At 35.1% G+C, this 288358-nt stretch overlaps 1 long non-coding RNA gene and 1 pseudogene across 1 annotated transcript; both read left to right on the top strand.

The window, feature by feature from the left end:
* Nucleotides 1–31168: 31168 nt before the first annotated feature.
* Nucleotides 31169–192646, top strand: LOC139084680 (uncharacterized). The gene is made up of 3 exons (XR_011542246.1): nucleotides 31169–31303; nucleotides 113841–113927; nucleotides 188616–192646. It is a non-coding gene; the product is annotated as an uncharacterized lncRNA (long non-coding RNA).
* LOC103546949 (peptidyl-prolyl cis-trans isomerase A pseudogene) lies at nucleotides 120474–121014 on the top strand (annotated as a pseudogene).
* Nucleotides 192647–288358: the final 95712 nt, after the last annotated feature.

A 288358-nucleotide genomic window follows, 5' to 3' on the forward strand; every position in this document is an offset into this window, starting at 1 on the left:
CAACCCAAAGTAATTTGTCTAAAATGAAAATCTAACCTTGTTAAATCTGATTTTCTTTTTAAACTTTTCAATGGCCTCCAGTTATCTTAGGATAAACGTCAAAGGCCTTGGCTTGGGGTTCTTATATTCTTTATATGGTGATCTCTATGCAACTCTAGTTTCATTTCTTGGCATTCCCCACCCCAACTGCAGATATACCAAACTCTATGCTTCTGTCATATTAAACCTCCTTCAAGCCTTTACCTGTAGAACTTTGAGTTCTCTATGCTCAGTTCTTCAAACAGTCATTCTCCATCTTTTACTCTATTATGAAACCTTCCTTTGCCCATCACTCATTATTAATAGGTTAAGTATGCTAGCTTAATTATTCCATAAGATACTTGACTGTAATTGTTCATGTACTTTTTTGCCTCTTCCTCTAGACTGGAAAATCTCTATAGAGATTGTGTCTCTTCTGGTCCCCTTTGCATTCACAACCTAAAAATAACAAAACACGTATTTGTTGAATGACTGTATCAATGAATGAGCTCACTCTAGTGTTATTTTCTGAATATCTTTTTGGATGATGGCTTTAGTAACATTTTTAATTAATGAAGCCCGAAATTCTTTCTATAAAATATTAAATTTTTCTTAGAGAAATTTCACTTGAATGTGTATACCACATTTATGGTGTTGCAAAACTGATGTTTTAATAGATCACATTCCTATGGCTAAATTTCTACCCACTCTTATCATCTGTGTCTTCACAGGTATCATTATCCTTTATTAAAAATGCTTAATAATATGAATAATTAGCTTCTACTTAATAAAATTAATGATAATAGTATAAATAAATTTACACAGCATCATATTGCTTGAAGGATAAACAAGAATTTGAATTTTCTTTTAAAAATGACTATATTCTTCTCTCTTAACATCAAAAACTTGTTTTGGTCAAATAAGCCAGATTCCATTAGTATGTTTCTGCTCAAAGTCAGCTATGCAGAGAACAAGATTCCCCAGCCTTTTACAGATTTCCAAGTCAGCTCTGCCAAGTTTATTATAATAAAAGCATTTGTGTTGACTTATATTTTCAGATGAGATATATTACTAAAAAGACAGCCACAAAAATGATAGGATGCTCATTTAAAAACACCAACAACAAGCTTTCCATCTAAATAATGGGATTTATTTGATAATACTTGATTAGTAATTAGTGATTTGTTAGATGATGCTTAGTTGGTGATTAGTTAATGTAACATGTTCAACTTAACAGGTGTATTAGTCAGTCCTCCAGAGAAACAGAAGCAATAGAATGTAGAACCAACAGAGAGACAGAGATTGACTGATTGACTGATTTGATTTATTATAAGGAATTGGCTCATGCAGTTGTGGAAGCTGGTAAGTCCTAAGATCTTCAGCTGGCAAGCTGGAGACCCAGGAGAGCTGATGGTATAGTTCTAGCCTGAACACAGGCAGCCTTGAGATTCAGAAGAGCCAATGTTTCAGTCCACGTCTGAAGGCAAGAAAAGAACCTGACTCAGCTCAAAAGCAGTAAGGCAGGAGGAATTCCCCTTTATTTAGGAGAGGGTCAGCCTACTGTTTTATTCAGGTCTTAACCTAATTGGATGAAGCCTACTCACATTAGGGTAGGAAATCTGCTTTAATTGATTTAAATGTTAAATTCATCCAAAAAACAGTCTCAGAGAGACACTTGTAATGGTGATTGACCAAATATCTGAGCACTCCATGGCTCAGTCAAACTAATAGATAAAATCCATCATAACAGGCATTTACTACATCTATTAGGTACTTTCCCTTTTGTTTGTTATTATTTTTTAATCTCTATTTTTTGAGGATGGCTTTGGTAATAGGTGGAGTTGTGCTCCAGTTTTCAGATTAGTATCCATGGTGGGTAGACTTCTAAGATAACCCCCAATGAATCCTACCTTCGTATAGTCACATCCCTTTGAGTGTGAATTGATCTTGTGACTTGCTTCTGGCCAATAGAATATGGTAATGGAAAAGTCATTCGCTTGATAACATTATACTATATAATTTTCTGTCTTGGCAGACTGGAGTAAGCTTCTCCTGCTGGCTTTGAAGAAGTAAGCCATAGTGTTATAAGAAAGCTAAGTAGAAAGAACTGCAATGGCCTCTTGCTGCTGAGAGTGGCATCTAGCTAACAGCCAACAGAAAAGCAGTGACCTCAATCCTACAACCACAAGAAATTAAAATCTTCCACCAACCATGTGAGCAGCCTGGCAAATAACTAGATTGCAACCTGTGAGATTCTGAGCAGAGGACTCATGTGAGATTCAAGCAGGGAAACCATGCTTAGACTCTCATCCCATCAAAACTGAGATAATAAATGCACATTGTTCTAAGGCTCTGACTTTGTAATAATTTGTTAAGCAGCAATGGGTAACTAATGCAGTATCCCTGCCACAAAACTCTCCTCTAACCTCAGCATTAAAAACTATTCTAGTTGTCATATTTTGCAAAGTGGATGGGCAAATTGCATGTAATTACAACTTAACAGGGCAGTCACAGAAGGTCCAAAAATTGGAATAAGAGTTGAATCCTGTGCAGGAGCAGGACTAAAAGAAATTCCAGTCTGCTAAGCAGTAAAGACTGGACTCAGAAATTTAACAGGAAGCAATAGCATGTTGGCTACAAGGGCAAAATGTACTCAAGCATAGTCTAGGGGATAAGAGAGTGGGCATATCTTGATACCAAGGCAGACTATTGATGTCGCTAAGTTTGTAACCTCGTAGCGGAGGATTGGCTTCCAGGCACAACACCCAAATATTTAAGAAGTGAAACTACACAAAGTCAGGGCTGTATTCGCGTGAAAGCCAGTAGCCTAACCAAGCAGAAACTGGATTTAGGTCCATTCATAAGACAATTTCTCACTTATGAGAACCAGGATAGAATATAACAAATTCTGAGACTCCCGTACCTGTGCTATAGTGACTTTTAGTTAGTTTTGGGGTCAGAGAGTTCTAGATTTCTTCCTAATCTGTGACAAAAGAAGTATCATTGGCATCTGAACAATTAAGGCAAAGATCTTTGCATTAAAGTGCAGAGTACAGTACAAATGCAAACATGAATAAAATTACCCTTTTATTCCTCAGAACAACCCACAGGTCTGACAGAATGGGGACTTCCCTAAGAGGTTCTAGCTGCCTGACTATCACTGAGTACCCATATTGCTTGTCGGGTGAGCAAGCAGGATTGCACTAAAAGACAGATTTGGGCCCAAGCCCATGTTTCTGATAATGTTCAGAAAACATCCACAGCAACAATCTAAACTACTCTCACAAGACGATTTAATGAGAAGTATCATCACTTAGTCACTGTTTACCTCGTTCCAAACTGAGTCAGTTCAGGAAACATTTGGCTCTCTCTCTTTTTAACTTTAATTTTTTTTTTTCTCATTCATCTAACAAATCCACTTATTTCTCTTTAGCTTCAGCAACCTTAGGGTTTCTTTGCCACCCTTAGATGCACATTTACCTGATACAGGGAATTGTAAGAAACAGTTATGTAAGTTACTGAATGTTTACTGGGAAATTCTCAATATAAGCTCATTTTCAAATTGTCTCTTAATACCAAGAGAGTACATAAACAGTACAAGCATGCAGGCACATCTGGAGGGAAAAAAACAACCTAAGATTATTTTGTCACATTAGAAGTCCATGTCTCAGGTCAGGCTGGTCCTAGGGAAAGAACTGAACATGTCAAATGGCCACAGCTTAGAATAAAAGGACTAGAAAGTGTAATAATGAGGCTCAAACAAGATTACTAAAGCCCAGCTATCAGTCATGCCAGGGTCCAACTAAAATTCTTACTTAGATTCAGAACAAATTCTAAAATCTTGAGCATGATATTCCAAACTCCCCATGATCTGGACCCACTATATATTTCTAACCTTAAGTATTACTTTTGTTTTTATACTGCAGCCAAAAATAGATAGTTTTCCTTTTACTCTAGGATGTCCCATCCTTTTTGGCCTCTTTTTATGTGCTTTCTCTGTTCTTTTTGTCTGGAATGCCCTTTAGCTGATACTACTTGCTGGAATACTTAAGTTTTCCTAAAGTTTCACACCATACATTCTGCCTAAAAACGTGGTCCAAATGTTTTTGTCCTAAAATAAATACATTCTAAATGCTGATCTTGCATTAGACTATTTCTCTTTCTTTCATTTATACCAAAAATATATTATAGTATCATTGCCAGCAATATAGTCGACTAGATATCCAGAAAAAAATATTCCTCCCATTACAGACATCCTGAAAATGCTAGGTAAAATACACACACAAGTTTTGTGCTCATAAGAAAGTAAGTGAAGTCTACAGGTGGTGAGAATGGTAGGCAGAAAGCAAGTTTGTTGTAAGGATGCTGAAACCATGGGTGCCTTGAGGCTGTTTGCAGATCTTATTTACCTAGAACCTGGGAAAATAAAATCTTTCCTGAGATTTCACTTGTTCAGGTCTTTCTTCTTTCACTAGGGATTGAAATTTGCTATTTATATCACCTATATGGTCCAGGAAAGCCTAAGTCGAAACATTAATTTAAAAGTTGTTATCACCTAGTGGTGCCTAGCAGAAAGCAATACAAATATTCTCTGAAGAGGTTCGGCCTGACTCCAGGAGACACAGATTCCCAAATGTAGAACTCTGCCAAAATTGAGCTCACAATACAAAATTTCCAAGAGGAGAAATAAACAAGACACCACAATTAAAAATCAGCAGAAAACACAGACAGCAAAATGAGAAGCTCCAAAAACTATAGATATTGAAAATTTGAAAACACAATATAAGCTAAGTGGGCTTAAAAGATCTAAATAACTAAAAGAGTTGAATAAAGAAATAAGACACTTTGAAACATACCTAACATTATTCAATAAGAAAAAAAAAGTTGCCACACTTCATTTGTAACAGAAAAATATTCCACTGGAACAAAGATTTCAATGTAAAATATGAAACAATGAAAGTTTACTAGGAGGAATCATGAAAGAATATTTTATAACCTCTGAGTGCATACATTCTTTCTGAAAATAAAAATTCCAGAAACCATTGAAGAAAGGACTGAAAAGTTCCTCTATAGAAAAGTAGAAATTTTTGCATGGTAACGTCCAACAAAAACAAAGTGAAAAGAAGAATGACACAATTAAAAAAAAATGAAACTCATATTTCGGAAAAAAAAGGTTAGCCTGCCCTCCCCCATATTAAGAAAGAATGTCTACAAATTGAAAAGAAAAAGACTGAAATCAATATGACGTAAGTGTAGGATATGAAGATGCAGTTCTCAGGAAAAGAAATACAAATGCCTTTTAAAGATGAAAACATGTTCCATTCAGTCACTATAAAGGCAATGCAAGTCAAAACAAAGAGGAAATACCATCTGTCACACATCAGATTAATAAAATTGCAAACATCTGGCGATACATTGTACTATTTAGACTATGGGATAATAGACCCCATCATATATTGAAAATAGGGACTACAAATATCTGCAATTGTTAGAGAATGCAATTTGACAAAATTATTTAAACAACAGATTCATATAACTTTGACCCAGCAAATCTACATGAGAATTAATTTATACATTATTATTTATTGAAGAATTGCTAGCAATTCTATAACTAGCTAGCATGCTATAAATAATCTAAATATCTATTATTAGAGGGTTGAATAAATAAATTATGGTATATCCATAAAATGGATTACTAAGTATCTATTAAAAATCACAATGAGGAAGCTCCCTATGTACTGATAGGATTATCACTTTAGTATATTATTAACTAAAAATAAACAAGTTGAAGAACAGTGACAATTGTAGGCTACCATTTGTGGTAAAAAAAAAAAAAGTATGAGAATACATATTTTAATTGCTTCAACAGGTATAAAAAATCTCTGATAGCATGAACAAAAAGATAGTATTAACAGTAGGCAATGGGAATCAGGAGAATGGGGTTCAAGAGAGAGAGTTTTTGTGACATATCTTTGCATCATTCAAGGTCATGCCAGGAAAGCGAATTCAATAGAAGGTTAAACTGAGGCTATTTTTAACCAAGAGGTTTTAACTAAGCATTAGGCAAGATGGAAGATATTAACAAGGGAGGTTGAGGTATCTAGAGATTAGCAACAGTGGGACGCTAGTATCACACCTGCCACTCATGGAAAAGGGGAGGAAATAGTTTCTTAGGAGCTCAGTGAGAGCCCTTGGAAGAAAGGACCACCTGATCAGACCTGTTAACTGTAGCTGGACACAGCAACTGACAGAATCCCTGTGCCGAGGCAGAGGAAAGGGGGAAGAAATGTTCATATCTCTCTTCCATTCACCCCTCTAATTTTCTTCCTGCGCCTTTCATTGGACACACTCAATCAGAAGCCAGATAGCAAGGAACTCCAGCCGTGCTGTACTTAAGGCTGAGACTCTTAGAGCACAGAGCAGGAGAAAGAATAAGAATACATTCTTATTATATGCAAATTAAGATCAGAATTAGATACCATGTGGCCTACAGATTGAAAAATATTACAAGTCTGACAACTTTGTGTTAGCAAGACTTTGACTAGAAAGCAATTCTTATATGTGGCCAGTGGATACGTAAATTGATAGAACCTTTGGACATCAATTCAGCAATATCTAGTTAAAGTTGAAGACGTACATTGCTAGGAGCCAGTAATTTCACCCCGAAATAAATCACCTTAGGCAAACTAACTCATTTGCATCTGGAGACATGCACAAGAATGTTCACCATAGTTTTTCTGTAATAGCATAAATAATGGCAAATCACTTGAATATTTATTAACAGGACAGTGGAAATTTGTGCCATATTCATATGACAAAAGAGTGGACAGCAGTGAAAATGAATGAATTAGAGCTACATCTATCAAACACAAATATCACACAAATAAGACAAATTGCTGCTGATGTTATTTATATAAAGTTTTGCAGCATGTGAAATAATAATAAGGGATAATAATGATAATACCATATTCAGGGTAGAGGTCTTAGGCATGGCAGATGGGTATGCAGAAGATCTGACTGTTTGAAAAATGTTTCTTTTTTCTTGAACAATGAAGTTAATTTGATAAGTGCTCATTATATTTTAAGTTCTTAGGCATATCTGAAATACAATAAAATGTAAGAATATATTAAATAGGATCAAAGTAAAAAATGCACACAAATATATATAAAACGAGAGGATATATGTGTTATGGACTAAATTGCATCCCCTCAAGTTCATATGTTGAAGTCCTAATGCCCAATGTGATTGTCCTTGGAGGTAGGGTCTTTAAAGAGGTAATTAAGGTTTAATAAGATCGTAAGAGTGAGACCCTAATTCAAGAAGACTGGGTCCTTGTAAGAACAGAAAGAGACACTAGGGGTGAGAATGCATGAAGAAAAGACCATCGGAGGACACAGAGAGAGAGGGGGCTGTCTGAAAGCCAAGGAGAGACAGATCGGGAGAAACCAAACCTGCCAACATTCTGATCTTGGACTTGTAGCCTCCGGGACTATGAGAAAATAAATTTCTGTTGTTTTAACCTCCCAGTCTGCTGTGTTTTGCTATAGCATTCCTAGAAAACGAATACAACATGTAATTTGTTTTTCGGTATCCATAGTCATTACCTCTGAAATTTTGATATTTCTTTGCCTTTCCATTGAATTTCCTTTCATAATGATCATAGGTATAACTTCCTTATAGTAAAAGTCAATTGTCCTTCAAATTTCTTCAAACACCTCGTTGTATCTTTGAAGAAATTACTATTATTACCCCTTCTTTTACATTGTTCTCTTTTCTGTTTTTGTCTTCATCATGTTGAATTTTACTGGTTCTCCTCTAAAGTGTATGATCTGTTCTTTACCTCCACTTTTGTTCTCCATCCTCTGCAGGATAACTTCTCCCAACTCTGTGTCTTGCCTCTCTTGTGTCTCTCCACTTTCCTCCATGGAATTTAACTAATTATTTTTCATTATCAAACCGATGCGAATACTTCCCTAAACCATATCTGAAAGCCTTTTTCTCTCTTAATTCCCAAGGACAGAAACTAACTACAGTTGCCTACTACTACTAGGTCATTTTATTATGCACCGTCATATACTGTCACTTAGTATCTGCAACTACTCTATGAATACCATGATATTAGTCACCACTATTACAGTAGCAATGACTGATACAATATCATAAATAACCTAGATTAACAAAAAGGACAAATAATCTCATCTAACAATGAGAAGACAAACACAGAGAGGATCGTGGAGCTAACCACCTGTAGAAATGTGTTTAAACCCATCTTTCTGAATGCAGAATTTGCTATTGATTCTCAACCCTTGTTTATGATTTCCAGCTCCACATTCCATTAACCTCTGAAAACATATTTCTAAAGCTGAACTCATCATTTTATCCTATCTGCTTTTCCATTTTCTCTACCACTTCTCATATTTCCATTGTGATCTTCTGAGTCACTCAAGCATAAAAACTTTGTATTTCTCTTAATTTCTTTTCTTCTTTCTTGCTCTGCATGTGCAATGTTAGTTCCATAAGCCCCTTATATTCACTGCCATCTTTCTCTTCCTATTGGTATCATTTCTCATAAGGCTGTTCAAATCATATTTTAACTGGATCTTTTCTTTCCAGTCCCCCTCTTCCAGTAGCTTAATTAGCAGAATAATCTTCTTGAAGCCTAAGTACAATCTTACCAAAGCTCTGATGTAAAATTTCTATTTCAGGCCTAATACATTTCCAGTGTCCCAAGGAAAATTTCATTTAAGGCCTTGCCACAATTTCTTGACTGTCTTACCAATCCATGGTGATCCTATACATTCATTTTCATACTACTTCCTGCTTTGTTTCTCGATGGCCTTTAATTTCCATTTGTGAGTGTCTTTTGTGTCCTGGTTAAAGAAAGTCCTCAATTCATGATTCATTACAAAAATAGCTTAATTTCTGCCTTCAAGTGCTGTGTATTAAAATACTTTTGGCTTCGTATCAACCATATATGTGTAACATCTCTGCAGTCACTGAGGGCTTTTTCCAGCGTGTTTATCCACTTGATTATTGAGACTCAAGTGTTGATTTTGGATTTCATTACGGTCAGCAATACCAAGTCCTTCACAAAACAGTAATAATAACTTTTAATATCTTCTCCCACTTTTCCCTCATATACACAATTCTCCAACTTTTTGTAACATAGCGCATGCAGAAAATTGTTTATAAGGACCATATCATAAATGAAGGTGGATGCTGCAGAGATGACAAGCTGAGGACTGCTGCTGATGCATGCAAATTAGACGTACATTTTGGCACACAAGTAATTCATTCAAGATATGCACATCAGTTTCTAAAGATCACCAGTTAGGAAGATTTTCCTTATAGAATATATTTGATTATTGAATACTATAGATGATAATTTAATTTTTAAAAAAGGAAAACTCACAAAATCCTTTACATTTGACATTTTTAATATTTGTGATACCTGTGCCAGAATTATCAATGTTCACCAACATTAATTTCTCCTCAGCTCTTGTGTACAGGAATGATGCCATCCACCCATTTAATTCATTGTCAAGGGGATTGTTCCAAAATACCATTTTTCCTTCATTTAAAGATGTCAATGATTGTAAGACACTCATCTTTTTAATGATAGCACATTGATGAAACATAAAGAAACATTATATTAAGTGCGTTAATTAATTGTCTGATGTTTCTCAATATCAGAAATGTTTAAATGAAAAGTTAGTAAATTTTATAATCAAGGAAATACAATGCTTAGGAATTATCCTTATTTAATGGGGCATGTATCTTGTACTTCTTTGTTTCCAGGTGACTTTTTCTGGCAGACAGAAGCTTTTAATTCTCTCCTTAGGTGACAAAACCAGAAGGGTTGGTAACTATGTCTATTTAACTAGCTCTGTGTACTGGTTTTTTAGAGCCTTTTGTGTGATTCATAAATTCTCTTTGGAGCTATGTGAAAATTAAAGTAGGTCTCCAAGTGGCCGTTAAAAGCCATGTATGAAATACCCAAGGATACAGACAGCATAGGATTCCTTCCCAGTCATAGTACGTATGATTGTCCCTCCTCCATATTTGTGATTTCCATTTGAAGAATGGTAGGTGCATGTGTGTGTGCAAGTACCATCACTAGTGCACTAGTTGTGAAAGGCAGGTTCACATCTGCACATCACGTGCAGATTATCATATACAGTTTCAACATTCTCAATACTATTAGGGCAAAACATTGGATTTTAGGCTTTCTTTTTTGTTTCTTCATTTTTCCTAAAGGCTCACTTAGCATTACATCACTAAGAATTCCAGATGGAGAAGGACTGCTTTCTGACTCAGGCATGGAAGCCTGCCAAAGAGGGAGAGGCTGAAGTTTAAATTAATCTTCGGGTGGGGGTGGGGAAGACCTCGACAGTCCCCTGGAGGATTTGAAAAACATATTTACACCTCCTGCTTTGCCAACAGCGACAGCAAAACAAATCATTGCTCTGTATAGACAGCATGATGGAAACATATTTAACTGAGAGGAAGTTAAAAACAACAATTGCTCAGATTATCTCAGAACATGGCATTTCAAGAAGGCACTCCATTTTTTTTGTCCCTTAATTTTTTCAGAGATAACAGAATATTCTCCACCTTTTTTCCACCTCTCCCCAATCCCAATCTAAATGATATACGGATCTCAGAATGGGGGCTTTTCTAAAACCCTTTCACTAGTTTTCCCAAAGAAGTGAAAATATAGAGTTTACAATTCACTAGCAAATATATCATTGACATATTGTAATTGTCAAAGGAGTGAAGACTTGAAACTGGCTTCAGTAATGTGTTTGGCTCTTAATCCAAGGTTAACAGAGGCAGTACTGAGTTCATGGAGATGTTATTGGGGAGAGTCATAATAACCCATCCCTCTTCCCTGTCCTTGTTTTGTTCATTCAATTCCTTGGTGTGGGGCAATAAGGAATGTGTCGAGATTTCAGGAAAATGTTTCATGTGTTTAATCTCGTCTTTCCCCTACTTATATCCATTCAAGTATACATTTAACTCTTATGTTGCATTTCATGTTACAAATTTGCCAGTGAGGACTCAGAATTCCTCAGAAAGCCAATCCACACGACAATTCTGTGAATTTCAATAGTCCTGTAGACATCTGTGGGATGGCTACACTTGTGAACACAATATTACACCCAATTCTTTGGAAGTGAAAATCTACATTCCAATTATGCAAAGTCTCCTTCTGTTTAAATTGTGTAATAAAACTATGCCAATACATATTTCTGATAGAACCATTTAGTTTTCAGAACGGAAGAGCTCTTAGTGATATCATAGTTTTTTTCAAGATAAGAGACTTAGGCCTCTTAAATTGCCCAAGATGACTTGGCTAGTTAGTGGCAGATCAATATAGTTCAGCTTTCCTGACTTCTAATCAACTGCTTTGCCTACATTAGTGTTGATTTGGGACATTTAATGTTTCTCAGGTACTCCAGTTATAATTTATCAATTTTGGAAAACATTCATCCCCAAATGGTAAAAGCATAATAAAAGTGCTCACAGGGTAAGCACTGCATAGCCAGAATCAATTTCAGATGATGGCAAATTAGTAAACAGTTCAAAACTGGACTTTGGCAAATTCTTCAGAGCAATTAGTGATAGAGCGTCAACTCATGATGTGACAAAGAGAAGAGGCTGCCAAATGCTGTTAAGAAAAAAATCAAGGTCTCCTGCAACATGCACTCACACCAAACATTTCTCAATACCCATTCCTCTTTGATCACAGACATTGTATAGCACACTCTTTCACTCTCCTGTACACTGTCAGGCTGTATGATGACTCTGCAGCATATTTTCTCATTAAAGGGCATCCTTGATCTTCATATAATCTTCAGGTTCACAAAATTGTTATAATCCACAAAATACAACTCAAATTAGAGGAAACGCTCAGAGTTTGACTAGATAATCAGACATTTCCAATAGTGCTAATCATTTATCCATTAAAAAAGTAAATTAAATATAATGGGAAAAATATTTATTCAAAAATGAATATGGGCCTTAAATAACTCTTTTTTCAGTAATTATTTAAAAAGTGAAATCTTTTTTGAAATATATTTGTCTTTAAGGGTGTCCTTAGGCTTTTATTTAAGGTAGAGGACTACTTTTTCAAATAGCCCTGAAAAAGTTAAAAATATAATCTAAACAACCTATTTCACCACAGGAGTTACTAGATCACAGGAGAAAGTAAAGCATCCACTAGCCTCAGACAACAACTGAGTGTTGAACACAGAGTTCCAAGTGGTACGGGGGAGGCTTGGTATAAATGTATAAGGATAGATAATTTCCTCTAGGATCTAACAGTGAAAAGAAGGTAATCATTATATGCAGAGCTAAATAAATATTGAAATTACAGGTGAAGAAACACACACACACACACAGAAAGTGAGATAAAGAAAGAAATTAGGTTATAGGCATATCAAACAGAATTCAATAAAAGAAAGTAAAGTTGAATCTTGCAAGGACCAAATCCAGGAAAGTGCTAAAAAGATATTAGGAATTAGAGCTTCCAGCTTCTCTTTCTCGCTTGCATCACAGAGTCTCCTATGACAGCTTACCTCCGCAGATCTTTGGCAACGTTTTTCTCTTTTTCTCTGCAAATCAGTTTTCTCTCTTCAACTTACATGAGGCCCAAATACAATTCCTAATATATATACACCTTCATATCCAGTAACAACAGCTGATTGATAGAATCTCTGTGTCTCAATTCCAAACTCTTGAGACACTTCCATCATCTTAGTTTGGTTCAGGTGACTGCTCTTGATCTGATTAGACTTGGAAGCTTTTCTTGAGGGAAAATTATCTATGAAATTGGTCCATAGATAGGTAAGAAGAACTCACTTGGGGAGTCAATAATTGGCATTTCTAACATATTCTGATATATTCTCATTTATTTAAGTATTAATTGAGCACTCCCATGGGAAAAACAGTATGTTAACTTGACAAATAAAGAGATTAACAATACATAGTTCTTGCACATAAAGAACACAGACTGGAGTGGAGGAGACAGAAGAAAACAAATCACCCATTTCAACAGATATATACAATACCAATGACCCCCATACTTTAGATATATACACTCCGGTCTTCTCTCTTTGACTTCTCCCAACAGAGTGAGGAGCGTACAGGGCCCAGATGTCAGAGAGCTCTCTTTGGATATTCTGGCATAGAATTAGCCTCCCAAATGGCCTGATGTCCTGTGTGGACTTCATCTATATGATTGTTTTATAGAGAATCGTCCCACAAGTGCGCATTCCCCTTACGCCTGAAGGGTAGAGAAGGGATGGGTGTTTGGGGAGAGGGTATGCCGCTGAACTTTGGAAAAAACATGTGCATAAGGCCCCTGGGAGGGAAGAGTGAAGGATAGAGACAGGACGGAAAGCTAAAGAACATGGGACTTGAGCTGGAGTCCCTTTGTACTCTTGTCCTGGATTATAAATGTTAGGGGCAAGTCTGGATGTCTACTAAGCGACTAAGACATAGATATTTACTGGGTGTTATGGGAGTACAGAGAAGGTTCACTACAGTAAAAGCAGCCAAGATAAATTTGGAAGGAAAGATGACATTATATCTAAGTTTTAAAATATTATTAATCGTCAAGGAAGCAAAGCAATGAAATTCTTAGAAGGTGCAGCATGCCAAAATGCAGGCAAATCCAAATTTATCTGCTGTGGTATGACATTCATAAAGACCTACAGTGGGACTTTATGCATGACACAGAATTTGTTACATATTAATGGATACTAAGGATTTTCATTTTCCTCTGATATCAGCAGTGACCTAAGATATTCCACTTCTTCTCATCTGTGGCCTCACAAGTTTTCTGACACTACTTGGTTGATTATTTTCCAGGAGTAAAAAATATTCAACTATTCAGAATATTTAACAGCCCTTGTAGGACAGACACTCTATTCATCTGAGCCTTTCCTCTGGAGATCAGTTACTTATGGGATGGTTATTTCGTTTAATATAAGTATAAATATAAGAGTACCTCCAAGGAGTGGATAGTCTGCATGTTCTCCATTCAACAAAATAGTTTCAATTAATGAAGATTAAAATAAATACTAGGGGAATCCAGTTAAAGATGGTGGATTGGTCACATACATGATCTTGTATTCCTCCTTGAAATACCAATAAACTTACAACAAAGGAATTTATACAAAGACAAGCCAAAAAAGGCAAAGATGATAGACTATAATACTACAATGTTAAGAAAAGTGGGAACGAGATGTATACAGTGGTGCAATGGTTAACTTTATGACTGGGTAACAGGATGCCCAGATATCTGATCAAAAATCATTTCTGAGTGTGTCTGTGTGTTTCTAGAATAAATTAGCATTTGAATTAGTGAACTAAGCAAAGCAGACTGCCCTTCCCAATGTAGTTGGGCATCATCCAGTCATTTGAGGAGCTGAATAGAACAAAAAGGTGGAGGAAGGGAGAATTCTTTCTCTCTGTCTGACTTTTTGAGCTGGAACATTGGTCTTCTTCTGCCGTTGGACTGGGACTTACACCATCTGCGCTCCTGACTCTCAGCCCTTTGAATTAAGACTAGAACTATACCACTGGCTTTCCTGGGTTTCCAGCTTGTAGATGGCAGATCATGAGACTGCTAAGCCTCCGTAGTTACATGAGCCAATTTCTCATTGTCAGTCAATCTCTCTCTCTCTCCTTCTATCTATATATATGAATTTGTTACTTAGGAAAATTCTGACTAACGTACATCATAAATAGCTTTAGAAACCTAAGAAAGATGATCTCTATTTGGCAATGAGCAAAGCAGTTAAAAAAAAGATTCTGAGGGCCAGCCCCAGGGGCCTAGTGGTTAAGTTCTGTGTGCTCTGCATCAGAAGACTGGGTTCAGTTCCAGGGTGTAGACCTACACCACTCGCCTGTTAGTGGCCATGCTGTGGCAGTGGCTCACATACAAAAAGAGTAAGACTGGCAACAGATGTTAGCTCAGGGTGAATGTTCCTCAGGGGAGAAAAAAAAATCTGATATTACATTATGGAACACTCAAACGGGACACCAAGTGCCTTTTGAAGTGGAAGAAAATGTAAAACCAAAATGAAAAGATAGTTGAAACTATGCTATTTAAACCCAGACCCCCTGTATCTGCTGCAAGTCAGTCCGCAGCTGTCAATACCATTTACATATCCATGAATTGTATATAGGGAACACTGATGTAACCTAAATGTCAATCACAATATAACTATATTGGGACAATAAATGTTGAGGAAGTGTGTGTGAGTGTGGGGGAGAGGGAAGATGAGGAGGTGGCAGTGTGCAAAGGACACCTAGATCCTCATCTTCCATAGAAGGATGTCAGCAGAGAATGCATAGAAGTCAACAATTTAAAAATAGTTATATACATATTTCTTTAGATATGGGGAGATAGGTCAAAGGAATAAATTAAAAGAGGTTAAAATCGGGAGTGGTAAATTGATATTCATATAGTATTATTTGAGCCTTTAAACTATACACAACTATTACTTAGAAACAAAAACTAAATCAAAAGAAATAGCATCACGTTCCCATAAATTTGACATTCTCCTAGAAGAGTACTTGAAATGCTGATTTCCATCTTGCATTTTAATTGTAGACTGGTATCCTTAATAATCAATTGAGCTGAAGGTACATTTTTGCCCTTATTTGAACCTTCTAGGTTTCTCCAGCTATAAAATTAATTGAATTGTGTGCAGTCTTATATTCCTTGCATAAATGTTCTAAGGATACCTGACATACCACAGGATAGAAATATAATCCATTTACATCAACTGTAAGTAATTTAAATTTTATATATCATTTGATCAATGCTGAGAGGAGAAATAAATGAGACCCTTGGAGGTTAATGACTTGCCTGAGGAATTTCTATTGGCAAATAATCATAATGATAGGAGAGTCCTTTAGTACTATCAAATGCTAAACAGAGGCATATAATTATAACATTTTTTATTCTTTTATTCACACTAAAAGATAAGGGCTATACTTAAATTTTAATTCAGATTGCTTTCACAGAAAGTTGAGTAATATCTCTATAAAGATATCTTGGAGTATTTTATAAACATATCACACTGCATGATAGTTCCATTAATTTAATTTGGCAGTGTCAGCATGAAAAATCTTTGATTCATAAAGTATTTTAAAAATATAACTCTGATGTATTTTTTTGGTTTGTTTTGACATGTCATTGTTATATGAGTCTGTCAGCACTTCCTCTGGACGACTGCAGTCAGCAGAGTCAACAAACCAAGGATCACCCTTGATCTTCTACAAACACGCTACAGAACACTTTCTTTATCATCAGCTCCAGAAAACGATATCTATCAAGGGCCCTCAGGCAATGCCTCCCTAGGGTAGACTGAGGCCCAGAGTCAATTTTAAGAGTACAGGGGAAATTTAGTAGAAATAAATAATGAGAGATTCAAAAGAAGAAATAAATCACAAAAGGGCTGATGTATAAAAATGGGGGAACACAGGCACCTAAGAGTTCTTTTGTATACCTCAGGTCCTTTCATTTTTTTCACTCATTGCAGAGGGAAATTCAAGCACCTCTAAGCCCTCCAATCTCTCCTATGTAAATATCAGTTACTGGTAAGAATGCTTATTTTACTTTACTGCACAATTTCTTCCTGACAAAGTTAGATTACTGTAAATCTTCAGTATTTTTATCAGATGATTCAATCAAAGATTTTTTTAAAAAAACACTAAATATTAAGTAAATAGAACTTACTATAGAAGGAAAGGTTAGCTCAGATCAAAGTCTTAAACCTTTTTCTGGAAAGGATCAGATATTAAACATTTTCAGCTTTGTAGACCATACAACTACTTTGACAACTACTCAACCCTCCTATTGTAGGATGAAAGCAGCCAGAAATGATAGACAAGTAAATGGGCAAGGCTATGTTCTAATAAACCTTTATCTACAAAACAGGCAGCCAACAGAATTTATCTCATGAGCCATAATTTGCCAACCTCCTGGATTAGATAATACTATTGCCAAGTAATCAGGAGTGACTAAATCTTACCATAAATATCATACCCACTACTTCCCAAGAAGTCTCTAGGAAGAATATACACAGTAGTAGTAGTCATATGGGAAATTAATTACCAGTTTAGGGGGTAGAAGTCAGGCCACTTCCAAGGCAGAGCCATGGATCTATCTGGTTGAATCACATGAATAAGCCTATAGACCATAATGGGGATTTCTTCTCTTCTATCTACACTGAAAGAGAATCTGACTCTTTGGATACTACTGATTTCCTTCTGGTCGCATGCCACAAGAAATGGAAACACTGGGACTCATGCAGAGGCAAAGAATGTTCGTGTGGCTCCTAAGGACAGCTGTGCACCCACTAAGCCACCATGTTGCATGGAGTAGACACGGGTGGAACAAAGTGGCTCCAATTACAGAGCTGGCCACAGCTTGATTTACTGAAACACCTAAAGTATAAGAGAGATCAACCACGAATTAGTATGAATTTTCTTTTTAGAGAATGTTGATCATAATTAGTAGTGAATATAGAACAATAGATCATTTGTTGCTGATCATTTAGGTTACTAGTTCTCCTTCCCTATGGGGGGAGCCAAGAAGTAGAATAAAGAGAACTGAAACTCCCCCCAGAGAGAGTTTAAATGAGATAAAAACAAATAATCTTTCAAAGCAGTTCCTAACATTTGACAGTGCCTCAACAAATGTTACTTTTGCTTCCCCCTGGGATCTAGGATTTGTCCTTTCACAAATTAGCTGCATATATGGCAAATTATAAACATTCCTAGGCCCTAGTTTTGTTATCTGAAAGATGTGATAACATTAAATCAACCTTGCCCAAAGCCTGTTTCTGATCTCAGCTCTACCTTAAATTCTGCAGAAAAGCCTGCTGTGATCTCTTGACTTAGGGAAATCAGCCTAACATACATTCTCATTGCTCTGTCTAGCACAGGATCATGTACCTCTCTTTTATTATCATGCAGTTATCACAGTGTTGTTTTATACTCATTTATGTAGTTATTTAATTAAACTCTACCTCCTTACTAAACCATAGGTCTTTAGGGGAGACACCTTGCTCACTGCCTAGCACAGATTTCAGAACACTTTTGCAGCAGTAGTAATTCCAAGGAATATGCACCCAGATAAAAAACTACAATTCTAAGATTCCTAAGGGTCTTACAATATTATTCATTCATTTCATTCATCCTAATATTTGTTCATCATGGAGCCACTTCCGTTTTATGACCATGCATGGCACTAGGTCCTGCTGAGCCAGGCATGGATTGGCAGAAAGGGTCACTACCTCATGGAGCATAGAGTACTCCAGGAATGGGAAACAGTTCATGTCAATACACAAACACTTATTCAAGCATAGTTTTAAAAAAGGTTTTAAAAGACAAGTATAGGGTGTTGTGAGCATATAAAATTAACATATTTGACCTAATTTGGGAGTGATCTGAGTAGGTTTTAAAGAGGAAGTGACATTTAAGCTTAGACTTGAAGGATGAATGCATAGATGAAAAGACTTTAAATACACAGATAGGTTATACCCCACACAGTCCACAAGGCAGTGTACGATAAATGCACATTCAATAGTATAATAACTGCAGTTTAAAAAAGAAAAGATCAGAATGTCCACAAGTTATCTAAGCTTAGACATGAGCCATGATTTGTTTCAGATCAAAACAAAGAATTAGGGTCTGAATATTATCTCAGGGATGAATTTAAAGGTAATCCAGATCGGGTCTCTCTTTCTCTCTTTGTACACACACACACACACACACACACACACATGCACGCACACATTTACTACAACTCAGCATAAAAAGCATATTGTACTATAACTAACAAAAATAAAATTTCTTTGAGAACTTGGAATTTAACTGATTAAAATACTTTAGTCATACTCAGACATAGTTTTATTTTTTTTCCAATTCCCTATTTTACAATCTTTATTGTATGAGAACTGATCGTCCACATTGTCTTCTTTCTGTATTTTAATAAGGGATAATTTAAGACACAAGTATTCTCCTTTCTCTCTTTAGTTTTTTGCAAGGATAATTAAAGTAAATGGGGCATAATAAAGAAAGAATATTAGCTTCCAACCAAGAGTTTCTAAAATGAAAAAGAAAAAAAACTAAGTACTTTGGACTAATAGAAGACAAGGCTAGGCTAAATAGCAAACTAGTTTAAATACATATTTTTTACTTATTTTAACTACATTCAGTAACCAAAATTGAATGTCAGGTCTATATGTTGGAAATTGCTTTAAGGAATAGATAAGAATGATTTATAAGTAGACAGATCAATAAGATAAAAATTACTTAGAAATACTGGCGAGTGCTTAACAACAGTTATCCAATCAACAGACTATTTGGATCTAATAGTCCATCTACAATTTTTTTACTGTTAGTGTTCTAATTGGGAAATTTTTCTTCATAATTAGTAAAAAGATCAGTGTCAACTTAGACATTTATTGAATCATCTGAAATTGCAAAGTAATGAGGTTTCCTTCTTTGTATTTTTATGTTGATTATAAATCCTTGGTATTCCTCAAGGATCTTACAATATCATTGTATCACCATCTCTCATGTTCAAAACTAAAAATGAGCAATTTTAATGCATGTGCAACTTTCACCAAATCTAATAACAAAAACTCAACAATGTTTAGCAGGCTCTTGTTTTGTTTAACTCTGCTCCAAACATGGAGATTATTTGATTGCAAAAACAGTCAGATGATTTTTTTTTCCTTTGAATCAAGTGGGTGAGTCATTGAATGGAAATGCAATTTTACACTTATTTTAAGGGAGCCCTTTGTGGGTTTTAGAAACAAACCTTGGGGAGAGGAAGAGGCCCTGGGGTGCTGAGCTGTCAATCCAGAGATAATAACAACACATGTACTGCTGGCTCAGAGATGTTATAATGTGTCAGAAGTAAACAGCCTCACTCATTCTGGTACTTTTATTGCTTCTGGCATGTTATGATTAGAGATGTGTGTGGCTTTAAAAATAAAAAGATTGAATTGCTTAACACACTATGTATTAGACAGCCTGGGCCAAATGGAAGCTTAATCAGCATTTTTCTTTCTTCTAAATGTAAATGGTATGATTCAGTGTCCTGTAAATGATGCTGTTTATCATATACTGTCAGAAGATGCTGCTGAAAGATGCATTTCCATTTGTTTCCTTACTTGAGTTGGATTTGTAAAATCAGATTTAAACAGTGGACGAAATTGAATCTAGATTTCAAGGACAGATAACCTAATGATATTTATCATGACTGGAAGCAAGTCTAGAAAAGGTTATGTTAACTCCAGTTTCTAGGATTTGAAAGAATGTGTCTTTATTTTTACCTTTAAAATAATTAGTCCAAATGTAATGAATTTTATGGTAATTATAGGCATTAGTCTTAAAATGCCAATTTTAGCCAAAATGCTTATGTGCATACTGCAATCTGTATACTGGGCTTCTAGAGGCCTCTTTTTTTCTTACATATTTACAGTATTACAAACAATTTTAAAATGTGATAGAGATATTGCTTTGATTTATAAGGATTTTCAGAATTATAACAGTTATTCTTATGTGAATTCTTCACTGGCTAGAAAAGAACATGGCAATGTAAGTATACAGATCTTTTTGGTAGATAATCATGGGCTCAAAAAGGTTAGGAAACCTTAATTTACGTTGTCCATGTTCTCAGCTGATTATACCTACTCTGAAATTAGTGTGAACCACACATGCATGCCAGAAGCCTTGGATCTTTAAGACTTCATTATGACTATTGTTATAATAGAAATATTTCAAGATTGACAATTTCAGAAATTAAGGCCGTACCATTCTTAGTTACAGGCATCAACAGCAACACACCTTAGAGATCCTCCGTGAATCACAAACACTGAAATACAAAGACTTTTTTCCCTGTTATTCCCATAAAGAAACTTTTTGAATATTTGCTAACAAACTGCAATTATGTCAGAGTCCCTCAAACCAAACTGGTGTCCACAGGAAAGAGGATGAGGGGTTGTGAATTCGTAAGTGTTCACTTGAAAGTGAAGGGAAAGGAGAAAATTTGAGCTTCTGTCCTGGGAAACCATGAGAGGGCGGTTGCTTTTGTTAAAAGTTGGCTGACCAAAGACAGCCAAAGTGTTTCCCAGGTTTGTGCTACTTCCTCGTGGTTGAGGTAGTTTAGAGAAGCACTTAAAACTGCTCTGGAAATTCTGAGTTGGAGAAGTGAAGCTAGTAAAGGAGACCTAGTTCACCCTGGCTCATTGGGAAGCTTGACCAAGTCAGTCAACATCTGGAGTGGGGCTGGGTGCAGCCATTATCTGGGACTCTTGAGGCCAGCATCACTTTATACACTGCTCTACCCCACCACGCTCAATGAAATCCACAGCCTTGGGGAAAAACAGGCCCTCTGGATTAGAGGGGGATCTATGTTGAATGATCTGGGGGCCCTTGATAGAAATGTTGACTGGGTCACATGTGTAGCTGGATTTATACATTAAATATTTGGAATATGCATCTTGATTTGTACTTTGACCCCAGACCTCAGAATTATTAGAGGTGGGCCTGAAACAGGGAACTTTCTTGGCACCATATTAATATAGCATTGGATGGCTTTAAAAAAAATCACCGACTCCACATGTTGGCACTTACTTGAGGAAATTCCTCTTTGATTCAGTTTCTTCATACATACATATATATATAAAGCCTCCAAGCTCTAACATACTATGATAAATTTTGCTTTATTCTTAATACTAACGTATGAAAAATGATAATATACATTTGCCATTTACAGAACTCTACATTGCTGAACTCTACTTTATAGACATTTTTAGGACTTTGGGGAATAACCATACTTTAAGTTCAATAACACTTGCTTAGAAAAAATAGCATTGCAAACAATATTCAAAAACAGTTTTTAACAAAAACTTCAACATAATAGGATATGTACTTAAAATTGGGAAAAATATAGAAAGGACATTTTTTCCCAGTACTTTTGCTTTCATGAAATCTATTTTCTCTATAGTTTTGAAAATTTTAGAAATCAAGGACTATGTTAACAGATATTTTCCTGATTTCTATATGTGAACCAATATCAACATGGTTTATATCATGCACCTTAAAATATGATATAGAAGTCTTGACAATGGGTGAAAAATAGTGAAGAAAACTTTTAAAGTCCAGTTTATTCCACAAGCATGCATAAAGTGCCCACAATAATGCAAGACATTGCAACAGGGACTAAAAGAAAATTTGAGGAGATTTATTTTTACGAGCTAGTATTTTTGTAAGAGAGACACATAATTAGATAATTCTGCCACACAGTGATAAATGATACAACGTTGAAAAGAGAGAAAGGCTTTGGGAATTTAGAGGAAAGGAATGACAAACTCTGATTGAAGGAATCCAGAAAGACATTCTGTTTGTTGTCAATGGAGCCGGATGTCAGGGACAAATAGCTGTTTGCAGGGCTAGGAAAAGAGGAAGCACATTGCAGGAGTTCTGCAGAACTATAGCTCTAGAACTATCGCTACAAAGACAGCTTATTCAGGAAACTGAGTAGTTTTGCTTGTCTGGGTATAGAGCTAGAAGAGTACGATAGAAGTATGGTAGGCAGTGGCCAAACATGAAGGGGATGAAGGCGGCAAGGTAGGTCGAGACCTGAAGATGAAGAGTCTATGAAGATGAAGAGCACATGAAGTTGCATGTCGAGTTTTTCCCATAAACCCTTTGGATTTGGAAAACTCTTCATGTAATGGGAGCTTATGCATAAATATTAATGTAATGTCATAGATATACATGAAAAGTAATCTTAACAGAGTGCAGAGCATTAACTATGGTGGGGACAGACCAGTTGCAAAGAGAACAGTGAGAATGTTTATTGTGATGTACAAGGAAGAGGCTCTGAAGGTCTGAATTTAAGCAGCGGCAATGGGTTTGGGGGAAAAATGTAATATTTCACTCATTTATTTACAATAATTTATTGAGAATGAGTCCAATAAGGGCTATTCACTGTACTAGGTAACAAGGGTAAACTTTGAATATAATATATAAGTTATTTACTCTGAGATTTTTTGTTTTTTGAGGAAGATTAGCCCTGAGCTAACAACATCTGCTGCCAATTGTCCTCTTTTTGCTGAAGAAGATTGGCCCTCAGCTAACATCCATGCTCATCTTCCTCTACTTTCTATGTGGGACGCCTACCACAGCATGGCTTCCCAAGTGGTGCCATGTCTGCACCCAGGATCCGAACTGGCAATCCCCAGGCCACCAAAGCAGAACGTGTGCACTTAATTGCTGTGCCACTGGGCCAGCCCCGACTCTGAGCTATTTTGAAAGTAGAAATTTCAAGTCCTAGTATTGGAGAGTGTGTATGAGTGTGTGTTGGGGTGGGGGGGGGCGGTTAGAAAAGAAGACAGTAAATAATTTATGAAAAAAATCAGGATTGTTTAGAACTCAGAATTTTTGACAATGCACATATGACAGAACAATGGATTTTTGGAGGAAGATGAAACAGCTGACTTACACATGTGTTTAATGTCTGTGTGACTCATGTAGATGTGTCTTTCTAGAATGCAGTGATGAATGCCAGTCTTTAGCCCAAGACAATGAGCGGAGATAATTTAGATTTTGGAATTAATAGCTTAGAGATTATGTGCTGAATTATAGGAATGGAAGGAAATCACTTTTGAGGGAAGTGTAGGAGAAAGTCTGAGGGCCATAAGCAATCTCTCGTGAAAACATCATCATTGAGGAGGGATGTGCTAGAGAGGGAGCAAGGAGGAAAAACGGTCAAAATGGTAAGAAATAGCCAAGAGTGTTGCAACAGCAGTTTAGGAAAGAGTTTGAAAAATATGAAGTATTCAACTAGGGACCAATGTTAGAATAAGGCATATTACAATAAGGAAAAAAATGAGATCACTGTTCTGGGCAATTAAGAAACTTTTGGTTACTTTAGCAAAAACAGGTTAAGAATAAAGCAGAGTAGAAGAACTCAGAATTTAGTTTGTTGAGGAGACAGAGAATATTTAGGCAGTTGGAAGACAAAGGAATAAAGAAGCAGCTTAAGGATCAAGGGGGTGTTTTGCTTGTCTTGCTTGTTTTTGTTTTTTATTTTTAACAGGAGACTTGAGCTTGTTTTTTAGATAAAGAAGCCAGACAAGATTGCATCTTTCAAAAAGAGAGGGTATAATTAACTGGGCAAGATCTCAGAGGAAAGGCTGGAGAGAAGATCGCCCAGTGAAAAGGTTATCAGGAGTAGAAAGAAGGAAAACCACCTTTTCTTGGACAAAAGGAAGCATTAGGCATAGATTATTCTGGTGCCATTTTAATCTAAAATTCAATAGAAACACTTCTGAGAGAAAAACAAATTGCCTTCTTTTAAAATGCTCATAGGCTGCTGACATCCTATTTCAGGATTAAGTTACATTTATAACAATGGACACAGGCTATGGCTTACTTATATATGCTCTCCCAAATACAGAGATAATTTTTTTTGTATTAATACATACAGAATAGAGCTCCACATAAGCAGAGATTTCATTAGCTGCTAACGAGAATTTATGACCACACCTCCCACATACTACTTTAAAGTATATGATAATATTAGTACTAATGGGAGTGTGGGAGAAATATATAATATGTTGATGCCATTCTGTATCATCCAGTGCAGCAATAACAGAGGTAGGAAGCTGAGTCTGACACTTACGTATTTCATGAAAGTCTTTTGGTTTCAAGAAAATTTCCGAAAATCTCTCCAAAATATTAATAGTATTTTTTCAAATGAGTACACTGAATAATGGTTAAACATGGCTCTAAGAACATAAATTTTGTAATGTTATGAAAACAAAACTAAATTCACACAAATTTCAGAATTTTTATATTAATATAGCATGTATAAACATTAGCCACTTTATTAATGGCTTCTGTATAGATTTATTGCCCCTATTTTTTCTTAATTTCTTATTTGTTTTTATTTCTTTGCATGAATTTTGTTGCCTGGGCTCATTTTTGAAACTAGTCAGACATATAAACGAATAAAATAACGTCATTCTCAGAGTTTTGCATTCAATTTATGATTACACAATGATTCCTTTAGTCATTCTGATGAAAATAAATATTTGGATTTTTGTAACATTACAAATAATGTTGCTGAGAATGTTTGGTTGATACATCATGTGTACATAAACACACTTTTGGTATATGTAATTTTAACACCACTAGAAATTTCTACACTGCTTTCAAAAGTATACCACCCTGAGGGTGTGACTGTCCCTAATACTCCACATCCTTACCTATACTTGATATTGTATTACTTCTTAATTTGTGCCAAGTCGGTTGTGTAGCAGCATCTCATTGATGTTTTAATATTCATTTCAGCAAGGAAACGTTTCTGGCCCTCTCAGCACCATCAGTGGTTATACAGGGCAAACAGTTATGATCAGGAAGGTCGTTTTGATACTGCAAATTGAGCATTATTCCCCTTGAGAATACAAGGTTTTTATCTCTCCAATCCCGGAGAACATAGTGGGAATTGATATCATACAAGGTCAAACTCAGCAAACCTCAGGGTTAGAGTAATCAAATCACTGCTGAGGGGAAATGCTAACTGGGAACCAGGTAAGTCTATCACCCCCAGAAGAGTAGTGACTGTCAAACAATATAAAGGGCCTGCAGGCCATAAGGAAATACAAGAAACTAACCAAGAACTGCAACTAGTAGGTATTGTATGCCCTGCCCATAATGCTTTCAACAGCTCAGTATGGCCCGCAGGTAAAAAAACCCAGAAGGTTCACGGCAGAGGACTGTTGACTACTGAGACTTGAACAAGGGAGTGTCCTTCATCAATGTGGCTGTGCTCAACATTGCTACCATCTTAGATACCTTGGCCACGGTCCTAGGAGCGCACCATGCTGTACTGAACTTAACAACCGCTTTTTTCAGTATATCCCTGGCCACAGAGTCACAAGATCAATTTACCTTCACATACGAGGAGCAGCAATGGACTTTTCTTTTTTTTTTTTTTTGAGGAAGATTAGCCCTGAGCTAACTACTGCCAATCTTCCTCTTTTCGCTGAGGAAGACTGACCCTGAGCTAACATCCATGCTCATTTTCCTCTATTTTATATGTGGGACGCCTACCACAGCATGGCTTTTTGCCAAGTGGTGCCATGTCTGCACTTGGGATCCAAACCCACGAACTCCGGGCCACTGCGAAGCAAAACACGCAAACTTAACCGCTGTGCCACCAGGCTGGCCCCAGCAATGGACTTTTCAAGTGCTTCCCCAAGGCCACCTGCACAGCTCCACAATATGTCATGGAATGGTAGCCTGAGATCTGTCCCTGTTCGCCTTCCCCAGATTAGTGAAATGGGCCCATTACATTGATGATATAATGTTGACATGTGAAGACTTGCCTCTGCTACAGGACACTCTGCAGACTTTGCTGGAACATCTGTGAGCAAGACGATAGGTAGTGAACCTACAGAAAATTCAAGACCCAGGCACTGCCATAAAGTTTTTGGGAGTCATATAGTTGGGTAAGCCCTGCATTATCCGACAGACTGTTATCGACAAGATGCAGGCCTATCTAACCCCTGAGAACGTGAAAGAGGTACAAGCTTTTGGACGGATTTTGGAGTTTTGGAGGACTTTTATTCCCCACCTGGCAAAGTGCCTCTGTCTCTTCTACTGCTTGGTAAACAAAGGGCACACAGGAGATCAGAGCAACAAACTGCATTTGAGAAGGTAAAATTACTAGTGAAGCAGATTAAAGCTCTGGGTATCTCCCGAGCTGGGCTGCCATTTGAGTTAGATGTGCCTGTGATTCTGGAAGGTATAGGCTGGGCACTGTGGCAGAGATAACAGAAAAGAGAGTACCTCTAGGATTTTGGTGCCAACTCTGGAAAAGGGCAGAAACCTGACATACCCTCATAGAACAAAGCTCCTTACAGTGTACACTGCACCTCTCCAGGTAGGGCCTCTCAGGAAGGAACAGCATATCGTGGTAAGAACTTCCCTTCCTATCAAGGGGTGCATTAATATGTTCCATCAACCTACCTCTACCATGGCTCAAACTCCCACTCTGACTAAGCAGCATTGCTATCTGCAGCAGAGGAGCACCCTGTCCTCTAGCCCACTGTCTCTAGAAATGCGGGGGCTGCTAGGCCCTGTAGAATATGTAAATCCTCCAAATGCTCCTGCCCCTATTCCTGTGGTGGCCTCTGCAGCCTGTAGAAAGGGAGTGGGGGAAAATCCCCCTGATGCCTGGAATACAGATGGTCTAGTCAGGGCAAACCTGCCTGCATGGACTGCAGTGGCTATTTAGCCCAACACTGACACCACCTGGATGGAAAGAGGAATGAACCGCAACAGCCAGTGTGCTGAACTCAGCAGTTTGGCTGGTGATCCCTCATGAGTCCTGGCTATTAACTCTTTGCACTGACAGTAGGGCTGTTCTAAAGGGATTAACCCTACGGCTCGGACAATGGGAAGTCAAGGGATGGATGATCATGAATAAACCCTTGTGGGTCAGGACATATGGAAAGGCCTTTGGATTCACCTGCAAGAGCCTGAGGCAGTCCTCACTGTCTTCCATATCTGAATTCATAAGGCGCTGACACCTCCTGGCAATCAGGAAGCGCCTCCCCTAGCCCAGGTACAAGCCTAGCAACTGACCCTTCAGTAGATACAGCAGATTGGGTGCATAGGAACAGCACCTAGGTGGGCTAGTGTATTGCTAAGGATGCGAGATTGCCCTTGAAATACAGTGACTCGGTTAATGCAGTAATAGCAAGTCCTGCGGGTTCTAAACAACACTCGAGGCAACTGCCAAAGGAGTCTGGAGCCATCCACCAGATTTCCCAACCAGTGAGAGATTGGCAAATTAATTATACTGGCCCACTCCCTCTGACTGAGAGTTCTAAATATGCCTTGGTTTGTGCAGACAGTGCCTGTGGTCTAACCCAAGGTTTTCCCTGTTGCCACTTAAACTAGCCTGCCACTAATAGAAGAATAGAGAAGCTGAGTACCACATACCGATAGCCTCATCGAATAGACAGTGATCATGGATCACATTTCAAAGATCATGACATGCAAGACTGGGCAAAAGAACGTGACATTGAATGGAGGTTCTATCTCCCCTATAACCCACAAGCAGCAGGGTTAATAAAAAGGAAGAATGGAATATTAAAGCAGCAGATTAAATTACTAACAAGTAAAACCACCTTGGCCAAGTGGATTAAAGTACTATCCCAGGCTTTAATACATTTGAATGATCAGTCAGTACGGGCTGTTGCCCCATATGCCAGACTGGGAACCCCGTCACCCAATACCGTAAAGGTATGAAAGTCTCAGGAGACAGACATTGTCTCAACTCTCACTGTGAATCAGTATGCTGTGCTGCTGAGAACACCAAGCTCCATCACACCTGGGAAAGGGGTCACCTACTGGAATTTGCAATAGGGTGTCCCATCGAGATGGGCGAGTTACTTCACACCTCTGGGTAAAGGGGAACTACTCAATCTCCACTGGGATCCCATTGTCCTGTTGCAAGATGGACCTGCTGAAACACACTATACCTGGAATGGAACATGCATCATTGAAATAGGGGAGAAGGTGGGAGTCCTGGTCTGGCATATCCCACCCTTGGTCCATCTCCTTATGCCTGACATTGCTGCCTCCCCCAGCCAAAATGCATGGTATGTACAACCAGTTCAGATTCCTAAAGCTGCAGCTACCTTAACAGCTAAGAATCAGGCACAAGTATAATTCTTACAGAAGGCGAATAACTTCTCATACAAGTTCCTACTAAATATACCTTTTTGATCTTAGACTTCTGCTGTTCCTGTGGTGTCCAGTCATGGGATGGGCACCTGATGATAATACCTTTCTACAGTGGGCCCACTTATATATTGGGCAAAGGAATCAATCCAACTGTTGGGTATACGAGCAGCTGCCTCTCTTAGCCTGTTAGGATTGCCATGGCGGGATACAGGGAGGGGAGTGGAAGGCCCTAAAGCAGTGCATTAAGGAAGAACAAACTAGAACTAATACTCCTACTTCAACTGATAGTACTACTGATCCAGAAATCTGGCCTGTGTTATACACTATCAATAATGCTGGGCATGGGTACTCTTTTTCTGTCAGTCGAACTACACAGGCAGCCCACCAAACTGCTGTCAGGAAAGGTCCCAAAAATACCATCATCAGAGCCACGGGGAGCCACACTGAGATTTGGGATGGGTTAATGTGCTTACCCCAGGTTATGGACATTTGAGCTCTCATGAACCCCTATGCTGGGAACAAAAATATCACTCTAAACAGAACCACCCCAATTGTCCCTGGGATATGGAGTGGATACCACCGGAACTCTGTAGTCATTCTGTCACATTACATGATTGCTACTGGTTTGGCACTGACTGGTTACTCTTCCCCAGTATTTACTGAGTAGCCCCGAATGGGGTTTTCTGTGGCAAAGATTTGTGTGATACAAATCTTTGGCCATGGCTTCCACCTGGGTGGTTGGGCCACTGCACCCTGGGATTTCCCCAGGCACAGGGGAGAATATGCCTGCTGTAACAAAAATTGCCAACCTCCCTCTCCTCAGGGCCAAATGGGCACGTTCTTTTTTCCACTGCTACAACCATTTGGCGCCATCTTTGTTCCCACCATTAAGCCTGGAGGATGTCATAGCTCCCTTAGTAAATTCACTGAGCAAGCTTTACATGACAGCCGACAAAGCCTGTTCTTACTGAACACTGAGATGTCTCTAATGAGAAAAGCTGTCCTCCAAGTAGGATGGCCTTGGACATTATTACTGCCTGGCAAGGAGGCACCTGTCCCATTACCCAAGCAAAATGTTGTGTGTTCATACCTAATGAGTTTGCAAATGTATCATCTTTACTAAATCACACGAGGACACAAGTAAACGCCCTGAGTGATCTGACCTATCAGCCTAGGAGACTCAATAAATCAGTGGTTTGGATCATGGGCACTTTGTGGGAAAAAAATTATTTATTTTGGGAATCATTATCTTAAACTGTTTTCTCTTACATGTGCCTAAATTACGGTTGTGATATCTGCCTGCAGTGCAGACAGAAAGCTACCAAATGAGCCACCTCCATGCTAATAAAACCTGAGGACGGCTCAGGAGACACTGCAGAAGAGGGGTGCGTGTGTGTGTGTAAAATTCTAAGAGCCAGGCAGGAGGGCTGGAGTGTTGGAGGAGGTCATCATGAGGACGTGGCCGCGGGGTGACTCTCTAACTAGACTCCGGCCATCAGAGGCCCCTTACCCTCTCCCCTGTTCTTGGAATGTATGTTCCACACACCGGTCCCTTACTAGGAGCTACTTCTAGGACACAGCCCAGAGAGAGTAATGTGTTATTGAGACCACCTGGAGTGTATACGTGACTGAAGCCCATTAAGGCCTCTATACAAATTCTTAAGATTCTGGTGGTCAGGTGAGGAGATCTCCTCGTCTTCCGATCACCCACAACAAGCCTTGCATGTGAGTTCCCTCGCTTATTAAAACTGCCACTTACCAATTTGGAGTGGTCTGCCTCCGTCTTCAGTCTCTCCTTGCTCTCCATGGACACAGGCCAGTTTTGAATTTCACCTGGGAAATCCCAGGACCGTGAACCAACAGACACCCTACCCTGACACCGTCCAAGCTGTACATGACTCCCTTTACTTCTTCACCCTGAAGATGTTGCAAACAGTATGGAAAGAAGCACCTCGGAGAGAGGATTGTAGACGGCATCACAGCAACAGCTCCCTTAGTCACGCCTTAATACTGGAATGCGTATACATCTTTAGTCTTGCTTCAATAACGCTTGTCAGCCTCAGGCTCCATGAAAACCGCCGCATCCAATGTTTGTTTTGTCTGTTAATTTATAACATTTGGGGCCAGATGTGAATTGAAAATCCTTCACCAAACTGTCAAAAGCAACAATTAAAAAATCTTCTCCAGGAATTGCCACAGCAGTCACTCCATTCCAGATGTAGGACGGAAAGCGCACGAAAACGACAGGGCTGTGAGTTCCCGCGGCCAGGTTTCCAGCAGGACGAGCGCAGAGCGGCGGCCGACGACATCTCGCGGCAGGCCTTGCTGTCCCGCGAGAGGTTTCCCGATGGGTAGTTATCTGACTTCCGGCTTCTCGCGGATCATAACCTTTCCTAGAGAGTCTGAGTTGCCTCGGATAATGAAGTTTCCAAAATTTCCGTTTGGTGTTCCCCGATGAAAATGCTTGTTCACCAAGAGTCAGAGGTAAGCCATGCACGTGTATCCAGAGTTTCAGTCAGTGTTTTCGTTGCACAGTTTTATTTAAGAAAAGCTATGGTCTGAGGGTTGATCCCAGCGTGCCTGGAATTGGTCTGAGCTGTTTTGCTGAAGTGAGAGATGTGCCAAGACAGTATTGACTCCTAGTCAAGGTGTGAGTTGTACTGATTAATAGTGTTGCTTTTCAACCGAGGGGCCAAAGGGCAGTGTCTGGTAGTTTGTACCAGCTTGTGAGCATCGTTTATTGATAACAGTGAGATGATGGTTTACACCTGGTCTAAGTGAGACTTCCAGAGGGCTCTGCCACTGGGGCCGGTTACTTCACAAGAATGTGCCTACACTAGGTTCCCTGGTTCCAGGGTGTTCTGTGCCTATCTTGGTGGTTCTGATTTGAGAGAAAAAGTGTGTCCGCTGTGGTCCTGCAGATGGAGGACAGTAAGAGCTAGTTCTTGGCTTCTCCTGATCTATGCTGTGAGGCAGATCTTTGGTTGAGATGCATTTCTTTTATTTCAATGCTGCTGCTATTTTGCATTCTTTTCTTGCAATAACCTGTAGATTCCTAAGCATTATAGTTACCAGTACTCTGAGAATTCTTTAGCAGTTGAAACTTGTCTGACTGCCACCAGTAGTGAAGCCTCCAAAAGGAAAAACAAAGAATAAAACAAATAAATAAGAAACAAAAAAAAATCAGAAGATACTGAGAGAATGCAAGGAAGAAACAAAAGACAAAAAAGTCTGTAACTCATGTCCTCAAGAAGAAAACAGAAAGTGTCTATTGCATGCTAAACAATAGACATGGATGGAGGTTAGAAAAACTCATAAAAATTATTTTGAGTTGCAAATAATGATCACATATTACTTCAATAGGAGAGATGACAGATGTTTCTAAATCACTATCCAATGCTGGACCTAAGGATGCAAGAAAATAAAATGTTGATTTATTGATAATTATTGTGTTAGTTGTTTTAGCAAGTACTGAACATTTTAATTTAAAAGAGGGAAGTTATGGGGCCTGGCTTGGTGGCACAGTGGTTGAGTTCACACACTCCGCTTTGGTGGCCTGGGGTTCGCAGTTTTGGATCCTGGGTGTGCACCTAGCACTGCTCATCCAGCCATGCTGTGGCAGCATCCCACATAAAATAGAGGAAGACTGGCATAGATGTTAGCTCAGCAACAGTATTCCGCAAGCAAAAAAGAGGAAGATTGGCAACAGACGTTAACTCAAGGCCAATCTTCCTCACACGCACACACACACACAAAAGGTAAATTGTGGAAATTTATCATTTTGATCACTGAAACAAATGATAGTGACTTGATATTGTCCCTGATAATCATGGGTTTCTATATAACAGTGAAATATAACCACGAAAGAACAAACATCATGAGAAGCAGAACTTGAAAAAAAGATATTTATGATTGTGTTATGTGATTCGTTCCTATCTTATGCAATCTAAGTACCAGTGTCAGAAAATTTAGCCTCTACATTTCCAAAAAATGTTTTCTAAAAATGTTACCAATTTTCTGTTTTTTATTCCTTCTCAGAGAAAGTCATGTCTTTTCCTTTCATCCTCTTTTGGATTGAATGATATGTGCTTTGCTAGCAGGGAAGACAGAAGAGAAATATGTTTCCTTGCCATTAAAATAGACTTTCATAAGTAATGTGTTTCTACGGCTACAGTGCTTGTGTGTGCCCTTGTATGTGTGTTAACTTCATCAGGATTTAATCCTTAACTGTACTGTAGGTGATTACTTAGCACAGGCTTTCTACTTATAACTTCATAGATGTGATTTTTGAGGGAGAAAGAATCTTTGTTGTGTCATTTACTGTGTGCAGTGAGGCTCAGTACATAAATTGTACACAGATACAGTTTATTCTATAAAGGAGAATCTCTGTACAGAGCAGTGATGACTGCACTTGCATGCTCAGCACTAATCCCTCATGCTTTTTGTATCTGTGCCAAAGTACTTTTGGTAATATTAATTGAGAGGAGCCACACAGTATTTGAAATAGAGTCATGGGAATTCGTCCTGTTATATGGCTGAGTAACTATACAAAACATCCATCAGTACTGACCACACCATCGAATATTGCATTGTGGCATCAACCCAAGACATTACATTTATCTAATCATTGGCTTTACATTTACCTCAGTCTATTTCAAGACAAGAAATGAAATGTTTGCTGCAAAATTACATTTCCAGCAATTTCTGATAAGGGAAGGAGATGAACTTTGAATGGAGCAACTGTTTTCTAAATGGATTTTTAAGACGTGGTATACTGGGTCTTGAGTTCATTGATTTGTGTTGGGCCAAGAGGCATGGGTTAAAAGGGGACATCTTTCCAGTAGAAGAAAAGGTTGGAAGGAGATTGCTTGTTCCCTGAATCAGAGGTCTGAAGCCAAATTTAAAAACCTGCTCACAGAGCAAATTTCTTTTGATTCCTTAAAATAAAATTTCAAAATCCTATAAGCACAGGGACATCTTATATCTTTTGGGACATTTTAAAAAGAAAAATACATTAGTTCAGTAGATGATACAAAGGATTGGAAATGGAATATAGGACCTTTCACCCCTAGGTTACCATTTGATGAATGCCACCCAGTTTAAAGTGATCATAATTCTTTTCATTGTGTTTCACTATGGTAGTTTAAGGAATAGTCATAAGATTTTCATCAAGATAGGAACCATTGGATTCCCAGGTAGGAGGATGTTCGTAGATCATTTAATTTGATTTCTGAACCTGAAAAAAGCTGTGCTAGTTGTTTGTGAGAATACATTTACTTATAATAAATCACCATAATAAAAGGGCAAGTTTTCCCCAGCTAAGCATATAGTTTTTATAACTGAAACATGCAAACATAAAGACTTTACTTGTTTTATCCCCAGCTAAAGTAACTTTCCATTCACTAAGTCAATCCATGTTTTGTTTTATTTTGTTTTTTGCTGAGGAAGAGTTGCCCCAACCTAACATTTGTTGCCAATCCTCCTCTTTTTTAGCTTGAGAAAGATTAGCCCTGAGCTAACATCTGTGCCAGTCTTCCTCTATTTTATATGTGGGTTTGTGCAACAGGATGGCTGACAAGTGATGTAGGTGTGCACCTGGGATCTGAACTTGTGAACCTGGGCCACCCAAGTGAAGTGCTCTGAACTTAACCACTAGGCCACAGGGCCGGCCCCATAAATCAATCCATTTTTTAATTCCACTAAACTACTTGCTTCAGTATTATCCTCTGGAAATAAATTGCATTAATGTAAAAAAAGTTTAATTCTTTTCTCTTAATGCCGTTAATATTTTTTCATCCTTTTAGCAGATAAACGGTATGTAAGAATACACTGATAGCATTTTTTTTTCTTTTCATAATTTTGGAAGTTAAATTTCTCCACCATTAAGGCCAGTGAGTTTGCTTTTTCTTCCCTTTGGAATTTAATTCAAAAACATACAAAGCATCTGTCAATGTAAAACATCCTAAATGGGTGACATAGAAATGCCAAGCTATTTCAAAGAGAACTTGATAGATTCTTGTGTAGTCAATGACCAGTCTTATCCCTTTCTTGCTTTCAAGCTATTGATAAATTCAGGGCATGCTTATATCCCAAGAATCTCTCATCAAGGGATCTTGCCTTTAAGAACATTTGATAAGCCTGTTCAGTGATCCTGTGGATGCATTCTATTTAAAGAATCAGGTCATGCACTATTCTGGCACAGTGAGTTGCTTATTTTTCTAGAGGAAGAATGTTAGAAAAGAAGTGTTAAAAAAAATCCACCTTGCGATGTTCTCCATGTGAATAAATCCAGGATTACTCATTTGATTTTGAATTCAAAATGCCATAGTTCAAAAAGTGTCTTTTTCACCCATTTCTCTCTCCAAAATACAGAAAAAATAGCTGACTTTAAAATGGAAAGTGAATTGTTATTGACCATTTCATACTTATAAATAATCCACTTAGAGTCTTACAAATGGATGGCATGGAAATTTCAAGCTATTTCAAAGAGAACTTGAGAGGTGTTATTTTAATAATTTATAATGGAAACTGGTATGATGATATATTCAAAATGTGTCTAACTCTCACTTCTTCAGTCTCCAATATTCAGACCTTCTCTGTCTCCTTATCTTTCTTATTCTCTTTCTTCTTCTCTCCTCTCTCCCTCTATTTTTCATGCTCTAAAGGGAAATCAGCATGTTGCTTCTGACTTTTCCATTATTGCTTCAGTTTTTGGAGGCGACTAGATGATATGTATCCCACTGGCTGTAAAAATATAATTTAAACACAGAGAGTTACAAACAGCTTGATGTCAATAAATTATATTCCTGAAGAGCCCAACTATGTAGCAAATTAGAATATTGAACAAATTTTAGTTGATGGTGTTGCATTTCGTGTTTTATGGTGGAGTCATAAGTTCAAAGCTGGTAAAATTTATAAAGATAATAGAATGTGGTGATTTCGAGGTATAATTCATCATTTTACATTATTCCATCAAATCTGCATCACAAAAGATGTATTTTATAAAAAAAAAATTATTGATGGGTAAACATGAAATTGGATTATCAGAGACTACATTTTACAATTTGAAGCTATCATAAGTGATATTTAATAATATACCATATCTATGCACTATACTTTCTTCAACTTCCCCAGTTTGGGTTGAGATTGTATAGAATGTGGAAAAATATTTGTCTGTTACCTGTAGGTGAATATATGGAAATACTTCTTTTTAGCATGTTGTGTATGTGAAGTCAGTTTTGTGGTTGCTTCTTTTTGGAATTTGGTTTTCATTTTAAATTAGTTTATTGTCATGCTACCCTTAAATTAGCCACAATATTGACTCAAATCCACAGAGTGCAAAAATCCAGTGACAATATACACCCACCCACCTCTGCCTCAAGATTAGGATAAATACCTTTGTGACTTAGATCATCTTAATCATCTCTGGCTGAAAGCTTCTCCTTCAACAAATTAATTAATTTCATAGATCAACTCCTACCCATGCTTCCCATTCCACACACACTTGGATGTGAATCTATTCACTCATGAAACCACACACACAATCTCATGAGGTATTTGTGTGTGCTGCATAATTTACCGAAAAATTTAGGAAATGGTAACAATCAACATCCCCCAAATAGTCTATTTAAGACTAAACAATAGCATTCATTATTCTAAAAGTAGCTTTTTATCCCAAGTCTTCACTGTTAATATTCACTTGTCATGCCTGCTCAAATAACGTCTGTCCTCCTGACACCTTTTTGATTGTTTTTCCTTTCTTTCATCTTCTCCCTTTTTCTTGTGGCGAAATTAGTAGAGAAGCAACCAAAAAGGTTCTATACATTTCTCATGCAAAGGAATTTAGTCCTCCCTTCATCTTCCCCTCTCCATCTAGACTCTGTCAATGACCCTTTTTCTCCATCAATGATGTTTCTAAACAAGGACAGTTAACCCTTAAGACAAATTCTTGTTCTATTTTCAATACTCTAAGTATTTATATAGATAAAATGTGAGACAGTTATTGTTTACTTGTCTCTGTGATAACATGCTTATCATGCTTATTTTGTAAAAGCCTACTTACAACGACTAATATATTAAAAAGAGTACAGTTCATTTAACAACAATATGTAGAATCTGTTACCGATATACAATACAGTTTTCAAGATTATATCTTTCCCGAAGAATATGAGAGCCTGATAAACACTGAGCAATTTGTTACTGGTTAGTCCCTAACCAAATAGCATACAGTTAATTATCATCCTGAAATCAGTTTTCTTCTAACCCCAAATATATGGAAACACCACCTATGGAATCTTAGTTAAATCCACACGTTAGGATGCTGATGACTTCAGTGGTACAATTTTTTAGTCAACAATGTATTCAGTTCCTACTATAAATACAGAGTATTGAACACTTCTGGTTTCTGATTCCATAAGTAAGGAGCTTGAAAGTCCCCACTTTGTCCTGACAACAAGTAAAAAGCTGAACAGACTGAAAAATGAATAACTCTTGCATCTGTAAAGAGGGGATGACACAGAGTAAACCGCTGACCCAAGATTGGAGAGACAAATGGGCAAATACAGGAAGTCTCGGCTTGCTGGAGCAGAGACTCATGAGTAGAAATTGCTGCCGTAACTAGTGCCAGGAACCAGTGCCTGGGTAAGAAAACCAAACTGTAAATGATGAATTGCTAGAATCTGGGTGTGGACAAATCTGAGAGTTAAAAAATCCCTGGGGACCCAGTGATACGGGACTGCAACAACACTGTGAGGTTTACCTCTAGGAGCTCAACAAGATTCCCACAATAGATATCAGAGAAAAATCTTCTCACACTTCGTACTGGGGGAAGAGGAAGAGGACTCACTCTGAAATATGCCAGAGCACTCTGCTCTTCTCAACAAGGCCTGCCCTCGGGGAAACTAGTTAACCAGCCGCTAAGGGATTGGGTATTATCAGAGACTAATTGATCTGGGGAAAGGAAATAGCCAACTCCAGCCTACTCTAGCCATCCTGTCCCACCTATGAGGTGAGAAAGAAATTAAGAAACAGTTGTGAAATTTATAGTCCAGAGGCATAGGCTCACTAAAAGACTGAGACCTAATTATAGGACTATAGAATTCTTCCCCTCCCCCTACACCTCACCATATTACTAAAGGTCTATTTATAGCAGTTTCTTTTACCCAGTACATCATATCTGGCTATCAAGAAAAGATTACAAAGCTTACCAAAAGGCAAAAAACACAATGACAAAAAAAAAAAAACAAACACAAGACAGAGCAAGCATCAGAAACAGACATAGCTGGGATGTTGGAATTAGCAGACTGGGAATTTAAAACAGCTATGACTAATATGATAAGGGCTCTAATGGATAAGGTAGACAGCATGCAAGAACAGATGTGTAATGTAAGCAGAGAGATGGGAAATCCTAAGGAAGAACAAAAAAGAAATGGTAGAGATAGTAGTACAGGCCATGTGAGGCTCCAAAGAGAAAATAATTTGGGATATTATTACATATATGTATATGTGTGTGTATATATATATATGTATATGTATGGCAGGGGGATAAAATACAACACTTATCAAATGTTAAAATAAGTAGCAAAATCTATTTAATTAATTCAGTCTGTTATTCATATTAAAGTTGAGTCAAATATAGCTTTATTTCCCCTTTACATTCTGGTTGAACTAAAATTTATGTAAATGGATATGCTGAAAGGAAGTAGTCATAAAAGTGGGTCTGAGACAGGACATATGCTATTTCAGATAGGATGCATGATGTGATAACACAAGGGTGTTTAACACAGATGCTCATTATAGAGCCAGTCTACGCTGGAGAACAAGAACTATCCACTAGAAGAAAATCTGCCTCAGAGAGGTATTATTGTTTGAAATTATTTATAGCAGCATTGAGTGTACTCGGGAAATCAAGGCAAGTTTTAGTGTTTTTCTCAATATTTTTAGAAATTTTCTAAGGTTATTTTATATCAAAATGAGTTTCAGCTCTCAGTGTTCTTTTATAATTTAAGCAAACACTATGATGTGTGTCTTGGAAAACTTTGAAAGTCCTTGTCCAAGCCTGCTGCTATCTAGGCAGGTTTTGAGCTTTTAACGTTGCAAGGTACATAATTTTTTTTGTTTTAGAAAAAAGAAAATTTTAATAATATTAAAATTCATGGGTCCTGGCTTAATTCCATTGAATTTTTTCAAAACTTCTTCAGAATATTAACTTGTCACACACTCATCCCTCCCAAAAAAATTCAGTTCCAAATAAGCATCCAAATGTAAATGACACATTAGACACAATTGCGTAACAAATCCCACCAAATATTAATGGCTTAAAACAATTTGCTTACTATCTCATAGTTTCCGTGGCTCAGGCATCCAGGCATGCCTTAGGCTGGTCCTTTGCTTCAGTCTCTCACAAGGCTGCAACCAAGGTATTAGCCAAGGTCTATGAATTCATCTGATGGCTTGGCTAGAATAGGATACAATTTCAAGCTCACTCAATAGTTATTGGCAGCCTGGGCCTCTCCCACATGGCAGTTAGCTTCATCACCATGTAAGCCAAGAAGGTAATAAAATCTGCTAGCAATATGGAGTCATGGTTTTTTGTAACACAGTCACAGAAGTGAGATCCTTGTCCTTTCCCGTATTCTATTGGTGAAAAGCAAGTCATATGTCCTGCCATCACTCAAGGCATGAGTGTTGATTAGACAGGTCATGAGTACGAGAAGGTAGAGATCAATGGGGACCAATGCAGATGTTTGCCTGTCACATGTGTCTCCTTAGATTTATTTATTTTTTGTTTTCTATTAAAAAAAAATTTTCCCAGTTTTATTGAGATAGAATTGATGTGTAACATTGTGTAATTTTAAAGTATACAAAATTATGTGTATATTGTGAAATAATTACCATGATAAAGTTAGTTAACACTTCCATCACCTCATATAGTTACAATTTTTTTTCTTGTGATGAGAACTTTTAAGATTTACTCTTAGCAAGTTTCAGATGTAATTGTAGTCATCATGCTGTACATTGTATCCCCAGAATGTACTCCTCTTATAACTGGAAGTTTGTACCCTTTGACCACCTTTAGCTGTTTATTCCCACCCCCACATGCTTGCCTCTGGCAAACAACAGTCTGCTCTCTGTTTCTATAAGTTCGTTTTTTTTAGATTCCACATTTAAGTGAGATCATATAGCATTTGTCTTTCGCTGACTTATTTCACTTAGTATAATGCCCTCAAGGCCATCCATGTTGTTTCAAATGGCAATATTTCCCTTTTTCTCCTGGTTGAATAATATTCCACTGTATATGTACCACATTTTCTTTACCCATTTATCTGTTGATGGACAATTAGGTTGTTTCCGTGTCTTGGCTATTCTGAATAATGCTGCAAGGAACACGCGAGTGCAGATCTCTCTTCAAGATAAACGTTTTGTTTCCTTTGGATATGCACCCAAAAGTGAGATTGCTGGGTTATACGGTAGTTCTATTTTCAGTTTTTGGAGGAAACTCCGTAGTAGCTGTTTACATTCACACCAACAGTGAACAAAGGTTCCCTTTCTCCACATCCTCACCAGCACTTGTCATCTCTTGCCTTTGGAAATAGCCATTCTGACAGGTACAAAATGATATCTCGTGGTGGCTTTGATTTACATTTCCCTGATGATTAGTGATGTTGAGCAGCTTTTCATGTACCTGTTCACCATTTGTATGTCTTCTTTGGAAAAATGTATATTCAGGTCCTTGTCCTTTTATGATCAGATTGTTTATTTTTTTGATATTGAGTTGTATGAGTTCCTTACATATATTGAATGTTAACCACTTATCAGATGAATGATTTGCAGATATGTTCTACCATTCTGTAGGTTTCCTTTTTGATTTGCTAATCATTTCTTTTCCTGTGTAGAAGCTTTTTAGTTTGGTGTAGCCCCGCTTGTTTATTTTTGCTTTTGTTACTTGTGCTTTTGGTGTCATATCCATAAAATCATTTCCAACACCAATGTCAAGGAGCTTTTCCCCTGTGTTTTCTTCTAAGAGTTATATGATTTCAGGTCTTACATTGAAGGCTTTAATCTATTTTATGTTAATTTTTGTGAGTGGCATGGGATAGGGATCCAGTTTCATTCTTTTGCATGTGAATATCCAGTTTTCCCACACCAAGTATTAAAGAGACTGTTTTTTCCTCATTCTGTTTTCTTGGCTCCCTTTCTGAAGATGAGTTGACTATACATGTGTGGGTTTACTTCTGGGCTCTTTGTTTCTTTCATTGATTGAGATGTGTGTTTTTATGCCAGTACCAAACTACTTTGATTACTGTAGCTTTGTGGTATATTTTGAAATCAGAAAGTGTGATGCCTGTAGGTTTAGTGTGATGCATATAGGTTTATCACCATGACTTTTGTTCACATACGATATTATTTACATTGGCTATTAACAGATCCAATTTATTACTACATTAAATCAGTCTGTCTTTGGGTTATGCCTCCTGTGTTCCAGAAAAGAAAATGCTTCAATACTGATCACTTAGTGATGAGTTGCTTCTTTCTTTTTTTTTTTTTTTTTTTGAGGAAGATTAGCCCTGAGCTAACTGCTGCCAATCTTCCTCTTTTTGCTGAGGAAGGCTGGCCCTAAGCTAACGTCCACGCCCATCTTCCTCTACTTTATATGTGGGACGCCTACCACAGCATGGCTTTTACCAAGCAGTGCCATGTCTGCACCCGGGATCCGAACCGGCAAACCCTGGGCCGCCAAGAAGCGGAATGTGCGAACTTAACCGCTGCGCCACAGGGCCGGCCACAATGAGTTGCTTCTTGAACAACTTTGTATCTACTAGGCCATCATTGTGAACTGTTTATGAAAGTTCAATTTTAAATCGTGATATGATTGGACAATAGGTCACTCAAAAGCACGCAGATAAACAAGCAAACAAGCAAGCAACTAACATCTAAGGGTATGATCTCCATTCATTTATTCTGGATAGTCGATTAAATGCCGACATTCCGACTTTAATTGGCTTCCCTGAGCTGCCCCCTTTTTCCAGATACTCCTGCCAACTGCGCTGATATAACTTCTAAAACAATTTCTACTATAACTATTTTGACTGAAAACAGTAACAGTAACAAAAACAAGCATTTACTAGAGTCTTACCAAGAACCGATCACTTTTTAAAATATGTTATCTCACTTAATTCATTACATTAATCTACTTAGACACTTCTGTGTCCAAGATTTGTATAGAGGCAAGGCTTAAGGAGATTTGGTCTGAGTCGTTTCAGTTCAAGACATTTAGCAAGCCTCTATCGTGGTCAAGGTGCTCACTATAGAAGTAAGTGAGAATGCTCTGTAAAAATATTCAATTTCATGGGAAGGATGAAGCAACTACCTAAATATCTGTAGTATGTGGCAGAATATAAAGGTCATTAGAGAGGTGAGACAAACAAGCAAATTGTGTAAGATGAGGATTTTAATTAACTTAAGAAACAATAGCTAACAGTCAAGATTGGAACAGACGACTTTGAAACAACTTTAGTTACTTTCTTTTCTAGTCCAAAATCCTTTAGATATGGCATTAAAGGTAAATGCAGAGAATAATTACAATAAAGTACCTCTGTAAAGCATCATTCATGTGAATAGCTTAGAGCACTTTTTATTGCATTACCTCATTAATCTTTGTGGTATCCTACTGGGTGAGAGTGGCAGGAATTTTATTTCTCTTTTATGAACTTTTTTTAAAAAAGCAAAATAGGACCTTTAACTTCCAGGTGCTTTCTCCGTAGCATATCAATGACTGCTTGAACTGAAAGGCGGTAGGCTTAGATCTCCTCTTCCAAAATACTTCATTAACTTATTAAATCATACTTTTAGCTAATAGTTATTGAGTGCGAATGTACGTTATATAATTATTAAAGTGAAGGCTATGAAAGAAGCCTACAGTCAAACTGAGAAAGGCCTTAAATGTTAGGCTGAGTGTTTTTAATGGATGCAATAGGCAGTAGGGGTCCCAAAAGGGTTTGACTTGGAGGTGACATAATAAAAGCTGCAACATAGCATTATAAATGTTCATTTTTATCAAGTAAATAGGGAAAGAATCTCTGATGAGCTGTGTGCAAAAGTCCTCCCAGCTTAACAACTCTGTGTCTACGATTCGTAGAGGCAAGGCTTAAGGAGATTTGGTCTGAGTCATTTCAATTCAAGACATTTAGCAAGCCTCTGTCGTGGTCAGGGTGCTGACTATAGAAGTAAGTGAGAATGTGTCTGCTCTGTAAAAATGTTCAATCTCATAGGAAGGATGAAACAAGCACCAAAATATCTGTAGTATGTGGCAGAATATAAATGTCATTAGAGAGGTGAAACACAGTGCTGTTGAGCTATAAAGGAGGAAGAAAACACAATCTATAGGCTGCAGATCAGAAGAGGTTTCAGAGAGATTGTAACTCTCACAGTACCACAGAGACACCTGTGGATGAAGCCATTTGTCTTTGTATTTTACCGACACTAATTTGAGTAAACGGAATTTCATCAGGCTCTTGTGACGTGGATGTGAGAGAGCATTCTCCAGAAGGAAAATGACATTTTTGAAAAAGGCAAGCTAAACAAACATTTACTATGCAACAATTACTAGTAATGTAATTTGCCCTGAGAGTAAATACATAGGATCTGTCATCATCAGAAAAAGACAATTTGAAAGGCTTTTAATACCAGGTTTATTTTTCCTATGTTATAGTAATATACACATGGCTTACAACAAAGTGGAGTAATTTATAATTAATATAATGTTAAATAATTTTATCTTTTGTAATGATCCCTTCATAGAGTCTAATTGCTTTATTTTATATTGCATTTTTAGTCTTTATGTTATCTTAGTGATCTTCTAACACCTCACATTTACTGTGAAGAAATTATTGCTCCTACTTTCAGCTGCACTGTTTACTCTGGACGCTTGGTGCGTAACTGTCGTCGCTCATTCCCTTCCTGGCCCCGCTAGCGAGTGCTTACTCTTCCTTGGACACTTGTCTGTCTTCTTTTAGATTTAGGCCCTCCGTTGGCTGGTGACCATCTCCAAGTAACTTCCCCGGTAAAGATGGGTAGCAGACAACATTTCTCATGTTTACATGTATATTCATACTTTTAAATTTTAATTTAGTGGACATATAACTCAAAGAGAAGATTACTTCCATTGAAAACTTGAGTCATTTTCGTCGTCCTTGGTGTTTAGCATGCAGTTTTTCTGATGCAAACTCTGCTGCCCTTTTAGCTCTTGTTTGTGTTTTTTGTTTTCTATTTTGGAATTTGTTTTTGCCTTTCCTTTCTGTAAGCTATTTGCTATTTTTTTCATCCCTCGTATATGGAAAAAATCACTGTCAGATGTTTAGATGAAGTCATTGTGTTCGTGTGTGTGTGTGCATGTGCACTTAATCCTTCCTGTGCTTAGTGGGCCCTAGCAATTTTAAGGTTCCTGTCACTTTTTATTACTGTGAAATTTTCTGCTATTATTTTCTTAGAATACATCCTATATTTTCTCCTTTCAGAAATTTCTATTAATTTTCTATTTGACAACATGGAGTGTACCTTTATGTCTCCCAAATTTTTAGTTTCTTAATTGTTTTGCTCTAAATTCTAGGAGTTTTCCTCAATTCTTCTATCATTTTTCACCATTCATAATTTTCAAGGGTAATTTTTTTTGATTTTTCATAGAACCCTATTCTGGTTTGTATGAATACAAAATCTAGAATTTTTTAAATGATGCTAATTAGATGTAGTTTTTTCTTCTCCAATGTTACAAATATACTCTTCCATCTGTGATCAGGGGTTAGCTTTCTCATTTGTATTGCAAACTTTCTTCACAAGTTTGATGGTCCTTGAATGTCCTCTCATGTCTAATAGTGGGTGGGACTTTCAGGCTGGTAGACTTCAGCTAAGAACGAGTTGGCGGGAATTTAGCTATTATGCAGGGTATCCCCAAACTCCATAACATACAAATGTGTGGAGACTCTATTATTATGTGATATAGATACCCTGTTATCCTATTTCTTCTGAGACTATTGGTTCAAACTGTTTAGAGATGGCTTTTTTGGGGGAATCTGTATGATTTTCCTGTAATCAGACTAGGAGAGCTGAGGCTAGGGGAGGTGGACCATTGCACCTGCATGCACTCAGTACCTCCAGTTCCCACTCCCACTTCTCGTACCTACCTCTGCTGTCACTATACTCCTGGAGTCCAGCATCTCTGGATATTCTTCAGGGCCGTTCAACTGTATCCTCTACCACTGTTAACATTTTTTCAACTTTTGTTCTTATTTTATCGATCTAGTCATCTTAATCAATTTTTCATCTTCCAGAGAAGTTTTGGAATTTCTTACCTACTCATATCTTACATTACATACTTTTTATTGATTGAGGAATATACTTTTCTATTTTCCTCTTATTTTAGTTTATTCTTAAGTGGGAGAGATTATAAATATGTGCTTGATTTGCCTTCTTAAATCATTAGTTGATACCCTTGTTTTTCTTTTTTAATCAGGGAAGTAATATGATCTGAGCTCTGTTTTAAAAAAATAACATAACAGTGTGTAATATAGATCAGAATGGGTATAAGAAATACAGTTTTTGAGGATGTGTCTAGTCAGTATGTAAAAAGAGATATACTAAGGTTGCAAGCAGTGGAAATGGGAAGGTGGAACTTTTTAGAGTTGAATCTGTGGAATCTGTCAACTTTACTGATGTGCTTTGAACCAAGTTTTGCTGCTCCATAAGTGGGAGAAGTTAAAAAGCAGCATATTAAATACCATGTAAGTTAAAATAGAAAAAAGGCACATGGTTAAAAACCTGATTTTTTTTTTAAAGATTTTATTTTTTCCTTTTTCGCCCCAAAGCCCCCCGGTACATGGTTGTATATTCTTCATTGTGGGTCCTTCTAGTTGTGGCATGTGGGACGCTGCCTCAGCGTGGTTTGATGAGCAGTGCCATGTCCGTGCCCAGGATTCGAACCAACGAAACACTGGGCCACCTGCAGTGGAGCGCACGAACTTAACCACTCAGCCACAGGGCCAGCCCCTAAAAACCTGATTTTAAAAAAATATTTTATTGTGAAAAATATATCATACATGGTAAAATTGATGAACCTGTTAGTATAACTTAACAAATTGTTGTAAAGTGACCACCTTTTCCAATTACTACAAAAACATACCAAGCAAATCCAAAACTTGTTTTATTATGCTTGTGAATTCTGTGAGCGAGGAATGTGAACAGGGGCACCAGGAGACGGCTTCTCTCTGCTCGCTGTGTCGGGCCTCAACCTCAAGAAGGCTTGAATGCTTATTCACTTATGAGTTTGGTGGTTGGCTGGAGGCCAATATAATATTGGTAGTTGCTTGGAGGCCTCAATTTTTCTCCATTGAGGCCTCTCCAGGTAGTTTCTCCATGAAATCTCTTTTCGTAGGATAATTTGGACGTGCTCACACCATGGTAATTGGATTCCAAGGGTAAGTGTCCTGACAGAGGAAGCAAGGCAGAACCTTATTCCTATTCATGACCTGGCTCACTCCATTTACTACTTGTCTCAGCAGTCACTAGCACCGATTTTCTATGTTGAAGTGTTAGTCACAATAGAAAATCATTAAAAATAGCATTGCCATCTGTGGAAAATATCACCCAGATCAAGAATTGCCAACAGATGTAGTCTACTTGTGTATCTTTCTTGATCCCAAATCTCTGCATTGCCTTAGAGGTAATGGCTATTCTGATTTTTATAGTAGTCTCTTATTTGCATTTCTTTATAATTCTCCACCTTTGTATGTGTCAATAAATGATATATTTTAGTTTTGGCTAGCTTTTGAACACCATGTGTATAAAATCATACTGCAATAAATTTTTTGTGTCTTCTCTTTCTCAATCAATATTATGGATGTGAGATTGATCCATGTTGTTGCTTGTAGCTTGTTTTAGGGTCACTATGTATTAGAATCAATTTGGCTCTAGTTTCAGTGACAGCCATCACCCTTTATTATTTCTGGAAGACCAGTGAATACTGAGTCCAGCATGAGGCCTCTGATAGCCCCCAATGGCCTTCACCTGGAGGCGATCTTGGCCTGCATCCTATACCTTGGGAATGGGAGCACCCACTCCGAATAGGAGTGTTTCCCTGAGGCCTCTGCTGAAGCAGGTGGGGCACTAGAGGTGGTAGAGGTGATGGGGCAGTAGGGGCAGGTCTGAACTGCTGTTCAGGTTATAAGGCTTTCCACAGGCTGATCAACACAGCATTGGGTTACCACTCTTATCTTTTCAGGTGTTGTCCCAGGAGCAATGAGGTCAAACCCCATTTGTTTCTGGGTTACTTTTGATGGACCCTTTACAGCTGATTGGGATAGACTTTTGGATTCTAGAGCTCCCACTCTGTGTCGGGTCTTTCCCACAGCCTGTACCCATTCTTGAAATTTGTCAGTTTCCCCCAGCTCAGCAGTGGACTGCCCAAGATCATGGATGTCATGTCCAACTGCACTCAGTATGGATATCAGCATCCCATACCAGTTATTAGGGCGAACTGGAGTATTTTGGCTTTCATTCCTGCAGTGGCTATGACCCTATCAGGGCCTTCAAAGACAGGGGCATAGATGGTCTATCTCATTCCCAACTCCGTAAGAATTTGTTGTACATCCTCTATAGATTTCTTGTGTCCCCCATGCCCAGGGAGATCCCACACATTGGGTCAAGCCTCCCTGAAGGCTAGAATAATTCATTCTATAAGGGAATGAGTCCCTTGAATCCCCCAAGCCCCATGCAGGTGCTGAAGGGCAGGGTGTGTGGTGATGTTGCTCATTTTCTCTGTCTCTTGCCCAGTCAGAGAAATGCCATCATCCCCTGTATCCTATAACTACCCTAGCCATATCTGGTACTTTTCCTGGCCTTTCATTAGAACTTGGCAGCTGTATCATTAAGCCCAGTGGGCATTTATTCTCTTATCATGAACGTTTTCTGAATTGGGGGCTGCCTCACCGGCTGGGGTTGTTTTTGCTAAATTTTTGCTTTCCTTTGTATTAGTGGTCAGATGGCATAGGGTACTTTATTCGTTTCACTGTCAGTTACCACAGCATCCTTCTCTTTTCTCTCCTCACTTTACCAAAGATTCCACCTATTAGTGTCCCAATCAGCCTTTGTCACAAGCACTTGGACCTTAATCTGCAGCAGTTTGTGCCCTCCTAGCTTGCAAAACAGCCTGCTAAGGTTTCCAACTTATTATCCTGCTTTGCCACGTTGTCTGCTAGCCCCGAAGCTAGCAGAGTAGTGGACAACTTTATGCCCTTCTCTAACTTCAGTTTCAGTCTCTGGTTGGGCATTGGTGGCCAGCTGAACTGCTCACAGTCAAGGTGAGCCCCCTGTAGCAGCCATTCGTTTCTGTTCTTTGCCACAGTGTGCTATATGCAGTTTCTCAAACAAGCGCATTAGACCAGCCGGTATTTCCAGGGTGTCCACATACTCATGTGGCAGTTCACAAGCATTTTGAATACAGGCCACACCTCCCCACATAGAGGTTGATGGTCAACCTGGGATTTCCCCCTTGGATGCCTCTTTCCCAAGACCCATTCGCTTGGACTCCTGGCTGACTCACCAATTATTGGTTCGCAATCTTGGAAGTTCCCCGGGGGGAAAATTTGAAACTGGCCCCGATACATGGAGGGCAAGGAGAGACTGAAGAAAGAGTCACACCAATCCAGATTTGTAGGTGGCAGTTTTAATAAGCAAGGGAACTTACATATAGGGCTTGTCTTGGGTGGTCCTAAGATGAGTAGATTTCCACACCCACCTGTCAGACTCTTGAGTCTATATAGAGGTCTTCACAGGGATCAGTGACATAATACAGTCCAGATGGTCTCAATATCACATTACTGTCTCATGGCTGTGTCCTTGAAGTAACTCTTAGTGCAGGAACAGTGGGTGGATGATACATTTCAAGGACAGGAGAGGGATTAAGCAACCTCTGATTGCCTGAGTCCCACTTGTGGGTCAACCAGCCATCATGTCCTCTTGATAACCAACAGGGTCCTACCAGAAAGATTCTTTCAAGGCTGGAGGCTCAGCAAGTGCCATGCTACAGCCCTTGCTTTATAACCAGGTTAGTTTTAAGAACATGCAGAACTTGGAACGTGTCTCACTGTCCTTAGACAGAGCCATGCGGCTGGGGAGAGACATCTTCATTTCTGCAACCAATAGGGTTGTGTACACCAGGGACACACTCAGGATCTGCACTGTGACCAAAGAGGGCATCGGAGAGAAGACTGTTTCCCTGAGGAAGGATTGACTTGTGTGCTATTATCACTAATCAGTTCAAAATTGGTTAATGTTTTACCTTGGAACTGTCATGCTAATTTGTTTTATTAAAAAAATAAAACCTGAAGTACTCATTTTGTCAAAAACAAGCGAATATATATATGTATCCCTACCTAGATGTGTTAGCCTGGGTTGGTGTTTTCAGCAGAGGACAGAGGAAGGGGTTTGGAAATTCTCACTGTATAATGTCTAGAATTATATTTTATCCCTCTATTTTCCATCTGTCCCTTTGTTGTTTTCATTGCTTTTTTTAGGTGAACCTCAGTTTTGGTCCCTCTAGTTTATTTCTTTAGACCAAAGGTTGGCAAGCTTTTTTCTGTAAAGGTCCAGATAGTACATATTTTTGGCCTTGCGGAACACAGTCTGTGTTACAACTACTCAACTCCACACAAAAGCAGCCATAGACAGTATGCAAAGGAATAGGCATGGCTGTGTTCCATTAGTTACTTACAAAATTAGTGGCTGGACGAGTCTGACCAGCAGGCTCTAGTTTTGTGGCTGTAATCTCTAATACAAAACTCAAATTTTCTGCTTAGTAAGAGAGAGAGTATATGGAATGTGGGTGGAAGGTCAACATCTTTCCACAAACTACTCAAATGTGAATTTCAACCTCACAACTCACTACCACTTTCTGTGGCTCCTGGTTCCTACACTTCCTGAGCATCTCTGGGGTCCTGCAAGAAAATTTGTTTGCTTCCTATCAGTTTATGCCCATTCAGGGACTTAAATATTCTTAAAAGTTCTGAGAAGTTATTTGTTCTGAAAAGTCAGTAATTTCTCATACTGCTGTTTGCAGTTTTTCCAAAAGGCAAAGGATAAAAACAGACAACTTTTATTGCCTCTTTTTATTTTATCTCTTGCCTTGACCCTTTTGAGTTTGTACTTTACACCTGTGCTGTATTTTATTGAAGTATCAGAAAGAAGTAGAGGTAAAGGCATGTCTTTAGCTGTTCGTCTTCTGCCAGAAGCTGATCACTTCCTCTTTTGAATCTCAGATTTCTACTGGTTAACTTCCTTGACTTATGCAACTTTTAATTTTAGCACAGTGTTAACTATTTAATGATAGCAATCTAATCTCCTTATGAAGCTTTTTTTTTTTTTTACTGAAATCGTATTGAATGCATGGTAAGCGTGACATTCTTGCAACTATTTATTTGTCACAACTGAATCATGAATATTGGTATTGCCTCTTAGCCAGAAGTTTGTTTTGATCTTTTCTTCTTGTAGAATAGGATAAATATAGTAATATGAATAATAACCAGAGACTGAGGCCTGTGTGGCTTTTTTTCTACCTAAAGAAGATAAATTATTATAGCTACATTAAATTTTGCAGAGGCAAGTGTTAAAAATCAACCCAATTTGACTCAATTTTATAACTACTACTATAATAAACAACTGGAATGTTCCAATTTACTTAATGTTTATTTTTATGTTTTGGTATCATTTACACCATAATATTTTTTGACTTAATTTTTAAAATCAAATATTTGATATAGCTTACCTTGGTTATCATCTGGGTATAAGTCTTGGCCTTGTAGAGCATATGGTCTCTGTTACAACTAACTACTGGGTATAAGTTTGTATAGTGAAGATTGTGTATTAGTAATTTATTAATTCTGCTATAATAATCAATGAGCTGTTTTTACTGTCTTTTTGCCAGTAGGCATCTTACTTTCAAAGAGACACTAAGACTGGATCTTCTAATTATTTTATTACCCTCTAATAAAAAGGATCTAATGATATTTCAGCATATGAACCAGTACCAAAGTTTAACTGTCCAGAGGAGTTTATGTACATCTTGAGGTTTTTTTATGTTTTAGAGCAATAAAATAAATTAGTATAAATTAAGTTTAATCCAATCAATTTCCCATCTTAGTGGTGTGAACTAGGGTTATCATAATGTGTCTGGTTTGATTCTGTCCGTTTTAGTCAGCTATATGGGAAAAGAAGCAGCATACTTACATTAAGGCATATCTATGATCTAAAAGGAACTTTTTCATCTCAGCAAGCTGTGAGGACTGATAAGTCCTTCAGCTAGTCACCCATAAACCACTGTGCAGTGGCAAGTTTTCTCTCAGTGAGATATTCTCTAGCATTCTGCACAGAAGCCTGTACATGATGGGTGGACCTGAGAAATGGTGAGTTCAGTCATAAGACTAATTGTTCTCATGATAAGAATCTGAATAGATACCCTAAGACTAAAATCGTTGAATCTTTATCTTGGCATCACACACGTACATTGACAGTTGATTCGGTAGCCTGCAGTATAAACTAGACATTATACCATATTCTTACTCTTCTTATGAAGAGCCTAGGGCCCAGTAAATCCCCTGTATTATTATATATGTTTCTAAGAAGTATGTTCATTGTTTTCTGTAAGACTAAGCCTGGGGTACAGGCAGAAGATAGTAGTATCCTGTACAATATCCCTCCTAACCAAGGAAGTAATCATAGAGGAAAATTAGTCAGGCAGTTGGTTCACTCTCTAAGTTTCAGAGGTTTTACCACCATATACCCTATCAAGCAGAAATTGTTGGCCTATTAAAGACTGTTAATATACTTATTGACGATGGAGGGATGTCCTACAAAGTGCAGTATATGCTTTGAGCCAGCAGCCAATAAATGGTTCTCTTTCTCCTGTAACTGGAAAATATGAGTCCAGGAACCAAGGACAAACGTGAGAGTGGCTCTCTATCTATTGATTCTAATAAGCTAGTCACCTGTGTTGCTTCTCCTCTCCACAGGATTAAATACTGTTGGTCTAAAAATTTTAGTTTTCAAATTCCACTATGGTAAACAATGTTTTTACCAAACTGCGTGCTGAGACTACCACTTGATTCCTTCTGACATTGAACCAATGCAGAGGTAGAATGTACTCCAGTACTTGTATATTGGCATCCACTCCTAAGTGATTAACCTTAGTTTAAAGCATATCTTCATTTGCCCCTCCTGATCTACTCTTCACCATCTCCAATCTTTACTCTGTTCTAGGATGCTGAATGGTATAAACCATGTCAACAATCTCTGATTCCTGGTTGGTTTCGGCCAATAGAGGACTCCTGGTAAAAGATCTGAAGGAGGAAGAGAGTGTTTGTGTTCCAGAACTCTCCCTTTAGTATTGCTTCATGCTAACTGCTCCCCTGTCCTGAAGGTCACTGCTGCTTTGTGGATAGTTGACCTTACAGATCCTCCTGTTTTATATTCACTCCATTCCTTTGTCCTTTTAGACATGACCATGGTAATAGTTCAGTTGCTTCAGAACCTCAGGTTAATGGACTATTCAGTTCGGAGTTGGAAAGGGTAAGCACGTCTTTGTTTGTTTAAGGATATTTTGTTTAAGGGTGGTTACATCATTATAGTGAAGAATGCTGATGTTGTAATTGTTGTTATTTGGAATGTAATATTATTTGGAATGTAGATATGGATAGAAGGAGCTGTAGGGATGCTTATAGCCAAAGTGATGGAACGTGCCTGATTGTCTCTTGGCAGCTCAGTAGCATTGTGTCTCTGCATTATCACAAGAAATGAAAGATTGGGAACTATGTTCTCAGAGTCCTTGCTAGCAAGAATCTAGGTTAGATTCTGGCAGATACTCGTTTGATATTTGAAAGGCAGAAAAGAAGCAAAAGCCATACTAGTAACCTCCAACAGTGGCAAGGATGCTCAAGAGCACTGATAGACATGCATCCCTCAGGAGTTTCCTGGAAATTACCTACGTTAGTTGTGCAGGTAGTTGTGACCTAATTGGTGGTTTTCCTGTGATTTCTAAAACTATCCAATTTCATCAAAACTGTCTGGATCAACCTTCTTGATCTTCATTATCCTGTCCTTCCAGCATTTTGGGAAGCATACTACTCTCTCAATTAAATTTTTTTCTATGTGGAAAGTGTGGTTTCTGTTTTCCCGAGAATTCTTGATTTACACAGTTGGTGTATATTTCCTTTTAATAGTTATGTATATTATATATGTATTATATAGAACCACTATATATATAGAACCATTATATATACATAGCCAGATTAAAGGCACTAAGAAAGATGAATTATTTATGCTTTCTATTAATTCATGATGTGCTGTTAATAGAGAAATAAATTATAATTCCATATTGGAAGTATGCCTAGGTTCTGTGGCTGGGAAGAAGATAAGACTGGTTAGAATACTCCAGTTTAGAAATATCAGGGAAGGTTACTCCAGGTGAGTTTTTGCTGAGCCTTACTGTATATGACTCAGTTAATCAAGTGAACAAGAAACTAAAGAGAGCCTCAACAGAGGAATACTTGAGAGGTGTGGCATTGAAGTAAGAAGAGCCTAGCGTGGGAGGGCTCCATGCCTTTTGATATTGCAGGAACATTTTAGAGTGGTGAGGGATGACGCTGGGCCTAGGTCATGTAGGTGTGTTGCCCTGTTAAAGCTCTTGGACTTTGTCCTATATGCAATGTGGAGCTAAAACTGAAAGTTTACCAGGTGGAAATCAAATAGATGGATTCAAGGCTCAGGAGTTAAGAATCATCACAGATTGTGTTATAAGCATGTCAGCAGATTGTATCTTGCTATTGTTATATTTATTTAAAAAAGTCACTGACTACAGGGCATGTTGATTGTCCCTTAAAATATTGCAGATTAGTTTATATATGAGTAAAGGTCTCCTTCCCATAGCTATACTATAAATTAGGAACTGACTATAGTCATGAAATATGATGGCAGCACTTAGACTTTTCATTGGCTAATTAAATTTAAGTTCTATTTTAGAACTTTTGCTCTGGTTGGCCATTCATCACAATTATAGCAAAACATTCAGAAGGGAAGAAGTTCTAACTTGAAAGCTCTCACAGGATACTAAGTTACATTTTTAGATATTCAGTCTAATTTGATAGTACGTGAAATCACTGTGAAGACTTTCTTATCTTTTAAATATTTATATATCACAAACATTTTTATTTGATTTTTCTTCCTTCCGCTCATGCAGACAAAAACATCTATTTTCCACAAAATACCTAGGAAGTAAAATAAAATCTCCTTAAGTCTTTAATACATCTTTTTGGAAAATTTGAACATGAGTGGGTAGAAACACATCACTGATTTTTCTATTAATTTTTTAAGTTGAATAAGCACATAGATTTAAAGAAAGAATATTTAAAATACTGATGTCAAACCTGAAAAATAAATTTCTACACTAAAACTTACTTAAAAATCACAAATTATTGTTATTTACTTATTTTTAAATGATCTATAAATATTTAATAGATAATATGTAGTTTAGTTTTACTACTTAGGCTTATTCGTAAAATTTTGTTTCCAAAAGGAATATATAATTTAGTATTTACACAAATTCACACTGATCAATTTTATTCTTAGTTGGAAAGATTTCTCATTATATTTTACTTAGTTTTCTATAGTAACCACATGTAGCTCATTAAATCTGTTTATTTGGATAGCTGGTTCAGGGTGTCAGCAGAAAGCATATGGGAAGCCTTTGACACCTAGTATCATGTATGAGAGGTTCTTAATTAAGTCATGTCAAAAATACAAACATGATTATAATTTTCCAATAATCTGGTGTTATGTTCTCCTTGGGATCAATGCACGCATTAACTAACTAGAAAAATAGTTACAATTTGTAGATTAAGAGATTGAAGTAAAAATAATCCACATGAGACCATTACCAGAATAAACATTGTAATGCTTCTATTTGACAACATAAAGATAAGGTCAAAAATTTGGCCATCATCCTGCTAGTATTTCTCACTATAATTTATAGCTCTGTCTGGGTCAGTGAGTTGAATAGGTAGATGTCAGTCTGTCTAGTAAAACAGTCCATGTTAAGAGTGCTGTTATGTTTGGGACACTATTTTCAAAATTAAATTTCCTAAACTCTTTCTTGGCAAGCCCTTACTTTTCTTGGAAGCAGGCAAAAGTGGTTACCTATTAGCATGAAAGTGAAAGTGGAATGCAGTAGCGAAGGGCTTTGCAGAGAACAATCAATAGAAATGAGGTAACTGAATGAAAATCAAGAATTTACTGTCAGTTCATCAGATTTCCCTTGGTAATCATGAAATTTAAAGTTGTGACCTTCAGTGGAAATAGATGTTCTTACAAATTGTTCCAAATTGAGAGTTAAAATCTATCTGAGATCGTATGGAAAAAAGACTTCATTATAGCTTCTCTGTGTATAAACACACACATACACAAACTAACAATTTGTTAAATAACCTAGTTACATGAACAACTGACTTGAATATAATATTATATATATTTTATCAATAAAATAAAGGCCAAAAATAAATATAAGGAAAAACAGAGATCAGATTTAGATTTGTTTTTGATATGGAATAATAATATAACTTCCTGTGCCTTCTAATCCCAGTACAATATCATCTTTAACTTTACGAGGAAAATATTTGCTTTTCAATCATTAAGCCAAATTACCTCTTCAATTTACTGTATATGTTTTATCCTAGTTTATCCCGTGTCACTCTGATAGCATCCTTCGAAGTGTTTCTCTAATTAATCTTATTGAAATAACTTTATTTGGGGGCATAGGCTTTTTGTTGTTCGTGAAAACACTGTTTTTACTCAAATATTTCAAATATCTAATGTGCCTCTAATTTGTGGGGCGAAATATAAGATTATATTTCTTCCACACGTTTCTCTCATCTGACTTATATTAGAGATAGCAGTTATGAAATCTAAAGATTCAGCAAGAGCAATTTAAGAGGTGCAGACTGACTAGACGTCCACATTACTATGTTTTGCACATCTTTAACTCTTTTGTCAAGATCTTAGAGAGACTACTAGGGAAGAATATTGCTGATGGAATTTCTGGTAGATGGCCAATCCAACCTACATGCTAGTGCTCATCGCTCCCTAGCCCAGTTTCAGGAAATATATGTACATAAGATAAAACTATGCCAAAAATTGAACATATTTAGTAAATTTTTTTAAGCATCCAATTATGCAAACATCTTTTAATTAATAGTTACTTTCAGAAATTTTGAGAGCTAAATGTGATCTGATGACTGAAAGCACAACTCTAATATTTTTGAAGGTAGAGATGAAAACACTAAGATATTAGTGAAAATAAAGAAAGAAAGTAACGTTTCTGGAGATGATAATATGATATTTATTTTGGTAGAGGCTTTCATGTGACACACCTGACATGTAGTTATCAGGAAAATTCTGTAAAATATAAAGAAATGTGGTTGTAAGTCAAATTTTTGAAAGTTTGATGTCTCAAAATACAATACAGAATAATAATAAATATATATATTTTCTGTATATATAACATAACCATAAGTATGTTTCAAAAGTACAAATGATTTATCATCAGATTCTGATATGAATTTTTAGTTTTCTATAATTTTACATAGATTATTTAAAGTATTAGCATAGGGGTAGGATGGAAATGGAATTTCTTCAGGTTAGGTCTTCTGTGTTCTGCTCATCAACTTCTGTGAGTCCTGAGCTATCGTGTACACTCTTCATGAAGGCAGCGTCGTACCTTTCTGGTTCACCATTGAGTCCCTGGGACTTGATAGGAAACCTATAATATAGAACTGACTTAGTAAATATGGTTGAGTAGAAAAATTCAAATTTGAAAATGGTTGCCACCTTTTACGTCAAAACTAACATATTCTCAGTCATTAGATCCATAATTATTCAAAATTTATTAAATAACATAGTTTTTATATCGGATATTTCCATGGAATTTTATTTCCTGTTAATCTCTGCAAAATGCATGTCACTACATACTCATTTTTTGAGGAATGTATTTTCTCTCTCTTTGCAAGGAATTGAGTTAAATGAGTTAAAATATATAATGCTCTTTGTCCAGAGCCCGGCGCATATTTTTATTGTTGCTTTTTACTAATTACCTTTGACCTCAGCATGCTGGATCCTATGTTTATGCATGGTGATGCAGCAATAGAAACTTGTTTTATTTTTTGTTTGTTTGCTTTGGTAAAAAAAAGTAAGTCCTGAGTGGAGTCTGAACAAAATGGATTGAGTATTCAGTAAAAACATGGATTCTGTGAGAGTTTATTTGGCTCATTGAAGCTAATGATATTTTTGTTTTTGCTTTTGATTTTCAGTGTAAAAATAGTTGCTCCTGCTTTGTATTGAGCAAGTGACATATTGAATCACACCAGTGATGGGTGCCTTGTGTAGAATGAAGTCTTACCTCCCCAGGAAGGGATTCTCATACTAACCGATTTTTCATGCCAGGGCATCAATGACCAGTTTATTCTCTAACAGCACTACAGTGCAGTCCGCAAGGTAGCAGTCCATATTAGAACCTTTTGGTTACTTTGAAATACTCTTGTCTGCTTCAGATAAATTAGTCTGGATTCTATTTGGAGGAAAAAATGGAGTTTATGGAATCTCAAGCTCATTCCCATCTTGTCATTCTATGATAAATTATATTGGTTACAAAGCCAATTGTCCTCTGGGGGCAAATATAAAATTGCTCTACAAATCTATCTGAGCTATGCATCTATTGCTTCCAGTAAATGTTTGCTTTTTTTAAACTCAGTCTCAATGCAGATGTATTTCAGAGATGCAAAGCAACTTGTATGTTTGTGTTAGTTTTTAAAAAAGGTAACTGTCCTTTATTTCTTTAATATATACTTAGACATTAAGTGGTATAACTAGGGCATGAAAACAAAATCTTCTTATTCTACTTTTTTAAACACAGCCTTCGGTTACTCAGCCAATATCTTTGGAATTTAACCCTATAATTTTTACTTAAGTTTCATTTATGTATTTCAAACTGCTTCCAGAGAAAATAAGACTTTTGCTTTGACAACTACTTTACCACATTAAAAAGCAGAAAAACCACACACACACACAAAAAAAAACCTCAGGCTTTGATTCTCTTTACCTAAATCAGAACACTGGTTAATAACATTTACTGATAGGGCTCAGGTTGTAAGGCATGGCTAATGTGTTCTAAGATTACCATAGATGGAGTTAAAGATGTATAATTCTATAAATACAGAGGAAATCTTCTTACCTATCCTGATTTTCTAATGTCTAGGTCCACAGGGTTTTGGTTTGGGAATGACCTACAGCCATATTTTTACCCTAGTTTCAATACACTAGCTGTGTGACTTAGAGTAAGTTTTGTGGGAATCAAATAAAATGAAGTACTCTAAATTTCCTGGCATACTTTTTTATATTTTACTTAAAAAACTATAGTTATTATTATTATTGCCAATTATTTAAGCCATTGTGTTCCACCATAGCCACAAGGATATCAGCAAAAGTGTACTAAGATGCCATGTATTGTCTGTTTTTACAATGGAAGAACTGTTATCAAGAGTAATTTCTCTGAAATATAAAGTAGAGTCAATGCTTGCAATAAATCTATGATCTAGTGATGACACAAGTAAATATCTGTATGTCAAGTGACACAGGAAACAACCAACACAGAGAGTAAAGGAGGGAGTAGGGGCTGGCCCTGTGGCGCAGCAGTTAAGTTCGCATGTTCTGCTTTGGTGGCCTAGGGTTTGCCGGTTCGGATCCTGGGTGCGGACATGGCACCGCTTGGTAAGTCATGCTGTGGTAGGCGTTCCACATATAAAGTAGAGGAAGATGGGCACAGATGTTAGCTCAGGGCCAGTCTTCCTCAGCAAAAAGAGAAGGATTGGCAACAGTTAGCTCAGGGCTAATCTTCCTCAAAAAAAAAAAAAAAGAAGGGAGTAGATCATAGTGAACCAGAAGAGTAAGATAATAATAGTTAACAGTGAGGGCTCTCGATCTATATTATCTCACTTAAAACAAAGTCTGAAAGAAGTAAAGCTGAAATATTAATTCTCAAAATACAAAAATGGAAATTGAGGCTTAGAAAACTAATTGTCTTGTCCAAAGTCACTCAGTGACTGAGGAATACAGCAAGATTTGGAAAACAAGGAGTCTAACACATGAGCTTATGTTCTCAATAATCAAAAAATAGAACTTTTTTGGTTCAAGATTTTTAGACAACGAAGGAGGTTTTAGGTTAATCTATGAACATCGAAGAGTGGAGCAAAGCAAAAAGTACAGATTGAGCATGTGGTATTTGTGGGAGCAGCGAAAAGTCTCATCCAGTTTCAGGGGAGATTTTAGATTGGGTTACTTAAGATGGGAATGATAGAAATGAGGTGTTCTGAAGACATCTTTGAATTCAGATAATGGAAGAATTAGTTCCAGCCTCAACCGAAAATATGCACACAAATGTATACCTTTTCAGAAATTCTGATTAAAAGTGTATAAAATTATTTTGTTTATCCAATACTTTGACATCATCTTTCTCTTTATCAAATTAGCTGGAAACATCCATCATGCACTGTTACTGGCTCAATATGGCAAGAATAGTGCCTGGGCTTACTTCTACAGGACCTCAATTCAGTGAAAACCTACCTATTATGTTGATAACTGATGATCATAGTGATTACTCTGAGGCAAAGCAATATCTTAAAGTTCCACTTAAACCTGTGGAAGAGATTTTATAGTTTAGCAACATTCTACTTTTGAAAAATTGATTTCCTTTGATATCATCTTGCATAAGATTTATAATAACCACGATTTAAAATTAATATTCTAAACATACCATTTCCAGACATGTTAACTATAACTTTTGTTGTTGGTAAGATAAGAGACTTGTTTGAGTGGGGAAAGAAAGTTCTTCATATTACTGTTGTATTGTATTACTTTGTATTATAATGTATTAATATCATACAATATAGTGGGTTGTGTTTGTGGGGGCCTGGAATTGGCCACCCCAAGACACGTCTCTTTGGCATGAGGATTATATTCGGCTGGTTGCTTTTAAAAACTTCAGACATGAGAGAAACTCTGAAAAGTAGAATTTAACCCTTTCTAAAGAGATGTTTACACTTGGAAATCTCCATCTGTAAAGGTGTCTCCCTCTCTGTACCAAGAAGAAGGGGGGATGACCTTATCTCTTAAAACTCTTATCAATGTAGAAGGCAAGGGCTTAAATCCGAATAATAACCTTAGTCTTGTTTACTGTGCTTTTCTGGTAATTTCCTATAACTGACTCCCTCCACCCCCAATATCCTCCTTTGTCTTTAGCTGAGGATGGTATTTAAGGTGAGAACTTCCGCCATTTTGCCAAGTTGCTCAGTTTTTCTGGGTCTCTCCCATGTATACATGTTATAAAACTTTGTTTAATTTTCTCCTGTTATTCTGTCTCATGTGAATTTGATTCATTGTCTGGCCAGAAGGATCCAGAGTCGGTAGAGGAAATGTGTTCCTCCTCTAAATGTTCATGTAAGTAGTATAAATGTGAAAAGTTTAGACAGGTTTTCAAAGAAATAATAACCTTGAGTTACACTCAAGAAAATGCCCTCCAGATTTAATATAACCGTATGTAATTTGAAAATATAATATTAGCTGTATAGCGATTTCATTTTTATGAACTATTCTTGTATTGACTTCATTGTATACCGTCAGTGATTTTGGTTAGATGTAATTAACACTGCACTCAGCTAGTCTGTTGTGCAGACAATTTTATATGTGTGTATGTGTGTGTATATATATAGAGAGAGAGACAGACAGACAGACAGAGAGACAAAGACAGACACAGAGAAATGCAGAGAATTCAGTTTTTTCTAAATAGATTCTTCTTTCTTTTTTGAATGTATGCTTATCAAGCTTCTTAGCACTTAAAATGCCTACAGTTTTATCCTATCATATACTCTTGGCTTTTAAATGATAAATCTATAAAATTCAATAAAGCTTTCTTAGAGTCCTTCTATGCAGCACCTATTATTTTTGGTACTAATATGAAGTTTTGCATTTTCTGTAAATTATCAAACCAAATTGCGTAAACACATTTGCTCATCTAAGATACTTCATAAACTATAAAGATGGTTACAATAGGATGACTAATTTCCCAACATTAGTTGTGAATATTCTCTGGTTTTAGAGCACAATGGCAAGATTATACTTTCCAGTAGGAAATAATTTGAAAGTATTTGCAGAATGGCTTTACTCTTTGTTTCAGTCTTTTAACAGCAATATATTAGACTATAACTGACTGATTTTTAATGGGAAAGCAAAATATGAAAATCTAATTTACATGTCAAAGCAAAGACAAGATAGGAAGAGAGGTTGAAAGGCTAAATTAATCATTTTATATTTATAATTAGAATGTATCTGTACCTATAACACATGACAATATGCATACTTTTATATGAAAATAGTGATTATATCAAATCATGAGTTTGCTTTTCTTCCAGCGAGGGAGCTTCCCCTCATTGGCTTTATGCTATTTTCACTAATGAAGGAAGACGTTATTGATGTCTCTCAGAGAAACTTTCTTCAAAACCAAGCTCTTGAAATTTGAAACTTATCTAATCAAAATATTCCACTTTAGAAGCAATACTCACTCATTTTATTACTATAAGCTTAATGATTCTAGAGGAATTGCATTTAATATTCCTTTTGAATCTGATTTTTCAAAATCAATTAATTCTTAATTCTAATTTCAGTTCTTCTGGGCCATTGATTCTTTTCCTCATTAGGCTCTTTTAATGACTTGACTTACTCAAAAAGCAACAGTTCAAGTTTCTTAGAGAAAAGTTTCCTATGAAAAAAATTAAATGAATATAAATGTTAACAACCTAAATATGTCTTCACTGCTAATGTTTTTTTCCCTGCATTTGTATTGTGAAGAAGTGTACACCAGACAAACAAAATGAATCACATCTCCAATTCCTTTTGCACATATCTCCTTGACTTTCAGTAGCACTCTTGAAGCCACCGGGCACTTTATAAGAATATTAAATGCAATTATTTCTTTTGTACCATGTCCTGTAATGGGTGTGGCAATTTTTTCAAAATTGAAACAGACTAGGAAAAATTATTATTATTATTTTTTTGAGGAGGATTAGCCCTGGGCTAACATATGCTGCCAGTCCTCTTTTTGCTGAGAAAAACTGGCCCTGAGCTAACGTCCATGCCCATCTTCCTCTACTTTATATGTGGGACACCTACTACAGGATGGCTTGCCAACCAGTGCCATGTCTGCACCTGGGATCTGAACCGGTGAACCCCAGGCCACCAAAGCGGAACATGTACACTTAACCGCTGTACCACCAGGCCGGCCCCATGAAAATATTATTTTTATACACTGTCAAATGCATGAGTAACTATTTATTTTCCTAAGCGTTTGTAGTCCTTAAGTTAGATTGTGTGTGCGTGTGTGTGTGTAAATTCTTGTTTCTACCTTTTTGGGACTTACATTCGTCCTTGTTATTTTTGCTGTATTTCTCAAAAAATTGTATCTTCATAAATGCTTTTTGCGAATATTATTTTACAAGGTTGTTTCTAGAGCCGGTGTTGCAGGTTCTGTCAAATTTAATTCAACAATCCGTAAATTCGCAAAACTACCAGAGATTTGGGGGCAAATAATTACTGGTCAGGCTTAAGGAGACTGAAAAAGTCAGTGCTGGGTGACTCAGAACACATTTACTCATTGATTCAATCTTTCAAAAGCTTGAGCATCTGTTATGAATGGACCAAGTGGTTTGGATCTTTGCCTTCATCTTGTGGAGTCAATTATCTCATGTTAATGACCTTAAGCATCTGGGGCAGCCAAAACAATATTTCTCTTCCAGCCCTTCTTTCTTACTCCTTTCTTTCCCCCATAAACACTTTCTTTTCTTATTTTGTTGGATGATAAAAAGAAATGGAAATTTATTTGATGGGGACTTACTCCTTTAATTGGTGAATGTCATTATCAAGTTTTCTTTCTTCTCTCATAGCATACTGCTGATACCTCTGTTAAAGTATAAGTTCATATTCCTTTATATTCTTATTGTATTCTTATTACTAGTTAGTTTTGTATTGACCCTCTCCCACCAACTGTAATGACAGCTCTCTGAAGGTAGGGTATTTTACAAATCCAGGTTATAGTACTTGGCGCTACACAAGGGTCTCAGATGGAATGGAAGATTGCCAAAGAAGAGCCAAGAGCTTAATGAGAATGAATAGTGCCAAAAATACTCAAATAACCTTAAGAGCACTTTCTTTGTAGGCCAAATTTCTATAAATGTAATTTTAGAAACAAAGATAATACCTTTTTCTAAGTCATTTCTCTGCTTTAGTGCCATTTTACTCTCTGTTTTCCAGGAAACCAGTGGCCACGTTCTTTTCCCAATATTTTTTTTCTCTCAAGGACTGCTCTCAACATAGAATCCTTAAGAGAACATGGACACAATGCTGGAAGGGAATACACTCTTAATAAGGAATAATGTGTTACCATTCAAAAGTATATATGAGACTTAAGCAGAAAGTATATCCTTAACCAAAAGAATAGACTTCCAATTTTGGAAGTTCCAGCATTGACGAACTAGTCTGAAATGTATTATCAAGTCATAAGACCAATTTGGTACCCTTGATTTTATGTAGTTACCTAATTTTGTTGAGGAACTTTAAGATAGTGTGACTATTGCTTTATGCAAATTACTTCATGTAATTCTAGAGCAACACTTTAATAAAGATATTATCTCAAGTCTCCAGAAGAAGAAACTGACATCAAAGAGATTAAGGAATTTGCCTGAGGACATATGGTAAGTAAATAAAGGACTCATATTAGGACGTACATTTCTTTGACTCTAAATCTGTGTCTTTCTACTGATTTGCATGTTTACTGGATTCAGACAATTTCTTTCTAAAAATATGAGTTAGATGATATTCCGGAAATAAAGAGGAGTAGTTGATATGTATACCTATATTATTGTTGTTATTACTATTATTATTATTTATTATAGAAACGTATACACTAAAAAGTTTGTTCCTGAAATTTTGACTTATGGCAAAAGTATGTTTATCCCAAAACTGAGAAACCAACCCAAGACTATAACTTTACCCCATATAGCAGTGGTTATTAACCATCACTTTGAACTAGAATCATATTAGCTTTGAAAAATCTGGATTCTGAGGCTCAAGCCCAGGTATTCTGATTTAATTGGTGTGAGTTGAGAGGCTTGCATAACTATTCTCTCTCTCTCTATTTCTCTTAAAATATTTAGTGCCCAGGATTGAGAACCCTTGCATATGTAATACAAATGTACACACAATGTATGTGGAAAGAACCCTTTTATAAAAATTTTTGATGTGTTCTATTTCCAGAGTAGATTTTCCAAAATGTTGATTAGTTATCTGTAAGCACCATAAATATGAACAGTACATGTTGAATCTCCCTACTATCTCAAAAATCAGAATCTAACTGTATCAGACAGAGAAGGTTAGGATATTCTGCAGTAACACATTATGCTAATATCTAAGCAGCTGAACACAGCAGTTCATTTCTCACAGGTATAAAATTCACTGTGATTCCCAGTACCTTTCCAAGATTTCATACAATGACTGAGTGATCCTCATAACTTCTGTCTTGTCATCTCCGTAGTCACTGTGATGAGCAAAGAAACCAGTAGGAGAGCTCATCTCCACTATTTGTCAGAATGAGTGTGTATGATCATAGTCCATTTGTTAGAACTATTCACAAGTCCTCACATAATTTCAGGGAGTTTGGGTAATGTAGTGAAACACGTGGAATACGTGGTTGATAGTACTGTGTCTGCTACAGTAACTGAACTAAAGGGATAGGTTTATCTGCTTTTAATTAGTGAGGGAGAGAGAGAGGAGATAGATGTTCAGGGCCTGGAAGCAGTAGAATTTGAAAAGTCCCCCATAGCTTCACTCTCCTGAAAGTAGAGGGTTTTAGAAAATGCTTTTTTTCTTTTTCCCTTGATTGGGTCTCTATTTTTGTTCCTATTTTCTTTCTTGAAAAATTATCTCTTGATTGTATCTATGTTATGGTGAAATTAAAGCAAGTGGTTTCCTCTTAGCATTGGCAATATAGCCCAAAAAACAGGCTGAGTCAAACACCTGAGGATGAAAGTCAGGTGGTTTGGTTGCCACTATTCCAATGTGATTGCCTATGATAGTAGAGATGAGTTAGTTTGGATATCCTATTTAGTACCCCTTAGATGAGAATAATCTTAAAATAAAAAGCTGTAAAAGGCGTATAACATTGATATTTTTCTTATCCTGGTTAGTTTGGCACGTACCTGTGAAAATATTTGGAAGCACCTGATTCTTTTAGGAAAGTTTATTAAGAGCAGCCACCTCCACGTAGCTTCTGGTATCTACTGACTAATGACTATTGGTAACTTTTACTGAGAGTCAAAAGTAGATAATCTTGCTAGTCCAAGGAGAAGCACTATTTTGAGCAACATGAGGAAGCCCATAAGTTTTTCAGTGTCATATGCTCGAAATCAGTTGTTTTTACTATTAGCAATTGGTTTTATCTCTTCAGGTTAGGTACATTTTAGGGAATCATCTATTCTAGAGATTGTTCTCTTTTTATAAAATCTTTCCGTACATTCATTCCTTATTCTGTTTTTCTCTTGGTCCTCTATCCTGATTCTTATGTCATTCCAAATTGCTCAGTCTAATTATTCAATCCCGATAACTGCTGACTCATAGAAAGCTTAACCAGAGAGGCCTTCTCACCTCCGTGGCTGACAGTCAATTGATGAAGAAAGTCAATGTGATTAGTATGATGTAAGGAAGTAAATATCATGTGTGGTAGTATAGAGACAGAAGAATATTTGATCAGAGATAGTAAGTGATTGATAGGCATAGTGGCATTTAAGCTAAACTATAAAGACGGTGAGGATTTTCACAAGTGAAAGTGAGGGCAAGGCGAATTACTTAGAACAGGAGTAATGTAAGTAATTGTGTAGATATAGGGAAATGTTTAGAGTGTCAGGAAGATTAAATGAGCCAATATATGTCAATGAAGTCTGAATGAGCAGGTGAATTTTCTGGAAAGTGTGTGTTACAGCCTGTTCAGGGAGGATCTACAATTTCATTCTAAAGGTTAAGCTTATTCTGTAAGCAGTCAAAGGTTTTTGGGCTGTGGTTGATATGATCATGCTAGGCTTTGAGTAAATTAATTAAGTATGAAAAGACATTTAACAAGGAAAACATTTAAGAGGTTATTGAAATTTCTTTTGAGAAATGATGAGAGGTGAAACTAAATCAATAACATAGAGGAAAGGGGATGAATGCCAAAGATATTTGTGGGTAGGCGCCCTTATGTATTTACCATGGACAGATAAATACATGGAAGGGTGAGGAATTAAAAGCATTTTGTGGATTTAAGTATAGACCATTGGGTATATTTTGGTGCCTTTATCAAAGACAAAAAGCTAAAAGCACAGACAGACTATGTTTTGTGGATGAACATAATGAGTTTAACTTCGTATATTTCAGAATATTGATTTGGAAAAGAGAATTACTTCAGTTCAGCAGTCTGGACTTTTCTTACCCTGATTAGTCATTCTCAGTGAATCTTATTCCAGCAGGATGTAGTGAAAATTCTGTATGAGTCTGAGGTCAGATTTTGCTTGAACCAAAGGTCCTCTAATCTCTTATGTGCTATATCTGATTCTCTTGTCCAAAACCTTATCTAACTGACCAAATTGATCTCCAGCTTGGGCATACTTCCTGGTATTTTATTGCTAGATGGTTTTTGAGCATTATTTCCTTCTTGACCTGTAGTTTTTTCAAACTTCCTAATCTGTACCACCCTACTGACTTGTCATTTATTACTACTCTTCCTTTTATCTGTCTTGATCCTTCTGGTTCTGGATTTCATCCTTTTATCCTTAACCTACCACTGCCTCTGACCCAGAAACAGGGCTTATAACTCATTCTTAGATAATATGATACATAATAAAGAAGCATCAAAGCAGAATTAAGATAGAACTGCCATTCTGGATAAGTCTGAAAGGACAGTTGACTTCCTTGGTAACTTTTTTGTGTAAATGGAGGCTATGAATGAACATTTTGGAATGGAATTGTCTGAGAGTCGGGGCTCATTTAGATGTTTAATATATAGATCGGGGATGAGAGTGAAACTTAGTCATATAAAAATAACAACTGTTCTAGTTTTCTTCAATGCCCTAGTCCATCATTGAAGGCATCTAGTGTTAATTGTCAAGGCACCTAAAAGCATCATTTGAAACAATTACTGGAAATAAATGTGTGCCAGGATGCGTAGACTCATGGCATATAAAAATGGCAGAGATACTTGTGTGTGACTTAGCCTTATGACTTACTTGAGGACAGGATGGCCATTTTTACTTTTTCTGTTCTGCTGCATCATGTCTCCTGCTCTATATACAATGAACATTAGATGATAGGGTCATAAGTGTGACTTGTATAAATGAAATAAATTTATTACCTCAGCCTGAATTTCAGACTATTTTTCCATATACTTATTTTATGATGAACTTAAAATAAACTGAATCATTTGAAAAATAGCATTTCTCTCCATATAGCACATTCAATTCCCAGAGGATGGTGTTTATGTTTCTTTGAATGACAGTCAACACTGTAGAAATTTAGTTAGAAGAATTGTAGGTCAGAGATCTTGGATGTGAGTGGCATTGGCAGCATAAAGAAATGATCAGGGAATAAATTTTTTTGAACTTTGCCAGTCAATTTTTAAAAGTCAGAAGTCTCATAAAGAAACCTAAAGGAGAGGTTTGTCAAATGCAGTTATATTCTAGAAAAATGGCAACAATATGAAATAATAAAGGCAGAAAACAAAAGACAAGTAAACTGGGCTTCAGGTCACAATTAGTGGTAAAGAGGAACTTGTTTTTGTTTTTTTACTTTTTCTTTTGAAATGATTTTAGATTTACTGAAGAGTTGCTGAGATAGTACAGAGAATTCCCGTATGCCCTGCATCCATCTGTCCTTAATGTTAACAGCGCATGTGATCTGGTACATTTATCAAAACTAAGAAACTAACATTGGTACAGTACTTATTAACTGAGTACAGACTTGTGTTTCACAAGTGTTTTTACTAATATCCTTTTTCTGTCTAGGATTCAGTACAGGATACCATGATTCACTTAGTCATCTTGTGTTAGTCTCCTTCAACCTGTGGTTGTTTTTTGGTCTTTCCTTGTTTTGTTGACCTTGACACTTTTGAAGCATACTGGTTTGGTAGAATGTCTCTCAGTATGAGTTTGTCTAATGTGTCTCATAATTAGACTGGGGTTATGAGTTTTGGGGAAGGATAACAGCCATGAGGTAGCCTTCTTCTCACATTATATTGTGAGTACATAATATCACCATGAGTTGTTACTGTTGATTTTAGCCTTAATCACTTGGTTAAGATGGTATTTCCAGGTTTTTCCACTGTAGAGTTACTAGTTTTCCCCTTTCCATATTCTGTTCATTAGAAGCAAACTGCTAAATCCAGTGACCACCTATGAAGGGGAATTAAGCTCCACCTCCTCAAGGGAAGAATATCAAAAAATTTGTGGATGTATTTTAAAACCACCACAGTAATTAACAAATATTTTGAGCAATCTATGTTGAGACCATGCAAATATCTATTCTCTAAAGATTTGCCCACCAATTTCAACATTCACCAGAGGATCTTGCCTGCATGTTGGTACTTCCTTTCTTTCTGTTACTACAAGAAACTCCAGGTTCATCTTGTATTTTCTACCATAGCTTTAGAATCAGCCATTTCTCAAAGGATCTCCTAGATCTGTTTATTGGAGAATGATATTTAGAAACCAAGATATAAATAAGTTCCAGTTATGCTCATTTCTGCTGGGGAGTCACTATTTATAGGCTATCTTAACATACAGAACTAGGAAATATCTGTATGTATACTAATAATGTATGTAAACATTTATTTAAGTATCTGTCTGTCAGTCTGTCTGTCATCTGTCTCTGATTCTGTTCTAGCATCACAGGGTTTATTCTAGCCTACCTTCTTCTTATTTGTAACTTTTGTCTCTTACAATAGGAAACCTGGCTCCTGTTTTCTACAGTTTATTTACTTATTTGTTCAACTTAGTATATTTGTAGTTTCAGAATTATCAGCTAGAGTACAGTGTTTATGGACAGGTGTTTTTGTATTTGGTCACATTATTCAATCAAAATGCTGCTTTCCAAAGTTAATTAAGTCAACTGCTTTCATTTTCCCCTCCTCCTTCCGTGAGATTATGCCATTCATTTTAATATAGTGAGATTAAGTCTCCACAATGAGTATTCCATTCCAAGATCTCCTGATATGCTGGCTAACTTTTTTTAAAAATTTGCTCGTGGTAAAATTTATTCTTTGTGGATTACAGTTCTGTTGGTTTTGAAAACTGCAAAGTCATGTGTTTACTGATGCTACCACCCAGAATACTCCACAACCCTAAAAATTGTCTCGTGTAGCCCCCTTGTAGTCATCAAATAAAATCAGCTAATACTGAAATCTGAGGAGTTCATTTTAAATAAATGTAAGGAAGTCTTGGTAATAGTGTGGTAAGATGTCAATAAATATTTTCTAAATTGAATTGAACTAAATCTAAAAATATTTTCTTAATTCTAATTAGATGGCTATGATTAGGGTATAGCCCTGTTTATAAGCTTAACTTTTCTTGCTCTTTTGTACTACGTGTCTATAATTAATCTGAAATTTATTTAAAAGTGATATATAGGTGAAGAATTGAAATCCAACATTCCAAATTGAATCTCCTTTACTGATAATATTTCTATATTCCAGATTACTTTATCTTTACTCAAGTGAGCAGATGAGGAGCTGAAAAGATTCTCTCTCATGAATTCTGCCTCCTGGAGATTTATAATAATAATATATATTTATTCCTCTTGTACTTATATAATTTCAGGTCTTTCATGGCAAAAGTCTAGTGGAAAACACTTTCCAGGCCTCAGTAAAATAGCATTTTCACAGCATGAGACATGTAAGGACCATGACTTTGGAGGACTTTAATCCCAAAGAGACTTGAGTGGTAAAATTATAATGAAGGTATCATTTTGTTTGCTGAGTGGGGTTTGAGTTCTGCTCAGAACTACATGCAAGACATTCTCTTTCTGTACCCAGGGAACTAAAGACTAAAGTTATACCAGACTCATGGTTTATTCTTCCAGTTTATTCTTCACTAAATAACCTCCACTTTATTCTTGAGACATGATTTCTGCAGAACAATTTCATTTATTTTTACTGGCGTTGGATTTGGGGACTTTATATAAGTCAGCATTAGCATATACTATGATTTTTGTGCACCCTAACTGAGGTAGGGTTGTTTTTGTTCTCTTTTTTTCCCCCAATTCATGAGAATCTGGAAAGAGAGGTCATGTTCTAGAATTTTAAGTCAAACTAGATTTTACATTACTAGTATTACCTTTGAAGTCTTTTAAAAAATAAATTGTGTATGTCCAGATGCTTGGCTGAAATCATATGGTGAAGCTTTGCCGGTACATCTGGTCTGGAATTATGTTTTACCAGACAACAAGGACCAGACTAACTGGTCGCAATGTTTCATTCTTTTTAATGTCAGCATTTATGTTTCAGCGATGTGTTTCACTGATTGAAATAATTCACTGCTCATCTAGCTAACCTTGACTTAGCAAGCAACCCTGGAAAGTACACATCATTGGCATCATCTCACTGCTGTTTGAAATGAATGGCTTAAAGTACCCCTGGTAAATCTAAGTTTAACATCTTGCTACTTCTGTTATTCCTGTTTTTCTAATGAAGCAGTACTCATTTATTCATTTCAACATTTTATGTGAGACAGTAACTCTGACCAAGAATTGCTAGAAAGGAGAGGGGACTGGAGTCCAAAATGAAGTTCACACCTACCCCAGTAACTGTAGTGCTTAGACCTCCATGTTCTAAAATTTAACTTGTGCATGACACTGTTTGTCAGTCACTGTTTGTCAGTCCCTGTTTCCATACTCTGCAGTTTAGCCCAAGAAATGTCACACAGTTGCTGAAATACATCTTTTGACTTTTTTCGGTAGTGTATTCTCATCAGTTACATTATATTAGGTCCTTAGAGCAAAATTATATTCATAGAAGACGACCTGACAGAGTGTAGATGAGCATTGCAGCCTGATTTTGAATGATTGTTTTACATTTCTTCATTGAGTAACATTTAGCTATTTTCCCTGAAAATACAAATTGTGGTATCTAGTTTAAAGATTTTTGTGAGTGCTAAATATGATAATAAGTGAGGCTTATAGTAAATGAACCTACTTCAGTCTGAATTTAAATAAAATTTAAGTCATTTCCCCGCCCAATAAAAATGCACATCTACCTTTCAACTCTGAAAAAAACCATGTGAAACTTAAATGGTACATAGTGGCCATCCTGAAATCTATACTAAAATTCTTTCTACTGTACAATGTAATGAATTATTTGGTAAGACATATGCTAAGTCAGATTCAGGAGAGAAAGGGTTAGTAAATTATGCAACACTCCTTCATTTCTTCTATTTCACTTTTTTGTGTTATCTATTAGGGTTTTCTTTTTGGATATTTTCTATGTGCTTTGTATGCTTTTTTCTTTTAAAAGCAACTGAAGAAAATAAACAAAAATAAATGATTTTTTTAAGTAACTAAAGAATCTGTTTCTCAAGCTAGTACATAACATACTTCCTATAGGAATAAGACCTTTTTTTGTCTGCCTGCTAGTTTATGCATTCCATGTAGGTAAAATTTAAAGAGATTTTTATGCTTCCATTATTAATTTTATTGTGCCAATTATACTTGAATTTAAAACCCAGAATTTTCTTTTTTAACATTGAGTAGATTTTTAAGAAATATGTGTAGAGACTACCAATATTATTTAGGTTTTCCCCCCTACTTATTCCTGCTCTGGTTCCTTTGCAATGCTAAACTAGGTTAAACTAGGTTAAAATAAGACAATTTTCAATTCAGTTGGGTTTTCTATAAAAACTACCAGTGTAGCAAGAACTGCCTTTATTATACAAAGCTGATCTTATCAGAGTTCTTCATCAGATCCTGATAGAGTGCTTGAGAAGATTCTTTAGTTCCATTAAAACAAATACAATGCCTACTGATAATCTATGTACTCATTGTGATTGAATCAATAAAATATTTGTGGAGTGTTTACCATATGCAAAGTGGTTCCTTTCGTGCTTTTGATGCAGCTGTGACCAAAACAGACCTGGCCCCTGCCTTTATGGAAGTTACATTCTATCTATTCTCACAGGGAAGCCAGATATTTCACAAGTAATTACTCAAGTATTCCTTCAAGTACAATTGTGATCATAGACTAGTCTTACCTCCCATCAAAGTAAATCTGACCTATCTGGGGAAGTCAAGTAAATCTTCCTTGAGTGAGCGGTGTTTATGTTGATCTCTGAAAGATGACTTGGTGGATACTTGAGATTGGGTTGCCCAACCCACATTCCACCCTTCTTGTAGGGTGGTGTTCTCTATTAAAAAAAATGGAGATCTACTGCTAAATTTCACAGATTTTATTATAACATGGGTTTAGATGCAAATTGGTTCTGCCTGTTAAATGGACTCATGTAAGATTTGGAAGGTATTTTATTTTCCATTCTTCAGCTTCATGAGAGTCAAGAGTCATTTGTGGTGGAGGCAATAATTGCGGTGTCTTGATTCTGGATTCTTGACATCTTAATTATTTTAAGAACTAAACTAATTTTTAAGGACCACTCTTAAGGTCTTTCCAGGAAGGCCCTCAGAGGTAGTAGCTTTCCAAGTGGGTTGATTCTGTTTTGTTCTGGGAGGTGTTCCTCCATGTCCACATTTGGAAACTTCTTTTCTTTCAACTACTTTCTTGATACTTAATCCCTTCTTGATGTAGATACCTAGGGATTTTCCTGTTTTCAGCCTAAACCTTGGTAGCTGTGGTTGGTTAAAAATTAATAAGAAGTCAGCTTGGTGGACATCAGTTTAGACAGTGGAAACGATAAGTGCAAAAGCCAGAAGCAAAAAGAAGCACAGCTTGTGTTAGCAGAGGAAACAATGCCTATGTGGCTGGAGTGCGCGGCGGTAAGTGGAGAATACCATTCAAGGAGATGGATGAGGAAGGCTTGGATGTGATCATGCAGGGTTGTATTTTGATTTTTATATTGAGTGCAGTGTTAAGCTTGGGAATAATATGTTTTTGCTTTGTTTTAAGGATCGTTCTAACGCTAGTGTAAAAAATGAATTTTCAGTCTTTAAAATAGTCCTGGGTCAGGGATTGAGTCTTTTGCAAATAAACAATGCAGTAATAATGGCACATAGACTAGAATTTAGCAGTAGAGATGGAGGAAACTCTGAATTAAAGAGAGAAGATTTGAAGTTCCTAGGACTGTTATAGTTGAATAGCCATGGGAATTGAAGAGAAATGGGGTTAAAATATGATTTCAAGTTTCTAGTTGGTAAAATCGGGTGAAATGTAATGACTTTAATGGGGACATGGATCACTGAAGTACAAGGATTCTTAAGGAGAATTAAGAATTCAGATTTGAACATGTTGAATTTGAACTGCCTGTTGGAAATTTTAAAAAGAGGCTGAATTTTTAAACATTGCTATATCTACAGGTCAAAGCAATGGAGGTAAATGGTGAAGCCACACAAGGATAATATGTAAAATAAACCTAAAATAACTGTCATCTTAATTAGATTATTAAATATTAATCACAAATAGTAAAAGCAAATTAAAATAAATTCTTAGAACTCTAAATTCTATATTTTAGGTTATCAGAACGTAAAAATCTAAGTAAAATAAAATTATTAAATCAAAATTTAAAATTATGAACGAAATTAGGTCTGATTTTTAGTATCTTCCAGGAAATAGTGCAGTGTTTCTCAGAAAATAGTGCAGATTTAAACGTGAGTATTAGTCTAGGAATATTTGTGTACTGAAAAAAGAAAAACACACACGGAGTTCAAAAGTGTCTAAAAATAAAACAGAACATTATAGGGTGTTTTTAGGATTATAATTAAGCACTCAGGGACACTAGTTCACTTGGATTAAAAGCTAGATAGATAGAAAATAGATATTTCGCTATTTGATTGTAAATCAAAGAAAGTCTATCATAGAAACTAAAGCTACCTCTTAGTACAAAAAATATGTGATTAAGGTGAAAATTTTAAAACTACTAAAAGGAATAAAAGTAAAATTAAATTAATTCTTAAAGGGACGCAAAGACAATTTCTTTTCATTAGTTTGCTCGTATTTGGCCCTTTTATTTCTTTACTATATTGGCAGCACAATAAAACGCTTTGACATCCTTTTGGCTTAATAAGACATGTACATCAAAACCCACACTGCCAGTAATATTTCTCATCTTTCAGAATGTAATGTTTTAATCATAAAGGAATAATAGAATGAAGGAAAATATGATCTTATATAGGATGTGATGACTCAGTAATTCTCACATACCAATAATTTGTGTACATCAAGGTGGATGAGTAGAAACGACACAAAATAACTGAGAGGTTTAAGAGAATTTACAGTAACTCACTTAATATCTAATGAATTTTTAATTCATGGAAGTTTTAATAGAAGGAACATAGCAAAGGCATTTCAAAATTTATGTTGAGATACACTCAATTTCAATTAATTCGCTGCACCACTGGAGCAGGAAACAGCCAGCTTTATGAATATTAGGAGTAGTGTCTGATTGCATAGTACCATATATGTTACATTTGATTATTGCTGCATTGTGTAGCATCATGGAAATAAAATGAATTCAGCTCTGGCCTAAAATGACTGTAACTGTATATACAATGGTTGTTTTGATGTAATTTATTAAAATGAAGCACGTATTTTATGTTGGATGATGTCTTAATTTTGTGTTATATTTTGTTTTGCTTTGTGCTTGTGTTTGAATGAAAATAAAAACTAATTGGATATCTTAGGATGTAAATATGAATTTAAAGTTAAGAAAAAGATACTTTTTCTTACTGAACAAATTATTTGCATTAGTTTGGATATTTTAATTAAATACTGTGTAATTAATGAGCATTTTAGCATAGTCATTGTGTTCATTTGAATATTTTATATATTTACTGTACTAATACTGATTGTTTTGAAGTTGAAATGTTCAAAACTATACTTCAATAATATTTGTTTAATAGAATTTTTGTTGCCATGGATGTGAAATAAGTTTTACAAAGAAATAATTGTTTTTCATGGGTTATATTTTATAACTTTTATATCAGTATATCAGATGTGATAATGTAAAGATTCTTGCTTTGCTTTTGAGGAAAATTGCGTAAATGCATTTGTTTTTCATGTTTTAGGGGAAATAGATAAGAATGTTTATTAAAGAATCAAGCCAAAATTTTTTCCTTCTTTTTCCTTAATATCGCCTCATTTCTTCTTCATCCTTGTGTGTACATATATCCCGTATTCATCATTAAACACAAGATGAAAGATATTAATTCAACACCTGCTAAGTTCACACCGCTCATTTAGGCAATATGATGATTTGTATAGTATGGAAAAATTATTTACCTTCCCTTATAGCACTCACTTTGCTTGCAAGGTTATATCTTAGAAATTACAAGTCTGAATGTTTCTTTATTCCTTCATCGTGTGCTAAATGAATAGACAGGGCCAAAAATTGAGCTCACTTCTGGAAAAAGTTTACATATTTCTTTGTCCCACACCCTATCTCATTTCTTAAGCCCTCCTCTGTCAGAGCTTACAACTGTTCCCTAGCACCTAAGGGATTACATCCAGTTTCCTTATAGGTCTCAAATATCACTGTATATTCATCCCACTCAGATTACCTGTCCAAGCTAATTTCTGATACTCTTTTAAATGTACATATTTTCCATCAAATTTTGTGACCCTCCATTGCTTATATTTAGAATGCCCTTCCACGGACAGTAGTTCTCAGAGCCCTTTAAAACTCACATCACTAGAACATATCTTTCCATCTAGAGGTCATCTCCTCCCTCTCTGAACCACCTCAGTTCTTCCAGAGCATCATCTTAAGATGCTTGAATTATCATTCTTTGTGTACACAGACTCATGGAAAATTAGAGTTGGGGGGAATATTAGAGCCTTTCTGGTGCAATCCCCTTACTTTGCAGATGTGGAAACTTACATCCTCAGAGGTGAAGTGACTTTGAAATAGTGGGTTAGTTCACTTTATCTGGCCATCCAGATAAAGAAGAAAACCTCTAAACTCAAGATGAGTTTACTGATGGTAGCTGATATCTTTTAATGACAAAGGGCTTCATCAGCTCTCAAGATGGTCCCACATCACAAGGACAGTAGTGGGACGACACCTTCTCAGACCCACTTTATGTTTGCATTCATTTGTCACAATACATTTTTATATTATTGATCAATTGGAGAAGATTTCTCATTTCTTTTACAAAATGAGAGAATAATGCTACGTTTTTCTCAGAGGTCAATGTAAATGTACACAGTTCTATTACTCTTAAATTTAAAAAAAAAATCCTAAAAGTCTGAGTTTCATGGATAGTACATATACATACATTATTCCTTCTTTACATCAGGAGCTTTTATAGTACTGCAAATGTGGCATTACTCTATTAAACAAGATAGTCATGCTATACTTAAAAATCCCTGGTTGATAAATCCATTTTAACTTCTGATATATATGCTCCCTCTGTGTAAGAGCATGTTATATTCATTTTTTAATCCTCTATTACGTGTAACACTATTACTTTAAAAAATCAAGTACCAGTAAGATATGTATTAAATACATATTAGGTGACATAGGACAACAAATTGAATATTAAAAAAGATAAGATATAGATAATTTCTAGATCAATATCTATGCATAATATTGTACAGTATGCACTCACTGCTGCACAGTGACTGATTGTGAGTGGATACGTTTATCCTCATGAGATATTGTACATGATGGGAAGAACTGATCAGCATTGATTTAATTAAATACTTTTTCAGATAATAAAATATTTCAGCAAGTCTGTAAGAAGTGGGACACTATTTCCACGTTCCAGAAATGTAAGTGAACCATGAAGTTTTGAAAGAAGTGTGAGAGGGTATTGTAGGAGGCCAGGAAGTGAATGGTGAATGTATATACCCAGCTAGTATGGGACTGTGCAGATCTGAAGCCTTATCCATGACTCATGGAATCACAGATGTTTGGAGCAGGAAGGAAATTCAGAAACCAACTAATATGAAGGTAAAAGAGACCTCTGAAATTCTCTGAAGCAAAAGTGTATGGGTTTCTGCATTTTCTTGTGAGAGCTCTATTCAGATACTTAAGTGATATGTATATAAGAAGGAGCACCAGGGAATAGTTCAATATCTCCATTTTGTACAGGACAGATCTGAGATTTGAAAATAAGTGAATTGCCCAGTTTGGTGTTTTTATGTATGTGTGTATGGGTGAATACACAACATTGATTAAGTCGTATTTATCTTATGTCCAGGAATATTTATAAGTTCATTTATTAATTGTAATAGCTTATCTGTAATCTACTTTGGGTTTTCTACATATACAAAATTGCTACCTATCAATGATGGCAATTTCATTTATTTATTCCTTTTCAATTCCTATTTAAATTTTTTTCTTTTTCTTATATTATAACTCTACCTGGTATTTCCCAAGACGGTGTTAAATATTAGTGGAGATATTGGACATTCTCATCTTACTCATGGAAAAGTTTTTCAAATTTCACCAACTAGATGTAAAATTTGGTGTATGTATTTTTATAGATATTCTTTTCAGTTTAAGGAAATACCTTTTTTTTTTTTTTTTGAGGAAGATTAGCCCTGAGCTAACTACTGCCAATCCTCCTCTTTTTTGCTGAGGAAGGCTGGCCCTGAGCCAACATCCGTGCCCATCTTCCTCTACTTTATATGTGGGATACCTACCACAGCATGGCTTTTGCCAAGCGATGCCATGTCTGCACTTGGGATCTGAACCGGTGAATCCCGGGCCGCTGAGAAGTGGAATGTGCGAACTTAACCTCTGCGCCACTGGGCCGGCCCCAGGAAATACCTTTTTAATTGTAGTTGACTAAAAGTTTTTATCATTAATGGGTGTTGGATTTGTCTTGTTTACATCTATTAAAATTATCACGTTTTTATCTTATATGAAATTAATGTGTTGAATTATTTGATTTTTGATCATTAAACTCATCTTGTTCCTTAGGGGAAAAATGAACCATAGTCATGTTATATTTTTCTCTTCATATGCCACTGGAATTACTTTGTTAATATTTTGGTTTAGAAATTTCTTATATAGTCATGATAGTGATTAGACTGATTTTTTATTATTGTAATGTCCTTATGAATTTTGTTTGTGTTAACCTCACCTCATTAAATGACTGGGAAATATTCAATATTTTTCAATTTTATAGAAGAATTTGTGTATGATTTTTTAAGTCTCTTCCCTAAATATATGCAAGAAATCTTTGGTAAAGACTTGTGGGGTTAAGATATTCTTTTTAGGACTATTTTTAATTAATTACAAACAGATATAGAATTATTCAGATTCTTTTGGCAAGTTTAGGTTCATTTTTCTAGGACATTTTCCTGTTTTTATGAAGATATTCTTAATATCTTCTTATTAATGTTTATGTAGGATATATTATGATGTTTCTTTTTTATTCTTGATATTAGAAATGTGTGCCTCCTCTTCCTCCCTTTTAAAAATCAGACTTGCAGAGAATTTATTGATTTTATTAATTTTTTCAAAAGCTAAATTTTGGTTTAATTTTATTTGCATTAAATATTTTTTCTCTGTTATTAACTCCAACTTTGTATTTTTCTTTATATATTTTGGTTTTAATTGTCATTTCTTTTCTAACTTCATGAAATATCATTTATTTCAGCCTTTTATTTTTTGCTATTGTGTGATTTTAAGGCTATAAATTATCCTTGTCGTGGCTTTGCTAGAATCAGTAAGTTTTAATATATCATATTTTCATTATCATTCTTTTCATAATATCTTATAATTTCCATTGGATTTTTTTCATCTATGGATTATTTTAAAATATATTATTCCCTTCTTTTTGGAATTTTCTAGTTTTCTTTTTGTTGGTGATTTCAAATTTTTTTGCAACTTTTAGTGACTTGCTTTGTGGCTGCTATATAGTCAACTTTCCTTGCACATTTTAAAAGAATGAACATTATGTCTTTTATTGGTTATTTAGGGTTATGTATGCTGAATAGGTTAAGTTTGCTAATTGTCTTCAGTTCTAAATAATTGCTTATTTTTTGTTTGCTCTATCAATTATTGAGAAAGTAACCTGAAATTTTCTCATTCTAATTTTGATTTGGATTTTTTCCATAGAATTTGAAGCAAATTAACTTCATATAATTTGAATAGATAATGATTTAGCAACTGTAGCTTTACAATGGTCATAAATTCCTGGTAATTTCTATTAACCCATTTATCATATGTAATTTCCTTCGTTTTTGAAAGTATTACTTTCTTTTGCTTAGTACTTACAGTGTACATTTTTTATCCTTCTATTTTTATCCTTCTTTTCTTACACTAAAAGTGTGATTTTAGTAAGCAGTATATGTATTATTATTTTCTAACTCACTCTACAAGTCTTACCTAAACATTTAGCCTTCTTACATTTAATGCAATTACTTACTAATTTGGGCTTCTATGTACTATCTTAGGATTTGTTTATTCTTTGTCTCTGGATTCCCCTCCCCCCCTTTTTCTCCTTTTTCTCTCTGTACTGTCTTCTGTATGAACTTATTTTAATATTCATCTTGTTACTATGTTTTTCATAATTGAGAGGACAGAGTTAACAAAACTTTCTTTCCACATAGGAAATTGACCTTGGGTTAACTTTCACTTAGCTGTTTCACATAATAGAGCCCTGATGATGGCAATAGTTCAGTTGTCATATTAATTAGTAAACTCCCAGCAGCTGGACTGGGGGGATCCATGGATGAATAATAAACATCAGGTTGGAAGACACAGCTTTGATTTTCTTGTGTGTAGAATGACTTATAAAGAGGGTTTTTTTGTGGTTTTGGTTTTGGTTTTTTTGCAGGGATCTGGAAGTTAGGCTCAAGGCTTCTTATATGGAGCCTGTGGCTTCTAAGATAATGTTGTTTCCGTGCTCAGATGTGTTGCCTCACATCTCAGCTTGCACTTGGTGGGCCACAGGACTGTCCCTAAATTTTTGTAAGAATTCCCACTGAAGAGACATGACTGATGCTGCCCCATCGGTTTCCTGAGTCTCCTGTCATCAGTCTTCCCTAAAAGCTAAGTAAACTGTGCTAGGATAGTCTATTCACATCTAGAATGTAAAAGGTCATGCTAATGGTGTTCTGGCATAGTGGGTATTGCAGTAGTTACCTCATATATGACAATATGCATCCTTGTCTTATAATAATGTAATAATACCACTTCTCAGGTAGTGCTATGACCTCGGAACATTTTAACTCCATTTACCCTCACTTTTTGCTATTTTTGCCATGCATTTTAATTATGCGTATATTTTAAACATTGCTATTTGTTATTTACAGTCAATATCATTTCCTTTGCTTTTTATTTATATCCTGCATTTCAATGCTTCACTCTGGGATCATTGCCTTTCTGTGTGAAGACTTTGATTTAGTGTTTGTGTATTATAGTTTTCTGGTAGTAAATTGCCTTAGTTTTTAATCATCTGCAAATATTTAGTTTTCACTTTTGAAGGATAGTTTCATTGGATATAGAATTCTATACTTGCAATAGTTTTACTTCAGCCTTTTAAAACTGTAATTCCATTGTTTCCTAGACTTGATTCTCTTACAAGTCAGCTTTAAGTCTATTTTTGCAAGATTGTTAATAGATCTGGCTTTTCTGCATACCTCTTGATCATGATCGTCAGCCTGTTGCTTTGTACAAAGACTCATTAAATGCTGAGGGGAAGGATGGTGAGCAGGATATCAGCTAAACTCTCTGTAGTTGCTTTCTCTCTTTGATCTTGGCCTCTCATTCCTGATGACCTCAATCCTCTCAGATATTTCTTTTTGTGTCATTAGTCTTTATTTTTCTAGCCATAGTATTAGTCTGAAGCAAGATAATTCTACATTCATCATACTTGGAAGTGGAAATCTGTACTCAGTTATCTGGGACTTATAAGCAAAGTGTGTCCTCCTAACTATATTAATATATATATTTCTGACTATACTAACTATACGTCCCTAACTATACTAATACAGTTGTTAATACTAGCACAGGTGTTGTAACAGCAATTTCTGTAGGCAATTTTTCTGATACGCCCATAGATACAGTATACACTTTCACCCCAACCGAAATTTGGGGCTAACATTTTCATATATCATCTAATAGTTTTCATCTATTTTTGATCTAGTACAAGACTACTTTTTAATAATACTACTATTGGATTGATTAGTAATTCTGTATTTCTAGGAGGAGAAATCTTATGTACCTGAAATTTGTATCAAAAATTAAAAAAGTCTATTTTTGCATTGTTTTGTATATTCACTAAGAAAATTTCTCTATGTTCAGCTGTTTTCTTCATTCAATACTAGATGTTTAAGAAGAATTGCTAAGCTATGAATTACATTCTTTGGTATTTTTATGAAGTTCTGTGGTATGAAAATATCAATTCAGTGCAGTAGTTATGTAATTTCTATGCATTGAGCATGAAGTAGCAGCTTTCATTAGCAGGTTTTCATAGTCAAACTGTTATTTCTCTACCAACATCTCTAATTCAAAATGCAAGCTGCTTGTTTGCAAACAGAGAAATTGAAACTTGCCAGTTATGTTAATCATCAGTTATAAAAATCTCTTGAATGTCTCATGATCTAAAGAACAATTGACAATTCACTTTTTTATTCATTGTCTACAACTATCTATCACATTTTTGTATCATTTTGATTGAATTACAGAGGCATTTTAAAAAGCCATTCTTTTCAGTCAATTAATGAATATTATTAACTTTTAATGGAGTTAGCTGGGTTTTGCCTCTGAATCAAATTACTTTAAGAGTTCTAGAGATGAGGAGAAATGATGAATTCTTCTATGGAAGCTTAGAATACTCTTTACGGTCCTTTATAATGTCTAGCCTAGAAATTTGGGACTCATAACTTTAGTACATTATGTCATATGCCAGAAGCTTTTAAGATGTTTTAAGTCACTAATTTAGTGCAATATTATGAAAATTTTAGATTATTATTCTTTTCTATATTGCCAGAATAATATAATATTTTGTTGTTAACATTACTAGTTACTACTTTAATATTTGTTACACATGAAATGTCACTAGAAAATATATTATTACCTTTGTTTTCTCATTATACCAAGTTAGTTTTATAGCTAAGTCTTACTATCTTTCTCTTAAAAGGTATCTTTGACAAACAAAGCAAAACATATACATGCAATATAATGTGATATTTTATTAGCTCAAGGCCAGCATTAATTCTTTAAATCAGAGTAAATTATTACAAATATGAATACTATGGATACTTCCATCCTCTTCAATATTTGCTGCTTTCCTGAAAGAAAATATACTTAGAAAAACAGTACAAGTTTGAAATGAAACTTTTGTCTATTTCTCCCCATGTCTTTGTTTAAAAATACTTTTGCCTACTTTTCGAAATTTTCTATAATAGTTGGATTATTTTGAGTGATCTTTAAATGCTAATATCAATAAAGTAAGTTTCTTGTATAGAATTCAAAATTATGCATTAGTCTTACCATTTTCAGGGAAATCCAGAGAGCTAATATATCATTCAGCATATGCTGTGAAGGCATGTTAATATTACAATAGTTATAATCTCACAGTATGTATAACATAAATGAAGCAGTGTATGCTGATTTCAACGTATAATATATTTGCTCCAATAGGAATATACTAGGCCTTAGTACATTTAGATTCTGGTTTACAGGCCCATGCAAGGCCTCTGTTGCTCTCCTTGCAGTAGTCATAATCAGCCCCATTCTCCATCACTTATGATCGACTCAGATGTGGATTTAGAAGCTGGCACGTATTAGTGACGGGATATGTGGATCTACAGTTCTTTTATCCGGAGATCTCGGAGAATTTGCTTGGCCTATGTTTTGTAGTTTCTGCACATCTAAAATGGTATCCCTCAAAAATGCTCTAAGATCAGCACAAACATGATTCATAGCTAGCAACAGCAAGTAAAGCCAAAGATTGGCTATCGTTTACAGGACTTACAGCAAGAGAAATAAGCAACGATGGAAGGTTTGTTAAAATTCCGAAGAAATAGTGGGTGTTAGTGTTTAATACTTGACAATTTGTTATTATCTATTAAGGATTTCTAAAATATTTCTGTAGGTTGAGAACTAGATTTAGATTGAAAAGGAGAAGTTAGATATGCCATTCTAGAAATTGAAGAGTATACTACTAAAACTCCATGATTTGGTTTAACAAACTGTAACCTTGGAGTAGCACATATAAAAATGTTTCTGTTGCACTCTTGGCAAATTGTCAGCCCTAGAAGGTTCTTCAATCCTACTGTGCCTCAATTCCTCCATTTGCAAAATGTCAATATAAATGTAAAACACTTACTCTGACAGTGTGACAAAATTTGTAGTAGAAACATAAATACAGAGATACAGTAAAGAAAAGTTAGATTTCAAGTGAGAAAAACACTTTGAATTTCTTGAGATGTGTGATTTATTTTTAAGCAGAGGAAGGGCATAAAAAAATGTAAGTATGACTCTTTTTTAAAATATTTAATGTCACATATTATCTTCCTGTTGATATAAAGGAATGTTTTCATCAACCACAAATGTTGCAGGACTAAATATCCTCATCTTGCCTATGGAACAGAAATGAGAAAAGGAGGAAATTTTTGCTATTCCTTTCTGCTTTCAGCTTAGAAATAGTTGCCTGGATGAGAAATCATGACATCAGATCCTCACAATGCATGTATTTAGACACAAAATTATGGATGTAGGGTGGTAATAAGGTGATAGGAAGACCATTGGTATAATGGATGTATGAATTAAACTATAATCACACAACAAATGGTAATCACAGGCAACTTCCTTAGGAGGCTGAATAGGGCAGAGACCAGATAGGGAAAGACTTAGGTCTAATCCTATTAAAGTCATTAATACAGCTAAACAAAGAATATGTATATCAGGAAAAGAAAAGCATAATAGTGTAAAAGCTTAGGGGGAGAAAAAGAAAACATTGACAGGGTGGTTTTAGGAGTGCTTTTCCAACTACTGCCCATGACTGAGGATTCTGTACTCCAAGAGCCCATATCTGATATCAGAAGCATGTATTCCAAATGCCATTGATGTATGCAAGTCTGGTGCACTAAAATGCCAATTCCCCCTGCTCTGGCCCATACTTACCAACAGACTGACGAATTATAATTTGGGTCTCCTAATGCCTTGTCTGAACAAAGTGTTAGGGTTCTTTCATTTTAGAAGGTATATTTTAAAGTATAAATCAACATTGTTGTTGTTCATTTCAGCATCCGTCTACTGTAATATCAACATGAGTCAACTTTCTAAGAATTGTCAAATCTGGAGCTTGACAACATTAAGTCTGTGGACCAATGGAAAATATTAACAATTCACACAAAAAATATGTGTTGGTCGCCTAATGTCTATGAAGTACTGGGGACAAAAGATGATGAGAGAAAATATTCAAGGGAAGTTGATAATTTGCATCCTTATATTACTGCCTCATGTTTAGATTCCTTCCAAAAATTAGAATCTGTTCAACAATTAAAACTATGCTGATCTTATCATCATGAACTCATACCTTTATTTGTATTGTGGATTGTTGTCAGGGAATACCCCTATACTCAGCAAGAAGTTCTGCAAGGAAGGGTCGTAAGACATGCCACAGTGAGTGGAGATAAGAGTAACATTATGTTCCAAGTCGTCAAGCCTTTTAATTCTCTAGGACAGTTTTACAGTTCACAAGTCTAGTGAATCCTTAGACTGTCAATAAAGATTTATAGAAAATCACTACCTAAGCACAGGTACTCCAGTGTAAAAAATGTCGTTCTATTTTACCGCAAATCATACCTACTGGGATTCTGCCTCCTTGTTATTTTGCTTGTTTTTGAGGCCTACACTGACTTAATCCTGTTGAGAAAGGAAATCTAAATACTTTCACAACAAAGAAGAGGCTCTAGAAGCTCTCCAGAGGCCTTGACAAATGAATATCAATAGATTTCCTCTAAAAGAAAATATTCTGTATGTGAGAACTTTACTGAAATATAACCAATTTATCATGGTTCCCCCCTTTTATATTAGCTTATTTATAATATCATTTCACAGACATGGTTCTGGCCTTGAAAAATATACGTCCTCACTTTATAATATGTTGTCAAAGGTTAAAAATTTTAATTTGAAAATAAAAAAGGAATATGGACAATATATCACTATTCAAATTATTTTCAAATCCTTTGGTTTTGTTTGTTGGCATTAGAAATATTAAATTCTGTAAAAAAAGGCCGCCTCAGGATTATCTTCATATAAGGTTTGTAGCACAGAGAGTAACTGACAAGGCGTATACAGAGACACACAGTCAACCACATTATGATTGATTTTGTTTTTAGTGAAAATGGCAGTTGGTTATGCCTTAAAGCTGGAAGCATTGGCAGAAGATATGCTGATACTTTGACAGTACAGGGAAGTGACGCGATAGATAGGACTAGGCCAAAACCCACTCAATAAATACATGACTAGTTTGGGACTGTTAGTCCCACAACAGACGCTGATTATGGGCAATCAGTAGTTCCAAGGTACAAATACTAAGAGATATAGTGGTCTCCACTGTAATTCAAGTGGTTATAAACAAACACCTTTAAGATTTATCCAGGGTGTGAGGTAGAGCAGAGGCAAATCCATTGTTCTGTCAAATATTGAACAATAGGTGGGCAGCAATCAGGATTCTGAGAGAGATTTACATAAGAAGAAGTGGGAGCAGATGCAGCTGTGGGGGATGCTGGAGTCACCAAAGGCAAGGAACCTGGTAAGAACTAGCTAGTTTGCTAGAGTACGACCAAGGGTGCAGTGCTGAGGGCTTGAATGCTAGTCATAGTGGTGAATCACGGTATTAGCCCAGGAAATTAGGACAATTGGAGTCAGAGTAGCCACTGAGGAAAAAGGTGAAAGCAATAGGAAAAATGGAAAATGTTTTGCCTCAATCTGTTTATGAGCCTGAGGCTAGCACCTGGGTAGTGGATCATCAATCATCTTTCAACTAAAAATGATTTGGCTAAGGAAAAGTTAAAGGTCATTTTAGGTTATTGATAAGCTATGTAAAACTGGAGGCCGTCAATTTACGGAGGCACTGTACTTTGGTTTCTTATGATTTTCTAAAGCATAGGCCAAAAAATGGTTAATGGTAAGACTGACTGAGCATGTTGTATGCTTGGGCCAGTAAGTATAACAGGTGAAATAATTGATAATATAATTATTAATGGAATGTCTCACTTCCCATCCACCATGACACTGAGGTCCCTGGTGACCTAGTGATTGTTAATAGACTTCTACCATAGGACATTTAACTAAATTGTTAAAATGAATTAAAATCGCTTGGTGACTGACTGCAGTGTGGTCAGTCTAATTAACAATCTAGTTTGTGCAGGAAGATACCCTCACCCTTTATTGAACTTCTAAATTTGCATTATATAGTCACTGCTGTACGGCTCCATGTTGGTTAAAAAAATAAAAAATAGCATGGGAGAGAAAAAATACAGTGAAAAGGTCTAGCTATAATTATTTTCTCTGTTTTGCTTTGCAGACCATTAATACCACAGAGTTTGAAATCTATTCTTGAAAAGGTTTAACTGAACTTTTAGCAATGTATTTTGAACAGTATTTTTGAGGGGCAGTTCAAAATGATGGATAGCTTTTGCAAAGATTAAAAATTAAAATTATTAAGTGTGTCCTTGGGAAGAATCGTTCAGAGAGGATGCTACCATTCAGTCTAGTTTCCAAACTCAATAGTTTATGAATACAAATATTTTTATGAATCACTGGAGGAAAATAAAGCTTTCCAAAACTAAGACATGATAAAAATTAATTGTATTTTTAAATGTTTCTAATGTGCAATATTTCTCTTTCAAGGAGTAAATTTCATTTAATTTACAAAAAAATAATAATTTAAAGGTCACAGACTACCTCTTTTTTCCTCTTTGACACCTTTGTGTATTCATCTCTTTGTTTGACTGTTTACTTCATGCATTCAGTAATATAAATTCCTTGGCATTTAGCTGGATCTTTTTTCCCCTTGTGGTTTGAAGTTCTTTCCCTTTTTTAATTAGATTGACCTTTTGGTTCACTTGAATGCCCTCAACTTGACAAAGAATAACTGTTCTCTTCTAAGGCAACCAGAAATGAACAGAGAAAGAGTGAAAACACTGACATAAAATGAAAAATGTTGATGCAGTGATCTGGGTATTATAATTGCATAATCGTTACTTTTCATAGTCACTAACAGAGAAATACTCAGCTCTGCACAATTCTCAGAGCTTTAATCTGATGAGCTGCTTCTCATCTTCCCAAGTGGACACTTTTATACTGCTCCTAAAAACTCTTGTCTTTAACGTGTTTTAAAATGTCTAGTAACAGCTGAGCTGCCTTACTTTTCTAAAACCTAACGAGTGATATTGAACAAATAAAAAATGTGAGTGGTTCTCATTGTCATTCTGTCATTGTGTATGTGCATATGATACATATACACACATGCATGCACATACACACACAACAAAAGTTATATATGTATAACTTTTTTCCTTTTTGTAAAAGTATATTTTAAAGAACATTTAGAACTACTGCTTCTGTTGAGGTTGAATCCACACTACCCAATTATTCAACAAACTGTATAAGATTCAAATATTTATTATATACATTTCCATACATGACCTATAATTGTATAACTCATATAAAATTATAAGCCTAGGTAATAACCAACTCATTTTGACTAGTGCCTGTGTGTCAAAGCTTGAGACATAGAATAGATAAATAGTTACTCTGAAAACTTGTGTTGAGTACAGCAGAGCCACAATAATACTAATACAAGTTCTTCTAATATTCTAAGACATCACTTTGCAGTCCCTGAAGAAAAAAGATCACTTTTAAAATGGTTAAGATTGATATGAACTGACTGATACACACTCCATTATTCTGAGTTATCACTTGACAGTTTAGGTAGTTGCTTGGTCAACTTGGCCTGAATACAGGAAAATATGATAATTGAATCACAAGATAGGTAAAGCAATTATAAAAGAACATCAAAGTAAAGGCATCCTGTACAAATTTCTAGGCTTTATCAAATCATATCTGGGATATGGACCTGAAGATAGAAGAGATATCAGAAAACTAAAGGAACAATCTAATTATTTTAGAGTGGCATGAAGACACTGATGCCAGAAAAATACTCTGTAATAGAAAATTAATAAAATTATATCACAAGCTTCGCATTATAGAACACTGTGAAGCCACAAAAATAATGTCTATGAATAACAGTGACATGGAAATGTATTCATAATTTAATTTTGAGTGAAAAGAATATCAGAATATGCAATAGTATATCCTGTTATATATACAGTATATAGCAGTAAGGTCCCTGTGTATGTGTGTCTACAGGCATATACCCAAATCAGGCATTTATTCCACCATTATTTATAATTTGAATGTATAAAACAAGTTTACATACTTAGAAAACAGTGTACTAAAAGACTAGCTTTTGATTATAAAAGACTTCTAAACCAAAAATTACTCTAGCTCTGGATAAAAGATTTTGGTAGGTGACTTAGGTATTTGAATGGCTTTGTGCTTTTTAAATAGAAACAACTGGTGATAACATTAATGAGCCTATGTAAGGTCCCGATGCTAAGATAAGGTAGGATACTGCATGCTAACAAAAGCTGGATGTAATACTAATAATCCTAATAATAACACTAATAGCCACAACAAAAATAATGTGTGCTTCATTACTTTAAAGGTGGTTAAACATATTTACCAAAGATGCCAAGGCAATTTTACAGAGGGGTTAAGGCTGTTCAGTGGAAAAAGGATTGTCTTTTCAAGAAATGATGTAGAGACAATCAGATAACCACATGCAGTAAGCTGAGTTCAGAGACTTATCTTACACCATGCACAAAAATTAACTAAAATGGATAATAGAACTAAATATAAGCTTAAACTATTAAAATTCTTGGAAGAAAACACAGGAGAACATTTTTGTAAATTTGAGGTAAGCGAATATTTCTTAGCCCCAACAACCGAACTATAATCTATAAAAAAAAAAAAAATAAGTTAACTTAGACTTCATGAGAATTAAAAACTTTTGCACTTCAAAAGACACCAGTGAGTCAATGAAAAGACAAACCAGAGACTTGGAAAAGATATTTGCAAATCATATAGCTGATAAAGGACGTGTATCTTGGAAAATTAAATAACACTTACAATTCAGTAATATGACAATAACTGAGTTAAAAAATGGAAAGATTTAAAAATTCAAATATTTTAATAGACATTTCACCAGAAAAGGTGTTCACATGGTAAATAAGGACATAAAAAATGCTCAGCATCGTTAGTTATTAGGGAAATGCAAACCAAAACCACAGTGGGATACCACTTCACAAACACATACTGGCAAGGTTGTAAAGAAACTGGAATTCTCGTCCTTCCCTTATGGGAATGTTAAATATGCCAGCCACTGTGGAGCCTAATTTGGCTGTTTCATAAGTAAGGAAACATAAATTTATTGTACAAGCCAGCAATTCTGCATCTAGGTCATCTGTTCAAGACAAATGAAAGCATACATTAACACAAAGTCTTGTATGTAAATTTTCATAGCAACATTATTCATAATAATCAGAAACTGGAAATGATCAAAATGTGTATCAATAGGTGAATGGATAAACAAAATATGGTATATTCATACAGTGCAATGTTACTCAACATATAAAAAAGTAATGATGTATTCCACATGATGGATGAACATCAGAAACATTATACTAACTGAAAGAAGTCAGATACAAAATATGACACATGGCATGATTCCTTTAATCTGAAATGTCCAGAAAAGGCAATCTAAAGAGACAATGTGGATTAGTGATTGGCTGTGGCTGTGGATGGGAATGGGGAGTAACTGCAAATAGGTTTGAGGAATCTTTTTGAGTTGATGGAAAAATTTACAAAAAGTCATTGCATTGTACAATTGAATGTGAGTTTTATAGTATTCAAGTTACTCCTAAATGCCGCTGTTAAAAAAAAGTAAACCATTAAATTTTCCATTAGTTTACATGATAATGATAACTTCTATCACTACTTTTATACTACATTGTAATAGAAGCTATAACCATTGCAATGAGGCAAGAAAAATTAGTAAAAGTATGAGAACTCCAAAGGAAGAAATAAAATATACAATATTTATAAAATGACATTATTAGAGTAAGATCAGTGAAAATAATAGAGTCAAAAATTCCAAAACTCCATGGCTTCACAAAAGCAGTGAATAAACTGGCAATAACTGTTAGAATTCCTTTTAAATTCTGGCATCTAATCACAAACTTGCAAGAGAATGCTTAACAAAGAAAATAATAAAACAGCTGAATTTTGATAAAAGAGCTCTATGGCATTTTAACACACCTTATTACCATCTCTCACTCCCTTGCTTGGGGGAACCTTGAAGAGAGCAGTCTCCATTCCTGGTGCAGGTTGATGTTACAGAAGGAGTAACAGACCTGTTCTCCAAAAATTGTGACTTTGTGTTATGGCCTGTCTGATGGTTCCCTGAAGGATCCCTGAGGGGTTTGGCTTTATTTTATCTGCCTTGGACCTTCCCCAGAACTGAGGTCAGTTCCAGGATAGCTTTTCTTGAAAGCATTTAAAGACAAATGAAATTAGCCACTGACACCTGGGGCTAGGGATAACACTTGGAGCAACAATAGCCAGAACAAAAGATTTGAATAGGAGGAGGCTGGGGAAGGAAATATATGGAGGAATTGAATTTTGAAAAATTCACACATGTTAAATACAATTTAGAGTTTTACCAGGGCTAGACACATGCTCAGAAAAATGTGTGGTGTCCTGAAGGCACCACGCAAGCAGGGAGTGAAGGCTAAGACAGAGCTGTAAACTGAATGTCTCAGCACACAACCAATCTGGAAAGACTGGGAGAATTTTGGGCTTTATTTGCCTGTTTTTTTGGTTTCAGGTGTTTAAGGAAATCTTTTTTAAATTACTAAATGATCACTAAGCTGATGGAACAGAAATTTCAGTGCCCGCGTATGATGAAAATATAGACTTTATAAAAGTAGCTCAGAAATATCACTAAACAAACAACCACAAGAAGCAATAACAACAGATATTGGGGAAGCAGGAAATCTAATTTCCAAAGTTACTACGTTATCATATTCAAAATGTCCAGTTTTCAACAACAACAATAAAAGCAGTATGAGGCATACAGAGAAACAAGAAAGTATGGCTCATTTACAAGAAAAAAGAAATTAACAAAAAATTGTCCCTGAGGAAGACAGATGTTAGTCTTACTGGAAAAATACTTTAAATCAATTGTTTTAAATATGTCCAAATGGCTAAAGAAACCATGTAAAAGAACTAAAGGAAAGGAGAATGATATTTCACCAGATAAAGAGTAATAATAAAAAGATATAAATTATGAAAAAAGGAACCAATTAGAATTTCTGGAGTTAAAATACAATAACCAAAATAAAAAATTCACTAGAGGGATTCAATATCAAGTTTGAGCAGGCAGAAGAAAGAATCAGCTAACTTGAAGATAGGTCAATTGAGAATATCCAATTTGAAGAGCAGAAAGAAAAATGAATGACGAAGAAAGGAAAGCCTATTAAACCTGTGGGACACCATCAAGTGTGCCAACAAATGCATAATGGGAGCCCCAGAGGAGAGGAGCATAAATAATATTTGAAAAAAATAGTGAATGACATATTTAAAGTCCTCACAAAGAAAAACTGTCAAACAAGAGTTCTATATCTGCCAAAACTATCCTCCAAAAATGAAAGAGAAACAAACTTTCTCAGGTAAACAAAAAGAGAGGGAGCTCAATGCTAATAGATGTTCCCTATGAAAAATGTCAAAGAGAATCCTTTGGGCTGAAATGAAAGGAAAACAGAGAGTAATTTGATGCCATGTGAAGAAATAAAGAATACCGGAAAAGATAACTCTATAGGTAAATACAAAAGCCAGTATTATTGTGTCTTTAGTTTGTAATTCCTCTTTTTTACCTATGTGATTTAAAAGAGAAGTGGATAAAACAATAACTTTAAATCTATATCCAAGGGCTCACACTTTATGAAGGTGTAATATGTAATAATAAAAACATAGTGGGGAGTATCAAGCTAGATATGTGCACTTTTATGTATACTATTGAAACTAAGTTGATATCAATTCAAACAAGATTGTTATAATTAAGATAATTATAATCCCCAGAGTAATCATTAAGAAAATAACTAAAGACTATACAGTAAAAGAAATGAGAGGAGAATCAAAATGTTGTGTACAAAAAAAAAAAAAATCAATTAAACAAAGAAAACATTAATAGAGAAATTGAATAACAAGAAATAGATATGACATATAGAAAACAGAACGACAGAATTGCTTTCTTATTAATAATCACTTTAAATGTAAGTTAAGTTCTCCACATGAGAAATTGGCAGAATAGAAAGAGTAAAAACAAAGTATGATCCAACTGTTTCTATCTAGAACACATTCATTTTAGATTGAAACACAAATACGTTTAAAGTGAAGCATGAAAAAGACTTTCCATGCAAATTTACTAAATATTTGTATATTTAAAACAAAAATTTTTACATGAGACAAAAGAAAGTATTATATTGATAATAGGATTAAATCCACTTAAAACGTGGAACATTACAAACATATACACATCTAACATTACAGTCTCCAAATATATGAAACAATAACTGGCAGAATTGAAGGGATAAATAGATTGTTTTTACAATAATAGTTCAAGGTTACAATACCCTGCTTTTAATAATGGAGGGAACAACTAGACAGAATAGCATGTGTAAAATAGAAGACTTGAACAATACTATAAGCCAAATAGACCTAACACATAGATAGAGCACTCTAACAAACAATAGCAGATTACATATTCTTTTCAAGTACTCACGAAACATTATCTAGATAGATCTTATATTAGGTCACAAAACAAATCTCAATAAGTTTTAAGTGATTGAAATCATACAAAGTTTCTTTTCTGATTGCAATGGAATTAAACTAGTAATCCATAACAGAAGGAAACCTGTAAAATTTACAAATATGTGGAAAATAATAATTTTAAAGACCACTTAAACAATGAATGGGTCAAACAAGGAATCACAAGGGATCTTAGATGTGATGAATGAAAATAAAAACACAAAATACCAAAATTATGGGATGCAGTAAAAGGATTGCTTAGATATTGAATAAATAATCAAAAACCTCCCAACCAGGAGTGACATCAGCGTCATGGCAGAATGAGCTTGCCTAGGACTCTCCTCCCTCCAACATACAATAAAAAGGAGCAACTATATTCCAACAGAATATATCCTAATAGCACAGGAATTCTCGGAGAGTCACGGCAGCCAAACGACAGAGGGTGGAGAGGCTGGAGCCCCCCTTGGAGGAGCTGGAGTAGGGTAAGAGAGAACTTCACTCCCTCCCCTAAAGACTGTGATCGCTGCCGCTGGAGGCTCTGTGAAGGAAGGAGTGAAGGGTGGGTCGTGGGTTGGCAGGATCACCTGGGATTCCCTAGTGCCCTTTCAGCCCAGAGGGAAGCCCTCTAATGGGGTGAAAGTTTTCACATGGGGTGACCTCTTCAAGCCAAGACCCCAGGAGACCAGATAGTGAGAGCCAATTGGGAAACCAGGAACTGCATGCAAGAGAAAGTGCTGCCCCCTACCCATGCTGTGCCACGCCATCTCGACTGAAGCTGGAGCACTCAGAATACCTGGCTCTCAACCCCCATCCAGTGGCGAGATGCTGTAACTGCAACCGAATAATATCACATTGAGAAAAACCCGTTCTTCCAGCATCAAGCAGTTCATCAAAACTCCAGACCAGAGAGAAAACAAATACCCAGAATTCTGTGCTGAGGACTCAGAAATAAGTAAACTAAACGACAATGAAGTCAGAATAGCTATTGTCAAAAAACTCAATGAGGTAAAAGAGAATGTAGAGAAACAATTCAATGAGTTCAGGAGCTACTTCACAAAAGAGATTGAAACTATAAAGAAGAATCAAACAGAAATACTAGAGATGAAAGATACAATGGAAGAGAGAAAACAAAATACAGATTCCCTGAATGCTCATATGGGCACCATAGCGAATCAGCATAATTAAAGATAGACATGTTGAATTGCTCCAGACAGAGGAGGAGAGAGAACTGAGACTAAAAAGAAATGAAGGAAGTCTCTGAGAAATATCTGACTCAATGAGGAAATGCAACATAAGAATTGTAGATATCCAAGAAGGTGAAGAGAAGGAGAATGTAGCAGAAAGCATGCTCCAAGAAATAATAGCAGAGAACTTCCAAAATCTAGGGAATGAGAAGGAAATATGTGTGGAGGACGCTTTCAGATTGCCTAGATTTATCAATGTACAAAGACCTACTGCAAGGCACATAGTAGTAAAAATGGCAAAAATGAAGGACAAAGAAAGAATACTCAGGGCAGCAAGGCGGAAGGAAATAACCTACAAAGGTACTCCTATCAGACTTTCAGCGGATTTCTCTGAAGAAACCTTACAAGCCAGGATAGAATGGAATGACATATTCAAAACTTTAAAAGATAAAAATCTTCAGCCAAGAATACTATATCCAGCAAAAATATCCTTCAGAATGAGGGAGAAATTAAATCTTTCCCAAACAAACAAAAGCTAAGGGACTTTGTAGCCATGAGTCCCTCCCTAGCAGAAATCCTCAAGAAGCCCCTCATACCTGAAAAAAGAAAAAAAGGGAGAAAGGGGTAACAAAACACAGAGTAAGGAGACAAAATCAGAATAGGATAGCAAATATTCAACTATAGCATTAGGCTAAAGGGAAGGAAAATACCAAAAACAAAGACGATCTTGTCATTTTAGCCACAAACTCACAACACAAGTTGGAATAAGAGATGAGAATAATAGGAGGAGAGGAGGAAAGGGACTGAATTAATTTAGACTAAGGAAATAAGAGTCCATTAGGAAATGGACTATGTTATGCACGAGTTTCTGAATACAAACTTCAGGGTAGTCACTAAACTAAAAAGCAGAACAGAGACACAAAAAATATGGAAAAAACTAAGAAACACAGCATAAAAAACTGCAGAAGTCAATGGGTACACCAAAACACACAGGACGAGAAACAAAGGAAATGCAGGAAAACTGGAAAACAAGTGACAGAATGACAGCATTAAGCCCTCATACAGCAATAATCACCCTCAATGTAAACGGATTGAACTCTCCAATAAAAAGACACAGAGTGGCAAGATGGATTAAAGAACAAGATCCAACAATTTGTTGCCTCCAGGAAACACATCTCTGCTCCAATGACAAATACAGGCTCAGAGTGAAGGGGTGGAAGATGATACTCCAAGCTAATGGCAAACAAAAGAAAACAGGTGTCACAATACTTATATCAGACAAAGTAGGTTTCAAGATAAGGCAGGTAAAGAGAGACAAGGAGGGGCAATATATAATGATCAAAGGGACACTACATCAAGAAGAAGTAACACTTATATATGCACCCAAATCAGGAGCACCAAAGCTTGTAAAGCAATTGTTAACAAACCTAAAAGAAGATATCAAAAATAACACAATAATAGTAGGGGACCTCAGCATCCCACTCACATCATTGAACAGATCATCCAGACAGAAAATCAACAAGGAAACAGTGCAATTAAATGAAAAGCTAAAACAGTTGGACTTAATAGACATGTATAGAACACTCCCTCCAACAACAGCAGAATACACATTTTTCTCAAGTGCACATGGAACATTCTCAAGGATAGACCATATGTTGGGAAACAAGGCAAGCCGCTATAAATTTAAAAAAATTGAAATAATAAGCATCTTCTCTGATCATAATGCTATAAAGCTAGAAATTAGTTACAAGCAAAAAGCTGAGAAAGGGACAAAGATGTGGAGACTAAACAATATGTTATTGAATAACCAATGGATCATTGAGGAAATTAAAGAAGAAATCAAACAATATCTGGAGACAAATGAAAATGATAACATGCTATATCAACTCATATGGGATACAGCAATAGCTATATTAAGAAGGAAATTCATTGCAATACAGGCACACCATAACAAACACGAAAAATCCCAAATAAGCAACCTCAAATTACACCTAACTGAATTAGAAAAAGAAGAACAAACAAAGCCCCAAGTCAGCAGAATGAGAGAAAAATTAAAAATCAAAGCAGAAATAAATGCTATTGAAACAAAAAAGACAGTAGAAACGATCAATGAAACAAAGAGCTGTTTCTTTGGAAAGACAAATAAAATTGACAAACTCCTAGCCAGACTTACAAAGAAAAAAGTAGAGAAAGCTCAAATAAAATGGGAAATGAAAGAGGAGAAATAACAACAGACTCCACAGAAATACAATGGATTATAAGAGAATAATATGAAAAACTATATGCCAACAAAATGGATAACCTAGAGGAAATGGATAAATGCTTAGACTCTTAGAACCTCCCAAAGCTAAGTCAAGAAGAAGCAGACAATCTGAACAGACTAATCACAAGAAAAGAGATTGAAAGAGCAACCGAAAGCACTCCAAATAATAAAACCCCAGGACCAGATGGCTTTCCTGGGGAATTCTACCAAACTTTCAGGGAGGATTTAATACCTGTCCTATTCAAGCTATTCCAAAAAATTAGGGAGCATGAAACACTTCCTAACACATTCTAGGAGGCCAATATCACTCCGATACCAAAGCCTGACGAGGACAGTACAAAAATGTAGAACTACAGGCCAATATCACTGATGAACATAGATGCAAAAATTATCAACAAAATTTTGGCAACCCGAATTCAGCAATACCTCAAAAGGATCATACATCACAATCAAGTGGGATTCATACCAGGGACACAGGGATGGTTTAACATCTGCAAATCAATCAGCGTGATACACTGCATCAACAAATTGAGGAATAAAAAGCACATGATCATCTCAGTAGATCCAGAGAAAGCATTTGACAAGATCCACAGCCATTTATGGTAAAAACTCTGAAGAAAATGGGGATAGAAGGAAATTACCTCAACCTAATAAAGGCCATATGTGACAAACCCACAGCTGACATCATACTCAATGGGAAAAAACTGAGCGCCATCCCCCTGAGAACAGAAACACGACAAGGATGCCCTCTCTCGCCACTCTTATTCACCATAGTACTGGAGGTTTTGACCAGACCAGTGAGACAAGAGAAAGGAGTAAAAGGAATCCAAATAGGGAGTGAAGAAGTGAAACTTGCTGTTTGCAGACGACATGACCTTATATATAGAAAACCCCAAAGAATCCATTGGAAAAATATTAGAAATAATCAACAATTATGGCAAAGTTGCAGGGTATAAAATCAATTTACATAAATCAGTAGTATTTCTATACTCTAAGAACGAACTAACGGAAAAAGAACTCAAGAACACAATACCATTCACAATCACAACAAAAAGAATAAAATACCTTGGGGTGAATTTAACCAAGGAACTGAAAGACCTATACAACGAAAGCTACAAGACTTTCCTGAAAGAAACTGATGATAAGATAAAGAGAGGGAAAGACATTCCATGCACATGGATTGGAAGAATAAGCATAGTTAAAATGTCCATACTAGCTAAAGCAATCTGCAGATTCAACGCGATCCCAATCAGAATCCCAATGACGTTCTTTACAGAAATTGAACAAAAAAATCCTAAAATTCTTGTGTGGCAACAAAAGACGCCGAATAGCCAAAGCAATCCTGAGGAAAAAGTACAAAGCTGGAGGCATCACAATCCCTGACTTCAAGACATACTACAAAGCTACAGTAATCAAAACAGGATGGTACTGGTACAAAAACAGGTGCACAGATCAGTGGAACAGAATTGAAAGCCCAGAAATAAAGCCACACAGCTATGGACAGCTAGTCTTCAACAAAGGTGCTGAGGGCATACAATGGAGAAAAGAAAGTCTCTTCAACAAATGGGCCTGGGAAAACTGGACAGCCACGTGTAAAAGAATGAAAATTGACCATTCTTTTTCACCATTCACAAAAAGAAACTCAGAATGGATCAAAGACCTAAAGATAAGACCTGAAACCATAAGGCTTCTGGAAGAAAATATAGGCAGTAGATTCTTTGACATCAGTATTAGAAGGATATTTTCGGACAACATGTCTTCTCAGACAAGGGAAACAATAGAAAGAATAAACAAATGGGACTTCATCAGACTAAAGAACTTCTTCAAGTCAAGGGAAAACAGGATTGAAACAAAAAAAAAAAAACCAATTGGGAAAAAATATTTGCAAGTCATATATCTGACAAAGGGTTAATCTCCATACTATATAAAGAACTCTCACAACTCAACAACAAAAAATCAAACAACTTTATCAAAAAATGGGCAGGGTACATGAGCAGACATTTCTCCAAAGAAGATATATGGATGGCCAATAGGCACATGAAAAGATGTTCATCATCGCTGATCATCAGGGAAATGCAAATCAAAACTATACTAAGATATCACCTTACACCCGTTAGAATGGCAAAAATAACCAAAACAAAAAGTAACAAATGTTGGAGAGGTTGTGGAGAAAAAGGAACCCTCATACACTGCTGGTGGGAATCCAAACTGGTGCAGCCACCGTGGAAAACAGTATGGAGATTTCTCAAAAAATTAAAAATAGAAATACCATATGACCCAGCCATCCCACTACTGGGTATCTATCCAAAGAACTTGAAATCAGCACTTCCAAAATTCCCATGCACCCCTATTTTCATTGCAGCATTATTTACAATAGCCAAGATGTGGAGGCAACTTAAGTGCCCATCAACTAATGATTCGCTAAAGAAGATATAGTATATATATATATATATACGATGGAATACGACTCAGCCATAAAAAAAGGATAAAATCGTTCTAGTCACAACAACTTGGATGGTCCTCGAGGGTATTATGTTAAGTGAAATAAGCTGGATACAGAAAGACAATCTCTGTATGACCCACTCATATGTGGAAGTTAAACATGTAGACAAAGAGAACAGATTAGTGGCTACCAGGGGAAAGGGCGTGGGGGTGGGCACAAAAGGTGAAATGGTGCACCTACAACACAACTGACAAACAATAATGTACGACTGAAATTTCACAAGGGTGTAAACTATCATAATCTCCATAAAAGGTTGAAAAAAAACCCAAAAACCTCCCAACCAAGAAAAGCTCAGAGTCAGATGGCTTCACTGGTGAATTCTACAAAACATTTGAAGATTTAACAACACTCCTTTCAAAATCTCCCAAAACATAGGAAAGGAGATAACACTTTTTAACTCATTAATGTGATAATGAGTGATACATTACTGAAGGCATTATAAGAAAACTACAGACCAATGTCTTATGCATATAGATGCAAAAATCCTCCACAGAAGACTAGCAAACCAAACCCAGCGGTATGTTAAAAGGATTCTATACTGTGACCAAGTGGGACTTATTCCAGGAATGCAAGGGTAGTTCATAGAATGAAAAATAATCAATCAACATAGAATGAGAGAATGAAAAACTGCGTGATCACCTTGACTGATGCCAAAAGGGCATTTCACAAATCACACCCTTTCATGATTAAAAAAACAAACAAACAGCCAAACACTCAGAAAACTAGGAATAAAAGGTAATTCCTCAATGTGAGAACAGGTTTTTATGAAAAGGCCACAGTTACTCAATGGTGAAAGACTGAAAGGTTTCATCCTAAAATCAGGAAGAAGATGAGGATGCCCACTTTCACCTCTGCTATGCAACATTGTACTGAAATTTCTATCCAGTGCAATCAGGCTGGAATAAGAAAGAAAGCCGTCTGAATTGGAGAGGAAGATGTAAAACGATCCTCATTCTCAGATAACATAATCTTTTACACATAAAGTCCTAAAAGAATCCACAGAAAACTACCAGAATTAGTTGCTGGATACAAGATTAACATACATAAGTCACTTGTATTTCTATACCCTAGCTCCTTGCAATCGAAAAGAAAGTTTAAAACCAATTCCTTTTACAATAGCATCAAAAAGAATAAAATCTTTAGGAATAGATTTAACCTAGGACGTATAAGAATTATACACTGAAAACTATAAAACATTGCTGAAAGAAATTAAAGAAGATCTAAATAAATGGAAAGAGCCTGTATTCATGGATAGAATACCTCATTATTGTGAAGATGACATACTCCTTCAAAGCAGTCTACAGATTCGGTTCATCCATGGCAAAATTCTAATAGATTTTGTAGCAGAAATAGAAAAGCTCATTTTAAAATTCATACAGAACTTAGAGTGTTAGGTATATTCATTATCATATTTGTGGTGATAGTACGCATATGTGAAAATTTAAACATATGCAATTTATTTTACCTCAATTCTTATCAATAAAGCTGTTAAAAGTGAACATATTATTTTTTGTGTGTCCTAAAATGTAAGCATGACATGATAGAGTGCTGACTTGAGAATCAAGACACCATTTTTATACGAGACTGATTTCTTGTAATGCCATATTCCTGTTACTTTGTCATTCTTTTAGGTGTTTTCAAATTTTCAAGGTAAATACACCACTCAGATAGTTTATGCTTGAATTTGTCGATATTTTTAAAATTTTAAGTCTTTCAGTAATATATTCTGAATGTTATGCCATAATCAATAGTTGATATTCAACTGAGGTCTTCAGTGCTTTCCTCTGTAAGAGTCACTTTGACTGGTGTATTTGTATTAGGCCTCATTCTCTCCATTATCCTTTAGTGGATATGCTAATGAGGGTTGAAATGATCAAAAATTAGGAAAGAGAGCAATAGAGTAGAAGTAAAGGGGTTTGGGCAGTTCCCATAGTGGATATATTATTCTTGAATAATTATTCAATTATTCTTGAAAAATCAATGATTAACTATAGTCAGAGCAATTGTAATACTAGCATAGCTGGCTTCTTCTACTTGGTATAAAACTAGTGAGCCTTTTGAAATCTTTGCCATGATAAAACTAGTGTTACTTAGTGCCATTCTTTTCTTTATTTTTACATAAGTAATCATTAAATCTGATTTAAGACTGATATTGAATACAGTATTTTTGGGCTCTCTGCTGAATATAATGCAGTTTTTTGCTGTTTTATGGTGTTTGTGTAATTTACTGCTGCAAAACTCAGCAGTTCCCAGAACGAGGTGTAAATGGTAATGATGGTGATTAACTTCCCTGCTTGTACACAGTGAGGTTTTAGTATCATGCTAGGATGCTTTTCATAATATTCTTGACTATATAGAACACATGTTAATTGAACTTCACATCCAATTTCAACTAAACACATGAGTGGAACATTAGCTCATAAAAAAAAAGGACAAAAAGAAAAAAGTAGAACCCTTATTTTGGAATCATATAAGGAATTTATAGTTATTTTAAAGTCAGAAGAAAAAAAGATTTCCATGTGCCATGTCACATTTTAATGCTTTTCTTGGATATATTATCTTTATATATCTTTTTCCCAAGACAAAAGACATCTCATTGTCATAACTTTGTCATATAATATGGACAGAATACATTGTTTTAGGAAAGACCATTTAGTAAAAAAATAATGTTTCTTTTCACCTTTGTAATTTTATAGGCTGAACTTCCTTTCCCTTAGCTTTTCCTATCATGACCCTCTGCTTCTTGCACAACCCTGTCCAAACATTGAAGCTTTTCTATTTTCCATTTTAAAGGGAAGAAAATAGCTCACACAAATTACAAGGTGAAAATTGTGTAATGTGTTGGGGAAAATAAAAAACATAATGTGCTTTTTCAAATTAGTGTTTTCTTTGGCAAAACTATAAAATGCTAGAGGAAATTCTTGCTTTTTTGAAGAAGAAGATTAGGCCTGAGCTAGCATATGCTGCCAATCTTCATCTTTTTGCTGGGGAAGACTGGCCCTGAGATAACATCTGTGCCCATCTTCCTCTACTTTATATGTGGGATGCCTGTCACAACATGGTTTGACACGCGGTGTGTGGGTCTCTACCCGAGATCCAAAACGGTGAACCCAGCCAGGGCTGCCAAAGCAGAATGTGTGAACTTAACCGCTGCACCACTTGACTGGCCCCGAAATTGTTTTTACTTTTTAAAAAATTAATCATATTTACCTCATAGTTTTGGGTCATGAATTTTGACACTGCTTGCTACCTACCTAATTTTAATCCCCCCAAACCACTTCCTTCTTTCTAAAAGAAAACTGATTTGTTCGGATTTTCCTTTCCTCCTTGTAACTTGTGCCTCAGGGGAGCTGCCACAATCTCCTGCTCCAAGGGTCGGTCCTGTCTGTTCTAAGCAAATCAAGGTGGTCCCATTCCGCTTGCTAGTGATTGGTTCAGCTGTAGGCATGTATATCACCCAGCTGATGAGACCTGGAGCAGAGACACGACTCTTCTCCAAAGAGAAGTATGCACACAAAAAAGCGACTTCTCTGAATTTTTTCATTTCTCAAAGTGGACTATAGATTTGTTAAAGTTGTCTAGTCTGAGGAAACACTTAGGATTCTAAAGATGAATGTAACCTGGAGCCTTCAGGATATTTTTGAGCACTGAGTTAATGAAGTCTAGATTCTTCCTGTGCCTAACCTTCTTGTCATATGAGGTAATAAATTCCCTTATTGTTGAAAGTCACTTTGAGTTCTTAGTCATTATTGTTCCTTGCAGCAAAATATATTTAGGTACCTACTAAATATTTTTTTAATTTTAATAATAATAGTTACTCTAGGCTATTCTTAGAATTATTTATGCTGAAAAAAAAATCACTTTGATGAGGGAAGAAAAGAATGAATCTCCATTCCAAATACTTCTGTAAATGTATCTATATTCTTTGAATAGATTTTTGACAGACATTTATGGAACGTTCATTTATTGGTAATAAAGTAATTAAAACACAGAGGCAGGTTCAATCTTACTGGCAACTAAGGTGTATATGGATAGGCAGGCATAGAAAAAAAAACAATGAAAAGCAAATTTATCATAGTTGTGACAATTGCTATGAAGAAACAGTTTAGTGTGTTTTGAAACCACATAACCAAAAGCAGGTGGAGTGAAAAGGAGATTGAGGTAGACTAAACATGGTAATTAAGTGGACGTCTTCCAGGTGGTCTAATGTGTGTGATATGACTGGATAATTTCAGATAGAGGGAATAGGAGTCATGAAGCCCTTGAGATCAGAAGGAACATGGCATACTCAAGAAACTAAAAGCAAGTTTACCAGGTTTTAATTTGGTGGCAGTCTGGCCACACGAGATGGGGAATCACATCTGGTGCCTTCAGAAGCAGTGGCGTCTCACCAGAGTCAGTGCCCAGGTGGTTCCATTTGTACCTCACGTTGAGAAATGAAACAATTTAATATACTCTTTTAGCAAAACTATCCTATGAAAGCCTTTAGGGTTTAAAGAATACACAGCAGAAGTGGTTTGATTATACCTAACCAAAGCTAGTGTATGCTTGTCTGTACAACTCCTGATGAGGGTAGAAAACTAAAACAAGGATGAATCAGGGTGGATCTGGCAACTGAGTGGACTGCTGCTCACATGGCTGCACCCTTTCTGCCAGATATGTCTTCTTTTTCTTTTTCTTGTTGATAGAACATTGCTTAATTTCTTAGAAATTAGATACAGCATGTGAATAAGCCAGGTATTTCCAAAATTTAAGGATTTTTTAATATATCCAATATTAAAAATACCAAACTTATCCTTTTACGTGCTGGAACATTTTAGTCATCTTACCAGAAATGAACTTTGATTGAAATATTGAGTGCCTTAATGAAAATTAGTTTAAAAAGTTTTCAGTTGAAATAAATACTGTCTTCTGACTAGGCTGTTTGTTCCTTTCAACTAAAATGTGGTAAACACAGGTACTCCATATATGGGCTGTTATAAATTTGTCTTAAACACATACAAAAAATAGAGAAGGTAAATGTATGTAAACATCATCAGCTGGTTTGGGGAAGGTAGCTTCAGTGTCAGAAGGTACAGTGGATAATTTTGAGGTGACTAATTTCCAAGAAACCTACGTTGATCAAGGTAAAACAATAAAATGTATGAAGTCCACTGAGTGGACAGGTATTTTGAAAGGAATTCTTTGGTTCTAACATCATAAAATGGAGCTTGGAGAAAATATTTGTATATTGCCTCTCACACCACACAGATAGGGGCATCGTTTATCAGATGTACAGAGGGAGTTCAAATACAAGATACACAGTTGAGTGAGATTGATTTTAAGTCCTGTTAACTGCAATAATCAGGTTTGAGAATAAGAATGTGGTGGTAATGAGTAGTCCAGGTGAATTGAATTGTGGGCATTTTTTAACACCGTTAGAAATTATTTATTCAAAATGGTTAATTTGAAGATGCAGTGTTTCATTGCAATTAGGAACCCACTTGGAAGGTTGACCATGACAATATTTAAAAGGTATCTACTGGATCTGGCCTGGTGGCATGGTAGTTAAGTTTGCACACTCCACTGCGGTGGCCCAGTGTTTGTGGATTCAGATCCCGGGCACGGACCTATACACTGCTCATCAAGCCATGCTGTGGCAGCACCCCACATATAAAATAGAGGAAGATTGGCAACATATGTTAGCACAGGGCCAATCTTCCTCACAGAACAAAACAAAACAAAACAAAAATAAAAGGTATCCACTATGAAACATGGTATCTCAAGGAGCAGTGAGAGTGATGAAGTATGTTCTTTGCCCTGGCAGTGGGAATGAAGTCCTGGAATCTACACTAAGCTTTTCAAAGTCACAACTGAGTACTCTTCAAAAAACACTTTTTTGTTTGATTAAAAAAAAATTGTTTTCCTATTTCCCTGATACCTGAAATATCAAAGTAACATCTGGGAAGTTTTCCATTTTGTTAACTGAAAATTATAAGACCATAATGCATCTCTTCAAATCCATTATTAAAGGGCAGCTAAAATAGGATTTTCTATTTGGGTTCCTGTTACCTTATCTTTGAAAATCAGTTTAAGCAATATGAAAAAGTTGCTAGATTCTTTTCTCAGAAGGAGTTGAAGGTTATGGGAGAACATGAACTGAGAAGAAGAGATAATATAGCTTTAAATTAATAAATTTTTAAATGAAAGTAGGAATTTATTTTAACATATCCAATAGATAAAAGATCAAATTTATTCTTCAACTGTGACTAGTAAATCAAACTCTGATGGAAAAATATAATGTATTCTTCTGTAAAATGATCATTTGAAATGAAAAAAAGTGGCGTGTCTGAAGGCATTAGTTTCTTCTTAATTATGTCTGGAATGCAATCACTTGGAAAGCTTGCAATGATATCAGAGCAATGATATTTTATATATTGTGACAGACTGAACAACCAGCAGGATGCTGAGCAAAACAATGTAGAACCAGTTTTGCTGCTGAACCAATGCAAAATCTATGAAAATAATTCTTTCTTTAAAAGAGCAATTCGCAGCCCAGGAAGTTTTATTTCCTTTTTAAAGTGAAAAGACATTTTACATCTTGCTCTTTCCTTATCTGATGTCATGAGAGTGCAGAATATGCTCAGTGAAATGCATCACTGCTTAGAGAGTTTAAAATTTATAGAAGAGAATGGAACAAATAGTTGTGATTCCTCTATGAAATGCATTTGTGAAACCATCCAAGTGGAGAACTAGATATTTTCTATGTACTTATTAGAGCCTTCAAAGTTGAGGTTTTAATTTTTAAATTGCAGTAATTTCGTCAGAGACAAGTAGAATTTCCCCAAACCTCAGCCTCTGTGAATGTGTATATAAATGGATATGCATAAATTTAAATTGTTTCTAAAAAGATTCTGAAATCCTTTAAATGTTTGTGCACTAAACAGTTAAAGATGTTAGATATTGACCAATAGTAACAAAGCTAATACTTTTTTTTTTTTTGAGGAAGATTAGCCCTGGGCTAACATCCATTGCCACTCCTCCTCTTTCTGCTGAGGAAGATTGACCCTGAGCTAACATCTGTGCCCATCTTCCTCTATTTTGTATGTGGGACGCCTGCCATAGCATGGCTTGACAGGTGATACATAGGTTGGCTCCTGATATTTGAACTGGTGAACCCAGGGCTGCCGAAGTGAATGAAGCACAGGAACTTAACCGCTGCGCCACCAGGCTAGCCCCAGAGTGAATACATTTTTGAAATAGGTTTAGCAACCTTTAAAATAATCTAATATAAATGAAACAAGTCATTTCAACTGAGAAATATCATAATGTTAATTCTCTAAAGATGAGAGCAAGAATTTACAACATGAATGAGTTTAATATTGCTTTTTAAAAATGATGTCTGAATTTTTGAGTAATTTTAATTATGCTTAAAGAGGCGCATATATATATATATATAGTGTGTGTGTGTGTGTGTGTGTGTGTGAGGAAGATTGTCGCTGAGCTAACGTCTGTTGCCAATCTTCCTCTTTTTGCTTGAGGAAGATTGTCCCTGAGCTAACATCTGTGCCAATCTTCCTCTAGTTTTTATGTAGGATGCTGCCACAGCATGGCTTGACAAGCAGTGCTATGTCTGCACCCAGGATCTGAACATGTAGACCCCAGGCCACCAAGTGGAGTACACAAACTTAACCACTATGCCACCAGGCTGGCCCCAGAAGCATCAATATTTAAAATGTATCAATGCATCATTAACAAAAGGACATTACAAAGAAAATCAAATACTAATAAAAATTTTAAAGGTATTGGCAATGAAATCCAAGTTACTTAAAGTTATTTCATGATACAGGTTTATTTCATGAATACCCATTAAAATGATTATGATAAGATTGTACTTCTTACATTTTTATTTCATTTTTATGTTTTAATCTAAGTCCCAAAGTGCCCTTTCCTTTAAAAATATTGTTTTATTTGATTAATATATATATATATATGCAAAAGTCCATAAGGCTAAGCTTTAATTGGGTTTTATATGTCGTCTTTACTGCATATAAGCCATAGAAATGAGAACAAGAATGTGTATTGGAGTTGTTTTTAAGTGTAGAACTCTCCAAATGTGTGCAATATTTTAACAAAGCTAAATCCTTTAGATGAGGAAAAGAAGTTGTCAACTGATAGTTTTTCACTATATTTCTTAGCTTCTTTCTTTTATCAGCAAGTGGCCTTTGTTCTAGTGTTCTTGGCATCGTCTCTGTTGTGAATAACCTTACACCGTTTTCTATCCTATTTAATTATTCTCTCTGGCTTAAAGCATAATCAGCATTAAACCAGCTGTGCAACCTTGAAGGAATACCTTTTCAATAATACATTGATTTTTTAAAAAGCACAAGGTGGCTGTTAATTTTACTTGAAACCCTCCCTCCTGACTATCGCCTGTACACAGATTTATACACTGTATCCATTTGCTGCTAAGTAATATTCCTAGTACACTTATTATACCGATAGTTTATCTCAGTCTGACACCATGGCTGGCCAGACAACTATTAAGAGCCAGCAAAGACACCTTTTGAGGAGAAGGCATCCTTATTATGACTGACTGGGTCATGGAAAATCTTTCTAGTAGAACAAGAAACAGACCAATTCTTAAAAGAAAGAGGAAAAAACTTTCTGAAAATCCTTCCTACTAGGATATAAGTAGTCCATACATTAAGGTGACCTACATGTGAAGAACCGGCAGTCTTTATAGGTGTTGGTAATTTATTCAATTAAGAGCAAAGTTAGACTGCTGGCAGAAAAGGCCTTAAACATTCCAAAAAGAAGCACATTAATCATGAACATGCAGCATCTAGGTCTGAATCTTGGCCGGTGATGAAGCATAGGACTTACAGTAAATGAATTACATGGGTTTTGGCATGAATTCTAAATATCAAATTTCTCTTTGGGTGACCCATGCAGCTTTATAGAATTATGAAGTTCTGAAAAATGATTGTATGCCACCATTCTATCCCAGTGAGGATGTCATAAAATCATTGATTATTAGTGCTGGAAAGGACCTTAGTGATTCAGTCCAATTCTTTAATTAACCAATGAAAAAACAAACTAAGAGAGCTCAAGTGAATTACCAAATATGCAAAGCCTATTTCTTTTTGTGGTTTTTTTCTTATGATTACCATCATTACTACTGTTATTTTGAACTTTGGATAAAGTTATGTATTGTCACATATGTATGATATATTGTCACAGTTTCGATCTTTATTAGTTAGCATAAATAATATTGCTTTCTATAACGAATAACTCCCAAATCTCTGTTCCCTAACACAAAACGGGTTCACTTTTTACTTGTAAAAAATCCAGACTTAGATATTTCTGGTCACGTGGCAATATTCAGCCTGGTCGTTCAGGATCCAAGTTTTGTTTAGTCTTCTAGATTCACTCTGGAGCCTTGTCCTTTGCTGGGTCATCTGCAATAAGCAGTACATGGAGGAAGGCAGAGTGGAGGATCCTGCAGGAGAATTTTATGAACCAGGCCTGGAAACTGGGTACATCCATTGGTTTGTAGCCGTACCTGACTACAAAAGTGGCGGAGTGGAAAATGTAGTTTTGCTTTCTGCCTTGCGGTGTAATAGACGCTGTGGTGTCCGTCATTCAGATTCCCCTTCAGGATTGAGGCGCTTATTTCTCCAGGTCCTTGGAGTACTGTTAGGGGCTAACTTTCAGCTAAGTCATTTTCAGGAAATTGCCCTCAGGTAAAGAGATCTGACCCAGCTAAGTTCTTGCCCCATCCTGGGAGACAGCCCACTTCCATGTCTGGTCAATGTGGGCTCTAAAGGCCTGGCCCACTTGCCACAAGACAGGACAACTCTGAAGGGCCATTCCAGCTCCAATGTTTCCTGTGGGATGGCTGAGGCCTTTGTGGTGATTTCATAACAGTCTAATCCTCCCTTTACGAAATCCTACTTCCTTCAGTCCTGTACACAGATGCTCAAAACCCCCTGCAGATCGGCATCTCAGAGTCTGGATTTTGGGGAACTCGATCTTAGGAAGGTAGGAAGAAAAGCAGTATCTACATAGCTTGTCTGACTTTTAATCAGCAAGTATCTGTTTTACTTTCCTCCTACTCCTACTCCCCACACTGGGGACACACTAACCCTAGGAGACAATCCAATATCCTATGTAGTTATTCCATCCACCTTAAAGCTTTTCTGGTGATACACTGGCCTCTTCAGCAGGTCCAGCCGTGTTCCTCTGGCCCAGCAATCAAGGGACCAGAAAAGGCAGGTTATTTACCCCTAATACATCAAATACATGATGGTGAAGCAGGTCCAGAATAACGTAATAAAATAGGGAAATTGAAAGATACAGCATTGCAGATGCATTTCAGTGTTCACTATCCTGCTAAGCTTGTTTTTTGAATACTCATTTTTAGGGTGGTTGTTGGTGAGGAAAACTCCTTGATTAGACTCTGATTTTGACCTCTGGGAGAAACATCCATGTTCTCTCTATTCATTCTTCTCCCAGGGCCTTGGCTCCAGGGTTTTAGGGCCATTCTTATTTGTCATCCTCTGTGATCATATCTTATGTGAGCAAAGGAGAGTATGTCCTGATTGCGGTTTACATGAACTTGCAGTTTACTTCCTTCAGGGATTTTTTTTTAAGACTTGAAAAGCCACAGGCATTTTTGGATGAGATTCTTAGTTTCTTTTGGCTATATAATTCCCAAAAAACCTTACTAAGCTTCTGATAGGAGTCCAGTCTATTCCATGGGCCAATAAGCACACCCAAAGTTCTTAAATACACTTTAGTATTGATTTCCCTATTTCTCTCACTTTCTGTTTCTCTCAACTGTTTATTTACCTGATTTTCACTAAACTGTTGTTGTTGCTGTTGTTTTCATACTTAGCACTTTCTAGAGGAGACTCTAGAACAGTTGTCTTTCCAATCCTTAAATGCTTTTCATCTCTGGACATTCTCCAGTTCTTTTTAAACTTTGTAACATGTCTTTCTAGAAACACTTTGCTAAAGGCAGCCAGTGTGGTAACCAACACACGTTTTTACTCTGCCTTTTCCCAATCACTTTCTCTAGAGCAGTAGTATCGTTATGTATATGACTTGCCTTCCAAGTTATGGCAGATGGAAGTTTTGTCACAGCTCAACAGAAATTTCTAGGTTTCGAGCCTGTGATATCTGTTTTCTTGTCCATTCGCTGACTGTTAAACAAATGCCACACAGTTTAGTTTTTAATGGCAGCACATCAATTTCAGTTAATTTTTTTTAATTGTTTAGGGTAAATGAGTGAGTATTATGACAAACACACATCTGAATTTCAGTGGTTTAACACAATATGTTTATTTCTCTCTCACATAAAGTACAATGTGGATATTTCCAGTCTTTGCACAGCCTTGGACTTGGTCACCTCGCTGCTTAGACTCTTTTCATGTTTTCTCTTTGCTATCCTTAGGGCCTCAGAAGCTTTGATGGCTTATCGGCCTCTGGCTGGCAGTTAGGGTAAGAGAGGGCATGGAAATTACTTAGAGGAGTGTTTATGGGCCAGGTCTGGAAGTGGTGTACTTCAACTTCAAAGACAATCCTATGGCCAAAACTTGGTCATATAGTGACATCTAACTGTAAGTGATGCTGGGAAATATAGTCTGGTTTCCCCAGCAGGCAGTAGAAACACATTTCATGCAGACAGAATATCTGCTACAGTCTTACTGTCTATGCATCATCAAGTAAACATTATAAAGAACATTTTTTAAAAAACTGTATAACAAAGATCATCTTGTGACATTATCATTGACAAATTTCTTGAGTACCCAGGGTTAATAATTTTATTTTTGAACTATAATATTATTATAATTTCAAAATAAGATATGCAACATATTAAGCAAGTTATGTCATGTGAAAAATTTCTTCTGGGGCAACTGTATAACTTTATCACTTGGTTAAGGACAGGGACAAGCAATACACTCATATCCAAACAAAATGACTTTTGGAAAATAACTGTTAACTCCTAGAGTATATAGATATGCAAAACTAAATTTCACTTTGTTTCCATTCTCCTGAAGTGTACCCTATAATTACATTTAATAGTCCCTAAGTAAATACCATGTAAACTGGAGTCTTCCTTAAAGGAGAGAAGTAATCACATATTCACACTGTAATGATGGGGTATTTATATGGCAATTACCAAGCCATTATATTGTCTTTCCTTTAATTTAGTCAGCTCCATCTCCTAAATCTTGTTCAGGCAAAGGGGCTGAGCTAAATAACTTTTAACTACCAAAGTGTATATTTCTGAAAGCAGTTGTCATTGGCATTTTTGTAGTTATTCTGATACTTGTTTTTCTTATTTTAATAATGTGGGATAAGACATTTTATAAATCAGTTAAACTTTTATGCAAATGATCTGTGAAACTGGATGTTTAAGAAATATTCCGATGATGATAATTATCCATATCACTATGGAGAATTGAATATTAAATTACTGATAAAGAGTGCAATAAAATTATTCTAAAATACAAACTTGTATGAAAGTAAAACCAAAGTTTAAATTATAAAATAATCCTTTCAGTTATGTGTCTGAATGTCATGTTGCTTTTAAACTAAACTTTTAATTGAAATATAACATGTGTACAAAAATGCACAATTTATAATTTTATAGCTTGAATAATTTTCCTAAATTGACCTTACCCATGTAATAATTCCTCATATCATTAATAAAACATTACCAACGTTACAGAAACCCCTTTCATGTCCTATTCCAATCATTAGCTTCCTAAAGTTAACTTCTATCTTGATTACTATTGGTATAGTTTTATCTCTTGTAAACTTATATAAAGTTGGAATTATGCAGACTATAGGATAATAGATCCTAGATTGTGCTATCAAAATCTCCCTTCTAGACTAAGGCACTTATGGCTGCCAGGAATATTGGCTGCTGACAGGTCACATATATGTTCCTCTCAGAGAATTCCCCTTGGAGAAAAGAAGCTCCATCACCCAAGATTACATATTCTCTATGAAGGCAATCTATATCGCATACTGTGTGAGGTATAATAACCAAACTCCCTTGCCTCAATTTGAGACCAATCTAAAGGGCAATCTCAGCTCCAGAGTTCCCAATGGAATCATCAGAGACTTCTGTTGCAACACAGTGTAATTGAACATCTTCCTGTACTCAATTTAGCTTCCCTCAGTCTCTTCAAATATTGTTTCTTAGATCATCCTCCAAGAACTTCTGTCCTGCAAATCTCCACCTCAGAGACTGTTCCAGAGAATAGACCTAACACAATTGGGTAATGGGAGTGTTTCTAGGAAGGAGTCTCTAAAATGAGTTTTTGAAGCCAGATTACCTTCCAGCAGGCTGACAATGAAATGTTATTGAAAGCAGTTGGAATACTGATAACTCTTGGCATACACTAATGGTATAATTGTCAAAACTCTCATCAGTGATGAATGAGAGAGGAGAGAATGCACTAGCTATCCAATACCTGGTATTAGAGAAGTATGGAGGACGGACTAATTTAAAGTACTATGAAATGAACTTTACTGAGAAAATACCATGAAATCGCTAGGTGATCTCAAGGCATTGAAGAAAGACAATGAAAGTCTGAGTTTCATTAGTCACTAATTAGGGTAAGTTTGAAAGCCAGAGGGACTCTGGCAGCTTGGAGACTGTCATCTCTTGCAATTGGATGCAGAAAGAGCTGAGGTTGAGACCTAAGGCTTAATTACATAGGGAAGCAGAACTCCAGACAGGATGAATTCTCAAACCAAGTAGATCTCCTATTCCAAGATTGGTGTCCCTTATTGGGAATAACAGAGACTATGAAATTTGGCATGAAAACATATGGGTCTGTTTATTTGAGAATTTTGAAATCCTGAATCCTCGTTATTGTTTGGGCCACCCACATTTAATGTCGTATTAGCTTGTCCAGATGCGAGGCACAAAAGGAAGGAAGAGTGAGATTTAAAAGCTATGAGCAAACATCAAAAAATGGAGTCAAGATCTTCATTATAGATAGTGAACTTATTCCTTATTATTTGTTACTTTTAATGTCCATGTTTAATATGATGAATATTTGGGTCATCTGTGGGTCATTAGTTGATTTTATAGTCCAAGCCTCACTTGCACTCTTTCTATGATTTGATCAATGTCGGTTTTGCCTAAACAGTATAGCCTTCAAGGGTTTCCAGCTGACCCTGTTGTATTTTCAAGGCTTGCTTTCAGAACTCCTATTTTTGTTAGTTCAGAATAGTGAAACTGCTGAAAATCCCATCATTTAAATTTTATTTATATTTAACTTTTGGTTTCTTACCCCTCTAGTTGGTCTTTGTATAATTAGAATTTGGAAAATGCCTTATGGAAAAGCACCAAAATAAAAGACTCATGTTTCTGCGCCCCTCTTTTCTTTGGGATCTTGGCCCCATATGTACCAAATGCTTCTGTAGCCCAGAACTCTAATTTTTGCAATCCAAGTCCTATAAGTGAAAGTCTGCAAAAACACTGTTCTGGTTCGTCTTTTCCTCAGCACTAGCCTTCTGCTTAGATTTGCCAAAAACAGGCCACTGCCCTGGAGGCAAAATTGACTTACTTCTGTTTGATTTTCTTTTTTCTGAGATCTTAGCACTTTAAATCTTTGCTGTCTCAGCAGATCTCTAAGGCTTTTATTATAGCTTTATATCTAGTTATATATCTATGTATATTCAAATATCAATCTGATTGTTTCACTGGGAGCATTAGACTTCTGCACGTTGTTCCATTTTAGCAAAGAAAGTCTCTCATTCACATTTTGAGATTAAAATTTTACATTTTCTTTTTAAGCCTAGATACAGAAAGAAGTATGAAGAGAAATACTGTGTCTAAAAAATAAATGAGTGAAGTCAAGTGCAATTTACGTAAAATACTATGGTAAGTCTGGGAAATTATAAATTTTGTTAAGTCATTACCATCATTTCCCTATTTTGATATTTGATTTGTAGTTCTACGCATTTTGTAAATAAATTTCTTGTTTCATAAAAAACTAAGTGAGTTTTAGAAAATCTCATGATGAGTCTATTATTTGAGTTCAGCTCCACTCTTTTTTAATCCAAGTCTTTGTATTTTAGCATTATCTCCAATTAGTGGATTTTGTATTTAAGGTGTTTTTATACTGTATTTTATCATCCTGAAAGTTAGTGAATGCATTAATATAATGTTAAAAATTAGTTGTCAACTCTACAACTCATTTTTTAATTACCATTTAGCAAAACATTTTGTTACCATTTAGCAAAACATTTTGCAAGTAGAATCTTCTCATATCTAAACATGAAATATATTTTATATTTATAACTCTTAGACATTGCATTTTCTACCTATGGAGTCATATCATCCACTTTTTTTTTTTCTTTTTTTGCTGAGGAAGCTTAACCCTGAGCTAACATCTGTGCCAATCTTCCTCCACTTTATATGTGGGTTGCCACCACAGCATGGCTGATAAGTAGTGTAGGTAGGTGCTTGGGATCCAAACCTGCAAACCCAGGCCACTGAAGTAGAGCATGCTGAGCTTAACCACTATGCCATGGGGCTGGCCCCTGTCCACTTTTTAAAAAACCTTCAATTCATGTAAATATTTTTTTGTGTTCCTTTAGAAAATGTTTGGTTTTTGTCAGTATCAGTTATCAATTATCTGTAGCAGAAAACTAAATGTTTTACTGTGATCTTTTTTCCTACTGAAAATCAATACTGAAATATAGCACTAACTCTTGGGATATAGGAAAATTATGTGTGCTTTATAAGTCTTCTGTTTTGAGGTAAAAATGTGCCTAAAATTATCTAATATGTTTTGGCCTTCACAGCTTTTTTGACATATTTTGGATACTAAGGGCACATTGATATATTTATTGTCTTAAGATCTTAAGCTTTTACTATTTGTAAATTTCGAATTATAGTACATATATGTTAAAGTTTAGAAAACCTCAGTAAGAGCAGTGAATGAGATTCTAAGGACTTAGTAGAAGGTATTTTGTTTTTACTTGTTTTGTATTTTCAATTATTTTTATGTATTTATCTAAGTATTATCATTGTTTTAATTTTTTTGCTATTGAAATTGAAGCACAGGTGTTTTGTTCCTGTTATTACACCAAGAAAATTAAGATTTACTTTTAGGCCTTGAAAATAAAGTGGGAATAGAGTAAATTTAAAAGCTGCAGGGTATCATTAGGAATAAACAGAAGAATGTGAAATGTTGATTAAAGATCAAAGAATAGTAGCAGATTTAATTATCTGGAAGCTGTGAAATCACTATAAACTGCATAAAGCCAAGGCGAGGGAATTGAAAACTTATTACTAATTAATTCTTATAATACATTAATGAACAGACAAGGCACATCTTAATATTATAGTGGAAATTTGACTGTAGTATCCAAATTCATTTCTGAAAGGTATATGATTCTATTGATTAAACCTTCAAAAACTGGCTTCGGAACATGCACATCCAAATGGAAGACGGGTTGCAATACAAGTGTAAGTGCTACTGAGTTACTAGCTTTGGGTACAGAAATTATTGGGGGGGGTTAAAGAATATGAATGTAACAGCGTAGTTATATTGAAGTGTGCCACTACCAATAACTCTGTAGGGCAAGTAAAGAAATTCAAACCCAACCACTGATTACAGAGCGAATTGTATAGAACAAAATGAGAGGCATAGACAAAGAGACTAGGATGATTCAATATAGAAAAGTGGATTTATGCAAGAATTTATATACTGTGATTTTCAAATGGAATACTAGCTTTCAGCGTAAGAACTTGCAAACCTGGATTCCAGACTTAATACCAACAACAGCGCTTTTTCCCTAACGATGTCAACTGTCTTAACGTCATCTTTATAGTTAACCTCTGAAGCATTGAATGAAACAAATCATCTGTTTTCACCTTTATTGTTTTAAAATTGTTAGAGAAAAGTGCACAATCTTGAAGACTGGAGCTACAAATCCATACTTTCCAGACATATCTGGGATCTAAACACATTCGTAAAGCTCTTTGTAGTGCCAAAGACTCTTTGTAAAATCCATAGACACCATTTAAGTCTAAAGAAACGCTGCTTCCCTCTTGTAAAGGCAATATTCATACCTCATATTTCAGATATTAAAAATAATGTCGGGAAAAAATTCCATCTTCTTTACCTCCTATTGACATCTATTCCACTTTTCCATTTTGTCATAGAGGCTGTAATGTCTCTCATTTTTCAGAGCTCGTGTCTCTTTTCTGTCCTTCTGTCTTCTACAAATCTTTGTGAGGAATCTTACACCCCTAACTATCTTTATTATTCCTTCTCTCTCTCCTTTCCCTCTGTTGCTCTCCTTCCTTCTTTCTCTCTTTGATCCTTTGTTCTCTCTCAGTCTTTGTCCCAATTCTTGTGTATAAGCATTCTTTTGTAGTGAAAACAACCAACCAACCAAGAAAAAGACTATCATAATCCATTTCCTTAGAAAATTCTTCTTTCCTTTACCACTTATCTTGAAATAATGTTTTGTATTTATTTTCTCAACTTTCTCAAATTTTGTAATGGCACATGTTTCTTAAGACATCAGTGTCTGGCCATTACTCAGACTATTTTACTCAATCTTTTAAAAACTATGTTCAATATCAACTTGTGATTATTGGCTACTTATGATTATTGATAAGGCCTTATCAAAAAGTTTACCATATTTTATCTCTCTGAAATATTTGATAGCATTGTCAGTATCCTGAATTTTACAATATGTTCTTCCTTGGCTTCCACAGTTCATTTCTTCTGGTAGCACCTGATTCTTCTACTATATTCTTGACAGTTTTTGCCTTTGTAGGTCATCTGCCCCTACCAAACATTAAATGATGGCCTTCCTAGCCATTTTCAATTTGATTACTTTACCTTCTTACTTAAACTTTTACTTGACAAATATTTAATGTCATGTTATTAACTCATCATTTCATTTATCATTTCTAAGCTGGGCATCCTCAAATTGATATCTCTTACTCTAAACTATACTACATTTCAGAATGTAGTTACTGAAAGTTCATACAAATAGTTTCAAATAGAATTCCCGTTTAGAATTATTTTAACTCAAACTATTTTATTGAATTCATGACTTACCTTCCCGAGGTATTGTATAATATATGTAAATTCTCTTGTCAACAAATTCGATTACTATTTATTCTCTTCTCTCTTTTTCTCTCTTATCATAACTCAACTTCCTTGACATTTCTATAGTCATTTTATCAAATCTATTAATGAACTCGCTCTTGAATATAGATTTTCCTTTCTACCACACTGCCACTGTTTAAATCATCACTGATTAGCCTTTACTTGGACTATTCCAAGAGAATTATTGGGTCTAACTATGAATAATCTGTATTCAAACTGGCTTACCATGTACTGTATTGCCGTATTTCTTCTTTAATAAAACCACAAAAACTAGAGATGTGTATGCCAACCAGTTATTGTTAGTGCCATTGAGTCCATTCTGACTCTTAGTGACCCTGTGTACAGCAGAGTAGAACCCTGCCCAGTCTTTTTGGGCCATCTTTTCACCTTCTGGTGCTATGTCTGACAATGCTCTGCTGATATTCATAGGGTTTTCATGGCCACTTTTTTCAGAAGTGGGTGGCCGTGTCCTTCTTCCTAGTCTGTCTTAACCGGAAGTTCCACTGAAATTTATTCACCATGGGTGACCATGCTAGTGTTTGAAATACCAGAGACATAGCTTTCAGCATCACAGCAGCATACAACTGCCACAGTATGACAACCAATGATGAATATCAACCAGGCTTAAACTTATACACTTACCTGTGCCATAATAAATAACATCAAGTTCTTTAGCTTAGTCCAAGAGGCCCTACATCGTCTCTCTTAGCTTATTCCCATGCTTCACATATTCTGCCTTCTTTTCTACCTTGTTATCTTCAGAAATGTTTCTGGGACACAAAAAGTTCTCTAGTTACTTTGTTTCTGGTCTTTCTTTTAAATGCTCTTCTTGATTTTGCTTTCAACTTGGAAAATTTTTGCATGTCCCAAATTCTTAGTCAAATGTTTTTCCCTCTGTTATTTCCCCAAACATATATTTTTTTTAATCTTCTTTGTTAGATCGCTAACTCATAGCAATGAAGAAAACACAGATGAACTGTCTATTTGGGACATTCTTTAGTTAAATCTGTCCTGCAGTTCCATATTTTAGAATTTTGTTCTCTATTTCTAATTGCCTCCAGTTTATTCCCCAGTTTCATTGATCGTTATTCTTTGGCAAGTTGTTGCTCTTGATAGACTTTGCATGTCTAAATATTATTAATAATAAAGCCAGCACAGCATAAAATGCATCCATTGACAGGTTAGTAGACAAGACAGATAGAACAAATAAAAGGTAAGTAAATGATAAAAATATTATATATGAAATTTTTATATAATAAAAGAATCAGATAAATCCTACTCCCTATCATAAAATAGAGAATATGACTTAAGAATATAAAGGCAATGAAAAATATTTGATAACCAAGAAGAAAGAATATAATAAGAAGTAATAAATAAGTTTTTACTTTCAGTGAAAGATACCTAAAGTGTAAATAAAGACATAAACTAGGAGAAACAAAGTAGAAGTGATAAGCATTAGGAAGAATACACCTTGAAACTGAGTTAAGGAAGTCAATGTCAAGTTTGAAAATTCATATAATTTGCAGTAGATAAAAAATAAAATGTATAAATAAATAAGACCCAGGAGATGGTGATATATAAAGAAGTTAGGCAAAGCTGTTAAATTGTAAGCGCAATTGATGCACCTGAAAATTACTAACACTATAAAAGAGTAATATGGTCATTAGAAAAAAACCTGAATCTCCAAATCACATGGCATATTTGTCCAAGAGGAATTGCTAGAGTGCTGTAAATATTAACTGATACTCTTGTATAGTATTGAACTAATAGAGTAAAAAAATGTATCTTATGGAAATTTGGAGTAATCTCTGCTTTAGTTGTCACCAAGGTAAAGAAAACGTCCTATCAGTATTCAAGCAAAAACAAGTTACAAAAAAATGGGAAAAATCTGGACTGTCTCAATACTCTACACTCCTACATTCAACATAAGATGACTGAAGAACAGTGTCTTACAAATCTTAAGGGAAAATGAGCATGAACCAAGGATTCAGGTTTTTTTTGGCCCAGTCAAATTGTCATTCAAGTATAAAAAAGACAGAAAATCTCAAACATATAAAGCACTGGGAGATGATAGCATCTAAACATTCCTGAAAAAAAGGAAAATGTCACAATTTGGCCAACTGATGTAATAATTAAATAAAATAAATGAGGGATGATGAAATTATGGTATAAAAAGACTATCAGTAAGCATTGAATACATTTAAATATATAACAGAATGAAATATGTCCTGTCAGTGGGGAACTAGAGAAATAAAATATGACAAAATGAAATATTATGCAGCTTTTAAAACAATGAAATATGTTTTTTCATACCAATATGGAAAGATATCTAAGATAAATTGTTAAGCAAAATTTTTTCTGACTATAACCTATGAGTGTGGATGTCTGAAATTCCACTATATGTAAACAATCTCTGTTGGCATTTGTATTAGATTAAATGAGAATCTTCTTACTGAAACATATAGACCAGAAAGTGGATAATGAACCAAACAGAATAGGATTTATGATTTGCTGTGTAACTGCTCAAAGACACATGTTTCTGATCAGCAGAAAGAGTCCTTCTCTAAATAGTCATTCACGATGCAGCCTGTTGGAATCTTTGCCTCCTTGATGTGTGATCTTAATGGTCAACTCAAGCATTTCTACCCTATCCTGTCAGAGGAAAAAAAGCACAAAGGAAACCAAATGGTTTTATGGTCTATGGCCAGAAATTGATATGCCACACTTCTACTACCATTTCTAATCAGTCATATGCCTACCCATGCCTGCAGCAGAGGCTGGAGAATGTATGCGTAAAAAGAAATGGAGAACACAGCAGAACCTGTTGGTTTCTTCCACAGCATCCATGATAAGTAAATGAGTAAATATCTTGCGGATTAAAATATTGAGGTATTGAAATCTGATCAGACTGTGTTTATCAGCTTTCCTTTTTATGATAAGAGGGGAAGAGAATATTAAGGCCAAAGGATACACGAGGGGTGCTGTTCTGGAGGATGTGATAGAACACGTTGGGAGGAAAAGTTGAATGAAGAATTCAGTTACAGATTTACCTATTCTGGGTTTTGCCAATGCTGCTGCCGCTGCCAGAAACACACCGGGAGGGATACCCAGCCTTGGTCAGCCCCGCCATGTTCTTCCACTTTATCGTCAACAATGAGCCTTTGGACAGTGTTTCCTTTGAGCTGTTTGAAGACAAAATTCCAAAGACAGCGGAAAACTTTTGTGTTCTGAACACTGGGGAGAAAGGATTTGATTATAAGGCTTTCTGCTTTCACAGAATTATTCTAGGGTCTATGTGCCAGGCTGGTGACTTCCCATGCCATAATGGCACTCGGCAGCAGGTCCATCTATGGGAAAAATTTTGATGATGAGAACTTCATCCTGAAGCATACATGTCCTGGCATCTTGTCCGTGGCAAACGTTGGACCCAACACAAAAAGTTTCCATTTTATCATCTGTGTTGCCAAGACTGAGTGGTTGAATGGCAAATGTGGTCTTTGAGAAGGTGAAAGAGTGCATACATGCTGTAGAAAGTTTAGAGCACTTTGGATCCAGGAATGGCAAGACCAGCAAGAAGATCATCATTGCCCACTGTGAGCAACTGTAGTAAATTTGACCTGTTTTTTCTCTCAACCACCAGACTCTTTTGAGGCTCAGGAGAACACCCCTGTATCTGCTCTCCACATCCTATCATCTTTGTGCTTTTGCTGCAGTCCTTGGTCTATATTTTCCTTATCCCCCTCCAAGTCTAGCCAGATTGCAGAGTTAAGTTTATGATTATTAAAGAAAAACTAAACAACAATTTTAAAAGTTTTACCTCTTTTGCAGTTTTATCCAAATCTAATCAAAGGATAAAAGCATCTTTCAAATACCTCAGACTACTTTTTCTACATAAGTTAGTGAAAGAGCTCAATCATTTTGCCATATGAGGAGGGGAGTTGCTTGACCCTTTGCATATTACAAACAAAAATTCTGAAATAAAGTTACTGAAAGTTATGCAAATCTGTGTTGATATTCAAATAATAAAAGTCCCTTTTTATTTACACTTGATTTTCCTCTTGTGGATGAGTTTTTCAAATGTGTTCAAATATCAGGTTTGATCCCTCACTCAACTGGGGACTTACCTTGTAGGGAAATGACTCTTTCTCTTCAGCTGTCCTTCTGGTGCTATATGGTCACTGTAGGCAGCATACCCGATGCTAAACTTCCCGTTTCCTTACTCCTTTCTTTGTTGATTATTTCACATACCCATGAAAGTAAAATTACTGAATAAAATAACTTTGAGCCCTATCTATTTAAATAAAAGAAAGCTTTTCTGAAAAATATAGCTTAAGTTACAACACCATCTTGACATTTAACAAAAACGTTAATGCATTTTACATTTTATCATGTTTTATTACTGCCTAGCACCTTATTTACAATAAAAAATGAGTTGTAAAGGTATGTATTATGGGATTTCATGAGAAATAACTTCATTCTCACTATGAGACCAAATGTAGGCAGCAGCACAGTATTGTTCAGGATAAATGACTGTTTGATAGGATGATTATACCAGGAGGGATAACATTCTCCGTGGTGCACAGAGATTCTTCTCAGGCTCAGAAATCCAGCCAATACAAAGAGGAATATCCCTGAGAGACCTTTTCTGGCAATGGATGAGAGCTTTTTCCTTTAGGACATTCAGAGGTCAGTGCTTACAGTTTCACCAGTAACCAGTGTCTGTTTAAAATGTTTCTTGTTAGAGAAATGATGGGGATATAGATTCTCATCAAATTTAATTCCAAAAGAGAGGACGCACTGTCAAGAACAAGCAAAAAAAATATGGCAACTATATATGATGGTATAAAATTGAGCACAAGTTCTTCTACTATATACCTGTAAATGAAGGCTTCACAAATAAAAATGAATATGATAGTCAAGTAGAAATCAGGCCATGGAGCTTAAAACCAAAAATATCCTGTGTGCTGAGAATCATCTCCACCCTTTCATTTCCAGAAGTGATCATACGTGTGGCATAACTGAGGATTATTTTTTAAGTCTCTCCCTTTGTTCTCTTAATCTGAAGCTTTGGGGTATTGATGGATAAAACTGATGATGAATAAGAGAATGCATGTAGAGGCAAACGGAGGTAAAATACACTGTTTTACACTAATAATGATTTTGAAAAACTTTACTATTCCCGAGATTCACATGTATGTCTAATCCCTGATCATTTTTAGAGTCACTTAGCTTGCTTATACACCTTGGGGAACTATGGGATAAACAGGAATTTTTATTCTGAATCTTATTAGAAGATATGTTTATGTGTATTTGGGGAGCTGAAAATCAGGGAGGGGGCTGGGTAAGGAGTGCAGTGAATTTGGAGCTGTTTTTAAAGCACTCTAGATATGTTAGTTCAGTTAGGCAGCAGTGAGTTCACAGGCTATACTGCAGAAAATCTGGACAGTCTCTTGGAGAAATGTGAAAGGTGTTTTAGTCAAGGACTCCATTTTTCTTAGTGCCACACAGGTGACATATACATTATTTATGCCTAAAATATATTATTTTTAAGGGAATGATAATTGGAAACATTTAAATGAACAAAAGTGTGTGTGTGTGTGTGTGTGTGGCAGGGTCTCCAAAATCATTAATAAAATACTTTTTGAATTGAGTATAGTTACCTGCTGTACTTGACAGAATAGTAGTTTCTTAGCCATCATTCCTCAAATCCATATTTTCTTCAATGCTGGAATTATTACAAATGAGACATTTTTACATCTTCTTCCTCCTGCTTCCATGCTGGGAACTGAATGAATATTTGCCAAATAGCAATAGAATATTGTACTTTTCAACACAAATATTCTTATGCTTGTCTATGATACTTCATAAATCTTTACCCAATATACTGCTCACAGTTATAAAACCCATCTTGTGTCATACAGTCTCTCTCTCTCTCTCATTCTCCTGTTCGCTCTTGTTTGGCTTTACTCTATGTCTCTCAAATCCAAGTGAAGCTATTTAAAATAATTGGGCAGGCACATTTTCAAGCTGTTTATTCTCTCTGTAATCTTCGTGTAGAACAAGCAACATAAACATATTGTCTATCTGTAGAAAACAGGGTTAAATCAGAATGTTTCCGTTGTTTATAAAATATTTATTCAATGAGGATGATCTAAATTGATCAGAAGGACCCAGAAGTCTTATAGAATGAACAGTTCTTCAGAGAATTCCAAACTGTTTTATTCTTTAGTACATGTCTGAGGTCAGGGCCACTTGGATCTCTAGCTTAGAAAAGAAGTCTAGTTCAGACTTCTCTGAATTCTCAGATGATGATGAACCTTTAAAACAATAAGCATGGAGAAATAAAAAAAAACTTTACATCTATTTAATTAGATGTACTTCCTTATTCCAAAAAGCTGTTTTAGTATATGCAAGAGGTGCACTTTCTATTTGGAATTTAGACTCAATAAATTTCATAAATCTTTTCAAGATTTTATTTTCAAGGTTGAGCCTTCTAAATAAGCACCATTTCCAAAACTTTATGTAGCTATAATTCCTGTGAAGTGTTATTATAGGTTTTCTATTCTTTACAAGTTTGGAGTTTGGAAAGGTAAATATCATTCTCTCTGTTTTACAGATTAAAAAAACAAGGCTTAGTTTAAATAGTTTATCACTGGTCATATCTACAAAGCACCTATCCTGATTCTTATTCAGTGCTATTAACTATGTAGTTATTTTCACTTCTTCTTCTGGGATCTTATTTATTCAGACTCAACCGTGTACAATTTTCTTTTGGAAAACTTGTACAAAGATAAAATAATTTAAAAGACATTTGATCATTTAAAAATATCTAGTTAGTGACTTTTATGAATGAGGAACCTTGAAGGAATACAGGAATAGAACAGAATACAGGTTCATTCTGGTTAGGATCTACTTCAGTTAAACACAAGACAGAGAGGCCCCTTAGGAAACTTTTGTCGCATTCTTAGTCTGCGTACCCCTTGCAGAATATTCCATCATTTGCAGTATGAAGTATGCCTTGTTCAAGGCCCTACCAGTAAGAAACAACAGAAGAGGGAATTGTGGATGCTGGTTCAGTCTCAGAACAAACTTCTTTGCTTAGAGAGATTCATTTTATCTGTTATTTTGTCTATCTGTTTTATGGACTCTTTGTACTACTTTTTATCATTTTAAATCTTCAAGGTTTAAAAATATGTGAACCCATTTTGTGCATTTCAGCATTACTCAAGTTCTGAAGCTTTTAGTCATGTCATGTTGTCCATGAAATATTTGATGGATGTGCTCTTTCCATGAGCATCACACTTGCTTCTATAAACATCTCTCAAAGTATAAAGAATTTGTAATTTTCATCATAACTGACAGGAGTGGCAGACATACTTCTCTCATTTGACTTGGTGGATGTATTTTGATTTATATAAATTATGAAAGCAGCATTTATTTGTTTAGAGTCTTAAATTCTCAGAGTAGCAAAACAAATTATAACGTAAATTTGTTCAAAATTAAATGAAAATGATATTCACATTATTTTAGAATGAACTCTTTGTATTTTATTATAGAAAGTTAGAAGTATTTGAAGTAACAAAAATGATGCAAGTTAGAAGAAATGCAAAGCTGATAAACACTGTAAATTAAATAAAGAATTTGTGCTAATAGTGCACATACTGCTTCCAATACACGTTGTTAAGCTGCCTTAACATCAAAGAGTATTCTGTTTGTAGATTCAAGGTAGTAAAGTGTTTTATGTTTCAAGTTTCAGCTTGGTGCAAATTGAATCAGCTGAGTTGCAAAATCAAATTTATCATAAAAGTGGTACTGACTGTTAACTACTATGTAATGCTGTAGACATGACCCTATTGTGAAACTACAAGACGGCCTATTCTAGAACATGACAAACAGTTAGAAGAAACAGGAAAAGTCAGTGTATTTGTCACTAGGAACAAGAAAGATAAAAGGAACATGATCTTGTGCTGTTTCATTGTTTTCTTCACAATTTTAAGACACGCACTGTGCTCTTAATGGCAAATGCCTGGAGGAGTGGTGCCTTCATTTTAAATTACAGCTATGTATGTTTAAGAGATTGTATCGGTATTTTCAAGGGGTTGCTTCTCTGTATTAGGTCTTTTGTTTTAAGAGCAGCAAAAGGCCAAGCTCAAATTCATTCCTAATGAGCCATGTGTTAATGTCAAAGTCTCTGCTGTCCACTCAAATGCCAAAGAACACATCTGACTTTATAATGAGCCAAACAGTTGTCTCTTCATAATCTCAGTTAACCTTCTGTTAAGATAGCTGCATCCAAAATTTATAACACAGCAGTGTAGGTTGTTGCTGGAATGGCTGAAGTCCAATCAAAGATGTAAAACTTCTCATATTGTGTCAATATTATTGCCAAGTCTTTACCACCATACTATCTCCACATCAAATAAACTGACCCAATAAGTTCCAGATGGAATGTTGCCTGATTTTGATCTACTCTGTTCACTAATGGGGAAAGAGATCAAAACCAGATGACAGGCATTAAGGCAATCAGCCAGTGGCAGGGTGGTTGGAATGTAGGCAAAAGTTTGAAATGGCACTGCCAAACCTTTCTTTTCTCCTGAGGACACTCTTTCCAATTAACTACCTAATTTCTTATACTTCTAGATTCTAAACTTTGGTTCTTGATTTGACACTTTTTGACATTCAAAAAGTTTAATGTTTATCTTTTCTATTCTCTAGATAATATATTGTACCTGCTTAACATGAAGATGAATGCCTTCACATAGTCATGAGTAATGAAAAGGATATCTAGAAATAAGGGGATTTAAGGATGATTTGAGTGAAGTGTCATACGTACACATTACGACTGTGAGTTGAGATTAGACAGATCACTCAGGCACGTCTGTAAAATTGAGAGAGATTTACATTTTTGTGTCATTTCCTAGTGAATCAGTTTGTACTGTTAGATTTTTCACGTATTTACTCTCAAGTATAATAGGTAAATTAGAATATTCATACATTAAGTTGAAAAATACTTTAGTAGTGATAGAACTACATAAAAATACATCAGAAGAAAACTAAGAGTTAAGTAGAAAAACTGACATTAGGAAGAAATACAGTTAAATGTTACTGTCTTTGATTGATGAGACTAAGGATTTTTATCTGCTTTCTTGGATTTCCCAAATTGTCTATAATGAGACTACACTTTTTAAAACTTTCAGTTGAAGTAGATGGATATCCAGCTTCTAGCACCGCACAAATTAAGCCTGAGAGTGGGTTCTGCTCACTGAAAGAAGGGAGGCAAGAATATTAAAATTTTGTCAGTGTCTGAATACTTTTGCTGCATGCTTCAAGTTCTGTCTTAGTTTTTATTTATTTGCTACATGTTTCAAGTTCTGTCTTAGTTTTTATTTATTTGCTACATGTTTCAAGTTCTGTCTTAGTTTTTATTTATTTGCTACATGTTTCAAGTTCTGTCTTAGTTTTTATTTATTTTTTTTAACAAGCTTTCTTTAAACATCTTTTAGTAATAGACTTAGGAACTAAAATGTAGTTTAGGTATATGCAATTTCTTTTAAGGTATATATTGGTAAAATCTATCATTTTAAATGATATCAAATATATCAAGTATCTAGGAATTAATATAACAAAACATATGCAATGCCAGTACAATGATTTTGTAGAAATTGATGAGCTAATTCTAAAATTGGTATGAAAGTGCAAAGGAGCAAAATGGCAAAGGTAGTTTTTAAAAAGGCAAAAACTAGAAGACTTACATTGTTGGATATCAAAACTAATTACAAAACTATCGTGATTTAGACAGTGTTGGCAAAGAATAGAATATAGTCATTGAACAGATCAATTTATTTCAAAGCTAAAAGTGGAAATTGGCACGGTTGTGCATCTCCAGGTGAGGAATAAGGGAAAGTGATAGAAAGCAAATAAGAGAGAGAGATTCCCAAATCTATATCTTGGCTTTAATTTCTCTCTGGAATTCCAGATTCACATACTCAAGTATATACTAGGCCACGTCATTTTGTTGTCTAATATTTACCTCAAATTTAGTATGTTCTAAAGAGAACTCTTGATTTCTTATAGTCTTCTCTCAAATGTATCTCTCTCAATCAGTAACTGATTTTACAATCCCTTTCAACCAAAAATATGGGCATTATCCTTATTTCCCTTGTTTTCCTAAATCCAGCCTATTTCTATTTCTCTCTTCTCTACCACTACCAATGTAGTCAAAATTCCATTTATCTCTTGCATAAAACAGAGAAATAGTTTCCTAATTGACTTCCTGATTCCACTCTTACCCAACTCTTTACAATTTATTCTCAGCACAACAGGCTCATACTTAAAAAACATAAATCACACTTCTGCACAAAAAATAAATGAGATAATAATAATAAACTTAAGAAAATAACTGGCACTTTTCTAAGCTCTGTACACTCTTTCTCTTACTATACTACTGTACCCAGATTCACTGAGGTTTTTTTTTATTCTTCATTTTCTAACTCCATAAGCATACATAGCTAGTTTGTACCTTAAAATCATTTGAATAAGCTATAGCCTTTTTCTGGAATGCCTTTTACCTTGATCTTTGCTTGGCTGTGTCCTTACTTTTGTGACTATAGCTTTCATGTTACTTCCTCCACCTGGCCAATCCATTTAAAGTAAAATTCTGTATACCTAGGCTATTTAATTTTCAACATAATATTTATCATAATCTAATATTTAATTACTTTCTTATTTATTTACTCAACACCCGTAGAATGTAAACTCCTGATTAACTGGACCCTTGTTCATAACCATATCTCTGAAATCTAAAGTAGTGCCTACCATGTGTAAGTTTTTTTATATTTATTGTTAAATGTTGAATAAATAATAATGGCAACAAAAAGGCATACTTTGGCAAGACCAATGATTGGATTAGGACTGAAACTTTAGTCCTAGAGTAAGTAGGAAAAAGAGTCAAATTAAGATAAAATATTAGAACAGCCTCATTGAGAAGAACTAGTAAAATACTCACAGATAGAGGAGATGTGTAATAAGTATATGTGACAACAGCATCCTCCTTGCCTGTGAAGGAAGATTACTTTTCTTTTCTCTGGTAGTAGTATAGAAAAGCTAGAGGGTATGGCAGTGTTTCACTAGTATTTACCCATTGCAGACCTAAAGTTGGTGGCTATATTTCTGTCTTCTAGACTCTAAATTTGCTAGAACATTGGTGTATTTGTCTCCTTGGGGTATTGAATGATATCATGGGTGAGGTCTGAAATTTAGCTACATATATTATCTGTAAGGGAATTAATACAAGACCATGAATATTAAAATTTTAAACATTTAGACTGAAGAATTTGGTATTAATGAAGCCCTAATAATTCCATGTATCAAGTAGAAAACTAAAGTGTTCCAAATGTTAAGCCTGAGCCTTAGTCTTATACAATATGAACAGAAGGCAAAAATAAGCCAAATTAAGAATTTCCTATTGGGAGATTGGGTTGATTATCAGCTACTTCACAAAATCGTATGTGGAGCTGTATTGATATTTTGCTCAGATCAGTTTTAAAATCTCAGTGTGAAATTCTGGTATGTACATAATTCATGAAATGAAGTAGAACTCACAGTGAATTTTGTTCATTGGTATTTTCTCTGCAAAAGAAGATGGCAAAGGGGAAAGGTTACTGAGTGTTCTTCCTCTTTTAGAAATTTGTCTCAGATTGGAATAAAATAACTACAAATTTTCACGTATTTTGAGTAGCTGCATTGGTACAGGACCTTGATAACTGTAAAACTTTTTACCATCATACTAACCTGAGTCACTTGTATTAGAATCCTGAATTGTCCCTTTTTTCCAGCCTAAATAGGTGTAATAAGTACCTACTGTTTATTCTAACTGGAATGTAGATAGTCGGGATACCTTGCTTTAATTGTATCTCCTTTGAAACTGTAGTCATGAAAAATAGTATATAGTAAGCACTACTTATTTTCTTTCTATTATGAAAATCATACCCTGTTCAATGGAGCATTATTCACTGCTTATATTGCCACTATTTAATTTATTCTAAGAATTGCTGATAAGGCAGTATTAAAGCAATAGAAAATAAATGTTTTAGGATAAACAGTATTCTGACTATGATTCAAAAGTACAATTCAGTGTTCATAAATTAAATTTTTTCCCCGTAGGAAAAAAACCAGTTGTGTTATGACAATACAATGTAAATCACATTAAATACATGGTTTAGATTTATGTTCTAATGAATAACCTCCGGTAGAAGACAATTAGACAATTTAAGAAAATGCTTAGTTTCAGTTATAAAAGTGGAGGAAGATAAATAATTATCAAGTACATCTAAATATATGTAATATTTTATCTAGGACTGCATTTGAGGATATGGTAGTTCTATTAATCATAATGAGACTTGTAAATTACTATCTTTGATTTTTTTTTCTTTTTGCCTAACAGTTGTTTTTGTATTCCCATAATACTTCGTTTTTCTATGGAGATAATCCAATATGAATTTGCCTTCTCATGTTAAAGATATAGATATTTTGTTAAGAAATAAAGAATGATCTTATCAGCTCTTGTATAATATTCATGTAAGTATATGAATATGGATTTTTTAGTCACCATAAATATTTAAGTTTACCATATAAGCCAAGATTGATATACATTTTCAAAATATTGGTATGATTTTATAATTATTTTCTCATTAAACTAAGAGCATGTAAGGTAACATTATTCTCAAACATACTCTAATGCAATAATCATTTATTAAGTAACTCAGCAATATAAATGATATTTAGTAAGCTTTTTGCATTTTATGCTGTTAAAAATTGTAATACACTATAGTTTCGATAAATACACTAGAGCTTGTATTTTAAGATACAACTACTTGATGGTATGGCTCACATTTTACATTTGCAAAGCATTAAAATGCATTGTAACTACTTTATGCAACGAATCAATCACTTAAGAATTGTGGTGTGGATAATCATCCAAATACTCTTCTTTCTTCGGATCAAAGGATCAGCTTTGACAAAAATGTTATGTTTTAGATCATATGCAGCCCTTAAAGATGTACTATTTAAATGTGTGACTCCTGTACATAGTTAACAATTCCTAAGAGATTTAGTAAGACTCTCAACCCAGATATCAATTAATGGTATATAGAGTAGCAACTGTAGGTGATTAAAGGAACTCACTTATGTTTGGCCCTGGACTTAAAAGCTCTTTGTCGTTTCCTGATAAACTCACATGATAACTGAAGAAAAGAAAAATAACCGTCTACATATTTCTTCCTTTTTTCCTGAGACGGCCATGAGTTTCCTGTAGAATGAGCCTTAAAAGTTGGCAATGAACTGTCAATATCCAAAGACTATCTCTTAAGGGATTATTATGGCTACTTCTTCTAAATCCATTCCAACCACTGACTACTTCATCTGTGCTGAGTTATTGCACTCTTACCTCAGCCACTGCCAATCTATTCCCAGAACTACTCTGGTTGAAAGCTTAAACCCTGGCCTAGACTTCCCTTGTTCAAATCTCTGATCTGCAACTTACCAACTGTTTGACTTTCAGTAGTTTACTTAATATCTCTGCATCTCAGCTTTGTTATTTATAAGAAGGATGTAACAATGGTATCTAATTGCTATTTTTTGAATGTTTGTGTCCCCCTAAAAATTCGTATATTGAAATCCTGACCCCCAAAGATGCTAGCAGTAGGCGGTAGGACTTTTGGGAGATGCTTAGGTCGTGAGAGTAGAATCCTCATGAATGGGATTAGTGTCTTATAAAAGAAGCTCCAGTATGATCCTCTGCCCCTTCCCCCATGTAAGGACACAGCAAGAAGGCATCAGCTATGAACCAGGAAGAGGGCCGTCGCCAGAAGGTGACCATGCTGGTGTCTTGATCTTGAATTTCTCAGCCTCCAGAACTGTAGGCAATAAACTTTTGTTGTTTATAAGCTCCCAGTTGGTGGTATTTTGTTATAGCAGCCCAAAGGAACTAAGATACTAATGGGTTGGTTATGAGAAGTAAATGAATTAATATGTCTAAAGCACTTGATGAGAGGAGAATCCTTTCATGGTATATACATATATCAAATCATCACATTGTATACTTTAAATATCTTACAGTTTTCTTTGCCAATTACACCTCAATAAAGCTGAAAAAAGTTTACTGTTGTTTAATGAATGAGTGATCATTAATTATAGAATTGTTAGGAAGTTTTTAAGTTCTGCATCATATTCAAGTTTGATTAGTCAGGATAGGCTAGGACATATGCTTCACAAATGACCTGAAATTCTTAGTGGCTTAAGACAAACAAGGTTTATTACTCACCCACAATCTTCTTCAAGCCTTTCCAATTCTCTATGAAAGTCTCCATGGGATAATACAGATACTTAGGTTAGTAGAGGCTCCACTATTCCATGGGTGCATTCTTTAGAATATGTGACATCTTTTGTCAACATGGCATGGGATGAGGGAACTTGATTGCTAAAAATAGAAAATTAAATTCTTCACTTCTAAAGTGATATTTGGTCACTTAGCCACATTTCATTGTTCACATAACCACATCTAACTTCGAAAAGGACAGTGATACGTGTCTCCTCATGAATTAGAGAAATAATATACTGGTAAAGTTTTATCTCCTGTTCAAATTACTCATGATATAACACTGATCATTCTTCAGTGAATGCCTCCTAGTGTCAGTAGAGCAGTATTTTGGAATGAGACCCTAGCTTCTCTACATAATAGCTATGACATTGAGCAAGTTATGTAACCTTTCCCAGCCCTGTTTACTCCTTTGTCAAATCATGATGATGCTCTCCCTCTTACAGTGCTCTTATGGGTGCTGTATATATATAAAATTTCTGACTTGATTTCACTGAACATAGGGAAAGAACCCGAGTGCCGCAGTGTATATGAAAGCCCAGATTCTTCCATAAAACTGTTGGAAACTGAAGATCATAAAACCCCACAAAGAGAAGATGGTAGAGGGTCTTACAAAGGATGAATTAATGTACTTTTTTTATTCTGGAACTTTCTCTCCATATAGAGGTGTTTCTTATGTTTGGAAAAGGCAGATGTAATAGGAGATAATCATTTATTAAATCTTAAGAAAGTTTATCCAACTGAGGGAGTATTAGATCCAGATATATTCTCATTCCTATCATATTTCTTAAGCCATAGGTCATTCAACTTTTATAACAATCTGTCAGCTAAAAAAAATTGTCTTAATTTATATTACTCTGGGACATTAGGATCTATAATTTTGGTTTGATAAGGCATTAATTTTTACATCCAAGGCATCAGCTCATTGATTTCCCAGGTATGCCTTGTAATGAAAAGATTCCAATCTGCATAGAAAATTCTATAGAACATAAACCTACAAAGATCAAATGAATAGTGCACCATCTGAGAATACATGCATATAAAGAAGCAAATATCATTATTTATTTATTACAATTATTACTTATTCAACAACTAGTTTTTGAGCATCTATTATGTGCAGGACGTGGTTATGCTGAGTGTAGCTACATATGGAAACAACAACCACCAAAACAATCTGCCTGTCTTCTTGGAAGAAAGAGATAAAAGGTACATAAGCAGATGCATAAATAAGATCATTTCAGAGAGTGATGAGTACTGTGAAAGATACAAGAGAGGGTAATTGGATAGGGAGAGAGGGAAGGGAAAGTTACCTTTAATAGGGTATCGGCCAGGCTTCTTTGAGGAGATGACATTTGAACTGACAACTGATTAATGAGATGGGTCCAGCCATGTGAAGACCGGGGGGAAAAATGCTCCAGGCAAAGGGAACACTTGGACATGCTAGTGGAATAAAAATGGCTTTATCTGGATAAAGAATAAAAAGAGGTTTTTTGTTCATTGTAGCTGGAACAAAATGAGGGAAGGAAATCTTAGCAGGAGATGAAATTAGAGGGGTAGGAGGGACCATATTTTCAGAAGTCTCCTGAACTGTGATGAGGTGTTTGGGTTTATTTCTAATTATAAGAATGTCTTAGTTCTCCTGAACTTCATAGATAGATAAATGGAGAGATAGAAAGAGATAGGTAGATAAATAAATGCACTTTAATTAATTAAAACAAGTAACATGGAACAAAATTGCTTTTTTAAAGAGAGACATTTCACAGTCACTAACCTTGACATTATCAATGATGAACTGTGACTTCTTCGTATCTTTAAATTCACCATGTATTCTGGCAGTTATTTTTCTACTGTGCCAAACTCAGCACCAGATGCTTCACTGTTTACCTTACCTATTAATAGAATAAAACATCTGGATAACTTTTCCTCTTGGATTCTTGGTTCCAGTATTATTCACTATTGAATAGACTTGACTGTAAAGGATATAATCTGAAAATTTGCACTAGGTGCCAACTATATCCATATGCCATGCTCCTAAGCTGGTTAGTGTATTCCACTAGTTTATCCTAAAAATCCTGGCTCCTGCCCTGCCCAAATAAGGGCATAGGATTTTCATAAATGTTACTAGTATTGGATGCTACACTGCTGGCTCATTGTTTTACTTATTCAATAAGCATTTTTTATAGCCAAACATAGTTGATATAACACACCCTTTAGAGCATCATCACTTAAAAGAAAATGGCATGCGATAATTTGCATAATGATGCTATTACAAATTTAGATGAGGAGAAATTGTATAAAGATATCTACAAATTCTATGAGGGCATTGAATAAAAATCTCAAGTATTGAAAGAAGATTTAGAGAGTCTTAACCTCAGGAATTCAGAAAAGTTAGATTTATTTGTATCTCTATTTCCTTTTCCAATAACGATGTTGGACCCCTTTCCAAAATGTGCACACACACACAGGGAGCTAAAATGCTAGCCTGGGCCACTTACCAAAAGGAACTAAACCTACTCTTGGTTTGGAATTTCTAAAAATGTAACAGGTCAAACCAGAGAAGGATAGTCAAGGGAAACACTGAATATTCCTGTCACAAAGCTCTATTCAACAGGTATCTTCCACAACAAGAAAGGACTAAAATATAAGTATTTTCATACTAATAGTATACACAGTGTCTTTCATAGAGTATTTCCTCAATAAATATTTGAATGTATGAGTAAATATACTCTAATTGTTGTGCTAGGACCTCCCCTGGTTGGTCTTTTGCCCGCCTTTTGTAATACCCGGCTATTCCCTTGGTTGTTTCTCTTGCTCAAATGTGAAGTCCTTACCTACATTTTTTGGCTGGCTGCTCAGTATTCACTTCTATTTAGGAACGTTAGTATTCACTTTTAATGTGCTGGTTTAACTCACCATTCAGACTCTTGAGACATGCTCATATTTCACATCATTCTTCTTCTGTGGCCAATATGCAACAAGCAGAGGTCTAGTGAACAGATTTTGTGATGTGTTTCCTGTTTGGTTACTGGATGGTTTCTGCTTAGAAATTGTTTTTTCTAGCTTCTGGTCGTGCTGGTGTTAATTGAGGGTACTAGGCAGATAACCTTAAAATAAGAGATGCACATAGGTCATTTTACCCAAAATGAACTCTTGAAAAACATTCTGATCTTCATGCATTTGTTAATTACAATATTCCTTTTCAAGCCATTGATAATTAGACTACTTGTTTAAGATTTTATTCTTTTCTGTCAGAAATTTAGTTGAACTTATATAATGTACAATTCTAGTAGAAAGTAAAGAGTGTAATTCTGTAATTATTATTTTCTCTGCCATTTTAATAAAAAAAATTGTTTCACCTTGGTAATCATATCTATGGCAATCCATATTATAGCACTTAATAACCATTATTGTAAATAGTCTGTTATATATCAATATTCACTCATAGATTGTGAGTATTTTAGTGGTCCTCATTATTCATCCACTCTAGTTGTACCAGTACAGGGCATTATCTTTTTCTGAAATATAAAATGTGCTCAGTAAATGTTCGTCCAAGATGTGGATGAATGAGAAAACATATTAAAACTTCTGTCAACATCGGGAAAAGGAACATGGCATCTATCTTCAAAAAGAATGAATTTTTTTTTCAGAACTTCAAGGAGAGTAACTTTAATACTTTCCAAAGACTAGACAATGTATTACTTTCTAATCTTTCATAAATACTGATATTTTTAACTATTCATTATATGTCTTTCTCAGTGTCTCCACTAACTCACATTTTAGTTCTCGGGATTTTCTGATAAACACGATCTGGTCCTATTGCTTTACTCTAATTTCTCATCTAGCTTCATAATTTACTTCTTTGAGAATTTTGACTTTGCCAGTTGTGTATTCTGATTTTACTTAAAATACCTCTGGCATAATGATTTCTGTATTTTATGTTACTCTAAAGTATAGGATATATATGCAATAATTTTTTTCTATAGTCTTACTTCTCACCATTTTCTTGCTGCGTTAGGGCATAAATAAAACATCACTTCTTATATTATTATTTCCCACAAATGGTTGTTCTTTATATAGTATAATGCTGTTAAAATTCTGTCTAGTATTTAATTTTAATTCTAAGTCTTATTCTAAATATCTTTCTTTCACCTATTTCTTTCTTGATTTATAAATGTAATAAACATGTATTTGTGTATTTGTGTTTTTTAAACAATCTTTTTCTTCAATTTGTTGTCTGTCACTTTGTGTATGGGAAGAAAATTTACCCCTTTGTAACTGATGATATTTTGAGCATGTAAGTGCTGTGCAAGAACTATCCTTTTCTTACTCTGCCACTCTTCTGATTTCCTCCAAAAAAAACCAACAAAAACACAAAACCAGAGAAATCAGAAAACCAGTAGAATTTTCTCTACCATCATTGAGACTCCCAGGAATACCTTAATCCGTAAAAACTCATCTTGACCTTGAAACACCGTTAAGGATAAGAAAGAAGAAAGAGATTTTTGATGTTCCCTTCTCGCTGTTGACTTTTGTTGTCAGGACAAAGTATGTACTTATTATGTTTTGTTCACCCGTTTCTCTTTCCAATTTGTACAATTAAAACAACTACAATGCATGGAAAACAGTTGTCATTAAAGGCAAGTTTAAAAATTTGGGGCTGGTTTCAATATATATAGTGTAATATATAATCATGTATTAACTAATATTGACATTCTCAAAGTCAGGCCATAACTGTGGCAGCCTTACCTTGTCATATAACTTTTCTTAAACATTTTCTAGGATAATTTGGAGTCAATGCTCGTATAACCATCAAACTAACTGACAAAATTCTAATGATGAGAGTTCCAGCTTCTGGAATGTTTTAGACTTTCTCCACCAGGATATTTGAGTTTGTCTTTTATTATTTGTGTGTAGAAGGGAGCAGTTTATTACTCATTTACAACCATGACTTCAGTACCTAACTCAGATCTTGTTATGTTATGAATGCTAAATAGTAGTGACTCAATAAGAAATACATCTGGGTATTAATAAATGGTAGGACAATCAAAATTCTTATTTTAATTTCAAGCTTTTAATCAGGCTTGTAATTGTAAGATAACCAATCAGTAACTAGTCTACTGCTGTATCTTTTATTTTGTTTTTGAGGAAGATTAGCCCTGAGCTAACTACTGCCAATCCTCCTCATTTTTTTGCTGAGGAAGACTGGCCCTGAGCTAACATTCATGCTCATCTTCCTCTACTTTATATGTGGGACTCCTACCACAGCATGGCTTTTGCCAAGTGGTGCCATGCCCACACCCAGGATCCGAATCTGCGAACCCTGGTCCACCAAGAAGCGGAACGTGTGCACTTAACTGGTGTGCCACCAGGCCAGCCCCTCTACTGCTGTATCTTTTATGATTTAACATCAAGAAATATGAAAACAAATTGAGGATATGCTAGAGTCTTCAAGAGATTTAAAGTTCTGTGTTCTTTAACAAGTGTATTATGGTTTTAATGAATATCAAGAGGAAACAACAGGGCGTTCCTGGACTTATTTCTCAAGGATAGGTATTCTCTTTTAACTTTATTTGCTTCACTTTGCAGATTTCAAGTGTTCTGCCTTTGGTAGTCATTTTGTATTATAGTACAAAATGTTTCCCTAGATTATTTTATATAGACTTTTAGTAAAGTAATCTTTATTTCAAAAGACAAGGGTGACTAATAAGATGTGGATCAAGTGTTCCAAAGGGTCATAATTCAAACCTAATCTTTTTAGAATAACGCAAAATAAAATATACGTAAGTGAAATTTAATGTTCACACACTCCCTGAGCCTAATTAGAAGACTTTGAAAATGTGAACGGAAAAATTGAGAAGTGTAAAACAATCAAAGTAAACTTTGTGAATGTTCAGAAATAAAGATTGCAAAAAATAAACGTTTAGTCAAGTAAAGATTGAAGATGAGATGTCTGTTGTTTCTCCATATAGAATCAGTTAAAATTTAAGTACAGTTAATTAAAATGTGACATTTTATCATAAACATATTCTAAATTTTATATTCCAAAGGAAGGATAAAATTGAATTGAAAAAGAAGACGTAGAATCATACAGTAATTTTGCTATAGTAATTATAATATACAAAATTATAGAATATTCAATAACATATAAAGAAATATATATGATTAATAGTACAATGAGAAATTATACAGTGGAATCTAGGAACTCATAAAAGGCTAAGTACAATGGTATACTGCAAAGTTTTAAAAACAAACATCTTTGTTATTTGACTATTAATTTGAAACTCAAAATGAAACATTCTGCAGATTTTGTGTCTTCTGCATCTTCATGTTTACAGAAATGTCACCTATCCTCTAGGAAGATTATGTAGAAATGTAGAAACACGTTCCTTTTCCAAAATTCTAAGTCATAGAGGTGCTTTGGTTGAATATTGTATCTTTAACGTTGATTTTATTGAGAGCAAACTGACTTTTACAACAATAATAAAAATATATAGATGGGAATTATGTTTCAAGCACAAAATGCTAAGATATTTGATTGTATTTCTCCTTAAATTCTCCTGTTTTTCCAGTGCTTTAAAATAGCAACATTGAATTTAATTCCATAACTTGATATTATAAAATTAATGCATACTTTTTTAGCAATTCAAGACATGGAATGTTCTGAAGAAAAATCCAGCAGTTGTTCTTCTCATCCCACTTCCGACTCACCCACCCTCCACCTCCAAACCCGCCTTTCTAATACAGTCACTGTTAATCTGATTTATATAATTGTATATGTTTCCTTGATTATACAAACATGTACAAACATTTTTGCACACAATATTTAATTGATATCGTATACCTGTTTTCAAGAAATAATATGTTACACTCATTTGAAAATAAACACCTATTGCCATGGCAATAGTTAGGAAAGCCTGTATTTTTGACTCAAAGAATACAATTTCCCAGTTGCATTCCCAATAATTCCTTGTAAACAGCCAGTAAGAATACTTACAATTTATTACTTCTGCATAAATGACTGCTTCTGTTAGAGAACATGAAAAATAATATATTGAAATAATAGGTATGCTGGAGCATTGAAGAAAGTTTTAGGCCAAATCTTAAAATCACAAAGGCAGAAAATAGAAAAATTAAAGCTTAGCTACTAAGGTTATCAGCATTGCATGTATTATAAAATGAAGTTTTAGCTTGAAGAGGTTGAATTGCTGAGCAATTGTATATACAGTTCTTCCAAATTCAAAGTAACTATGAAGAGAAGAATCAGCATTTCTTTAAAAAGGTACATGATTTGTGATTTAGATTTTTAAACAATAAAATGTTTATAAACTTGTTCTTTGTAGATATTAAGATAGATTTTTTTTAATGTAGCAAGTGCATGGAAAAATAATACAATTTCCAGCATTTCCTATTATTTCACTTAATGTTTTAGGGTTTCAAAATAATAACCATGCAGAATAGGGAAATCTAGTTAACATTTAAGTGTTTTGAAATGAATAAACATTCAAAAATTGTTTAGGGTATATATACATGCAGATTTTTAAAAACAATTATGTTGACAAACGTCTCACCCTCCCCAAATGAATACCTTCTTTGAAATAATACAAATGACTAGTGATAGAAATATATGTTTTCCTGATTCTGTAACTCTAAATTGACTCAAGAAATAACATTGAGAATACTTCCCTCAAAATAGATTTTATGATCTAGTAAATGTTTAAGAAGCTTCCCTATAGAAAGGGAGCATTCATGGAAATGATAAAAGCAACATAAACAAACATATGCATGCATGAATAACTAAATAAGTAACTTCAATTAATGAGTGTTTATTTAACACGTACTATCTGCCAAGTATTGAGGAATATAAAGGGTAATTTGAGGGACAAGGAAAAGAGTCTAAGCTCAAGATGCTTATCGAGATGGTGAGTATCAGATCTGGATGGAAATTAACAAAGTATTCAAGGCTTTGAAAGCCCTAATTTTGATGTAATCCTCAATCTAATGTAATGTCATTGTTAATATCACATACCACTGGGGGATGTTATGTGCATTTTTCTTTGTAGGCCTTTCAGATCTCTTTTTTGGTAATCAATCATTTTAAGGAAAAGGTCTTGTCCCAAGAACATGATACAACAGTCTCTCCCTACTACAGAAACATTACCCAGTGTATATATCAAGAAAAACATATTTGACATAAATTTGCCTTTATTTTCCAATTCTCCATATTCAGCATCTTTCCTACCCAAGCAATTGGTACTTTCTCTTTCTAATAAAGTCACTTTCAGTAAGATGTGAGAGATGACATATGCTACCCATCTCAGGGGTGTTTCTATTTTAAAAATAAGAAAACCTTAATAGTAAAGAATTGTTCCAAATAACTTTAAATTTCAGAGCAAAAAGTTCTTCAGTTTCCTATTGCAAAATTTCTACCAGTTTTGATGTAATAACCTTTCTCAACCAAATTTTGAAGTAACTTGACTGAGTCATTCCTACCAAACAAGCTTACCGAATACATGAATATATCACTAAGTGGATTTCAAGCTTTTGTGAAGTAGAAAAGAAAAAATAAGCGAAGGAAGGACTCTTTACAGAATCCCTCAAGTCAAGCTGTGAGAGCCTGCCTGCTCGACAGTGAGAGAGTGCGTCCATCTTGTTTTCTTTGGAGAGTCAAGTCATATAAAAGGGCATTCTAGTCTAACCAATGAACTCAAACTGGTTTGATGGAGACTAACCAAAGTTCAAATCTATCAAAAAAGTAGTTAAAGCAAAATGGGGAAAAAATGGTAAGTCTTCAGTACTGAATTTGTCCATGGATTGAAATACTTCACTTCATTTCCTGTTTGTATTAGACGATAATTACACTGGAGCAGGGTGTGGTTGGCCTTAGAGAGGAATGATATTAAGATCTTTCATTAACTCTATACATGGTTTGATTAAGGAAAATAATAATTAAGGAAAATATAAATCACTTTCTTTGATTACACAAACATATTCCTAGTGAAAAAAATAAGTTGTGTTGGAGTAACAGAGAGCTTATGTCTTAGCAATACAGGAATAATCGAATTAAATGTTTACAATTCTACCTTCCAATTGTTTTCTAAAATATTAAAAGGTATTTCAAGGTCATGATTGATTTCATTTTCAGGGTAGTTCCAATTATCTAAAATTTTTAATTTAGGCATATAATTAACATTTTATCAACCATATCTCTGTACTTATATTGCTCATGAGGATAGATACATGGAAAGAAAAATAGATTAATAGATACGTAGAGCGATTCTAGCATTCATTGAGCTTTCAACACCTGCTGCCCTGTGGTAGGTACCTCAGAAGGTGTGTAGCATGTAGGCAGGGCATAGAAATGATTAAAATGAAATTTCTGCTTTCAGAGAACTTTTGGTTTAATTCCAGTAATAGAAGTGTACAAATATGCAAATCATTGATGTAGGTATGGAGGAGGCAAAGATGATATAGTGTAGTTCTAATAACACAACTGAACAACCTCAGGGTCCAGATTAGAACAATGGTTTTAGAGCATGTGCCACGTTAAAATCACTTCTCAACATGTGGTTTGTGTCACTAAGTTTTACATAAACCTGAAATAGAGCTATAAAAGTGTCAAAGGTAATAAGAAATAATGAGTGGTTATAGTAGTAGTAATAATAATAGCAATCCTATATGACTCTTGCAACGAGCTAGGCTTTGTTCTAGGCGCTAGTCACAGAGTAACTCATTTAGTCCTACTCTATGGGATGAGTACCATTATTATACTCTTCTTACAGATGAAGGGACTGAGATAGAGAAGAATTAAACAACAACAACAACAAAACTTGTGCAGGATTACAATCCTGGAATTTGAACACAAGTGGTATGGTTCCAGTGTCTCTACTATCAACCACTGTTCTAGAATGCTGCTAAGTAAGATGATTGGAGCAGCCATATTTAATTTTCAGACACCTTGGATGAGCACAGGTAAATACTCTTAAATAAATACATTATTTTATAATTATGATTCACAATAACTTCATATTATTAAGTCAATTACTGTCCTATTTTCAGCACTTCCATTTTGTGTCCATTTAACTCCAGGGTTACATAAACTTTGCACATTACTTTCTTCACTTTCTTGGATATGGTTTCACTCTTCAATCATTTATTGAGAATCCACAGTATTAAAAGTGCCAGTTGTATACTGGTGAGGAAGGCAGATAGTCCCTGCCCTCAAAGAGTTCACAGTCTAGGAGAAAGCAACAAGAAAAAAATATACTTAGGGCCAGGCTGGTGGTGTAGACTCTGCTTTGTTGGCCCAGGGTTCATGGGTTTGAATCCCAGGCACAGTCCTGGCACCACTCCACTATGGCGGCATCCCACATAAAATACAGGAGGATTGGCACAGATTTTAGTTCAGGACTAGTCTTCCTCAAAAAAAAAAGAAGAAAATGGAAGATTGGCAACAGATGTTAGCTCAGGGCCAATCTTCCTCACCAAAAAAAGAAAACAAAAGGAAAAAAGTGTACTTATAAGCCAATTTGCCAAATGCAATTATAGGAGAAGTTATCAAATAAGCATGATTTATTTAGTGCTTGATTTAGTATAAAGGAATATTAGTGCTTGAGTTTTCCAAAAAAGGCAATATTTGAGCTAAGATTTGAATGCTTCTAGCATTTATTTGGATGTGGAGTGGATGGTATAGGAAAAATAGGGAGGAAGAAAGACCAGAAGGAAAAGGGCTATGAGAATTTAAAATCTTCAAAATAAGAGAGTTCATGATATATTTGAGAAATTCTGGAACGAGAAAGTACATAAGTCTCAATGATATTCCAGTGGTATAAAGTAAGGAAGTCCTTGAAAAATGATAGAGGCCTACCACAAACGACACAAGAGCCAGCTTGAATGGGCTCCACTGGCCAAATCTGAGACAATTTTGGCAACAGAATACATAATGATATTAAAGAATTATAGCTATAGAATAAAATAAGATTCCATGACTCTGTATTGATGTATACAAATGAATAAATAAATAAATGCAGAAGGGAAAACTCTTCCTTGAAGTATAATTTCAAATAATAAATGTAGAAAGCATAATGGAATTTTAAAAATCATTATTAGAAAGTGCCATAACAATACTCGGTTCAGGCAAGATTCATCAATGGACATTGCATTTAATGAACAAAAATATCATGGTAAGATATTTACATATTCTCAAAGTAGTTCTCTATAAATTATCTATCAATTCAAAGAGAAAAATAGAGAAGCCTGACGACAGCACCTTAATACAGTGAGCAGTGTGTACGTCACCTGCAGTGGGACAAATCGATATTGTATGTCTCCTGACATGGTACTCCTTGAGGGATATAACATCACTTCTGTGCTATTTCTGCCAAAAATCCATAACCTGTATCAAATCAAGGTGAAACATCAGACATCCAAAATGAGGGACATTGTACAAAACGACTAGTCTATACTTTAAAAAAGTATCAAGGTCATGAAGGATACCTAAGGAATAGTTCCAGATTAAGGCAGAATGAAGAGACGTGATAACTATGTATCAGGTGTGATTCTAGTTTGAATTCTGGACTAGATCACTGTTCTTTTTCCTTCCTTTTTCTTTTGCCATATAGGATATTAGTTAAATAATTCTTGGTATTTGAATAAGATTTGTATTGCATCTTGATTTGATAATTATATTGAGTTAGATAGGAGAATGCCGTTGCTTTTAGGAAACACATTTTGAAGTATTTACAAGTAAAGTGGCATTGTGCTTAAAACTCATTTTCAAGCATTTCAGGGAAAAACTAGAGAGAGAGAATGATAAAGCAAATGGCAAAGGTTAACGTTTGGGGAACCTCGAAAAGGGATAAACAGAAAGTCTTAAGGCAAATTTGCTTTGCTTTTTTGTAACTCTAAAATTGTATCAAGATTAGTAGCTATTGTTTACAGTAAGCATCAGCTCTAGCCTTAAACTAATGCCTGTAAGGTTGCTTGCAATGCCAAAGTCTTGTGTTATTTCCCATTAAAGGAAAATGAAACATTTCTTACATATGAAAATCCTGTAATCCCTTATTTTCCTTTTGCTGCCTATTTTTCACCATGAAAGCTTTATGAATACAACATGTGTAAAGTATTTCATGGTTTTGATAAAGGAAAGCAAATATAATAAATTATATATTTCTCATATATACCTTGTACATATTTTACACATACATTTCATGCATAATTATATGTATTACATATATGTATATATTGTGTCCAAAAATTGTGCATGCTCACACACACATACTTCTTAGCCAGGTGAAAACAGAAAAATCTAAAAGAATGCCTAATTTAGGGAATATATAATTAATTATTACAAGAAAATAGTGGATATACAACAATTGTAGTTGATTGATTTTCAAGAGAGAACAGTAAAAAAAAGAGTGTAAAGAACATCCATCATTAATGAGCCATAGTTCATTATTAAAGCAAAACAGATCTTAGAGACTCACAGCTTGGGTTTCTGTGACCATTTTGAGCAGGGTAATAACCTTCTTTGAAAACCAGTTGTCTTACATTCCTCCTCTCCTTTAATAAAACAGTATGCTGTATTAGAATAAGAATGCTAGAATTTGTGCTCAAAGTATTAGACTACAATTTAATATGTACCAAATGCAAGTCCAGGAAAATAAGAATGTACAGTCTTATACACTGCAAATCTCTCTGTAGGAACAGAAGAGTCTATCAAAGATATTTCATGTTGTATGTGCCTAGGGTGCTACTTTTCCAGGCCAGTTGAATATTTTGAGAACTTAAGAGTATAACATGAATTAGAAAAAAAGGAAGGGATGTAGAATTTTTTCCTGAAACATATACATTATTTTAAGTGCCCACATTCCTCTAGAGCACCACAACATTTAAGATGCTAATTGCTGTTTTCATCTCAGCTTGGATTACATATTAAAAGCAACATTTTAAAAAAAGTTGATGAATATTGATGATATGAATCAATTATGACATGAATATGATAAAAAATCAGTGTAATTGAGTGTATGTGTATGTGTGTACATGGGTGCGTACATGCGTGTGTGCTGCATATCTTTGATTCAGTTTAAAATAAAATGATTTATTGGAAAGAATAACTTTTTGCAAGTTAATGTCTATCTTGAACTACTCATATTTGGATGTAATATTGAAAAACAAAACTCAAGCCATGTCCAAGACAAAAGATGGATAGATAGTAGATACAGGCATTGATATATTCTTTCGCATTCAAGGAATCTATCCAAACTTTATAGGGTTTTAAAAATTGTGAAAATATGGTATGCTCAATTACATAGTCCAAGGATATCATCTAAAAGTTAAAATAAAATAAGTTATATAATGATGAATGTATATGAAAATCTCCTGAAGAAATTATGCCCTGCTCTGCAGGGAAACAGAAAAACAATGATCCCTAACTTTAATCACCTCCATTCTAGTGCAATAGCAGTATACTGGATTAGTATAAGCACACAGCCCTCTCCTTTAATTCACCTATAATACTGAGTACTGATTTACCAACCTATTGTCTAATAGAAGTCAGAGTTTGCGTCTTGTAAGTGAAGGTTATATATAAGATAAGGTGGGATAGGTGGGTGTAGGGGGTGAAAACCTATGAAGGATGTGAGAATTGCTGATGTAGAACTTTCAACTAAAGAATTCACAGCCTATCTTGGATACACCATTTAACTTGCCCATTTGCTTGAGTATCTTAGACCTCATCTCACAATTGCCTTGCCCCTACTCTTTATTTGTGGGGTTTTGGGGCAAATCACGTAACCTCTCTTCACCGCAGTTTTTGCATCAATGAATTGGGGTAAAAATGGTTTTCAGTCTCATGAGGAGATAATTCTAATTCACAATACAGAAAATGTACTGAGAAGGATATTGGCACATAATTCGTCTTTCTTCTCACCTAACACATAGACAATAAATGTGTATGTGCACACACACAAACGCATGCACATACACCCCAAGGTGATTTCTGTTCTTAAACTTATAAAATAATGCTTACTAATGATTATTTTTATCTCTGTTAGTGCATATCACTTAAACACATCACTTACAAGCCATATTCATATTCCTGTAAGTGCGTAAGTAGAAATGATCAAATAAAGGGACTAGTTATGCCTGGAGGGGGGAGTTCAGGAGGGAGACCTCAGATTTTCTCTTGGATTCCAGACTAAAAGAAAACACTAATTATAGGATTGCAAAAAATAAAAACATTCTGTGAGTAGGCATTATCTGTAATGAATTAATTGCTTGAACAATAAGCACAGTATCCAGCTTTGATGCATTGGCAAATGGCTTGAATAAGCACTGAGAAAACTAAATGGAAAGCAACCTGAAAAGAATACAGGAACTCAAAGCCACGAACACCTGTTAACTACTCTGAGTATCTTCAATGCTGATTATGTCATTTGGTTTGGCACCATTTGAATGCATGGCGTTGAAATAGTTTCCTGCCAAGCGATCTAGTTAAATGAGCGTACTGTGTTTTCTATCCCAATTAGAAGCAAAGAGTTGGTGGCATTTATGTATCCTTATGGAGCACTTCCTTTTTTACTTAAATATCTAAAATTGAACCCTGTCTTTCTCTAGTCAAAAAACCGTCAAACACAGTATCTTAAGCCAACACCTTTGCTTTATTTTCTCCTCTGACCACCTGTCTGACTTATTTTCTTATTATTGACTACTTGTTAATTCAATTAAGGAGGATTGTTAGCAGTGCAGCCCAGGAACACTTGGTTCTATTTAAAACAAAAGCCTACTGTTGAATTCAGTGTCAGAGCTGAGGTTTATAGCATTGAAGAATTGCCTTGATAAATGGCCCTGACATTACAGTTTCCACGACTCCACCTTCAATGTCATCACAACACAGCGTAAGTGTTAAAGTATGGCCATGCTGCCTCCCCAAAACATATTAACTTGATGCTTACTCTATCTCTGGATCCCATAGGCACAATAAATGGAGAAAATAACACATTTACAAACTGATAAAACCCAGCAAAGCTAATAAAATCAGACACTTTATAGCTCGGCTAATCGTGTCCTTTGAAGGGCATCAAATAACACATCATGTATTGCTCAGGGGGAAATCAAATTAGGTGCAGCAATGTCCCTTCAGAACTAACACATTTGAATAGACAGGAGCTATTGCAGCTAATCAACTCGTTTTGTAGACACTTTATCATTAATACAATATTTATATGAACTGGGCATTATGGAGCTTTGGCATGCAAAGGAAGAAAAGTATGCTTTAAACTGTTGCTGCTTGGTTTGCACTCTGAATCTTTCTGTTTTGATTTTATTTTTAATAAATGTGTGCCACAATGTGGTATGCACCCCTGAAAATGGTGTTCAGAAATCAGTTAGCCTATAAGGAATTGACCAAGTTACTCAGTTTTCAGACACCCTTCCTTCCATTTGCCCCTCTTCATATCCCTGACTCTAAATGAGACCCATATCATTGGCTTAGGAAAACGCAAAGGAATGTTCATAGCAAATAGAACCATGTACCTTGACCCAGAATGTTTAGCTCTGTCTTAAACCAACGTCTATGAAAGGAAAGCGTCTATATTCTATCTTCTCCAAATTCTTGAATTCAGAGTTAATGTACTTTTATTATGTGCAGAAGAGTTCCAAATGGTTTATGTAGATACTCTGCCCTTAAGGAATTGGGACATTTACTTTCCATTCCTTAAATATGAGCCGGGCATAGAAACTTCCTCCCAAAGAGTACAGTATGGAAAGCAGGAAAAAAAAGAGTAACTTTACAGTGAGAAACGCAACAAACACTACCTCATCCAGCTGATGAAGGTCAGTAGCAACAGTGCTAAGTCATGTTGATAGTATGTACCCTTGATATGATGTGATGAAAGTGACATTTCATGTCTATGGGCTTCTTCTAAAAAACTTACAAGCCCAGTCTAATCATGAGGAAAACATCAGACAAATCCAAATTTGGGAACATTCTGCAAAGTACCTGACCAGTACTGCTCAAAACTGTTCTCATTACAAACAAGGGAAGTCTGAGAAACTCTCACAATCATGAGGAGCCCATGGAGACATGACAGCTAAATGTAATGTAGTATCCTGGCTGAGATCGTGGAACGGAAAAAGGATGAGTTTAGAAGTTAGGAAATCTGAATAAAGTGTAGACTTTACTTAGTAATAAGTCTATCGATAGTAGTTCATTAATTACAACATTTATTCCATACCAATGTACGATGCTAATAAGAGGGAAACTGGGTGTAGCGTATATGGGAACTCTGTACTATCTTTGTAGTTTTTCTGTAACTCTGTTGCTAAAATTAAGAGTTTGTTTTTTAAATGTCTTGGAACTATATTATAATATTTGATCCTTTTCTGTCTCCAGATCTTTTCTATGACTTCAAACCCATTAAAAACTCAAATCTCTCATACATAAGGAAGATTATAAAGAAAGCACAAATCAAGGAATGGCACAAGTCTCAATCAATGAATAATATGAAGTTCCTTCATAAAAATGCTTAACTATTGTAAACACTGTAAACAAAAATTAATTGCATGTAGATTACTGCAAACCTGGACTCCGGAATAAATTTTACTTTCTGTAATACTGTTCTGATATGTTCACTACCAAGTAGCTGCTAACAGGCTTCAGTGACTTGGCCAACTCCTCACAATTATTTCCTAAGCACCAGTCACCCTTGAGGAACTATATCTTACTGGAGGATAGAGAGGGAAGTGACTGAAATTCTCCATTCATTTTGTTTCCCTTTTTCCTCTCTTTCCTGCACTTCTGTTTAGCCTCTACACTTCTCTTCTCAGCACTAGAGAGTTGCAGCCCCGTGACTCTAGTTGGGGGAGGGATAAAGTTATACCTGTATTCTTTAGTATAATTTCCTCTCTAGGAAGTCAGTAGAACATTGGGATCATTGGAAATGCATATGTCAAGATTACAAAATTCATTTATTAAAGTATGTTACCTGTTAGTCTGAGGCATCAGAAAGAGTATGGGTGAAAGCTGATTTGTTGTTTTACACTTTCATGCTGCTTTTAAGTTTACAAAATGTATTTATATGCATATTTCTGGCAACTTTTCCATTAGAAGTGCACAGCCAATGTAGATCAGGCTTCAAGTTGTGCATCTGTCATTTTTTTTCTAGCTATGTGATATTTTGAAAGTTGCTAGAACAATTTATTTCAATTTTCTCAACTTCAAAATAAAGATATTAATGATATTACTAATTGTATCATTACGTCATCATGATATAGTGAAAGTCTACTTTCTGACACCTAGTAAATGGCCGATAGATGATAGCTGTAAGTAATGATGATAGTACTATAGTTATTATCTTCATTCCTTGGGTAGCCAATTGTGATTCAATCATACAACTAGCAAATGGCAGTATTAAGGTTGAGCTCTTACCTTTGGAATATTTTTATTCATGCATTTACTTATGCAAGCAGTATTTATTTATGACCTATTATCAGCCACTGTTGTAGGTCCTGAAGCTTACATTCAGGTAAAAACAGAGGGAACAATAAAAAGGAATGACAAAATATATAATAGTTTAGAAAGTGATGTGTGTGAGAAGAATGACAGGGACTATGGGAAGCACGGAAGAAATATTTTGGCACCAGAGTTACTAGTAAACTGAGCTGGCTCAACAGGAGTGAAGACACACGAGACCAATATAGAGAATATAGAACTTTTTTTATTATTAAAGTCCCTTGCATCTTTCATATCTATGTCTTAGTATTTAAAATATTTTCTTACTATAACCACGCTTCTGCTATAGATAGAAAGCTCTGTCTGTCTACTTTAAAATTTCAGAGATGACGTCACAGAAAATGGGATGGTCATTAGAATGCAAGTCTGTGCTAGTAGAGACGTAGTTGTATTCTTTCTTTTTTTTCCCTAGAAATTACATAACACCCTTTATTTCAAGTAATAGACAACCTTCTTTGAATAATTTTGTTTTTATGCTCTGAAACGTTTTTCTGCTGTAACCTTGTCTAGTTCATAGATGGTAACATAAAATAAACATCTAAATTATTCAAAAGCAAGAGGTGAATATTATTATTTCAAAGGTAGTTAACCATTGGAGGAAAAAGGAGAGGAGAAAAATGGCAAGTAGCCCCTTACATAGATTTTTAAAGTATGTTGTATGTGAAAAGAAGCATGTGATTAATTTCCAGAAGCTGGTTCCTGCTGGTTTCAGCAGCTTTGGAAATCTATCAGATCTAGACCTACTAGCATAAAATTTAAAAATAAATTAAAAATTCAAATGTTGCATTTTCGATCAATCAACCATCGTGGATTATGTTAGTAAAGATTTTGCCTCTGCTCGCTATACCACTAACCACAAATTTAGAATGTATAGTCTAAGCAGGAATGTTGTCCAGAAAGGGAAATAATAATTTTGGCATCAATGATGCCCTAATTTCACAGATTTGTATTAGCCTCCTTTCCCTGAAAGCATCGTCCCCAATTCCTTACGACAGATTACAAGAAGAAAGCAGAACTCGATTCCAGGATATAGGAAAGTATAGATTTCTCAGGAGGAGATTCTTGAAATGATTATATTTCCCTCAAAAAACGGAATTTTTACCATATAAGATCCATTATTTTCAGTTTGAAGTCTACTGAGAATCAGAGAGAAAAGCATCCACAAAATTCAAACAATTATTAATACTATCTTCTTACATGTGCTTCTAAAATGAATTAGGTTTATTTTTCACACAAACATGTAATGGCTCTTGCTTCTCCCCTCGTAACTAAGGTATTGTCATGTCATTTCTCTTAGCAACTCAGTGGACATCACGTGAGGTTAAAATCAAGTCAATTAATCACAATCTTCAGCTGGTTACAGAGACGGGGAGTTTCTGCTTGCCAGAACACCTGCGCTCCTCAAATGGCCTTGGTGCTTAATTGTTTCCAGGTGCAGCACATGCTTGTTTGGGGCTAACTCAGAACTGTGAATTTCTGCTGCCAGAGGACACACTTTGGAAGTTGGAGTTAACTGGTAAGAGAGTTAACCCTCAGTTAGAAGCGTACATGCTGCTGATCTTTAAAATGGAAAATTGCAGAATATTCTTTAATGTTCACTTAAGAAGCAGCTTTTTCTTCTTTAACAGATCCTAGCCTTACAAACCTCAGTGATACATTTATTTGTCTTGGTGATAATTTTGTGAATTGACTCTATAAATCTTTATTGAACACCCTCTAAGTTTCAGGTACTTGAAATATAGCTGTGAGCAAAACAAAGATCCTTCATGGAGATTTTCTCCTACTGAGAGACATTTCTGTATTTTTCCTTCCTTCCTTCCTTCCTTCCTCTTTCTTCTCTTTCTTTTTTCCCTACTTTGGTTTGTCCTTAAGTAGGGCAAACATCTCTTTCAGAGTCTAGTATCTAGTAAATGATCACACCTAGCTTTATGCCAGCTTTGGAGCTTGGAAGTGAGTAGATAGTTCAGTCTTGCTCTGCACATTAACTTAGCTCCAGGTCAGGGTACCAGAGATTAAGAAACCCTAGTTTTGAACCTGGTCTCCTTTATATTTTCTTATCTAGTTTTACCAGAACTAATGCTCATACTCTGTTTTAATAGCCATCTTATATTTATTTCCCAATTCATTAGGATTTTGGAAGGAAAATGGATCATCATTAACTAATGTAGCCCGTTCCCATTGTGCTCCACTTTCTTCTGGAAAATATTAGGCAAATTATATTTATATTTCAGAGGGTCAGGGTTTATACCCTTCTCCAGTGAAGAATGTGTGGTTCCTACGTCAAAGCAACATGTCACCAACAGAACCTTTGGAGAAATTTTGAGTTCAATGTCCTTTGTTTCAATTTTGTCATGCAGTGGGTTTTGCTAGGATATATCCTCTGAGGGTAGGTACAACGAGGAAAAGGAACTGAGATCTAGGCAGTCATGGAGTCCACATGACCAACATTCATGAGCAGGATTGCTGATAAAGATTCTGGTTTCTTTGCTCATCTATTTTTCTTTTTTATTTCTTGCTGGGTGAGTATGTGCCATCTAGCTTGTTTATGCTTAGAAAAAGATCAGAAACCTGGAAGTAAATCGTGTCTCCGATTAAGTCAGAAGCATTCATCATAGGATTACTTTCCCGTTGGTTAAAAATCTTCATTTATTCTCTAACTGTTCTTCCCTTCTGCTAGTTCTGTGTGAATTAGGACATGAGAAAGAATGATGGTGCAGGCTAATTACACCTTATTGTGAGGTTAAAAACCAATTAATCACTAACTACATTGGTATGAACCCATGATTATCTCAACAACTCTTTTAAATACTTGAAAAAATAGTTGATATTATTATGATTGTTGTTTTAAGTGGCATGTCAAAGCTGACTGTTTATGAGTTACTTTCAAAAGGGCATGGAGCTGTCTGTCAGGCAGATTAGTTTCTGTTATTTTTTAATGTACTTTTCTTCCTAGTATATCTTATTTTTTTACTGTTTATTCCATTTTCAGTTCTGAAATATGTTCATATTTAACAAACTGATTATTTCTTAGAGATTTACCCAAGTCATTTATATCTCTTCCTCTGCCTCTTTTTATACCATGTCATTTCTCTATGCTGGCACTCTCCAAATTCTGTTTCACAGAACACTAGTGTCTTGTGGATATTAACTGCTATTACTCCAAAAGGGAACTAGTGCCCTACCAGAAATTATGTTCATTCTGGTTTTTAATAGATATCTGATATTTATTTCCCAATTAACTAGGTCGTTGGAAGGACAATAAGTGACATAAACACTGTTGGTTGTATATTCATGCGCCATCCTCCCTTCTATACTCACAGAACTCTGGATTTTCCCCAAATGTCTACTCGGATTTCCTAAATGTGTCAAACATATTTCAGGAGAGGCTTATCCCAGATTGGTCTAATGCAATCATGCTGTTCGTGTTCTCATTGCTTAGCCATCATTGTGTGATAAAATTCTGACAGCGATGAATGAGGAGAAATGTATTCTTGCCTCTAAGACACAGAGGAAAAGATGATCTCTTTCTGCCTTTGAATTTATCTGAGTTCTGATAACTTATCTGAGTCATATCTGAGTATCATTTTTACAATTGATACAACTCTTTAAAATGAGTTTACACATTTTATATATTAATATAGGTGACTCTTTCAAGGACTGCTGGCTACAAGGAAAACAAAGGAGTGGTTGGAAGTTTACAAGAAAAGTGAAGAAGATGGAAGAAAAATTTTGGGTGCTGATAAAAAAGATCCAGTAGAGAGGAAAATTAATGGCACAGAAGAGAGTTGGGGGTGATATTCTGAACAAGTAGGCAGGGCTAAGAGCTAGGGAACAAATAGAAAGATGGATTTAGATAGGATCACAGGTAATCCATGTGTATTGTCAGGCGGTAGAAAAAGATTTGTGGGTCTGGATGGAGGTAGGTGAGAACATATAGTGATGGGAATCTTGAAAGCTTTCTTCTAATTGTTTCAATTTCTGAAGTATATTCGTATATTTTCATAATTTGTTCAAAATCACATCACTAACAAAGAGAGGAAACATTCAAACTCAGGAATTTATTCATACGTTTTTATTATAAATATCATAGAGTCTGAGAGTAGGCAGATGTTACAGACCATGTTGCTATGGCAAGATCCAAGAATACCTCCTTTTAACAGAACCTCCATTATTTTGTGGTGCAAATATGAACGAATCTAGGCATTTGATCATAATTGATCTAAAACAATTATAACAATTCTCTTCCTCCCTTTCCCAGCATTTCTTGTAGATATGGGTGGTCCAGTTCTGAACAATGGAGTACAAGTTTGTTACAGATGTCTCTGGAAAAATGTTTCCTTCCCCATTAAAAGAGACCAATGTGATCAGCAGTATCCCTGTCTTACATTCTCCCCTTATATGTGCACTGAACACTTACGATGGCTGGAGCTATAGCAGCCATCTTGCTACAAAAGAAAGTGAAAGAAAAAAAAAAGGCTGTAGTGCTTCTAGGTTGGTGGATTAGAAAAGAAGATAGAGCCTAGATTCCTAATGGCATCGTAGGACAGCTGAACTACTTGTAGACAAATAAATGGAAATTTGATTAAGTTACTGTTATTTAAATTCTTGCTGTGTAATGTAGTTCTAAATGATATGGCTAGAATTCCATCATTCTTTAAACTTCTGGAAAAAATAAAAAGAACCTAAAGCTATCAGTTATGATAGAATTCTCAAAATACAGATATTAATTATGAAACTACTGATCTCATGATTCTGCTGTGTTCTGAGAAATGCAAAATTAGTTGTAAATTTTTAATCAGATAGAAAATAAATCTTACCACTAAATGTTTAAGTAATGCTTGCCCCCTGGTCATTTAGAAATGTTATTACTTTCATGTACCACTAGCATAGTATATTTTAAAATTCTTAAACAAAATTAACTTTGTATTTGCTTGAATTACGAGAAATTAGACATCAAATTGAAAGTAAAAGTTTGAAAAATAAGACATGTATCTAAATGAAACCCATTTTTTTCAATGGAAAATTTCTCTTAATGCCACTTTATAGAATTACGTAGATCAACTGGCATGTCAGGAAAAAGCATTTCCAAGCATTTTTTTTTTTTTAGGAAGATTAGCCCTGAGCTAACATCTACCACCAATCTTCCTCCTCTTTTTGCTGAAGAAGACTGGCCCTGAGCTAACATCTGTGCCCATCTTCCTCTACTTTATATGTGGGACGCCTACCACAGTATGGCTTGCTTGACAAGGGGTGTGGAGGTCGGCATCCGGGATCTGAACGAGTGAACGCCAGGCCGCCAAAGTGAACTTAAACACTGTGCCGCCTGGAAGGCCCCTCCAAGCATATTTTGATAGAAGATTTTATGATATGAAATTGAAAAATAATTAAAAAATTGATGCTGGCAGAATGAAAAGAAGAAAGATCCTGAGTGCTTCCTGGTTCTGTTGCTCCATTGAATTATCTGCTTCAGAAGGTCCTTTATTTATGATTCCTTGTTAGGAGAGATGGTTAAGTGGCCAAATTGGTTAAACCACTTTGGGTGGCATTCCTATTCTTGAGAAAGTGTCCTAGCAAAGACCCCTGGGAAACACTGGACTTACCAATATTCAGGAATCTTGTTTGTTTGGAGGGTTCATTTTAGTTTGCTTTCTGGGTTTTGTTTACTGCAGACCCGCACTAAGCCTTTAACATGCTAAGGTACATATGGAATTCCCTAAGCAAAGAAGAAAGCAGGTAGCGTTTTGTAAATTGATTTGATCATGGAATAGTTATCTTAGAAGCTGTTCTCCCCACAGACGCTCCCTAAAGCACATATTAAATGGATTCTAGCATTCACAGAAGTAACATTCCAGCCCAGAAACACGAGAAAGGGAAAGAACCCAAAGCATCTGAAAACCCAGACTTGGGTTTAAAACTTCTCTTCCACTGTTAGCCGTGTAGCTTTAGCCAAGTGACCTGACTTTTCTGAGGCTCTATTTCTCTGTCTGTAAACTGGGGGAAACAATAGTACCTATATAAGAATACTACTGGGAGACTTTAAATGTTGAAATTTACTGAGTATGTGGAACATACTGAGTACTCAATCAGTGATATTTACAGTGGTTGTTTTACTATCAGCAATGTTAATGGATATTATTAAAGTGATGCTTTGATATTATATATTTCATTTATCTGTGCTATCCCTGACCCTGAGGGGGCAATAAATGACTCCTGCTATTTCCGATAACTATTTTGCTGATGTAGTATATTATAAATCTGAGATTTATTGAACCTATGGCAGGACAGGAATAAACAATGAATAAAGTTCAAAAGTTAGCTTTTTCTGAATTATCCAAGTGGTAAGAGTTATAAGTTCCTAGGAAATTCTACCTTATTCACAAAATATTCACATATAATTATAGCGAAAATAATCTTCTTTTGCTGAATCCCGGAGAGTTTTTTCTGTGCCTTGCTTAGGTCACTTGTCCACTTATTGTATTTTGATATTCATGGAATATCTTGTATCCTACGATACCATGGGCACTTTTGGGAATAAGCATTCTGTTTTGAATACAATCACGTGCCGCATAATGACACTTTCGTGTGAAATAATGAGATTTCAGTCAACAATGGGCCAAAATATACAATGGTGGTCCCATAAGATTACTACCATATAGCCTAGCTGTGTAGTAGGTTTGTGTAAGTACACCCTATGATGTCTGCACAACCACAGAATCACCTCAGGACACATTTCTCAGAACGTATCCCTGTCGTTAAGGAAGGCTTGTATTATCTTATCCTCCCATTCCATTCCCCAGTGTCCTCTGCAGAGCAGGCATTCAAAAGATGTGTTCTAAAAGAATTGAAATAAAGAGCACTAAATCCTAATAATATTGACTTTATCAACAATAAAGCAGTTAAACCTACTGTATCCACTCACAGCAGTCTTATCATGACAAATTAAGATATAAATGTGAAAAGTGAATTGGGGAAAAATGTTCAAAGCAAATGTAGAAGTTAAAGTAGAATTATCCTGTACATTTATTTCAAGGCGTCAGATTCTTACTTTTTTATGTAATGGGTTTTATAACTTTCAAGGACAAAGATGCAGTAAGATCATAGTGTTGAATAATGCTGGAGTCAGCCATCAAACACAATTGTATAATCCATAGCAAACCTTAAGCTTTCGAATGAATCAGAAAAAAGACAATTTTTGCAGCTTCTTTCCTCTATCTTTCATCATCTCTTCTCCTTGCTTTTGTCTTATTTCAAAGCCTAAGTGGATCAAAAGGAAAAACAAATGTGTATTTTGTCCTCACCATTATGGGCCTTTTATAAAGCCTTTAATTAGCTTCTCCTAAACAGAACAATTGTATCTATAAAATATGTGATCCTTTACTTCTCTAACTTTAAGTGGACAATGGGAATGGAATAGAGTCGCTTCACTAGCCTCTTCTCCACACAGCTTAATAAATGCATATTCACTTAAGTACAAAATGCATACATATTTTAATGATGTATTACAAGAGCTTGAGAATTATTGTTTTAAACTTTCCTTGGATATTTGTCCACTTCTAAAAACAGTTATTACTTCTCTTTTTATATTTTCAAACTACTATGAAGCAGAATTGAGAAAATATTAACCCCACCTCCCACTTGTTTTTGGAGAATCAGAGGAAAAGTTAACTTAATTGGTGCCATAGAGTGAAGGATAGCATATTCACATTAAAATGAAATCAATCAAGTGCTACTATTTCCACTCACACATACACAAAGTGTTGACAAAGATTCACTTTTCTAGGCAGAGTATTTGGATCTATGGTTAATGGTAAGTCATAAATAAACTGTAGTGTAGTATATTGGTTAGCAGTTAATAATTAATTAATTGGTTAGCAGTTAATATATCCAAAATATATTTTCTTGAGTATTTCCTTCCTTTCTATTCTCATAATAATTCAAGAACATTTTTTACTGATGATTTATTTCTAATTACTTAGAAGTAATAGAGGTCTTACTATAATTTATTTCTATAAGATATTCTGTATATGAGAAAATACCAAGTTCCAGAAAATTCAAAGAACCACTTGATCAGTGGGTGCAGGTTTCAAAAATATAAATCAATATATCCCTAATTTAATAGTTTACCTAATATATAGCTTCTATTTTGCAAGAGCAAGAGTTTATCATTTTTATTTCCTCTAGGGGAAAAAAAACGACTGAAATAACGAACACAAAGTTCAACAAAAAAGGTATCTTTAGAATATCATTTAATGTCATTGATATATTTGTGATCAATAAGTGGAAGCATGACCAGCAGCAAAAAAACAGAATAGAAAAATAGCCATCCAATGACCTGGATTCATAGTACTGTGTTAGAGGCTGTGCACAGGTATGTTAAAAAATAATGTGACCTCTGATTATTTTTCTGTTATGTCAGTCTCATTCTAGTAAGAAACTGAAGATCCAATTTATCCTAAGCAAATTTAGTACTTTCAGTTTACAGAATTGTTACTATCATTGCATTAAATAAGTCCTTACCATAACACTACTTTATTTCAAGACTTACTATAATAAATAATAATTATTATAGTTTATATGTACATATTTAAGCTAAAACTATAAAACTTCCAAGCAGGAGTATTAACAGAAAATGTTCATTAACTTAGGATAGGCAGACATTCCTTATATAGTATGTAGAAAGTGTGCGGAGAACAAAAATCATAAAAAACTTGATAAATTTTATGTTATCGAAATTTAAAAGCCTGATCTTCTAAAGACACAGTTAAGAAAATAAAAAATATAAGCAAAGACTAAGAGAAAATGTTTATAATACATATATGTACATATATATATACACACATAAATACATATATTTATACATATATATATGTGACTGATATGGACTAAACTCTGTCCCCCCAAATTCACGTGTTGAAGCTCTAACTCTCAATACGACTGCATTTGGAGATAGGTCCTATAAGGGGGTAATGAAGGTCAAGTGAGGTTGTAGGGTTGAGGCCCTGATCCAAGAGGATTAGTGTCCATATAAGAAGAGACACCAGAAAGCTCACTCTCTCTCTCTGCCCTATGAAGAGACAGCGACAAGGCAGCTGTCTGTGAGCCAGGAAGTGAACCATTACCAGGAATCCAATCAGCCAGCACCTTGATCTTGGGCTTCCCAGCCTCCATATTTGTGAGACAATAATTTCTGTAGTTGAAGCCACGTAGTTTGTGGCATTTTTTTATGACAGCCTGAGCTGACTAATACAGATGACAAAGGGTTTACATTCAGAATAAAGACCCTGACAACTCAATAAGAAAAGCAGCCCTGAAAATGGGTGAAAAGTTTGAACAGACACTTAATTAAAAAAGAAATACAGATGTCTCACTAGCACATGAAAAGATATTGAACATGATTAGTTATGGAAATACAAACTAATACCACAATGAGATACCAATAAATAACAACTAGAAAGACTTTAATTAACAGTACCAAGTGATAGAGAAAAGCATAACTTTAGCTTCTTTCAATGCTTGTGAGACTTTAAATGATACAGCCACTTTGGAAAATGTTTGACAATTTCTCGTAGAGTTGATTATACACTTACCTATTGATTATATACTATGATTTTATACTTATATACATGACTAAGCAATTCCACTCCTAGAAATTTATCCAAGGGAGATGAAAACATATGTGAGTGGAAAAACTTATATGTGAATGTTCATGGCAACTTTATTCATAAGAGCCAAAAGCTAGAAATAATGTAAGTTTGTATCAATAGGTGTATCAACAGATAAATAAAATATGCTATCTCCACAGAATATTGTATCAATAGGTGTATCAACAGATAAATAAAATATGCTATCTCCACAGAATATAATATAGTTAATGATAAAAAGGAATAAACTATCAATGCATAAAAACTACATGGATAAAACTCAGAAACATTGTGAAGGGAGAAAAAATCAGGCCCAGAAAGTGTACGTACTATGTGAGTCCATGCACATGAGATTCTAGAAATGGAAAAGCTAAATTATCATGGTAGAAAAAAGATCGGTGATTTTTTTGGTGTGCTGTGAAGGTGCAAGTGCTGATTGAAAAAGGGCATAGATGAACTGTGGCGTGACTGAAATATTCAATATCTTGACTTGGTGGTATTTACAATGTGTGTATATTTGTCATATTTCAGTGAACTTTTATGTAGGTGATTTTATTGTTTGTAAATTATGCCTCAATAAATTATTTTTTGAAAGAGGAAATGTGTTGTGAAGCATATATGTATTTGATTTGCATTTGCAACTATTGTCTCTGTTAACCCATGAGAAACTGCAAACACTGGCTGCTTCTGTAGAGGGCAGCTGTTTTGAGAGGGTCATTTCATGGTGTTCCTTAGTATATCTTTTGAATTTTGAATCAAGTAAATGTGTTACCTACTGAAAGAAAATTACGCTTTTTCTTTGTATCCCAGAACCTAGCACGGTTCCTGGAACAGGGTAGGCATCCAGTAAATGTATATTTAATTAAAACTAAGACCATGAACTGAATTATGACTCATAGTTTTCCACATATTTAACATATATTATAGAGATAACTTTCAAAATATCTCAGAAGAAAATGATTTACTGGATAGTATTTCAAGCAAGTAATATTTTAGGATAATAACAGGAGGAAATTTTGGCAAATATCATTTCTTCTTTCTGTATGATACAAACTGGTTCAAAAGGGTCAGTGGTGATGAATCTTAATACAATGAAAATCTTTAAAACATTGACATAGCTTCTAGCTGAACAGAAGCTCTTAGAGTCAATAAAACAGAACATCTACTTAAAGCAAGAATACATCAGATGGTGATAAAGATAGATTTTATTTTCATAGAAATTTGTAATAAAATGGAAAACCACTATGTAGAATTTGTTGACAGCATTTCCGAGTGCTAGTGAATTTATTTCCTCCCTTAAGGTACTTGTTTTTATTTTGTTCTTTTATTTTCATTTTCTTCTTTGATTATAGAGACATTTATTAAGTATCTAGTATGTATGAAGGCACTTTTACATCAATAGAAAATTATCTTATGCCTATAGTTACAGTTGTTGGTAAATCAAATGACACTAGTAAGAAATTTCATAGAGTCACGTGTCACTTAACGATGGAGTATGTACTGAGAATTGCACTGTTAGGCCATTTCGCTGTTGTGCAAACATCATAGAATGTACTTACACAAACCTAGGTGATATAGCCTACTAGACACCTGGGCTATATGGTACTAAGTTTAGGGGACCACCATCATATATATGGTCCGTCGTTGACCAATCGTCGTTATGTGATGCGTAACTGTAGTCAGTCAATTTTTCTATATATTTCAAAATTATAATTTTGGAGGATATATTTCAATATTAGAAAGTTGACTTTTAAAACATAATTTTCGTCATTTCTTACAGCTGAGTAGTAGTCCATCGTGTATAAATACCACATCTTCTTTATCCATTCGTCCCTTCATGGGCACCTAGGTTGCTTCCAAGTCTTTGCTATTGTGTATAATGCCGCAATGAACATAAGGGTGCAAGTATCTTTATGCCTTTGTGTTTTCAAGTTCTTTGGATAAATACCCAGCAGTGGAATAGCTGGATCATATGGCAGAACTATCCTTAATTTTCTGAGGATACTCCAAACTGCTTTCCATAGTGGCTGCACCAGTTTGCACTGCCACCAGCAGTGAACAAGGGTTCCCTTCTCTCCACACCCTCTCCAACATTTGTTGTTTCCTATCTTGTTAATTATAGCCATTCTGACCGGAGTGAGGTGATACCTCATTGTAGTTTTGATTTGCATTTCCCTGATAGCTAATGATGTTGAACATCTTTTCATATGCCTGTTGGCCATCTGTATATCTTCTTTGGAGAAGTCTCTGTTCAGATCTTTTGCCCATTTTCTAATGGGGTTTTTGGTTTTTTTGTCGTTGAGCTGTATTAGTTCTTTGTATATTTTGGATATTAACCCCTTATCTGATAGGTGGTTTGCAAATATCTTCTCCCAATTGTTAGATTGTCTTTTCATTTTGTTGATGGTCTCCTTTGCTGTGCAGAAACTTTTTAGTTTGATGTAGTCCCATTTGTTCATTTTTTCTTTTGTTTCCCTTGCCCGGTCAGACATGGGACTTGAAAATATGCTGCTCAGATCAATGTCATAGAGCGTACTGCCTATGTTTTCTTCTGGAAGTCTCATGGTTTCGGGTCTTACATTCAAGTCTTTAATCCATTTTGAGTTGATTTTTGTGTATGGTGTAAGAGAATGGTCTACTTCCATTCTTTTGCATGTGGCTGTCCAGTTTTCCCAACACCATTTATTGAAGAGACTCTCCTTTCTCCATCATATGCTCTTGGCTCCCTTGTCGGATATTAGCTGTCCATAAACGTGTGGGTTTAATTCTGGGCTCTTAATTTTGTTCCATTGATCTGTGTGTCTGTTTATGACAACATGGATGGAACTTGAGGATATTATGCTGAGTGAAATAAGTCAGAGGGAGCAAGTCAAATACCATATGATCTCACTCATAAGTAGAAGATAAAAATGACAAAAAAAAAAAACAACACATAGCATTTGAGATTGGACTGGTGGTTACCATTGGGGAAGGGAGGAGGGGGGAGGGCAAAAGGGGTGATTAGGGTCACATGTGAGGGGATGCACTATAATTAGTGTTCGGGAGGTGAACACGATGTAATGTATCCAGAATTTGAAATATGATGTACATTTGAAAAAAATAAAAATTAAAAAAAATTTTTAAAAAATAAAAAGAAATTAAACATAATTTTGAGACTATCTAGGAAGATAGTTTAAAAATATTTATTCTGTTATTCATTTGCTTCTTTTGAATTTGTGCCACACCTACAATATTGTGTTTTTTTCTCACTATGCGTTTTACAAGGTACACTGACAAACTGTACCATGTTAAAATGAGAGCAACCTATATAATCAGTGGGCGGGAAGATAGGTTGTTGACAATCAACTCTCCTAAAGATTACCAGAAAAACTTGTGGATGAAGGAAAGCTGAATTTATCAGACTTCCTCCAGGAAGGGTGAACTGACCTTGAGAACATCTTAATTGTCTCAAAACAGTAAAATCAGAGGAGAATATCCATGGTATTTTAAGACATGAATTCAATGATTTTAGGGTGGTTAACAGGTTGGATGAGCAGAATTTATGACATGTTATCTTTGGATTAGTGGGCAGGGTGTGGTGATCATTGAACAGAGCCTCTATCAGCAAAGTTTTGTCTTTATTAAGCAAGCTTTTTATGTTGGTTCACAGCCATGCCTAACGTAGGAGAGGTTAAATCTATTTTGTATCGGAATTGTTAAGCACAGGGACAGAAAGCATTTTGGTTTTATTTCTCTACGTCAGATGAGGGATAGTTTAAAATGCTGGAGCTGTTTAGTATAAATTAAACAGAATTTCCAATTTGAGATTGAAGAATAGTCATGGTGATCATCAGTCTCTTAAATAAAAATCTATTGTAAAAAATTCTATAAGAGGGATTGGATAATTGTAATAGTAGCCCTGAAATAAGAGTCCTAGCTTAGTTAACTTGGTGTCCTAAGGAAAAGAAAAATTCTAATTCAGTGGAAGTATAATAAATGTAAAAAGTACATGGAATCAGCTACATAAATAGTAAAAGAGTACTAATTGGTGCGTGTGTGTTTGTGAGTGTGTATGAACAAAATCACAAACTTTCGATCATTGCTTTTATTTGATTTACTTTCCCATAGAACCTAAAATAGTATTAGATATTGACAGTGTTCAACATTTAACTGGTTTATGGATTTAGAATATTTTCCAAGAACACTTGTGCCCTACAGGGAAAATAACTGGTATCTTTTTATATTGGAATTTTGGCATGCTATGTGAAATGTCCTCAGTGAGGATCTAGTCTTTGGTCTATAAGTAAAAGCACTTTCTTGAAGTAAGAACAGATTCTGATCTCTGCTTTGCCAAATTTTAATTCTAGCTGTGTGAACTGGAAGAAGTCATTAAACATCATTGACGTCAACTGCTCACTACTAAAATTGTTCTAATAATATAAGAAAGAAATTGCATAGCATATTTGAAACACTGTTATAAACTAGAACACAACTTGAAGGTGAGCTTGTATCATCTTTTGTCTTTAAACTTAAAAGAAGTGCACACTGAAGATGTCTTGCTTTTTTGTGATCTCATGTTAAGCATTGCTTACATTTGTACATTCCATTGTTGAGAATACAACTGATTCTTCAGCTTGCTTTTGTTGATAAGTTAAACTATGTATTTAAAATCAAAATCACGTGGAATTTCGTAGACAAGGAAAGCATATCTCACTAGTCTTTGGGTTTTGCCCTTTCCTGTCCCCCTCAAATGTGAGCAGGTGAGTTAAATACGTGGCGTTTCCCAGTTCCCCACGGTGTTTCAATTTGCACAAAGGAGGAAATGTTTTCTACCTAGTGAGATTATTTTTAGATGCAAGGCCTCTCTGATCTAAATGAGGATGCATGCTTAATGTTGTAAATATTATTTTTTTATTTTATTAAAATACACTATTATAAATCCTTTGATTTGCGTTCTAGCCAGATATTTTCTGACAAATATATAGAGAACTTTTTCACCTCCACATTTGTTATCTGAGTGTTTTCCATAATAGCTAGAAAGCTTTCTCTGCCACATATAGTAGTGTCTTTAAGTTTCACGGTTATTCAAAATTATATACAAAGACTTATTTATTTTCCTTCCTACTAAGTGGCAGAAGTGAGAGAAAATGGTACTGAGAAACTGTTAATTAAAAAAAATTAGTCTCCGATTTTGAAATGCAGTGACAAAAGGATAAGCAAATGGGCTCTGAAGTTAGGGTACCTGGATTTGATTCTCTTGCTCCACGATGTGGGTGACTTTAGGCATTATTTAACCTCTTATAACACAATTCCCTTATCTGTAAAATAAGGATAATCATAAAACCTATGTCTTACTGTTGTAGAAAGATTAAATGATATAGCGGATATAGAGCACCTCACAGTGCCTAACGCACAGTGGATATTGGATAAATATTAAATATTATTATTATTGGAAATCTTCTTTTCTGCTCCAAATACCTGTGCACATGCAGAGATACACATGGACACATGCACAATTTTATCATTCACATTTAGCTTTCTGATGTAGGAAGCTGTAACTATACAACCCAGATCTACTTTGGTGGTTGAAGGAAGATTTTTCCATAGACTTCATCAAATGACTTGTTCAAGGACTTGTTTATAGCTTTCTTCTTGGAATCGCTGCCAGGAATAGACTACAAATGCAGAGCAGAAAGAGCCAAATATTATAGTCTAGAGAACTGATTCAGCATATATTCCTGAAATATAGTACACTCTCTTGATGGTGAATTAGAATATTGGTTTAGTTAGGAGCTTGCTGTTTGTGAAGTTAGAAACCTGTGCTTAATGCTGTCTCTAAGGAGAACTAACTTTATATTTTCTGCTACTTCAGAGTTGTGAAGTGCTTTGCAGAAAGGGAATAAAAAGTCTTAAAGGAAAAAGTAGAAGGAAACAAGTACTTCTCATGTATAAGAAGTTCTTTGGCATATTAAGTTTAGAAAAAGAAGGTATGCAATCCAAATTACAAGAGATGTCATTTTCAAATCAAATTAAATTTTGATTAAAATTAAATGTGAGTATAAGTACATTGTTTTCATATAATATACTTTGTTGAATAAATAAAATATTTAATTAGAAATAAAGAAATTTTAATACTCATGAACAAAAGCTATTTTCAGATCCTAGAATTTATTTATGTCAATCTTCATAGCTTTTTCTATTCTTTTCAAATTCAAATTCTCCACATTTCTAATATAAATTTCAATATACTATCTTCATAAAACAAATCAAGACCAAAACTTTAGGGGAAAAAACCTAAGTTCAGATAATAATTAATCCAACATAAAAAATTTTGGAGCCCAAGAATCTTAAGTACCCCTGCTCCCTCAGGAAGAATTCTCAGATGATTTTAAAAAATAAAATTCACAAAATTTTGTTATTCTTATGCTATCCATCAACGTTTTTTCATACTTTTTACCTAATTTTGAATGTATTGACATCACAACAAATCCATCAATAGAATTTTTACAAGCCACGCATTGTGAGTAGTTTTTTAAAAGTGTGAGTAGTACCAACAGACTTCAGTAAATCAGATAACAATTTATGATCAGAGCTTCTTCAAATAACTCCTTTTCCTCATTGTCAGTTAACTTGGCAGGAAATAACAGCTCCTCTTTGAGATTCTTAGAATCTTGTTTTGCTAAAAATAATTCCAGTCTGCTGTGTTTGTGTGTATATGTGTGTGTGCATGCGCATGTGTGTTGAATGCCCTGTGATATCACAAGGGCAGTTGTTGGGGCCGGCCCAGTGGTGCAGTGGTGAAGTTCGCACGTTCTGCTTCTCAGCCGCCCAGGGTTCACTGGTTCGGATCCTGGGTGTGGACATGGCACTGCTTGGCACGCCAGGCTGTGGTAGGCATCCCACAGTAGAGGAAGATGGGCGTGGATGTTAGCTCAGGACCAGTCTTCTCAGCAAAAAAGAGGAAGATTGGAAGCAGATGTTAGCTCAGGGCTGATCTTCCTCAAAACAAAAAACGAAAAACAAGGGCAGTTGTTCATTCTGACTTATAAAGATTCCATTTGATTTCTGTAATTTCTCATTGGCTTAACTTTTGTTATATTTTCTTTCTTATAGAAGAGAAAAAAATTACAGAATTGTTTCAGTATTGTTCTTTGGTTCGTTAGTGGTCAACTATATCATTTTGAAAAGTGTAAGACTTTGTTTGGCTCTCAGTTAAGTTTCCCACAAAATAGTTTGGTCCGTTTGGAGCTTGCTTTCTAGCATTGCTAGGATAGGTACAGAGCGACCTTTACTCTAGGGCAGGACTCTTCTGAGGCCTCTAGTCAATACTCTGAGTAGTAGGAGGTCCTTCCAAGCTAGCTGCTGTGGGCTCTGGGAATCGTTTGACTTACTTTTCTTTGGTTCGTTTGTTAGTCTTGTGAAGTTTCACTCCATGTATGCACAAGTGGAATGCAACCAAAGACTCAAGGAAACTCTTCTGCATCTCTTAGTAGCCCTCTCTCTGGGCAGCTCCTCACTCTGTGCTACTCTGCCCTGCAAATTCTAGCCACTTCATTTTCCTTGAATTCTGATCTCTGCCTCCTCAACTCAGCAAAAGAGTCAAAGGGTTTGAGTTCATTCCCTACACTGGGACCTGGAGACTATCCCATAGCAGTAAGATGGCACAATTGTTGGCCTTGTTTCATTTGTTTCTCTTCTCTCAGGATTCACAGTCTTGTACTGCCTGTTGTCCAACATCATTCTTTCATTTTTTTCTCTGTTTTTTTTAGTTGCTTAAAGCAGGACAACCACTCCCTTGGCAGATATTCCTTCATGAGCTGAAACCGAAATCAGGTTGGCAGTTTCTTGTGAAATTAAATATAAGATTAACATATAAAATAGCAATTTCACTTCTAGGTATTTACCAGAAAAATTAAATCATATGTCCAGAAACCAACAAATACAGAAATATTCATAACAGCTTTATTTATAATAGATAAGATTTTAAATAACCACAAAGCTCAGCAAACTTGAATGGATTAATACATTTTCGTATATTCATATAATGGACTATTAGTGAAAAATATAAGAACACACCACTGAGATACGTTACATGGATGGATTTCAAAAACATTTTGCTGAAGAAAAGAAGCCAAACAAAAAGGAGTACCTACTCTATGATTCCATTCATGTGAAGTTCTAGAACAAGCAAAACTAGCATATAATGATAGAAATCAAATTGATTGTTGCCTTGGAGGTGGGGTGGCAAAATTGAATACTAAGCTTTAGAGTGATGGAAGGTTTTCTTATCTTAATTGATACAATGAGCATACACACTCTCTCTCTCTGTAAATTAAACTTAAATACATTTCTTATAAAAGATGGTTAGATCAATGAGGTGGCAATGGAGATAAAATGATGAATGAGTTTAGAAACATTTAGATGCTTAAAACAGACAGGATTTAGTGATGGAAATGACAGTGAGAGAAGAGGGATGGGAAGTTTTCAAAACTCACTGCGAGGTTTCTGGCTTGGGTAGGAGTACATTCATTGAAACAGGAAACCTGGAAAAGAGCTAGACTAGGAAAAGCTGAGGAGTAGCAGGAAGCGGGCCATAGTTCCAACATAAAGTTAGAAGTATTTTTTGTATGTGGAAGTGAAAGTCTCGTGTAATAAATGGATTTATAAGATTGAAACTCAGAGGTGTGTATATTGGAGAGATCTGTCTGTGATAGATCAGACTGCCTGAAAGAGTAGGACGAGAAGTGGACTTAGGAATTGCAAGTTTTACTGATAATGTTAAGAGGATGCAGGTAAGGGATGGATTTATTCACACTTTGAAATTGATTCAGAAAATTCTTGGTAATGCTTTTTATTTGTCCAATACTATTTATTGTAAGCACTGCAGGTAAACAATAAATAAGATGGAAAGAGGGTTCTACTCTATGATCACAGATTTAGAATGGAACCAGTTTGACCCATTGTGTAATTTTTCCAACAGTTCATTCACCATTGTTGCAGAATCAACAGATTCATATATTTATGTTTATTCACTAGTGGGTTTTTTATCAGCCATATTCTAAACAACAAGAAAAGTTAGATTTTCAGTGTGATATTGATGACCAGACAATCTGAGATGGATAGGAAGGAATATAAAAATATGGAAAGTTTCTGTTATGGTTAACAATAAGATTATCCTTTCGGAAAGCAAAAATATTCAAGATTAATGAAGATGACCTCTGTTGGACACAGCATGCTTGCTCCTGACACTCTGCAATGCACTAAACTTTATGTACCATCCATGTGTAAAGGCTGTCTTTGGAGGCATTCTCATTTCATACAGAAATGGGCCACACACACACACACAAAAGCATGCAAGCAGTCATATCAGACCTCTTCCTAATGTACTCTCCTGCCCTTTTTCTGCATTGTTTTGAATTAATGGATAAAGAATTTACCAAACATTCAAATAAACTCTTTTCCTACCAAGAAAAAATACTTTGTAGGAAATGGACATGAAATCATGATGGGCCAGCCATACTCTCTTAGAGAACTGCAACAGCCATCTCAGGGAGAGGAGATTTCAACAGCCACCAAAAAGCATACTATGAACATTTAGAAAATTTAAGCACAGCATTTACTTGAAAACAGATACACTTACTGTCTTTTATGATACCACGAATAATTAACAGAGAAACTTAAAAAGTGACTAAATGTTGCAATTATATTTAAGAAAATAAATGTTCATTATAGCATTTCATTAAAATTGAATCTGTTGAAGTGGCAAATGTTTTCTGCAAACAGAATAATGAGGCATTTAATGATCATAGAGCCAGAGCAACAGTGAAGGGAAAAGACACACCCAACCACTACAGACTATCCTCTTGTTTCAGGGAACTGTGCTCCATTGACAAACACCTCTTGCCAGCTTCTTGACATATTTGCAATTCTAGGTTTATTAAGAATACTTCTGCAACTGTTTTAAGAGTTAATACTGCATTCAGTTATTAAGTAATTATAATACTTAATGTACTTGCTATGAAATAATTACTGATATTCAACTAAACACTGCCTTAGTCTATATTTTTCTTTAAAATTTACTTTACCATGGTTACCCTATTTGCATAATTTGCATCAGCATGCTAAGTCAGCCACAGATCCTCATACGAACACGTACAGTTTTATGTCATTGTTCTTTTCCCAACATGACCGTGTTCATGTTGTTCTTCCTGTGTGTGATGGAAGATTACCAGTCATCACTTCCTTGGGTCTATATCCCATCTTATATTTGTGGAGATCATTATCTGCAATTTATTTTGACAGATAATGATTGAATGTATGATGAGGGCCATCATATATAATGATGAAAATCAGAGACTTTGGAGCAGACTGCGTGTATTCAACTCCTAGTTTCACTGTCTAGTAAATGTATGACCTTGACTGATTGTTTTTAACCTCTCTAACCTCAATTTCCTTATCTGTAAAATAGAGAGAATAATAGAAGATATTGCTAAGCACACATAACATGCTTGGCAAAGGTCTAAGAGCTTTCATGTATTAACTCATTAATCTCCTCAATAACCCTATGAGATAATTATCATCTTTATTTAACTTAAGATGAGAAATTTGAAACCTGAAGGGAGAAATAATATGCTTCATGTCATAGACTTTGAGTCTATAATCATAAACACTAAACAGTACCGATTCCCACGGTCCCACCGTGAGCTCTACCGGTTAGTAGAGTGCTTAGTATGTGGAATGAGTTCCAAAAATATCTACCCTCCCATTCGTCGTGAGGGGTGGACTGAGCATAGTTAGCTAGCTAGGTAGTAGGCGCTCTCTTTCTTCCTGGCCTGTGTGTAGATAACCTCCTTCAAGCTTCACATACAGTCAAAATGTACAAAATATTGGAATTATAAAGAGTAAAGTATTAGCCTCTCCTCCCATTTCCAACCCAAATATAGTCATTATTAGTAATTTAGTATGTTTCTATGTGGTTATTTTTCTTTATACATTCCCTACCCCCACACACAGAAGGTCATATACAAATACTTTTCTTTCGTTAAATAATTTGATTATTATACAAATATGAGATTATGTTGTATACTCTTTTACAAATTTAGTTGTCTCTACAAAGATCAAAGTATCTATTTTGAATCAATTTTCAGATGATTGCACTAAAATATTTGACATATAATTCCAAAATATGATTTATCTTAGTGTTGGTGTGTATCTATGCCCTTTCTCATTTAAGTCATTTTTCCTGATTTTTGATATGCTGAGTAGTTTTCAACTGTATCTTGGATATTTTGGATGTTACGTTAGGAGGTTCTTGATCTTATTTAAATCTCCTACTTTATTAGGCAGGTGCTCTGTTTAGGTTTAGCCTGTAGGTTCTGGTGGCCCTCACTAGCTGCACTGAAGTTCTGGCTGTGAGTAGATCAGGTACAGCTGGGGGCAGGTAGGGGAGGGGATGATTTGGTCTGTCATGACCCTGCTGGTGATAATGTACTAGAAAAATTGGTCTAGGCTGCCATTAGATATGGATCTTGATGCCAAGTCTGTGCTGGCCATGCCCTTTCCAGCCCCGTTGGTCAGAGAGATCAGGCTTTTCTTGTTTTTTGTTTTTATTTCGTTGATGTTCATTTTTTTGTTTGCTTGTTTGTTTTTCTGTCCGTGCCTGGCTGTTAGGGTTGGAGGACTCTGACACTCGGTTGGACATGTATGGAATAAAACAATCAAAAGCAAGGAGCACAAGGTGTCCTTCTGGTTCTGTGGACCCTAGCCAGTCCACCTTCTTCTTTCTACTTTTCAGAGTCCCTTTATGATTGTTTTTTACATTATTTCTAGGGTATTTAATTGCATTTTGAGAGAAGGAACAGGGAAAATTGGTTCTACACCATCTTATCCCAGAACTGGAAACTCAAAGCATCTATATTTAATTGTTTGTTTTCTATCATTAATTTTGCTTTTGGTTTTGCTAAGTCCTCTCTTCCACATTATTTAGGTTTATTCCATTGCTTTTCTTCTAAATTATTGAGCCTAGCATCCAGTATATTCAGTTAAATCACCTTTGTTTTCTAATAGAGTCGGCATTGCAAGTTTTTATTTCCCACAGACTACAAATGGGGTCACGTCCCAGGAATTTTTATGTACAGTGTTTTCAATGTCTTTTAACAAGGAGAAGGCTAGTTTACCAAGTAACATGCAGGCCCCATTTTCCATAGGTAGAGTTGACAATGGAGGTGGGCAGCCGGTCAGTAACTGCCTTCGCAGTCATTTTTCTTCCAGGAGTGGCCCTGTGACTCTTTCTGGCAAGTAGAGTGTGAACAGAGGCTTTTGTGCCACATCCAGGCCTAGTCAGTAAAACCTCTAACACATGCAAAAAACCACACAGACCTCGTTAGCCCAAATTCTTGAGTAACTCTGAAAATTGCCTTTCTTGGTTATATACTCAGTGTTCTAACCTGAAAAAAAAATAAACTTCAATTCTATTTGTCCCTATAGACATGTTTACATCTATAATTTGTAAAGTTTTTTGCAAACTGAATAAGATTCTCTGACTTGCAAATGAGTTATTTAGAAGAGTCTGTCTTTAAATTTAACTAAAAGGCTTATATTTTTATTAGTACTTCAGCATTATTTTCTATGTGAATTTATTGCATCTAGAAAACAATATTAAAAAAAATCTGCTCTTTAAAATGTATTTATATAGTCTTTGAATCTATTTGTGATCACTGTTATTAATATTGCATAGGTTTTAGGAAAAATGAGTAATCTATGTAACTAGAGTTCAGTATTCTTTATTTAGTATTAGATCAAGCTTACTAATATGTAATTTATTCAATTTCTCTACTTATTAATTTTTTTTGTTTCATTAAACATTTTTTAAAGTTTCAGCTCTCATATTTAAATCTTTACTTCATGTTTTGTGCATGGTGTAAGATAAGTCCACTTCTATTCTTTGCACATGGATATCAAATTTTCCCAACACCAATTGTTGAAGAGACTGTGCTTTCCCCAATATGTATTCTTGGCACCCTTGTCAGATCCCACTTGCCTGTATCACCCTAATACCAAAGCCAGACAAAGACACTACAAGCAAAGAAAACTAAAGACCAATATCTCTAGTGAACATAGATGCAAAAATCCTCAACTACTAGCAAACAAAATTCAAAAGCACATTAAAAGGATTATATACCATGATCAAGGGAGATTTATCCCTGGGATGCAAGGGGAGTTCAACATATGCAAATTGATAAATGTGATACACCACATTAACAGCATGAGGGATAAAAATCACATGAGCATCTCAAAAGATGCAAAAAATATTTGACAAAATTCAATGTCCTTTTATGATGAAAATGCAGAACAAACTAGGTATAGAAGGAATGTACCTCAAAACAATAAAGGTCATATATTAAAAGCGCACAGCTAATATGATATTCAATGATAAAAACCTGAAAACTTTTCCTCTAAGATCAGGAACAAGGTAGGGATGTCCACTCTCACCACTTGTATTCAACGTGGTACTGGAAGTCCTGGCCAGATCACTTTGTCAAGAAAAAATAAATAAAAACATCTAAGTTGGAAAGGAAGAAATGTCTTTGTTTGCATATAGCGTAATGTTATATGTAGAAAACTCTAAAGACTCCACCAAAAAATCATTAGAACTAATAAAAGAATTCAACAACGTTGCAGGATACAAAATCAATATATAAAACATTTCTATGCACTAATCATGAACCATCAGAAAGAGAAATTGGGAAAATAGTCCCATTTACAATAGCATTTATAACAATAAAATACTTAGAAAGAAATCTAGCCAAGCATGTGAAAGATATGTACACAGAAAACTATAAAATACTGATGAAAGAAATTGAAAAAGACACACATAAATGCAAAGATGTTCCATGTTCATGGATTTTAAGAATTAATATTGTTAAATTTTCCATACTACCTAAAGTGATATACAGATTCAGTGCAATTCCTATCAAGAGTCCAATATATTTTTCACAGAAATAGAAAAAATAATCCTAAGATTCATATGGAATCACAAAAGACCCTGAATCCCAAAACAATCTTAAGCAGGAAGAACAAAGCTATAGGCATCATTCCTCCTTATTTTAAAATATATTATAAAGGTACAGTAATCAAAACAGTATGGTAGTGGCATAAAAAACAAGTGTATAGACTAACAGAACAGAATAGAGAGTCCAGAAGTAAATCCACCCATATATGGTCACTTGATCGTCAACTATGTTGCCAAGAACACACAAATCATGTTGGGAAATCACAAAATGCCCATGTAGAAGAATGACATTGGACACTTATCTCATACCATATACAAAAATCAACTCAAAATGGCTGAAAGAGTTAAATGTAAGACCTGAAACTAAAACTACTAGAAGAAAACATAGGTAAAATCTTGGCATTTGTCTGGGCAATAATCTTTTAATATGACTGCAAAAGCACAGGCAAGAAAAGCAAAAATAGACGACTGAGGTTACATCAAACTAGAAAGCTTCTGCATAGTGAAAGAAACAACAGAGGGAAAAAACAACCTATAGAATGGCAGAAAATATTTGTAAACCATGCATCTGATAAGTGGTTAATGTCAAAAATATATATGGAACACAAACAAATCAATAGCCAAAAAACAAACTAATTAAAAAATGGACAAAGGGCCTGACGAGACATTACTCCAAAGAAGACATACAAATGGCCAGCAGGTGCATGAAAAGATGCTGAACACCACTAGTCTGTAGGGAAATACAAATCAAGATGAAATATGACCTTACACCAGTTAGAATGGCTATTATGAAAAGACAGAAGATTACAAGTATTGGTGAGGATGTGGACAAAAAACCCTGGTATGCTGGGAATGTTTTGGTTGGAATATAAATTGGTACAGCAATTATGGAAACAGTAGGGAGGTCCCCCAATAATTAAAAGTAGAACTATCATATTATTCAGCGATCCCACTTCTGGGTATACATCCAAAAGAAATGAAATCAATATCTAGAAGAGAGATCTGCACTGTCCTGTTTATTGCAGCATTATGCACAATAGTCAAGATATGGAAACCTGAGTGTCCATCAATGGATGAATGGATAAAGAAAATTTGGTGTGTATATATATATATATATATATATAAAATATTCTCCTATTGAAAGATATTCAGATGGTTTCTAACTTATTACTATCAGAAACAATGCTGCTAATTGCTGTTTTGTCCTTGACTACTTGTACACATATATTTCTTCTAGTAGATACACTCACGTACACACGTGACACTCACAAATGAGTGGGTTTTCTGAGTCATAGGTTTCATGAAACTTTCATTTAAAGTAGTGATCAGAATAGTTTCTGAAGTATTTTTGTTCACTTTCATCCTAGCCAGCACTGTATAAGTATTGTCATTCCCTTACATATTTTAATATTTGTGGTTTTAAATATAGATACTGATGCAGATACAGATATATATATGTGTATAGAGAGACATATATACATATACACACACATTGATACTGAAATATATATATATATATATATATTTATATAAAATTGAAGTAAAAAAACAGTATTTTTAATATTCTCCAATCAACATTATACAGTATGGCAATGTGGATCAAAAGCATTAACCTCAAAACATCACTTCATATTGTACCTTAATTCTAAAGAAACAATCAGGCTTATTTGCAAAGATTCATGAACTAGATTATTCACTGTGTTGTGTATTTTAGATAAAATTTGGAAAAAATATAACTGTCTAAATATATGTTATAGATATGACTACATATGACAAATTGTGGCATATAATGCAGCATACTAATACTTTTGTCATATAAAAAATTACTTATGACATAATCTTATTTTCATAAAACATCTATTGGTTCATCTCTAGCTGTAGCTCTCTTTGTTCCCAGGCCTTGATATTTATTCTTCTCTCTGCCTGAAATAATCTTCTCTGAAGTTTTTATTTTAAATCATTCATGTTTACACTCAAATATGCACATCTTCTAGACTTTAGAGCAACAATTTGAATTGTAAATTTTTAAAAGTTATTTTTTCTTAAATTAGGAAATACCTATCTTTCCAGAATATTTTCAGTAAAACGTACTTGAAAGTATTAAATTAAACCAGATCCCCTTTAAATATTTTTCCAGCTAACTATTTATACCAGAGACATATTTGGATTTTAAAATTTGTCTATTAAATCTTGGGTAGTCTATTAATATTGTTGATAATGTTAACATAGTTATCCTACAACTAGACCTCATAGTCAAATAATTTAACAGCCTCAAAAGAATTAGTGAACTATAATTGCCCATAACATTAATTAAATGTCTTCCAGAATTTAGATTCCAAAATGTTAATACTAAAAAAAAAAAATCTATCCAGCTTTGGTCGTGTGACAAGTATATTTTCTTTTTTCTATATTGCAAATGTTTTTGTCAAATTCATCTGTACTCAGCATAAGCCAGTATCTATCAAATATTTAAGTGATTTTAGCTAGTAACTTTGGAATTTGATGTTTTGATAAGAATAATATCATATGAACAACTGCCAATATAATTCCTGGGAAATTATCACAGCTGTTTTTTTTAGCCTCGCGATATTTAATCCAATATGATCAATAACTGTAGATAAATTGAGAGAATCCCTATCCATTCAAGTTTATATAGTCATTGTATAAATGTATAGTGAAACGAACAAAAGAGTGTCATGTTGGGGCTGGCCCCGTGGCGGAGTGGTTGGGTTCGCGCGCTCCGCTGCAGGCGGCCCAGTGTTTCGTTGGTTCGGATCCTGGGCGCGGACATGGCACTGCTCGTCAAACCACGCTGAGGCGGCGTCCCGCATGCCACAGCTAGAAGGACCCGCGACGAAGAATATACAACTATGTACTTGGGGGGCTGTGGGGAGAAAAAGGAAAAAAATAAAATCTTTAAAAAAAAAAAAGAGTGTCATGTTGTTTTTGGTTTAGGTCATTTATTTGAATTTTCTAACTTGAAATGTTTTATGACCTATGGTCTTCAACTGTAATGCACATTAACTGGATAGAAATTTTAGATGTGGCACAAAATGCTATCTGTTTTCTATTTCAAAGATTGGATTTTATAATGTTTCTTGGAGACCTATTTTATTGGCCTTTTATTCTTATGCAAAATCATATGAATGGCTCATAAACTACAATAAAATTTTTATCGCTGTTTATCTTTAAAACAACCTAGAGTTCTAAAAGGCCAAAAACATCCATTATAGTTACATAACCCTGATATTCAATCAGATCTTATTTCTGCCGTTGCTGTTTGAACCATTCTGGTAGCCGAGGGACCAAGGTATTAAAACAGAAATTACATGGAGATTGCCAGATACAGCATTTTCCCCATTCCTGTGCTATGCTCTTTCCTTTCGTGAAAATTCTGTCATTAAAAGTCCTTCTCACAGTTCAAGCACTTGTTTAATTCCCGAAAATAAAACTCTTAAACATAGCAACAGTTTCTAAAAACCATGCAGAAAGAGATAGAGTAAAACTTTCACAGTCAAATGTAGAAAAGTGATCAAAACTTTCACTATCTTCGAATTCCACTGATATGAAAATACTTTCATTATAGATAATTATGAATTTTTTAAAAGATTAATTACACCACAACAAAATTATAGTTCCTCTGAGCAGGCAATTATTACTTTTCCCTGAAGATGGACTTTGTAATTCCTTAAAATAGAGTAAAAGACTGTCCAGAAAGTTAATTCCATGCCTTCAGATATTCAAGGAAGAAGCAAAGTTGATACATTTGACTTAGAAAACTGTTCATAAACTGGAAAAAGAGGACAAAATTGGGTTGGAGGAGGAAGAAAAAGAGAACAGTTGAGTAACCAGATGGTTTCATGTATGCATAATTACTTTTACAACTGGCCTCAATTTTGTTAGATTCTAGCATTACCACTAATCAAAATTGCTGAAGAAATATTCAACCAAGCCCTTAAAAGTTAAAGATTTTGTTTGAAAGTATATATTCAGAGCTCTGCTGTGTCTAATTTAGGTTGGGAAACATATTTTATTCTTCTAATATATTTGTGATATTTTAACACTTTAAAGTAATTTAAGGCAATATTTAAAGCAAAATATACATTCCAATTCTTCAGCAACTTACTGAAAAAACTTGTATTGATGGAAATTATATTTCCTGTTTATTCTATATTCAGGAGAAAAAAATGGCCACTTTTATTAACCTGATACGCTATTAAATATCCAGCAACACAAAATAAACTTTCTCCTTCATTGTACTACTCTATAACAAATTTAAAGTTACATTTTGTTTGCCTATGGTATAAAAAATGCCTATTCCAGATATTGTGGTGAATACCAAATTTACAAGATGTGTTGAAACCATCAGCTTTGTAAAATCAAGTGATGAAAGCAGAAACAAAGAAGGTATAATTAAATAAGTGTTAAATTTTAAGTGTAGAAAAATGCTATCACACTACAGAGAAAGGGAAACTATTTTTAATAGACTATATTTTGGAGCAGTTTTAGCTTCCCAGCACAATTGAGCAGAAAGGACAGAGATTTCCTATATAGCCCCTGCCTCCCACAGGCACAGCCTCCCTTACTATCAACATCTTGCAACCACAGTGGTACGTTTGTTACAATCAATGAACCTACTTTGATAAATCATCATCAATAGTTTATATTAGGGTTAGTTATATTAAGGTTATGGAGGTCATATAAATACTTATATTAGGGTTCACTCTTGGTGTTATATGTTCTATGGATTTTGACAAACTGATATAATGAAATATATCCAACACTATGGTATCATACAGAATATTTTTACTGCCCTAAAAATCTGTGCTCCACCAATTCATCCCTGTCTTCCTCCTAGCTCCTGGCAACCACCCATCTTTTCATTGTCTCCATTGTCTGCCTTTTCCAGAATGTCGTATAGTTGGAATCAGACAGAATGTTGCCTTTCCAGGTTGGCTTCTTTCAGTTTGTAATATGCATTTGAGTTTTCTCTCTGTCTTTTCCTGGTCTGATGGCTCCTTTCTTTTTAGCACCGAATACTACTTCATCGTCTGAATATACCACAGTTTATTTATCTGTTCATCTGTTGAAAGACTTCTTGGTTGCTTCCAAATTTTGGCAATTTCCCTGATGACATGATGTGCAGCGTCTTTTTGCATGTTTATTTGCCATTTATATATCTTTGGTGACGTGTCTGTTAGGTATTTTGCCTATTTTTTAATCAGGTTGTTTGTTTGCTTATTGTAAAGTTAGGAGTTCTTTGTATATTTTGGATGACAGTCCTTTATCAGCTGTGTCTTTCACAGGTGTTTTCTCCCAATCTGTGGCTTGTGCAGTATTCTCATTCTCTTGATGGTGCCCTTGCAGATCAGAAATTTTTAGTTTTAGTTAAATCCAGCTTATCGATTCCTTCTTTCACAGATTGTGTCTTTGATGTAGTAAGGAAATGATTTTTTAGATCTCAAAAGTTTAGGAAGAATCTGTGAAACAATGGCAATAGTGCCACCAAAAGCATAGAAGTATGACAATTCATGCTTTATGTAGGAAAAGTTAGTAGCATTGTAGTGCTCAAAAATTATACAACTTGAGTGGTGGAGGGTGGAAAATGTTATTGAAAAAATAGTATGGCCCCATATTAGAAAGTAATATGAATAGCATCCCAAGTATTTCCATTATTTCATGCAAGCAAAGGATCTCATCCAGTTTTTCATTTCTTATCCTCCCACCCTCAGGATAAAGCATAAGCAGATTTTTGCTTTGTGTTCCAGGAAGCTCAGTATGTCAACAACCATTCCAGAGATAATAACATCATTAATTAAGTACCGAATGTAACAACACATCTTTTATGCCTATTAATTCATTTAATGCTTACCAAAACTTACTAATAGTATTAACTTAGTCATATTATTAATTTTCAAAAAATAATCTTTGAAGTGGCAGAAAACAAACAATTCTAGAAACACTCCAAATATCCATCAACAGCAGAAAAGTATGTTGGGGCATATTCAGATAATAGAATACTAGTCAGCAAAGAAATTTTTTAAATTACAAGTATAAAAATATGGCTATATGTGAGTATTGATCTATACTTAGAAATGGAATTACTGGACCATAAGATATGCATATATTCAAATGTACTAGATAATGATGAGTCATTATTGGACTGCATTTATTACATATTTATTTTCCTACCTGTATACATGATTTCTGTTTCTTCTCTACTTCCCTAATACTTGTTATTGTCAGTTTTTTTGATTATTGGTCATTTACTTGGTATAAAACGGTGTTTAATTTTAGTTTTAGTTTGCTTTCTCCAATTATTAAGTCGATATTTATTAATTATTTTGTTGAACAAAGTATTTGTTGAACAAATTCTATGTGTAAGACACTGTTTAAGAATTGGGAAATAGTTGGGAATTACTGTATATATAAAAATCCCTGCCCCATGAAGCTGACATTAAGTACAATACCTACCTGCCCATTTTTATTGATATTTAGGTGTTTTCAATATATTCTGCATGTTAATATTTTGTCAGGAAATATTTTCTGTTAGGTTTTTTCTTTTATTTTACTTATTGTCCTTAACTTGTATCTCTTGATACATAGTTATTTTTAAGATTTTCAGTTTTATATGCATTTTCCTTTAGGATTTGACCTTTTCATATTTTGTTAAAGAAATCTTTTTGAGCTGCTTAACAGGACTTTTCCGTAAGGTTAATCCGTAGTCCAACTTCCACTGATGGATATTCACTGTTTGTGCTGGGGATTGAGTATATCAACTTGGCTCTGTTTCTGCCATCTAATTTCCATTCCATTCTATTTGTAGGCTTCCTATGTCAATATTATGCTCTCATTACTAAAAAGTGAACATTTCTGGTAGGGTGAGGTACCATTAATTGTTCTTCATCATTTGTCTTATATTGTGGCTTTTTAAAAACTGTTGTTACCCCCTTTAATAAACCTTTAAATTTCCACCAAAAAACTCTATTGTGATTGTGATTGGAAAAGCACTGGATCTATAGATAAAATATGGAGAGCTGAACTGTAATAGTTAGACTTATATGATGACATATCTTATCATTCCAAATATGTAGATATTCTTTAATTTTAATATAGAGTTGTTTGTGTGTTTGTGTTTTTTACTCCTTAATGTGGTGTCATTTAATGAAAAGATATTCTTTAATTTTCATGTAATTCAGTTACCAATTTTCCCCTATATGTCTAATGCCTTTTTTCTTGTTTAAGACATAATTGTATACTCTCACATTGAGAATGTATTCTTCTATACCTTTTTCTTTTTATTTTTTTATCTTTTTATTGAGGTAACATTAGTTTATAACATATTATAAATTTCAAGTGTACATCATTTTATTTCAGTTTCTGTGTAGATTACATCATGTTCACCACCCAAAGACTAATTACCATCCATCACCATACATGTTTGCCTAATTACCCCTTTCACCCTCTCCTGCCCACTTGTACCTCTGGTAACCACCGAACTAATCTCTATCTCTATGTGTTTGTTTCTTGTTGTTTTATCATCTGTTTATGTGGAGTATCATATGGTATTTGACTATCTCCCTCTGACTTATTTCACTTAGCATAATACCCTCAAGGTCCATCCATGTTGTCTCAAGTGGCCAGATTTCATCGTTTTTTTATGGCCTAATAATATTCCATTGTGTATATATACCACATCTTCTTTAACTGATTTTTGTGTATTTATTTTGTATCCTGCAGCTTTACCATACTCATTTATTATTTCTAAAACTTTTTGGTATATTCTTTAGGATTTTCTATGTATAAAATCATGTCATCTGCAAATAGTGGCAGTTTCATTTCTTCCTTTCAATTTGAATCTGTTTTATTCCTTTTTCTTGCCTGATTACTCTGGCTAAGACTTGCAATACTATGTTAAATAAGAGTGGTGAAACTGAAACTGGGCATCCTTGTCTGTTTGCTGTGCTTAGAGGGATAGCTTTCAGTTTTTCTCCATTGAGAATGATATTAGTTGTGGGTTTGTCATATATAGACTTTATTATGTTGAGGTACTTTCCTTCTATACTCATTTTGTTCTGAGTTTTGTAGCAAAAATGGATGTTGTATCTTGTCAAATGCTTTCTCTGCATCTATTGAGATGATCATGTGTTTTGTTCTTCATTTAATTAAGGTGGTGTATCACGTTGATTGATTTGTGGATGTTGAACCATCCCTGCATCCCTGGAATAAATCCCACTTGATCATGGTGTATGATCTTTCTAATGTATTGTTGTATTTGATTTGCTAGTGTTTTGTTGAGGATTTTTGCCTGGATGTTCATCAGTGCTGTTGGCCTGTAATTTTCTTTTTTGTGTGGTCCTTGTCGGGTTTTGGTATCAGGGTAACATTGGCTTCACAGAATGAATTAGGAAGATTCCCCTCCTCTTCAATTTTTTGGAAGAGTTTGAGAAGGATACGTATTAAGTCTTTTTTGAATGTTTGGTAGAATTCACCAGGGAAGCTGTCTGGTCCTGGACATTTATTCTTTGGGAGGTTTTTGTTTACTGTTTCAATTCCTTACTGGTCTATTCAGATTCTCTACTTCTTGATTCAGTTTTGGAAGGTTGTATGATTCTAAGAATTTATCCATTTCTTGTAGATTATCCAGTTTGTTGGCATATAGCTTTTCATAGTGTTCTCTTATAATCTTTTGTATTTCTCAGGTATCCGTTGTAATTTCTCCTCTTTAATTTCTGATTTTATTTATTTGAGCCTTCTCTCTTTTTTTTCTTTGTGAGTCTAGCTAAAGCTTTGTCCATTTTGTTTGTCTATTCAAAGAACTAGCTCTTTGTTTCATTGATTTTTTTCTATTGCTTTATAAGTCTCTATTTCATTTATTTCTGGTCTGATTTTTATTCCCCTCCTTCTAATGATTTGGGGCTTTGTTTGTTCTTCTTTTTCCAGTTCCTTTCAGTGCACCGTTAGATTGTTTATTTGAGATTTTTCTTTCTTTTTGAGGTAGGCCTGTATTGCTATAAACTTCCCTCTTAAAACCACTTTTGCTATATCCCATAAATTTTGACATGTCATGTTTTCATTTTCATTTGTCTCCAGATATTCTTTAATTTCTCCTTTGATTTCTTCATTGACTCAATCATTGTTCAGTAGTGTGTTGTTTAATCTCCACATGTTTGTGGCTTTTCTGATTTTCTTCCTGTAGTTGATTTCTAATTTCATACATTGTGGTCAGAAAAGATGCTTGGTGTTATTTCAGTCTTCTTAACTTTATTGAGACTTGTTTTGTGGCTTACTATGTGATCTGTCCTGGAGACTGTTCCACATGCATTTGAAAAGAATGTGTCTTCCGCAGTTTTTGGATATATCTACTATCTATCTATCTATCTACTCTCTAGCCACTATCTATCTATATATCTACTAAATCCATCTGGTCTTATGTGTCATTTAAGGGCAGTGTTTTCTTACTGGTCTTCTGTTTGAATGATCTATCTATTGGTGTAAGTGGGATGTTAAAATCCCCTACTATTATTGTGTTGCTGTCTATTTCTCCTTTTATGTCTGTTAATAGTTGCATTATATATTGTTAGATGCTGTTATGTTGGGTGCATAGATATTTACAAGTGTTATATCCTCATGTTGTATTGTTCACTTTATCCTTGTGTAGTGCCTTTGTCTCTTGTTACAGTTTTTGTTTTAAAGTCTATTTTGTCTAGTATAAGTATTGCTACCTAAGCTTTCGTTTCATTGTTATTTGCATGGTGTATCTTTCTCCATCCCTTCACATTCACTTTGTGAGTGTCTTTAGGTCTGAAGTATGTCTCTTGTATGCAACATATATATATGGGTTTTGTCTTTTATCCATTCAGCCACCCTAGGCCTTTTGATTGGAGCATTTAGTCCATTGACATTTGAAGTAGCTATTGCTAAGTACACCCTTACTGCCATTTTATGAATTGTTTTCTGGGTGTTTTAGTAGTTCTTCACTGTTCCTTTCTTCTCCTCTTTCTCTCTTTCTTTGTGATTTGATGGCTTTCTTTAGTATTATGTTTGGGTTCCTTTCTTTTAATTTTTTGTGTATTTATTATAGGTTTCTGGTTCATAATTTCCATGAGATTCATATATAATAACCTATGTATATAACAATCTATATTAAATTGATGATCTCTTGAGTTTGACCTCTTGCCAAAAGCTCTACTCTTTAATTCCCTCCTCTCACGTTTTATGTTTTTGATATCTTATCTAACCTCTTTTTTGTGAATGTGTCCTGTTACCCTCTTATCATGGAATTAGATAATTTTAGTACTTTTGTCTTTTGACCTTCATATTAGCTTCATATGTAGTTGATCTGCTACCTTTACTGTGTATTTGCCTTTACCAATGATTTTATTTTATTTTATTTCTTTTTTTGGATGACTTTCTTATTCCTATTTATGGTCTTTTCCACTTAAGTCCTGTTAGCGTTTCTTATGAGGCTGGTTTCTTGGTGATAAACTTACTTAGCTTTTGCTTGTCTGGAAAAGTCTTTATCTCTCCTTCCACTCTGAATGATAACCTTTCCAGGTACAGTATTCTTAGCTGTAGGTTTTCTCCTTTTAGCACTTGAAATATATTGTGCCACTCCCTTCTTGCCTGTAAGGTTTCTGCTTAGAAGTCAGCTGATAGCCTCATGGGGTTTCCTTTGTATGTAACTTGTTGTCTTTCTCTTGCAGCATTTAAGATTCTCTTTTTATCTTTAATTCTTGACATTTTAATTATAATGTGTCTTGGTGTGGGCCTCTTTGGGTTCATCTTGTTTAGTGCGCTCTGCACTTCCTGTACTTCCCTTTCAAAATGTCAATGGCGTATTTTACAGAAATAGAAAAAACAATCTTAAAAATTCTATAAAATTACAAAAGACCACAAATAATCAGATCACTCTTGAGAAAGAAGAGGCATCTGGAAGCATCACATTTACTGTCTTCAGTTATATTATAATTCTATAATAATTAAAACAGTATGGGATTGGCATAAAAATAGACATATAAACCAATGAACAGAATAAAGTGCACAGAAATAAACCCACACATGTATTTAAACTGATCTTTGACAAGGATGCCAAACATACACAATGAGAAAAGGACAGTCGTCAATAAATGGTGTTGGGAAAAATGGATATCCACATGCAGAGGGATGAAAGTGAACCCTTATCTTACACCTTAGACAAAAATAAACTCAAAATGAATTGAAGAGTTAAACATAAGACATGATACTATGAAATCCTACAAGCAAATATCAAGGAAAAGCTTCATAATGTTGGATTTGGCAGAGTGATTTCTTGGATATGATATCAAAAGCACAAGCAAACAAATCATGATTAGACAGGTGTGCTACATCAAACTAAGAAATTTCTACACAGCAAAGGAAACTATCAACTGAGTGAAAAGGCAACCTACAAAATCAGAGGAAATATTTGCAAACCATGTATCTGATAAGGAACTAATATCCAAAATATGTAAGAAATGACTACATTTCAGTAGCAAAAAAACAAATAACCTGATTAGAAAATGGGCAAAGGGAAGGCTAGCCCAGTGGTGTTGGTGGTAAGTTCCTGTGCTCTGCTTCAGTGGCCCGGGGTTTGCAGGATCAGATCCTGGGCTCAGACCTGTACACTGCTCATCAAGCCATGCTGTGGCAGTGTCCTACATACAAAATAGAGGAAGACTGCACAGATGTCAGCTCAAGGGCAATCTTCCTCAAGCAAAATGAGGAAAATTAGCAATGGTTGTTAGCTCAGGGCCAACCTTCCTCACCAAAAAAAAGGGGAATGGGCAAAAGACTTGAATAAACTTTTCTCCAAAGACATACAAATGACCAACAGTTATTTGAAATGATGCTCAACATCACAAATTATCAGAGAAATGCAAATCAATGACATGATGAAATATCACCTCACACCTGTTAGAATAGCTATTATATAAAAAGAATAAAGATAACACATGTTGGCAAAGATGTGGAAAAGTTAGAACACTTTTATCATTTTATAGGAATGTAAAACGGGGCAAATGCTGTGGGAAACAGTATGAAGTTTCCTCAAAAGATTAAAAATAGGATTACTGTATGATCCAGCAATCCCACTTCTGGGCATATGGCCAGAATAATTGAAATCAGGATCTTGAAGAGATATATGTATTCCTTTGTTCACTGCAGCATTATTAACAATAGCCAAAATAGAGAAACAATCTAAATGTCCATCAACAGATGAATGGATAAAGAAATTGTGGTATAGGCATACAATGGAATATTATTCAGCCTTAAAAAAGAAGGAAATTCTGCCATACAGAACAACATGGCTGAACCTGAAGGACATTAAGCTAAGCAAAATAAGCCAGTCATAGACGAACATGTGCTGTATGATTCCACGTATGATATATCATAAAATAGATATGAGATCTCTAAAATACTCAAACTCACAGAGGCAGAGAGTAGAATGGTGGTTGCCAGGTACTTGGGGGAGGGAAAAATGGAGAATTGCCATTCAAAGGACATGAAGGTTCAATTATATAAGATGAGTAAGTTCTAGAGATCTGCTGTACAGCATTGTGACTGTAGTTAACAGTACTGCATGTACACTTAAAAATTTAAGAGGGTAGATCTCATGTTCTGTCCTTATTACAGTAATAAATAAAAGGATAAATCCATTAGCAGTTGAAAATTATAATACAATGTGAGCATAAATTTTATTGCTAGTAATTAGAAAATATTCTAAAACATTATTATTGAAAGTAAATCTTATTTCTATGAAAACAAAACAAAACAGCAACAAAAAAGAAAATATACAAGGCCTTTATATGAAAAACTGTAAAACATTATTGAGAGTAATAAATGAAAACCTAAATAAGTGGAGGGATGTACCATGTTCTTAAATTAGAAGACTCAATACTTTTTAGGTATCAGTTCTTCTCTAATTGATGTAAAGAATGAGTGCAATCCAAATCTGATCAAAATCACAGTAAGATTTTCTGGGGAGATTGATAGATGATTCCAAATTGTAAACAGTAAAACGCATGGCCAAAAAATAACCAATGTGATATTGAAGAAAGAAAACTAAAGGATTAACAGTAGCAGATATCAAACAATCCCATGATAATATTATATTGGTGTAAGGATAGACAAATTGCCCAATAGAACAGTCTAGAGAGTCCAGAAATATTCACACATATACATAAGCAAAATTATGATAAATATGACACTGCAGTACAGTAATATAAAAGATAGTCTTATCATAAATACTGATAGTTTAATTGAATATTTATATGGAAAATTATATCTTGACCTCTGCCTCATACCCTGCCTAAAAATCAAGTTCAGTTTTTATTGTAGACCTAATGTAAAAGATAAGTGAAGAGAATATTTTCACAACTTCAGAGACAGTAAAGATTTCTTAAACAAGACACAAAATGTTAAGTATAAAGGAAAAATTGGTAAATTGGACTACATTAAAATTAAGAACTTGTTTTTTTTATCAAAACACATCATCAATAGCATGAGACGGTGAGCCTCGCCCTAGGAGAAAATCTTTGCAATACAAGAAAGAATTCATATGCAGAATATATACAAAACTCCTAAATTAGTAAGGCAGACAAATTGATATAAAAATGGGCAAAAGGTATTGAACAGGAACCTCACAATAAAAGAATATCCACTTGGCCAATCAACAAATGAAAAGGTGCTTTACTCTATGAGATATCAAAGGAATGCAAATTCAAAGTACAATTAGATACCTCTACACTTCTGCCAGAATGGCTAAATTGTTTTTTTAAGAGAGGAATAGTAGGAACTGGTGATGATCTGGAGCCACTTGATCTCTCCTGCATTGCTGGTGGGAATGTAAATTCATGTAATTACATTGGAAAACTATCTGACAATAGATAGATAGATGAATCGATCAATTGATCCATCTATCTATCTGTCTATATATATTGATATCAATAGAGGCATATACTATGCCTCAAAGATTCTACTCCTAGGTATATACTCAAGAGAAATGAATTGTATATTTACCAAAACATTATGTATATGAATGTTAGGTAACAGAATACTATTTGTAATAGCCCCAAACTGGAAACAACTCGTCTGAAGTGAAATGTGTAAATGACAATATGCTCATAAAAAGGATTATTACACAACCCTGAAAATGACAACAGAAGTATAACCATGCAGGCAACAGGAATGACTCTTAAAAACATAATGTTGACCAAAAGAAGGTGGGTGCAGACCAAAAAAAGTCATGCTTTCCTAATCTATTTATGAAAAGTTCACAAATAGGCAAAACTAATTTACAACATTAGCAATCAAGATGTAAAACTATCTGTGTGTGTTTACAAGGAGGGTGGGAGGTATAAAGGAGAGTTGAGAATGATCAATCTAATGGGACAGAAGGGAATTTCTTTTGTTCTGTAATATTTTGTTGTTTCAGCCATGCTGGTTACACAGCTGTACTCATTTTTATAAAATTTATTAATCTGTACACTTTTTAATTGAAATTCACATAACATAAATTGAACCATGTTAAAGTGTACAATTCAAGGCATTTAGTACATCCACATTCTTGTACAACTACCACCTCTATCTAGTTCTAAAATATTTTTCAGTCTCTGAAAGAAAATCCCCTACTCGTTAAGCAATTACTCCCCATTCCCCCTTCCCCACAGCCCCTGGCAACCACCAATCTGTTTTCTGTCTCTCTGGACTTACCTATACTGTATGTTTCATATAAATAGGATCATACAGTATGTGACCATTGTCTCTGGCTTCTTTCACCTAGCATAATATTTTCTGGGTTCATTCACATTGTAGCATGTATCAGTACTCCATTCCCTTTGTTATGGCTGAATATCATTCCATTATGTATGTGTGTATGTATGTGTGTGTGTGTGTGTGTGTATTACATTTTGTTGGTCCATTCATTGGTTGATGTACATTTGGGTTATTTCCACCTTTGGGCTATTATGAATATTACTGCTGTGGGCATTCTTATACAAGTATGTGTTTGAGTACATTTTTCACTTATTTTGGTACATGATTTGGAGTCACATTGCTGAGTTGTATGGTAATTTTATGTTTAATTTTTCTGAGGAACTGCCAAATTGTTTTCCATAGCAGCTGCACTGTTTTACATTCCAACCGCCAGCAATGTACAAAGGTTTAACTTTCTCCCTATCCTCACCAATGATTATGATTTTGTTTTTCTGATTATAGCCATCCTAGTGAATGTGAGTGGTATCTCATTGTGGTTTTGACTTGCATTTCCCTAATAACTAATGACACTGACCACATTTTTGTGTGCTTGTTGACCATTTGTATGTTTTTATTGGAGAAATTTCTGTTCAAGTCCTTTGTCCATTTTTTGAGTTTTTTGTCTTTTTGTTGTTGAGGACCTGTACACTTTTGATTTATGTATTTGTTAATATATTATTATAATTCATTGAAAAATTAACGTAATCTTTTTTTTCCTAAGATTGGCACCTGAGCTAACAACTATTGCCAACCTTTTTTTTTTTCCCCACTTTTTCTCCCTAAATCCCCCCAGTACATAGTTGTGTGTTTTAGTTGTGAGTCCCTCTAGTTGTGGCATGTGGGACACTGCCTCAACATGGCCCGCTGAGCAGTGTCATGTCCGTTCGGTGTCATGTCTGTGCAGTATCAGGATCCAAACCAGCAAAACCCTGGGCCACCGAAGTGGAGCACGAGAACTTAACCACTTAGCTACGGGGCCAGCCTCTAACTTAATCTTTTAAGGGCAGAATAATACTTGATTTTGAGACTACCATAAGTTCAGAAAAAAAAACTAGTTCAGATATTAAAGTGAAAATAATTGGATGTGTGTTCTTTCTTTCTTTTCTTTTTCTTTTTTCTTTTTTTTTTTTTTTTTTTTTGGTGAGGAAGATTAGCCCTGAGCTAACATCTGTGCCAGTCTTCCTCCATCTTATATGTGGGTTGCTGCCACAGAATGCTGATGAGTGGTGTAGGTCTGCGCCTGAGATCTGAACCTGTGAACCAGGCTGCTGAAGTGGAGCACACCGAACTTCAACTGCTATGCCATGGGGCCAGCCCCCTTCATTATCTTTTTTCCTTTGGAGATGAGTGTCTGTGGTTTTAAAAATCTATCCTCATATTGTAAACTTGAATATTTGCTAATAGAGTCAATAAATATGCTTTTGTTTAGGTGTGTATATTTACAGGCCATATTTTAATTCATACTAATAAATGACAAGTATTGATTGTAAATCAATATCAATATCAAAATCAATATCAATGTCAATAAATCAAAACAAAAATCAACTGGGTGATTTATATGCAGTTTATTTTTTTACATATGAATTTCTAAATAAATTTATCTCAACAACCGTTTTAAACATATGTATATAAATATGTTTATATGCCAAAAACCAAATATAAGTAACATACCCAAGATCCAACCATCAGGGCTGCTTCATGGATGTGCAACCTGTGCAGTCATACAGAGCCCTGTTCTCGGAAGGGCTGCACAATTATTTTAATTCTCTGTTGTTACCATCTTGAAATGCTTAATAATATTTCAGCAAGGGGTCCCACATTTTTGTTTTGCACTGGGCCCAACAAATTATGTAGCCAGTACTTTTAATCAGAATAAAGAAACTAAGTTTTCAAATTTAAGTAGATACGATTTAAAAACAAAACAGCATTTATGCTTTTTCCCGAACAAACAGGATTTTGCCATAAACTGACACTGAAAGTTTTACTCCTACTAAATTTAGGTAATTTAATATTCTGTTGAGAGTTTTTTATGCATTTTTACATTTAATTTTGAGGAGAGCTATTGTCACAGATACAAATTTAAAAGTTAAAAAATTAGATTTTGCTTTGCGACAAAATACTGGTGTTTTTGCTCCGCCTAAGCGGTTTTGATATTAGATAATGGAAGCAGTTTTTCATTGAGAATATTGCAACATATTTTATTTTTTTCATTTGAGAGTCACTGCAATAAAAATATCATGTCATAAAATTACAATTTGAGAGACTACTCAGACACAAAATTAAAGGGAGCTTACACCGAATCTTTAAAGACTCCTCAAATCTTACTTGATTGGCTTATTTATAACAATGCTTCCTATAGATTCATGCCTTCTTTTAGGAAGTTTGATTCGGATCATGATCTTTTGACCAAATGTAATGTGGTAATATTATATATAATGAAATTCTAGCTTGCAACTTACTGCAGTTTTTTTTCTCCCACTTCTGCAATGACTTGCCTTATTACAGTTTCTCAATATTTTCAACTTATTGATATACTTTAGATAGCGGAATTGATTTTCAGCAGCCAATCTTTTCCCTCTTACATTATTTATTAGTTCGCAGATTCAGTTGAGATGAGAGAGAGTCTTTTCACTTGACTTGTACATAGACTAACCTCATTTTCATGACATTGTACAGTATAATTTTGCTATTTATTCAGATGACTAAAATATTGAGCATGAAGATTACTCGTAATGAAAATGATGAATAAATAAAAACCCTATTTGATGGTACACAATATTGGAACTCCGGGTGCATCTCATTATGAGAAATGAAATCTATCAATAGTCCAGGCTAAAACTTTGATTAATTTTCAAAATAAGAAATATAAAGTTAATTCCCTCTAGCACAGAAAATGTGAATAAATATTTTCAAGAACTTTTCTAATAAAGGAAGTATTTCTGCAGATAAGATGATTAGGAAGAAATGAAGTAAACAAGAGCTAACTTAATGACTCAAGAAAAAAAATTATTAGTGTAAAAAGATCCTAATATTCAGTCATCTTAAGCTAAAATACATTAATACTGTAGTTCCATAAGCATGCTGACATTTTTGCATTAAACAAGTAATATATACAGATTCTGATGTAGTTACCTTTTTTTGCCCTATTATAATTGAAAGGGCTTTGGACTTCAATTTTAGAGATACAGTTCAAGTCTTTGTTCAATTATCAGCAACCTATATGATAGTGGTCATGACATCGGCTCTAGGTCATGGTTTTTCATCTGTAAACTGGGGTAGCTAATTTCTTGTTAAAAATTATGTCCCTGTCCATAATTGCGTAGTATATATGTTTTGGGTATATTGCCTACTTTCTGGTGTCTCAGGTTTCCTGCAAAAATCATAGAGAGTAACAGAAAAGTTATAAACCAACATTGAAAACAAAGTACAATATGAGCAAATAGTAGTCTGGAAAATAATTGGTTTCAGTTTCATCCAGATATCTCTTCATATGTCATTTAAACTCTTCAACTAATGATTATTTACATCTTTGAAATACAAATAATATCTATTAGTAGTTCAAGGATTTTATTGTTACAACAACATATAATATTCTTCTTTGTAGGTATGACACAATTTGAATGCAAAGTAAGAATATTAAGGCTTGATTCACTGCAAAAAAATCTGATCTATAGTACTGACATTTTTGATCTTACCAAGTTCATGTATCCTAACGAGGACAATCACTGACTTGCAATGATTTAGAAGCATTTCCATCAACAAACTATTTGTTGAGAAGTGAGGTAGAGTCTCCACCATAGAGAAATGTCCAAGGACTTCTGGGATTTTGCAATTGCTTGGTGCCATTATTTGAGTACCCTCAAAAGCAGAGCCAGAGACAAGGACTTAGGTGTGGGCTGCTTATTTATGAGATAAACCCAGGAATTTGGAAAGAGGAAACAGGGAGAATGTGACAAGGAGGAAAAGCCAATCTAATGGTGCATTATCAAGGTCACTGCTGTAGGGCACAGGGGATCAATTCTGCTGGAAGCTCCTGAGAACATTCAGAAGATGGCTGCTTAAAAGATGGGCGGCCCGATTACTTGGTCAAAGGCCCACAAGTTCAAATTCCCATCCCTAAGATTATTGAGATTTCTTATAATAAACAAGTTTTTCACCTTGATGCTTCTTTATCTAGCAATATATCCTGGAAATCACTACATATTTGTATCTGGGAATTCTGTCTTATTCATTTTTATGCCACATATGTACCAGAGTATGTTTAAGCGGTGCACTGCTGAGGGACTTTTGGGTCATTTCCAATATTTTATGATTACAAATGATATCACAGTGAGTAGTCTTGATCATATATCATTTCGAATTCTTGACAGGTTATATTTGAGATATTTTTAGTGGAACCTTTCAGTGAAAAGATAAAATGTTTATGCAATTTTTCAAGAAACTTCCATAGGCCCCCTTCACAAGGATTTTGCCATTTTCTATGCTCCCCAGTAACGTATAAAAGTGTCTGTTTCACTACAATGTCACCCACAGAAGATGCTATTAAACTCTTGAATTTTTTCCCATTTGGGTAGGTAAGAAATAATATCTCAGTGTTTTTATTTGTGCTTTTCTTATTAATGAACTAGAAAAATATCCATAAGGTATATTAGCATTTTCCCTATGAAATGTTTGTATATTGTATGCTACTTTTTAGATAATTTTAGTCTTTTATTTTTAAAATTTTTAGAATATATTTGTTTAATAGGCATAGTAAGCCTTCTTTAAGATATGTTGCAAATTTTCCCCAGGTAGTCATTTTTCTTTTGAATTTATATATTGAATGTGTGGGTATGTATTTATGTGTTTGCCATACACAAGGGTATTTTCTTCTTTTTCTTAATTTTATGTAATCAAATAGATCAATCTTTTCTGTTACTGCTTCTGAACTCTAAATCATAATTAGAAAAGTTTTACCCACTCTCAAGTTATTAAAGGATCCAGGAATTTATTCATGCTTTATTTGTTTTAAGACCCTGAATGGTATCACTATTTTTATGTTTAGACTTCTGGTCCAACTGAATTAGTCATGTAGTATAGTGGTGGGGGAACACATCCATTTTAACTTTTGTGTATTATGTTGGTTCAGGTGTCACAATGCCACTTAATAAACATTTTACCTTTTATGAATTATCTTAAAACTTTGTTTTTATTGCATTACTAAATTTCATAACTTTTTGTGAATATTTTTTGTCTATTTCTCTTCACTGATTGGTTTGCCCATTCATGCATCAATATATACTTTTAATTATATATTATTATATATAGAAAGATGTTAATACAGTGTGTTTTGTAAGCTGATATCATCCCCACCACCATGTGCTCTAATATTCAGGACTTTCCTGGCTATTCTTGATCATTCACACTTTGATCACATTTGACGCATTTACTTTGATGTCAAACTAGTCTTACTCCAAACTAGTCTTACTCACTGTGTTCTAGGCCACTGTTTTCTTTCCTATTCATACCAAACACACTTCTACCTCCAGCATTTTGCTGTTATCATTCCTTTATCTGGAATGCTTTTCTCAGATTTTCTGTATGGCTTGTTTGCTCACCTTTCTAATGTTCCCTGATTGAATATTACCCCTTTAAAGAGCCTTTCAATGAGCTTATGTTTTAAATAACCTACCTAAAATGGCACCACTCTCCACACCATTCGTTACACCCTATCCCTTACACAAGTATATTTTCAAAGGAATGCCATTTGTGATAGCTATAGAGATGCATTGCTGAGATCTCCCTTTAAAACAGAATGTCCATTCAGCTTCAAGGAGTGAAGTTCATGGACAACCATCACCTGCACCACCTTCAGGATCAGTCTCAGCTTTTTAGCCAAAGTTCAGACTCTTCCTGTGCAGCCCCCAGCCATCAGCTGAGAACACTGAGGAGCCAAGGCATTTCTCTCCAAGAGGAGACTCCTCTAATTGATAATCTTTGCCCTGAAAATCCACGTTTGATTGGTTAAGTCTCTGTCAGATCTGCCTCATAGCCTGAAGTTGTCCAGCCCCATCTTGCTCTCTCCCTTTTCTATTCACACGTCAGATCAGCATTGTATCTGAAAGCGTCCCTGTGCTACCTTCTCTCTTTATTATTCACAGGCATTTTCCCCAAACTCCTAACTCCATCTCAGCTTCTACTTTTTGGAGGACCCTGGTGACCTAGTATTATTTGTCATTTTATTTATTTGATCACTGCCTGTCCTCACTAGAATATAAGCTCCTTTAGAACATTTAAAAACATTTCCTGAGTGCCTAGAAATTTACTGTCTGACACATAGTAAACATTCAATATAATGCATTGTATGAAAATTGGTATGTATAGCACCAAGACCACTTCTAAATATTAGGAAACCCTTGGTTGTCTAGTTGACAAGTGATGTCCTTTCTCCCCATTCTCTACTCCACACACCATATAATTATAGGCTTATTCTCTCTGAGAACTCAAGAAATTTTGACCATCTGAGTTGGTCTTGAAAAAACAGAAAAGTGTAATTTACTGTTGCCCTGAGATTTATTAATCAACCATAAACTCAAATCCTTTGATTAAGGTAAGCAAGAATTAAGATGGCAGTATAATAGCTTTCTTGTTCCGTTGTAGACAGACCTCTGACACCCTCCCTGGTAAGAACAGGATGAGAAAGCAAATCAAGAATATGATACTCACCTTTCTGTTGATTCGCTAGTTCCAGCTTCACGCTAACTTACCCGCTAATGCATATCTAACATAGAAGGAGTCTGTGAAAGGATTAGAAATGAATCAAGGAGAAAAAAATTGACAACATGTTTGTAGTGATATTCAAATCAATTTCATAAATGTTAAGCAGAGATAAATCTTTGTAATTATCCTCCACAGAATGTATGTTGTCCCACTGACCACTAAATATACTTATCTGGATATTGTACCTGTCAGAGTCATCATGCAGTAGACAAGGTTTTTATTGTATGTGAATATACTAAAAATGTGTACACTACCAATATCAAATTATAAAATATATGTCAAACATAATTCCTGAGTCCATGTTGTTTGTGAACTTAGTTTAACCAAGATTGAGAATTATAAACATTAACAATGTACAAACTCTTTGCACCAGATTAGGATTACCAGAATCCTAATTTTAGACCGTATAGCACAGTTATGTATTCTGTAATATACAAAATCTATTGTGTGTAAGAGCATAAATAAATAAATAGCAAAAAAATGATAAATGTTAATAGTATGCTGGTTAAATAAACTATAATGTACCATTGTGATGTCATATAGGAAAAGATATATCAATCTTTATTTAACAAAATTGCCCTTTTTCCACAACTTTAAAGATCAAGTTGAACAAATGTATGAAAAATATGAAAATATTTGTAAACAGAAAAATATTTTTATTACGTTACATTTATTAACTTTTAGTTCACTTAATACAATCAGATAGGCTCTATTATCATTTCTGTTTTATGAAGGAGGGAATAAGTCACAAAGGGGGTGGAAATATTTGGAAAGTTCTTTGAATATATGTGGCATATGTAAGTATTCTTTGAAAATTAAATTAATTTAAATATAAATAAATATGACGTGATGGATTTTCAATATAAATTATTTAATGAAGTTGCTTTCTCAAAAATTTCAACTTTACCTTGTATTTGTATTGAAAACTGAGATTAAATTACTGTATCAGTCTTCTAGAAACAATTTCTAAATTATAGGCAAAAATTATAAGTTTATCAATTTGTGTGACTGTTGTGTAAAAGAATGATATTAAATTAGAATATCTTTACCTTCTTAATAATGTTTAGTAGATGTTATGTTTCATTGATTTCCATGCATTCATATTTCCTATATACCCTAGATTGTAATTATGCCCATAGAGGCAGATAGAGAGTTTCTAAATAACAAGAAGCATAACTTCTACCCCAGTGGAAAATTATAGCAGATTCACATATATAAGCAGAAATCTTTAGAAATAGATTGTACTTTATTTCCAAGAAAAATGTAGAATGTGATTGAAAGACTGTCAGTACAACTTCGCCTCTAGAAAAGATCCTTCCTTTCCTCCCTCCCTCCTTCCCTCCTTTCCTTCCCTCCTTTCCTTCCTTCCACCCTCCCTCCCTCCCTCCTACCCTCCTTTCCTTCCCTCCTTCCTTCCTTCCTTCCACCTTCCTTCCCTCCCTCCCTCCCTCCCTCCCTCCTTCCATCCCTCCCTCCCTTCTGTCAGTTTGGGCTGCTATAACAAAATACCATAGATTCTGCAGCTTAAGCAACATTTATTTCTCCTAGTTCTGGAGACTGGGAAGTCCAAGATCAAGGTGCCAGCAGATTCAGCATCTCTTACAGCCTGCTTCCTGGTTCATAGATGGCCATCTTACTGTATCCTTACATAGGGGAATGAAGATGAGGGAGCTTTCTGGAGTCCCTTTTATAAGGGCACTAATCTCATTTATGAGGGCTCCACCCTCATGACCTAATTACCTTCCAAAGGCCCCACTTCCTAATGCCATCACACTGGGGATTATGATTCAACATATGAATTTTAGGGGGACACAAACATTTAATCCATTGCATTTTGCTCTCTCTTTCTGTCTCTCTCCCTCCCTTCCTTCCTTTCTTTCCGCCTTTTTTTCTCTCTCTTTTCTTTCTTTCTGCCTGCCTTTCTTTCCACCTTCCTTTCCTCCTTTCTTTCTTTGCCCACAAGCCACAGTTTGGTTCATTCATCTACTTATTCCAGCAATCAAAGGGAATTCTGACTTACTGGGCTTAGTCTTGATTTCTGGGAGTTCTCCCCTAAAACTTTTTCAGTCATATTAACTTACTTCTGATACAGAAATGTGTAGAAATCTAGAATTGGTAATGAATATAGAGTTGTTTGATATATGTTTTTATCAGAGCATTAAATAAATCCTCCCCAAATCAAAGCCATAAAAAGCCACATTTCCTGGGATTTTTTTTTTTGGACTATTTATATTAATTGTTCACATTCTGCTTCTCTGTGTAGATCATAGGTCTCAATACCTTATTAACTAAGAATCATGGATTCCTTCAAATGTTCCAACCAGTGAAACTGAAAAATAAAATCTCCTGTTTGTCACGAGAAAATGGAATATAATAGATTATACAAGATTTTCCAGCTTTGTTTCAAAAGAAGACATCAAAGACAGAGAATCCTTCCAGAAAGAAAATGGTCTCTCTGGACCTGTGGATCCTTTATCCAGACAGTGTATGTGAAAACTCTGTCTTGAGCTGATAAGGAAACTGAACCGAAACAGCCTGCTTTGATCAGCTGCTTAAGCATTTTGGAATAGTGCCCCCAAAGACTACATTTAACATGTCGTGCTCTGTATCTCCGATGCAGAATTCCTCATTTGCAGTTTTCTTCATTCAGTTAAAAAAGATCAGGATTCTACAGCAAGTTTAACCTCAACAGTATAAACTTTAACCTCGAGGGTTGAAATGATTGCTTGCAATTATAAAACTTTTTGTATGTGCTTGTGCAAGAAATAGTATTACTGAATGCAATATAACTGTTCTTTCTTGGTTATATTAAAATCCTATCACCAATAAATCTTATTTTCCTTTTGCTTACTTTATTATTTTATTTATATATTAATTCTGTAAAAAATTTTGAGTTGTATATATAGTGTTTCCCTCATGGCAGCTGATGGTCCTCAGGAAAAGAAATCGATTTTATTTTTAGAAAAAAACTTTTAAATTTCAGTGTAAATACCTATTTTGTTACAGATAAGAATGACAAAATGATCAATGAGGATTTTCAAGTAAAAATGTTTACAATATCATAAAATTTTCTGGGATATTAGAATGGAAAGACAAGTTCAAAGAGAAAAGGAATATTGTAAAATTTTCGAGGTTAAAAAAGATCCTGTCCGTGTACTATTTCCAAATAGATAATAGTATCCGATTGCCATGGTATACAGATTCCACTGGAATATTCCAGCTTCATTATTTTGGAGTGTTTGAGTGGCCTAAATAGTAAAGGAGATTTTAGACAGTAAGGCATTAGTTGCCCTAAACAGCATAGGTAACATTTTATTATGAGAGTGAAAATGAGGAACAGAAGTAGAATTATAAGAAGTCTTTATAGGCTGGCCCATAACTTTATCATTTGTATGGCATTAGCCATGAAAACAGATCTGAAATTTCCAGGATCTCTACCAATATCTTGGTGGAGTTGTAAAATATATTAAAAGTATGATATCTCTATGTATGTATGTATGTATGTATGTATGTATCTATCTTGTTGAAAATAATATCTTGGTGTATTTCTTGGGTCAAAGTGGCAGGTCTTGCAGTTATGTTGTTTGAGAGTATGAACTAATGGTTTAGTCAGGTAGGTGTAAAGTTTAGTGGTATTGATGTGTAAGCAAGAGGAAGGGGTGGTTATTATGTCCATAGTTGAGACACTGGCTAGCAAGCAGATTGTGGTGGAAAGCTGGAGGGAGGTGAGTAGGAGAAAGGCCTGAGTAGGCGGTCTTCTCCCCAGGGGGTCAGTAGATTGGCTGTATGAGGCAGGTGCCTTCTGGAGAAAGCAGTAGTCTTCATTAATTTTTAGAATGGCACAGATAGCAGTAGCTTATACCACATTTTCCTTTGGGCATGCAGGTAGGGTTGTATATGTATATATATATATTTTAATTTTTATTGAGTTGATAGGTTACAATCTTGTGAAATTTCAGTGGTACATTATTGTTTGTCAGTCGTGTTGTAAGGGCACCCCTTCACCCTTTCTGCCCACCCCCCACCCCACCTTTCCCCCGGTAGCCACTAATCTGTTCTCTTTATCTACATTTTTAAATTCCTCATATGAGTGGAGTCATACAGAGATTGTCCTTCTCTATCTGGCTTATTTCACTTAACATAATTCCCTCAAGGTCCATCCATGTTATTGCAAATGGGATGATTTTGTTCTTTTTTATGGCTGAGTAGTATTCCATTGTGTATATATACCACATCTTCTTTATCCAATCATCTGTTGATGGGCACTTAGGTTGCTTCCACACCTTGGCTATTGTAAATAATGCTGCAATGAACATTGGGGTGCATGGGACTTTTGGAATTGCTGACTTCAAGCTCTTTGGATAGATACCCAGTAGTGGGATGGCTGGATCATATGGTATTTCTATTTTTAACTTTTTGAGAAATCTCCATACTGTTTTCCATAGTGGCTGCACCAGTTCGCATTCCCACCAGCAGTGTACGAGGGTTCCTTTTTCTCCACAACCTCTCCAACGTTTGTTACTATTTGTTTTAGTTATTTTTGTCATTCTAATGGGTATAAGGTGATATCTTAGTGTAGTTTTGACTTGCATTTCCCTGATGATCAGCGATGATGAATATCTTTTCATGTGCCTATTGGCCATCCATATATCTTCTTTGGAGAAATGTCGGTTCATATCTCCTGCCTACTTTTTGATCAGGTTGTTTAATTTTTTTTTGTTGTTGAGTTGTGAGAGTTCTTTATATATTATGGATATTAAGCCTTTGTTGGATGTATGACTCACAAATATTTTTTCCCAGTTAGTGGGTTGTTTTTTTGTTTCAATCCTGTTTTCCTTTGCCTTGAAGAAGCTCTTTAGTCTGATGAAGTCCCATTTGTTTATTCTTTCTATTGTTTCCCTTGTCTGAGAAGACATGGTGTCTGAGAAGATCCTTTTAATACTGATATCAAAGAGTGTACTGCCTACATTTTCTTCTACAAGCCTTATGGTTTCAAGTCTCACCTTTAGGTCTTTGATCCATTTTGAGTTTATTTTTGTGAATGGTGAAAAAGAATGGTCAGTTTTCATTCTTTTACATGTGGCTTTCCAGTTTTCCCTGCACCATTTGTTGAAGAGACTTCCTTTTCTCCATTGTATGCCCTCCGCCCCTTTGTCAAAGATTAGCTGACCATAGATGTGTGGTTTTATTTCTGGGCTTTCAATTCTGTTCCATTGATCTGTGCACCTGTTTTTGTACCAGTACCATGCTGTTTTGATTACTTTAGCTTTGTAGTATGTTTTGAAGTCAGGGATTGTGATGCCTCCAGCTTTGTTCTTTTTTCTCAGGATTGCTTTCGCAATTCGGGGTCTTTTGTTGCCCCATATCAATTTTAAGATTCTTTGTTCTATTTCTGTAAAGAATGTCGTTGGGATTCTGATTGGGACTGCATTGAATCTGTAGATTGCTTTATGTAGAATGGACATTTTAACTATGTTTATTCTTACACTCCATGTACCTGGAATGTCTTTCCGTCTCTTTATGTCATCATCCATTTCTTTCAGAAAAGCCTTGTAATTTTCATTGTATAGGTCTTTCACTTCCTTAGTTAAATTCACCCCAAGGTATTTTATTCTTTTTGTTACGATTGTGAATGGTATTGTGTTCTTGAGTTCTTTTTCTGTTAGTTCATTATTAGAGTATAGAAATACTACTGATTTTTGTAAATTGATTTTATACCCTGTAACTTTGCTGTAGTTGTTGATTACTTCTAATAGTTTTCCAACGGATTCTTTGGGATTTTCTATATATATAAGATCATGTTGTCTTCAAACAGCGAGAGTTTCACTTCTTCCCTCCCTATTTGGATTCCTTTTATTAATTTTTCTTGCCTAATTGCTCTGGCCAAAACCTCCAGTACTATGTTAAATAAGAGTGGTGATACAGGGCATCGCATCCTTGTCTTGTTCCTCTTTTCAGGGGGATGGCGCTCAGTTTTTGCCCATTAAGTATGATGTTGGCTGTGGGTTTGTCATATATGGCCTTTATTATATTGAGGTGGTTCCCTTCTATCCCCATTTTGTTCAGAGTTTTTATCATAAATGGCTGTTGGATCTTGTCAAATGCTTTCTCTGCATCTATTGAGATGATCCTGTGGTTTTTATTCCTCAGTTTGTTGATGTGGTGTATCACGTTGATTGATTTGTGGATGTTGAACCATCCCTGAGTCCCTGGTATGAATCCCACTTGATCATGATGTATGATCCTTTTGATGAATTGCTGAATTCTGGTTGCCAAAATTTTGTTGAGAGTTTTTGCATCTATGTTCATCAGCGATATTGGCCTGTAGTTCTCCTTTTTTGTGCTGTCTTTGTCAGGCTTTGGTATCAGCATGATTTTGGCCTTGTAGAATGTGTTAGGAAATGTTCCATCCTCCCTAATTGTTTGGAATAGCTTGAAAAGGAGGTATTAATTCCTCTCTGAAAGTTTGGTAGATTTCCGCAGGAAAGCCATGTGGTCCTGGGGTTTTATTCTTTGGTATGCTTTTAATTGCTGTTTCAGTCTCTTTCCTTGTGATTGGTCTGTTCAGATTGTCTGCTTCTTCTTGACTAAGCTTTGGGAGATTGTAGGAGTCCAAGAATTTATCCATTTCCTCTAGGTTATCCATTTTGTTGGCATATAGATTTTCATAGTATTCTCTTATAATCCGTTGTATTTCTGCAGAGTCTGCTGTTATTTCTCCTCTTCCATTTCTGATTTTATTTGAGCTTTCTCTCTTTTTTCTTTATAAGTCTGGCTAGGGGTTTGTCAATTTTATTTATCTTCCCAAAGTACCAGCTCTTTGTTTCATTGATCCTTTCTACTGCCTTTTTTCTTTCAATAGCATTTATTTCTGTTCTGATTTTTATTATTTCTCTCCTTCTGCTGACTTTGGGCTTTGTTTGTTCTTCTTTCTCTAATTCAGTTAGGTGTAGTTTAAGATTGCTTATTTGGGATTTTTCTTCTATGTTAAGATGTGCCTGTATTGTGATGAATTTTCCCCTTAATAAAGCTTTTGCTGTATCCCATATGAGTTGGGATGGCATGTTATCATTTTCATTTGTCTCCAGGTATTTTTTGATTTCATCTTTAATTTCTTCAATGATCCATTGCTTGTTCAATGGCATATTGTTTAGTCTCCCCATTCTTGTGCCTTTCTCAGCTTTTTTCTTGTAATTAATTTCTTGCTTTACAGCATTATGATCAGAGAGGATGCTTGTTATTATTTCAATTTTTTTAAATTTGTAGAGGCTTGCCTTATTTCCCAACATATGGTCTATCCTTGAGAATGTTCCATGCGTGCTTGAGAAGAATGTGTATTCTGCTGTTTTTGGATGAAGTGTTCTATATATGTCTATTAAGTCCAACTGTTTTAGCTTTTCGTTTGGCTCCATGTTTCCTTGTTGATTTTCTGTCTGGATGATCTGTCCATTGATGTGAGTGGGGTGTTGAGGTCCCCTACTATTATTGTGTTATTTTTGATATCTTCTTTTAGGTTTGTTAATAGTTGCTTTATGAACTTTGGTGCTTCTCTGTTGGGTGCATAGATATTTATGTGTTAGTTCTTCTTGATGAAGTGTCCCTTTGATTATTATGTATTGGCCCTCTATGTCTCTCTTTACCTGCCTTATCTTGAAATCTCTTTTGTGGGATGACCTAGCATGCTGGAGTTTTCACATGCCATCTCAGTTGGATTCTTGTTGTTTCCTGATCAACAAGTTATCAATTTCCAGTGCCCAACCTGAGGCTTCTCATCCTAGGGCCACTTCTGGCATAACTGTCGTAATTTAATTTCCCCCACTAGTAGACCCTAAAACAAGGATCCAAATACAAATAATATAATTGGATGGTGAAGTAAATCTGATAAGAGAGTGGGTGTGTAAGAAAAGAAAATTGAAAGTAATAAAATGTGGCTTATCAAGTCAGTTACCACTTTTAGCAATTGGATCTGAATCACATTGGGAGAACTTTGAGATTCAGTATATAACACACAAGTCAGTGTTATCTTTACCCATCGAGTGAGAGAACTAGGGTATTCATGCAGAGATTCGCATTCCCATCAGTCGTTTGTTGAGAGCTCCTCTGTGGGAGGAGGGGTACTAGTGGCACTTCTGTTCTGCCCAGATTGAAGATCTAAATACGAAAGTCCAATAAGTAAAGCTATAAAATTAAACATGACCTTGAGTAGGAAAGATTTCTTAAACAGGGTGCAAAGTATGCCAACCATAAAGGAAAAAAAGGGAAAATTGGACTCCATTAAAATTGAGAACTGTTCTTTATCAAAAGTCACCATAAAGAGAATGAAAATTCAAGTCTCAGAGAGGCAAAATATATTTGTAATTTGTGAATCTGACATATGTGTGTGTGCATATATATATATATATATATATATATATATATATATATTCCTATGAATTAGAAGAAAAATTCACAGGCCATCATTATCCTGATACTAAAGCCAGAAAAGGACACTACAAGAAAAGAAAATTACAGGCTAATATCCCTGATAAGCATAGATGAAGAAAATTCTGAACAAAATATTAGTAAACCGAATTCAATAGCACATTAAAAGGATCATACAACATGTTCAAGTGGGATTTATTCCATGAATGCAAGAATGGTTCACATCCACAAACCAATAAATATGATATGCCATGTTAACAAAATGAAGGATAAAAATCATATGATCATTTCAATCAATGCAGAAAAAGCATTTGACAAAATTCAACATTGTTTTATGATTAAAAACTCAAGAGATAAGGTATAGATGGACAGTACCTCAAAATAATAAAGGCCATATATTAAGGCCTCAATATAAGACAGGCCATAAAGGATAAGCCCACAGCTAACATCACACTTAATGGTGAGAAGCTGAAAGTCCCACTTAAAGCAGTTAGGCAAGAAAAATAAATAAAAGGTATCTAAATCAGAAAGGAAGAAGTAAAATTATCTGTTTGCAGATGACGTGATTTTTATACGTAGAAAACGCTAATGACTCTGCCAAAAGACTGTTTGAACTAATAAACAAATTCAGTAAAGTTGCAGGACAGATAATCAATTTACAAAAATGAGTTGTGTTTCTATACACTAACAACAAACTTTTGGAAAGAGAAATTAAGAAAACAATCCCATTGAGCCAGACATGATGGCCTAGCAGTTAAAATTTGGCATGCTCGCTTTGGAGGCCCAGGTTCATTTCCTTGGCATGGAACCACACTGCTCGTCTGTCAGTAGCCATGCTGTGGTGGCAGCTCACATAGAAGTACTAGAAGGACTTACAGCTAGAATATACAACTATATACTGGGGCTTTGGGGAGAAAAAATAAGAGAGAAAGATTGGCAACCGATGTTAGCTCAGAGTGAATCTTTCCCACCAAAAGAAAAAAAAAAGAGAGTGAGAAAAGAAAACAGTCCCATTTACAATAGCATCAAAAAGAATAAAATACTTAGGAATAAATTTAATCAACATGATAAAAGATCTGTATACTCAAAGCTGTAAGACACTGATGAAAAACATTGAAGAGGACACAAATGGAAAGATATTCTTTGTTCACAGATTAGAAGAATTGTAATGCTGAAATGTCCATACTATCTAAAGCAATCTACGTATTCAATGCAAGCCTTATCAAAATTCCAATGGCATTTTTCACAGAAATAGAAAAAATAATCGTGATGTTTGCATGGACCCACAAAGACCATGAAAAGCTAACAAAATCTTAAGCAAGAAGAGCAAAGCTGGAAGTATCACACTTGGTGATTTCAAACTATATTACAAAGCTCTAGTAATAAAACAGTGTGGTATTGGCACAAAAACAGACACATAGATCCATGGAACAGAATAGAAATAAACCCATACGTATCTGCTCAATTGATTTTTGACAAAGACCTAAAGGACACACTGTGGGGAAAGGATAGTCTCTTCAATAAATTGTGTTGAGAAAACTGGATATCCACATGCAAAAGAATAGACTTGAACCCCTATCTTACACCTTACATAAAAATCAACTCAAAATGGACTAAAGACTTGAACGTAAGACCTGAAACCATAAAATTCCTAACAGAAAACATAGAGGTAAGCTCCTTGACGTTGGTTTTTGCAGTGGCTTTTTGGATTTGACAACAAAAACAAAGGCAACACAAGCAAAAAAGAATGTGTATAAATGAGACTACATCAACCTCAAAAACTTATGCACAGCAAAAGAAACCATCAACAAAATGAAAAGGTAACCTATGGAATGGGAGAGAATATTTGCAAACCATATTTCTGATAGGGGTTAATATGCAAAATATATAAGGAAATCATACAGCTAAATAGCAACAAAACAAAAAAAAGTTCAATTAAAAAAATAGGCAAAAGATATGAATACACATTTTTCCAAAGAAATGTTCAAGTGGTAAATAGATACATGAAAAGATGCTCAACATTGCTGGTCATCAGAATAATGAGAATCAAAACTACAATAAGATATCTCCCTACACCTGTTAGGATGTCCATTATCAAAAAGACAAGAGGTAACAAATGCTCGCCGGGGTGTGGAGAAAAAGGAACCCTTGTACACTGTTGGTAGGAATGAAAACTGGAACAGCCACTGTAGAAAACAGAATGGAAGTTCCTCAAGAAGTTAAAAAGAGAACAACCATATGATCCAGCAATCCCATTTCTAGGTGAAATCAGTATCTTGAAGAGTTATTATTTGCACTCCCATGTTCATTCCAGCATTATTCACAATAGCCAAGATATGGAAGCAACCTAAATATCCATTGATGAATGAATTGATAAAGAAAATATGGTTTATAGAAGATTGTTCGGCTTAGAAAAAAAGGAGGAAATCCTAACATTTACGACAACGTGGATGAACCTGGAGGACACTGCTAAGTGAAATAAACAAGACACAGAAAGATAAATATTGCATTGATCTCACGTATGTAACATCTAAAAGTCAAACTCAAAAGCAGAGAGTAGAATCATGGTTGCCAGCGTCTGCGAGATGGGGGAAGTGGGGAGAGGTTTGTCAAAGGGTGCAAGGTTTCATTTACATAGGATGACTAAGTTGTGGATATGTAACGTACAGCATAGTGACCACAGCTGATAATACTGTCTTGTGTAACTGAAATTTGCTAAGAGCGTAGATCATAAATATTCTCAACAAAAATAAACAAAAGGTAGGTATGTGAGGTGATGGCAGTGTTAATTAATTTGATGGTGGAAATCCTTTCTCAATGTATACATAGACCAAATATTCATGTTGTACACTTTAAATATATTATAGTATTATTTGCCAATTATACCTCAGTAAAGCTGGAAAAATTTTTAAGAAAAGAAATAAAAATTAAGTTTATAATTTTATGTATGTGTATTTTACCATAATAAAATAAGTGGAAAAAATGAAAATAAAAAGTCAAATTGAGAAAAGTAGAAAGATGCATGTAAAAAAATGAGTGCAGACATTCAACTGAGTTGATCAACAAGGCCAAAGTCTGGTTGTTGGATATTGGTCCTTGCCTAGAAATATAAACAAATCTACTAATCAGAAGAAATAAGCATATTTAGAGCAAACGGACATTTACAATACAAACTGCAAAGTGAGTATTACTAAGGCTAGGATCTAGAGTTTGCATGTATTGATTTCCTAGTAACTGCTTGTCATCTAGGCAAGTTCATGTAGCAATTTTTCCTCCCTGGTGGGTAGAGAGAGATAGTTAATGAGTATCACTGGAATGTAAGCTCCTTGAATTTTCATTGTACATTCATTTTAAAAACTCCACCACTTGACACAATGTATAGTATATATAAAATCTCAGTGCTTATTTGTTGAATTACTGAGTTATCACAAATGTTCATGGAGAAACCTGCTAATCAATCAGCCAGCCATTGAGATTCTATTCTAGGTGAAGACTGAGTCTTAAATAGAATTTTAAATTGAGGAAACGTTCAGACATTTCCGATGAAAGGCTGTCTACCTCCCCTTGATTTGTGGGTCATATGAATCTGCAGTTTTGAAAAGATTTCAGAAATATGCCACTTGAGCGAATGGGGAAAGACTATTGCTGGATTAGGAACACAAGAACCAAATAGCCACAGGGAGTCAGATATAAAAAGATGTATATTCACTTCAAGCCTCCAGATAGGACTTTCAATTTACAGGAAATTTGTAGGATGAAGAAACATATTAAATAACATCATATTTATGCCACTAGCAAAATTCAGATTGTAGAGAACCAAATGGTGAAGGGCCTGTTATCTTCAACAAAAGTTTCTTGAGGAAGAAGAAGAGATGGAAGGGATATCTATAGTTTAAAAGTGATTGGCTGAGTTGGAATTTTTTTATTTTTGCAGGGAAAGATTCACCCTGAGCTAACATCTGTTGCCAATCTTTCTCTTTTTTTGTTTTTCCTCGCCAAGGCCCCAGTGCACAGTTGTATATCCTAGCTGTAAGTCCTAGTTCTTCTATGTGAGCTGCCACCACAGCATGGCAACTGACAGGTGGTGTGATTCCATGACTGGGAAACGAACCCGGGCCACTGAAGCGGTGAGAGCACCGAACTATAACCACTAGACCATCAGTGCTGGATCGAGTTGGTAAATTTCAAAGATAGGCAATGGCTACTTGTGATTTATTGTGCTAATGTCTCTGCTTAGGTGTATGTTTGAAATTTTTCTTGGTAAAATTAAATATATGTAAAATAATAGGCATTTATTAAGAATCTATGCTATGAAGCTATCGGCAAAGCATTTTTATATACTGTATCTTGTAAATTAGATGTTTTTCTTCAATTCCAAATAATTAAATTATATTGTATGTGTTCAGAGCTAATAAGATATTAAACCGGCCCTGATCAAGTATTTGTAGTGTATTTTTCCTCTGGGTAATTAACACTCAATTCCAAGACAGTCTGTTTGTGAGGTCCATTTCTAACTTAAAGAGGAAATGCTATCAGAGACCACTCTCATGCTCGAACTTTTCCCTATCCCTATCCTAATATTCCAAAGAAGTACATACATACATAAATATGTATCTTGTCTTAAATTCCATATATATAGAGAGAGAGAGAGAAAGAGAGAGAGAGTTAATTGAACCTTGTTCACCACACTTATCTATGCTTAGGGAACAAGCTTTTTATGGTTTTTATATATCCATAGACATATAGGGACATAGTGTAAAGCAGAGGATTGAGGCTTTAAAAATAATGACTGCTGGAATAGTCTCCTATGGGTAAAGATAAAGACATGAAAAGAGTCTTAAATAAGTACATACATACATACATACATATATATTAAAATTGCTTTAGCCTCTCTATTTTTTTTTTTGGTCATGTTTAAGTTATGGATGGTTTTCTGTTGTGTCACTTTGTTATTGGAATGCATTGTTTTTCCCAAAATACTTGCAAGTTTTAGACATTAAACTAGGAGAAGGATACACATTAAACCAGCATCATAAACTACCAACTATCATATTCCTATTCCTAGCATGAGAAAAAGACAATTCCTTTTATAAATTCGGATTAGACGTCTTGAAAAGAATTGTGAAGGAAAAGGTTGAATAATTAACACTGCAAACTATCTAATTCTTCTAGCAAAGCTTATTTCACAGTTTTGCTTCACTGTTCACCAGCTGTAGAGAAGGCAGTTCAGACTCCCTAAATGAATCCCAGCTGCAGTGCTTGCAACACAATTAACACGTTCAAAAGTGATAAATATATGTTAAAAAAACAACAATTTGGGGTCAATTTAGAATGAGCTGTCAGAAAGTCGGAGATTGCCTAAATCCTTTTCATTTGTTGTCTGTTAATTGTAAATTGCCATAATCAATTTGGATTGGGGGAAAGGTTTTAAATTACTAGAATATTAATACTATGTTCAAATATATGTGTTCTCTTTAAACTGAAGGTGAAGGAGATGACTAGAAAAATGTTTCGTAATTTCAGAGAACTTGAAAGATATTGGCTTATTCATTTTGACATTCCAGAGAGAAGGGAGAAGAATAATTACAGTGCAATTATCAAGAGGATACCTCTTGGAAAAATAGTTATAATTAATATATATGGCTGCTATGTTAGACCCTGTCTCAGTAATCCACATACCATGAGATTTCCATGCCACACAACTTTTACAGTAGGAAGTAACTGGAAGAAATCACCAAGATTCAGGAAGTGGTAGTTTGATGGTCTATGTAGGTAGGACTGGTTTGGAGCCTTCCTGCTGCCATTTGTCACCTCACTCCCACATCCCTGGAATCCATATTTGGAAATACACTCACGTTGGCTGAGATAGTATTTACCAAAGAATAATAATAGTTTTTATTTCAGGAGGTTTCGGGATTTTAGCTGCAAAATAGATTACATCTTTCCTTCTGGAATCAAATGGGAAAATCTATTGTGCACTTATTCTCCACTTTATGTCCATTTTATCACTTCATCCTCACAATAACCATTTGAGTATTATCTCCATTTTTATACTTGAGGAAAATAAGCCTTATAATGAAGATTCATCCAAGATTAAAGAGCAATTAAGCATGTGCTAATAAAAAAATACACACTGCAGTCATTTTTTACTTCAACAGTGCAGTGTTTCTAAACATTTACAACTATCACTCTATATAGGCTGCTATTTTGTCGTCATAAAATAAGTGAAAAATATAGTTAAAATTATAGTACCACCTTTTATTTGAGATAATTTAGCACCTTCATTTGTGCTGGTGATTGTTCATATTAATAGGCTTGAATTAGAGATGTGGCAGAGAAGATAGTAAGACCTGGTGATAAATTAGATACAGGGGACAAAGAAAGAAGAAGCAGCATGCTCACTGAGACTGGGAATTAGGTGCCTGGGAAAATGTAGATCTGCAACTGACAGCAACAGCAAAATTCCTGGAAGAAACAATGTTTGAACTTTTAACATATGAAGTTTTATATTGGAATGGCTGTTAAAGGAAATATTCAGAAAATGAATGCTTAGCACAATAATTCTGCACACAATAAATTCATATGTTAGTCAGTTTAAAATTAAATTGAAGAAAATTTAAAAGAAGGAACTAGGAGGAAAAAAAAAAACAGCTAGTAAAATAAATGATCTAAGAAAATTTGACTAAAATAAAATCATAAAGCTATTGAAATACATAATTACAGAGATAATTCTTAGGAGATAAATTAAGAAGATATAGGATAGAATCATGTGCTGTTTATAAAAGTAAGAAAACAATAGCTAACTCTGGGTGATTATAGGAATTAGCTAGAACTCAGGGATGATGGTAAACAAAATCTTAGCAAAAAGAGAAGATTATCTTAATTTTGAAAAATTATATGAAAAGAAAAAGTATATATTAACTGGAATTTGCTAACTTATCATATGAAAAATAGAACAATTTAAATACTGTTAAATCTTTACAATGATATGTGCCAGCCTCAGGAAGTAAAAGCTATTATTTTAATTTTACATACCTTCAGATAAGCTAAGTGCCTTGCCATGGTCACACACTTGATGAATTGTGGAGCTGGGACTCCAGCTCATCATTTCAAAGCTTGTTCAATTCTACTTTATGTGATCTTTCACTTTATCAGATTCATTTAGAAATAAAGAGATAGAGTGAATAATATGCCTACTTTGTGGAAATAAAATAAAAATCTCTATAAAAAATTAACAAGGAAGATATATTCCATCTGTACAATTCTCCCCCCTTAGTTTCCATGATATTATTTGCAGGTGTTCTACATCCTTCTCCAAACATTTTCGGTCTCTTTAGCTGTTTCTTTTCGCCCCTTATTGTTGGAAAGCCACATTGTTTCAGGACTGCTTCTGCTTCCTCATTCACGCTCAGAATTTCACCGAGTGTTAATTTCCACCTACTTACTACCTGCAGGACATCTCCAAATGCATCTCCTCAGGAATTATAAATTTGTAAGCTTAAAGTTTTGTCAGAAATTCTCCCATACCAAGTTCTAGTGGCAACTGAGCTGATAGTATCAAATCATTGTTGACCCCGTCATTAAAGCTAGAAATAGTGGGACATTCATTTTTTCCTTCATTCTCTACACCAGATTAAACTTTGTCATCCAGTTCAAAAATGTCTCATCTGTCCTTCCTTTCTACACCTACCAAACTGCCTTAGTTTACCTTCTCATAATTTTTCAAACCAGTAATTGCAATAGGCAACTGGCTATTTTTCTTACCATTACATTTTTCTCCCTTTAATCTTCACTGCCTCCAAAAGATTTTGTCTACAATATAATGGCACCTTAGAAAAATTTAGTTGCTCCCTAGAAAACCCATAGTTTTACAACTATATTGTGCATATCCCCGTGTTCCATGGAAATAGCTTAAATAAAGTTATGACACCTATAAAGAAAATATGCCACCTGAAGTCCTTGTATTGATTTTCCAATTTGTAATAGTTTCCCATAGTGCCAATTTTACTTTTCCAATATAAAATCTAAGACAAATATTCCTGAACTCTCTCAGTTTGCAGGGACATTAGTGTCTCAGAAATTTTTCACAGTGCTCCTAGGTAATAAGTAAATAGGTAAAAGATGATTAAGGGGCCGGCCCTGTGGCCCAGTGGTTAAGTTTGCAGGCTCTGCTTCGATGGCCCAGGGTTTTGCCGGTTCGGATCCTGGGTGCGGACATGGCACCGCTCATCAGGCCACGGTGGGGCGGCGTCCCGCATAGCACAACTAGAAGGACCCACAACTAAAAGAATATACAACTTTATACTTGGAGGATTTGGGGAGAAGAAAGTAGGAAAAAAAAAAAAAGATTGGCAGGGGCTGGCCCCGTGGCCGAGTGGTTAAGTTCGCGCGCTCTGCTGCAGGCGGCCCAGTGTTTCGTTGGTTCGAATCCTGGGCGTGGACATGGCACTGCTCATCGGACCACGCTGGGGCAGCGTCCCACATGCCACAACTAGAAGAACCCACAATGAAGAATACACAACTATGTACCGGGGGTGCTTTGGGGAGAAAAAGGAAAAAAAAAAAATTAAATCTTTAAAAAAAAAAAAAAAAAAAAAGATTGGCAACAGTTGTTAGCTTAGGTGCCAATCTTTAAAAAAGATGATTAAAAGATAGGTAATCATACTCTTTAAAGTTCCTTTTATTAAGAAGACAAGTATAAACAACCTGTTAAATATTTGTCCTAACAATTTAGTAGTTGTTTGATAAAATAATACACAAAATGAAAAGATTAATAGTATTTTAATTTAATTTTTAAATAGCCACATCCTCTCACTAAGATGACGTGGATGTCTCTTGGCACTATATGATTTCTTAAAGCTTAGACTCAGATTATTCACCACCACCCTTGTTTCTGTTTTACATTGATTTTTGCTTAGTAATTGCTTTTTCTTACAACTATCTCTGAAAATCCAACTTTGTAAAGATATGATGTCATCTAAAGGAAGGCAGTGTGTTCTAATGTTGAAACTGTGAACTATCTGGAGTTAGCATTCACACAACGACTGATGGATGTTGAGCATCACTGAGTTTTCCTAGAGAATCTAAAATATTAAGATAGCTTTCTAAGTTTCCTGCAGTGCTCTGAGATGATTTGACACACAATTTGGAAATCATGCACCTAGAAGAAAAACAAAACAAACAAAATAATTCTACAATTCTTATTTTTCCTTTGTAACCACAGTGCTTACATGATTTAGATTTAATCGGTTGCACTAACTTAAATACCTAACTTAAAAGAGCATTTGTTTGGGCAATTTTACTGGCTTGGATCATGACAGGGGCTAGTGGTTCGGCCTCTAGCAGTATTTTCCTTTTTTAGAATGGTAATTCTCATCTTGTGTCTGAGTACTTGCCAAGGACCACTGAAAATCTGATAAAGCCTACAGATGCCATCTCAGAATAATGTTTTTCAAAATATAAAATAAATATATAGTCATAGTGGAAGTCTTAGCTAATGCAATAAGACAAAACAAGAAAAGAAAATGTATGCCTATTGGGAAGGGAAAAAAATGAAACTTTCGTTTTTTCAGATTGCCTATGTAGGAAATCAAGGATCAACAAAAAAAACTCTTGGAACTAAAAAGTGATAATAGCAAGGTTTTAGGATACAGGGTTAATATACTAAAGTAAATTGCTTTCATATGTACCAGGAATGAACAAGTAGAACTTGAAATTAAAAACACATTACCGTTTATGTAGCATCCAAAAAAGTGAAATGCTTAGGTATAAATCTAACAAAATATGTACAAGATCTATGTGAGGAAAACTACAAAACTCTAATGAAAGAGATCAAAGAAGAGCTAAATAAATGGAGAGAGGTTTTATGTTCATGAACAGGAAGACTCAATATCATTAAGATGTCAGTTCTTCCCAATTTGATCTACAAATTCCATAAAATCCCAATAAAAATCTCAATAAGTTATTTTGTGAATACCAACAAACTGCTTCTAAAGTTTATCTGGAAAGGCAAAAGGCCCAGAATAGCCAACACAATATTGAAGGACAAAGTTGGATGACTTGCATTACTCAACTTAAAGACTTACTATAAAGCTTCAGCAATCAGGACAGTGTGGTATGGTAAAAGAAGAGACAATGGATCAATGGAAAATAGCCCAGAAATAGACCCACATAAATATAGTCAACTGATCTTTGACAAACGAGCAAAGGTAATACAATAGAGAAACGATAGTCTTTTCAGCAAATGGTGCTAGAACAACTAACATCCACATGCAAAAAAGTAAATCCAGACGAGATACCCTTCACAAAAATTAACTCAAAATGGATCATAGACCTAAATGTAAAACAGAAAACTATAAAAATCCTAGAAGGAAACCTAAATGACCTTGGGTATAACAATGACTTTTCAGATATAATACGAAAGGCATGTTCCATGAAAGAAATAATTGATAAGCTGGACTTCATTAGAGTTAAAAACTTCTGTCTGGGGGCCGGCCTGGTGGCCTAGTGGTTAAGTTCACATGCTCCACTTCAGTGACCCAGGGCTCATGGGTTCAGATCCCAGGTGCAGACCTACCCATACACTGCTCATCAAGTCATGCTGTGGCAGCACCCCACATATAAAATAAAGGAAAATTGACACAGATGTTAGCTCAGGGACAATCTTCCTCAAGCAAAAAGAGGAAGATTGGCAACAGATGTTAGCTCAGGGCCTATCTTCCTCACCAAAAAAAAAAAAAAAATGCACTGTATGAGAAAGTCACTGTGAAGGGAATAAGAAGACAAGCCACAGACTGGGAAAAAATATTTGCAAAAGCTATCTGTGATAAAGGACTGTTATCCAAAATATACAAAGGACTCAAAACGCAATAATAAGAAAATAAACAACCTGATTTAAAAAATGGGCAAAATACTCAAACAGACACCTCCAGAAAGAAGATATAAACATAGCAAATAAGCATAGGAAAACATGCTGAACATCATATGTCATTAAGAAGTTGGAGTTAAAACGACAATGAGATATCACAACACAACTATTAAAGTGGCAAAAAAGCCAAAATATTGAAAACAACAAATGCTGGCAAGGATATGGAGCAACAGGAACACTTATTCATTGCTGAGGGGAATGTAAAGTGATACAGCTACTTTGAAAGTCAGTTTGGCAATTTCTTACAAAACTAAACATTCTTTTACTATATGATCCAGTAATCACACTGTATGATATTTACTCAAAGGAATTGAAACATATGTCCAAAATCTTGCACGCAGATGCAAAACTTGGAAGCAACCAAGATGTCTTCAGAAAGTGAAGTATAAATAAACTTTGGTACAACCAGACAATGGAACATTACTAGAGCTAAAAAGAAATGAGCTATTAAATAATAAGAAGACATAGAGAAGACTTAAATGCTTATTACTAAGTGATAGAAGCAAATATAGAAAGGCTACATACTATATGATTCCAACCATATGACATTCTGGAAAAGACAAACCATGGAGACAATAAAAAAGATTAGTGGTTGCCAGAGGTTAGGAGTGGAGGGAGGAATGAATAGATAGAGAACAGAGGATTTTTAGGGCAGTGACACTATTCTATATGATACAGTTGTGAATACATTTCATTATACGTTTGTCAAAACCCATAGAATGTATAGTTCCAAGAGTGAACCCTAATATAAACTGTGGTCTTGGGGTGATAGTGACTTGTCGGCATAGGGAAGAAATGTACCATGCTGGTGCAGGATGTTGGTAGTGGGAGAGGCTATGTGTGTGTGAGGCCAGGGAGTATATGAGCACTCTCTATACTATCTGCTGAATTTTGCTGTGAACCTACAACTGCTCTAAAAAGTAATATGTATATAAAAGTAAATAAATAAATATATAAGATTACAAAGGAAACAGAAATACAGCAGCAAAATATTTTTAAAAGTTTATGATATCATAATATATTTGTGTTTTATAAAGAAATGACATGATCAAACTATATGTCTAATACTTACTAAAATCTTGAAATAGTAATAAAGGTAAATAGTATCTCTATAAATCTGCAAAAACTATAGTGATGTAAAATATCTCCGCATTTTAATTGTCAAAGTCACAGGTGGTGCTAATACTATTGCCTACTTTTATAATTGCAGAGGTTAATAAAAATAAATATGTAATTGTTTTTCCCAGCCAACATCTCAGGCACTCTGAATTCTCCCCAAAACTCTTTTGGAGATTCATCAAACAAAGGTTAAGAACCATGATTCAGAACGTTTTCATAAGGAGGAAGTAAGTTCTCTTGATGAGATGGTTCTGTAGCATAATGATAAGAGCTGATTCTGAAATCTCAGCCTAGAGTCTTTTTCATTTTTCTCAATTAAAATATGTCTACACCCCTTCAGAAATCCTTTCTCCTATGCTAACAATAGTGGATTCTCGTTCTGCAATAGGAAATTTGTTATATATGGTAATGTGAATACAGGGTGTGTCAGGAAAGCAGATACCCCAAACCCATTCTCTACCAGCACAGCTCCAATCACAAGAGTAGTATCCATAGAGTTGTACGTTTTGGAGTCTTAGATGAGATTGCCTTTGGGAATTTAAAAAAAAATTAATAAAAAACAAAACCAACAAAATCTACATTATCTAAGGAAATTGATACAATCAGAGCTGAGACTCGTATCCAGGTATGTATTATTTTAGAATCTGTGCTCCTTGCATATTGCTCATTGCTACACCACGTTGTCTTTAATTTCATCCCAGAGAAAGGCTATGCCACAGTGAAGTCCTTCATCTTTAAGGTCTCGTTGTATAACAGTCATGTAAAATAAAAGAAATAAACTATTAATTGTTTTAAGAGACTAGTGAGATTTTTTTATAATGTTATTATTTGAATAATTTTGGTGCCTCCCCATTCATACTTAATCTCAAGGAAACATTCCAAAACATATATGAGAATAAATGGAACATGAATAAAGTACTCTAAAATTCTTAACAATAGATTAATGATATTACAATATCCAGTTTCCTGGATATTGCTTTGTTGAGTTATGGAAGGAAGAAACACAAGAGAGATTGTTTTATATCTAGTTTAAGATTGGATTCTCTTTTGTATGGCAAGCAAGCAAGACTGGAATACGTGTGTGTGTGCTAGTAAAAGAGAGAGAAATAGCAAGCGAAGAGACTCGGAGAATTCAAGGTTCATACCCAATAATGCAGTCTGAACTGTTATCCAAGGCCAACGTCTGAGAGCTATTCAGATCACTTCTGCATTATAAAAGTTGCTGTCCTAAGGATGAGGCTTTTTATGGATTTTTTTTCTTCATGCCAAGAACTTTATTTCCAAGGGAGATTTCAATTGCATTCTGTCGGACCTCAATAAATCTGAACCAACAACTGAACTGCCAGAGGGAACGATAAAGCTGAATGAGATCTAAAAAGATTTACTATTAGTCAATGTGTGGAGAGAAATTTATTCAACCATTAAAGATAATATTTCCCAATCAAAGGAGAAAAAAAAAATGATGTGGAAGTCGGTCTGTATCAACAGATTGCTGATGAAATCCAGAGTTGTTAATCCAGTGGAGGTTTGCAGCATCGCCTGTAACATCATCTGCCTCTCAAGCATTCAGTGATCTTCAGAAAAAAAGTGAGAGCAACACGCTTTGTGGAATGCATCATCCTTAAAAGTCCACACAGAGGAAAGAAATTCTCATCAGGTTTATAACCTGTGAATTATGGCTGAAAATACAGTTATTGCAATTTTTCATTTCTTAGCTGATGGCTGGCTGTGACCACCTTTCTGTAAAGTTGAGTTGCTTGTACGTGAAACAAGAGGGAAAGTCGATGTAAAATAATGCAGGAAGTCATCATGAGTAAACTTCTAAAGGAATGATTTGATTGTCTTAAGATTGCACTGAATGAAACACTTATCTGATTTACTTTCCTTCTTTCTTGTATTTCTCTTTAATTGTTCTATAAATATTTTCAGTAAAGTCATAGAAATATTACCTTGCCTATATATACATAATGCAAAGCTTTGTCACTTCATTGGTGTCTCTCCCAACCAATTTTATTATTTTAAAAGTGCTTATTTTAGTGAAATGAAACATCAGAACTTAGAAGTAGTTTCTTTAGGCATCTCTATCTTTGCCAATTTACTTGTAATTCATGTCAGTATGGTTATATATCACCGAAAATAGATGTATTAACTCCTAAATATTGTTTTTGACTTGACTGAATCAGAAGGGAAACAATTTATGCTTGGAATAGGACAAAACCAAACGAGTTATTACTGTGGATTGGGATAGATCCATCAATTGATCGATCTATAAATGGATTATAATTCACATGCAGAATTCTAATCTTGACTCACTTTCAGAGATTGCTGGTAATAATGCAATTGCCCAGGTTTTTTTTTTTCCTGAAAATAGCTAAAAATTCATATAATAATGAGTCAAGCAGAAAGAACCAGTGCAATAGGTAGACCGTGAGAATTTTATCTTCAATTTAAAAAATATGTTTTTTATCCATTTGAACTTTCTCAGTTTATTAAGTCTTTAATTGAGATTGAATAGACTTGTGTGTAGACCTAAGTGTTTGTGCGTTTATTTAGAGTCTTTATGTACCTTAGGAAATAGGCTCAGGTATCACCAAAGAAGCTAATTGTCACAACTGAGTATCTAAGGGGACCGGAAATGGTGCCTTCGAAGGGCAATGCCCTTTATTCATATTTTTAACTGAGGAGGAAAATAATTTTAAAAATCAGATGGCTATGTTTTGTAGTCTGCAAGTATCATAGCAGGTTAGGAAAAACAATAATATTCGTTTTCTCAGTTTCTTCTATCCGTAAAGTGAGTGTTTAATACTTTAGCTATTTCTTCAATAAATTATTTTGATAAAGGTGCATATGAAATATTTGGCAATCCAAAGAGTAATGGGGTGGTAGTATAGTTCATAGCAAAACTATTAAATTCTGAAGTTTACTAAATTTCTGTGCTTAAAGTAAGAAGAAATAAAGGAGAATCCCGATACAGCTTATAATATCAACTATCATTTTTTAAAATTCCAAAGGCATACTTCCGGATAATTTGCTACCAATATAGTGCCATTTATCTAGGAAAGAACTTGTTGGTCAGGGAATGTAATTATCAGTTCAACTTGAGATGCATAAATTACATTATAAATTGCACTAATTTTTATATGTAATCATAGTAATATCCGGATCCTACGGGGCTAGTGTCTAGCATAAACTTGATATTACAGAAGAACATTAAAAGAAGTACAGCCCTGCCATCCAAGGTCATATAAATACTTCTGATTTTTCCGATCACTTGCTTGCATTTCTCAAAGGACATTAGGGACCATCTAAATCATGGTATAAAACTTTCCAAACCTCGATATGCCCCAAAGTCTTTTTCTTGACCTATTACTCTCAGTATTGTCAAAATCTCTCTCCAAACTTTAAGATTACAAGGTCCTGATTTTTCTCTTTTCCTCATTCATTTAGCCTAAGTAGTTCTTCACTCTTGTAAATAAATCTGGTTTGTTTCTAATAAAACATTCAACTCTGATTTTCTAGTTCAGTCTCTTCACCCTAATTTTCTGAGCATCCATCACAAAATTTCAGGATGCAAGCTATCTACCTTGTAAGGTGGGGGAGCTGGAAAGGTTGTGTACAAAGACAGAAATCTCCTTGGAAATAGGTAAAACACAGGATTAAATGGTGGAAAGTGATGCAATAATAAATATTGTTATGACTTATATTTACATCTTTTTTTGCCCTTTTTTGCCTATGTATCAGTCTGTATGAGTAAATTAACTTGTTCCTTTGAGAAAAATATTTTCTGATCTTTGAGAAAAAAATAAAGTTTCTGAAACTACACATTTGAAATAATATCAAACTTTGGGGACCTTCTACGGTTACCATTTGACTTTCCCCAGTTGACAATAAACTGGTGTGAACGTCTTTTCATCAAACAGCAAAACAGACCTATTTGCGGTATATGAGTTGTCAAACATTCTCTTCCTTTTAAATTTTCTACCATAAAATAATTTTCTAGCTAAACATTGATTTATTACTAATCTCTGCAAATATGCCTTACTAAAATTCAAATTATTCAATTTATGGGAAAAAAAACCACTTTCAAAATGATGCAGAATATACACATAGTATATGCAATCTAGCAAATAATTCCAGTCAGAAATAACTCTCCTTCCATGAAACATTCAAAGCTTATGTTTGCTTTCCTGATGTTAAATTGTGAGTGTTTTCCAACGTGTTTTTGTGTGAGTGTGTATGTTTGTGTTTGTGTAATGTGTTTTACTCCACAAAGTTAAGGAGAAAATACATGGGGGAAAGGACTAGGTTTAACTCATTTGGCATTCCCTCTTAGATCCTACAAGATTGCCTAATATGTGATTTGCTGTTAGCACTTGTTGAAGAAACATGGACTTAACAAAAGACTTGCAACAGTCAAGTGTGCCAAGTTATTGATGTGGGTACAAAGAGACACGAAGAAAAGAAAAATGGGAAAGATATGTGGACCCGTGAAGAACTTTCAAAGCAGCCTCGTTTTGCCTTCTGTTAGCCCTATTGACACATACTCGTTGGTTCAGTTGATTGACTAATTCCAGAACAAAATGCATTTTCTAATATTTTTGAACCTAATTATAGGAATGACTTAAATAGATCATATCCTTTAATTTATTTTGTTTTCCTGATGACTTTGAATATATAGTCAGTGCTGTAAGAGGAAATTATGTCTTCATTGAAGAAATTTGAAGGGAGAATAATCAGCAAACTAGGTAAAAGACATACTACATTTTTTGCTTAAATAATGAAAAAATAATATAAAGTATAAGATAGTTATTATATTCTAAACAGTCCGTAACATTCAATCTGACCATTAAGAGATTTGAGGAATAGGTCCTAGACTACTTAGAATATGTTTTTAAAATGATTTCAGAAGAAAACACAATGAGCAACACAAATGTGTGAGATAAGGAAGTCTAGTTAGAAAATTCAGTATATTAATATTTAGTAATGATTTTTTTCTCTAATTTACAACAAGCAAAGCAAATCCATAATGACTTAGAGTCTGTACTTTGCATCACAAAGAAAGACAGATACATTTTGGATGGGAATGGATTTCCAACATTTAATACACATCCTGTCTCTTCTGTTTTCTAGAAACTCGAGGTTCCTAGTCTGAAGAGTAACATCTCAGCTCAAGCAACAGAGACATTGCTCATGGCAGTGGTGATAGTAGTGTCAGTGTTGGAGGAGATGGTATGTGTGGGAGTTTGGAGGTTTCAAGAGGAAAGGGACTTACTGAGGGGAAGAGAAAAATATGTCCTTTTCTTCATTTGTGCTTCCATTCTCCTACTAGTCCAATCTTTCTTAATCATGTTCCAGAAAGACTAATGAGTCTGAATTTTTGATGCTTGCAAGTTGGAGCAACAGCTTCCCGTTCCAGCAGAATATACAGTGTCCTGAGGCAAATGAAGCAATTCAGTGGGAACCTTGAGATATCCTCCAGCAGGGCTCACCCAAACTGGCAATCATGTGATTTTAGGTTCATCTTTGTAGCTTCTAATACATGCCTCATTAAGGAGAAAAAATTTTTAAAGGCTGAATCCAGTTTAACAGTTGTCAAAATTAACTACAAAATAACATGAGCAAGTTATCTTCTTTACCAATTATATGGAGAGACCTAATATAATTTTCCCCCTATGTCCGTATAGCTCCTGAAGTTTGGGTGGTAAAATATCTTGAACATATTGAGACATATATAAAATCAGTGTTTATGATACTGAGGTCCATCATGGTATGCATTTTAACTTATCTACTATATAGCCTTCACTGAATAGTCAGGGCGGGGGAGGGCAGCGAGGTGTAGATAAGGAAACAGTATAGTCATGTCTCCTGTCCTTAAGTCCTTAAGTGATGGGTGTTCTGGGAAGCAAAGACTGACAGACCTGAAGTAACAGCAAAGAAAAGAAATTGTATTATATACATGTAGATGCTGTAACTATTCAAAAGAGTGGAGGATAGATGGTTGGGATAATTAAGGAATTCTTCATTGAAAAGATGGACTATAGTTTACACACAGAAGGGTTGGGGGGAAGATAAACATAGGAAGGCGACATGGGGGAAGAGAAAACTAGAGTGGAACCTCAAATCAGGGACCATCTTTTAGGAAAATAAAGGACAACAATACGAGCAGAAGGGAGGAATGTTTTGGGAAGCTTTGTAATTTAGCTTATTACAACACAAAATTCATAGACAAATTGTTTTTAATAGTTAAAGCTCCATAATATCCTAATTTCTGTATATTAAAATGCTATTTCATTCTGTATTTGCACATATTCCAATCTTTTAGGTATTGTTTATTCACCATCTTTTTATTTACCATTTATTTATTAACCTCTTTTTCTTTACCATTTGGGCATTAGCATCTCCTATTTCCTTCACATTAACACATCTCTGGCTTCCTGCCATTTGCTTATTATCACCTCCACTGGAGAAAACCAATAAATAAATAAATAAATAGGAAGAAAAAATACAAGCTAGTCACTTACTCTAATTCTTAACCATTTTGTTAATACTTTGGATAAGAAAAGAGGTTTAAAACTATAGGCTTTAATAAAGCTCTAGGGTTTTCTGTAACGTTTAACTACCCAGACAGTGACATTTTAGCAAATATCTTTTAGGAGGGAGATTGCAATTTAAAGAAAGGCTATCTTTGAGTTTATTGTCAGCAAATGAAGGAGTATTTGCTAATTACATTTTTTCCTACTGACACTGTTAAAAAACACAAAGAAACTGAGATCTTGAGGAAATGTAGTAATATTTGCATCTAGGATATAACTTTAAACAAACATTGTATAAATAAAATTTTAATATTCCTAACAATTTATTTCAATGGTTTGAATTTTGCTTGTTCTTGGGTAATTTATAATAAGTATATAGCATAGCATTGTGATATCTATCATCTATCTAAAATCAGGAATAAAGAGAGAGATGGTTAACGCCAATAAACATTTTGGACTGAATGTAAGAGAATTCCTGAAAAAATAGTGGGCAGATAGTGGCATGTGTTAAAGGAAAATATGAGCTCCCCTTAACTAGCTAATATTAAAAGATTTATTATTAGTCTAGAAAAGACAAAGAGCAGCCCTGCCTATGTTTAAGGGAAGAATCTATTAGAGATCCTCAAACTTTTGGTTTTCACGAACCAGAAGGCCTGCCAATTTTTTAGTCGTCCAAGAAAGACCATTAAAAATAACATTAAAAATGGTAACTGTAATTATCTCTGGACATGAAAATGAATTTAAAGGAGATGGTGGGAATGTACATTCACGTTTTCTTCTATATTCTAAGATATTAAGTGTTTTATGAGAGCTCATAACCCTTTTGCATAAAAATATAAAAAATGAAACAAAACTTCTATCTCGTATTATCATGATATTTACTTATCTGATATTGATAAGATATTTACTTCTGTTGTTCAAACGCTATAATGACAATGACAGAATTCCTTAAACTAAAACTTGTCTTTATTTTACTGTTTTGTCATGGACCCATTAGTAACAGCAACCATAATGATGATGATGATAGCTAACATTTAAAACCACAGATTATATGCTAAACACTGTTCAAGATACATACATATACGTGTGTGTGCACCCATTCATTTAATATTCAAGCAAAAATAAAAACAATAACACTATAACACAGGTACTATTTAATTATGCCATCTAATAGAGGAGAAATCTAAGGCTTAGAGAGATTTAAAAGCTCGCCTAAGATCTCACAGTTATGTGGACGAGGCAGAATGTAAACACAGGCAGTTGTTAAGGGCTGGTCTCCATCTTTACTGTTTTATGGATGCGAGGTGTTACACAAAACTCAAAGATAAATTGTCGGAGGAAGGAATCTGTGAAACTTGTTAAAGCAAAGATAGTGCATGTACTGATTTTGAAAAATTTTCGGGGAAAGTACCAATACTAAGGTTGGTTTTGAAAGAAAATATGGTGACACTCTCATCCTGGATCTTAAAAGAGGGATGCCTAACAAATCTTACGCCTCTTATGTTTCTCTGTGCTTCAGGTTAGTAAATAATCAAAGGATTTCTATTTTTTTCCCAATCATATATATTTTCCTCAAGTTTATGTCCCTGTTTCAACTAGATATACTGTTGTCATCAAACAATGTTTTAGGTGAACACAGCAACTCAATGTTTTGGTAGTTCTTATTTACGATGAATGCATTTCAAGTCTACATAGTATGAATTTTGTTTCTAATAATAAATATTCTTTTAGATATATGCACATATATGCATATGTGGCATAGTTTCTAGTGGGCATCTGGTAAATTTAACATTATGATAAATTGCTATACACATATTAGTTAATACTACTTTTAACAATAACAATAATATTTAACATTTTGAGCTCTTACTGTTGATCAGGCTATCTAGAGAAATTTATGTCTCTTTCTCAAGAGTACAGCTAATTTAAAACCAATTATATGTTCAATTTTTTGCCATTTTGATTTTTTAAGTATATTTTCACTACAGTTTTAAAAATTCATTAGTGTCCAAAATTTGCAGGCTCTGAAGTATGATTTCAGTCATAGATTATTGGACATCACAGGATTCTGAATATATGAGAGAAGCATAATGATTTCACTAGTCTAAAAAGTTATTACTTTTTTTTTTCGTAGTGAGCACTTTGTTTGGCTCTGTAAGAGCACCATCTGGTGGCATCCAAGACTTTCAAAACAATCTGTAGACATCAGTGCTGCCAATGATTTGGTGGGGTATAGCGGTAAACTTGTTAGAATGTAGATTTATTTCTTTCAGATTTGTTTTATTTTTTCTGAGTCAACAAGGCATTTATTTATTATTTTGAGTGGATAATCCATACATGAAATCAAATTCCATGAATGAGGTACATAAAAGTCTATCTTCCCAGAAGAGAAAAAAATGCCTTTTCTTGACTGCTGAATATTAGGCAGAAGTTTACAATGATTAGGGCTTAACCATAGGGAAATCACCTTGCTTCAAACTGAAATATGTATATCCTTGTTAAGGCTATATTTGGGAGGAGAGAAGCTGTTAAAAATAGAACAAGGTTCACCGCCAAACATTCTACTTATTCTAATCCTTGCTAGTTGCAAAATAAATAATAATTGCGAGAAGTTTTTACTGAAAATACTGCTAAATGTTGGGATTATTTTAACTGAACTTTTGAAACATCTGTTACATTCATAGTCTTGCCAGGAGCATCCCCATAAAAGTACATTTTATGTAAGAAAATGTTTAGAATATAGTGAATGGCTGACTAGCTTGTAAAAATATATAGTTCCAATAGAATATGATACCAAATTTAAGAAAAAGTACTCTCCAATATTCTATTTATAATATCGTTCTTATAAAAATAAAACTTTATGTAGGAACAAGTATAGTTTGTAAAACCTACAGAAAAATAATTGTATAAACATTATATAAGTGGACAATGATTATCAGTTAGGAATATGAGAAACCAATTTTAGTAAGTCAATTTTTTTCTTATATTAAGTATCGGATCAATATTATTTTCTTTTGGTTAATTAAGGATGTGCTTGTGTTCCTGTAGCAAGAGGAGAATTAAAGGTTATGTATATAAATATATTTTGTAAATTTTCAGGTCAACAAATCTTTTAAGATACCCTTTAGAATTCAAAAGATTATAAATTACTTGATATTAACTTTGACTCTTCTTATTGGGGAATTAAAAAATAACAAGAAGGCCAATGGTAACGAATTTAAGTTCTGGAATCAGGCTGTCTGGGTTTGAAACCCTGCCTCACTTTTAGCCCTGTGCTCATGGACAAATTACTTCTCTAGGCTCTAGTTTCCTTGCCTATAGAATGGAGATAATAGCTCCAACCTCATAGGGTTATAATAAGCATTAAATGATTTAATACAAATAAAGATCTTGGAGCAGTGCCTACTTTTATCAAGCATTACGTAAATATAAGCTGGTATCTATTAAAATGTTTTCATAAGATGCATTCATTTGACTCCACTCTGTAATTTCTTATGGAAGTACATTTAACTAATATGTCATTTGTCTCTTGATGCAATGTAAGAGTTACTTTGTATGATATCAAGTCTATTTCTATGGCAGAATTTTCTAGCTGGTGCTGAGAATGAGTTCCGCGTGCCATAGCCATTAGTGATCGAAGTCCCTCGGCTTGTTTCCATTGTCCATGAGCACCCCTCTCTGTCACTCAATATGTTGAATAAATGTTTTTATGTCTTATCTGTGTAATGACATGTAAAGGTTTGGGAAACATTGCTCTAAGTTGATGGTGTGAAGCAATTTATTGCTAAAATTACCATATTTAAGAAGACTAATCTTATATGTTTCAGTAATCTTTCATGTTGTTAGAAAGACTTAAGAGTTTATAATACATCAAAACAATACCAAAACAAATTCTAAATTAGTCAGAGATTTTAAATGAATAATTCTTATAGACAAATGTGTGGAATTCCAGTAATTATCTCTGATTGCCTCATGAAGAATCAAAAACCATTGTCAATTTCCTTTACTGCTAGTTGGTCTTTCCATAATAACACCAGGTTGCTTGAATTCTAGATTTTCTTATAACAAATATGCTGTTTCTCATAAGCATTAACATCTTTCATTTACCTGCTTGTAAAGATGTGTTTTCATTCTGATTTTTAAAAACAACTTCACAATGTTTGACTCACTATTGATTTCTTTTTCATATATCATCTCACTTAAATATACTTCTAAGTATTTCATTTTGGGTATGGCCTAGCAAATCAAAACAACACGTTATGTACCAAGCAAATTAAATTTCCATCCATAAGACCAATTCAGAATAATAAAAACTGAAAAGATAAACTCAGTATGTTCAGGGAGCTGTTTTGATATGAATCAAAGCCAGAGCCCCATCATTTTATTTTGAAAATGGCGAGTTAATAGGACAAACAACTTTGTGCCAAACTGATTGTACATATTAAGATTTTGATATAACCAAATAATTTAGCAGGCTTCATATTCTTTAATCTGATTTTTGCATATATGTATTCATTACCGAAGGATAATATTGTTTAAACAGGAATAAAATTTTATAGAGGAAGAGATTACAGAAATGAGTTGTGTACAAATAAAGCACAAATAAACTAAGGTTATCTAAAAGTATAATGAACTGTTGATTAATAATACATTAGCAGTTAACACAAAAATCAAATTAGTCATCTAAAGAAGTTTGCATATATATGTTTCCCTTGTCATTGATGGGGCTGTAATAGTTTTTAAAGGACGTATGCCTGTATGATGAGTTCATTTGGTATTCAGTGTAATAGCACAGATAATAATGAAGTCATTTGGCTTCCATTATATAAACATTAGATAATGGATACCTATATTAAAATGCAACTCTTATGTTTGTGCTTATTTTTGTCTTCATTTGTACACAGTACTAAATCTTTCAAGTTGAGCTTTTATGCAAATTGTGACATTTATAACTTTGGATCTTGAGTGACTTTTATGGTCAAAAACATTCCATTATATTGTTTTAGATTTCAAGATAAACAGCAGTTGTTAAAAAGGGTGCTCTTATGGTTATTATCCAGTTGTCTAATCTAATTCTCCCCCTCCCACTTTTTGTTGGTCTCTTTAATGGAACCAAGCATTCACAAGAACATCTTGAGAAAATACACTGTTACACAATATCTTTGAAATGTTTGATTTTGTTTTTTATTTCTTGGGTTTTTGTTTCTTGAATACTTTTTTCTCATTCAAGTGTCATTAAACAGAAATAAAATGAAAATTGAATTTTAAAATTATAATGAGATTTTTCCTTTCCAGAGGCAGCTACAGCTGGAGATAATGGTTAAGAAATGACAAGTACTTTCCACTTCTTTTTCTATTGGATGGCACTAGTTATTTCTGTCACATGAGGTGGCATTAATTATGTTTCAGGAGAGGGTGGGATTACATTTGTTGTTATTCTTCCCCATGTTTGTGTTTCTAAGAAATTGCCCATTTCAGAGTTGGGAAGCACTAAATATATGCTGATTTTCTAATTTAAAAAAACATGCAGACACACCAAGCATATTAAAAATTTTCTTATATATTTTGTATATGTTCAAGATTTCTTGTAAATCCTCATTATGTACTTGTGTAACAGCATAAAGGTAAAAAGACACTATATAGCTAATGATAACAGTGTACTAAGTAATTATAATGTTGGAATAAAAATTGTACTGTAGAAGCACAGAAAATTTGGATTACTCTTCATTTTTCATGGTCTGTTACAGAGAATTCCAAGATAGGTCTTACTTAAATTATGGAGAGGATAGGAGGTTTAGATTAACTCTTCTAAAAATGCCTTCTCTGCATAGTGAAAAATTCTGAGTGTGACACAGCCTTCAAAATTGATAAGAATGAAAGAAGAAAAGAGTTTGGTAGAAACAGCTTACACTTAAAGGATAGAACTGGTGTGTCTTCCTGTATCTGCTCATTCCTTTCTCCCTTCTCCCAAACCACTGACGATAAGTCTATTCTTCCTTTGCGGTCTCAGATTGGAAGAAGAATACCCCTCAGCCCTTCCTGGGTTGGGTGTTCCTCAGCCCGCTTCTCGAATCTACTACTACATTTAAATTAATGTGATCTGTTGTTTTGTTTTAATGTATAAAAAAAAAATCCAGACTCACTAACACAGATACGTGGTTGGAAAATAAAGAAGTGTTTTAATTGCTGTTTTAGATAATGGTAGATATTCTTTAGTACTACACCAGAATTCAACAATGGTAGTTTCATAAAGGTCATCTGCAATATGGAATCTAAAACCATATCAATGAAGTTTTCATAAGTCGCTATGTGATACTCTATTGGCCTATCTTGCATGTTTGAATGGATCTTTTATTTATGCACAATTTTGTCATATCATGCTTTGGTCATTTAAAAATATAGGTTTGCTGAATTATACAGATGTTCAAAATGATGGTTCATTTCACTATAAAATATCAAAAATTCATATTTGTTAATATCTCTAACAGTCTCATCAAAAAAGCCTTTAAGTATTGGAAAGATCTCAAACTGAAGGCGGCAGACACAAATTTTCCAAAATTCAAATTTTTATTTGAATATTATCATTGGTAGCAAATATTGTCAATTGTTTTTCTTGAACTGGTAGCCTTAGTGCTTTTCTTGGAAAATGTCTAGCCAATACCCGTGTATTAATGACTGTAGTTTGTCTGTCAATTGGGATTTCATGTGAAAATGTTTTATATTAGAAAAAAGGCACATAAGCACTTTTTCCACAACCACCATCATATTTAAGTATATAGCAGATGTGCTTTTGCATTCTTCCCATTTTGTAACACAGAATATTTAAAAGTCATGTACTCACATAGTCAAGATTTAATAAAATTAATTTTTACTGCTTCATTGAGGACATTCTTAAGTGAAATTGGTATTTTGTTTTTTCTTACTACAAATATGTGGCAGTGTAGAATCAAAATCATAAAAGTTAATATCTTCAGTAACAGATAAAATTAGCATCATATAAGCTTCCTAATATGATGCATTGAGACAGACAAGGTAACAATTTTATGACATTCTCGCCCAAAATTCATAACTGAAATCAAATCACGAGTAAACTTAGGATCATTCTGCAAAATGACTGGCCTGTTCTTTTTAAGAGTCAAAGGCAAAGAAAGACTAAAGATCTGATTCAATAAGAAGGAGACTGAGGAATATGACAGCTGAACGCAGATGTTATTCCAGATTGGAAGCTGGCCCAGGAAAATGTTTCTCTTCATTTATAGTAGCTTAAAAGAACAAAAATACTAAAAGGAGAATTCTATTGTAAATTTGTGATATCTCTACATACTCTAACCAAATATTTTATCATTATTTATTTAAAAAATAAGTACTAGGATATCAAAGGTATAGCAGATTGTAATAAATTATAAAACATAAGAGGACAAAAACCGTAACATCACCAAAGTATGGCTAGCATCTTAAACCATTAAACTGGCTAGTAAGATATGATTGAGATTTTTATTAATTTCTCAATCTTAACTATTTCTTGAAAAACAAAATTAAAGGACAGCCCCAGGAAGTCATATGGTGATAGGTGACTGTGGGTGTCTATCTAGTGATACGCTGGAAAGAATAGGAATCATGAGAGCCACAACACGGAAGTCCTCTAAAAAAATCTGAATTGGTTCTAGAGATTCCCCCACCCTCCTGTCCCCACTCCCTACCGCTCTCCCCTCAGATAGCTTTTTGAACACTTCTATAAGTTTGAGTGCTGGAACGAGATTTAATACTATTGTTTCACTATGATACTTATTAGCTGTGCTGATATTCACAACATACTCTATATAGTCGGCATTTCTCTTTCAATTTTTCCCTGAGGCTCTGGGTTTCCTAGTATACAGCTAAAGTGATATAGAAAGCCCACAAGTAGTTTTTAGACACACTGTCTACCCTTAGGAGCAAACAATGCCAATAACAACAAAAACAAAAATGGTTTCTCTATAAACTTTTCTCATTCTGTTTTACTAGAAGGGAAAATACAAAGATGTCAGTCCTCAAATTCTCTAATTTAGATGCTCATCTTTTGCGTCTATAGGGTAGATTTTGTCTTGCATTTTCCAATTTGTTGGGTTTATATACAATTTTCACTCTCTTTTACAAGAGCTCTAAGCCATCTCTTATATGATTGATAGATATCAACAATAGTTCTTTCTCGGTAACTTCCAGTGGGTGCCCCGTGTATTCTCACAAGTATAGTCTTTGCTTCTCCCTCCATCTTCCTGCAGCTCTTGCTCTGGCTCCCTTCGGCTGGTGCTTATCGTCCTCGGGAACTCCTGAAGGACCATTTATCTCCATTACTTCTAAGAATGTTCTTTGTGATATTACCAGTGCAGATGCCAGGGCCTCAAACATTCCCAAAGCAGCCTGGGATTCTTTACCTGAGTTTGGAAAATGACTCACTCCACAGGTCCAAGCCACAGGTGATCAGCTGGGCCCAGCTGATGCAATTTGATCTTTTTTACACACAGAAATTTTCATTTACAAAATATAATATCTAACATCAGCATTAAAGTTGATTTTATAGTTTTCAAAAAAATGCTTTAAACTTATATAACTAAATGTCCCACTGGTGGATTTTTTTTAAACAAAAATCTCTTTGTCCTGAAGGTGAAGTTTAGTCTCTCCCTCTAGGGACATGAAACTGCTTTTAATTCTACTTTCACCCGATTTTATTTTTTAAAGTTTTGAAAATGGTAGGGTTTAAACTCAGCCAGGGCATGGATTTGGAAAGTTGACCTACATTGCTTTTGGTCATTGTGATTCTCCTTGGTCACAGAGTAGTAGAAGATATAATCCTGACTTTCTATAATCCTTACAACTGATCTAGACTTCTGATGTGGCACTCAATGAGTGATATGTCCGTACTCTTCCTTTCTTTCCCCATAAATAGTGCATGGTACCTCCACTAGCATAGATGTGTACGGATCTTGTCAGGGCTGTCAATAAACTGTCTCAGGCCTATTTAATTTGCAGTAATGACCATTATTTATAGCCATTGTTTCTGTGACTATGCTTTTGGTTTAAAATGCTTCTTAAGGCATTTTAGATGTGTGGATGACACCATTTTCCAGGCATTTGATTCAAAACATGAAGCCCTCAATTTTAAAGTATTCCTAATTTCTCTCATTTGTGGTGCAGTTTTCCAATAATGATCAAGGCAATAGAACACAATACTTAGTGGAACTGACAGCTACTAGTAACAACAGAAGGCAGGTCTGTGTGGTTAGGAGAGTGAAAAGGAAAATGGGGGGTGGGGAGGTGTTATGATGTGTTACTGAAAACATTGATTGCTCTGTTGATCACAGCATGTTCCAGGTCAGGTGGATGATGTCATGATTTTCTTATGTTATTAAAAGCAAGAAAGATATAAGTAGAAAATAAGTTAAAAATAAAGATAGAGAATATTGGAAAGGCTGTGAAGGGAACTCACCAATTTACTCATTTAAGAAAAAAAAGGAACAATCAATGTAGAAAGTAGAAGAATACATCGAAGTTTTCAAGGAATATCTTTATGTAGAAAACAAAACCAAATCTAACTCAGCAACTGCCATCTCGCCCCTAATGCATATTGGAGGCCTTGCTTATAGGCATGGTTTCAGACTAATCTGGGCTCATATCTGGTTCTTTTGGTTACAATATGTGATTTCTGGCAAGACCTTTCACTTCTTTGGTCCTCATAGTTCATAGAATCTCCTTCACAGAGATGTTGGGAGGAATGTAATGAGACTTATGTATAAAAAGCACCTGGCAGAGTCTGTGGCAAGAAACTGGTTGTTATTATCCTTAACAATAGTAGCAGTATCCCAAGGTCAGAAAAAAAGTCATAAGGTTCTCTTCAGCTTGAAACTCATCTTTTTTACAATGCTTTCCACTTGATAGGCCCAGTGCAAGATGGGCATATCCAGAGGCTCTTAAATTTTAATCACTGCTGATGAATTATATAGTGCAGGAGCTGCTCTGAAGGCAGCTTTTGGAATGGAGACTAAACTTTCACTAGTGGTTGGAAGTGGATAAATTAATTTATCTTTTCATCTCGGGTGAGCCTTTGGAGGAAATCATTATCATAAAACATTGTAAATCTATAGACTTGGCAGCTTTTGCCCTGCAGATTCTCAGGACTTGAGTAAATATGGAGATTTAGAGATTTACTGTCTTTTCCTTTGAAGAGGTGATTTCCCTTGGTAGGGAAAGACGGACATGGCAATAGGAAAAAAATTCTTGTTTTAACTTTGAACCTGAACCAGCTTTGAAATACATATATCTCTTTACTGGGATAGTGTTCACAGCTGCAAAGCCATTTTTATTAAATTATAATATTAAACTTTAGAGCAAAGATGAGCTGGGGGAAAAGATCTTACTCAATATATGCACCTATCATGAATCAACATTAAAGGCTGCGAATCACTATCAACATTTCCTCTGAGGCCTGGCGAGACAGAGAAACATCATTAGTATACATTGTCAAGCCAAGAAATTGAAAATGAAAAATAAAAGAAAAATAGCCATTTAACCTAAAAGTCAAAAGTTGCATTTGTTTGAAACAAGAAAGTTTTTAGAAAACGTTTGGGTAGATTCTCACAATAATTATCAGTCTTTATTTAAATCTATCCTGAGATACACATTATTAAAGCCATTACGTATTCTTTAGATATATGTAGGTATCAGTTAATTCAACAAGATAATTTTAAAAAGCCTCTTGAAGAATGTCTGAAGGGGAGAATTCTTCACTAGAGAACATGCACCCTTGCAGTTAAGAAATTTCCCACCTGGAATCAATTCTGCATGATAGCACATAACAGTGAAGGATTCAAGCTCACTAGTATCTTGTACACAAAACAAAAGAAAATGAAGGAAAGTAAGTTTTAGAAGATACATTTTGATTACTTCAAAGTGGAAAGACTTGTGACATAGCATATGTTGGGTTGTATGTGTTTGTGTGTGTGTGTGTGTGAGAGAGAGAGAGAGACTGAGAGGAAATGAGAGGGAATTTATGTGTGTGTCCTCGTGATCCAAGCTCTCCAAATTCATTGCTGTCAAGCAGAGGCCAAGCCTTTTTCCTGTGCTAAAGGAACACTCCCCTTTCTTTTGTCCACTTTTCCATTAATACCATAGAAAACAATAGGTCAGATAATTGGTTTAAAATTTTACTAGAATTGTTTTCCCTCTGGCATGGATATGACAACAGAGTGTTAATCAGGAGCATGTGGGACTTTAAAAAAAGAGAACATATGGGAACATCAAGTAGATATACTATGTTCTGAATATCTAATTACTAACAATATCTATAGTGACAGCTTTCAAGAACATAGACCAGAATACATGTTTTGTGCTTTCTAGAATATCTAGTATCTACAATACTCTAAGAAGAAAGAAATGGAACTTTTTATATCCAAAATGAAAGAATCTCCTTAGGAAATATTTTCAATATTTAGAATGAATACAACCCACATTAGTTTCTTACAAATCTTTGATAATTGGGATAACAAAACAGTGAACAGAAGAAATATATCTTCTCAACAAAGAATTGTAAACATCAGATTGTAAAATAAGTAATTTTTTTCACTACAGTCTCCAAATATACATCTTAATTAAGCGTTAAATACCCAAAGGTGGAAAACTGGTTACCTCTGTGGGCCATCAGCCTCCATTTTTGTTTTTTGTTTTTGTTTTTTGTGAGGAAGATTGTCCCTGAACCCTCTCTTTGCTTGAGGAAGATTGTCACTGAGCAAACATCTGTGCCAACCGTCCTCTATTTTATGTAGGATGCCACCACAGCATGGCTTGAGGAGTGGCACTAGGTCCGCATTAGGGATCCAACCCTGCAAACCCCAGCTCCCAAGGCAGAGGGTGCAAATTTAACCACTATGCCAGTGGGCCAGCCCCTTTCTGCCTCTATTTTTGGACTTATTAAATGAAATTGCTTTATTTTAGGTGTGACTTTGGAAAGAGCTCGATCATTCCATTTAGATTAGAGTATGGGGCCAAGAAGCAAAACTCTTAATAAAACAGTGATTTATTAATAGTTTACCTCTCTAGGGTTCTTTTTTAAGTCTATCTATTTGTTAATGTTTGTATAAGTATGGAAAAAGATTGACAGATGCATACTAGGCTGGTATCTGGAAATGTGTGAAGGATTCATACCACCCTCATTGCCTCAAGAGGGTAGGAATTAGAAGGAATCAGGGAGAGAGTAGACTGTTGACTTTCTATACTAATCTTTGCATTTTCTTGACTACATATAATGATAAATAATACATTCTCAGGAAAACATTAACAAAATTAAAAAATTCTTCCAAGTCCTAACCTACTGGTTTCCAACCACTATTTTAAGCAGCAGAGTTCTCTTAATCTTCTGTCTTCTGCTTGTCCACCTTCTGTTTTCTTTCTTTTACTCCTCCTCCTATACTTTCTCCTTTTTCTTTTGTCAGTGATTAAATAGACCCTTACGTGAAACTTTACTATATGAACCAGAAAAAAAGAAGCAAAGCCAGCAATCGAAACACAGATGAGTACAGGAGACCAATTCCTACATAACCAATAACGACCGGTGCCTCTATTCCCATCTACAGTGTACGCCCAGGCAATATGAAGAACCATAGAATTTTGCAGAATTCAATTTGAAAACTGTATCTTTAACTAAAATAAAAAATTACAGTAATGGTAGAATTTCACTTACTTTAGACTTGTAAGACAGTTATTTTAGCAATGAAATTGACTCCCTACAAATTCAAATAATTCTGCTAAGGCAATAATAACTTCTTCCTACTCCATCTTCATCCCTGAAGTTTCAATGCATCTTTACTTTTGAAGATAAGTGTTCCACATTAGCTTCTTGGTGAACATAAGATGTAACTTGAATTCCTTAACAATGTTCAAAATCTTATAGTAATCATATTACTGTCCCCATTAATAAAAAACAGCTCTGAAAAGGATTTTCTCATGTTTCTGTAAGCAGACTTATTCAGTGGCTTATCAGATAATGTGCTTGTTTTTAGAAAATAAATACACTACCTGACATGATCCAGCAGACTTTGAAATGGTGATATGTGTCCATACCTTTTGCTCTTCTCCTCTGAAATTAATGATCTTGTTACCTGTGTTCATAGGTGCAGCTGAGTAAATCAGTCCAAGTTATGAATAATCAGTATGAAATTGATGCACATACCTCTGGTGATCAGAACCAACTGAAATTGAGGATAATGGAGAGTCTTCCTGGAGAAAAGACAGGGACAAAAACACCGAGTAATAACATCTCATGTATAATTTGTTGAAAAAAAGAATTCCTCAGCTAATTTATCTACTACATTTTTTTCCCTCTAAGAAGCAGCTTTATCTTCATCAATCTTTCTGTAAGCATCAAAAAAGATACTTTTGTATTCCTTCCCCAGAGTTTCTGACTTTGAGGGTGGTGGATTTACCTGACTGTCACCACTCTCCATTACATTTTCACCATCAGTGTCATTAGGAAGTAACTGATTAAAATGTATAGTGGAGATGTACTGCCAAGAAGTGGTTTATGGCAAATCAATACATTCTATCGAGTGGCAATTTTGATTACCAAATTTTGATTGACTTTATTTTTTTAAACATTAGACAGGCTTGCTGGCATCTAGCATCTTGAATAATGAAAATCAAACTTAACTGAAGCAATCAAGTGTTTATAAATAGTCTGAAAATACACAAATAAATTCACAAAGATACCACATCCAGAGTACCAATACAAGAAAGCTTTAAAAAAGATAAAACATAACAAAAAAATGCCTAGATATTATGAATATAATTGCTAAAATATTTTCTAAATCGAAAGTCTGGAAAGAAATGGAAGGACTTCTCTGGAAAATAATTCAAAAATACAAAGAGAAAATATCAAAAACCGTAGGGTACATGACCAATCTGAGAAGTTTAATAGCTGGTGACTAAAAGTCCCCAAAAAGAGAAGAGTAAAATTAAACTGCAATAGATCAAGAAATATTAAAAAAGATTTTCTCAGAGCTGAAGACATAAATCTTCAAATTGAAAGATCCTACCAAGGGCCCAGAAAAATGAGAAGAAAGAGCCTCACACTTAGATCCCTTAATATGAAACTTCAGAGTATCCAAAGAAAGGAGATCTAAAAGTTTGTAGTAAGAAACAAGAAGCAAAAAAGAAGGTTGATATTCCCTCGGTTTTAGCAGCTGTACAGTATAGCGACAACAATGCGGTCATGCCATCAAAATGGTGAAAGAAAAACCATTTTCAATCTAGAGTTTTGTTATTCATTTGTCGTAATAATATACAGATTAATTTAGATATGCAAGGCTTTCGTAAATTTGCCTTCTGTACACTTTTACTAAATTATGGAAACAATCATTCAAACAAAATGAGACGTACCAAGAAAAAGCAAGACGTTTCTTTAAGGAGGCAGTGGTTCCAACTCTGACTAGCAATGAAGGAAAGTCCCGCTATGATTGATGTCATCAAGAGGAGAAAAACCGGATTCATATGGAGCCAGAGAAATCTAATCTGTGGAAGAGAAATTTTTAAGAATATAGGGACTAGATTAGAGAAAATAAAAGTTTTGAGAACTGGGGAAGATGTAGGAAAAGAGTGGAGTATCGAGTCTTATTTTACAAAGTAGGGTTTTATTAGTGAAAAATTGATGTAGAAATCAATCTATTCTTAGGTGTATTATTTAAAGTCGCCCAAAGGAAGCAGGAGAAGGACCTACATAAGGGTAACACTGATATGAATGTAATTGTCAGGTATTTGGCAGAGAGAAGGGAGTGGATAATATCAGTTAGTGAAACATTACAATTTATTTTAAAAAATCAAAAAGTGTCATCTAAGGTCTTTAAAGCACCAGTTACCTTTTTACTAAAACAGATTTGAGGCAATATATGTGTGCATATATGAAATAGGTTTCTTTAGCTCTACAATGAACATATACTGTAATGCAGATAAAAAGAAAAAATGTTAAAGAAATATGACTAATTCAAATAGCACTTAGCAAAATAAGTAAACACCAGTTTGTTTGTTTGTTTATTTAAAGTGGTCATTGACCAAATGAAGAGAGACCTGAGTGAGTTTTGGTGGCAGGAGAGAGAAAATGGAGGCTGCAGTTTCTGCTGCTGTTTGGTGACATGTGGCAGTGAGAAGGGTAAGTAAAAAAGTAAATGTCCTGGATTTGCCTGGGAGAACATGGTCCTTTTGGGCAAACAGCTGAAATACAACTGCCTTACTATATGTTATCTTACCAAAAATGCACCGCCGAAGCACTTTTAACTGGCACGTGCTAGCCAGTTCATTGTAACCAGTTTTATATTCTGATGGTGAGTTTGAACAAAATATGTTGTCATCTTAGTGAATATTAAGATAGTGAGAATGCAAATAACAAGGCATACCTGCATTAATTTAAAAATATTTGTGGAGTCACATATGCATTCTTTTCCTTTTAACTTTAATTCAATAGAGATTTGTTTTCCTCTAATGTGTGAATTACGGGTCTACATTTCCTTTGTTACAGATTAAATTATTAAATGTAGCATTTTTATTTCTGGAACATAGATATTTTTCTAGTATTTCATCTGGACATAGCCTACATCTACTGTTTTAATCATTGTTTCTTTAGAAAATATTGTATGACCTGGCAGACGTTGATGTTTCTTTCCTCATTATGTATTATTATTTTAACTGTTATTTAATATTCTTACTTAAAACTAAAACTGAATTTAGAATCACTTTATCAGATTCTATAAAATGTCTTCCAACATTTACTTATTTATAAACATATCAATGATCTTCACATTTTAAACACTCTTATAAATCAATCAGTATGATGATATCACCCACCCCATATCGCTAAGGATAGTGTGTCCATGTATATACGCGAAAAGCTGTGACAATGAAATTTTGGTTTAGTTTTTATAAATCATTAGTATATAAACTATTTGTTAGTCTTCATAAAATATGATTTTACTTAAAAGCAATTTGTTTAGGGGAGAAGAAATGTAGGGACCAGACAGCCAGTGCTGGAGGGATGAATCTCTCTAAGAATGAATTATGAAAAGGATGGACCAAGAACAGATCATTACAGACTAAAGAGAAGAATTGATAACAAATTGATTCAACCAGAAAGGGTTGGACAGAGGCCATGAGAGGAGACTACGAACTGTTTGAACTTTATTAATAACTAGGTGTTTTATTTAGACTTGGACAAATGACTACAGAGAAAGAATGATCAATAGGGGAGCCAAACAATTTTATCTTAAGAGCTAATTCTAAAAAGAACCTCCCTGAGTAGAGCTTGGATGGGGTGGAAGTGAACTTTTGAAAATTTTTCCAGCATTTGGCCATAGAGAAATTTTGTTTTTAGTATTTAGTGAAGATGATTGCATGACTGCATTAGGTTAATAATAAAAACCTGTGTCCAATAGTCCCACAGACAGATATTTGTGATTATAGCTGCTAATGGCACCAGCTAAAGACTGCCTTTTAAATGTATTGTCAGGTCCCCTTTCCCCAAAACGACCCATTCCATTCAAGTTTGCATTTTGTCAATTTTGCTGTTAGGGCATGGTTATCCAGCATGTATTTATGTCATATTATAGATTGATTCTGTAATATTCATTAATTGTTCTCTATAATTATGTCTTTTGGGTTCTTGGACCCAATTCCAATGTGTCAGAGGGCAAGTTTCCCCCACATCAACAACGAGCACTGCTCCAGACACCAGCTGAGTGTCCTATGATCCAACTCAAATCTGACACTATCTACTAGGAGATAGCATCAGATCCCACAGGTTAAGGGTTCAGTCCTAACAAGACTGGCCTCCTCCGCTTCCCCTACCCCTGTTACCTGTGCTTTTTGACCCACTGGCTACAGATTGGAGGTTCCCACAAGCCCCTCCTTTCTTGGTTTTGATTAATTTGCTAGAGCAGCTCACTCAAAGAAACATTTTTCTTATTAGATTACTGGTTTATTATAAAAGGATATAACTCAGGAACAGCCAGATGGAAGAGATGCATAGAGCAAGATATGGGGAAACGGCGCGGAGCTTCCACGCCTTCTCTAAGTGAGCCACTCTCCTAGAACCTCCACCTGTTCACCAACCTGGAAGCTTTCTGAACTCCATTCTTTGGGTTTTTATGGAGGCTTCATCACATGGGTGTGATTGATTAACACATTGGCCATTGGCAGCTGATTCAACTTCTAGCCCCTCTCACCTCTCCTGAGATTGAGGGGTGGGGCTGAAATTTCCAACCCTCTAATCACACCATTGGGTCCACTGGCAACCAGCCCCCATACTTAACGGCTTTCCAAAAGTCATCTCTTTAACATAACAAATGACACATTTCTCTCTCTCATCACTTAGGAAATTCAAAAGTTTTTAGGAGCTCTGCGCCAGAAATGAGGACAAAGACCAAATATATATTTCTTGTTATAAATCACAATATCACAAGAAGTAATACCACTTATTATATAATATGCAGAAAATACTAAAAAGCATACAAAATAAAATATTAAATTACCATAACCCCTACGACTCAGGTATATATATGTGTGTGTGTGTGTATATATATACATATATAGTATCTATTTATAAAAAGACAGCCTAGGTGATATTATTCCCAGTGAAACTGCTTCATGCTCATAAAATATATTAGTATGCATTAGCTATTACAATTAATATTAAAGAAGTACAATGAAAGTAATTCAATCAAACAAGTAGTGGAAAAATTTCTTTTAATCAAGTACTGATAGAAAGAATTATATATATAGGTGCATATTGTACATATACGTATTTAGAAATACAAGCTACCAAATACTGTTGTTATGATGATTAATAGAGATAATATATATAGAGTATTTACCTCAATACACGACATAGAAAAAGTACTAGGCAGATTTGTTTTCCGTTGCTATATCATGAATTAGACCAGGATGGACTGATATTTATTATACTTAGGTTGCTAAATAATATATTGATGTAAATAAGATCTTAGAGGAAATTTCTGCAAGCAAATAAAAGATTTTTCCAGGGAAGAAAAACTGTTTATCGGCAAAATTCATGTTAATTGCAAATGCTTAAGGCTTTCCATTAGGCAATAGTTTGATGGTCTCATTTGAAATACCGCAAATTCCTAACAATAATATATAAATTTGTGGTGGAATTGTAATTTAGTATTGTTTGTATTTTTGTTTCCTCTAATTATTCAAGATTTGCAAGATATCCTAGCATTTGTAGTTTGTACATTGCCTTTAACAAGTAAATGGTTTTGCTAAAGTTAAGATAATTTGTTAATTTTCAGGAAGGTTAAACATTCATTTGCTGGCCATAAAAAAATTCATAGTATCAAGTATTAACTGTTCTATATGTCCCATAATATATCTCAACCCTAAACTTAAAAAATTAAGTTGATTCACTTTTAATTAATATGGTGTGAATTAAATATATCTTGGTGAAACTTCCTTCATTCATTCTTTGATGACTTGGCCCATCTTTTATTTTTAAGTAGTAGTACTTCCACTTCTTACGTAATTGTACTTACGTTTTCTACTTCTTTGGTGTCTAAAAAATGTTCCCTTTATAGTCATTCATTTAACAAATGTTCGTCTTTCCAGAACAGTTGTGTTTCATCAGCCATCTCAAGAGGCACTCCAAGGGTTCCCTAATCTCATTAAAATCTACATTTCTCGTTTCCTTCCTTTTCATTGCCAACATCCTTTCCCCCTTTTCTGGTAATGGTAAATAGCTGTCTATTTCTGATTTTGGTTCCCTTGAAAAACTTGATTAACTTCACCATAAATTGTTCTTCTTTTCCGTTAAAATAACAAGACGTGTTAGCAGTGCTCTCTAAGAATTGCTTTGACAATGTATGACTTACTGCATTGAGTTTTCATGATTATTCAGGCAGTCACTTCTGAATCCTCTCTGGCATCTCTCATAAGCCTCTTACAGAACACAATGTTTTCCTTTTATTTCTTGATTTGAGCCTTATAATTAGGACCTATTGTTTGTTTGTCTGGCCTAATTAACTTTAAGGTTATTTGAGGAAGCATGTTGGTTATCATTCTGGCATATCCTTAAATTAAAGCATTTGCCGAAAATGTTTACTTTTGACATTTAACTAAATATTTCCTATAGTAAAGTTTGCAAAACACTACCTTTACTGCTACTGATTTACATAAGTATCAATAATTTTTGTCATAGGTGTGGTTTTCCCTGCAGGCAGGGGCTAAACAATTGCCTTTTTCCATGTATGATCTTTTCAGGCCGTTAAATTACTATTTAGTGTGTGAAAGTAGTAATTTGCTGAATGACACCCTAGTGGCCTAGAAATGTTACTGCAGATTCCAAAAGTTCCATTGAATCACATGTGCACTGGATTGAGAAAATCTTTTTTCAACAGATATTTAAAATAAAATCAGCCTAAGTGAAAGAATATATATTTACTAATACTCTTAATTTTCTTGTCTGTAAAATCCTATCCTCAGGCTAAAGTTCTTTGAGAGCTATTCAGCAAGTTTAATATGTACCTTATGAAATAGTACTTAAAATCTTTCAAAATGTATGTCAAGGTTCTTACTTGTTAAATCAATTCAAATTGATTTTGAAGTGAGCTAAGAGTGCATAGATTAAAAACAAGTTGAAGGTCATAGAAAAGATAATGCAGCTGTCATTTATTAATATTAATGAAACATTCCCAAAAATAATCACCATAGGCTCATACTTGGTTCGATATCTATATTATAAATCTGGAGACTGAAAACCCATAATGTCATAAAGAAGTGATTAAACTTTACGTTGCTGAAATTATCACTGAGGTTAAAATCAAAGTACTTGAAGAGTCCAGAGAACAGCATAGGCAAAAAAAAAAGAAAGGAAAGAAAGAAAAAGAAAAATGATGAAATTTGAAATCTGATTATTTTTGTGTACTGTACTTTAATGTATTAATTTTAGTGGAAGAAGCAAACAGGCCTGAGTTCAAATGTGGAATCAGCTTCTAATTAGTTAGTTTACCTTAGATAATAAAGGTTATAATAATAATCTGTTGATAATAGTAATAATTATAATGACAATAGTTAACAGTTATCAAGTGCTGGTCAAACATTTTATTAATGGTGTCCATGCATTATTCCATAATCCTCCTAACAGTCTACTTGTCATATTATTAATATCATATAGCTTGATAGTGGTGGAATGAGAATTTAAATTCAGATTGTATGACTCCAAGAACTACACTCTTACCTTCTAGATCATGCTACCTCCTAGTTATGTGACTTCTCTAAAGATCAATTTCTCCACTTATAAGTAGGAAATACAAATTAAAGTGTGTGGGACTGCTGTGAGGTTCAGTTTTCAATTAAAAAAATATTTACAGAATGCCTGCTATGCAGTAGGTAATATGTTATGTCTGGGGATACCAATACTCCTATTTTTCTTTTCTTGTTTTACTATTTTTTACCTTTTTTTTTTTTTTTTTTTTTTACTGTTCTGGCATTTGTGAACAATAGTGATACAATAGTGATAAGCAAACAGGTAATTAAGATAAAATGTGAGAAGTTGTTCTTCATAGTCCTCCTTTCTTCACCTCGAAACTCAACAATCAGCAATGTTTTTGGCTCTCCTTCCCCATCTATCAAATCCAATCCCTTATCGTCTCTGTTGCTAAAATCCCAGGTCAAGACAAAATCAGTGTGTCCTTCAGGGTACATAGAAAGACTTTTAACCAGCCTGTTGTTTCCCAGGCTCTTGGGAATAAGACAGACTCATACAGATATGAGTGCAAGGGACAGCTAGCCCAGAGTTGGAGGGTCAGGTCCTAAAGAAAGAAGTACGGTGACACCCTCCACCTATGTAAGATTTAATTATGACAAAGAGTTCAGGATGGAGACTCTTTCAAGGAGAGGTGAACCTTGGCTTAAGGAGAGAGAAAATACAGCATCTTAGTAAAACTAAAAACTTTCAGTTTATTGGGAGAGAAGAATTCACAGGAGATACCCCCAAATGAGAGAGATTCAGTCAGATCATACAGAGTCTTGTAGGAGATAATGAGGATTTTTATAAATTGTCTTTAAAGTTATGGAAATTTATTAAAAAGTTTTAAGCAAAAAGGAATGTAGTTAATGTTGTGAAATATTTCATTGTCTTAACAACAGTCATCATAATATTTGAGGTATGTAGATCATTTGCATTTAATGTGAGTTTTGATATTGTTACATTTGAATCTATCATAGACTATTTGTTTTCTATTTTCCAATTTTATCTTTGTTCCCTTTTCCTTGTTGAGAGTTTAGCCATGCTACTCTAGGGTGTTGCTGCCTCCACATTCATTTTGTTTGGCCAAGCAGCCTGTGGGGGCCTTCAACTGACATTAGCCCCTCCCACAAGCTGGATAGCAGCCCACAGAGTCACCAGTAACGCAAGTTCCTGATATGACTTCTCCAACAGCTCTTGTGATGAACAATCTCGCCTGCCTCCCAGGGCCTCCCCCTGTGTATCCCTTAGATCAGACGCCTGCAGAGCTTACCAAAACCCCAAACTTTTTAGTTTGCATTGACCGTTCTGGCCCAGGAACTCCAGAGCACTCCACACATAAACTCTAATAAAGGCACATGCCCCAGCTCCTGGCACTCTCTCTGCCTGCACCCTGCCTTGACATCCTCATGTGGACCCTGAAGACGTGGTGTGTATTTTCTGCAGGACCTATGAGTAATAAACTCCTCTATTTCAATTTCCCTTTGGACTTTTTTTGAACCAAGGCTCAACATCTGACATTCCAGGTCTCTGCTTAACAAATGTTAATTTAACAAAGTCGCAACCATTCTCTTTTCCGGCCTTCTTGTGGGTTAATTTAATCATTTTATCATCTATTTTACCTCCTTTGTTGACTTAATAACTATAACTCGTTGTTTTGTCATTTTATTGCTGCTTTACGTTTATAGTATACATCTTTATCTCACAATCCATCTTGGAGTGTTATTGTAGCACTTTCCCATCTCTCCCGTCCTGAATCTGTGTATTGTTGTCATGCCTTTTACTTTTACATATGTTTTAAATTCCAAAATATTCCAAAATACGTTATTATCTTTTTTAAAACAATAGTTTATCTTTAAAATAGGTTGGTGAAAAAGAAAAAAATCACTATATTTGCCCATGTAACTTCCATTTCTAGTGCTCTTCATTTCTGTTTCCATCCGGTTGTCTCGTTTCCCTCGGACCTGAAGAAAATGCCTTTCTTGTCTCACTGGTCTGCTGGTAATGTCTGAAAAAGTCTTTATTTCACATTTTTTTTGAGAGATATTTTTGTCAGTGTCTGCTCACTGGCATATTTTCTGTGAGGTAATTCTAGGTTGACAGCATTTCCTTTCAGTACTTTAAAGATACTACTCCATTGTCTTCTCACTCGCATATTTTCTATGAGAAAGAAATCGTCCTTATCTTTGTTTTTTGTACATAACACGTGTTATGTTAAATGCATAATCATGTTGCAGAAGCTGTCTTTTCCTCTGGCTGCTTTAAAGATTTTCTATCACTAGCTTTGAGAAATTTGATTATGTTATGCCTTGGAGTACTTTTCTTGATGTCTTGTGCTTGAGATATATTGAGATTCGTGGACTATAGGTTTCTAATTTTCATCAGTTTGGGAAAAAATTTAGCCATCATTTCTTGAGAATTTTTTCTGTCTCATTCCTCCCATCTGACATCTCCTAACCGTTTGGGACTCCAATTGCACGTATATAAGCCCTCTTGAAGTTGTCTCACTGCTCATTCATACACTCTTCAATATTTTGTTCTCCTTTGCTCTCTTTGGTTTATTTTGACTAGTTCCTGTTTTTATGTGTCAGAGTTCACTAATCTTTTTTTCTGTAATGCCTAATCTGCTGTTAATTCCATTCAATATTTTTTCATCTCACACATAGTTTTCATCTCTAGAAGTTCTATTTAGTTCTTTATTTAAAAATGTATTTCATTCCTCTATTAAGTTTTTGAACATATGGAATGTAGCTATAGTAACTGTTTAAATGTACTTGCCTGCTAATTCTAACATTTCTGTCAGTTCAGGGTCACTTTTGATTAATTTTTTTCCTCATAATGAGTTATTTTTTCCTTATTTTTTCATGCCTTATAACTTTTTATTGGATATGAGACAATGGGACTTTTACCTGGGTGGGTATTGGAATTGTTTTAATTCCTAACCTTTTTTTTGAGCTTTGTTCTGGGATGCAGCTAAATTAGTTGAAAACAATTTTATCCTTTTAGATCCTGTTTTTAAGATTTTTAAAGAAATATCTAGAGCTGTGCTAAGTATCTTTCATGCCTAGGGAGAGCTAAGCATTCTCCATAGCTGAGGCAAGACCTTCCGTATACTCTACCCACTGCTCCGTGACTCATGAGGTTTTCTAGTCTGGCTGGTGGCAACAAGCACAATTCCTGGTCCCTGTGAACACCAGCCACAGGTACCTCTAATCCCTTCACTTGGTTCATTCACCAGCACTGGGTGGTTTCCACACACATGCACTGGTTAGTTGTATGTTGCATACTACAAGGGTATCCTCTGCAGACCTCTGTTATTCTCTGTTTGTGCCACTGTACATTCTCTGATAATCTTACCTGTAAGATCTAGCTGCCTGGAAAATTCTAATTTCTTCTGACTCTCAAGTCCACCTTTTCAACTCAGAGAATCTTCCTGGGTCTGGATAGGTTACCCCTCACTGCTCTGTGAACTGGAATTTCTATCAAGACAGTAAGCTAGGGAAATTGTTTGGCTGACTTCACTTAATTCATATCTCTTAGGTCCTTCTTGTTCACATTCAGCATCTTAAAAAATGTTGTCTCATGTATTTTGTCAGTTTGTTGTTGTTGTTATTATTTCAGGCAGGAAGGTAATTTGGGTCCATGTTACTCCATCTTGTCCAGAGTCATAAGTTCTTTCCTCTTGGTTTTAGCTGGGTACATAGCTATCTAGCTAAATATTATACATCTATCTGCCCTTATAGACTGATGTGACCATATGAATAATAACTGACTGAAGGATAGAAGTAAAAGTAATATATGCAAATTCTGAGTCCTGCCCCTTAAAGGGATCACCCGGATTCCCCTCATCCTTTCCCCGAGTTGGCTGATTGTAATCATGAGAACAAGGAAAGAGTTTGAGAAGAGCAAAGTTTCTCAGTCTCAAGACAGAGAGAGAAAATCTCATATTTTGATAAAGCCACTGAATTCTGGAGTCTTGTTTGTGCAGCAATTAGTTTATACTCTACATAAGAGAAAAAAGATGTCTTGAGGGAAAATTTTAAATTCAGTCTGGAGATTGTTGAGTTTAAAGCCTCCATAGAGAAGGATATACAAGTGGAGAAGCTTCTGAAGCCCACGACAGAGTTCCAGATGGACATGTGGACTTGAGGGCAATCAGCATGAACTAGAAAATGAAATTACAACGTGTGATTGTGAAATCACAACATGATTGAATGTTCAAGTGTTAGGAGAAGACTGCCCGGGATAGCAATCTAAGGGAGCAGTTCTCAAAGTTGGCTACACTTTGGAATCAATTGGAGAGTTTAAGAAAACAAATTGAATCCTTGATCTCTCTTCCAGATATTCTTGTTTAATTCCTATAGGGTATGACCTGGGCGTCATGAGATCTAAAAACTCCACAGGTGATTCAAATATGCTGCAAAAAGTTCTAACTGCTGCTCTTAGATATGTTGAAACTTAAGGAAAAATAGAAGAAGATGCGCTCACAAAGGAGACTGAGAAGGAATAGAGAATGTGATCGGAGGAACTCTAGAAAAAGTGTAGTGTTTTGAACCAATTTTGCGTATAATATGCTCCAACAAATAAATGGCTGCGTTCTCAATTCTCGGTTTCACATTATCAAAAGAACTGGGTTTGAGAATGTGTTTAAAGCAATTCATTAGATCAGAACCTCAATACAATCATCTGTAAAATATGGATAATAACCCATTCCATTTCGCCTCATCATTATAAAGATAATAAGATATTTGACAGTCCTTTCAAAGAATAATGTTATACCATTCCCAAGTGAGGTATTTAAAGTCAAAATATACTCTGCTCCTGACTGCTACATTTCTAACCTTCATAGGGAAATTAGGCCTGTGTTGAAGAAAAGTGAGTCAGGAAAGAGAATTCAGGGTGAATATAAATGACAGATAATTGTTTGAGTTTCCTTTGCTTCTTAGTGGCGTAACTTCATCACCACTATAACTGCTATAGCAGTTCTGTTAATTACGTTTCTGATGAAATTGACAGTTAATAGCAAGGGAAGTCAATCTTGGCAGAAGCAGTAGGTTCCTCTCTCATCATTGAACTTACAACCACGAACTCAGAAAATTTTATCAAGTAATGGCAAAAGGAAGAATCATGGTTCATACCTAGAAAATACTGGATACTGGTTAGAGTATATGATTTCCATCCCTTCCAGAGATATTCTGTCAGATTCAGCCTTGGAGTAGAAGCATTAGAAGACACACTTATTGAACCTCTTTAAAGTTCAGATTGACGAAAGAAAGAAAGAAAGAAAGAAAAATACACCATGGGGAATAACCCTGCCCAGAGGAAAGATTAAAAGGGTGACTTAACAGGTTATTTGCATCTCTAATTTCTGTGACTCCATTGGAATTGGGAGTAGTGAAGTAATCTTGGCTCTTTTGATTAGAACACTTACTGAGAACAAGCAATTAAATCCCAAGTGAGTCAATAAATGGCTAACAGTTTAAAGGCAGTAAAACAGGCGCTTGCATCACCATGTAAATAATAGATACCAAGGAAGAGAAGGTAATGCAGCTATAAAGGCATATTTGGAAGATTCCCATGCCTGATTTTCCAAGCTAGACCTACCTCCTGAACGGAATTTAGAAAAACTTCTGGAATAAACTAAAGAATTGCATCCTGCCCAGGCTTTTATGGTGAGAAGATATCACATTTTTATAAGTTGAGAAAAAAAGCTTCAATCTAAAGAAAGTCTGGTTGCATAGAAGATAAGAGATCTAAAAGTCAGGTATTAAAATAACAAAATATTTAGCCACTTGGAAAGTACATGATTCCATTTTATATCAATTTAAAGTAACAATATTGTGAAGTAGTTTGTTATTGGAATGTCTATTTTTAATTTATTTCTTTGTTCACTACTCCATCAATAGTGTGTTATTAGGTGTCTCTAGGCAGTAGACACTTTTTTTGTGGGATATGTGAGGGTTACTTAGCTCTGGTTCTACCTTTCAAGAACATGCATTCTTATGGGATAGAAACAAAAACCTATGTTTAATTTTAAAATACACTATAGAACGATGTAGATCGCATAATATATAAGTAAAATTATATGGGTGGACAATAACATTTACAGACCATGTATCTAACAAAGGACTTATTCATATCTAGAATATATAAAGAACTTTCAAAGTCAGCAATCAAAACCAAACAATCCAATTAGAAATTGGGCAAATGTCATGAACAGATAGTATTTCAGTGAAGAGGATGTACAGATGGTAAATAAGCACAGGAAAAGATGTTCAGCATCATTAGCCATTAGGGAAATACAAATTAAAACCACTCTGTGATATCACTACATACCTATTAGAATGGCTAAAATAAAAATAGCAATAACACCAAATGTTAGTGAAGATGTAGAAAAACTAGATCGCTCATGCATTGCTGGTTCGAACGTAAAATGGTACAGCTCTCTGGGAAGCAGTTTGGCAGTATCTTACAAAACTAAACATGCACTTATCATGTGACCCAGCAGTCACACTCTCATACATCTATCCCAGAGAGAAAAAAATGTGTGTTCACACACAAAAAATACACAAATGTTCATACAGCTTTATTTGTAATAACCCCAAACCGGGAAAAAACCTAAATATCCTCTGCACGAATGGTTAAACAAACTGTAATACATCCAAATGATGGAATGTACTACTCAGCAATAAAAAGGAGTGAACTAGTGATACGCACAGAAACTGGGAGTGAGCTCAAAAGAATTAAGCTGAGTGGAAAAAGCCGATGTCAAAAGGTTACATACAATATGTTTCCATCTATATCATCTTCATTAAATAACAAAATTTTTGAGATGTTGAATAGATTGTAATTGCCAGGTGTTACGGATGAGTAGGGGGAAAAGGGTATGTGGATATAGAGGGAAGATGAGGGAACCTTATGGTTGGAGATGAAACAGTTCTGATCTTGATTGTGGTGATGGTTACATGAATCTGCACGTGATAAAATTGCATAGAATTTTACACACATCTGTACAACAAACAAATGAGTGAGTGTAATACTGGTGAAATCCGAATAAACTCTGTGGATTATACCAGATTTCTGGTTTTTATATTGTACTATAGTTTTGCGAGATGTTACCACTTGGGGAGAAACTGGATGAAGGGAACAAAGGACTTCCCTCTACAGTTTTGTTTTTTGGGTTTTTGTTTTTTTTTCCTACTTCCTATGAATCTCTACTTATCTCACAGTAAAAAAAAAAAAATAAGTGACATGGGTATTCTGAGTGAAGAAACCAGAGGTAATTTCATGGGGAAAAAATGTAAAGGAACTTTAAGAATAAGAAGGATTTGACTTGTTCAAAGTTTAGAGGGCTCCATTTTAAGATAGAGGGACCTTAATAAAAAGAATGTGGATGCAAGTGTTAACAATACAGACGTTACATGAAGTGATTCTATTGGAACAGGTTTAGGTAAATGAAGTAGTGAGAGAGAAATTTGGGATCTAGGTTGGGCTTAGACATATAAAGTACTTCAAATGTTAGGATAAAGAGTCTGATATCAGTAAGTTTGAAGGTGATAGTCATGGAAGGTTTGTAAGATGTTAAGTAAAATGATTAAAACTATGCTAAATGATTGAAGGTGATTGGCTGTAGGGTGGATGAAGAAAGGAATTGAGCTTGTGACTCTCAAGATGAGTCTGTAAGCAGATGAAGATGTTGATGAGCACAAAGTCTTCTTTGCCCTGTGAATACAGCTTGCATTTGGTCTCCCAGAAAGTTTCTTGAGGTTCATATCACTTCAGCCTTTTGGGGGAGCATTTACTGAACCAAGAGATACAAATGTATATCACTATGATCTTCTTGAGTGAAAGTGACATTATTTCATAGAAGAAAAAATGAAAAAGGAAATAAAGAACAAGCATATTTCTTTTAGCCTATGCTCCGTAAATATATCACAGAGCGGTGAATATTTCACTCACTTTATAATTGGCTGTATTCTATTAAAAAATGTACTAGAATTTCTTTGTTAATTTTATGAACTTTTAATAAATATGTATACATTGTTGTCATATTTAAATATTAATTTGATTGCCTTTGAAATCAGTCTAAATACCACACCTTGGATCCGAACCTGTGAACCCCAGGCCTCCGGAGTGGTGCACATGAACTTAACCACTATGCCACCGGGCTGGCTCCTGGATGGTTTTTTTTGAACATCATTGCATTGGCAAAAAGTTTAAAAGAATCTGGCCACACGTCAATTGTTGGTGTGTGAGACTCTGGTGTCAAGAATTTGAAAATGTCCCCTAGGAAAGTAAAGAAGAAATGCAATAAAAATAAGTTTCTTCACTCTTAATCCTTTTTGTGTCATAAGTGTCTAGCATGTCATTTGCCAGGAATCAACTTTGTGCTAGAGACATCTGACTTCTTTCACTAAGGAAGTCAAATAACTCAATGAACTGAATTTTCTTAAATTTAATGAAAAAAAATCTTAAGTTTTATTACAGCAGAATGGTCAGAATTCTATCTAAGAAATAGAAATAAATGTAACATTTTGCACTATTGCAAGAAAACTTATAGGAATGAAATGTAAAATAGGTACACCTGTTATTCAGCTTGAACTTCAAAAATACTCATAAACACTTTGTACTTAAAATGAGAGAGTGTCTGTGTTGACAAGATTGCCAGGTACTCTTTAAACTATGGAATTACTCCCTTTCTTCAAATTCAATGGGAAGAGCAGAATGTTCATCAAGGCAAATAGGAAACTTCATGCACAATTTCTCAGTCATTTCAATGGAAATTCTGTATTTAACTCCCCAAGCTCTCAAAAAGCACATCTCTTAAAAAGATGCTTTAATCTATTTAATTGTTTTTGAAGTTTGATATTTCTTCTATAAAAATGTCTTTGCCACTGAGTTGTTTATATTCCTTCTGAGGAAGTGGAGCATAGCCATTTTATTCGCATTTTAAGCAAACGTCTTTTTAAAAAAATACACCAAGAAGGCAAATATCATCATAGAATAACATTAGAATTTTGAAAATTCAATAAAATGTAATACACATGTTATTTCAAGTTGAGAATCTATATCTATATCCCTCAATATTAACATATTCATCTTATTGCCAAAACAAAATAACTAATGGGAGTTTGACAAAAGAGAATAGATTAGAAAAAGGAAGTTATTACAGACAGGCTATAACAAAATTCCCAAAAACAAAAAGGCATGAATTTCCTAATTTAAAAGGCCATTGATTGCCAGTACAATGGTGGGAATAAAAAATGACACTGTCATGTTGGAAAACAGAATGACAGCATTTTCTGAAGTTAAATATCCATCCACTCCTAAGTATTTATCTAAGAGAAAGGGAAATATTTGTCTAACAAAGATGTATATTTTAATGTTCTTGGCAACTTTATTCGAAATAAACAGAAAATCAGAAACCACCTGAATGCGTATCAACTTGTGAATTTGTAAGTAAATTTGGTATATGCATATAATGGAATACTACTCAGCAACAACAGGGAATAAACTACTGATAAAACACCAACTTGGATGAATCTCAAATCAATATGCTAAGTTAAAGAAGCCAAACACAAAAGACTCTGAACTTACATGAAATTCTAAAAAAGTCAAAACTATGGTAACAGAATGAGGTGGTTGAGATGTTCCAATTCTTCATTGCAAGAGTAGTCACATGATTTTATACATTTGCCAAATCTTGTAAAATTACACACTTAAAATTGGAGAATTTTCCTGAATATATATTTCACTTCAAAGAAGTGGCTGTGCACCAGAGCGTATCATTGTGCACTTTCAGAACTCTAGGGACAAAGAGCTTCTGGAAAGAAAAGTAAAAACAAAACAAAATAAACAAGAGACATACAAAGGATTAGTTAAACTGAAATTTAGAATTATATGCACCAATAGGTTTCCTATATCAAATTGTGTAACTAAACGACTATGTAACTAAACTAATAAAAAGATAGAATAAAATTGTTTCCTGACTTGCAAAGGGCAAAAACAAACAACAACAACAAACCAGTATCTCCTATGTACATTTTTCAAACAGATTCTGGCTGATGTGCTGAAAAATGAGTAAAACAAGAAAATGCTTAAATATATAATGCAGGAAAGACGAGAGCAAATATTTGGAGATGGAAGATGGATTTCCCAAGATGACAACGAAGGAATTCCAGTCATTACAATTGGGTAATAGCCTGGAGAACAGCAAGTTCCAACTGGAGCGTGAGGAACTTGGGTTCTGACATGATGTTAATTAGAATTTGTTTAAGAAAGCAGAACATTAAACATTCTGTGTAATCCAAGTAAGAAGGGTTTGAACAGACAGAATTGAGGACTAACACACCTGCTTGGAGTCATTAAGCAGTGAGTATCAGGGAAGCTACCACTTAAGATCTCAGCCTGAGGCACTAAGGCAGATGGTTCTAAAAAATTGCCTAAGCAGGAAGCCACTGATATTCTTAAGAAACAGGAACGTTCTTGCAGGTTCAGCTTTGGCCACAGAGAGGCTGGTTCTATAGACACCATAGTCTTATTATTGGCCCAAGTATCTGACTACAGCAACCTCCTGGAGTGATGTCCTCTCCTTTTGCTCTGCCTTTGAAATCAACATGAGTGCCTCTTATTGGCCCACTCTAACCAGGAACTATATGAGTAAAAAGACACTGAGAAATGTAGGTCTTGACTTCTCTTCTGAATTGCAGAAGAGGGTTTTGAAGGGTTGGTGGTGATGCAAAATTGACAATGATCCAGAACTGATGTCCTCAAGGAAAAAATAATTGACGTCAGAAAAGTTTGCTGTTACATTGGAAATACAGTTAGAAGATACATTCAAAAGTTAATCTCATTCAACAAAAAGAAAACTAAACAAATGAAAACAAGAAATTAATGATTAACTGCAAGAAGAGAAAACTTGTCCCAGGAATGAAAAATAATTATAGTGTACTGTAAGTCTTAGCTTAACTTTTACGTCAATAAACAATATAAACATTAAATTATGGCTTAACCAAAAATTTATTTTTAACCATTTTTTTTTCTGCTTTATCTCCCCAACCCCCCCCCCCCCTCTACACAGTTGTATATCTTAGTTGCAGATCCTTCTAGTTGTGGGATGTGGGACGCCGCCTCAACGTGGCCTGATGAGCTGTGCCATGTCCGCGCCCAGGATCCGAACCCTGGGCCACCGCAGCAGAGCGCGCAAACTTAACCACTCAGCCACGGAGCTGGCCCCTATTTTTAACCATTTTTGAACAATGTGGAGGAGAATATTATTTCTATCTTGGTGGGAGGAAGAAGTAAGATGATACTTAAATTCTCATCCTCCATAATAGACAACAATAAATGATGTCTAACATTGGAAAGAAAATGATAAGAAATAGCAACCTCACAGCAATTTCCCTGACATTTAGTGGTCAACAGTCATGGTGTCTCCAAACTGGCATGGATCTTAGTCTTAGGGGGATTCTCCTTTGGGTGCTCTATATATTGCTCGTTATACATATTATTCCTCTGTTGTTTAGAGTTCTCTTTGACAATCCTTCATTACCCTAATTCCCAGTTATAGTTACTAATTCTTCATATTACTTTCCCTGTTATGTTTAAATTATGATTAAATTTGTGGTTTCTGTCTCTTTATTAGAGCCTCACTGATACATTCATTAATATTAGCTTCTTAAAATATCATAAATGTATAAAATTGAATGCCATTTTCAGCAAAAATGAGGCGCATTAAAACACAAATGACATGATGTTTTTCTGAACTCCAAGAACAATCTAAGTTTTAAAAGAATATTCTTAATTATATTTCAAAGACATTTGAGTAGCATAATGTGATGGGATAAAAGAAAACTAACATAATATCTGCCTATTGTAGTACTGTCTAATGTTGCATAATGACACATAAATATGTACTATCTCCTTTGCTCAGAACAAGGAGAGTCCTTTTTCAAAAATATTGGCTAGTATAATGACAGATATTATGCTGTGGGAGCTTCCCCTTACAGCTTATAAATAGTTTTGAAAAACATAACCAGCCCATAGTTAAGCTCTATTTGAAAATATCTTGTTGCAACAAAATTTTCTACTACACTCTTACTTTGAAATGTTTACTGCTAAAAGATAATGTTTGATACTCTTCCCTGGTGTAGTCAAAGACTCATCCAATTGATTGAATGAGTTAATAGTTTTTCTTCCTGTCTTTTAGCAACTTAAATGTTTGTGTCACCTTCACAGGTTCTTAATGCTTGTTAAGGAGGAGAAGGAAAATTAGAAGACAATAAAAATAAGTATTAATAACTTCAAAATCTTATTTGTTTATGCCTGAACCACACAAAGATTTATAATTATTTATGTCCTTGTAGAAGTCTAAAAGTGAAATGCAACAGCTTATAAATCATTAACACACTAATTAAAATAAGAAAAATGTTACTAAAATGTGTTTTAAAATTCCTAACTAGTGAAAATTTCAGTGAAATTTTTGTACATACATACTAATGTTACTTGGAACAGATAATGTTGACCTATGTCACAAAGTATATTTGGTTTTTTTAATCTAATTTATTTAGTTATAGGCAATATTTATTAAATTAAAACAAATTGATCATTCCACTAAAACTTTGGAAGCTTTCCTAACTCGTTCTACAAGACCAACATTACCCTGATACAAAAAGCAGACAAGGACAACAGAAAAAAGAAAATTACAGGCCAATATCACTGATGAACATCGAGGCAAAAGTCCACAACAAAATACTAGCAAATCGAATACAACAATACCTTAAAAGATCATACACCTTGATCAAGTGAGATTCATTCCAGGGATGCAGGGATGGTTCAACATCCACAAATCAATAAACATGATACACCACATTAACAAAAGGAAGAATAAAAATCACATAATCATCTCAATAGATGCAGAGAAAGCATTTGACAAGATACAGCATCCATTTATGATAAAAACTGAATAAAATGTTTATGGAAGGAAAGTTCCTCAACATAATAAAGGCCCTCTATGACAAACCCACAGCTAATATTCTCAATGGAGAAAAGCTGAAAGCTATCCCTCTAAGAACAGGAACCAGGCCAGGATGCCCACTTTCACCATTCTCATTTCACATAGTATTGGAAGTCCTAGCCAGAGGAATCAGGCAAGAAAAAGAAATAAAAGGGACCCAAATTGGAAAGGAAGAAGTTAAACTGTCGCTATTTGCAGATGACATGATTTTATATATAAAGAACCCTAAAGAATCCATCAAAGAACATTTAGAAATAATAAATGAATATGGTAAATTTACAGCATACAAAATTAACATACAAAAATCAGTTGTGTTTCTATACACTAACAACAAAGTAGCAGAAAGAGAAATTAAGAATACAATCCCATTTACAATTGCAACAAAAATACCTAGGAATAAATTTAACTAAAGAGGTGAAAGATCTGTACACTGAAAACTATAAAACATTGTTGAAAGAAATTGAAGAAGACACAAGGAAATGGAAAGATATTCCATGCTCTTAGATTGGAAGAATTAACATAGTTAAAATGTCCATACTTCCTAAAGCCATCTACAGATTCAGTGCAATCCCTGTCAAAGTTCCAATGACATTTTTCACAGAAATACAACATAAAATCCTAAAATTTATATGGAACAACAAAAGACCCTGAATAGCAAAAGGAATCTTGAGAAAAAAGAACAAAGCTGGAGGTATCACATTCTGTGATTGCAAAATATACTACAAAGCTATAGTAATCAAAACAGCATGGTACTGGCACAAAAACAGATACACAGATTAGTGGAACAGAACTGAGATCCCAGAAGTAAACCCACAAATCTATGGACAGATAATTTTCAACAAGGGAACCGAACCAAGAACATACAATGGAGAAAGGAAAGTGTCTTCAATAAATGGTGTTGGGGAAACTGGATAGCCACATGCAAAAGAATGAAAGTAGATCAGTGTCTTACACCATATACTAAAATTAGCTCAAAATGTATTAAAGACTTGAAAGTAAGACCTGAAACCATGAAATTTCTAGAAGAAAACATACGCAGTACGCTCTTCAACATCAGTCTTAGCAGCATATTTTCAAGTACCATGTCTGACTGGGCAAGGAAAACAATAGAAAAACAAAAGGAACTACATCAAACTAAAAAGTTTCTGTGCAGCAAAGGAAACCATCAACAAAATGAAAAGACAAGCTAACAATTGGGAGAAGATATTTACAAACCATATATCTGATAACAGGCTAACATCCAAAATATATAAAGAACTCATACATCTCAATGACAAAAAAACTAACAACCAAATTAAAAAAATGGGCACAAGATCTGAGCAGACATTTCTCCAAAGAAGATATACAGATGGACAACAGGCACATGAAAGGATGTTCAACATGATTAACTATTGGAGAAATGCAAATAAAAACTACAATGAGGGTCCCGCCCTGTGGCTGAGTGGTTAAGTTCGTGGACTCCCCTTCGGCTGCCTAGGTTTTGCTGGTTTGGATCCTCAGTGCGGACATGACACCACTCATTAGGCCATGCTGAGGGAACCCCCCATTTGCCACAACTAAAATATACAGCTATGTACTGGGGGGATTTGGGGAGAAAAAGTAGGAAAGAAAAGATTGGCAACATTGTTAGCACAGGTGACAATCTTTAAAAAAAGAAACTATAATGAGATATCGACTCACTCCCCATCAGAATGCCTCTAATTAACAAGACAGGAAACAAGTGTTGGAGAGGATGTAGCGAGAAGGAAACTCTCATACACTGCTGGTGGGAGTGCAAATTGGTGCAGTCACTATGCAAAACAGTATGGAGAGTCCTCAAAAAATTAAAAAAAAAAAACTACATGTGATCCAGCTATTCTGTTCCTAGGTATTTATCCAAAGAACAGGAAAACATGAATGCACAAAGATGCTTGCACACCCTATGTACATTGCAGCATTATTCACAATAGCCAAGACTTGGAAGCCGCCTAGATGCCCATAAAGGGATGAATGGATAAAGAAGACATGGTATATACACCCAGTGGAATACTACTCAGCCATAAGAAATGATGAAATCCAGCCATTTGCAACAACGTGGATGGATCTTGAGGGCATTATGCTAAGTGAAATAAGTCAGAGGGAGAATGCAAATACCATATGATCTCACTCTTAAGTAGAAGATAAAAGCAACAACAGAAGATCACATAAAGACAGAAATTGGATTGGTGGTTACCAGAGGGGAAGGGAGAAGGAAGGAGGACAAAATGGGTGATGGGGCACATGTGTGTGGTGATGATTTATAATTAGTCTTTGGGTGGTGAACATGATGTAATCTACACAGAAATTGAAATATAATGATGTACACCTGAAATTTATATAATGTCATAAACCAATGTTACTACCATAAAAAAAAAGCAGAAAGGAACCCAGAAAAAAATTTGGAAGCCCTATGTAAGTAAGTTTGCTGTACAAGTAAATTACAATGGTTTGTGTACATAGTATAATAGAATTATAGAAGTGGAAAATTAAGCAACTAAAACCACCTAATACTACGGTTGGTTAAATAAGTCAAGAAATATAAATATTTTGCTAAACTTAATATCAATTAATGGCAAGAAAACACTATAATTTATTTTTTATTATTCCAGTGCTTATTCTTTTATGTTACAATATCATGCATGCATTCACTTATTCAATACATCTGTTATGAGCTAAATTATGTTTCCCCATAATTCATATGTTGAAGCCTAAATCTCAATACCTCAGAAGATGACTGTAGGTAGGGCCCTTAAATAGGTAATTAACGTAAAATGAGGTCATATGGGTGGGCCCTAATTCACCATGACTGGTGGCCTTATAGGAAAAGGCAATTAGGACACAGAGGAAAGGGCATGTGAGGACACAGTGAGAAGCTGGACATTTGTAATCCAAGGAGAGAGGCCTCAGAAGAAACTAAACCTGCTAACACCTTGATCGCAGGTGTTTAACCTCCACTACAGTGAGAAAATAAGTTTCTGTTGTTTAAGCTACTCAGTCTGCGGTATTTTGTTATGGCTGCCCTAGTAAATTACTACAGCATCTATGTGCCAAATGTCATGCCAGACACTGCAGGTACAAATAGGAATAAGGTGTCTTTATCTTTTAGAAACATACTTAGAGGGAGAGAGGAATTTCAAATACATAATTACAGAATAATGTTCAAATAACTATATAATTTATGGAGAAATCACTGTGGTTGTATTGGATACATTTTTTAAGACATGGCTATTGAGATAGTCACACAAGAAAAATTGTGGAAATTAATTCTAGCAGTGGCCACTTAAATAGGACCTAGGAAAATCATAAAAGAGCCAGACAATAGTTACCACATGATCAGAATTTATTGAAAACATGCTACAAGAACTTATAAACAGAAAAGAACTCCCTATTATCTGGTGTGCTATTTAGATTTGCCCGAAAATCCTTCTTGGGAAATAATGTCATAGCATATTAAAACATTACATTTCAACTGTTTATAATATACTTTTTAAAGATTTTTATTTTTTTCCTTTTTCTCCCCAAAGCCCCCCAGTACATAGTTGTATATTCTTCGTTGTGGGTCCTTCTAGTTGTGGCATGTGCGACGCTGCCTCAGCGTGGTCTGATGAGCAGTGCCATGTCCGCGCCCAGGATTCGAACCAACGAAACACTGGGCCGCCTGCAGCGGAGCGCGCGAACTTAACCACTCGGCCACGGGGTCAGCCCCTCAACTGTTTATAATATACTTTTTCATGGAAATCTATAAACAGAAAAATTACAGGCGTACCTTGGAGATATTGCAGGTTTGGTTCCAGACCACTGCAGTAAAGCTAATATCATAATAAAATGAATCAAACAAATTTTTTGGTTTCCCAGTGCGTATAAAAGTCCCGCTCACACTCTACTGTAGTCCATTAAGTGTGCAATAGCATTATGTCTAAAAAACAATGCACATATCTTAGTTAAACAATATTTTGATGCTAAAAACTGCTAACCATCATCTGAGCCTTTAGCGAGTAGAAATCTTTCTGCTGGTGGAGGGTCTTGCCTCAGTGCTGATGGCTGTTGACTGATCAGGGTGATAGTTGCTGAAGGTTGGGTTGGATGTGGCAAATTCTTAAAGTAAGACAACAATGAACTTTGCTTCGGTGATTAACTCTTCCTTTCATGAACAATCTCTCTGTGGCATGTGATCCTGTTTGATAGCATTTTACTTATAATAGAACTTCTTTCAAAATTAGAGTCAATCCTCTCAAACCCTGCTGCTGCTTTTTCAACTAAGTTGATGTAATACTCTAAATCCTTTGCTGTCATTTCAACGATCTTCACAGCATCTTCACCCAGAGTAGATACTATCTCAAGAAACCACTGTCTTTGCTCATTCATAAGAAGCAACTCCTCATCCAGTTTTATGATGAAATTGCAGCAATTCAGTCACATCTTCAGGCTCCACTTCTAATTCTAATCCTCTTGCTATTTCCACCACATCTGAAATTACGCCTCCACTTTAACCCATCAAAAGCATCTATAAGAGTTGGAATCAACTTCTTTCAAACTCCTGTTAATGTTGATGTTTTGATCTCTTCCCATGAATCATGGATGTTCTTTGGCATCTAGAATTGTGAATTCTTTCCAGAAGATTTAAATGACTTTGCCCGAGTACATCAGAGAAATCACTATTTATGGCAGCTATAGCCTTACAAAATGTATTCCTTAAATAATAAGACTCAAAAGTTTAGATTGCTCCTCATTCCATGGGCTACAGAATGACTGTTGTGATAGCAGGCATGAAAAAAACATTGATCTTGTTGTACATCTCTATCAAAACTCTTGGGTGACCAGGTGCATTGTCAATGAGCAGTCATATTTTGAAAGGAGACTCTTTTACTGAGCTGTAGGTCTCAACAGTGGTGTTAAAATATTCAGTAAACCATGTTGTAAACAGATGTGCTGTCAGCCAGGCTTTGTTGTTCCATTTATAGAACATGAGCAGAGTGGATTTAGCTTAATTCTTAAGGGCTTTAGGATATTCACAAAGGTAAAGGAGAATTGGCTTCAACTTAAAGGCACCGCAGCATTAGCCCCTAAGAAGAGAGTCAGGCTGTCCTTTGAAACTTTGAAGCCAGGCATTGACTTCTCCTCTCTAGCTATGAAAGTCCTAGATGGCATCTTCTTCCAATAGAAGGCTGTTTCATCTATATCGAAAATCTGTTATTTAGTGTAGCCACTTTTATTTGTTATCTTAGCTAGAGTTTCTGGATACCTTGCTGCAGCCTCTACTACAGCACTTGCTGCTTCACCCAGCACTTTTATGTTGTGGAGATGGCTTCTTTCCCTAAACCTCATAAACTGACCTCTGCTAGCTCCAAACTTTTCTTCAGCAGCTTCTTTACCTCTCTCAGCCTTTATGCAATTGAATCGAGTTAGGGCTTTGCTCTGGGTTAGGTTTTGGCTTAAGGGAATGTTGTGCTGGATTGATCTTCTATCCAGACCACTAAAGCTTTCTCCATATCAGCAGTAAGGCTGTTTCACTTTCTTGTTATTCATGTGGTCACTGAAATAGCACTTTTAATTTCCTTCAATAACTTTCCCTTTGCAATTGCAACTTGGCTAATTGTTTGGTGCAAGCGGCCTAGATTTTGGCCTATCTTGGCTTTTTACATGGCTTCCTCACTAAGCTTAATCATTTTTAGTTTTTTCTTTAAAGTGAAATCCTTGCAACTCTTCCTTTCATTTGAACACTTTGAGGCCATTGTAGACTTATTTATTGGCCTAATTTCAAAATTATTGTGTCTCAGGAGATAGGAAGTTTGAAGGAGATAGAGAGAGAGAGAGATAGGGGGAATGGCTGGTCAGTGGATCAATCAGAACACACACAACATTATCAATTAAGTTGCCATTATATATGGACATGATTCATGATGCCCTAAAACAATTATAATAGTAACACCAAAGATCATATATCACCATAAAAAATCTAAAAGTAATGAAAAAGTTTGAAATATCGCGAGAAATACCAAAATGTGACACAGAGACAAAAAGTAAGCAAATGCTGTTGGAAAAATGGTGCTAATACACTTGCTCTTCTCAGAGTTGCCACAAACCTTTAATTTTTAGAAAATGCAGTATCAGTGAAGTACAATAAAGTGAAGCACAATAAAATGAGTTATGAGTCTATCCACAAATCATAATTATTAAGTTTGATTGATAACCACAAAACTGAGTACACATATGTTACCTCCACCGAGATCAAGAATTAGAATATTACTAGCACTTAAGAAACTTCTCTCATGCTACCTCCCAGTCATCACACTCTCCAAAGTAACCGTAATTCTGATGTCATCATCATAATATTAGTTTTATATGTTTTTGAATTTTTCTAAGTGCAATGGTAGTATGCACTCTTTTGTGTCCATTGTCTTTTGTTTGGCAGAATGTATATGAGATCCAGCTATATCATTGCATATACTGTAGTTCATTGGGTTCCCTATTGGGATATAGCAACAATTCTGAAAATGTGCTCCATGGATACCCTAAATCCCCAACATGTTTTTAGGGACTGGAAGATCAAAATAATTTTCATAATACTACTAAGGCATTATTTGCATTTTTCATAGGTTTGACAATTACACTGATAATGCAAAAGCAATGATGGGTAAAACTGCTGACATCAAGTCAGTGGCACCAAACTATAGTTTGTCAATATATTCTTCAAAGCTACAAAATTAGAGGAAAAAAATAATCTTAGTCATAATCATAATCATCTTAAATGTGGATGTGTTTAATAACAGAACTTTGAATTGCATGTATCAAAAACTAAGAATTGAAAGTGGAAAGAGATAAATCCACAATTTGAGATTTCAATAAACATTTGTTAATATTTGAGAGAACATTTATAGAGAAAACATATGGATCTAGGAGATCAATATTCATTATTGATATTTATTTTAATAATTGATATTTATAGAACATTCTACCCCAAAACAGAAGAGGATAGTTTCCTTTCAAATGCAAATGATATATATATATACATCAAGGTATAACATATGCTATATAATTGGTTTAATTAGGTTAAAAGGACCAAAGTCACCCATAATATACTCTCTGACTACAATGGAATAAAGATAGAAATCAGTAAATTAGACATTGATAAAATCTCTTAATACTTGGAAATTTAAAAACATACTCCTAGGGGGGAATTCTGCTTCTGGGACGATGAAGTAGACATACTTTTTCCTATTCCTCCAACTAAGTATAACTAAAACCTGGGACATTACATATAAAACAAACATAAGAAGGCTATGAAAGGTAAAAATAAAAAAGCAGACCAGATAGGGACCTCAGAAACAAAGAACAGCATACTGATGAGTACCCTGGGTTTTGTTTTTGTGTCATATATGCCAGTCTTGGAACTGAATAGCTCAACAGACTGGAAATGTCAATGAGTACAGATTTAAAAAGTTCCAACAAATGGTTTTCTCTATCCAAAAGACTAGGAAAGCGGCAGCCTAGCAAGACAGAAAACTTACACAATAATCACTGTACTCCATCCAGATACCAAAAACAAACAGAACAAAGCAAAATCAAATAAAAACCTGACGTCCCACTCCAACCCAGGCCAGCAAAACCGAGTGGGAAGTCTTGGCTTTCATTCTCACAGATGTTACAAGACATCATAAAACCCTTGTCCTAATGGTGTCAGGGAAGGCCAGCTAGGGAACTTGGACTTATATCACTGTCAGCAGGTAATAATTCCCTCAATCCAGCATTGTCAGTGAAAATCACATAGAGAACATGGACTTCCAACCCCTCCTCTCTCTCTCTGCTGAGGTGGAATCAAAGGAGGCCTACTGGAGAATCAGAAATTTCACTATCGGGGCTGGCCTCATGGCTGAGTGGTTAAGTTCGTGTGCTCTGCTGTGGCAGCCCAGGGTTTCACTGGTTCGGATCCTGGGTGCAGCCATGGCACTGCTCGTCAGGCCATGTTGACGCGGCGTCCCACATGCCACAACTAGAAGGACCTGCAACTGAGATATACAACTATGTACTGGGGGGATTTGGGGAGAAAAAACAGAAAAAAAAAAGATTGCCAACAGTTGTTAGCTCAGGTGCCAATCTCTAAAAAAAAAAAAAGAAAGAAATTCCAACATCACTCGGTGGTAACAAAAAAAACCTTCACCACAATGTCAGTGGAGTCCATGTGGGAAGCCAAAATTCCCACCCCTGCCTAAGAGTAACAAAGAGCCCACTTTCCTTGGATGTCAGTGGAGGATGAGTGGGGAACCTAGACTTCTGTTTCTACCTGGCAGTAATGAAGTTTTATGCAACCCCTTCTCTCTTGGAGCAATATCACAGAAAGCCTGTTAAAACAGACAGTGTAAAGAAGATCCAGTATCTCCTAGCATAGTATAAAAATATCAAGTTTTCAATAATAAAGTACTCACCATACCAAGAATTAGAAAGATATAAAACAATGTAAAAAAGATGATCAATTAATGCTAACACTGAGATGACAGAGATATCTAAATTATCTGAAAAATATTTAAAGCACCTATGTTAAACAAGCTTCAACAAGCAATCACAAACATACTTGAAACAAATAATAAAAGTAGAATGCCTCAGCAAAGAAGTAAAACATCTCAGCAGAGAAATAGAAGAAATAAGAAAGAGCCAAATGGAAATTTTAGAAATAAACCATTCAGTTACCAAAATAAAACGATCACTGGGTGGGCTCAATAGTAGAATGAAGTGGTGAGAAAAATGTGTCAGGGTGTGGAAGTAGAACAATAGAAATTATGCAGTCATTGTAAGACTACAGCAAAGGATCTAAATTTTATGTTTTCAGAGTGCTGGGAGAATCAGAGAAAAGACTTGGGCGGAAAAATTACTTGAACTAACAATAGATAAAAGCTTCCCAAATTTGTCAAGAGACATAAACATACAGATTTAAGAAGCTGAATAAACACCAAACCTAAACATATCCATGCCACCAAGATACACCATGATTAAACTTCTGAAATGACATCCTAACTATAGAGGAAAAATAATTAGAATGAGGGCAATTTTTCTTTAGAAACAACAGATGCCAGAAGAAAGGAGAGCAATATTTTTAAAGTGTTGGAAGAAAAGAACTGTCAACTCAGAATCCCATGCACAGTGAAAATATCCTTCTGGAGTGGAAGGGAAATCAAGGCATTCTCACCAAATTGATACATAAGAGAATATGTCACCAGCAGACCTAACCTAAATGAATGGATAAAGGAATTTCTCTAAAAAGAAATGAAGCAAAAAAATGAAAGAAACATAATATCAGGAAGAAAGGAAGAAAAGTGTAAACAAAAATATCAACAGATACAATATACCTTCTCCTCATGAGATCTCTAAATTGTTGACATTCAATCAAAAATAAAAAATATATAATCAATATAATGATTGATATTGTTCTAAATATATGTGGAAGAAATATTTAAGAAAATTATGTTAGAAACAGAGGAGGGTAAAAGTGTCAAAAAACATAAAATTTCTATACTTGAACCAGTAAAATGATAAAACCAGTAGAATATGGTAAGTTATGTATATATGTAATACCCAAAGAAAAATCTATACAAGGAAGGATAAAAATATATGAAAATATAGATAAATAGAGATGGAATTCTGAGAAAATGTTAAAGTAACATTATGAAAGCAAGAAAAAGGAAACATAGATATAAAAGAGAACAGAAGAAAATAAAATGATAGACTTAAGACCAAACTTGTCAATAATTACATTAAATGTAAATGGTCTAAATTCATCAAATAAAAGACAGGTTGGCAAAGTGGATTGAAAAATTTGACCCAATTATTTGCTGTCAACAAGAAACTCATTTCAAGTATAATGATATAGGCAGGTTGAAAGTAAAAGGATAGCTAAAGATATATTATGTAAACCTGAATCAAAGGAAAATAATAATGGCTATAATGCTGCAGCCCCAAGCAATCACCCTGGCTCCGTCCCTGTGAGGAAGCCCAACTCACCAAGCACAGCAGCTGGCGTGACCTCAAGAAGAAGCAGTGGCAGATCTATGTGCCAGGGTGAGTGCATTCCCAGCCTGCGTGAGCACCCATAGTATCACTGCACCCCAAAAGTGGAAATATGCCATGGAGCAACTGTAGGAAGAGGCAGCAGCATACTTTAGCCTGCCTGTTATCTCTTTCCTGGCAGTGGGGGAGCCCACCATACCACTGTGGCCTCAAGGAGTGGCTCAGGCTCGGTCCCTTTGAGGAAGCACCACCCACCAAGCACAGTGGCTGACATGACCCCAAAAAGAGGTGGTGCTAGATCTAGGCACAAGGGTGAGCAAATGCTTGGCCTGCATGAGCGCCCGTAGAACTGTTGCACCCTGAAAGTGGGAATGTGCCTTGGGGAGACCAAAGGAAGAGGCAGTAGCAGCCTGTAGCCCACTCATAATCACCTTCCTGGTGGTGGGAAAGCCCACCCTACCACTGAGGCCCCAAGGAGTGGCCCAGGCTCAGTCCCCATGAGGAAGCCCTGCCCACCAAGCACAGTCTACACAGGCTCATGAATGGTCCCCAGGCTGGCACAAGTGCCCACAACTTCCAGAAGTTGGGGTGGGATGAGAAACTCAGCTCCTGCTTCCCCCTAGAAGTAGCAGGTGGAATCTGTAACCTAATACTACCACAAATGCTCTGACAGAGGAGTAGTTCATCAAACACCATAAGAAACTACAGAAACAATTCAGACGAGAAGAAAAATGACTATTTTCCAGAAACCAACCCTGAAGCCATAGAAATTTACAATCTAAATGACAGAGAATTCAACATAGTTGTCATAATGAAACTCAATGAGTTACAAGAAAAATAAGACAGACAGTTCAATGAGCTCAGGAATAAAATTAATGAGCAGAAGAGAGATTGAAACTATAAAAAAGAATAAAACAAGCAGAAATTCTGGAAATGAAGAGCACAATTAATGAAATAAAAAATAATCTAGAATCCTTATAAAATAGAGCTGACATTATGGAGGAGAGAATTAGTGATTTAGAGGCTATAAATATAGAAGTGCTACAGGTGGGGTAGGAGAAAGAACTAAGATTTTTTTAAAAAAGGAATTCTTTAAGAAATATCTGGCTCCTTTAGGAAAAGCAACATTTAGGAAAAAGCAGCATAAGATTATACGTATTCCAGAGGGAGAAGTGAAGGAGAAAGGAGCAGAGAGCTTGTTCAAAGAAATAGCTGAGAACTTCCCAAACCTGGGGAAGGAGCCAGATCTACGAATACATGAAGCTAAATAGAAAGCCTAATTACATCAATGCTGAAAGACCTTCTCCAAGGCATATATAATAGTAAAACTGGCAAAAGTCAAGGAGAAAGAAAAGATATTAATGGCAGCAAAGCAGAAGAAAATAACCTACAAAGGAACCCCTATCAGGCTTTCAGCAGATTTCTTAGCAGAAACCTTACAGCCTGGGAGAGGATGGAATGATACATTGAAAATACTGAAAGACAAAAATTTTCAGCCAAGAATACTCTATCCAGTGCAACTATCCTTTGGGTATGATGGAGAAATAAAAGTCTTCCCAGATAAAGAAAAGTTGAGGGAGTTCATCACCACTAGACTTCCCATACAAGAAATGATTAAAGATGCCCATATACTGGAAACAAAAGACAAAGTTCTACAAAGCTTTGAGCAAAGAGATAAACAGACATGCCAAATCAGAAAACAGCAGCTCGATATCAGAACAGGGAAGCAAACACTCAATTGTAAATTAAAAGACAAAGGGAAAGAAGCATCAAAAATAACTAATAAACACTTCAACTTAGTCGCAAACTCACAACACAAAGCAGAATATTTTGTGACAAGAATAACTCAGAATGGGAAGAGAGAAGGGATGGAACTTGCTTAGGCTAATGGCAATAAGAGGCTATTAGAAAATGGACTGTCTCATCTACAAGATCTTTTACACAAACCTCACAATAACCACTAAACAAAAAATCAGACCAGAGCCACAATTCATTAAAAAAAGGAAACTGAGCAAACCTCCACAGAAAACCATCAAAATGAAATGGCAGTCAGAAAAAAATCGAAGAGAAACAATGGAAACATAAAACAACTGGATAACAAGAGATAAGATGGCAGTATTAAGCCCTCATATCTCAAGAATCACTCTAAATGTAAATGTATTGAATTCTCCAATCAAAAGACACAGAGTAGCTGGATGGATTAAAGAACAAGATCCAACAATGTGCTGCCTCCAGGAAACACATGTCAGCTCTAAAGACAAACACAGACTCACAGTGAAGGGATGGAAGATGATACTACAAGCAAATGGCAAACAAAAGAAAGCAGGTGTTGCCATACATATATCAGAGAAAGCAGACTTCAAGATAAAAAGACAGTGAGGCAAAGAGGGCAGTATATAATGATAAAAGGGACATTCCACCAAGATCACTTAACACTTATGAATATATATGCTCCTAACACAGGGGCACCAAAGAACACAAAGCAACTATTAACAGACCTAAAGGGAGAAATTAACAGCAACACAATAATAGTAGGGGACCTCAGCACCCCACTTACATTGGTGGACAGATCATCCAGATGGAAAGTCAACAAAGAAATAGAGGACTTAAACAAAACATTTGATCCGGTGGACTTAATAGATATTCAGAGAGCATTCCATCCAAAAACAGCAGAATACCCATTCTTCTCAAGTGCACATGGAACATTCGCAAAGATAGACCATATGTTGGGAAACAAGGCAAGCTTCAATAAAGTGAAGAATATTGAAACCATCTCAAGCATATTTTCTGACCACAAAAGTATGAAACTAGAAATCAGCTACAAAAAGGAAACTTGGAAAGTCACAAATATGTGGAGACTAAACAACATGCTACTGAACAACTACTGGATCAAAGAAAAAAACCAAAGGAGAAATTAAAATATACCTGGAGGCAAGTGAAAATGAAAATACAACATATGAACTCTTATGGGATGCAGCAAAATCTGTCCTAAGAGTGAATTTCTTAGCAATACAGGTCCACTTCAAGAAACAAGAAAAATCTCAAATAAGTAATCTTAACTGCACCTAACAGAACTAGGAAAAGAAGAAAAAACAAAGCCCAAAGTCAACAGGAGGGAAATAATGCAAATTAGAGCAGAAATAAATTAGAGACTAAAAAACCAGTAGAAAGGATCAATGAAACTAAGAGCTGGTTCTTTGAGAAGATAAACAAAATTGACAAACCCTTAGCCAGACTCACCAAGAAAATAAGAGAGGACTCAAACAAACAAAATTAGAAATGAAAGAGGAAAAATTACAATGGACACCAAAGAAATACAAGGGATTATAAGAGAATATTATGAAAAACTATATGCCCACAAATTGGATAACCTGGAAGAAATGGATAAATTTTTAGACTCATACAACCTCCCAAAACTGAATCACAAAGAAATAGAGAGTTTGAGTAGCCCAATCATGAGTAAAGAAATAGAAACAGTGATCAAATCTCCCCCAAAACAAATGTTCAGGATCAAATGACTTTTCTGGAGAATTCTACCAAACATTCAAAGAAGATTTCATACCTATCTTCCTCAAACTATTCAAAAAAATTGTAGATGACAGAACACTGCCTAACTCATTCTATGAGACCAATATTACCCTAACACCAAAGCCAGGCAAGGACAACACAAAGAAGAAAAATTATAGGCCAATATCACTGATGAACATAGATGCAAAATCCTCAACAAAATACTGGCAAACCAAATACAGCCTTCCTTTAAAGGATCATACACCATGATCAAGTGGGATTTATTCCAGGGATGCAGAGATGGTTCACATACACAAATCAATCAATGTGATACAGCACATTAACAAAATGAGGAATAAAAATCACATGATCATCTCAATAGATGCGGAGAAAGCATTTGACAAGATGCAACATCTCTTTATGATAAAAACTTTCAATAAAATGGGGATCGAAGGAAAGCACTGCAACATAATAAAGGCCATATATGGCAAACCCACGGCCAATCTTATACTAAACGGGAAAATTGATAGCCATCCCTCTGAGAACTGGAACAAGACAAGGGTGCCCACTCTTGCCACTCATATTCAACATAGTACTGGAAGTTTTTGCCAGAGCAATTAGTCAAGAAAAAGAAATAAAAAAAATCCAAATTGGAAAGGAAGAAGTAAAAGTCTTGCTGTTTGCTGATGACATGATCCTATATATAGAAAATCCCAAAGAGAACTATTAGAAATAATCAAAACTACAGCAAAATTGCAGGGTACAAAATCAACTTACAAAAATCAGTTGCATTTCTATGCACTAACAACGAACTGGCAAAAACAGAAATCAAGAATACAATCCCGTTTACAACAAAAAGAATAAAATATCTAGGAATAAACTTAACCAAAGAGGTGAAAGACCTGTACACTGAAAACTATAAGGCATTATTGAAAGAAATTGAAGAAGACATAAAGAAATGGAAAGATATTCCATGCTCATGGCTTAGAAGAATAAACATGGTTGAAATGTCCATAATGTGTAAAGCAGTCTACAGATTCAATGGAATCCCAGTCAGCATCCCAATGACATTCCTCAAAGAAGTAGAATAATGAATCCTAAAATGTATATGGAACAACAAAAGACCTTGAATAGCCAAAGGAATCCTGAGAAAAAAGAAAAAAGCTGGAGGCTTCACAATACCTGACTTCAAAATATAGTACAAAGCTATAGTAAATCAAAACAGCTTGGCACTGGCACAAACACAGACACACAGATCAATGGAACAGAACTGAAAGCTCAGAAATAGAATCGCACATCTGTGGACAGTTAATGTTTGACAAAGGAGCCAGGAACATACAATGGGGAAAGGAAAGTCTCTTCAATAAATGATGTTGTGAAAAAAGGACAGCCATGTGCAAAAGAATGAATGTAGACCACTATCTTGCACCATACAAAAATATTTACTCAAAATGGATTAAAGACTTGAATGTAAGACTGAAACCTTAAAACTCCTAGGGGAAAATATAGGCTGTACACCATTTGACATCAGTCTTAGCAGCACCCTTCAAATGCCATGTCTACTCAGGCAAGGGAAACAACAGAAAAAATTAACAAATGGGACTACATTGTTCTAAAAAGCTTCCACAAGGCAAAGGAAACCATGACCAAAACAAAAAGATAACTGAGAGAAAATATTTTCAAATCATATATCTAACAAATTATGTAATTAACAAGGGATTAATTTCCAAAATATATAAAGAACTCATATAACTCAACAACAAAAAATCAAACCTCCCAATCAAAAAATGGGCAGAGGAGATGAACAGATATTTTTCCAAAGAAGATATACAGATGGCCAACAGGCACATGAAAAGATGTTCAACATGGCTAAGTATTAGCAAAATGCAAATGAAAACTACAATGAGATATAGCCAAAATGGCCATAATTACCAAGACAAAAAATAACAAATGTTGGAGAGGATGTGGAGAAAAGGGAACCCTTAAACACTGCTGGAGGGAATGCAGGCTGGTGCAGCCACTATGGAAAAAAGTATGGAGATTTCTCAAAAAATTAAAAACAGAAATACTGTACAGTCCAGCTATCCTGCTGCTGGGTATTTATCCAAAGAACTTGAAATCAACAATCCAAAGAGATTTATGCACCCGTAGGGGCTCATTGCAGCATTATTCACTATAGCCAAGATGTGGCAACCCAAGTGGTCTTCTATGGATAAATGGATAAAGAAGAGGTGGTATATATATATATATATACACACACACACAATGGAATACTATTCAGCCATACAAAAGAAAAGCAAATCATCACATTTGCAACAACATGGATGGTCCTTCAAGGTATGATGTTAAGCCAAATAAACCAGACAGAGAAAGACAAACACTGCATGATTTCACTCATATGTGGAAGATAAACAAATACATGAATAAAAAGAACAGATTAGTGGTTACCAGAGGAGAAGGGGGGTGGCAGTGAGTGAAAGGGGTGAAGGGGCACGTATGTATGGTGACAGACAAAAACCTGACCATTGGTGTGAGCATGATGAAATCTATACAGAAATTGATAAACAATAATGTACACTGAAAATTATACAATGTTCTAAACGATTATGACCTCAATAAAATAATTGAAAAAGAAAAAGAAAAGATGGGGCTGGCCTGGTGGTGCAGGAGTAAAGTTTGCACTTTCTGTTTCTCGGCGGCCCTGGATTCACCAGTTCGGATCCCGGGTGCAGACATGGCACTGCTTGGCAAGCCGTGTTGTGGCAGGCGTCCCACATACAAAGTAGAGGAAGATGGGCACAGATGTTAGCTCAGGGCCAGTCTTCCTCAGCAAAAAGAGGAGGATTGGCAGTAGTTAGCTCAGGGATGATCTTCCTCAAAAAAACACAAAAAACAATGGCTATTATATTAAATTATATTTCAGAGCAAAAATATTACCAGAGACAAAGAGGGACACTATATAGTGATAAAATGTCAATTTACCAAGAAGACATAGCAAACCTGAAAGTGTATGCACCAAACACCAGAACTGCAAAACATGTGAAACAAAAACTGATCAAACTGAAAGGAAATACACAACAACATTCCTCTCCGAACAGCTTATATACCAACTAAACAGAATATCAGCAAGTATATGTAAAAACTCAACAACACCATCAACCAACAGAAACTACTCAAAATTTCTAGGACATGCTACCCAACAATAGAAGAATACACAAAAATTTCAAGTTGCCACAGAACATATTCATAGATGGCATTTAAAAAAAAAAATCCTCAAAAATTTAAAAGCATAGAAATCATACAGAGTATGTTCTTCAACCACAACAGAGTCAAAGTAGAAATCAATAGCAGACAGATAACAGGAAAATTTCTAAATACTTAGAAGCTAAAATACACATTTCTAGATAATCTCCAGGTCAAAGAAGAAGTATCAAGGAAAACTTTTAAAATACATTGAAATGAAAGGAAATGAAAAGACAATATACCAAAATTTGTGGGACAGCCAATCAGTGCTGAGAAGGAAATGTATATCGATAAATGTGGACGCTGGAAAAAATAAAAAGCCTCAAATAAATCATCTACACTCCAACTTCAAGGACGTAGATAGGGAAGAATAAAATCAACCCGAAGCAAGCAGAAGGGAGAAACTGATCAGAAATCCATGAAATAGGAAATAAGAAAATAAAAAAAATAAACAATAGAAAATAGTCAATGAACCAAAGAGTTCATTCTTTGAAAACGTCAATAAAATTCACAGACACGTAGCAAGTCTGAAAAACAAAAAGAAGAAAAAATTACCAAAATCAGGAATGAAAATAGGATATCCGTCCAGACCTGCAGACATTAGAAGCATAAAAAAGAAAGTCCAGGAACAACTCTAGAACACCCGAATTTGACATCTAAGACAGAAGGGACTTGTTTTTGAAAAACTCTACCACATCTCACCTGAAATAAAGTAGAGAATTTGAATAACCCTATAGTTATAAAGGAATTGGATTTGTAATTTAAAACTTTCTGAAAAAGAAATCTCCAGGTCCAAATGTTTTCCATGAGGAGTTCTACCAAACTTTTAAAGAATTAACACCAGTTCTATACAAACTCTTTCAGATACTTAAAAAGGAGGAAACACTTCTGCATTGATTTTAGAAGTTATTATTGTCCTAATACCTGATACCACACAAAGAAAGCCTCTCCCCAGATCCCTAGAGTAGCACAACTTATAAATATAGACACAAAAGTCTTTAACAAAATATTAACAAACGCGATTCAGTAATATCTAACAATTATACACCATGACCCAGGGGGTATTATATGGATGCATGACTAGTTCAGTATTCAAAGATTATGTAATATCATTTACTTTATTAATAAACTAAAAAAGCAAAATCACATGATTATATCAATCTATGCAGAAAAATCATGTGAAAAATTTCAATACTCATTTATGATAAAAAACTCTCAGAACAAAAGGAATAGAAGTGGCAGAGTGGTTGGGTCCGTGCGCTCCGCTGCAGGCGGCCCAGTGTTTCGTTGGTTCGAATCCTGGGCGCGGACATGACACTGCTCATCAAACCACGCTGAGGCAGCGTCCCACATGCCACAACTAGAAGGACCCACAACGAAGAATATACAACTATGTACCAGGGGGATTTGGGGAGAACAAGGAAAAAATAAAATCTTTAAAAAAAAAAAAAAACCTCTCAGAAAAAAAGGAATAGAAGGGAACTCCCTCAATTTAATAAAGAAACCTTCAGTTAATGTACTGAATGGCGAAAGACTGACTAATCGACCAATGAGTGCAGTATAATCGGGAAAAATCCAAAGTTGACCAGGGCTATAGGAGCCACTGACTCTGCACAGTTTTGAAGTCCCCTTTAACTCTGTTATAAAAACACTGTAAGTCGAAGTCACCTCCTATATTTTGGGACTAAGAGGGGTGAGGGGATTTTGAGACACTGAACACTTCACCTATAGAGGCTCTGAAATGTCATCCAAAAGAGACTGTTTTAATTAGTTGTCGCAGGGAGTGTTAATTGTGTCCTATTGCTGCAGTAACAACTTACCAAAATCTTAGTGATTTAAAACAAAACAATTTCATTACCTTAGAGTTCTTCAGGTCAGAAATCCGAGAGGAGTCTTACCAGGCTGAAATCAAGGCATTGGTGGAGCTGCATTGCTCCTGAAGTCTCCAGGAGTGAATTTTTCCTTGCTTTTCCAGTTTCTAGAGGCTGCCTCCATTTGTTGGCTCCTGGCCTCTTCTCTCATCTTCAAAGCCAACAGCATAAGAGCTTCAAATCTCTCTCTCTGACTCTAACCCTTCTGCCTCCCTCTTTCAAGGACCTTTGTGATTACATTGGGCCCTCTGGATAATCCAAAATAATCTCTCCATGGGAAGGTGTTTAATTTAATCACGTATGCAAAGTCCACTTTTCCATGTCAAATAATGTATTCACAGGTTATGGGAATTGAGACATCTTTGAGGGAAGAGCATTATAATACCTACCACAAAAGTTGAAGTAGGTATAAATCAAATACATACAAAAAGTAAAATTTATCACATGGACCAAAATTTAGCATTGTTATTTACTTATTTATTTTCCCTCTTATCAAAAAGGAGACAAAGCTTTTAGAATAGAGAAACTACATATTTCTCAGCATATCTGAGAATACAAATTTTCTCATTCCAATATAAGTATACTAAAAACAAGAACAACAAATAAACTTCTATAATTTCTTTTGCATTTTACACAATATCCCTGGCTTATACGATGTCACTAAAATGTCAAAATAACACATACACTCACACATATACAAACACATACATGCACACACAAACACAGACACCATGAGAACAAAGGTTAGTCTAGATGGAGTTTGGGGTTGAAATTATGTTTCAGTAAAATACACTAAACATTATTAGTTTATGGAATAATGAGGTCATCAGTATTGATCAAATTCATTCATTCTACAAGTATATGCTAGGAACCTACTTTGCTGAAAACTGGCTAGATGATAAAGGGGTACATGAATGAATAAAGGACATGTGTGATATCTTGGTATAGTTAAATCAACAGGAAATCTTCTCAATAAATATATCACCAGGTAACAATAGCTCAGGGCAACAAGGGAAGCTAAAAGTTTCAGGCAAAGGAGAGATGACTTTGTGAGACTAGTAATTGTCAAGATTATATAAGAAGACCATGTAATTATAATTCTGTGATCACTGCAGGGATGTGAGTCAGAGATTCACTAAAACCCCAAGCTCCCTTTACATTTTCTGATAATCATTATGCGTTCACAGTGTTGTGAAATAGAGACATCACAAATAAAGCTTTCCCCTAGCATTGTTTGTTAAAGTTGCTTGGAAAAAATACTGTGCAATTAATCTTTTTTTTAACAAAACATACTTTTTATTTATGGGTAGCAGTTTAACAACCATATGGTTTATAGAAACATACAGTCATTGTTATATTAATTTAAAATAAATAAATAAAGTAGAGAACCCAAGTCTAATATAGGTTCTTCGGTCTGCTGCTTCAAATATTCAGTCTCCTCTATAGATTAGTTTATGAATCGTAACGTCAGCCATGGCTCTTAGTTATCTACCCAGTATCTATTGTTCTCTTTTTTTCTCACTGAAAAAAAATCCCAGTTGAACTAGCTAGTGTACAGCTCAAAATACACACATTTTCACATTCTCTAGCAGCTAAGTTTGGTCGTGTGATAGAGTTGTAGCCAATGATATGTAAGCACTATTCTGAAAGAGTCTTCAGGGAGAGTTTAGTGGCTCCTTGATAAAAAGTCTCACAGATTTCTTCTGTTTTTCTTCTTCTGTCTACTTGGAATACAGACTGCTACCTGAAGGAGCATCATACAACTATAAGGAAACAGTGAACGCTTTTTATGTTTAAGCCACTGATATTTGAGTTTTTTCTTATTTGCAGCATATGTGTTCTTAATACAACAACTTGTCTGTTGTGTTTGAAGCTGTTAAATTTTTTCAGATTAAAAAAAATCTAGTGCTGGTGTACTCAATTCTTGAATTAGTAATTCTATACTTCTGTTGAGTAGAGTAGATAACCTCCAACTGTTTTTTTCTATTAATGTTCTATATTTAAAATGACTAAATCTTGTGAACTGCTGTTCTGATTGTCCTTTAGGCATCTTGTTTTTAACTGGAGCTAATGCTCTATCTAGCTAATCTTCTGATGGTGCAGGAAAGTTTGGGAAGACCATCCTTAATTATGGTACGTCATACCAGGGATTATTTCTTTATTTTTCCTCCTTAACGATTTAGTCCTAAAGAAATAGAGAAAGATAATGGAAGAACTTCCCTATGGTGTATGTAATTCCAGGTTTGTTTTTCAGTGAAGTAAAATAATTATCTAGACCGTCAATTGACTGTTTTACCACCTGGTCTCGATGCCTGAATTCCTCTCTCATTCTCAGGAGTGTCATCTTGCCTTCTTCCACATTTTCCAACATTTTACTTGTTAATATTCCCTCTACTACAAGGTATTTTGGCCTCTCTTCCTGAATGCCTTCATTCTCTTTTTACTACAAAGAACTCTCTTTTTAACATCTCTTTTTAATACGAAGAACTGGATAACATATGGCAATGAGTTGTTTTAAAAATATCGCATGAGAATATGATTAATAGGTTCTCAATCTCCTTTCAAATTGAAAATGTTAAGTCTTATGATTCTAAAATTCTTATGAAAACAGGGATAGAAGAAAAGAACAAAAATAGAGAAATATAGCAGTATTCGTTGTTGCATATGTTAGATAACACAAAGGGTCAGTTTAAAAATAAGACACATGAATCTGAGACCTCATTCAACATCAAATTTTACTAATAATTTTGAGGATATAGATAATTATGAAGCATGGGAGGGGCATGGAGAAATCCAGGACTGTCAACAATGCTCCTCAAGTCCTACCTTTTCATTTTACAATGTGTCTGACAGATTTACCATGTGCGTTCTCAGCTCTTCTCGGGGGGTACCACTTACACAAAAGGTAGCTATGTGAGTAATGAAATATTTCCATTTTATACTCTGAAAATTATATAACTTATATGACATTTTCTAAGGAGATATGCCAGGTTTATTTACAGTAAGCAATATAGATGGACCAGGCACAGTTTGTGTACAGGATAAAGTGTGCTCCCCCCAAATTCCTATGTTGAAATTCTAACCCTCAGTATCTCAGAATGTGACTGAATTTGGAGACAGGGACTTTAAAGTGCTAATTAAGTTAAAATGAAATTAAGCTAATTAAATTAAAATTAGGGCCGTTAGGGTGGGCTCTATTCCAGTCTGATTCATGTCCTCATAAAAGGAGGAAATTTGGACAAAGAGATGGCAGGAACGTGCACAAACAGAGAAAAGAACGTGTGAGGACACAGCGAGACGGCAGCCATCTGCAAGCCGAGGAGAGAGACCTCAGCGGGGACCAGACCTGTATGATCTTGATCTTGGACTTCTAGTCTCCAGAACTGTGAACAAGTAAGTTTCTGTTAAGCCCCACAGTTGGTGGTACTTTGTTATGGCAGCCCTGGAAACCTGATAGAGCCTTCAAAAATATTCCAAACATGAGGGCTTGCCTGCTGGAAAATATCAGTTTGGGTTTTGCAGTAGGTCAGACATTAATATGTTTACAAGATGATTTGACTAGGGCGTCTTTCTTTCTGTCTCAGACATCTAGATAGATGGAAAAAATAGATCGCAGGCCTACTGTTAACCCTTTTCTTCCATAAAACATGACACTGAAATTCCACTTGGTATGTATCCAAAGACATGATCACACAGGAGTGTATGAGGGAATATATTAGTGTGATTTTTTTGCAGGGACATTGGTTGTAGGTCATTAGGCAAGTGTACTGTAAGCTCTCATGGGCATGCGCCACGGAACACTAGATAGCAAAGTAACAGACTAGATATGAGTAAGGCAACACAGACAGATCTTCAAAACCTAATGTAAACTGAAAAAAAAGAATTTCAATTACACATTTCCATTATGTAAATTAAAACATGAGCACTGAATACAAATGCCTGATTTAAAAGAATATATACCAAAAATTGTTCCCATATTCAATATTATAAAATAACTTTCTATGTAGTATGTAGGAGAGGGAAATGCAAGTGGGGATACAGAACAAAGTGAATAAAATTTAACACACACACACAAGAGAGTTTTGTGGCACAGATCGGTGATTATGATGTGCCATGAACTGAGGAGTATTATTATTTCAACACACTGCACCTGAATTCCAAATTTTAAGGCATATTTTAATAATAAATGAGATTCAAACAGAGAGAATCCTGAACTAAAAACCTTAAAAGAATTGTATATAGTCACAAATATAAAGCCATATTGTACACTCAATATTAAAGAGGAGAAACCTAAAATAATGTAAGAACAGAAGATACAGTTCATTTTAGAAAGCTAATTATCTAAAACAATAAAGAAACCCAAGAAAATAATACTAAAGATTTCATAGCTGCTATTCATAAAAAAAATGTATTAAACATGCCTTTTGTGGTTGAAAATCTCATAGGAATGGAAAGGAAGGGAACGAGAACAATGAGGAAATTAACTCAAATTTTAGATATCAAATCTAAACATTTCAGTGGCCAACCTGCTGATAACACCGGAATATAAGAGAGGTCGGAGAAGACATTAATGTAAAAAGAGGAAATGACTAAAGGTATTACCAATAAAAAAAGGAATAATCAATACTCTCAATTACCTGTTTATTTATATATTTATTGCTTATCTTGCCCACAAGACTGTATACCCTCTGCGGGCAGAGATCTTGTCTGTCTCATTCATGTCAGTATCCAAGCAGCTAGCCCAGTGTTGATCTGTGCCTGAAAACAATGTGTATTTAATAACTGAGGAGTATACTTGGGATGGAGAGCAATAGAAAGAGGATAGTTTTATTAACTGGCATGGAAATTCCCTGTAGACAAGTAGAACTACGGGATATTAGAAGAGCCAGAGCTGCTTCCAAAATTGTTTGCTTAACTTACTCTTTCAAACGTGACCTAAGGCACCAGGGGAAGAGTGTGATCTACAGGTAGACCCTTGCTCCTTACCTTCTCTGGTCAATAGAAAGCATGATCTCCAGTCTTGTGTTTTCCTCATACCAAAGAATAACATGAATAAATTAGATGTGTTATAATTTTCAAATTATCTTAACCTGCTTAACCTTACATGAGGGATTCAGATTGCCAGCCCTTTTAACTTCTGAATTTTCTATTGAAACTCCCAACAGGAGTGTTGCTGATAGGTCGTCTATACTTGTATATGAATGCAATCCTTGGAATTAAAGTTCTTTCACAAGCAGAGTGTCCCTCGCTGTCTATTTAGGATTGACAGTGACGTTGATCTTTATTCACGCAGAGATACCTGAATAACTCACTTCTATTGCACACTCCACAGTCATGAAGTTATAACACAAGACACCGAATCTAACTTGGAATTCCTTTTCACTTTCCCTCTGATCACTGCTTGGGAGAAAGTGGAGAGCGGCATTAATTCAAAACATAACATAAATTATTTCTGGATAATTATTTTGTATTAGAATATTAAAAATCCTCCCAGTTACAATGACAAATTCAGCAATGCAGTGATAAGCCTATTGACCAGCACACAGTTTTGCTGCCATGGCCGTCGTTTTCTCTGGTGTACTCCAGATGCGCACACACACATATTACATGATAGCCTGTCTTCTACTTAGAGACTGGACACTGAGGCCAGAGTATTTTGGATTTAAATCTGAGTGCTATTATTTACTCACCTTTTAACCATGGGTTAAAAGACATGTAGAACCAAAGTGTTATTATAAAGATTTTTAAAAGTAATATATGTAAAGTCCTTAGGTTGCTGGCATAGAGTAAGAACTAAATAAATGTTAGCAAATATCATATGTGTGTGTGTTCGTATGCATGTGTATGCATGAACTTACACGTATACATGTACATATGTACATATACTCATATGTATACAGACACGTATATACACACATCTATGATATAATTGTGTATTATGCAACTTAGAGTTTGGAAAAATTAAGTGGAAGCCTTGAGTTGAATTTCACTGAGGGTAAAACTAACATTTCCTTCATTCTATATAACTACACACTACGACTTCTCTTTATGAATTTTACTTTCAATATATGAAATTGTATGGATATAGCATATAGTGTATAGTATACATATATACACATATATATACACGCTATATATATATCGTATAGGATATATATATATATATTAGCATATAGTCATATAGCATAAGCAAATGAAATATTTACATAAAAAGAAATTTACGTATTTCTCTTTAGCCACTGACAGAAAATACTTCAGGCTCCTTATCATCCAGGTCACTTCCGGTGACGGTATCATCCAAGCTAGGGCAGTTTAAGAGTAAAATGTGTGTGCTTTTAATAATCACTCAGACAAACCCAGAAGAATTGTCACCCTACTCAAAACCCAGAAAACATGGTAAATGAGAAGCACACATTTTACGTGTTCCAAGGACAAAGGCATTAATAAAAGCGGTGCCAGCTTTTCTTGGTGAAATAGTGTCATCTACATTTGCCATCTGTACAACTCAGGTTGAATTTGTTACTCAGAATTGTCAATTCTTTTATCTTCAAAATTTTTAAATTATTATTACACATAATGCTTTGTGTCTCACAGTTAAAAACAATTATTCTAAACTTCTAAGTGCTGCGAAGGTACAGCTGCCAGGATCTAGCGTGGATGACATTGTTTGAGGCGTTTGTTAGCTGTCTGTTGAATCCCCTGAAACTAATGCTCAGTCTATATTAATGTCTCGGTCCCAGGAAACCTCAGCCTATTCTCTCCTATAATTAATCTTGCAGGTACTGCCTTGACATTATTGGTTCACCGACAGAGCAGAACTGCCTCAGCCATCAATAATAATTCAGCGCATTAGGATGAGGCCTATGGCCGGGCCGCAGAGGTAGCCCGAGCTGCACAATCTCCTGCCTTCCTCACCAGTTGACAGGAAGCTCTGCAATTGAAACTAGTTGTTTTGGTGGCTCGATAATTTGTAATAGAGGGATCTTGATGTTACTAATTGTTTTGCTTTATGCTTTTCTCCAAATGTAGCCACTGCTTGGCACAATGGGAGTGATTGCCTGTTTACTGAATCTTAATATTGAGGCTGTTACAAATTGTCTTTCACAGATGGTGGGAGCTTTTCAGATCGAGAGAGGCAGGGAATTTATTACTCAATATTTCTGTATTACTGATTGGGACGTGAGGAGCATAGACAATCTGTCCTACTGCAGGCTTTGCCGCATGGTTTTTTCCCTCTGCAAAATTATGGCTGGCTCTAGACGTTTTTCTCATTTGGTATAGATAGCAGCTGTGTAATTTCAAGCAGAATGTTTGCTTTGATCCCCCTTCCTTTAATTGAAATCCACAATTATGAGATTTGTTTCTTTTATGTTTGCGAGTTTATTGGTTTAATCTACAAAATGTGCTGTCTTGCTGTCTTACACAGTTAAAGGCTACAGCACAGTTGGGACTTAAATGACAAACACTGGAAGGAGGGGCTTTCCTTTTTTTCTTTTTTTGTTGGCTGTGAAAAGAAACCAATAGATATTCCTCCCCTCAGATAGCAGGCTATATGACAACTGAATAAACTGTCATGCTGTAGAGTTTGAAGCTATATCTCTGGCATATACATGTATGATTTGGCTCATTTCTAAAAATGTACATGTGTGTATGTGTGTGTTTAGACTGGAAGGATAGCAGACTGACATAGGAGCATCTCTTTGATTATAGTAACTAGCATCATTTACATAAAGTCTGCTTTATCAGCACATTTTAGGGGAAAGAGAGTGAAAGGATTATAAAGTAGATAGATATAAGAACAGAAATGCTTGGCCTCTGACATAGTTTCACAACAAATAACTTCAGTGGTTACATGTCAGTATGCTCTACCAGGGGAATGAGCCACAGTTTCCCTAAACAGTAAATTTCCAGACATGGAGAGGTATTTTTGATCAAAATAGAAGAAAAAGAAAAGTCCAAGTGGAGAAGAATGAGATTTTATTGCCAGTTTTGCGTTCTTCCACTCATAATCTGTCATAAAGTGTAACTACATATTTCTAAGAACAATTTTGCTAATATTTTATGCATTTGTTGTATTTTTTCTGGCACAGTATGGTGAATTTTAATTTGGGACTCTGGGCTGTGCTTATAGAAAGGAAATTCCATATTAACTGATATTAGGGCGATTAATTTGTAACTGAATTAAACTTTCCATGCAGCATCCTCATCCCACTCCAACTTATTGGTTTACCAACTTTGGTATCATGTGGACATTGCTCTTAAATCCTTATAAATAATTAATTCATTTTGGCTTTAGAAAACAAAGGATTCTACACACAATTCTTCCATTTGTTAATGATTTTTGAGGGAGGACAAAGAAAATAAGGTGATATATGGATATTTTAAAATACTTTAGAACTGCACATTATCAACTGAGTGTGTCTCCAGGTGACTGTGTGGTCTCTTGATTCTCACATGATGATGTCTAAAATCACGCAACTGTAATATATATTCTTTAAACGATATCTGTGTGGGCTATGTATTTTGAATTCAGAAGACATTTAGGTATGTTCTCTTATCTCAAAGTAATAGTTGAAGGATTCTAGGAAGAAAAATTCTCCTAAAATAAGCCATTTAATAGACTACTGCAAACACCTGATAACCACTATTAGAAAAATTTCTTGGTGTTCTCTTTTTCTTAATGGTTATAATTTAATTAAATTTCCACCCTTCCAGGAATTTATTAAAACAAAAACCTTGGTAATTTTAGACATTTGCATTTTACACATGAAAAAAATATATAAGGCTAATGGATGTTAAGTGACTTGCTCAAGAACATCTAGAAAACTGAGGAAAAGGAGAATTCAAACCCAGATCTTTCTACAAACTCTTGTGTTTTCTCTAGTCTGGCTCTACCTGTTTTCCTAGGGTATGTGGTGACTTGAGAAACTAACACTAGGCTTTGCTTTATGTGGTGAGGGTCCAAGAAATTTAAGGACACTGATATCCTGGAGATGCATGGGAGGGTGGGCGGGAGAAAAAAATAGTGGGATCTGAAAACTGAAAGGAAAAATTGGAAAGGAGACTGGAAGGTAAAGAAGGCTCAAGATAAACTACCTCATTTACAATGTTTTTTGGGCAAATTCAGCCCATATATGAATAAGAATTATCCTTATGGTTGAAGTATTAGTTTTTATGAGTCATGCCCATCTTTTTCATTTCCTACATGCAAATTGGATTTCATTTATAAGGTGTGACATCAACTCTTCTGAGAAATATGTGTTTAATTTGCATAAAGAGATTTATAAGGTAACATTGCTCCACATCTGGCTTTATTCACACAATTAGAGGAAATATTTTCTCTCTTTTTTCTTCTAACGGTGGCTGATAGAGTAAGAAATTTCCCCTCGCTTCTCCAGAGAGTACAGTTAGGCAGATAACTTTTATCGTTTCTGCTCCCTCACTTCCTTCTCCCTCAGGAAGCAGTGAATTATCAGATTGGGGAGATTGAGACAAAAAAGGTCCAAATATGTGTCTCAGCCACTGCCTCTTGTGGGAGCAGTCTGTTCTCAGTTTGTTTTAACTCTGTTCCTCAATTTTGTGACTTTCCAAGGGCAGGCTCTGTCCCCTATCCTTAGGTATACCTAGAGGCCCTTGTTGGGACATGGACATTTTATTTCTGGGAATGAAGTGGTTAATCTGCCCAGACATCATGCTGTATTATTTGATTCACTTTTATCGGTAATAAAGCTGTTCCTGTTTATGACATCTGCACCTGTTTCTTTATATTTGTGACTCATACTCATCTAACCCCCCAATATACACAGATATATCAATATATCCCAGTTTTTACGCTCTTGCATAATATTTCTCCAGACCACCAGTTATAGACACATTGTTTCCAATGTGTTGTAAATTGGAAAGTTGATGCTAAACAAGTAGTGTTACACTAACCTTCCTTCTTTATAATTTGGTGTGCTTTTGCAAGTTTATTTTAGATTAAATTTTGAGATTAAAGGTTGAGTCACATCATATATACACTGTACCTTTTGCTCCATATTGCCACATTTCCTTGCAATGTTACACCAGTTTATAGCGCCACATACAAAAGTAGAAGAGTCTGCCTCCATCTTCACCAAACCTTGATTTTATAAAATGTTTTTAAATTTTTCAGTGTGCCAGATTCTCAGCTCTCTCTCTTTTGCTACTTCTCATTTTCTCATTACCTTGTAACAGTGGTTTTTTTGGCCACAGATGTCTTTCTTTGGTTCTGGAATTTCTCTTTTTATCTTAATCTGTGTTTTTCTCCTTGATGGATTCTTATTTTATTGAATTATTGTTCCCATTGCATTTTCCTATAGAATGATTCCTGAGGCCATTTTGTCATTTTCTTTGATTATATTTTGTAGAATGAATTCCTAATCTGCCATGTGCCATGTTGGTTTATTGCCTCCTCATCTTACTGTAAAATGATTTCATTCTTGTCATGATTTTCAGGCTTCCTGGACTTAAGATGGACAGCTCTTTTGCTCAGATGTATTGTGGGCAAATTTGTCTTCACTTTTGCACATTGAGCTCTAGTTTGAGGATTGGATTTGAACTGTGTCCACTTTTTCTCTAGCCTGAGTATGTAGGGAATAGGCAGGTGACCTCAGGTGGTGTGCAGCCTTGGTCAAAGGGCCTGGACTCTCGTTCCCACATCTGATATTTTATTAAAGCCCTGATATAAGGGCTTGCTCTGTCTTTCCTGAAGAAAGTTTTATTTCCCTGGAGAAATATCCTTGCCTTTGAGTCACTTCCCCAATTAAGCATAGAGCCACCAAGGCTTTGCTGGTATCGACAAGTCATCTCAGATGTTTCCATCCTCCCATTTTGCCAGTCCCTTCCTGCCATTTTCTCCCTCTATTCCCCACTACAAGCTTTTAGTAGAAAATAAGGATTTGGTTGAAAAGGAGTATAATGTCTTATTTCCTGTGCCAAGGCAACCTATTCCTTCAAAGTTTTATGTGTTTTCTTTTTTCTCTTCATCATTTTGCTAGAGACATAGCTTCTGAGGGTATTTGTGATGGTGCTTCATTTCCTCTCTGCTTTCTTTCCAGGTTAGAGACATCAAAATGATAAGCGGTAACTATTTTCCTCTTTGTGATAGGAAACGGAAGTTAATTTCTCATGGAAATTATCAGTAGTCTCTCAGGCTGCCTGCATAAACCTTCATTTTACCCGGCTTTAAATAGAGGCATTCATGAGATGTTTTTGTGCATTTTGTTTTACAAAACAAAAATAAATGCCATGTGCTGTATTAAAATCACATCCTCCATCATTATTTGTAAAATAGCCTGAGTTTGAGAATTACAGACCTACTTTGGACACTGGTTTGAGTGGAGGAACATGTCTTTATGTTTCTTTATAATCTAGTGTTATGCATTTCCTAGTAGTCATGAAAGTTAACGCAAAACTGCCATTCCCTCCCCTCCGTGCTCCCCACTAAGGTCCATCCTCTAATAGAACTGCACATGCCATCATTTGAGCATATTGAAAACAAAATCAAAAACAAAAACAAAACCTACAAGAACAGCTATTGGAATCACTCATCTGGTTCCAAATCCTGGATGTTACTGCTTATTGCCTGAAATGGAGCAGATTATTTAACAACTCTGAGAAATATTTCCTTAAAAGTCAAATGAGCATAATGATACCAGCATACCTTGTTTTATTGTGTTTCGCTCTGTCCTGCTTTGTAGATAATGCAGTTTTTACAAATTGAAGTTCTGTGGCAACCCTTCGTTAAGTAAGTCTGTCAGTGCCATTTTCCCAACAGCATTTGCTCACTTTGTGTCTCTGTGTCACATGTTGGTAATTCCCACAATATTTCAGACTTTTTCATTATTATTATATTTTTTATGGTGATCTGTGATCAGTGCTCATTGATGTTACTGTTGCAATTGTTTTGGGGTACCATAAACCGCACCCATATGAGATAGCAAATGATTGATAAATGTTATGTGTTCTGATAGCTCCACTGACCAGCACTTCCCTGGTCTCTTTCCCTCTCCTCCAGCCTTTCTATTTCCTGAGACCTGAGACAGAATAATATTGAAATTAGGCCAATTGCTAACCTACAGTGGCTTGCAAGAGTTCAAGCAAAGAGTCGCACGTCTCACTTTAAATCAAAAGCTAGAAATGATTAAACTTAGTGAGGAAGGCATGTCAAAAGTCAAAATAGGCAGAAAACTAGGCCTCTTGTGCCAAACAGCCAAATTGTGAGTGCAAAGGGAAAGTTATTGAAGAAAATTAAAAGTGCTATTCCAGTGAATACATGAATGATAGGAAAGTGAGACAGCCTTATTGCTGGTATGGAGAAAGTTTTAGTGGTCAGATTAGAAGATCAAACCAGCCACGACAGTCCCTTAAACCAAAACCTAGTCCAGAGCAAGGCCCTAACTCTCTTCAATCCCGTGAAGGCTGAGAAAGGTGAGGAAGCTGCAGAAGAAAAGTTTGACGCTAGCAGAGGTTGATTCATGAGGTTTAGGGGAGACATCGGCAACATAAAAGTACAAGGTGAAGCAGCAGGCGCTATTGGAGAAGCTGCAGCAAGTTGTCCGGAAGATCTGGCTACGATAATGAATGAAAGTGGCTACAGTAAACAACAGATTTTCAATATAAATGAAACAGACTTATTTTGGAAGAACATGCCATCTAGGACTTTCAGAGCTAGAGAGGAGAAGTCAATGCCTGGCTTCAAAGCTTCAAAGGACAGGGTGACTCTCTTGTTAGGGGCTAATGCAGCTGGTGCCTTTAAGTTGAAGCCAATGCTCTTCTATCATTCAAAAAATCCTAGAATCCTTAAGAATTAGGCTAAATCTACACTGGTTGTGCTCTATAAATAGAACCACAAAACCTGGATGACAGCACATTTGCTTACAACACAGTTTACTGAATATTTTAAGCCCACTGTTGAGAACTACAGCTCAGAAGAAAAGATTCCCTTCAAAATATGACTGCTCATTGACAATGCACCTGGTCACCCAGGAGCTCTGATGGAAATGTTCGATGAGATTAAAGTTGTTTTCATGCCTGCTAACACAACATCATTCTGCAGCCTATGGATCAAGGAGTAATTTTGACTTTCAACTCTTTTTATTTAAGAAATACATTTCATAAGGCTATGCCTGCCATAGATAGTAATTCCTCTGATGGATCCAGGCAAAGTCAATTGAAAACCTTCTGGAAAGAATTCACAATTCCAGGTGCCATTAAGAGCATTCATGATTCATGGGAAGAGGTCAAAATATTAACATTAACAGGGGCTTGGAAGAAGTTGATTCCAACCCTCACAGATGACCTTAAAGGGTTCGAGACTTCAGTGGAGATGGTAACGGTAGATGTGATTGAAATAGCAAGAGAACTAGAATTACAAGTGGAGCCTGAAGGTGTGACTGAATTGCTACAATCTCATGATAAAACTTTAATGGATGAGGAGTTGCTTCTTGGAGCAATGAGCAAATCAAGTGGTTTCTTAGAGAGAATCTACTCCTGGTGAAGATTATTGAAATGACAACAAAGGATCTAGAATATTACATACACTTAGCTGATAAAGCAGTGGCAGGGTTTGAGAGGACTGACTCCAATTTTGAAAGAAGATCTACTCTGGGTAAAATGCTGTCAAACAGCATTGCAGGCCACAAAAAAATCATTTGTGAAAGGAAGTGTCAATAGATGTGGCAAATTTCCTTGTTGTCTTATTTTAAGAAATTGCCACAGCCACTCCAACCTTCAGCAACCATCACCCTGGTCATGAATAGCCATCAACCTCGAGGCACGACCCTCCACCAGCAAAAATATCACAACTCACTGAAGGCTCCGATGATCGTTAACATTTTTTAGCAATAAAATATTTTTTAATTAAAGTATGTACAGTTTTTTGGACATAATGCTATTGCACTCTTAATAGACGGCAGTATAGTGTAAACATAATTTGTATATGCACTGGGAAACCAAAAAATTTGTGTGACTTACTTTATTGCAATATTCACTTTATTTAAGTGGTCTGGAATGAAACCCACAATGTCTCCAAGGTATGCCAGTACACACTTCACAGAAATTTTATGATGAGTAAATGAGATATTTTATGAAGGTGGTGATAAACTTTAGAGCAAGAAACATACTTTCTCATATTTTCCAATTCTCTAAGCTGATTAACTGTTCTGTACAATATTTCATTTTATATAAATACTATTTTGATTTTATATACACATTTGTATACACCCTATACAACCTGAAATGGGCAATGGCCTGTGATGTTCATAACTTCATCCTTTTAAAGAATTTAGATAGATAGATTTTTTGCTTTTATTCTTATAATCTACTTGATATAAATGAGCCTCTTAGATAGCTGGAAATAAATTTTACTTTAATCCACTCATGAGAAAACATCTACAATTTAGTAGAAGGCAATTCTGTAGAAGAGCAAACTGTTTTGCCATGAGCTTAAAAGAATAGATATTTGGGTGGCAGACTTTGACAGAACACTGACATTCTCTCAGGCCTCAAGCATTTGATATCCAAGCAAATGTCACTTTAAGTTATGCTTCCTAATGCCTCTAAGAATATTGCCAAGAAGGGTTAACTTTTTATAGCAAATGTTAAAACTTTATTTTAATACACCAAGCTTATTTGATTGCTGCATATTTTAATTGAATTCGTACTACAGTTGTATGTTTGCTTCCATCAAGGAGGGGACGTTGGAAATGAGAATTTTTGTTGTAATTTATTTATTTATTTTTTACTGAGGAAATCATCCTGAGCTAACATCTGTTTCCAATCTTCCTCTTTTTGCTTGAAGAAGATTCACCCTGAGCTAACATCTGTGCCAATCTTATTCCTGTATTTTGTATGTGGCTCACCACCACACCATGGCTGCCAATGAGTGGTGTAGGTCCACACCCAGGAACTGAACACAGGCTGCCAAAGCAGAGCATGCTCAACCTAACCACTAGGCCACAGGGCTGGCCCTGTAATTTTTCTTTTTAATATTTCATTTTTGTTTAATTTACCTGGAATTGCTGTAGAAAATCAACAACTTTTTACATTTTATTTTGTACTTTTTGTTGGCTATGCTTGTTCTAATTTTGAAAAATTCTCAAAATAGTGTTTATGGTACTATAAAGAGTTAGTATGAAAAGTAATAATGAGTTTCTAGTTTCTTGTAATCTTGAAAAGTATTGAATTT

The sequence above is a fragment of the Equus przewalskii genome, chromosome 1 (assembly GCF_037783145.1).
Source record: "Equus przewalskii isolate Varuska chromosome 1, EquPr2, whole genome shotgun sequence".
Taxonomy (NCBI): domain Eukaryota; kingdom Metazoa; phylum Chordata; class Mammalia; order Perissodactyla; family Equidae; genus Equus; species Equus przewalskii.